The sequence below is a fragment of the Chiloscyllium punctatum genome, chromosome 2 (assembly GCF_047496795.1).
Source record: "Chiloscyllium punctatum isolate Juve2018m chromosome 2, sChiPun1.3, whole genome shotgun sequence".
NCBI classification, from domain to species: Eukaryota; Metazoa; Chordata; class Chondrichthyes; order Orectolobiformes; family Hemiscylliidae; genus Chiloscyllium; species Chiloscyllium punctatum.
The window spans coordinates 154257322-154501114 of NC_092740.1; the positions used below are offsets into that span (position 1 = coordinate 154257322).

Genomic DNA, 243793 nt, shown 5'->3' on the forward strand with positions numbered 1-243793 from the left:
AAATGGAGCCGTTTATCACTACTCTTTGTTTCCTGTCAGCCAACCAACTTTCAGTCCAAGTTAGTACTTTGCCCCCAGTACCATGCGCCCTAATGTTGCTCACTAACCTCCTATGTGGGACTTTATCAAAAGCTTTCTGAAAGTCCAGGTACACTACATCTAATGGATCTCCCTCGTCCATCTTCAGAGTTACATCCTCAAAAAATTCCAGAAGATTAGTCAAGCATGATTTCCCTTTCATAAATCCATGCTGACTCTAACCTATCCTGTAACTACTATCCAGATGTGTTGTAATTTCATCCTTTATAATAGACTCCAGCATCTTTCCCACCACTGAGGTCAGACTAACTGGTCTATAATTTCCTGCTTTCTCTCTCTCACCTTTCTTAAAAAGTGGTACAACATTAGCCACCCTCCAATCCACAGGAACTGATCCCGAATCTATCGAACTCTGGAAAATAATCACCAATGCATCCATGATTTCTCGAGGCACCTCCTTCAGTACCCTGGGATGTAGACCATCAGGCCCCGAGGTAGGTAGAGGTGAGTTCAGTGGGGCAGGAGCATGCTGAAACAATGGATCGGCCAGGGTGGTCGGGCTTGTGGATCTTGGGAAGGAGGTAGAACCGGGCAGTGCGGGGTTCCCGGACGATGAGGTTGGAAGCTGTGGATGGGAGATCTCCTGAGGTGTTGAGGTTTCTGTATGGTCTGGGAGATGATGGTTGGTGATAGGGAGTGGGTCATGGTCGAGGGGGTGGTAGGAAGAGGTGTCTTCGAGTTGGCATCTGGCTTCAACGGTGTAGAGGTCAGTGCGCCAGACTACCACTGGTATCTGGTTTGATGGTGAGGTCGGGATTGGAGCAGGGGGAGTGGAGGGCTGCACGTTGTGAGGGTGAGAGGTTGAAGTGGGGGAGGGGGGTCGACAGGTTGAGGCGGTTAATGTCCCAGCGGCAGTTGGAAATGAAGAGGTCGAGGGTGGGTAATAGGCCAGCATGGGGTGTCCAGGTGGATGCTGTGTGTTGGAGGCGGGAGAAGGAGTCCTCGGAAGGTGGGCTGGAGTCCTGATTGTAAAAGTAAGCTTGGAGGCAGAGGCTGCGGAAGAAATGTTCGACGTCACGGGTAAATTAAATTCACCTGGGTGGAGGGGGATGAAAGTGAAGCATTTGCTGAGGACTGATCGTTCGTCTAGTTTTTACCATATTGGACCCTGTTGGCCTTGGTTAGTGAGTGGGAAATTCCTGAGTGTTTATGGCTTAAATCTGCTGCAAGGCTGAGGGTGGGGGTGGAGGGCCAGGAACTTCCACATTGTCCTGTCGGCAGACTGCTGGAGAACCTATATGTGGTTCCCCCTCTAGCTGAATGCCTACTGACACCACCCTGTCTCCATGGGAGCAAAGAGCACCTGGAGTGGGGACTAGGTCAGTTATCTCCTTGTCACCTTGTTGTTGGTGCTAGGCTGGAGCGATGCCTATATCCAGCTGACACTGAGGGTGCTGGATCTATCTCTCTGAGGCAGCTACGAACCAGCAGCCAGTCACTCACATGTAAGAGGCAGCATGCTACAGTTAGCATTGGTGGACAGGGCCAACTTTTGAGTTAGTGTGCTCTGTGCCTCCAATAAACCCCAGCCTGCCACTCCAGTTGGGCATTTTGATGAAGTATTGGTGGCTGCTACCTTGGGGACCTCTCTTGCCTTGGGCCAAGTGGATGCCTGGTCTGCAGCTGTCCTCTCAGTTCCAACAGCCTGGCATGTTTCTTCCTTGACCAGCTGCAGTGACTTGGCATTGATGTTCTCACCAGAATGTGCTCCCATCAGACTTGAGCTAATCAACCCACCAGGGACAGAGGGACCAGAGCTCAGTGAAGGGTTCTGGGAGAGAGCCTTGAGCATCCTGGGGCTTCTTCCTCAGGAGATGGAGGGGAAGATGTGGCTTTGAGTGGCAGAGACAGTGCAAATGTGCAAGCAGTCAAGTTAGAGAGGATGAGATGTGACAGAGAGGTAGATATTTGAGCATGTTAAGGAAACATTCCCAGTGGTGGGAATGGGAGAGCAGCACAGCACTTGACAATGAATCTTTCTTGTTGCTGAGACACGGGACAGGGAGCATTACGTGAGCAACCACAGTCCTCTTCCACTGAGGTATTCCCGCCCACCTCCATTTCTGGCCAGCTTTATTTGGTGCCAATATTGCACAGACTTGAACCATCTGTTCTGGTGTGTAGCTATCTGTAGGCAGTTAGCACCAGCTCTTGTAAATTAGCAGTGTGTGTGTGTGCTGCCTATATTGGAAACAGTGAGCATGGGTTATTTACACATGACGACAGACATGCCCAGTTTTGGTCTCTCTCCAATTTCACACACCTTGCCTTCATGGCCTGAGGTTAGAAATGACAGCCAGCTGGAAGAGGTGCTGTTGGAGACAATGGACTAGTGGTGACACCCACATCTCTTTAGAAATAATGAGGATTGTTTTTCCTGTATAATTGGAGGCAGAAGAGGACACATCAGTATTCTTTCTGAGAGAGAATTGAAACCTGCCACCCTCAAATGGTCAGGCAGCAATCAAGGATTTTCCAACATATTGAACCAGACAGTTTGCAGGGATATGCGACTGACTGCTTTCAGTGCCTGGCCTCAATATAACCTCTTCTATAACTAGAAACCCTGCGGAAATAGCACACCTGTTTTTTATGTCCATTCTCTGAAATTTCTTTTAATTCTTCCTGAAAATTTGGGAAGATAATCAGAAGAACCCGCTGCAAAAATTAATGGTGTCGAGAATACAATAAGGAATCACCAACTAGTCGACTCAAGTCAATGGCCTTCATCAAGGGAGAGCAATTCCAAATACGCAACATGCCAAATAAAGTAGGGTCTATCAAGGAAAGGTAACAAGAACAACATGGCTTTCTGTAAATTTTGGCTTTACTCTGAATGTGGCTGTTTATGAGAAGTGGTTTGGGGAATGGTAATGACAGTGAGAATTGGTTTCTCTGGATTCACTCCCCTGCCTGACAGTCTTGCCCTCACTTTATGAGATTGGCCTCAATTGCAAGGGAAGCAGGATGATGGCAATATTAGAGAGAGATCATTAATCCCCAGGATCTACTCTACCTCTCAGGAACATTAGAGTGGATTGGCAGTTCAAACCCATTTACCCATCTTTGTGACATTATCTTTGATACCTAATCTGTACAAATCTCAGTTGTAAACAACTGTCACAGCCTTTTGGGGAGAGTTTTGAATTTCTATTTGCCTTTGAATGAAACAGTGCTTCTTGATTTTACTCCTGATTGGCTTAGCACCAACATTTACATTATGTCCCCTTCCTCACAACTTTCTTACAGAAATTAAAAATAAACCTATTCATAACCAACGTATCAAAGTCTTTTGGTTTGGTTACCTCAAAATTTCAGTTCTCAATTTTATGTAATCTTCCCTCAGCCTGTGCAAGACTGGAAAGTGCTGGGGGATGGGGGTTTGTAAATAAATCTTTGAAAATGATAAGAAAGGTTAGCAATACAATTAAATGCAACATAAGAGCCTTGATCTTTATCAATTGAGGCACAGGATATTGTTTTACATGCTCCCCCTCAGAGAGTTTCTGGCAGGGAAAATATTTGATCACATGGAAGGTGGGAACTCCACCACCCTCACAAGAGGATGGCATGGTAGCTCAGTGGTTAGCACTGCTTCCTCACAGTGCCAGGAACCCAGATTCGATTCCAGCCTTGAGTGACTGTCTGTGTGGAGTTTGCATATTCTCCCCATGTCTATGTGGGTTTCCTCTGGGTGGTCCAATTTCCTCCCATAGGCCAAAGATGTGCCAGTTTGGGTGAATTGGCCATGCTAAATTGCCAATAGTGTTCAGCAATGTGTAGACAAGATGCATTAGTCGGGGAAACCTAGAGTAATAGGGTTGGAGAATAGGTCTGGGTGGGTTATTCTTCAGAGGGTCAATGGGGACTCGTTAGGCCTGTTTTCACACTGTAGGGTTTCTACGACCTCTCCCCCATTGTGTTAATGGACAACTTCCCCATCTTGTCTACCAACCAAGGCTCTTAAGGGCAAATAAAGCCAAATCAAGGGGCACTTCCCATTGCACATGATGGGGAGGGGGACATGATGAGCAAATGCTGAAAGGTTGCTTTGGTCTCCCAGTGGGTGCATTCCTCTGCACTCAGTGCCTGATGGAAGAATTCATTATTTGGAAGGGATGAGTGTGCTGACCTTGCTTTCAGGCATCTATGGCTGCTGCTGCCATGTGACACAACTCCTTCCCATCCCCCCAACTCCTGCTTTCCTCGAGTCACTCCTGGACATCCGATGGGTGTGTCGCTCTAGCAGCAGCTCCCCCCAGTGGTGCTGTTGGTCAGTGGACGTGCAATCCAATGAGCTTTTGGCAACTGGCATTTCCTGTCCTAGAGTCCTGACTGTGGAAAGTTCACGGGTTGACCTCTGAACTGCCTGATTATTAGCAAATAGCACCGATGGACCTCCTTAGCAGAGGCCATGCAATTCTCCCATGAACTTTCCAACTGGTGGCCTGAGACTCCCCGACTGCTTTCAGTAAGTACAAATCCAAGAAATTTTCCAAAACTTATCTGAAACACGAGTTCAGTCAAAGGTGGACTAAAGAATACAACCCTGAGCACCAGAACTAGAAAGAATTTGAAGTCTTTGAAGAAGTTACAGTTGAGGTTTGCTGGAATTATTCCAGGGTGGAAAAATTTGAGTCATACAACACGGAAACAGACCCTTCGGTCCAACCAGTCCATATTGACTGTGTTCCCAAACCAAACTAGTCCCACTTGCCTACGTTTGGCCCCTATCCCTCCAAACCTTTTTGATTCATGTACCCATCCAGATGCCTCTTAAATGTTGTAACTGTACCTGCACCCACTACTTCCTCTGGAAGTTAGTTTCACATGTGAACCACTGTCTGTAAAAACATTGGCACTCGTGTCCTTCTTAAATCTTCCTCCTCTCATCCTAAAAATATGTCCCCTAGTTTTGAACTCTTCCGCCCCAAGGGAAAAGACCATTACTGTTCACCTTATCTACACCCCTCATGATTTTATAAACCTCTGTGAAGTCACCCCTCAACCTCCTGCGCTCCAGTGAACAAAGTCTCGGCCCATCTTTATAACTTTAAACCTTCCATTCACAGCAACAGCCTGGTAAATCTTTTCTGAACTCTCTCCAATTTAATAATATCCTTCCTATAGCAGGATGACAATAACAGTTATTGTATGAGCCTAACTACCGTCAGCTGCCTCGTTTCAGTATGTAGGAGTTTTGAAAGTTATTAAACACTATTATCAGTGGTCATCCACACTTATAATCAAAGGAAAGTCATTGGCGAAATGGCTAAAGATTGTTGAATTTAAAATACTATGAGGAATTCCTGACACAATGTCCTATCGAGATGGCTTCCTAATAACTCCGAGCATTTTCCATTGTACTAGGTTTTATGGATAGCTGTGAAAAGTTATAGGTGTCCTTCCTGGGGTAGTAAAGGCTAAGAGTAAGATTTAGTTAGTGTTAAAAATCATACCAGGTGTAGACAGAGTAAATAAAACAAAAACTGCTTCCAGTGGGTAAGAAATTAATAACCAGAAGGCAAAGGTAATTGTTAGCAGAACCCAGAGGCTACCTTTTTATTCTTACAAGTTTATTTCTGTTAAATACATTTATTTCTGCAAGTACATTTGCTGGCTAATAAATAGAGACATGGCAATGGGCTAGATTTTTGAGCACTGTATTGGCTTAGGTTACCAGAACAACAGACACTGATCCCCTGTTGTTGCCAGTCTGTTCCATCTGCTCCTGACCCTGGCATCTTTCATGAGGTCAGAGGGAGAGGAAACTGGAGTTGTCTGCATTGTTATTTGGGTATATTTACATAATTGAAGAGCTTATGGAAACTTCTAAATTCCTGGGATTTCTGTGGGGAGCGGTGGGCCAGATGATCATTGGTCGAGCTGTGTATAAGTGAACAGCTCTAGCCTGTCAGGAATCAAAGTGATGGGGAGGTGTCAGTGTTGGACTGTGGTAGACAGAGTTAAAAATCACACTACACCAGAGTGGAGAAAGCTTCACGTGATGAAACAAGCGGAAGTTTTGTCAAAGACCTGTTGCACTGTATTTAACTTTTAAAAACATTTCCCTGCCCTCTCCCAGTTTCCTTTTGCCCTGACCAATTTGAAAATGCAGGTTCTTTCCCCATTCGAAATCACACATGAGGCAGCCACAAAAATGGCTGCTGAGTTGGTTCTGGTTATAATCCACTTCCTTGGTGCTCCATCTCCACTCCCACCTCCTCACCACCTCCAACCAGAAACTGGGCACTGCTCTTGGCTCACTCAGCAATTCAGCTTCTGCCTCGGCAGGGGGCTATTCCCGGTTGGCACGTGGATGGCAGCATTAGGCAGCAGGTCTGGACTAACTCAGGCTGGGGTTTCATAGCTTGAGCAGGAGCTGGTGTTGCTGAAGTTTACTGGTCAGGCTGAGCGTTGTGGGTAGGATATTTCTCGATGTGATTGCCCTGCAGCACCAGGGTATACAGACAGGGAAGGAGTGGATGATTGCCAAGCCATCACAGCAGTCTAGGCTGTTAGTGCAGATGTGCTGTGCTGTTCTGGATCTGGTGAGAGTAATGCTTCGTGCAGCAAGAGCTGAGTCCATGGCTGGCTCAGCTGTATCAGGGGCAGCAAGTGTTTTGTGAAAGTAATACAGAAGGGGATTATATAATTAGGAGGACAGACAAGCATCTTCTAGCTGCAGACCTGAATACTGGGTGGAATGTATCTTGCTGGTGCCAGAGAAGAGGATGTCACTGTCCATTCCTTTGTAATTACCCATCTGACCTCCCAGTCCTTCCTCCCCATCAATTGCCTCTTCCTGTGGATGCTTGATTGCTTCTGTCTCTAAAAGCCTGCAACTGACCTCCATCTGGGACCTGTTCCCCTTCTTCTGGGTGCCCTGTGCAGTTAATCTTTATATACTTTATCTACTCTGACTTTCCCTATTAATATCCTGAAGAACCTGATTAGATTACTCCTTAACCTTCTAAATCCCTACTGTTTATAAATAGAGGCATAAAGTATAAAAGCAGTGATATTACCCTTCGACAGAGATCAGACCACAGTTGGAATATTATACTCAGTTCTGGGCAACCTCAGTCAAAGAAAGATATTAAAGTCCTGAAGAGAGTGCAAAGGAGATTTACTAGAATAATACCAGGAATGAGGATACAAGAGGAGATTAGAGAGATATTCACCTTGGAGCTGAGAAGATTAAGAGATGACCTTACTGAGGTATTTAAAATTATGAACATTTTGACAGCGTAAAGAAGGCTACTCTATTTCCACTGGTTAGTATGTCAGTATCTAGGAGTCATAATTTTAAGATTACCAGCAAGAGAGCTAGGAGTGAGATGTGGAGAAACTTCTTTACTCAGAATTGAATTTAATTTATTGTCATGTGTACTGAGGCACGGTGAAAAGCTTTGTTTTGTGAGCAACACAAGCAGATCACAGAGTTAAGTAGCATAAATAGTAAATAATAGGTAAACAGCGGCAAAAACAAAAAGAAACACAGGTACAGACTAAGAGTTTGTGAGTCCATTCAGTATTCTAACAACAGTAGGGTAGAAACTGTTTCGAAACTGGCTGGTACGTGTGTTCAGGCTTCTGTACCTTCTCCCCGATGGTAGAGGTTGTAGAAAAACATTGCCAGGGTGGGATGGATCTTTGAGAATGCTGGCGGCCTTTTCTTGACAGCGGGCCTGGTAGATGGATTCTACAGATGGGAGGTTGGCCTTTGTGATTGTCCAGGCTGAGTTCACTACTCTCTGTAACCGTCTCCGATCTTGAATGGTATAGTTGCCATACAAGGTAATGATACATCCAAACAGGATGCTCTCGATGGCGCACCTATAAAAGTTGGCAAGGGTATTCGCCGTCATGCCAAATTTTCTCAGCTGCCTGAGGAAGAAGAGATATTGTTGGGCCTTTGTAACCAGTACATCCACATGAAGAGTCCAAGAAAACTTGTTGGGAATGACCACTCCCAGGAGCTTAACACTCTCCACTCATTCCACCTCTGTGCTGTTAATGTGTAGGGGGGGGCATGAGTAACATCCCGCTGAAAGTCAATAATGAGTTCCTTGGTTTTGCCGACATTGAGAGCTAGGTTGTTTTCAGTGCACCATTTTACCAGGTCTTCCACCTTCCATCTGTAGTCTGTTTTGTTGCCATCTGAGACTCGGCCGACTATGTTGGTGTCATCAGCAAACTTGTAAATGGCATTAGTCTGGTATTTGGCGACACAGTCATGGGTATACAGTGAGTACAGTAAGGGGCTGAGTACGCACCCCTGGGGGGTCCAGTGTTGAATGTTAGTGAGGATGAAATATTGCCCCAGTTTCCACACTGCAAGTAATCTAATCTAAAACAAAAATCTGGTATTAACAGTCCAATTATGACCACGGCACTGTTGCTGATTGTCAGGAGGAAACTGTCATCCTTATCAAGTCTGGCCTGCATGTGCCTCCAGACCCCCAGTAAGGTGGTTGATATTTAACTATCAAGGATGGACATTCAGTGATGGCTTTGCTGGTAATGCTGACACCCTGTTAATGAATTTAAAAAAGTTGGTACTCCTGGAGAGGAGAAAGTGGCTTTTAAAAACAGGAGAGGTCTGGACAGAGTAGGTTGGGAGAAGCTGTTCATGCTCACACGAGGATTGAGAATGAGAGGGTAATTTAAAGTAATTTGGAAAAGAAGCAAATGTGATATTAGGCAAAGAAATTTTATGAATGGCTTAGGCCAACGTTGGAAGTGTATTGGCAGCTGGTTCCATCAAGGTATTTAAGAGGTCAGTTTATCATTATTTGAAGAGAAACAATTTGCAGATAAATGGGGAGAAAGTAATAGAATGACATTGAGCCATAATATTTATTTGGCAAACTGGTGCAGACATGATGAGCTGAATGGCCTCCCTCTACACTAACAATTCTATGATTTTAGACTTGGAAACCAACTATGGAATTTTATAGGCATTCCAGGACATATGTAGAATTTAACATGAAATAGAGACAGATGCATGGTATCTATGTTTAATATCTTGCAACTGTATTCCCAGGAATTCTAACCATGAACTGTCTGGCAAATATTACCTGATTGCACAAACATAACATCAACTACTTTCAGACAACAATATGACACGGAAACATGTTTGTACTGTTCTTATCTCCAGATCTGACTACTCTATTGTTTCCCTAACTTGGATTTAAACTCCTGTAAATTTCAGCTTATTTAAAAATACTGCTGGCGATATTGTATTCTTCAGCTCGTCCATACTTGCTCATTCCCCTTGTCCTTTCTGTCCTGCAGTCACACAAAGCCGCAAATTTAGAATTCTCACTTCAAGGCTTTACTATCTCTATCTTTGTAACCTGTCAAACCTATGCAAAACCCCGACATGTCTGACTCCATTCATGTTTACATCCTTTCTCATGACACCAAAGCTGGCCATTCCTTTAACTATGGAATTCCTCTATCAAAGTACTTTAATCTCTCTAGAAAGTTTTCCTCTATTAAGATCCTTCTGAAAACTTAGCAGCAAACCACTGCAACTGCTGGAACTTGTCCTGAAAACTGCTGGAGATCACAGTGGGTCAGGCAGCATCCATAGAGAGAGAACAAGCTAATGTTTTGAATCTGGTTGAGTCTCCATCAGAGTTGATGAAGAGTCATCTAGAGTCAAAACATTAGCTTGCTCTCACTTCTTCAAACCTTGTTGTTGGGGAAGCTTCAGTGACCCTTTGAAGATCATTTTGTTAGCCTCAGCACAATTTTTCTAATGCTTTTGTAAAATCTTAAAGTTAGAACATAGAACATAGAACAATACAGCACAGAACAGGCCCTTCGGCCCACGATGTTGTGCCGAACATTTGTCCTAGCTTAAGCACCCATCCATGTACTTAACCAATTGACGCTTAAAGGTCACCAATGATTCTGACTCTGCCACTCCCACAGGCAGCGCATTCCATGCCCCCACCACTCTCTGGGTAAAGAACCTACCCCTGACATCCCCCCTATACCTTCCACCCTTCATCTTAAATTTATGTCCCCTTGTAACACTCTGTTGTACCCGGGGAAAAAGTCTCTGACTGCCTACTCTATCTATTCCTCTGATCATCTTATAAACCTCGATCAAGTCACCCCTCATCCTTCGCCGTTCCAATGAGAAAAGGCCTAGCACTCTCAACCTATCCTCGTACGACCTATTCTCCATTCCAGGTAACATCCTGTTAAATCTTCTCTGCACCCTCTCCAAAGCTTCCACATCTTTCCTAAAGTGAGGCGACCAGAACTGCACACAGTACTCCAAATGTGGCCTTACCAAGGTCCTGTACAGCTGCAACATCACCTCACGACTCTTGAATTCAATCCCTCTGCTAATGAACGCTAATATACCATAGGCCTTCTTACAAGCTCTATCCACCTGAGTGGCAACTTTCAAAGAGCTATGACATAGACCCCAAGATCCCTCTGCTCCTCCACCTTACTAAGAACCCTACCGTTAACCCTGTATTCCGCATTCTTATTTGTCCTTCGAAAATGGACAACCTCACACTTGACAGGGTTGAACTCCATCTGCCACTCCTCAACCCAGCTCTGCATCATATCTAAGTCCCTGTGCAGCCGACAACAGCCCTCCTCACTATCCACATCTCCACCTATCTTCGTATCGTCTGCAAATTTACTGACCCACCCTTCGACTCCCTCTTCCAAGTCATTAATAAAAATTACAAATAGCAGAGGACCCAGAACTGATCCCTGCGGAACTCCACTTGTAACTGGGCTCCAGGCTGAATACTTACCATCTACCACCACTCTCTGACTTCGACCGGTTAGCCAGTTTTCTATCCAACTGGCCAAATTTCCCTCTATCCCATGCCTCCTGACTTTCCACATAAGCCTACCATGGGGAACCTTATCAAATGCCTTACTAAAATCCATGTACACTACATCCACTGCTCCACCCTCATCCACATGCTTGGTCACCTCCTCAAAGAATTCAATAAGACTTGTAAGGCAAGACCTACCCTTCACAAATCCGTGCTGGCTCTCCCTAATCAAGCAGTGTCTTTCCAGATACTCATAAATCCTATCCCTCAGTACCCCTTCCATTACTTTGACTACCACCAAAGTAAGACTAACTGGCCTGTAATTCCCAGAGTTATCATAAGTTGTAACATAAATAAGACATTTCAGTGTTATGAGCTTGTTCAAGTGAGTTTCCTTGTCCAGTTCCCTTTAAAAATTCTTTATTATGATGTAAGTCCATTTAGAAATCATCTGAAACATTCACTTGGAAAGAGGAGGCACCGACCTAGTGGCATTATTGCTGGAATGTTAACCCAGAGTCATAGAGTCATAGAGATGTACAGCATGGAAACAGACCCTTTGGTCCAACCCATCCATGCTGACCAGCTATCTTAGGCCAATCTAGTCCCACCTGCCAGCATCCGGCCCATATCCCTCCAAACCCTTCCTATTCATATACCCATCCAAATGCCTCTTAAATGTTGCAATTGTACCAGCCTCCACCACTTCCTCTAGCAGCTCATTCCATACCCGTACCACCCTCTGTGTGAAAAAGTTGCGCCTTAGGTCTCTTTTATATCTTTCCCCTCTCACCCTAAACCTATGCCCTCTAGTTCTGGACTCCCCAACCCCAGGGAAAAGAATTTGCCAATTTACCCTATCCATGCCCCTCATAATTTTGTAAACCTCTATAAGGTCACTCCTCAGCCTCCGACACTCCAGGGAAAACAGCCCCAACCTGTTCAGCCTCTTCTTATAGCTGAAATCCTTCAACCCTGGCAACATCCTTATATATCTTTTCTGAATCCTTTCAAGTTTCACAACATCTTTCTGATAGGAAGGAGACCAGAATTGCACGCAATATCCAAACAGTGGCCTAACCAATGTCCTGTACAGCCGCAACATGACCTCCCAACTCCTGTACTCAATACTCTGACCAATAAAGGAAAGCATACCAAACGCCTTCTTCACTAACCTATCTACCTGCGACTCCACTTTCAAGGAGCTATGAAATTGCACTCCAAGGTCTCTTTGTTCAGCAACACTCCCTAGGACCTTACCATTAAGTGTATAAGTCCTGCTAAGATTTGCTTTCTCAAAATGCAACACCTCGCATTTATCTGAATTAAACTCCATCTGCCACTTCTCAGCCCATTGGCCCATCTGGTCCAGATCCTTTTGTAATCTGAGGTAACCCTCTTCGCTGTCCACTACACCTCCAATTTTGGTGTCATCTGCAAACTTACTAACTGTACCTCTTATGCTCACATCCAAATCATTTATGTAAATGACAAAAAGTAGAGGGCCCAGCACTGATCCTTGTGGCACTCCACTGGTCACAGGCCTACAGTCTGAAAAACAACCCTCCACCACCACCCTCTGTCTTCTACCTTTGAGCCAGTTCTGTATCCAAATGGCTAGTTCTCCCTGTATTCCATGAGATCTAACCTTGCTAATCAGTCTCCCATGGGGAACCTTGTCGAACGCCTTACTGAAGTCCATATAAATCACCTATACTGCTCTGTCCTCATCAATCCTCTTTGATACTTGTTCAAAAATCTCAATCAAGTTTGTGAGACATGATTTCCCATGCATAAAGCCATATTGACTATCCCTAATCAGTCCTTGCCTTTCCAAATACATGTACATCCTGTCCCTCAGGATTCCCTCCAACAACTTGCCCACCACTGAGGTCAGGCTCACTGGTCTATAGTTCCCTGGCTTGTCCTTACCACCCTTCTTAAACAGTGGCACCAAGTTAGCCAACCTCCAGTCGTCTGGCATCTCACCTGTGACTATTGATGATACAAATATCTCAGCAAGAGGCCCAGCAATCACTTCTCTAGCTTCCCACAGAGTTCTCGGGTACACCTGATCAGGTCCTGGGGATTTATCCACCTTTACCCATTTCAAGACATCCAGCACTTCCTCCTCTCTAATCTGGACATTTTGCAAGATGTCACCATCTATTTCCTTACAGTCTATATCTTCCATATCATTTTCCACAGTAAATACTGATGCAAAATATTCATTTAGTATATCCCCCATTTTCTGGGGGTCCACACAAAGGCCACCTTGCTGATCTTTGAGGAGCCCTATTCTCTCCCTAGTTACCCTTTTGTCCTTAATGTATTTGGAAAAACCCTTTGGATTCTCCTTAATTCTATTTGCCAAAGCTATCTCATGTCCCTGTTTTGCCCTCCTGATTTCCCTCTTAAGTATACTTCAACTTCCTTTATACTCTTCTAAGAATTCAATCGATCTGTCCTATCTATACCTTACATATGGTTCCTTCTTTTTCTTAACGAAACCCTCAATTTCTTTAATCATCCAATATTCCCTATAGTTACCAGCCTTCCCTTTCACCCTGACAGGAATATACTTTCTCTGGATTCTTGTTATCTCATTTCTGAAGGCTTCCCATTTTCCAGCCGTCCCTTTACCTGCGAACATCTGCCTCCAATCAGCTTTCGTAAGTTCTTGCCTAATACCATCAAAATTGGCCTTTTTCCAATTTAGAACTTCAACTTTTAGATCTGGTCTATCCTTTTCCATCACTATTTAAAATCGAATAGAATTATGGTCGCTGGCCCTAAAGTGCTCCCCGACTGACACCTCAGTCACCTGCCCTGCCTTATTTCCCAAGAGTAGGTCAAGTTTTGCACCTTCTCTAGTAGGTACATCCACATACTGACCCACATAATATTCTGGGTTGTGTTGTCACCCTCTGGTGTCACCTTGAAACATTGAATATACTGTAAGATTTTGGGGTGGCATGCTGGCTCAGTGGTTAGCACTGCTGCCTTACAGCACCAGGGACTCAGGTTCAATTCCACCCTCAGGTGACTGTTTGTGTGGAATTTGCACATTCTCCCTGTGTCTGCGTGGGTTTCCTCCCATAGTCCAAAGATGTGTAGATCAGGTGGTTTGGTCGTGCCAAATTGCCCATAGTGTCCAGGGATGTGCAAGCTAGGTCGATTAACCATGGGAAATGCAGGGTGACAGGGATAGGGTAAGGGGGTGAGTCTGGGTTGGACGGTTGGTGTGGACTTGATGGGCTGAAGGGCTTGCTTCCACATTGTAGTGATTCGGCGATTTCTATTCTAAAAATGAAGTTTTTAAATAAGTTTTATTACCATAATTAATATTTAATAGTTACGCAAAATGATTTTTGAATTGCTAATATTTACAGCATTGCTGAGTTTTGTGATGGAAGTCAATATTACAGCTGTCCACATATCTCTCCTTTAAATTGGTCTCAACAACTGAAGTGACAGTGCAATTTTTAAACATTATTCTCACTTTCCACTTACCACTAGGACTGAGGCTGAAGTTAATAATTAACCGATTTAGTCACCCAAGAGATTTAATTCCTTGAAACTTGAAGTAGAAGGTCAAGCAAAGGGCTGTCAGCTTATTGCAAAATACTTTATTAAACTAAAGTTATCTTGAAAAATCTCCCATGTCAATTTGCATTGCTGGCAAATTCAGTAATATGGACTTTTCTCACATGTATGTGTCTGACTCTATGACCATATATAAAATACAGAAAACATGTGCATAGAATTCAACTTATCTGATCTACTCAATAAAAGTAGGAAGATTATATATAACCAGTATACCAAGGGGCTGAATTCTGATAAGAATTTACCTCTTTTATGCACATTGAGATCCAATATTCCCCAGGAACCATTCCATTTTCCACTTTAGATTTAATCAAATCAACATTGTGTTTATAAAATCCCAAGTATATTTTAAAATAAATTGCTTCCTTGCCAAATACTTGGGTTCTGTTGCTACTATGACTTTAATAGTGAGCTTCGTGTCAGGTTTTTAAACTTATTCTGAAGGAGGGTCTCTGAACTCAAAACATTGACTCTGCTTTCTCTCTTCTGATGCTGCCAGACCTGCTGAGTTTCTCCAATCTTATCTGTGTTTGTCCTTCAATTAATGTCTACTGCTGTTGGTGTTTGTGGAAGGAAATTTTCCCTGTAATCTTCAAGAGGTTTAATGAATGGTGACAGAGAAGAGAGAGAGAGAGGGGGGGGGGGGGGGAATACTAACCTTAACATAATCCTCCTGTTAAAGTAGGTTTTTCAACCTTAAAACCTGAAAATTAATGATGTTAAGGTAGTGACTGAGCCCTGGCCGCTTGTCCTGAGGTACAGGAAGTACAGATTGTTCTGCTATAATGCAACAGTTGTATTCCTCTGTAACCCTGTGCAATAGAAAATCACGCTGTAGAAAATGGCAAATAGAAAATTGCTTAACCCTTTTAGTAGAAAATTTGCATTATCCAAACAGCGTTCACAATTCGTCAACTGCATTACAGCCAATTCACGCTGACAAAACATGTGCTATAGCAGAACCACCTGTAACAGTTCACTTTATAAGTAACTACTAGGATTCTGTGGACAGCTACGGTCAGTTTCTTATTGAAAGGTTAGAAAAACTATAAAGCACAAAAGAGGAAGGATGTAGTTGTGTTGAAGACGATTCCAAGATGGTTCACTAGATTAATTCTGAAATATCTCCACAGAGTCCAGTATCCTGTCACCAACCCACCCTTTATTTACACTTGAGCAGGTCCTTGACTTTAGTTCTGCCTCATTCACAGTCAGGTACCAGAGTGTCAGCATCTCTGACAATCCCCTTTTTTTTCACATCAAAGGGCGATGCTGTGTAACACTGTTGTTTTTTTTTATCAAAGGGCGATACTCCTATTAATTTTTTTTAGGATGTTTGACACCCCTGTTGTTTTTAATATAATTTAACCCCTTAGGCGGTAGTGTTATTTTTTTCCCCAGCACCCATTGTGTGTGTGTGCAGGTGTGAGACACAGTGAGAGACACAAGGTGCACGAATCTTTATTCGATTTCCACCACCAGGAAGAAAGGAAACACCCGAGTGGCACAATCCCCTTTTTATCTGACAGCCAGGGCTCCCTGATTGGACCAGGTTAGCAGCCCCAATCAGGAAACTCATATTCTATGCGGTCCACCTGACTGACCTCATAACAATTACGGCAGATTCCAGAAGTAGGGCTTTGTCTCATGGAGGGAGATTGAGCAGTTTAGGCCTATACTCTCTGAAGCTTAGAAGAATCAGAGGAGATCTAATTGAGGTCTATCGGATGCTAAAGGAGATTGACAAAGTAGACAGAAGATGATGTTTCCTCATGTGGGGGTAATCTAGAATGAGAGGTTGCATAGTTTTAGGATCAGGGGCAGCAGATTTAAAGCAGGGATGGGGAGAAATTACTTCTGTCAAAGGCTGATGAATGTTTGGAACTCACTCCCCCGGCCTGTGCTGGCTGCCTGGACAGTAATTAGATTTAAGGATGAGACAGACAGATTTTGAATTAGTAATGGGTTGAAGGATTATGAGGAGTGAGCAGGAAAGCGGAGTCTGATCATTCACAACTCAAAAACTGTGGTGCTGGAAAGGCACAGCCAGTCAGGCAGCATCTGAGAAGCTGGAGAGTCGACGTTTCGAGCATAAGCTCTTCATCAGGAATGTTATTTTTTGACCCTGATCTCCAGCATCTGTAGTTCTCACTTTCTTCCAGTCTGATCATTCACAAGTCGACAGGACAATAACTTACATACTCAGCTGAGTGAGGGGCACGCGTTAGGTGCAATCATTTCAAACAATGTACTCTGGCTAAGTAAGGACCTCATTAAACAATAATCTAATCATGTAGCTCGTGGACAAGGAATTAACATGCTATGACCATATTTGGATAACTAGTAAAGTGATGAGATGGTTATGTGACAAACTAATTAACCTTAATTTCTGGTTAAGAAATGAGTATGCTCCAAGCCATGCTAGTCTCCACACTGAAAAACAGCAAGACCCCTCATTGGAGCACGATCCCTCTGATTTCTCTCGATGGGCTGGATGGCCAGTTTCACACTATAGAGATTCGATGAGAATCAGTCTCTTTCTTTCTCTTCACCCTGTGGGCTTGAGTTCTGACCATCTATTAACCAACTGGCAATGTTTAACAAATCAACCCAACCGTTACTACCTGAAGAAGACCAGATACCAATTGTATACTCAATCTCCAAACTGTCTCAGTGCTGATTCCCAAAGGACCATCAAGCCCAGTGTGAAACCAGCTAAATAAATAACCTACAAGATGTGTATATCATAGAATTCCTGTTGTGTGGAAACAGGCCCTTCAGCCCAACACATCCACACCGATCCTGTGAAGAATAACCCATCCAGATCCATTCCCCTATCCTATTATCCTATATTTACACCTGACTAATGCACCTAACCCACACATCTCTGAACTCTTTGCTCAATTTAGCTTGGTCAATTCACCTAACCTGCAATCTTTGGACTGTGGGAGGAAACCAGAGCACCTGGAGGAAACCCATGCAGACGCGGGGAGAATGTACAAACTTCACACAGACAGTCACCTGAGGCTGGAATCAAACCTGTGTCCCTGATGCTGTGAGGTAGCAGTGCTGATCACTGAGCCACTATGCCGCCCCTATTTCATTAATACCTATTAGATCTATCACCATTGTGCAACTCATAGTAGAATTGCTACAGTGTGGAAGTAGGCCATTCAGCGCATTAAGTCCACACCAACTCTCAGAAGATCATCCCACCCAGACCCTCGCATCCCTGTAACCTTGTACTTCCCATAGTTAACCCACCCAGTCTGCATATCCCTGGATACTATGGGCAATTTAGTATGGCCAATCCAGCCAACCTGCACATCTTTGGACTGTGGGAAGAAACCCATGTAGACACGGGGAAAATGTGCAAACTCCACACAGACAGTCACCTGAGACTGGAATCAAACTCAGATCCCTGGTGCTGTGAGGCAGCAATGCTAACCACTGAGCTACCAAGCCACGTGCGGGGTGTGTGTGTGTGTGTGTGTGTTTTCGCAAGTGCTTATGACCACTAATGTCAGCATTTTTATTATCTATTCAGACTGGATGTTAAATACAATAAATAGTATTTTAATTTCTAAAAAAAGAACTTTAGAAGGAAATTTACATGAGATACTTTGCAAAGTCAATCCATACACTTTTAAACTCTCATTGAGTTAGCAAGTATGTCCTTTTGAAAAAACACAATTATGTTCAAACTAAGAATGGGAAAATAGGAGAGCCATTCTCTCCTTCCTCACCAAATCGGAAGAAGAAAGGTTTTAATAAAATGTAAGGAGAGATAATTTGCCCAGTTTCCTCAATGAAAGAGTAGTATCAGATGAGAACACCACAAGGCTATAGTTATAACATATGCATCTCGAATAAAGGAAGTTAACTTGAAGAATTGTGCAAGAAAGAATTTAAGACATTTGCAAAATGGGGAACTTTGGCAATCCCTGTAATGTGGCATCGAGACTCACTGACTACAAATAATGAGGACATATCAATGACAGACAATTGTTAATGAGATCTAGGACATGTACATATTGGGAGGCAAGCCAAGTACTGGAGCATAAAAATATCAGCTCAAGGGCATTCAGAGGTGCTACAATGAGTTGGGTGTTTGGTCACACAGGGTAAAAACAATGACTGCAGATGCTGAAAACCAAATACTGGATTAGTGGTGCTGGAAGAGCACAGCAGTTCAGGCAGCATCCAACGAGCAGCGAAATCGACGTTTCGGGCAAAAGCCCTTCATCAGGAATAAATGTGTTTGGTCACACAGACCATTCTCTGGTGTAAGCATGGATGCTGACATTTGTTTGCAATCTTTATTGATGCTTATGCATGCATGTAATTACTATCGATTTTAAGTAAAGAAACAGCGTGAAATCTCTATTCTAATTTGTCATTCCCACCACTGACCTGTGAGACTGAAATGACAGGTCTTACATGATGCAGATGTTGTCTAGACTTTAGCTACAACTGAATAGGTGGAATTGGAAAGAAGAGAAGAAAGCTTCATGTTATTAGCTGATAAAGAAGGTGCAGTGAGGTCAAAAAAGAAGAGCGCACCATGGGCCGATCTATTGCATCTGTTAACAATAAACCCAAATTGTTTTTGGTGGACATGTGAGAGTATACCTTTTGTCATAGTCTCTTGAGTACAAATAGGGTGTAGAGACCAAACCAGGAGGAGACAATGCAGTCCATTTCATGTCAGAAACTTTTAAAATATATTTTCACAGAGAAAGATAATATTTTCCCTACTCTTTTCCTGTCATAACTAGTATTACAGCTTAATATGACTTCTGTCATAGATCCATTGGAATTTTTTTAAACAGCTTAGTGGATTTCCCCAGGCAAACAGGAATTATGTTCTCATGTTGTCAACTGACCAGTGCAAAGAACAAACACTCATTTTCCGATAGTCTGTCACTACACATAATCCTATGCTTGCGAAGAGTCAGTCTTGCTAAGAATGTTAGGCTTCTGTAAATAAAAACATTCCGGAAGACTGACATCAGCCATTTAAAACTTCAGCTGTTCAGAGTAGCTCATTCCATGACTGTGGGAGATCATTAGATCACAAGGTCATATGAAATGGGAACAGGATCATGGCTGATACGATTGTAGCTCTTTACTCTGCTTTCCAGCCTGTCTTCTTAACCCTGAACTCCCATATCAATCATAAATCTGCTTGACTTAGCCTTCTACATTTAGTGATTCCATTGCATTGGGAAAGATAATTCCAAAGTTTCACAACCCCTGCAGAAATAAAGAGTTCATCTTCACCTTAAATGTGGGATTCCTCAATTTTAAATGGTGTCTAGACTTCCCTCACAAGGGGAAACATCTTTTCAGCAAGTCCCTCAGAATCTGCTATGTTTCAATAAGATCAGAGCATTGAGTACAGGAGTTGGGAGGTCATGTTGCGGCTTTACAGAACATTGGTTAGGCCACTGTTGGAACATTGCGTGCAATTCTGGTCTCCTTCCTATCGGATAGATGTTGTGAAACTTGAAAGGGTTCAGAAAGGATTTACAAGGATGTTCCCAGGGTTGGAGGATCTGAGCTACAGGGAGAGGCTGAACAGGCTGGGGCTGTTTTCCCTGGAGCATCGGAGGCTGAGGGGTAACCTTATAGGGGTTTATAAAATCATGAGGGGCATGGGTAGGATAAATAGACAAAGTCTTTTCCCTGGGGTGTGGGAATCCAGAACTAGAGGGCATAGGTTTAGGGTGAGAGGGGAAAGATATAAAAGAGACCCAAGGGGCAACATTTTCATGCAGAGGGTGGTATGTGTATGGAATGAGCTGCCAGAGGAAGTGGTGGAGGCTGGTGCAATTGCAACATTTAAGAGGCATTTGGATGGGTACATGACTAGGAAGGGTTTGGAGGGATATAGGCCGGGTGCTGGCAGGTGGGACTAGATTGGGTTGGGACATCTGGTCGGCATGGACGGGTTGGACCGAAGGGTCTGTTTCCATGCTGTACATCTCTATGACTCTATCACTCCAATGAGTACAAGCCCAATCTGCCCAAGCTTTCCTCATAAGACAACCACTTCAACGCAGCAAGTAGTCTAATGAAACTCCCCGGAATTGTTTCTAATGCAGTAAAATAAAGATCAAAACTTGTATGGTACACTTGATGTTGTCTTTCAATACCCTTGATGCGCAGTTGCCGGTGTTGGACTGGGGTGGACAAAGTTAAGAATCAGAGTTGTGAGTGTGGTGCTGGAAAAGCACAGCAGGTCAGGCAGCATCCGAGGAGCAGCAGAATCGGTGTTTCAGGCTTAAGCCCTTCATCAGAAAAGGGTACACTCAACTCTGATCTCCAGTATCTGCAGTCCTCACTTTCTCCAAAGCTAAAAATCACTTGACACCAGGTTATAGTCCAACAGGGTTATTTGGTAGCACAAACTTTCGGAGTGCTGCTCCTTCATCAGGTAGCTGTGGAACAGGATCAAAAGACACAGAATTTATCGCAAAAGATTACAGTGTCATACAGCTGAAATGATATATTGAACAAACCTAGATTGTTGTTAAGTCTTTCAATTTTTAGAATGGGTTGCAGGTTTTCATTCATTAATATATAAATCTTTCGAGTTTATAACAAAAAGGTGACATCTCAGCTCAACAGTACATTAAAGGTGTGAGGTTAGAGTGTGTATGTATTCCAGTCTTGAGTCAGATTGGTTCTATTTCCAAAGTAGAAATTTTTAAAATGTCGTATGGATTGGCTACCCACAGATTATGTGCTTTTTGAACAAAATACAATTCTGCAAATTCAAATTCATCCCAGAGACTTATATGTTGTGTGTGCGTGAATGTAAGGGAGAGGGAGTGTGTGTGTGTGAGAGAGAGAGGGAGAGAGTGTGAGTGTGTGCATGTATGAGTGTGTATTTGTGTGTGTCTGTGTGTGTCTGTGTGTGTGTGCTTGATAGAGTGTTAACGTGAGTGTGATGGAGTATATGCTAGTGAGAGTGTGTGCGCGTGAGTATGTGTGTGTGTATCTGAGAGAGAGCGCCTGTATGAGAGAGGGTCTACGTGTGTTTGAGTATGTAAGAGTGTGTGTGTGTGTGTGTGTGTGTATGTTTGTGTGCGCGTGTTTATAGTCAGTGGGGTCACCTATAGTGTGATGTGAACCCCAGTGATTTTTAATGTATATCCATTACTTGGATAGTTTGCCAACCTGAAACTGCCCCATTTATCCCAACTCGCTTGTTTCCTGTTGTCAACTAATTCTCTGCCTGTGCTATCAATGTTACCTCCTGAACCGTAATCTCTTGTGCACAAAGTTTTATTTTCCACCTAATTGAATTACATTTGGAAGTCTAAAGGCACCTCGTCCACTAATTTCACATTGTTTGCTCTGTTCAGTACATCATCAAAGAACTCTCTTGAAAATTCTGAAGAAGGGTTATGAAGAAGGGTCACTTGACCCAAAATGTTAACTGATTTCCCTCTGCAGATGCTACCAGACCTGCTCAGCTTTTCCAGCAATCTGTTTTTGTTTGTAATTTCCAGAATCTGTAGTTCTTTTGGGGTCCAGGTCATTGAGTATATTTAAGACTGAGATAGTTAGGTTCTTGAGTATCAAAGGGCTTAAGGGTTGTGGGGAGAAAGCAGGAGATTGGGGTTGAGAAACTTATCAGCCATGATTGAATGGTGGAGCAGACTCAATTGGCTGAATGGCTTAAGTCCTGCTCCAACATCTTAGAGTCATATTGGGATGCAAATTTTTAACATCCTACTTAATCCAGTAATATTTGGGATTAAGATTCCCCATCTCCCTATCCCCTCGGTGTTGTGATTTGTATATTTAAATATTTTGTTTTAATGGTTGTGATTCTCTTTTTGTGAGCATGAACACAGCTCTGAACCAAAGGTGAAACTGTATCGACATGTCTATCAGAGTCTTCGATTGCACAGTCGGCAACATATTTTGCTAATTAATTTACGTGCACCAAGTTTCTTTATGTCTCTGAATAAATTTTAATAATGTCAACCCACAGGCAAAAAAAAACTCCAGGGACTTCGGGAAACAGATTGTGCCTCTTCGGAGGGGTTTGGCCTTCATGTGGGTGACATCATAATTTAATAGAGTTTGTTCTGAAAAGATAATTGATTGCATGGAGAGAAACAGATAGAATGAAAAGTGATGATTCATTAGTATAGTTCTTGAATCATTATTTTAAGAAGTAAATAATATTTTATACAGCAAAAGTGAGATTCAGGATAGGATTTTAAATCAGTACTAATCTATTTTTAAAAAGGGTACTGATTTTAACTTCTGTCTTCTTCTGTTACATAATTATTCAATTTATTGCCCCCAAGCTAAATGGAGCTGACGTTTGGAAAAAAAGATTAGCAACGATTTTTTTTCAGAGTTGTCACAGAAAAAGCATCGATACAATTTGAAAGTAAAAGCACTTAAACATCAGTGTTCATTACTCTATTCAAAGTCCTCAAATATTATTCCACTGTATTGAAAGAAATGTTATTGTGACAGCTTCCTTGCTGTTTGAACACAAATGTCCCTTCATCCAGCTGCAAAACTGTCCTCATTACAAATAATAAATATATATCTCAGAGGTTAATCATTTGGCAAACACCACACGAGTTAATGCTTCTGCTGAGTCACTGAGTAAATGTTCCGCATGATGGGATAATTTTAATGGCAATTTTGACTTTAGGCAAAACTGTAAAAGAGGCAAGGAAGATTGAGCAATCTATGTTACATCTCACTTAATTTTTATTCCCATTGTAGCTAACACATGAAAGATGGGCAAGGATTTGAACAGTAACAATACACTTATGTCTTTGAAAATTGGTGGATGGGAGGGGAGTTGGATAAAGTGTCGAAGCTGAGTGTGGATTTTTTGAGAAGGCCCTGATAATATGGTTTTAAAAGAGAGGATCCTGGAATGTGGAAATCATGAGCATTTTCAGATAGCATGGGACCAGGATGGTATCCAAAATATAACAAAGAACTGCAGATGCTGAAGATCTGATGCAAAAAGCAGAAATTGTGGGGTAAGGTCAGAAGTTTTGACTGCCAGATGCTGCCAGACCTGCTGTGTTTCTCCAGAAATATCTGTTCCCGTTTCAGATTTTCAGCATCTGCACTTCTTTGTTTTATTAAATTGACATGTTGGGATGGTCAGATGGTTAGTGGGAATGGAACAATAAATAGCTCTCTCGGACAAAACAGGTTTGGGGTCAGGAAATTAAAGCAGACAGGACAGCATTATGCTGAATCCCTTCCTATCACAGGCCCACCTCAAACTCTCCGCTTTCCACTACATTCAGTACAGATACATCATTACATAAAGGATGATGAAACAATATGTGTTCACACAGGACTGTTGGAAGTTACATGAACAATGACCTTCACCTTTGACCGACACTGGCTTTTTTCCTGTCATTACTGCTAATGAGAAGAGATTGACTGACGAGGTTAGGATTGTTTTCGCTGGAGTTCAGATGAATAAGGGGTGATCTCATAGAGATTTATAAAATTCTTACAGGATTAGACAGGGTAGATGTAGGAAGGATGTTCCTGATGGTGGGTGCATCCAGAACCAGGAATCACAGTCTGAGGATTTGGGGTAAGCCATTTAGGATGACGATAAGACATTTCTTCACCCAAAGAATGGTGAGGCTGTGGAATTCATTACCACAGGAAGGAGTTGATGCCAAAACATTGAATGTATTCAAGAGACAGCTAAATATAGCACTTGGGGTGAATGGGATCACATGTTATGGGCAGAAAGCAGGATTAGGCTATTGTATTGGTTGATCAGCCTTGATGGTGATGAATGGCAGAGCAGGCTCAAAGGGCTGAATGGCCTCCACCTGCTTCTATCTTCTTTTGTTTCTTGGTTTCTATGTAACTTCAACCCCACATTGAGATGTCCCTGTTCAATTTGCAAGCACCAATGGCATGTCACAAATCACCTTTGATCAGCATCTGACTCTGAGTCATTCACGGAACGTTTCAGAGAACATCTCTCTCTGGGGGACACACACCAAACAACTCCACCACCCCATGGCCGAACACTTCAACTCCCCCTCCCACTCCACCAAGGACATGCAAGTCCTGGGCTTCCTGTACCACCAAACCCAAGCCTCCCGATGCCTGGAGGAAGAATGCCTCATTTTATGCCTTAGGAGCCTCCAACCACACAAGATCACTGTCAAATTCACCAGCTTCCTCATTTCCCATCTCTCCACCTTATCCCATATCCAACTCTCTAACTCGGCACCGCCCTCTTGAACTGTCCTACTTGTCATTCTTCCTTCCCACCCCCACCTTCATTTACCTCTCACACTCCCAGCTACCTTGCCCCAACCCCAACTCCCTCCCATTTAACTCTCAGCCCCCTTGGCCCGCTCACCCCACATTCCTCATGAAGAGCTGGTGCTTGAAACATCTATGCTCCTGCTCCTCGGATGCTGCCTGACCTGCTGTGCTTTTCGAGCATCACACTTTTTGACTCTGATCTCCAGCATCTGTTGTCCTGACTGTCTCCTGAAGCACCCTCACTCTGCAAGCAGAGCCAATATGAATAAGGCTGGGCTTTGTGCTGCTTCATGTACTTGGCCATACACTGCCATCCAACAGACATGGATCCCTGCTTTCACCCTCAAGGTCAACTACAAGAGGGCACAGGTTCAACGTGAGGGGGGACCATTTCGGGAGACGTGTGGGGATCATTTTTCACCCGGAGGGTGGTGTGTGCCTGGAACACCTCAACAAGTGGAGGTGGTAGAAACAGACACGTTAGTAACGTTTAAGGCACATCTTGATAGAGACATGAACGGTAGGCAAACAGGGGGATAGACACCATGTATGGGCAAGAAGTAGTGGCTCTAAATAAGGTTTAGGAACCAGCACAGGCTTGGTGGACTGAAGGGCCTGTTCCTGTGCTGTATTGTATTGTATAAAATTATGTCTGCTCTACCCAGCCTGGGCACTGTCCCTGCCGTGTTCTATCTGCATTTCTCATCGGGACTATACACATTGGAATTGAGAAGAATAGGGGTGGGGTTGTGTATCTTAGAGAAACATATAAAACGATGAAGGGAGTTGATAAGAGAGAAGCAGAGAGGTTGTTTCCACAGGAACTAGGGGGGATAGCCTCAAAATAAGAGGGAGCAGATTGAGGACTGAATTGAGGAGGAACTTCTTCATCCAAAGGTCTGTGAACCTGTAGAATTCCTTGCCCAGTGAAGCAGTTGAGGCTACCTCATTAAATGATTTTAAGGCAAAGATAGATTTTTGAACAGTAAAAGGATTAAGGGTTATGGTGAGAGGGTGGGGAGGTGGAGCTGAGTCCATGAGAAGGTCAGCCATGATCTTATTGAATGGCGGAGCAGGCTCGAGGGGCCAGATGGCTACTCCTGCTCCCTCTTCTTATGTAGACACCATCTGAACTGGGCCCGTCGCCTTGTCGTCAGGTACCATGCCCCTCCTACCCCCCACCTAATACCCCAAATCTCCTCACTCCTCTCACCTTTGTACTCTCAGACACTGCTCCGCATTGCCGAGGTTTTGCCTGACCCCGACACTGCAAATGGTTTCTCACCCCCCAGCCTTGAACTGACAATCCCGTCCGTGCAGCATTTCCCCCCACTGCCCGTACAGGCCCAGCTCGGCCCCCACCCCTGACATTTGGACAGATGGGACCCCAGCAAGATATCTGCCTCAGGTCTCTGATCAACTTTGACAACCAGCGCCTGAGCCTGACTGACTAGAGCCCTGATCGCTGTGTTAGTTCCCCCAGCTGATGGCAGCATGCGGTTTGCTGACTGCCTTACAGGAATAAAAAGAGCTCCCTCCCAGACTGTACTGGGGCAGATCCCCCTCACTATGATCATACCAAGTGGGGGACGCACTGTGGTAAAGCGCCTAGACTGTGCCATTGACTGACCTTCCTGGGATCACCCACAGACAGCAGCCCCAGCATGACTGGTGTGAGGACTAGACACCACCTTGTTCCAACCAGGATTCCACTCTGATTTGAGCCAATAGATGTGGAGCTGGAAAAACACAGCAGGTCAGAGAGCATCTGAGGAGCAAGAGAATCTGACCTGCTGTGCTTTTCCAGCTTCATATCTATTGACTCTTGCTTCCAGCATCTGCAGACCTTACTGTTTCCTCTCTACTCTGATTTCTACGGTGAGCTTTCTTGTCATTTAGTTTGTTTGGTAAGATATAAAATTGAATATTAATGATGCCAGCTAAGCCATCAATCATGGAATTATACAATTCAGAAGGGGGCCCTGGGCCCATTCAAGTCTGTATCACGGAAAATGTACCCGACAAAGCGGCAGTGATCTGAAAGATTTTGTTTTCAAATAAATCTGTTGGTCTGTAACCTGGTGTCATGTGACCTTGTCCACCCCAGTCCAACACTGGCACCTCCACATCATGACCAAAAATATACTCTGACCTACACTAGTCCCACTTTTCTGCACTGGGCACATATCCATGAATGTTATGATGCTTCAGGTGTTCATCCAAGTACTTTTTAAAGTATATAAGGTTTCCTGCCTCAGTTACCCTCCCTCACAAAGGCACTTACAAACAATAATTCTCTTTAATTGGCAAATCACTGTTTCCTCACAAGAAACATATCACTCTGTTTGTCAAATGTATAAAAGTGGAGCATGATGTTCCTGACATTGAGACAGATCTTGCTGGAATTTCTGTCTGATTCTCCAACACCCCTCACCACGGCCCACAACACTCAGACCCTTATAGGTCTCTGAGCAAGGGAAAGGGAGCAGCAAAGCAGAAGCAATTAAATGATTGTCTTAAACTTAATGGCAAGGAAGTCTATGAAGCTCTTGCCTTTGGAGACGAGGGTTGAGGACGCAGAGGGGTTTTAGAAGTTGGGTGATCACACAGAAAACAACTTGGGGATTCTGTTTGTTGTCCAGTCTGATCCTTCTGGTGTGAGTGGCTTGGCAGAGGTGAGCAAGGGCAATGCAGTTGAGCCAGATATCCCAATGGATGGTTAAACCAAATGTGCATCAGCTAAACTCAAATGTGTCCATCGTGGAGCAGAGAGAATTGAATTGATGGCCCTAGAAAGGAGATCCCCAGGATGGGACAGAGATTGAGGAGAAATATGTTTAGGTACAATGCAGACTTGCAAAAATATGTTGGCCATGCATTCTTCAGTGACATCAATGGATAGGCCTTTAGTTCATGTGATAGGGGCCCACAACACCACCTGCACACGGACAGCTGAAGCAGGTCTACCATAGCATGACGAGAAGGAGAATGAGGGAAGCAAATTTCCTTCCTTAGTGTTTTACTGAGAACAAGGAAATTAAAGTGGTTGTTAGGAAATTTCAAGTTGTCAAAAGGAAGACTGTAAGGTACACAGTTCTGGGTTTGAAAATGCCATTGTTAAGTGTCTTGGGATATTTTCTTGAGGTACCACAGAAACAGGTCGATGTGGAGAGAGAATAGAGAATGTGAGTGATGGAAAAAGTAAGGAGGTGCTTGGAGGAGGCCTCATCAGTGATCGAATCGACAGGAACAGGGAGGTCAAGGCAAAATTGAAGAGGTATAACCATTGGTGGGAGTATTTATACAGAGGGAGTGGGACAGGGCAATTCAAGAGAACAAAGTGAGATTGAAATCATAAAGGATAAGGAGGTGGTTCAGTAGCTGAAAGAAGAAAGGAAGGGTGAAAACCCAATGATACCTTGGCTGGGTCAGAACAAGGATTGTAAAGGAAAAACAGGAGGCGTGTTATTGGCAATGAACCAAGTTTCAATCAAAGCCAGAATGTTGGGCTGGGGTGGAAGAAAATGCTTACTCACAATGTTCCAGCCATTCATGAGGTGTGTAGGAGGTTTGATGAATTAACTAGTCTTTTCTTGCCTGACATTGCTTGTTCATAACCTGTTTTCTTTCTATCACTTGCACCACTGCCAAGGCTGCTTTTGACAATCACCCAAAACTACAACTGCATGAGGTCACATGAAATTAGATACTCTGATTGCCCTCTCTATTCTACTTCATATAAAGAGCACGTCGCAGACCGTCACAGATGACCAAAATTCTGAATTCCACCAGCCAGAAACTTTTTAAACCTGTGCTTATTTTGTGTCATGTTAAGCTGACAAAATTAGGCAAACGTGGAAATGTTTTTACATGGTTTGCAAACTCCTGCAAAATGCGGCAACTTTGATGTGGATGGGAACAGGATGCAATTCAGAGAGCAGCCCTACTTGAAAGCTCTGCTCGAATCAAAAGGTTAGAGGTTATTTGGGATGACTGATCTGAACTGCAGAGTCTCAGCCTCTCTAATGCTTTCTGTACAACATGCTTGAGATCAATCCATCAGGATTGTGCCCTTGTACAGGGTTACACTGTTATAGAGCGAGACACAGCAACAAAACCATGCTTCCTGGAAGCACGAATACATTTTTGAACTGCTCACTTCATCTCTTGACTGTGGAGAATTTTATGATTTTGTTTGCCCACTTCAAAGAGAAGCCCTTTATTGCATGATGCTTTGAATGATGTCATTCTTTTAATAACATGGCATTATTTTCTACTTAACGTTGTAATTTAGAACTACTTTTAACTAATGTTAGTAATGTTCTCATTTCAAGGGGACCACAGGATGCCTACATGTAATTAACAGCTGAATATGAAGTGCTAATCTTTAGACTGAGGAAAATTCTCCATCACGCAGCCAAAATATTCACTCCATTTTTGAAAAATCTCAACGACTTCAAGAAGCTGTACTCTGCTTTTTAGTTTAAAAAAAAAGCACCAATGGTATGTTTGCCTTGACCCTGATTAAATAGGCAGGAAAGTTCGCACTGAAGAACTGGCAGTCAATCAAAAACACTGATAAGCAAAAAGGAAACCATTCAAAATAGTTTTAATAAAACCAGAATATGCTGGAAATATTCAGCAGGTCTGATAACACCTGTGGGGTGAAAACACAGAATTACTGGCCAGAATTTTCTGATTTTTGAAACGTTGTGCGGAGGCGAACCTAAAGCAGGATTTACTTCTGCTCTGGGATGGGGCAGGGATTTATTTCATAGTAATTACTTTCTTCTCAGCTATGTGTACACACAGAGGTCAAACACCACATTTTACAGGCAGGAACCTCTGACAGCCTCCAACTTCCAGGTGCTATAGTGAAAAGACACTCAGATAGCTCCTGATGCTCTGTAAAAGACCCGGGTTCAATTCCCGCCTCAGGCGACTGTCTGTGTGGAGTTTACACATTCTCCCGTGTCTGCATGGGTTTCCTCCTACAGTCCAAAAATGTGTAGGTCAGGTGAATTGGCCATGCCAAGTTGCCCGTGGTGTTAGGTGAAGGGGTAAATGTAGGGGAATGGGTCTGGATGGGTTGCGCTTTGGCAGATCGGTGTGGACATGTTGGGCTGAAGGGCCTGTTTCCACACTGTTGTGCTGGTGTTATCCTGAGGGTCACCATGCCTCAGGTTAGGGGAGATGTTGAGGAGTGTCCTTCGTGGCAACCTCAGCTGGGGTTGAATCTTGGTGTCACCCTGCATTACCCTTCCAGCCAACTGAGCTAAACTGACCCTTCTTCAGAATGCTGATGAGTGCAAAGCCAAAATATTTAACTTCCTGCCTCTGTTTAGCAACATTTGACTTCAGGGCATTGAAGAAACATTCACTGAAGGTTTAGATTCCCTGGAAACTTAGTTCAGAAACTTACTTTAATGATGATTGCCATTCAGTTTTCTAACTAAACAACTGAAAGGCCAGGGAAGCAGATCATGTTCAGTCTGTGATTAGCTACTCACCCATGACCTAATGCCAATGATATCACTCTTGTCTGTGTCTTTGTTTTGTTCATTCATGGGATAGAGGCCTCACTGGTTAGGCCAGCAATTATTTCCCATTCCGAATTTCCCAGAGAGCTGTAGCCACAATTCTGTGGTCCTGGACTCAGTTAGGCCAGGCTGGGTGGGAGTCAGGCAAGAAAGCCTGTTGGGTCTCACAGAAGAAATCCTTCCAAAAAGTTCAATGCAAATTGGACTTAGCTAAAAAAAACACGATTCAGCCCAGAAGTAAGGGAGAAAATCTGTTATGTGACATCAACAAAGTTTAACAACTCTATTAAATCTCAGTTGGATTCATTACTTTGGATGTAACAATCATGTTTGCATACTTACACTGACATCCCATGATCATGCTACACATTCTTGATTTTCAGGTACACTTTTCAAAAGATCAGAAGTTGCAGAGGGTGTGAGGAGGGTCATGTTTATGCTCCTCACTTGCTCCCAATGTTCAGGGTGGTAGCCAAATTATCAAAGTCAATGCTTTTTTTGAAAAACATTCATAGACAAGGGTACACATTTCTCCAAGAATAAGCTGTTAATTATTTAATTTCATCTACACTTGCCTTTCAGTTGACATATTCCATTTAACTACACTGAAGATGAGTCATTCCCATTTCCACTTGAGGTTGTACCACTCCTTTGCTGTCACTATTATTTTATTCAAAGTGGCTCATTCCCATTAATTATCATCTATCTGATTCAGGAGCTCTGGAGAAACCTTACTGCCCAAGTTAATAAAAAAAGTTTTCATCACATCTTTTAAACAGAGAAACAAACATTATTGTTTGGTTTTGACAGTATCAAATTCTAATTGCTTGATCTTACAAAAAAAATCTACAATTTCCTCAAAAGCAACTTGCTAGATTACGCTTAATATTTCTTTCTTTTAAAATTATTCACATTCAAATATGGCAACGTCAGATGAGACACTGTTTTTTTTTATGTACACCCTCAACAGTTTTGTTGGGGTGATGGGGTTCATTCGATACACAGGGTGCTGTTTTAACAAACATACCCATTTTATTTTTGATTCAAATCCAAATCGCCTCAGCTGTTTCCATTGGCTGTTGTTTTAAATTAAAATGTTAAAACTAAATTTATTTATTCCATTCAACACTAATTAAATTTCCCAATGCATGCTTGAATGAACAACTTATATCAAGTAATTTTATCAATGCCAATTTCAGAAACAATTATATCTAGGCTTGGTGATTTTAAACAGTGATTTTAAATTGAACCTTCTGTTGTTAAACACTTTGTCTCACTATCTTCTTGAAACCTGATGAAAAACACAAAAGTAAAATCCACTGTGGCTCCGGAAGGAGCCCAATGGGTTAATGATGTCCAAAAGTATCTATAAATTTAGAAATTCAAGACTTAGTCCTGTTCAAAATCACATCTCGTCACACAGAAGATGAGATAAGATTTTTTTAAAACTTACTAGCAGAAAGCGTTAACTCTTTGCTGTTCTGAGAAGGGGCAGAGCCCAATTCGCCCAGTGATGTCCTGTCACACTTTTGTACACTCTGTTTTATCTTAAGTTGTCTATATCTTCTGGTAACAGTGGGAGAAATGCTCTCAAGTAGATTGCCAATTATCTGGTTTGTTTTATGAGATAGCAGTCACAAATTCACAGATTTCTGCTTGGCACATTTTGATTTTTGCTAAACCAGGGGAGAATTCTGTTTCAAGATCTGTATCAACATCAGTGCGGTGTTTATACAGTCACAACACTGGGTTTATTTGTAGCATTTTCCCTGTATTACATGTGGCTGTGGGGACATGACGTTGTTGGTAGCAATCATTTTTACCCTCCACATCTTTGACCAATTTCTACAGCCTTTTATTTTCCTTATCCAGCTGTAAAGCACACAAATGGGCACCAGAGGCTAAATTATTCTGGACTGTTTCTAACTCAATTGTTCTCATAATCTCTTCCGAAAGCCAATTGAGAAATAATTTACCAATACCCAGTACAGCTCCTGTTGCAGACTATTCCATTAAATTCTCTATCAGTTGCATTTTAGAATATTCCAGTGACATGGTAAACTTCAATCAAAGATTGCTGCTGCTCCCAGTTTCCCAAACTTAAAGCTGACTAACTCTGACTTTGTGAGCAATGCCACTCTTGATATTAAGCATTGACTTTCAGGGTTCAGAAGCAGAGGTACCTACTACAGGCAAACGACAATTGTTGATCATTTTCTGATAATATATTGAGTTTATTAAGAACCAGCAGTTTAGATATGATACATTAGTTAATTAGATAAGAAAAGTATAAAATTGTGACAACTGGGGATCATTCACTGATACCAGAGGACAAACAGGCTGTTGGTACGGAATGTTTTGTTCTTGTTAAAGTGATGGAGGTAGCAGCCTGCTCGCTAGCTGAGACACTTCCCTCGGTCTTCCCCCCCTTCTTCCTGTCTGTCTTCCATCTGCCTGGCGAGAACTGCTCAGTGAAGACTACACCCAATGAGAATTACTGCCAATAAGGCCTACTTGATGAGAACTCTACTCTCTCCCTGAGCACTTGTTGTTATATCAGATTCCGAGGGGCAGGTTATTTTCTCTGTGTCAGTCTGTTTTGGTTAACCCTTTTGGTTAATGGCTGTGGGACAGCCAATCACAATGCCAGATGATTGTTGTCTCCTTGCCCACCTCCATTTGAAGGTTAGTTTTTATTCCTTTTAAGAACAAAACCTTTGTATTTACAAAACTAATACGTTGATCAGAGGGTCTGTGTAGAATGCAATAAATCATTAACATTAGTTTGTTATGGCCTCTATGTTTCTCGTATTTTTTTGGTTGCCCACACAAGAAGTTTGTGGAGTTAACTATCGTTGTAATAACTGTTAATCTCATGCTACAATAAATGTTACCAAAACTCAGTTTTTAAGGGACTCCAATATCCAACAGCAGTGTTCACTTTGATACCAGGTCAGGTATCATTTAGCCTCTCAATGAAAAAAAGCAGCCAGAGATGACAAGCCTACAACAGGAAGTTGTTCATGTAAGACTATGATTCCATGATTTTCAGAAGTGGGACTTGTTTTCTATCACTTGAGGCACAATAGGAAAGAAACCCTTTTTCTCATTGCAAGCCCCAAAGATAATTGCAACATGTTTTAGTTGTGACCTGCATGATATGTGGGGCAAATTGATATTGTTACCATTTTTTTGAGTTTTAAATCCATAACCTTACCATCCCTACACCTGCAAAAATTTATAAGCTCATCCTTTTCAGTTTCGTTAAGGAAACAGACTTTTCAGTAACGTTTTTCTGCTCCAAGCTCTCTGCCCTCTGCTGACATACTGTCTAACTCACAGCAATAACACAGGAGACCCCTGAGGTTTAACATAAAAACAGTAGTTGCTTTAATGAATTTAAAAGGCTTTAATTTAGATTGTGGGTTCAGATGATAACTGAACTATATGACCTTTAGCCATCCATTATGAGAGTGAAAATGAAGCAGGCTATTTATAACCAGGGCACTAAGTGAAAGAAATATAAAAAGGAAAGCATGAACTATATATAGAACCATGGCCTTTTTGTTTTTGTCCTTGTGCATGTTCCACTCCACACGACACAGTTAACAACATAGAGTGGATAAGGAAGATTGTTGCCCTTGTATAGCTTTTTTTTAAATTACTGAGTTAAAACTGGCTGTCAGCCAAAACAGACATACACATCCCAAAGCCCTAAAATCAGATAGATCATTTTCATGAGTTGTTTGGAAAGCTTCTTGAAGGCATGGCTAAAGATTTGCAGTAGAAAGTAATTATATTTTCACTTGTTCAAAGAGTGTCACTCCTTTTCACACATTGGACAAATAGGACTTTTAGCTGCTTGAGTCTGATGTAAAACAGAGTTTAGTGAAAGGGTTCACTACCTGCTCTCTTATGAGCTGCACGTACAACACACAAAACAAGCCTATCACTTTAATCTGAAACTATCTATAATCCTGTTATTCTAGGAGTTAATTTCTTCTGTTTCTGCTTTAACAGACACATGCGTAGTTTTTGAAGCATTACTAATCATTTTACACATAATTTACAGCACTGCATTACACAAAGGAGCTAGGATGTGACCCTGGTCAAGATGAAGATATCACAATCTGCATTATCAGACACCAAATTAATGAACCCACCTGTCTCTGTTATGAGTTACAAGTTTGTCTATATATCCTATTACAGGTTTCATTCATTTTACAAGCGGTTCAATTATTCATTAACATATGCCTGTTTTGTAATTGCTTTTAGAAAATTACAATGTATTCTGTGAACTGAACAAAGATAATACATTATGAAAGGACAAGTATCAGGCAGCCTCTGCAAAGTGAAAAGGCAACAGTTTTTTCGGGCCATCAACCCAGTCTTTTGTTACAATTGATATTGACTGTCCTACTGTATATTTCTAACATTTTCTGTTTCTGTTTCAGAATTTCAACCCTTGCAGCTTTCATTTCTTTTTTAATGATACTTTACTTTCAGTACCGACTCGTGCGTGCAGAGAGTAGTAACAGCTGACCTAGAAATATTGATGATCCTAAAATAACCTGCTACAAATCACAATTAAGTTAGATAACACAACCAAAGCAATACTTCCTGATTAGAGCAGACTAATGGTTTCACACATACTTAATCAGAAGGATTTTAAAATGAGAAGTTGGACAGACAAGAGCTCATGTAGTGGAATTGTCCACTGCCCTGAGCAGTGAGAGGAATGCTAAGCAAATTGGGAAAACTTGTGAGAATGAAAAAAATCAGATTCCTAACATCAAGAATTGTTTTTCCATATCTTGTCTTAAGTTTTAAGTGGCAAATTCTGAATCTTGCTAATGAGTGGCGACTCTTATTTCCAAACATTTAGAACATAGAACATTACAGCGCAGTACAGGCCATTCAGCCCTCGATGTTTCACCGATGTGTGGAACCAATCTGAAGCCCATCTATCCTACACTATTTCATTTTCATCCATATGTTTATCCAATGACTATTTAAATGTCCTTAAAGTTGGCGAGTCAACTACCATTGCAGGCAGTGCGTTGCATGCTCCTACTACTCTGAGTAAAGAAACTACCTCTGACATCTGTCCTATATCTATCACCCCTCAATTTAAAGCTATGTCCCCTTGTGCTAGCCATCACCATCCAAGGAAAAAGGGTCTCACTGTCCACCCTATTTAACCCTCTGATTATATTGTATGTCTCTATTAAGTCACCTCTCAACCTTCTTCTCTCTAACAAAAGTAGAGTACCTCAGCCTGTCCTCATAAGATCTTCCCTTTATTACAGGCAACATCCGAGTAAATCTCCTCTGAACCCTTTCCAAAGTTTCCATATCCTTCCTATAATGTGGTGACCAGAACTGTACACAATACTCCAAATGTGGCTGCACCAGAGTTTTGTACAGATGCAGCATGACCTCGTGGCTCCGAAACACAATCCCTCTACCAATAAAAGCTAACGCACTGTATCCCTTCTTAACAACCCCATCAACCTGGGTGGCAACTTTCAGGGAGCTATGTACATGGACACTGAGATTTCTTTGCTCATCTACACTGCTAAGAATCTTACCATTAGCCCAGTGCTCTTTATTCCTGTAGCTCCTTCCAAAGTGAATCACCTCACACTTTTCTGCGTTAAACCCCATTTGCCACCTCTCAGCCCAGCTCTGCAGCTTATTTATGTCCCTCTGTATTTGAGGATGCATACATGAGGATCGATGGTCAGTACAACATCGTGGGCTGAAGGGCCTGTTCTGTGCTGTACTGTTCTATGTTCTATCTAACCTGCAACATTCTTCAGCACAATCCACAACTCCATTGGCCTTTGCGTCATCTGCAAATTTACTAACTCATTCTTCTCTGCCCTCATCTAGATTGTTTATAATAATGACAAACAGCAGTGGCCCCAAAACAGATCCTTGCGATATACCACATGTAACTGAATTCCAGGATGAACATTTCCCATCAACCACCATCCTCTGTTTTCTTTCAGCAAGCCAATTTCAGATCCAAACCCTCAATCCGATGCCTCTGTACTTTGTGCAATAGCCCACTGAGGGGAACCTTATCATTTGTGTCTCATTATTGGCTAACCTTGGCTCCTTGCTATGCAGATCCCAGTCCATCTGTCTTTTGCTGAGAAATAAGGCACTGTCCAGTTCCTGAATGGAAATATGGGCAGTTCTCTCTCTCTCTCTCTCTCTCTCTCTCTCAGCCAACAGGCTCAGTGGGGTAAAGGGAGAACATTCCCTACCCTGTTTCCATCCAGCCTCTTTATGTTCCAGCTAAACATCAGAAGGGATAGCAACACAAAAGGAACCATGAGGGATGGGAGGGATCATCCTGAGTCTCAGGTGGAGGCTGCCATCACTCACAAGGTCACAGAGTTGGAACCTTGCCACCTTTACACCCAAGACAACACAGCTGCCCCTGTACACTGTTTACATTCCTCTGCTAAAGCTTCGCAGGTCTGACAGCATCTGCGGAGAGAGAAAGCAGAGTTGACGTTTCGGGTCCAGTGACCCTTCTTCAGAACTGGTCTTGAAATGTTCACTCTGATTCTCTCTCCGTAGATGCTGCTGGACCTGCTGAATTTCCTCAGCAATTTCTGTTTTCTTTTTCAGATTTACAGCATCTGCAGGTCCTTATCTAAGAAGAGTTAACCAGAAAAATACAACAGAGTGTAATTGGTTGTGTGTCAGGGCCTGTTGGGGAATCATTGCATTAACCATGCACCAACTGACACAGCTCAGAGCTCCCCTGATGAGGCACAATATAGGCCTCCTGGTGAAGGTGCTGTGTCTGTACCACATTGTCCAAGGTCAGAACATATCACTTCCGTGTGGTAAAGGTGAGGAGTCAGAATACCATTACGGATACAATGTTATCTTCCCAACATTACCCACAGGTTACCTGGTTATCTGAGATTAAGCCCATGCCTGATCGATTCTTTGTGTCCTTGGTTAATGTACAATGACAGCATGGATGAAGATCTGTCACATGTCATGAATTGTAGCATCTGATGAACTGAGGTGTTTGGGGTTTAAGTAAGGCACCAGCAGCATGAACCTTGCAATGTCCAGGCACCAGTGAGTGCTCCTGCTGCACAATGACATGAAATGGATAGCAGAGAGATCAACCGCATAACTACCCCCCAGCACCTGATAATCTACTTCCCAGAGTAACACAGGAAGTGGCCCTGGAAATATTGGATATGTTGGTGCGCCATCTTCCAAAATATTGACTCGAGAGCACTTCCGACAAATTGGACGGTGCTCAATACACCACCACTGTTTAAGAAGGGAGGGACAGAGAAATAGAAAATTACACAATAGTTAGCCTAACATCAGCAATCAGTAAAATATTAGACTCTATTATTTGACAACCACATGGAAAATATTAAAGAAATTGGACAAAACCAGCGTGGAGTTATTAAATAGGTCACTAATGTCCTTTAGGGAAAGAAACTGGCATCCTTACCTGGGCTGGTCTACCTGTGATTCTAGGCCCACAGCAATGTGGTTAACTGTTAACAGGCCTCTGGGCAATTAAGGATGGGTAATAAATGTTGGCTGAGCCAGAGATACCTACATTCCATGAGTAAAGAAAGGCAAATCATACTTAACAGTTCCAGTATATTTTTGAGGATGTAACCAATGGAATAGATAAGGGAGGACCAGTGGATGTGATGCATTTAGATTTTAAGGGGTAAAATTAAAGCATGAGGGATAGGGTATAACATATTAGCATGGATTGACAATTGGTTGACAGCCAGGAAATAGAGAGTAGGAATAAATGGGTCTTTTTCTGAGTGGCAGGCATTGATTAATGGAGTCAATGATGATGCAAAATTCGGCAGGATTGTGATTTGTGAGGAGAATGTAAGGAGGTTTCAAGGTGATTTAGACAGTTTGTGAGTGGACTAACACATGGCAGATACAGCACCATGTAGGTAAATATGAAGTTATACATATTGGTGTGAAATATTTGGAAATGCATAAGTACAAAAGGATCTGGGTTTCCTTATACACCAGCCACTGAAAGTAGACAAGCAGGTGCAACAAGCATTTAGAAGGCAAATTGTATATTAGCCTTCAATCCAAGAGAATTTGAGTTCAGACGTAGGAATGCCTAACTGTAAGTTATACAAAGCCTTGGTGAGACCCCATCTGGCACATTGTGTATAGTTTTGGTGTCCTGACCTAAGAAAGGTGTCCTGACCTGCCACAGAGGGAGTGCAGCTAGGACTGTCCCATGAGAAGAGATGGGTTTGACTGGGCCTGTACTCACTAGAGCTTAGGAGGATGAGAAGTGATCTGATTGAAACGTGTAAAATTCTAATAGGACTGGACTGGAAAGAGTAGACCCCAGGAAGTTTACCCTGGATGGGGTGTCTGGAACCAGGATAGACCACATAGGACTGAGATGAAGAGGATATTTCTTCCCTGAAAGGACAGTGAACCTGCGGAATTCTCTACCACAGAAAGCAGTGGATGCCAAGCCACTGAATATATTCAAGAAAGAGACAAGACACATTTAAAATTTTAAAGGCATTGAGGCGTACAGGGAGAAAATGAGAATTGAGATTAAGGAACAGCCACCACCGTATTGAATGGTGGAACAAACTTGGAGGACTGGATATCCTGAAGGCTGGATGGCCTGCGTCTGACCCAAGTTTAGATGTAATGAACTGAAAAATGGACAGTTGTGTGAGAAAAATCATCCTGAGACAAGACAGATCAATCACAGTGAACCTCCCTAAAAGGAACACTTAGCCAGGAAAATGGGATAGCTCAGCCCATGGTGTTGGTGTTCAGATGGATAGAAGACTGCCTAACTAATAAGAACTTTTCCATTTTTCATTCAGTCAAGGAACGTGGCTGTTGCTGACTGGTCCATTATTTATTATTCATGTCCAGTTGCCCTTGAGAAGGTGGTGTTGAGCTGCCTTCTTGAACCACTACAGTCCGTTTGTGTGCATACACCTACAATGACGCTAGGGAGGAAGTCCCAGGATTCTGACCCATTGACACTGAAGGAACAGCGAAACATTTCCAATTCAGAATAATGAGTGGCTTTGAGGGGATTTTGCACTTGATGGCATTCCCATATATCTGATGGCCTTGTCCTTCTAAATGGTTGTAGTTATTGGCTCGGAAGCTGCTCTCGACGGAGCTTTAGATTAATTCAGTTTGGCAAACTATCATTAGTTGAGGGGTCAATTCTGGAGCCTTAACTACTTTACAATCTACATTCATAACCTTGATGAAGGAACCAACTGTACAGCAGCCAAATCTGCTGATGATACCATATAAAATTAACGTGGAAAGCAAGTTGTACAAGGAAACAAATTGTCTGAAAATGGATACACATGGGTTAAGTGATTGGGCAAATAAGCCAGGTGTAGTGAAATGTGAGAAAACATGTTTTTTTTGTTGCAGGAAGAACAGAAAAGCAAAGTATTGTTATAACTGCACAGGACCTGAATTACTGTGTGCATTTTTGGTCTTATTTCAGGAAGGATGCAGCTGTGTTGGAGGCAGTTCAATGAAAGTTCACGAAATCGTTTGCTCAGGTGATGGGTTTGCCTTAAGAGAAAATGTTGAGTAAATAGGGCCTATACTCGTTGGAGGATAGAAGAATGAGAGGTGATTTCATTGAAATCTAAGATTAAGAATGATTGGACAGGGCAGACATGCTAAGAGGACATTTCCCCGAACGTGGGAGAGCAGAATTAAAAGAGGATTGCTTCAAAATAGTCACCCATTTAATGAGGAGATGAGGAATCATTTCTTCTCTCAGTCAGTCATTAATGTTTGGAAGTCCCTAAGCCAGAGAGCATCAGAGACTGTTTCATTAGTTACATTCACGGCTGGGTTTGAAAGATTTTGATCCTCAAAGAAGTTGGAGACAAACGGGGAAGTGGTGTCAAGTGAGTGTGGGAAGGAATTCACTTGGTCATACACCTGCGCAAACAGCCATGCATTTGCAATTAACTACAACGACTGGATTTTGCTCTAATCATATTGAGGACTGAACAATGGCCTGTTTCTGCGAATGAAGGGCTTTTGCCCGAAGCATCGATTTTCCTGCTCCTTGGATGCTGCCTGACCTGCTGTGCTTTTCCAGCACCACTCTAATCTAAACTCTGGTTTATAGCATGTGCAATCCTCACTTCTGCCCTGTTTCTGCTGATGTTAATCATGTCCAGTTATAGGTGCTAATATTCTGGGATTAAAGTCCAATAATTCTATTTTATTGTGTTAAAAAAAAGCGGATCAACCATGATCATATTTGGCAGAGTGAACAGTAGTTCTAGGTACCACATAAATTACTCCAACTCCAATTCCTTATCTATTTATGTAAGTTACGAGGTGGAAGAGGGAGAATATTATTGAATGCAAAACTGGAGGAATGCAAGTACCATCAATGCTGCTGGAGACGGATTCTCCCCATCAGCTGGGAGGACAGTGTTACTAACCTCAGAGAGGTAAAAACAATGACTGCAGATGCTGGAAAGCAAATACTGGATTAGTGGTGCTGGAAGAGCACAGCAGTTCAGGCAGCATCCAACGAGCAGCGAAATCGACGTTTCGGGCAAAAGCCCTTCATCAGGAATAACCTCAGAGTCCATCAGGGAGACAATAGCCCAAAATCAAGGCTGTGATCATCTGAAACCAACTCTGCTGGGCTGGCCACCTGTTTAGGATGCCTGCGTTCAAATTTTCAAAGCAAATCTTCATCGTCTATCTCAAGGAAGGCAGTCAAATGAGAAAAAGACGTCAGAAACAAAGAAGGTTTCTCTCAAGGAATACAAACACAGATGTCAATGTGTGAGAGGCCCTTGTTCAGAAGAAACCAATTTGGAGAAAGCTCCTATATCAAAGGACACGATTCTTTGAGAACATCGTTCAGCAGGACGAAGTACAGAAAAGGAACCCGAGAAAGGAATGTCAGCAATCTCAAGGCCAAGGCCAATTCCATGTTCCCGGAAACACCTGGCCAATGTGCAGTTGGAGATGAGGCTGTAGGATCGAGCTAATGAGACACACCAGGACCCACAGAACCCACAGGCCAGTGACATGCAATTTCCTGGATGGACAATCATACTCAATATTGAGTGATTGCCAACTGCTGAAATTCCCTACTATCACAACCCTTTTACTTCTACACTTTTCTGAAATTTTCCAAGATATCAGCCTTTCTATCTGTCTCAGACTGTTAAGGGGCCAATAGCACATTCCCAGCAGTGTGGATCTGAGGAAGGGTCCCTGGGCTTGAAACATTAACTTTGCTTTCCCTCCACAGATGCTGCCAGATCTCCAGCATTTTCTGTTATGGTTGAGATGACCAGTGTTGGATAAAGAGGTTTGGATGGGGTTCTGGCATTCTGCATGAACAAGTATTTAATATTCTTCATACATTGAATCCTACAAATTCTTCAATATTGTGGCACATCTGTCTGTGGTGAACTGCCAAACATTTTATAAATATGAAAAGGACATAACAGTTTATATATTTTGGATTACTTTTATCATTTTGGGATGTCAGAGGATATGTGTACAATGTTGTCTCTCTGTTCTTATTTCTCAATGTTGGTGGTGCTCATGAACTCAGATGTTTGAGCTATTTAAAGCAGCAGTTGGAACTGTGAATTCTTCAAGCTAAAGTCTGTCCTTGACAATTTAGTTGCTTACACAATTCCTGAACCGTGACAATTTCAGTTGAGTGGAACCATGAAGAGATAGGAAAGAGCAAGCATTAATCAGGTTCTGGCTCCTGCTCCACCTAGTGACCTTTAGTGGAACTGAATCTCAAACAATAATAGGGTCAGTTGAGCTAAGGTGGCTGTAGCAAATTATAACATAGACACGTGCAATTATCCCTGGGCAATATTGGAGGAAAATGGGCGAAACATGAATTGGAAAATTATCTAATTCAAACATTGATTCCAAAATAAATTTTTGCCGTGTAACACTGCTTTGTCAAAAACTGCAAATGGAGTATTTAATCTTCTGACTACATCCCATTTAATTGCTGAAGCTTGTTTTGCCTTCTATTCAAGATTAAACAAGCTATTGTTATCTGAGGGTAGTTAGATTACAAAGATAAACAAGCAGGCAGTATTTGTGGTGTACAATCTAATTGAATTGTGTAAAAGGGAAGAAATAATTGAGTATCCTTTACTTAACAAATTGTTTGCATTTAACCCTGCTAACTATCAGGGTCAACTTTTAACTCCTAGGAGAAAGTGAGGACTGCAGTTACTGGAGATCAGAGTCGAGAGTGTGGTGCTGGAAAAGCACAGCAGCTCGGGCAGCATCCGAGGAGCAGGAGACTCAACGTTTCAGGCAAGAGCCCTTCATCAGGAGCCTTTCCACTCAGTCTTTGACAAAAGAATGGAGCCATGAGCACATGGAGAACCTGAGGGATTCTGCAGACTGTACCAACATTAGCAAACTAATTACAAACAATATCACAAACTGCTGGAAAACTCAGCAGGTCTGGCAGCATCTGTGGAGAGAAAGCCAATTACAAGTCCCCAGACCCATCAGTGAGGGCGGGTGAAATGATGCACTGGGTCTGTCAAAGTAAACCAAGCAGCCATGGATGGAGTTTAATGAGGATGTCAGGAGCAGAATTGTGGGCCTATCCTGCCTGGCAATGGTGCTCCACCAGCAATCAAGCTCTCAGGATGGCAGGAGAGCTCTGTGGTGGAGCACTTCCAGTTGCCAGGCCCCACATTCTGACTTTTCCAACGTTCTCCTGCACATCATTCCTCACATCATTCCTGATGAAAGACTTATGCCCGAAACATTGACTTTCCTGCTGTTCGGATGCTGCCTGACCTGTCGTGCCTTTCCAGAGCCACTCTTTTTCACTACAACACTCCTCACATTAACACAGCTTCACTCATTCCTCTCTCCGGTCACCCCACATCCCTATCTAACAGCCTGCACTCACACTCACCCTCCACCTATTGTTTTTATGCCACCAGCTTGCCCAATACAGATGGTGCTCTTCCCTCCGTTCCACAAACACTATTATTAACATTCAAATTTCTCTGCCTTCTCTTCTTGTCAGTTTGGTGGCTTTGTGGTTAGCATCACCACCTCACAGTGCCAGGGACCCGGGTTCGATCCCACCCTCTAGTGATTGTTTGTGTGGAGTTTGCACATTCTTTGGGTGTCTGCATGGGTTTCCTCTGGGTGCTCCCGTTTCCTCCCACAGTCCAAAGATGTGAAGGTTAGGATAGATTGGCCATGCTAAATTGCCCATAGTGTCCAGGGATGTGCAGATTAGGTGGACTAATCATGGGAAATGGAAGGTTATGGGGATAGGACAAGGGGGTAGGTCTGGGTGGAATGCTCTTCAGAGGGTCGATGCAGACTTGAATGACCAAAAGGCCTTTTTCATCACTGTAGTGATTCTATGATTCTTGTCCACTGAATGTACTTGGATAACTGACATATTCCAGGAGCATGTGTAGATTAGTAAAGAAAATCTATTGTGAAAAACTGAATCTTCTCATGGATTGTGTAAAAGGAAATAAATTATTCAGTTATTTAATATATTTAAGATACAAACATTTTGTTAAATATTAAGGTTGAACTTTAAACTGATGGTCTATGACTAACAGATGGGACCATTAGTATGCTCTTAAACTGCACCACAACATTAGCAACACAATTATGAGTTCAGTGGCCAATCAGTGAGTTTGGGAGAAATGGTGAGCCTTGGACAACCTCTCCAACCAAGGATCCATTGATAGAACTTCCTTCTGTGACTGTTACTCATACATAGTCCTTTTTATTAGGATAGCGAGCTGTTTGAAAGAAACGTTTAATGTTGTATCGACAGTGTTTGACAAAATTCCACTTGCCCCATTCTTAGAAAAGATCACAGACCCTACCTGGTATACCTGCCTTTGCAGCACTGAAGTTTTACAAATTAGCCAGCAAACGTTAATTTAGTAAATTATAAAAAGAAATAAACCATACAAAATTATGTAATCAATATGATGCTGGCCTAGATGATTTATACGCATTTTGTTATATCGTCATAAATACTTGTAACAATAAATTTCTGTTACTATTAAATACAAAACCCTTCCTCTACACAATGACTTCCACTAGGAAAAACATCCCATGCACCAAACAAAATTTTAATTAGATTAAATAGATATTTTAGGTTTGGATGTTATCACCACGTGGGGATGTTGTATCATGAGGTAACGAAACGACTGACTGAAGAGCTCTGTTTAAAAAAGGGTCTCAATGAGAACAGTAGAATGAAGAGACAGAGGAGTTTTGGGAGACAGGAACAGAGAGTGGAACGTGGAATCTGTGAAGGCACAACAGACAGTGAAGGCAGGGGGAAAACAAGTTAGAAGCTGCAGCCACAGAAAAGGGAATTCTTCATCGACTCCAGGATAAATCTAAATCACAGCTAAGTATCCTTATTTCAGTTAATCAGGCAACAATTTCAATGGATAGATATTACAGTAATCACTCAGTTCACAGTTTGTCTGAGTAATTGTAGTTGTATAATTGTCAGCCTGGAAATCCTCTTCCATTTTTGTCAAGAATGACTGCCTCCTTCTGAATTGATGACAGCCAAAAAACACTTCCTGTGGGAAAATTCAATTCCCAAAATCTTTGAACAAAGTAGTTATGCTTAATTAGTTAAAAATAGACTAGATGAAGTAGGCTTGCTGCATTAGGTTGGTATAGTCCGATATTACAACATACTTTAAAGTGTGTTACAATTCCATGATAAAAGTGAACAAGTCAGATACGTGAGTGAAATCTGGCTTGATAGGTCTTGATTTAAGTTTTGCGGTTGCTTACCATAATAGCTAGTTGCATAATCATGAGGCTGTCAATGTTCTTTAACAAAAGAATAAAAGTTTATTACTGCAAAATATCAGTTATATACAATATACAAAATATGTGTATATCTAAATATATATAAACAAAAATATATATACACACATTGTGTACGTATATATGCACTAGATATATATGTTTAGAAATATAAATAAAAATATATATTTACACATATTATGTATCTATAGATTAGATTCCCTACATTGTGGAAACAGGCCCTTTGGCCCAACTAGTCCACACCAACTCTCCAAAGAGCAACCCACCCAGACCCATTTCCCTCTGACTAATGCACCTAACACTATGGGCAATTTAGCATGGCCAATTCATCTGGCTTGCACATCTTTGGATTGTGGGAGGAAACTGGAGCAAACCCACGCAGGCACAGGGAGAATGTGCAAATTCCACACAGACAGTCGCCTGAGGCTGGAATTAAATCCGGGACCCTGGTGCTATAAGACAGCAGTGCTAACCACTGAGCCACCATGTATATATGCACTGGATGCATATGTTTAGAAATATCTTAACAGAAGTAACAAATCAAGTTTCAAATGTTTCTTCTCAGCAATACCCTTTGCAGCAGCTCAACCCAGTGAAGTATTTTAATTCTTTTTTACTTAACTGACTCTTTCCATGTTTGCTGACCTAAAAGCTATTAGATTAGATTACTTACAGTGTGAAAACAGGCCCTTCGGCCCAACAAGTCCACACCAACCCGCTGAAGCGCAACCCACCCAGACCCATTCCCTTACATTTACCCCTGCACCTAACACTACTGGCAATTTAGCACGGCCAATTCACCTAACCTGCACAGTTTTGTTCTCTAGCTATTCTCCAGTTTTGATGATCTCAACCTCTTCCATTCTCTTAGCATAAACACTTCTACACAAACTCTCACAGCTTGGCGGTTTCATAAACTAAAATAGTTCTTGGGGTGAAACCATTCTCCTGAACTGAAATTAAACTATAACAGCTCTTGGCATGTTTTCCTGGGTGACTTTCTGACCACTTTCAAAAAGTTACCATCACAGAACTGAAACTGACATCTATTTGAGATCTACTTTGACAATTCTAATTCCTAAATAATAAATATGTACCATACAACTATATCATGAATGAAAAATATTGCATCATTTGTGGGTAAACGCTTATAGATAGTGGATATCATCTATGCTCCACTTCTTAGTAGAATGTTAAGTGAATCTAAATTTGTGCACTGTGACCAGAATTAGGTCTAATGTAATTATATTAAATTTCATTAAAGATTTCCCCATTTGCCTAATAAAAGGAAAACTGTTAGTTGATTAAAGCTATCCTGCTGCTAAATTATTGCCTTTGTTTTGTCAACACAAAGATTAAGCTCACCAAAGTTATTGGAAACATTTGCTGGTGAATTAACATTTGATTATAGTCAAACCACTTTTGTCATTTGTACATTTCAAAGAACACCACAATTAAAATGGAGAATGAAAGGAAGCTGCGCGTTCATGTTTTCGAACCCTGATTGGTGCTGCTGTACTCTCTGAGAAAGATGAATAGTTGCATTATCTTTCTCAAAGAATACTTGGATCAATAAACCTCTATCTGGCAAACTAATAGAAACCATTTGTTACAAGGCATTGGTTCCATACACTTAAACGTTAAACCATGGACCGTGGGAACAATCAGGCACATAAATTATAAATGATTTTACACTCTTTCATCCAAGTGTGCCTCGGTTAAATATAACATTCCTTTGTTGCTCCAGTTATAAATATTGGCCTAGATCTTCGGGTGAGGACATTTCTTTGACTGACACTCCTAATTTTTTCTGGGATTGTCTGATCCTGGCAATGATAGGAATGGCAGCACAGTGTGTCCAGGATAAGTCCAGTGAGCAAAGCAGAGTTGGGAGGAGAGGATACATCCTCTCCTTTTATGGCAATGGCTGTCATGGTCAGGTAAGCATTAACATTCCAATGAGTGATTGTGAGTAATTGAATGGGATTGATGAATGGTTAAGTGGGTGAGGGGTGATTGGCTGAAATGGGTCTTATAGGAGGTGGTCCGGAAGCTGGGTGAAGATATGAGTAATCGTCTCAGATTGTAGATGGTCAGGGGACGGCTGGATGGGGTCAGGGGTAGTTAGGTGGACAAGGTGAGGGGAGTTGGGTGTTTAGGCAGGTCAGGCCAGAGTTGGTCTGGTGGTCGTCAGGTCAAACGTAGAGATACTCAGTTAATTAGTGAATAGTTGAGGAGGTAATTGTGTCAGATTGAGATGGGTAGCCTGGTGCTGTTTTGCTGATGACTGGATATGGAAAAGGATCTTCGGTGTTGTGTAACAAATCTACGAATCTGCCTGAGACTGAAGAGGCCTGCAGTGATGGTAACTGATGATAGTACTGAACAAGACAAACCACAGAATGAAATCTGGCTTGATAGACCATGTGCTTTTTCTTCCATTTCCACTAACATGGTAATAAGTTACTGAAGCATAGTCACACAGGCTGCAGAATTTATTTAACAACGTAAGTCCATTACAGAAAAGGGGAACGGTATAAAATAAATCAAGCTATCTCACCATATATCAGCATTCAAAAGATTTTAAACCATACAGAAGAATCTCACTCAATTTATCAACGCTATTTGTTATGAAGACTCAAATCCAGAGAAATTACTCTTAGAGTCATAGAGATTTGCAGAATAGAAACACACCATTTGGTCCAACTCATCCATGCTGACCATATATCCCAACCTAATCTAGTCCCATTTGCCAGCACTTGGCCCATAACCCTCTAAACCCTTCCTATGCACATACCCATCCAGACACCTTTTAAATGCTGTAATTGTACCAGCCTCCACCACTTCCTCTGGCAGCTCATTCCATACACATTCCACCCTCTGTGTGAAAAAGTTGCCCCTGAGGACCCTTTTAAATCTTTTCCATCTCACTTTAAACCTATGTCCTCTAGTTCTGGACTCCCCCAACCCAGGGAAAAGACCTTATATATTTACCATATCCATGCCCTTCTTCTCTACCAATCTTAAAAATTCAACTTATCTGATTCTTCTGAGTCCTTTCCTGGGAGTTGGCAAGTCATTTTGTATGAATACTCACAAAACTGAGCATAGACTTTACACTTCGAACAACCTGCTGATTTCTGAAAAAGATTCCCTGGTTTGAAAGTTTCACAAACAAAATATTTTCACTCATGTCATGACTTAACTGGGAATACACCAATAATCAGGCTCCACTCTTCCCCACACCATCCCAAAATGTACAACATACTAGTGAGATCACAAAAAATGATGGACTGCTACTCAGGACAAAAACACTTCACACCAGGTTTCATCAGCAACACAAAATATAACTCTTTTTTTAGAACACACTTAACTCTAACAAGAGCAGGGAAAAAGAAATGCTTTCTAGTCTATTATTATCCAGCGCAAACAATGTCACTTTAATACCCCCAAAGACATAGTCACTCTTAATCTCAATTAAAATACAAATTGCTTTACACGTACACAAATTGGTGAATAGACAATAGACAGGATAAACAAAATTCCAAAGATCAAAAGTCGGGTCCTTTAGGTGGAAAGATGTTTTTCTCATAGTCCTTTAAGTTTCAGCAATGATGGACACACACAGTTGTCAGCAGGGTTATGACTGTTCCTCAATTGGATGACCTAGATCTTTCCTGGTTAGAATTTTTCTTTTACATTTTCTTGGTTTTTCTGTCTTTTTCTCACATGTATGTGTAGAGAGAGATAATGTTTTCTGTTTTCAGATCCTGAAGTTTTCTCATTGCTGTTGCCCTAGCACTTACAACTTTTTAAACAGTCTACAGCTCAAACAAATCCCAGGGTGGGTGAAGGGCAGGTTTGCCTTAATGCAGAAGACTCAGTGTCACTCAGTCACAATTTCTCTGTCTCTCTCTGTCCTTCACACTATTTCAAAAGGCAACACTGTACTGCACAGCTCAAAAATATACTGCACTTCAATTTTCATTTGGAATACTCTTCTTGTATTTCAATTATAACAATTCAACTTCTATTTCAGCTTGTAGACCCAAGAAAGTAATAAAAGTGGTCTCTTACAGAGGTTATTCCTGATCTGTCTCAGAGAGGAACTAAATTTGCTTCTGATTCCAAACTGTGTGAATACTTCAGTCACCAGATTTCCTAACCTAAAATCTATCTTTGTGTATTCTCAAGCAAAAACAAGCGAACCACCTTCAATGTTTACTCTATCTGTTATAAACCACTACAGTAAAAACAACCTTCCATTCATGTCTTATAGGTCCCTGCTCTCTGCTACATATTGGATTAGTTGCTGTTCCAGAAGAATTGTCTGACCTAGTTACTGTTTTAAAAAAATCATTCATAAAAGTAACCCACCCAAGTATTACTATTTTAAAATCTAAGCTCTAAAATTAACACATATATAAATCACACACCTCTCATCGCACACTTCTCCTTCCACTCTGCTGGAAGTGACCATTTGTCATATCATGGCACAGAAAGTGTCCTTCCCAATGATGTCACTGCACAGATATGGTGCAATGGGACAGCAATACAACAAGGATGGTAAAGGGTGATCTTAGAGAGGTGCATAAAATTATGAGGGACATAGATAAGGTGAATGGCGAAGGCCATTTCCCTAGGATAGGGGAATTCAAAACTAGACAGGTTTAAAAGGGACCCGAAGAGCAACTTTTTAACATAGAAGGTGGTTAGTATGTGGAATGAACTGCCAGAACAAGTGGTAGATGCAGGCACAGTTATAACATTTAAAATACATTTGGACAGGTACATGAATAGGAAAGGTTTAGGGCGATATGGGCCAAACACAGGTAATCAGGATTGGTTTAGTTTGAGAAACCTGGTCAGCATGGACCAGTCAGATCAAAGGATCTGTTTCTATTTATTAAGTATGACAAGCTGCAAACCACATTTCCACTCAGGAGCATTGCCAAAAGTGTGGTACAAATACTGTCTCAACATGCTCTGCAGCAATGTACCACAGTGTCTTTGGCAGCATCTCCCAAACCCATGGCCTCTATCGTCTCAAAGGACGGGACAGCAATAAATGGATACTCCACCACTTACAAGTTTCCTCCAACTTGCATCATCTTATCTTGGAAATATGTCATTGTTCCTTCATGGTCATTGGATCAAAATGCTGGAGCTCCTTCCAAGCCAGTCCTGTGGGAGCAAGCTCACCACAAGCACTGGGTGGATCACCATCATCATCTCAAGAGCAATGACAGATGTGTAATAAATGCTTATTTATGGCAACACCTATGGATGTATTTTTCAAAACCCTAAAATGCTGCTAGCTCCAAATGCTTTTTTCACAAATAATATGCAGAAAGCACTGTTTTAATGATTAGTTCCTATTGGAAGGATGTTGTGAAACTTGAAAGGGTTCAGAAAAGATTTACAAGGATGTTGCCAGGGTTGGACGGTTTGAGCTACAGGGAGAGGCTGAATAGGCTGGGGCTGTTTTCTCTGGACTATTGGTGGCTGAGGCAAAAGCAAGGACTGCAGATGCTGGAAACCAGAGTCTAGATTAGACTGGTGCTGGAAAATCATAGCAGGTCAGGCAGCATCTGAGGAGCAGGAAAATCGACATTTTGGGCAAACGGCCTTCATCAGGAATGACCAGAATGACATAGGCCTGAAGGTCATTCCTGATGAACGGCTTTTGCCCGATACGTCGATTTTCCTGCTCCTCAGATGCTGCCTGACCTGCTGTGCTTTTCCAGCACCACACTAATCTAGACTATTGGTGGCTGAGGTGTGATCTTATAGAGGTTTATAAAATCATGAGGGGCATGGATAGGGTGAATAGACAAGGTCATTTCCCTGGGGTGGTAGAGTCCAGGACTATAGGGCGTAGGTTTAAGATGAGAGGGAAAAGATTTAAAAGGGATCTAAGGGGCAACATTTTCATACAGATGATGGTGCATGTATGGAATGAGTTTGCCAGAGAAAGAGGTGGTGGCTGGTACAATTACAGCGTTTAAAAGGCATCTGGATGGGTATATGAATAGGAAGGGTTTAGAGGGATATGGGCCAAGTGCTGCCAAATGGGACTAGATGTATTTAGGAGATCTGGTCGGCATGGATGAGTGGGACCGAAGGGTCTGTTTCGCGCTGTTCATCTCTATAACATTATAAATGGAGTGGTCAAGTCAATTTGCTTTAATTTAGAAAACATTAATACTAGCTTTTCATTTTCCACAGCCCACGTTATCTAACTCTTTTAGTGACCTTGTTTAGCTTCTGGAAAGGCAATCTACACAAAGGTAAAAAACTCAGAAATTCATGAACCATTTTCAAAAAGGATTGACATATAAAGAACCAAGGTAAAAACAATGACTGCAGATGCTGAAAATCAAATACTGGATTAGTGGTGCTGGAAGAGCACAGCAGTTCAGGCAGCATCCAACGAGCAGCGAAATCAACGTTTCGGGCAAAAGCTGAACCAACCTGTACTTTCCAAAGACTTTAGCCCATGATCAAGACCATTGTTTTAAGGGAACAGTCAGAATATATTCATTTTTATTATATAAGACTTTAGAATTTAAAATAAAAATATAATGGTGTTTGTGTTGCTTGTGTAATACATACAATGGCTTTACCTTGGTTATTCTGACATTTCTTTGAAGCAACCATTGCACGTCTCCAGCTCCTGTTGACATTTCTGAAAGGGAAGACATCATTCTTACAGGCCAAAATTAGATGCCTTGATATTAAATTTATACTGTTCTGCAGTAGTTTGGAATCTAAATTGAGAAGCTGTCCAGGTCTCCACCATCATAATCTTCTCTGAAGCTTCTGCACTTCTCTTGAGAATACTGAAGACAAATATTGTATAATAATTTCCATAAAATGGTTGTTAATTCTCTAAGACTTATTATTGGTTTCCTATCATCTCAACCCAATGCTGATGGTCGTCTAACATACATGTGTAACATGATACAAGGGTAATGTTTGGTTACTCAGTGGTTAGTACTGCTGCCTCACAGCACCAGGGATCCAGTTATGATTCCAATCTCAGGCGACTGTGTGGACTTGCACATTCTCCATGTCTGTGAGCATTTTCTTCCCAAAGTCTAAGACGTGCAAATTGGGTGGATTGGCTTTGCTAAGTTGCCTATTGTGTCTAGGGATATGCAGGCTTGTTGGATTACCTACGGGGAACACAGGGTTACAGGGATAGGATAAGGGGATGGGTCTGGGTGGCACGCTGTTCGGAGGGTCTGTGTGGACCTGATGGGTCAAATGGCCTACTTCCACACTGTAGGGATTCGATAATGATTCTATACGCAGGTTCAGTGAATTGGCTATGCTACGGGATAGGGTAAAGTGTGGGGTACTCTTCGTAAGGTCAATGTGGACTTGATGGGCCAAATGGCCTGCTTCTACACTGTAAGGATTCTATGATGATTCTATATGCAGGTTAGATGGATTGGTCATGCTAAATTGCCCACAGTGTTCTGGGATATGCCGATAGCTGGAATAAACATGGGGTATGGTAGAAGGTGGGATGCTCTTTGGAGGGTTGATGTGGATTTGATGGGCTAAATGGCCTATTTCCACACTATTGGGATTCACAATGAATGCTTACTTTTCTTGTTCTCATCATTGCACCAACACGGTAGCATCAAATACAGAGGAACCTCAATTACCCGGCATTCGATTAACCAAACTTCGGATCATCCGAACAAACTTGCACGGTCCTGAGGCGAGGCTAACCATGTTATCCGACATCGATTATCCAGCATTCGATTAACTGAACGAAATACTCTCCGCCCATGTCCTTTGAATAATCTGTACAGGTGCAGTCGACAAACTTAACAGTTCCACTTCATAAAATTGAAAACGAAAAGTTTATTTCACAAAAAGAACTAGCTGGAAATTTTTAGTTTAGGTTCTTTATTCTTGTTTTATCAGTTATTCTTCATTTACTTGCCTTCCTCACAAGAAACCACGGTTCCCACAATAATTCTGGTGTGATGCCTTAGTTAAGAGCAGATTCTTGAAGTATTCAAGATGTCTAGAACAACGTTTTTTTAAAGTGTATTCTGAAGTGAAGGTGGGGACAAACACCTTCTTGAACTGCTGCAGTTCACAGACAGCAGGTACTCATATCATTTTATCAGCGTGTTCCAGGATTGTGATCCAGCAACAGTGAAGAAATGGTAAAATAGATCCATGTGTGGCTTGGAGGATAGTTTGTAAATCTATCGCTGTCCATAGACTATGTGAAGTTGAAGAAGTCCCATTAAGAGCTTAAGCATTACCAAAAAGAAATGCTCTTCAACAGAAAGGACAATGACAAAAATGAAGGAGCCAAGCTTTACATTTGCTTATATACATAAATAAGGGCTCAATGAAAAATAAATTAAATAGAATCTTATTTGAGTGACATGGGCTGCAGTGAGATTTGCGGCAGAATTGAACGATAAGTCTGAGGGAACTGTCTTGAGATCAGGAGCATCTCTGTCCAACTGTTCTGCTTTTCACACTTTCTCTCTGATCTTGAGCACTTTCTCTATTAGGACTGTTTGAGGTTTTGAATGACTCTTCTCAGCTTATTGCTTAACTATCGTTGGATTAAGATCCTGGAAGCTCACAAGAGCATTAAGGGCACAACTACCTCTCATGGGCTGCGGTGGTTCAAAAAAGCATCATCACCACCAACTTCATAAGAGTATTTTTAGATTGCTTACAGTGTGGAAACAGGCCCTTCAGCCCAACAAGTCCACACTGACCCTCCAAAGAGCAACCCTACATTTACCCCTTTACCTAACACTATGGGCAATTTAGCACAGCCAATTCACCTAACCTGCACATCTTTGGACTGTGGGAGGAAACCAGAGCACCCAGAGGAAATCCACAGACATGGGGAGAATGTGCAAACTCCACACAGACAGTTGCCCAAGGCAGGAATTGAACCCAGGTCCCTGGCACTGTGAGGCAGCAGTGCTAACCACTGTGCCGTCCTCCAAGGATAGGCAATAAATACTGACCAATCAACAATGACCACGCCTCATGGATAAATAAAAAGCACATGCACAACCATCTTTCTTTGTGTTAAGTTTGAATGTAGCCAGTTTTTTGCCATTCCCTATCAACCTCAGTGTTTTAACGTTCCTTGAAGCTATACATAAAGGCTACCTTGAACATCAAGGATGGTCAGACTTCCCTCTTGATTTTGGTGATTTTTGTCCATGTTTGGTTCAAGGTTGTAATGAGGTCTGAAGTTGAGTGAAACACAATCTGAGTATGGACTGGAAGGTTAGTGGAGGATTTTGATAGCTCTGAATATCTTCCATTATTTTGCGTAGGATCAATAGTAGACGCTTTGGGTGGTTAGTGATCACATTGAATTTGTTCTGCTTTTTGCTGTCAGGGCTCTGAGCACTTTTACACTGGTCAGGTCGATATCAGAGTTATAGCTGTAGCAGTGAAACAGCTAAGCTCAGAGTCTGGCTGTTCTGGAGCAGAAATCATAACACTAGAACTCAGAGAATTGTTTGCTTGTTAAAAGGAAATCTATAGAAAGATGCAGTGGTTTTTGTTAAGTGTTCAGTGATTCCATGACTGGACAGCATTTGCTGAATAGTCCTGTATTCGTGAAGAATAAAATGCCACTAATTCAGGACTGTTGGCTTGTCTCTGCACACTCAAAGCTAACATAAGACCACAAGTTGGAGCATCAGCATTTGGCCATTCAGCCTGTATGCTCTGCTATTCAATGGGATAATGGATGATCTGATAGCCCTCCTTCCTCTTTCCTGCCTTTCCTGATAACCCTCGATTCCCTTATGGATTAAAAATCTGTCCATTGCTGGTTGCCCTTGTGGTGGTAGTGAGCTGCCTTCTTGAACCTCTACAGTCCTGGGTGTCAGTAGACCCAGTGGTGTTGAGTAGGGAGTTCCAGGATTTTAACCGTGACAGTAAAGGGAGAGAGATATTGTTCCAATTCAAGATGGTTGTTGCCTTGGAGGGAATGTTTCATGTGGAGGCGTTGCTGTGCATCTTTCTAACTGGTTAGGCTCATAGATTTGAAATGTACTGTCAAAGGAGCTTTGAGAACTTGCTGAAGTATGCATTGTAGGGAGTGTACACTGCTGCTACCGTACATGGGTGATGGAGAGTGTGTGTGTTGAAGGTGGTGGATGGAATGCCAGTCCAGTGGACTACTTTGTCCTGGATGGTGCTGAGTTTTGAATACTGTCAGATTTGCAACTATCCGAGCAATTGGAGACTATTTCTTCTGGACTTGGGCCTTGTAGGCAGAGAGAAAACAGGAGATTAGTTACTCACCACAGAAGGCCTAGCCTCTGACCAGCTATAATAGCCATATTGTGTATATGGCTAGTCCAGCTAAGTTTCTGATCAATGGTAAGCTCCAGGATGTTGGTAGTGGGGCATTCAATGATGTTAATTCCATTGAATTCCAAGTCGGCACGTCTGGTTTGTCTCATCATTACTTGCCACTTATCCAGCCAAGTCTGGATATTGGGAAGAAACTCTTGCAGATATATCCGGATACTGAGGAGATTGACCCCCAATTATCTAATTTTGAGGGAGGTTTCCTGAGTCCCATTGACTAGGGCTCTTTAATGCCCCACTTGATCAAATAAGGCTTGGCTTCAAGAGTAGCTACGCTCATCTCACTTCTGGAGTTTAGCTCTTTGATTGGACCAAGACCTGTAATGAGGTTAGGAGCTGAGAGGTCCTGGTGGAAGACAACGTGTATTGCTGAACAAGTGTCACTTGGTAGAACTCTTCCATCACTTTGTAGAACTCTTCCATCACTTTGTTTACTGTCAAGAGTGGGCTCTTTGGGCTAAAATTAGCCAGGTCGAATTTGTCCAACCTTAAAATTTTTTTTTGTGTTTTTTTTAAAAACAGACACCCCGGGCAATATTTCAGCATTGTAGAGGATATAATTTGACATGAATAAATTCCCATCTACAAATGCAATTAGCCAGGTAGATTGGTGAGGATCAGGTCATGTAGGGTTTTCCGTTGCTACTTGATGCGATCGAGTTGAGAAGTTCAGTCAGCAGTTACTTAGACTTAGGCATTTGAAATAGTGTAAGATAATCATGTAAGAATTAGTGTGGAGTTGTTGCCATAAAAAGCTCTCCTGATCACACCCATGGGGTTAGAAAGAGGATTTTGCAGAATTAATAGGACTAGAATCATGGCCATTCCTGGTGCTTAGAGTGAAACATGTGGCATTAAGTTTTTAGTTTTCATAGCAGTTTTTGATGCCAGTGAGTGGTTTGCTAGAGCAGTTCAGAAGACGGTTAATAACCGTGCATCACCTTACATGGTCCCAGCCTCTAACAATGTCCTCAAAATAATACATTATCCTTTTAATTCACGAAGCAACACTTGGATCATGAGTCATTAGACAAGCTTTGAATTCCATGCAGTGTGTGCATAGCAGAATATCTTAAAATGCTAGCCTAATGTTAATGTTGAACTCCAATTCACAAGCCGGTAAAAATAAATGTCAGAACAAGGGAGAAATGTTGAAAGGCATAGAAACTAAACACTTGATTATAAGGAAGTCGAGGAAGCTCTTTTCCAATTCAAAGAGACACTTATAGGAAGAGAGAAGTGGAGGAAGCTAAGGTTAGGAGATTGAAAGGGAAAATTACAGATTGATTTTTTACAAGGCTAAAAGGCAACATAGCCTTAGTGATGTATTATGGCTTGAAGTGGAAGAAAATGTAGGCAAAGGGAGTATAGTATTTTAAAGCTTGGAGGTTTAGTGAAGACAGCAGGAACAGCAACAAAATGAAAAATAAAATCAGACAGATAACATGAGTTTAGGGTTTTATTTTTAAAGATCTCAAGGCATGACCAGTGTTGCGAGGGGGAGGGGAAAGGGGGCTGGTGGGAGGGGAAAGGGGGAATCCACAACACCACCAGTGAGAAACAGCAAGTCCAAGCTCGCTGAATTCTAAAGGACACATCCAAGTAAACTGACCTGGGAACTGTACCCCAAAAAAAAGGAAAAATATTAATGAAACAAGGCAGTGAGAAGCTACACTAGGTCCAAAAGATTAGCAAGGACAGAGTGTGTATTCATTACAGACAGAAACAGGCGAGTTTACCAAGTCTGGAAGATAAACTAGGCAAATGCTTTGTCAAAATAGGAAAAAAAAACGCACTTCCTAGGAATCTTAGAAAGGGAGCAGTAAGTACAAAGTGGAAGTGGAAGCGTTAGCACTGGAGAGATAGAAGGTATCAAAGCATTTAAAATTCTGCAGAATCTTTAATGGTTCCAGAAATATAGGAAGTAAAAACACTGAGGGAAAAAAAAACACACCTACCAGTTAGCCTTCTGCAAAAACAGAATAAATGTTAGAATGTTATAGAAGGATTGCCATAGAATCCCTAGTGTGGAGACAGGCCATTCAGCCCAAATAGGTCCACACTGATCCTCCAAAGAGTATCCCACCCAGACCCAATCCCCTACCTTATTAGTCTACATTTACTATAGACTAATGCACCTCACCTACACATCTCTGAACACTATGGTCATGCTAAATTGCCCAATTGACTTAACCTACACATCTTGACTGTAGGTGGAAACTGGAGTACACAGAGGAAACCCATACAGAAAGAGAATGTCAAAGAGTGGAAAACACAGGTCAGGCAACATCTGAGGAGCAAGAGGGTCGATGTTTTGGTATAAGCCCTTCATCAGGAATGAGGCTTAGGGCCCGAGGGGACAGAGATAAATTCAAAAGGAGTGGGGAGATAGTTGGGAAAACAATAGGCAGACGAAGATGGGGTGAAAGTGATACGTCAGAAGGAAGATGGAAAAGGTAGGACTGTTCAAAAGGGTAGTGCTGACAGAGTAATGACTGGGATATGGTGGGGGAAAGAAATGGGAACCTGGTGAAATCCTGGTGAGCCCATGTGGTTGAGACTCCCAAGGTGGAAGATGAGGCATTCTTCCTCCAGGCATCAGGTGGTTAGGGTTTGGCAATTGAGGCCCAGAACCTGCATATCCTTGGCAGAGTGGGAGTTGAAGTGTTTGGGGGGGGGGGGGGGGGGGGGGGGTGGTGATTAGTGCAGGTGTCCCAGAGATGCTCTGCAAGTTGGTACTCTGTCTCCCTGATGTAGAGGAGACCACATTGGGTACAGTAGATGGCTTTTTATGGAAAATACAGAAATTTCTGACAGATGTGGAAGGATCCTTTGGGACCTTGAACAGAGGAGAGGGTGTAGGTTTTGCACTTGTGATGGCAGGGGAAGGTGCCAGGAATTGTGGACCGGACAAAAAGGAGTCAGGGAAGGAATTGTCTGTCTGAAATGCTGAGCGGGTTGGGGAGGGAAATATATCACTAATGGTGGGATCTTTGTACATAGGAGAAATGGCCAACCTTTTGAACAGTGCTCCCTGTCCAACTATCTACTCCATCCTCTGACCTACCACTTTCCCAGCTACCTCTGCCCCACCCCACTTATCTCAACCTCCTTGGCCCAGAAGCCTCATTCTGGATGGGGGGCTTATGCCGAGAGAGAGTGTCAATACTCCTGCTCTTCAGATGCTGCCAAACCTGCTGAGTTTTCCCAATTACATACTGACACTGATCTCCAGCATCGGCAGTCCTCACTTTCTCCTATGGAGGAGATACACAAGTGACAAACATGTGCCGGAGGCTAGAATGGAGCCTGGTTCCCTGGTGCTGTGAGGCAGTAGTAGTGCTAACCACTGAGCCCCTAAACTGAGGTTGTTAAGCATTACCTCATGATAGCAGTTGAGAATTTTAGAAAATGGTGTAGGTAGTGATTTGGATATTTCACAAGGCTTTTGATCGAAAAAAGTCCCAAATTGGTTAGTAAGTAAATTTGAGCTTGATTGGGTAATATATAAAACTGCTTAGGCAATAGTTAGCTGACAAATTGTCTTACTCAGTACAAACAATGATGGAACATTACTAAGTGTTAAGCAACATTCTTTTCTGCTGAGCAATGGAAGGGGGCTGGTTGCAAGACCTTCAATTGGCCATGAGACAGTAGGGAGGGGCTAGTGAAGGAGTTCACATGGGCAAGTAATGAGAATCCATTTGATGAAGGATGGAGATTCCACCAAAAAAAAAGTGCTTACTACAAGTGTAGCATTAGAAAGACAACTAAACCCATATGGTTGTAACAAAGAATTATGTTTCAGGCACAAGCCCTTCATGAGGCGGCTAAACAATAGTAGAGTTTTGGTCCTGAGGTGCCTGCTATAGTGAGCAGGAAAACTTCCTCAGAAAAAAGGCTCTGGCATGTGGAGATTGTCTGGAAGGAAAGGTTAGCATACAGGCCCAGTACCCCTGCTGTTCAGTCTTAAACATGGCAAGGGGTGAAGAAAGGCATTGGCTCCTGCATCATTTCAGATTAAAGTATTCCTTTTTTTAACAATACAAAAAAAGGGTTGTGTTAATCTCTAGTCAAGGGTGATGGAATTCTCAAAATTCGTGTACAAGACTGACCAAGTCTCTACAAACAAAAAAGGATGAACCTGGAGTAAAATGTCTGAAAAATGTCCTGCAGATAGAATCAACCCCATGACATAAATGGACAGTGCAGCACATTTGAGAAAGTCTTCATCTTCAGATCTCCAAAAAGGGAATATCTAAAAACAGGTAATAAATACAAAACTTTTGCTGATTTGAGTTGAAGATTTAGTAGGGGAAGCCATCAGATGCATTAGTCAGACATACAGCACAAAGACCCTTTGGTCCAACTCCTGATAGGACAGTTCCAAATCAGACCTAGTTCCATTTGCCAGCATTTGGCCCATGAGCCTAAACCCTTCCTATCCATCTACCCATCCAGATACCCATTATCTCTTCATGTAGGAGGGAGAAGTGTATATGGAATGAGCTAGAGAAAAAAAGAGTAACCCCTCCAGTTACTTAAAATTTTCCTCACTTCAATTCGTCTAGAGATTTAGGTTCTTCCTCCCAGCCCAGGAGGGTGACCTTGGCTATTTACCCTATGCATGCCCATGTTTTAAAATGCTGCAAGCTCACCCACTCCAAAGGAAAATATCCTCAGCCCATTCAGCCTCCCTATAGCTCAAACCCTAGAGTCATGGCAACATCCACAGCAAAACCTGCAAGTTTTAAACAAACTGCCTCTCTGTAGAAGGGCAAATCAACATAGAATACTGCACAAAGAAAGGTGGCCTCAAAATGTCCCATACAGCTACAACAATGACATCCAACTCTTGAGACAAGGTAGTGACCATTAAGTGCAGAAAGTGCTTTTCTCACTATTTCAACCAACCAGTTGTTCTACTTTCAAAAAAAAAAAGAATGCTTGCTGAACAGCAACTAGACTGCAGGTACAACACTCCCAGAACCCTACCATGACATGGTTAAGTCCTGCAACGCCCCAATTAAACTCCATCTGCTACTTCTTGCCCATTGGAGCATCTGATGAAAGTTTGTCATACTGGAGGTAACCAATACTGTCCATTGGAGTCTATAAAGCTTTCTATATTCACATGCATTTGTCATATGTAAATGCCGTGGACTCTTAACCATGGATGTGCCACAAGGACTGGTGAAAGTCTCTAGTCTGGAAAAGTAACCTTCTACTATTTGTCTCCTACTATAAAATGAGATTGCAACAAATTGGCTACCTCCCCAGACCCCATGTGATCTAATCTTACCAGTCTACCCTGACAAACCACAAAGTACTCCAGCCCATCTGAAGGCAAAGCAATTGACATTTATCACTTTGAAAAACCAAGCTAACACCACAAAGTCATGCTGCCTATTCACAATCAGTGCTTGCCTTTTCAAAGGCATGCAAATACTGTCCTTTCAATAACTTGCCCACCATTAATGTAAGGCTCACTGGTGATAGTTCTAGCCTTTTCCTTACAGCCTCAGTAGCTTAAAAGCCAACCTTCAGTTCTCACCCATGATACAATTCTTAAGGGGCCCAGTAGTCTTTTCCCCAGCTTCCAATGTTTGGAAAATATTGGATCAAGTACTGGAGTGTTATCTACCTTGAATACCTTAGTAATGTCTTAATGTAAATTTACTATTTCCAAGAGAGACACAGAGACACAGAGACACAGAGACACAGAGACACAGAGACACAGAGACACAGAGACACAGAGACACAGAGACACAGAGACACAGAGACACAGAGACACAGAGACACAGAGACACAGAGACACAGAGACACAGAGACACAGAGACACAGAGACACAGAGACACAGAGACACAGAGACACAGAGACACAGAGACACAGAGACACAGAGACACAGAGACACAGAGACACAGAGACACAGAGACACAGAGACACAGAGACACAGAGACACAGAGACACAGAGACACAGAGACACAGAGACACAGAGACACAGAGACACAGAGACACAGAGACACAGAGACACAGAGACACAGAGACACAGAGACACAGAGACACAGAGACACAGAGACACAGAGACACAGAGACACAGAGACACAGAGACACAGAGACACAGAGACACAGAGACACAGAGACACAGAGACACAGAGACACAGAGACACAGAGACACAGAGACACAGAGACACAGAGACACAGAGACACAGAGACACAGAGACACAGAGACACAGAGACACAGAGACACAGAGACACAGAGACACAGAGACACAGAGACACAGAGACACAGAGACACAGAGACACAGAGACACAGAGACACAGAGACACAGAGACACAGAGACACAGAGACACAGAGACACAGAGACACAGAGACACAGAGACACAGAGACACAGAGACACAGAGACACAGAGACACAGAGACACAGAGACACAGAGACACAGAGACACAGAGACACAGAGACACAGAGACACAGAGACACAGAGACACAGAGACACAGAGACACAGAGACACAGAGACACAGAGACACAGAGACACAGAGACACAGAGACACAGAGACACAGAGACACAGAGACACAGAGACACAGAGACACAGAGACACAGAGACACAGAGACACAGAGACACAGAGACACAGAGACACAGAGACACACACTAAACAGGCTCTCTTGTTCCAGCAATCTTTAGAAGGACCCCTTTCTTGTTACTAGTCTTTAAGTCTGCCAAAGTCACACCTCCATTTCCCTTCAGTACCTACTGCCCTTTACTCTGGAGATTCACTAGATGCTGGTTTTTCTGATTACAGGCCAATGTCTCTGGTCACCAACACTATACTTACCAGGAATATACCAGATACAGTCAGGGACAGCATCTAAAGTGCTGAAGGAGAATTAGGAAACTTAGGAGTTTGGTGTTCTACTCAAACTGGGGAGCTGGCTTTGGGAAAAAGGGAGAGGCAGGCAAGCGGTGTGACAGGGTCTAAGTTATTGCCTTGTGGCAGTCTATTCTTGTTGGAGATCAGTCAAACTGACTAGGGTGAGGAGGTATTGTCCAAGTTTGGACTTTTCAAAAGTATATCAAGTCATGGCACAAGTGCAATTGGCTCACTCATTGGACCTCAAGACATAATAGCCGGCAACAGCTTATGTTTAGCTTGGACAGTGGTGGTGAATATAAATATGCTCAACTAGTTGCATTAAAAAAAAAAGTGACTAGACTTTAATGCTAACTTCCACATTTGGTTTGTTACAGGAAACAATTGCCATCAGGTTAAAAAGTAACCTTTTAGGTTACTGTGCCCATTTGGTTTGGGAATACCATCCAAGGGACAGAATGGAGATGTTTCTCAACTGGATTAGATTGAAATTGGAGAATTTAGTCCCATTAGTTCAATCTTGCAAGAATGGCTGTAAAAACAGTAACCTTCTCCCCTTGGAAGTTCTGCTGTAGAAATACAGCACGATTGTTGCAATACAGATTAACTGGATGCAGTTAGAGCCACCTGCTCTTCCACTGAATTTACACTTAGTCAGAGCAGGAAACTATTTAGTTCAGGTTTAAAAAGTGAACTAAATCTTGCAATTAGACAACAGATGCCAGGGTTAAATCAAAGTACAATTTTATTTGATTCACTCAGTGGATTTATGCTGAAACACTGGATTCTCAAAACTGGTGTATTGTACATTCTTCTTCTGCCAGGATTGCCAACCAAAATAGCCAACTAAGCCAGTGATTATTAGAAGTGCTGCAATTGTAAAGAAAGTGACACATTAGGAAAGCCAAAGGGGACTTGTAATAAGAAAAAAAAGTTAGTCTGCTGAGCTAGATGTTTTGATTACACGTGTTACATTGCTACACTAGGTAGCAGATCTTAAAATTAGTAAGGATTTGTTTAACTTTAATCCAAATTGTAAGAAAGTAATAATATTTACAAATAACTCCTATACATTGCTTCAAACTTAGTTTGAATACTTTTTAGACCAAAGAGGTCAAGCCAGCTGACCAAGTACAAAATGTTCTTACCAAGAATAAAGATGACCCAAACAGCTGTAGATCCTCTTGACTTTTGTTCAGGAAGAAAATGAGACTTTACACCTGGGAATAAGTTATTTTAAGCTAGTTACACTAAAGTATTGGTCTAACATAGAAAATGCTAAGTTTCTAAAAAAAGATATCAAATATGCACACAGTCTAAGCCCAGTATCAAATTGGGTCAGCATCCTATGCATTTGATAGGCTGTAACCGAATACATATCCAGTCTGCATACTGGAAGGTGCAGGAAAGTAACAAATTCTCATTTCAAGTTTCTTTGTTACAAATTCCCCATGTTTTTCTAAATTAAAAAAAAGTGTCAAATGTAGTGTAAGTAGCATGGCTTCCGATCCAACACTACACTGCTGAACATTGGAGTCTTGCTAGTTAATAGCCTATTACCTTTAGAAGTAGCCAAGGTAGTTGATGACATAGATAAACTGAAGGAAAGTTCTTCAGGGGCAACACTGGAAGCCATTGTAGACACATTCGCTGTTGTAAGTGCAGATACTGTGAAGAAAAACATAAGCTACAGTTCAGTTTGAAAATAATTTGGATTGTAAAATTAAGTCATGGGGCAGCTACCTACAAGAATTAGGAAAGCATTAACTTTTGCCATGTTCATTGAAAATTGCCATAGTCTTATATCATAGGACTGTGGAGCTAACTGGTGGTTCAGTGGGTCAATGCCTTTAGGTGTATTAATGGAGGAGTTTATAAGCAATATTTGAGTAGATGGTTTTCTGATGACAGGGAGCTGCTGGATTTTAAAATGAAGCTAATTATATTGGTGGGCTGTGGCCCACTTATTACAACAAGATGGGGCACTGCATGATAGCCATTTCCTTTCCACCACAGATCAAAGTTAGACTGGACACAGGGCATTATGGGCTCTTGCCAAGGGGCCTGCTAAAAGGAGCATATGATATAGGTTCTGCAGCATTGTTAGATTACCTGGCTGACACTGTTGTTCATCGCTGGTCAATTCCATTCCAGTTGGACATACACAAGTATATTTTGCTGATTGACTGTTGATTTGTGGAGCAGGAAGACACATGTACTCACAGGCTCCATTCTCACACCAGTTTTTCCCTGGGAATAGAGTCACAGGTTAAAAATTAGAAGTGTGTACTCTAATTTTGATCTGTTTAATGTGATTGCTGCAAATGCATATCCAGTTTCAATGGGAATCAAGCTAACACGTTGTTACCATGAACAACTCAACTTAACAGTTGAGTAAACATTATGGTAAGTAACAACTTAGCAAAAATCAACCTCATGTTGATCCACTCATTTAAATATGGGCATGTGATCAATTCTACTGAAATAATTCAGTTCTAATGATTCATTGGGTCATTCTAAAGTACATTTAAGAAATCCATACTTTGCTTTTGTGCTGCTTTCATTTGATAGTTTGCATTATCCTAAAGTTGGCTTATGCCAGTCAATTGCAACATTTATGGAGTGGGACAAATCAAGGCACCAAATATATTGGTGAAGATTTAAAAGCACTTGGGATATATACAAAAGAGGCATCCTGTACTACTGCTGCTAGTTGACGGTGTTGCTCAGAACAAGTTTGCCATGAAACAAATGGTGAAGCTTTGTAGAAAGTTTCTAGAGTGATTTTGCTGTCAGGGTAACAACAATTTCTACGTTTCTTACCAGGTGCCTGTAAGAGCTCATGATAAACGATAACATCCTGAGCATCCACATTGGAGGCCAAAGCTTTGATGCTATCCCCTGTATATTTGTTGGCTCCATAAACTGCTTGGTTTTCTGCATCAACCCAGAATACATGATCCTGTAAAGAGGGGGAAGAACTTAGCAAAGATGCCAGTTTTCAACTCAGCCAAGTTTTAATGGCATTGTCTTGTATATAAAAACAAACAGCTTGTTGCTTAATTTGCTATGATAACACTACAAGTTGAAATGCAGAAATAGGACTGGAGCCTGATGAGTTTAGAGTGCTCGAACACTACTCAGGCCATTGTTATTTATGTCTGCTTTTCACAAAGTGGAATTTTAATCTACAGAAGTGGTTGTGAAAGCTCAGCCATCTATTAGCATCGGTGGAGAGAAGTCAGTTAATGTTTTGAGCCCAGTGACCCTTCCTCAAAACAAGAGTCAGGAAGCCTTGCTACATCCCAAACGGATTTCTCTCCAGATGCTACCAGACCTGGTGAGCTTTTCCAGCTAGCTATTTTAGTTTTAGAATCTGTAGTTTTAAAAAAAAACACAACTAGTTTTTCACTCAACTGAAACAGAAATTCTACATGGGAGGTCCAGCTTTGCTGAGCAGCTGTTGAATCTGATGGTACTGAAAATGATAACATTCTAACTCAAATTGTTAAGTGTGGACCTTTTCAAAGCCACATTCAAAACTGCAGAACAGAGAATACCTCAAATAATGCAACTGCACAGGGATGTGCAAGGAACTTTTCCGACTGCAACACCGTTTTTCTGTTCTGACCATTCAGGTCTACACTTGCTAGCACATGCAGTTTTGCATCAACCCAGTACAGACGGTTTTTCACAAGATCTGTGGGCAAATCAAAGCTTTTAAAATACAGCTCAACTGGCAAGTTCACTTTGGTGCACTAAAGCAAAATGTTTACTTACCAAGAGAAATTCCCTTTGGCCACTCAATCTTTGTGGCAACTAAAATTTGGCGATTCACACCATTCATGCCAGCTTTCTCAATCTTTGGAGTGCCCCAATCTGACCAGTAGATGAACCTTGAGAAAAAATGCCTGTGATTAACCAAAAATCAAACTAAGGTGGTGCAGTCAAAGTGGCATTCAAATTTCAATCACTGCTCTAGAACCCAAAACAGGAACTAGACTGGTGTTGCCACAATGTCAGCCATGCCTTAGTCAAGGCAAACTTTAGTTAACAGATGACAACTAGGATTAGCAATCTTTCTAGGTAGAACTTGCACTCAACCAACCATCACTTCTGTATGAATTCAATTTACAATTGGTCTTGGGAGAATCTATTCAGCTATAGAGATGAACAGATGGAAAATAGTTGGCTGTTGTTATTTAGCCACTATGGATGAGAATTGCTTCCACCACCATTGCCCCCAAATTAAAGGGCCAGTGTTATTGAGACAGTGTCCAATCTGCTTTGTAAAGAATAGGATGATCCCATTCTAGAATTAGCAAGGATTTCAGTACCAATGAAAAGGTTGAAATTTACAATACTGCAATGTTACTGTCTTAAGTTTCTAAGTTCTTCCAGTGTTTTTGTTCTTCTATTGTATGAATAATTCCGTACCCAGAGTGTGGATCAACAGCTATAGAAGCTGGTTCCCTTAAGTCAGTGTTGAAGAGGATGATATTTTTCTTTCCATCAAATGTAGCCACAGATATAGTATTGGTCCCACGGTCAGTCCAATAGATATGTTTATAGATCCAATCCACTGCAATTCCAACTGGGATTTGCAAACTGACATGTATTTTTAAAATACGAGCTTCAGCTGTTTTGTTCATGAGCATACTGGAAGACAAAAAAGCAGAATTCAGTTTGCTGAACGACTTTAAGTGGACTTGCAGAAAACTCCTGATAACAAGTTAATGCAGGAAGGTTCTTTGTACTGCTTGCTTTATAGTGTAGCAAAAAAGCACAGAATAGCACAACATTCACCTTACCTGAAAATTGCCTGTTGGCTCACATCAGCCCAGAAAATCCTCTGCCCTGCAATATCAGCATCTAATGCTACAGCTTTCCTTAGTTCTTTGACTACTTCTGTGTACTCTTGGCGATGCAGTCCCAGCTTCCTGATGTCATGGCGATTTGTGAAGATCAAATATGGTTCCTCTCCTCCTGTAGTTATTGGGAATGCAATTATGGGTTTATGGAAAGCATGGGGAGGGAGAGGAGGAAAATATATAGTTTAGCTTGTCAGTCTGCACAAAGTTTACAATGAGGTTGTCAAATCATGGACAAACATTTGACTGTCCCAAGCACCACACTTGCCTACTGCCTTGCAGGCTCCACTAACTGGATCGGTGGTATATCCTGCATTGCATTCACAACTGTAACTTCCTTCAGTATTTATACAAATTTGGCTGCAGGATCCAGGATTGAGACACTCATTTACATCTGAGGGTGAGAAGCAGAAAAAAAAAGTTAAGCTTAAAGACCTAGTTTCTGTGTGGCAACTAGGCAGCCACTGTTAGAAATAAAGATTGTTACCTGCACATGTTTTCTGGTCAATTAGTTCAAAGCCAGCAGGGCATTCACATTCATAACCAATGACAAGATCATGGCAGAAGTGAGAGCAACCACCATTCTTCTTCAAACATTCATTTTGATCTGTAGAATAGAGCACTCAGTCTATTACAATTTAGAAGTGCTTTTGAGCAAAGAGCCCACTATTGTGCAGTGCTCAGGACATTTGTGACAAAGGACTGTTCATTCCATGATTTAAGCTGCCACTTCCATTCCAAGTTAGGAATTAGCACTAGCTTGCAGTTGCCCAACATGAGAATTGAACTAGAGGAGCTGCAGTGCTAACCACTGAGCTGCCTTAGGTGCAATTAAACCAGGACAGTTACATGTACTTCAAACGAGAACAAACTTAAGTCCCCTTCACAAAAGCAACCCATTTGAAGTTTAGTAAAAAGTCAAAAGATTGGCATCTCATTTTGTAAACCTAGAATTCAAGTTTAGCAGAGGTTCTGCTGCAATCCCAGCTTTTCTAGTAAAGACTAGAGTTAATTATCCACTTACTGCATCCATTTAGTTCATCACTCCAATCTTTGCAGTCTTGCTGGTGGTTGCATACTAGGGTGATGTTTATGCATTCACCACTTTGACATCTGAAGTCAGTAGGTCCACTGCACTCTGAAACTGGAACAGCAACACTAGTGTTGAGCATTGGAAATAAAAATAAATAACGCCTTCATAAAGCAAGAGCTGTTCACTTACTTTTCTTGCAGTTGACTTCATCACTACCATCGTGACAGTCCCTAAAGAAGTTACATTTCTTCTGTCTGGGGATGCAGTTCCCATCACCACATCTGAACTGATCTGGTCGACATGTTTTGGGAGCTGAAAAACAGTAACATTGGTTAAATTGGAAGATTAATTCAGAAATGTGGGTCAGAGACATGCCAAGGACAAATGATGATTCTATTGGTCATATTAGCAAGTTTGTGCTGAGATCTGTAGTGGATGCCTCTGAAAGATTTCCTAGAGAAGTACCATATGGAATCTTGCATTAGATTGGGATGCCTGGATTTGTGGTAATTAAGTTAAAATTAAAAAAGAAGTAGTTGTCTATTTCAGTCACTAAAGTATGCTGCTGGCTAAGTAACTGAAGTTAAATTGATCAAGTTAAATTGATCAAGTTTGATTAGTAACTTGCTTGCCCATCTCCTTGGGAGAAAAAAAACCCATCAAGGATGAACATAAACAGGTTCTCCTCACTTCAGTTGGTTAGACAGCCATTAGGCGCTAAACTGGCTCCTGGCCCATGTTGGAGAGTTCAGTGCTTGTTAAGCATACCCTTGAGATCCACACAAGATCTTTTATCTAGATTCCTCATTTCACCCTGGAACAAACCTGAATAGGGTGCTGCTAGATTAACAGGTTATTACAAGGATGGACTAGGAATAGAAGTGGAAGAACAAATTAAATTTTTACAGGGCCTTGACCACCTGTCGTATTGGTTGGATGTAGCCTACTTTAGAAGGCAGACAATGAAGTCTCACTCTACTTTGAATGGAGAATTCCTCATGTCAGCTACAGCAAGGCAATACTCTGGAGTATTGACTGGAGCAATGAGACCATGTCTGGAGAGCTCCATTCAGAAGAGCTGAATCAGGATTTGATTAGTGACATGAAAGTATGAAACAGCAAGTGGAAGCAGACCAGTCACTCCAGTTCTATTTGAAAGAAAAAAGTTCGAGCCAAATTGTTTACAGCAATTCTTAATGCCAGAAACTCAAGCCTGTCGTCATTTTGTGATTGACTGAGTTAATAGCAAAATGTACCACTAAAATGATTAGAGTCACATGGTGTCCAAAATCTAGAGTGGAATGAAGGAATTGTGGTATTACCATGCAGATAGCACAGGCAGAAGTGGTGATAAAACAGGAAAGTCTAGTCTCAGGAGTGGCCTAGGTGAGTTCTAAGCCAAGACCAAACAAACACTTAGAATTGAAATAGGAGGCAACCCTTTAATTCTGAGCCTTGCTACATGGATATAGTGTGGAAGTCTGCATTCTTGACTTTATTAATATCAAAATCACACTAGATAACTTCCTTCCACAAACGAGCCATATTGAGAAACTTTTCAACTTCCTTTGAAACTGATCCAGAGGACTTAGATTCTGCAAGTTAAAGTCTAACTAAAGTAGTCTAACCCTTCAGGAGACTATTGGAGATTTGCATTCTGGCTGCAATGAGGTACTGTATTTCATGCTCACTGCAATCCTGACCGAAGTGCAAGTTACTGCAGCTATCCATTTCACAATTACTTCAGGATGTAGGTCTTTGGAAGGGGCTGTCCAGGAAGACACTGTCCTGCAGATTAATACCTTAACTTGGGGCTGAAACAAGGCAGTCTAGAACTTATTCTTACAGCTTGGAATTGCAGAGTTACAGCCAACGTTGCATCAGATGGTCATTTTGCCACAAGTTTTACTTGCACAGCTAAATAGTGCTTAGACAGCTGAAGCTGGTATGCAATATAGCCCCAGTAGAGAACAGAAAAAAGTTACTTACGGCAGTTTGCCTCATCACTTCCATCTCTGCAGTCAGCATCACCATCACAGAACCATCTACGGTGGATGCATTCACCAGAATCACATGGGAGCTCATTAGGAGCACATGCCACAGGCAGATGGGAGATGGTGTGCCCACAGTGTTCTGGCGACTCGTCAGATTTGTCACTGCAATCCACATTGCCATCACATACCCAATTAGAAGGTATACACTCTGAACTATTGCAGTGAAACTCATGAATGCCACAGGTGTGTGAAGTGCATTTCTTTTCATCACTCCCATCAGCACAGTCAGCCTCACCATTGCAGACAAATGTTCGAGAAATGCAGTTGCCACTGAGACAAGTGAACTCTTCTGGGTTGCAAGTGATTATGCCTGAAAAATTAAGTTAGACAACCAGTCAATTCATCTCTTCAGAAACTTCATTATAGTGGAAGTGGAGACTGTTGCAAGTCAGGTGTTGTGGAAAACAGCTGTTTAAGTAAACGGTGTGGACAAGGGTGACCCAAGAGCCTTCACAATTGCTATAGCAGTTGAACTAAAGATGGATTCTACACTTAGAGAAATTCATATTGTATAGATTAGGCATTAGTTAAAATTGGAGCAGCTCTTTTGGTTAATAATGATATGAAGTCTATTTAGTTCAAAGCTTACTTGCTTGGTTCTGAAATTTTAAGAGGCCTGAAGTGCATTAATTCCTCACCCAAAAGTAAATTGTAGGAAAGGGGAGTGATTCAGTATTCTAGTAGAGAAACTGGTCCTATTTGACTAACTGACCGAATAGAGAATACTAAAGTTACCAGAAAAAAAACTGAATCGAATCCAAAAACAAAGACTTAAAAACTGCTGTTTGACAGTAAAAAAGGTTAAGCAACTGAATACATAAAAGGGCTGAGGGGGATAAGAGCAATTTTAGTATGTTGATTTAGCTGCAGGGCACAAGTAATGGATTTTAGTGGAAGCCAGTTTCTAAGTGAGTCATTGCTTCATAATGTCATCAGCTCATGTTAGATGAAACCATTAAATCAGATGGTAATGCCATTCTGAACAGCAAAAGGTCTTTCCATTACAAGGAGACAAAGCAACTTTTAGCAGGTGTCCAAAATGGTGTTCTAACCAATATGAATATTGCACTAGTTGGGGTCACAAAATCCTAAACTAGTCTGAATCAAAATGCCATCTTTAGCCAAATTTTAGCTTCTAGAGACAGCACAGACTGACCAACTTACCACAGCCGACTTCGTCACCACCATTACTACAGTCCTTTTCACCGTCACATCGCCAAGCAACAGGAACACATTGAAATGATCCTAGGCCACAGCTGATCTCATGGCCAAGACAGGTTATTTCATCTGAAATCAAAAATTGTCAAATTAAAAAAGTGCACTTTAAGGTCAGTATGTGCCAAATTAAAGTATCCACACAAAAAACAAACTAGTACATTAAAAAAACAGGAAAGTTTCAATTGTAAAAGGAATATACTACAAGTGGCCAGCAACAATGCCTAGCTTTAAGTGAGGTCTAAGTTCTAACTTGAATGCAACACCAGCACATTATGTCAAGAGAACTGAAGAGTATTAACTACTAGTGCTACATCCACTCCACTTAGGCTGCATGCAGTATGACAAAAAAAAAAATTGAGATTTTGGCTAATTTGGAGAAACCAGAGCAGCTTGTGGAATGAACAAGACTAGCTGCAACCACTTGAGACATTTGGACGAGTGCGTGCTGGGGGGGGGGGGGGGGGGGGGGATGGGCAGAAGCACACAGAGGGAATGGAAGCCAAATACAGGCAGAGGGTGACTGGTTCAATTTGGTCCAATCAGTCCATGCTGACCATAAATTTTAAAGAGCATTTTGTGCTGTATGACTGATCAGTTCTGAAATTATCCTAGACCAAAGGGAAAGTTAAAAATAAAATCTGTTTTCCAAGAGTTGGGGCAAACTGTTTAGGGTTGATTACACAACAGTTTTTGAATGGTCCAAATCAAAATACCATATACAAGTTATTGCAATCATTCCATTGATTTTAGCATTTCACACACAGTCCTCCTTTCCTCCAGGAACTGGCAAAGGTTGAGCCAAGCCTAGAAAACTAATGATATTTTAGTGTTTTGATGCTGCAATTTCTAGTCAATTGTGTAGAAACCTCTTCCTTGCCTCCATTTGGGCACTACACTTTCCCCAGTGGAAAGGAAACTGCAACCACCTCAGGCATAAAACCCACATCTGGAGTAGTGGGAAAATGCTCTATTAAACAGAATCACTTGGGATCTCTTCTGTACAGTGCAAGTGCACGGACTTAAACATTTAGCATGGAGCCAGTTAGTAGCTGCATTTAGCCATTTGAAAGCTGGAGTGGTAAAATTGCACAGCTGAAAATTGGCTAGGACAGAAAATGCAAGACTGAAGTTGACCTCCAAGTTTGAAGGTCACCAGACCCAAAATGCTAACTGATTTTTTCCTCCAGATAGAGGCTGAGCTTGGTTTTGTTCTAGCCTCCAGTTTTGTTTATGATCCAAGTGTTAGTGGAAAGGATACTCCCAAAAAACTTACGACAGACTTCTGTTAGCTCATCTGATCCATCTTCACAGTCAGCTTTACCATCACACAGCCACCTACTGGGTATGCATTGTCTATTGTTGCACATAAAGTCAGATGCTCCACAAGTTGCAACTAGGAGGGAAAACCCAAGTTAAACATTATACTTGGTTTTGCATGTCTAGAGTGACTAAGGAAAACTACATGCTTAAAGTGGTTTAACACATGTCCATTTTAAAATCAATAGCCAAGCGATAGATTACAAATCTTTGTCAAGTCCTTTATTGTCGTGCAACTCATGAATTTGTTACCTTTGGAAACTAAGGTCTTTAAAATGCCAAAAGATTAAGCAGTGGTTATTGCCATTCCCAGAGTTGGTGATTTTACTTAAATTCAGATGTTAGACTTGCATAACACCCTACACAGATTAGGCACAAAGTTCAGATTGTTCTAGACCCAAGTTAGGTTGTTCACCCACATACCTATTCCACAATGCCATCCATCCTTCTGGAGTTTTGTTCCAGTTGGACACACGCAAGTGTATCTTGAACTGTAACTGTTGACCTGAGGAGCTGGCAGACACATGTAGTCACAGCTTCTGGTCTTCAGATTCTCACACCAGTTTTTGCCTGTGGAAAGATGTTCAACCTGGTTCACAATCGGAATTCCTGACAGTATTGGGAAGGTGATTTTCCAATCCAATAAAGCCAAACAAACTGATAAATAGCCAACTAGGTTTCCACGTTAAATTTGGACTGAAGTCACCACAATTGATTAGCACTTGTAGATCAGAATTTACACATGGAGACACCCCAGAAAAGATTCAAAGGCTTGCATGGAGAGAAGATACAGTTTACAGTGCAGATGAAAGGGTCAGGACTTAAGGAATTGGCCTGGAAGTTGAAATTTAGGTAATTGCCTAGTCAAATCAGGAAGCTGAATGCCAACTGGGGCCAGAGATTTCAGAGACTAAGTTTAAGTATTCATACAATATTCCAACAAGGATTGTTAAATTACTGACTCACTTCATTGGGAAGAGGACAGTTAGAATCACAAGTTAACAGCTTACTTTAACTTCCATGTTGGAAGTTATGAAGGACTCAGTCTTCCTTTGCCTGGAGGCATGTGACCTTCAGATTAAACCATCAGGTCTCATTAGATCGGAGATCCTCTAGGTTTTTGAAGTTCTATCCTTTGGATAACACTGACTTCAACTGACCACACAATGGTTAGGGAATGGAGCTCTGGGTGTTAGGGATGAGTTTGTATGCAGGCAGAGTTTGAACAAGCTGACATCAAGTTAATTACATGTGCTACTGGTTAAAGTCTAAAACAAGGAAAAATTAAGTCCACAGCTGTTGAGTGGTGGATGTATGATTAGTTGTAGCAAATGGGCCAAAATTTCAGAAATTGAAGAGTTAATGTTGCAAAATTTGCACATTTGGACTGGAGGTCCTGAATCACAAGGTGTTACAGTTTTTGTAAAGACCACCATGAGCCCAGAGCCAGGAAATCACAAGTTAGGTTTATAGAAAGCAAAACCCAAAAGAGGTGTGGTTAGAATCCTTCTCCCTGATCTCAGGCAGTAGCTCTGGGCCAGGACAGTAGAGATCTTATCCCTAGAATGCACCTGTGAAAAGGCTTTTTCCAGGAAGCTCAAGTACAGAATTTTTAAAGTGGCCAAGTTCATACTAATGAAATTAGTTTCACCAGGGATTACAATGCTGTAGAACAGCTTATACTCTACCCAAAAACTTAGTCAATACTGAAGTGCTGCTATTTCAGGTCAAATCCTGACCATTCTCTTAATAAAATTTACTTTAATGTCCTTCTGAAAAATGGAAGGAGGAAATGAGGAGGTATTGACTATGGGCAGGCAGAGGAATGAGTTTGTCACATTCAGCACAGTGGGCTAGATGAAAGCAGCCAGTTGGAAAAGCCCAAGTGAGAAATATTGCAGTTTGTAGAATCAAGTTTAGTGCAGACCAACTAAGCCTCAAAATGACGACATTTCTTACTGATTTGTGACAACCATTTTGAACAGACAGATTTAAAGTAATTTAACAGAATGGCCAGCCACTACTGGATTCCTCACCTGCTGGCTGAGTCAGCCTGTGATAAACAATGACATCTGAAGGTTCTGTCAAGTTGGCAGCTAAAAGCCTGATATCGGAGCCTGTAAATTTATTTGTTCCATACAGAGCTTTCTGTTCTCCATCAACCCAGAAGACATTATCCTATAAACAAAAAAGATTTGTCCAAAAATCAGACAAGTTATGTAAGCTACTTCTGGAGTTACTTGTTGAAAGTGATTGGGCATAAGGTGTTGCACAACATTTGTTGAAAAATGAAAATTAACCGTCACTGAATGCAGACCCAAACAAGTTAACTTGGATGATAAAGGATGACTGAATTTCTGAACCACTATTACATTGAGCAAACAAAACACTAACACCACACTTCATTTGGAAAGCGCAAGTCAAGGTTCATTTGCTCTTGATCACTTTGGTCAGTGAAGGCAAGGTAAAGCCATACTCTATTTTGGTACTACTTTAAACCAAAAGAGCACATTAAATGGAAAGTTTGTCCTGTAAAGTCTAAGGACTAGTAGGCTAGTGTATAGTGCATCAGAGAAGTCCACTTGTGAAAAAAAGAGCACTTAAAATGGAAATTACCAATGCAGAAAAGATAAGCTATTTTATCAGAACAATTGATGATAGATAGGTATAATAGATTCCATGTTCTAAAATGAGGGCTGATGAATGCAAGCTTATGCCTTTAAAAAAGGCATAAATATAAATACTTTCAAAACAGCTTTGTGTCAAAAGACAGATGTAAACTCACATAGTGGAGTGGTTTTAGTCTAGAGATTGTTCTGCATGAAAGCAGAACTAGGAAAGCAGATGACAAGGAAAGATCATCAAGTACTGTAACCAGAAGTAGCTGTCAAGCTCTGGAGTCATCTGGACTTAAACATTAGCTTGCTCTCCTGAGATGCTGCCTGAACCATTGATGGTTTACAACCAAAGTATGCTGCTAGTACTGCTGAACATGACAAAGCCAACTTGCCTCAAATATGGCAATGCCAAGAGGGCGAGGGAGAAATTCACTTGACTGCAGTATAGTTCTTCTGTCTTGGCCATTTAAGTCTATGCTTGATAGACTATGTTGTTTCAAGTCAACCCAATAGAGACGGCTTTTCACAAGATCTATGAACAAGGAAGGATTTGTTAGATGACAGCACCTTCTAGTTTAAGGTCAAAATCAAAAACATGGAGTCTACTTCTTACCAAGAGCAATGCCATGAGGCCATTGAATATCTTTAGTCACTAGAAGACCACGGTCATTACCATTCATTCCTGCTTTCTCAATCTTGGCTGGCTCACCCCAATCTGACCAGTAAAGGTAACTAGAACACAGGGTCATAAGTATTAAACACTATTTGATGCATGTTTAGTCAAATCTTATGCTCAGAACTTTTGTTAAAGATGACAACTGGAGGATTGATCAGTCTTTAGATGACATTTGAGTTTAAAATCTTAAATTTGTAAATTCCAAGTTTGATATACAATGACATTCTTAGACTAAGACCCTAAGTAAAGTAGATCAGAGAAAAAAAAAAACTTAGTCTGCTTGCTTCTTGTGCAAGAGCCACTAAAATGTGCAACAAGTAAACATTTCATACCCAGATAGTGGATTGGTAACAATTGAAGCTGGTTCCATCAAGCCAGTATCAAAAAGGACTTTCCTTTTTCTTCCATCATAGTTAGCAACAGTTATGGTTTTAGTACCACAATCAATCCAATAGATGTGTTGGTAGATCCAGTCTACAGCAATTCCCACAGGTACCCCAAGATCTTTGACAATGATGGATTTATTCATTAAATGTTCATGTTTATCCATGGAGACACTAGGAGAAAAATCAGTAATGTCTTCAGATTACAATGTTTAAAATAGAAGTGCTACTGATTCATCTGCAGAAGCCAAGCATTAGATGCTCAAGTTTTAAAACTTCCTACAGCTGTAGGATGTTGGAAATTTAGTTGTCTATAAAATTAAGTTAGCTCAAACCCTATACTCTTGTGACCAGAGTTAAGATTTGTGGAGGTTTGGAAGGTAGGTTTGCTTGCTGAGCTGAAAAGGTTAGTTTCCAGATGTTTCATTACCTTACTAGGCAACAGTGTATGTATTGTAAACCAGAAACCTATCAAGTTGGCAGAAAAAAATCTTGCAATGCAAGCTGCTTCAAGCATAAAAAAATTTGACATCATGAGTGATCATGCTTAGTGATAACTGCAGCAACCATGAGCCAAAGATGGAGATGAACCCTTAAAATCGGTTTAATATTTATTGCAATTTGTTAGTTAACTGTATGGTCTGGCATGTTAATACCAGTCAGTCATTGTAATTTGATACAAGTCTGCATTACATGAGTCAGTAAAGTATGAGCTAGATAAAAACCACAGCAGGTCAGGAGGCCAGGAGATGTTTCAGATCAGCACCCTTCAGAGCCAACTCCTGCTGCGCTTTTCCAACTTGGCACTGCATCCATTGACTTACTGGCATCTGCAGTCCTCACTATCCTGCATTGTGATGACAATGGAAGGTAATTGTTATAAAGTAGATATTAAGAACCATTGTGCCCATCAAGCAGGTTAGCCTGAGGGTTAATCTAGGAGTACAGAAAACTTAGGGGTGCCTAAAAGCCTGCCTAGAGCTGCACAATGGCAGTGAATGAATCAGATTCAAAGCAAGTTGAAGCTCAACCCTGTATGCTGTGACTACCTTAACTAGTGTCATGAAACATTTGTTACAGATTGGTTTAAAAGGCATACCTAAATATTGCTTGCTGTCCCAGATCAGCCCAGAAGATCTTGTGTGTTGTAACATCGGCATCAAGTGCTACAGCATTTCTCAGCTTCCAGGCCACTTGGGTGTATTCCATTTGGCGCAATCCCATTTTCCTGATATCATGACGATTGGTAAAGACTAAGTAAGGCTCTTTTCCTATTTTCAGGAGGAATAGAAAACAAAACTAAGTGAAAAAAAAAGTGTTTCCCTTAGCCCTATTGTTCAGGGGAATTGTGCTGCACATTCTGGGGGCAGTGCTGTGAAGAGTCTGCTCAGCCAGTAGACAGGCTTTAATTATGCTGCAGAGTTACTGGATAACTTTTGGCTCAAATTCAAAGCCTTAAAAATCAAATTAGATCATGGTGATAAGTTAGGCAAAGTCCCTGGGATATATGCAAAGATTTCTAGCAAGTGTTCAGGTCAACTCTTCCCAAATCCCTTTGTTTTCAATATTTTACTGCAGAAATTGTGCCAAAGTGGATACTAATGCCACTGCTTTGATTGAAGTGCAGTGAAGTGGTTACAGTACAAATGTGGTGTAACTGCAAGACAATTATACTTTAAGAGGCTTTAAACCTTCTGTTTAATATATTTGAAAAAAAAAAAGAAGTGTTTGAAAGTCAAAAATGGAGACAACTTCATGGATCAAGTGGAAACCTGTGGAAAGTGGTTACAAGTTGCAGTATAAACTGCAGATTTCTAACCTCATTAAAGCTTAGCTCTCTCCTTACATGAGAAGAAAAAAGTTTAACAGGACTGAAGGTTGCTGCCACTTACCCATTGCCTTGCAAAGGCCATTCACTGGATCCATATGATATTCTTTGTGACATGCACATTCATAGCTCCCTATGGTATTAGTACAAATTTGGCTGCAGGTCCCAGGATTTTGACATTCATCAATATCTGTGGAAAGTTAAATTTTTTAGTTCCAAAGCTCTTAAAAAGGGGGAAAAAAAGTCAAACTAGAGACAAAAAGTTCACCTCTGCAGTTTTTGTCATCAAACAGCTCAAAGCCAGGAGCACATCCACATTGGTAACCAATGGCAAGATCCTGACAGGTATGCATACAGCCACCATTGTTCACCTGACATTCATTCTGATCTGTTAAGAGTTAGAACAGATGTTTAGAACTATTAGGTGACATTAAGTCCAGAGTTAGTGATGACTGGGATATCATGTGCATAAAATGCACATTATATTAGAATGTGCAAAGAGCAGAATTAGTGAAGCCATTTAGTCATGGCCCTTTGTAACATGTTTGCCTATAGCTATTAAGTATTCATGTTTGGAAACAAGCATGAAATAAAAAACCACAAACTAGCTGTCACTTCAATGTACAGTATGGAAACACCCTTCGGTCCAACCCATCCATGCTAACCAGATATCCCAACCCAATCTAGTCCCACCTGCCAGCACCTGGCCTGTATACCTCCAAACCCTTCCTATTCATATACCCAGATACCTTTTACATGTTGCAGTTGTAAAAGCCTGCACCACATCCTCTGGCAGCTCATTCCATACATGAATCACTGAAAAAGTTGCCCCTTCGGTCTCATCCTTCCCTTCACCCCAAACCTATGCCCTCTAGTTCTGGACTGACCCCAGGGAAGAGAAAGTTTGTCTATTTATCCTACCAATGCCCCTCAAATTTTATAAGCCTCTAAAAAGTCTCCTCAGCCTCAAAATGCTCCAGGGAAAATAGCCCCAGCCTGTTCAGCCTCTCCTTGTAGCTCAAGTCCTCCAACCTTGGCAACATCCTCTTAAATAGTTTGAACCCTTGAGGGTCACAACATCTTGCCAAGAGACCAGAATTGCACAATATTCCAACAGTGGCCTAACCAGTGTCCTGTATGGCTGCAACATGACCTCCCAACTCCTGTATTCAATACTGACCAACCAAAAAAAAATGCATACCAATGCCTTCACTATCCTATCTACCTGTGACTCCACTTCCAAGGAGCTATGAACCTGCACTCCATGGTCTTTGTTCAGCAACACTCCCTAGGACCTTACCATTATGTGTCCAAGTCCTGCTAAGATTTGCTTTCCCAAAATGCAGCACCTCGCATTTATCTGAAATTAAACTTCATCTGCCACTTCAGCCCATTGGCCCATCTGGTCAAGATCCAGTTGTAATCGGAGGTAACCCTCTTTGCTGTCCACTACACCTCCAATTTGTGTCATCTGCAAACTTAATAAGTCTTATGCTCACATCTAAGTCAATTATGACAATTAGAGGACCCAGCACCGATGCTTGTGGCACTCCACAGGTCACATGCCTCCAGTCTGAAAAACAACCCTCCACCTTTGAGCCAGTTCTGTATCCAAAATAGTTAGTTTTCCTGTAATCCAAGAGACCTAACCTTGCTAATCAAATCAGTCGCCCATGGGGAAACCTTGTCAAATGCCTTACTGAAGTCCATATTGATCACATTTACTGCTCTGCCCTCAATCTTTTTTGTTACTTCAAAAGTTTGAGAAGTGATTTCCCACACACAAAGCCATGTTGACTATCCCTAAATCAGTCCTTGCCTTTCCAAAGGCATGCATATCCTGTCTCAGGATTCCCTCCAACAACTTGCCCACCACTAAGCAGGAGTGTAAGGGGGGGGGGGGCGCTGTGGAGAAGGGAGTGGGATTACATGTTTGCCAGGCTGTGGCCATGTATATGAAATTGCCCTCAAAAAAATTTAAGAATTGCACTACTTCCTTAAAGTCTTTCCAGAAAGGAAGTGCAAAAATGCCATCTAAAATATCCTAGTGTTTTTTAAAAAAAAATCAAGATAATCCTTTTCTCCAGATGCATCCAGACTAGTTTCTCCAGTGATCCTGCTGATTCATTATCCCTGCATAATCCTCATTTTATGAGTTAGGCCCAATTCCATGCAGGAAGCAAGTATTCTCACTTCAGAGAAGGCACCGCATTGAGTTTTAATTTTCCTTTTTGTAGAGGTAGCCTTTAACTCCAGCATCACAAGTCCAACAGATAGTGTAAACTAAGGTGGGCCAGAACATTTAGCTTCTGACTGTACATCCAAGTAGCATGCAAGTCCCAACTTACTGCATTCAGGAGGTTCATCACTGCGATCCTTACAATCTTGCCAGTGGTTACATACTTTGTTAATGCTTATACATTCACCACTTTGGCATTTGAAGTCTGTTGGCACAACACATTCTGCACCTGAAAGAAAAAAGCCAATGCCACTTGACACTACAATACATGCACATTTTGATTAGTAATTAGTGTACTAAATACCAAAGTGTTTTGTTAAGGAAACAAAAAGGGTGCCTGTGGCATTAGATAACCCTTCAGATTACTAAAAATTCATTGAGTTTTAGTCTAAGCAGTTACCAAAATGAGTAAACTAAATTCATAAGCTACTCGTGCATTGCTCATACCCAAGAGTTTGTAACCTTTTTAGATCTTCTACATTCAAGTAGAGATATATTTGTACCATGGTCACTGGCTCAGCCAGATCAGCAACCAAGCTTAGTGCCAAGGGAGACTACATCAGTAGTCACTGCCTCTATCATACCTGATGATTTTTCCCTATTCTCTTCAGGGAGAATTTATATTTGTGATCAAATTTTAAGATTGAAGTGGTAGAAAACTTATCAAATAAACTTATCCCCACAACTAAAAAAGTTTCCCTGTCAAAAAGTTTTTCAACTTAGTCTGCAAACTCAACCTCAGCCACCCAATTCTCCATTTGAGAAATTAACCAAACATAGCCAGCCAATCTCTGGCCAGGTATTGGAGTTGCCAAAAAAAGTGGACTAAGGTGTTCACAGCAGGCCAATGATCTGGTGACGTGCATTGTTGTTAGGCAAGATTTCAGGACTAAACCAGAATTTTAAAAAAATTGTTACAATCCAAGATAGAGCAGTTTGTCCTCCACATCTTTATTTTGGCAGCAAGGAAATTAAAAAAGGTTATGAGGGTGACATCAGGCTCATTCTTACCATTGCAGTTTACTTCATCACTTCCATCATTGCAATCCTTATAGCCATTACATTTTGCACTCTCACGGATACAAGTGCCATCTCCACATTGGAAGTAATCTGGTCGACAAGTGTGAGGGGCTTTTTTAAAAAAAAAGGGAGACACCACTGATTAACTGCGTACATTTAAACACTATGGAGTAATAGATGTTGCTTTTGGTTGGGATAAAATACCAAGTCAGCCTTTGACCAGAGAAGCCTGTTTTCATCAAGTTTAACTATCCATCAGTTAGATGACTAATAGTTAAAAAGAGCAAGAATTTAAACAGTACCACTTACGACAATTTCTTTCATCACTTCCATCCTTGCAATCCACATCACCATCACAGTACCACTGGGAGTGGATGCATTCTCCGGAATTACATGGAATCTCATGGCTGGAACAGGGTGAGGGGGGTGCAGGTGTATGCCCACATTGTTTGGCAGATTCATCAGACTTGTCTGTACAGTCAATATTATTATCACACACCCAGCTTAAAGGGATGCACTCCAAGCTGTTGCACTGAAATTCATGTGGGCCACATCTAGATTTGGGACAGCTCCTCTCATCACTCCCATCACCACAATCATCTTCACCATTACAGATGAAGGATCTGGAAACACATCTGCCACTGGAGCAAGTAAATTCTAGTGCACTACAAGTAAGGGTGCCTGGAAAAAAGAAAATCTGAGTATAGTTTTGCTTCAGGGAAGATTAACTCCAAAGATCTGTTGGCCATTTTAGCTACAAATCCAGCAGCACAGAAATTAAAGTCTCTCCAGATATTGTACTGTGATCTTCAAAATAATTCATACAAATGCTATTAAGAATGAATCTTATATCTGTATAAATGTGCAACAAGCATTACACTCCAAATAATCTAAGCTTAGAGCAGCAAGTGTTTTCATACAGAAGACTCAAGAATGAGCTCGATAAAATTCTCAAATGATAACAGCAATAGTTGAGGAATGAGTAAGGCCAGATGAAGCATTAGACTCAAAGCTTACTCAAGTGTAGGAAACGTTAGAGGACTTTGCAAGTTAACTGCAAATGCACAAGTGGTGGTTAATGCTAGAACACTAGTACAGTAGTAATTGATTTAAGTTTAATAATAAACTGACCATGTTGCTGAACAAAGACCTTGGAGTGCAGGTTCATAGTTCCTCAAAAGTGCAATTGCAGGTAGATAGGATAGTGAAGGAGTTTGGTATGCTTTCCTTTATTGGTCAGAGTATTGAGTACAGGAGTTGGGAGGTCATATTGCAGCTGTACAGGACATTGGTTAGGCCACGGTTGGAATATTGTGCACAATTCTGGTCTCCTTCCTATTGGAAGGTAGGTGTGAAACTTGAAAGGGCTCAAGATTTACAGGGATGTTGCCAAGGTTGGAGGAATTGAGCTAGAGGGAAGAGGCTAAACAGTCTGGGGTGGTTTTCCCCAGAAGGTCAGAGACTGAGGGGTGACCTTAGAGGTTTACAAAAATATGAGGGGCATGGATAGGGTAAACAAACAAGGAGGAGTCTTTTCCCTGGGGGTCAGGGAGCCCAGAGCTAGAGGGCATAAATTTAGTGTGAGGGGGAAAAAGATATTTTTTAAAAAAAAAAGGGACCCAAGGGGCAACTTCTTCTCTTCCTCCCCCCCAAACACAGGATGGTACATGCATGGAATGAGCTACCAGAGGAAGTGGTGGAGGCAACATTTAAAAAAGGCCTCTGGATGGGTATATGAATAGGAAGGTTTTGGAGGGAGATAGGACAGGCAAGAAGAGATTGGAATATCTGGTTGGCATGGATGGGTTGGACTGAAGGGTCTGTTTCCATGCTGTACATCTGACTATTCAATTGTAAAAATAGAAGTCTCAACCTTCAGTTCTCATTAGTTGTAGACAACTAAACAATTTACCACAGTTCTCCTCGTCACCTCCATCCAGACAGTCTTTTTCACCATCACATTTCCAGGATAGGGGAATACATTCATGAGATCCATGGCCACAATGAATTTCATAGATACCACAGGCTGCAAAGTCTGAGCAAGAAAAGTAGAGCTACATTAAACATTTAAGCTATTGGTCATGTATTAAAAAAAGGTAAGACTAAAAATGCAGAGACTCCACATGAAAAAAGTGGAAAGAGAATCAGTTCCTAAAGCTTCATTTTTACACCTTTAATTGCTCAGGCACAGGTTGCCAATTGTTTTAACAGATCTATACTCAGGAGTGATTAGAATTGTTTTGCCGTTCACTGTTGTATTACATAGCAAAGTTTATAGAGTGGTAGAGGTCCTACACTTGTTGCATTGAAGCTTGAGCCACAGATGGCTTTGTCTGGAGACTCCACCTGAAGTTGTTACTGGTATGATGGAATGTCTGAAAAAGTGAGCCTTTCAGCTCTGAGCAAACCTACATCCAGAACTTCAACTGAGCTACAAGTCTTCACAAAACTTGCTATTGGACATTTTACATTCAACTCCAACCCTGGTTTGATACCTGTTCCACATTTCTGTCCATGTTCCAGTTTCATTCCAGATGGGCACACACATGTATATTTGGGAGAGAATTCATTCTTCTGGGGAGCGGGAAGACACATGTATTCACAGCTCCTCTCATTGCACCAGTTCTTGCCTGCAAGACACAGACTCACTCAGTCACTAGGAAATATTCTGGATAAAAGCTTGTTAAAAACAAAAAAGTTTCAACTTCTTGCACAATTGCTTTTTACCTCTTAGTGTGACTGAAGTTTATTCAGTTTACTGAAAAAAGACCACATTTGGTTCACCAATTCTGGACTTGCTTGTTGAGACGTTTGCCCTTCAAATTATACTAATTCAACAATCAATAGTGAAAGATGTTTTATTGGTTAGGCAACTTTATTCTGGGGCAGGACAAAAAGCAGACTGATTTTTCACTTAAGTAAATGCTGAGTGAATGTCTCCACATTATCTGCAAAGATGACATGCCACATAATTCATTTGGGGAAAGTGTTCCCAGAGTGGGTGCATGATAGTATCTAGGAAGAGCACTGTTACAGGTAACATTAGATATCAGGCAGAACCAAGGATTTTGCCAGGTTGGTATCAAGTTAATGGAGTGATGTTAACTAAACACTTCAGCCTTTAAGGCCATTGGATCAGGAATGAGGTAGGATCAAAAGCCGCTGAGCAGTTAGATCCAAGGAATAGTTCAGACAGGGGAAGATGACAATGGCTGGAGGACAGAGGGCTAGCATCAAATTATGCATTTGCCTAACCATGTATGCAAACAATTAACAGATCAGCCTCACCTAGGAGGTTACATTGCCAGTGCAGGCATTGTATTAGAGACAGGAATGCCAACAGCAACAGGTGAAGTGAGCTGCCTATCCAACATACTGGTTGAAGTTAAAGAGTCAGTTTTAGTCAAGGAGGCACCACATGAAAGTTAGCTGAAAAGTAAACTTGACCAGTTCAGACTAGTTTGAAAGTGGTGAACTTGAAGTTCAACACAAGTTTCCCCAGAGATTCTGTAGCAGCCTAGCACAAGCTAACTAGAACTGTACTGTGGCAATGCCTGAGAAACTGTGCTGAGCAACCTGAAGCAAAGGACTGAGACAAGATAAAACCAAGTAATCCACTGGCTCAAACTTACCAGGTAACTGAAGTAATTCATGATAAACCAAGATATCCTGTGGTTGCTGGAGGTTATAAAGGAGTGTTTCAACATCTGCTCCTGTGAACTTGTTGGCACCATAAACTGCCTCAGTTTCTTCATCAGTCCAGAAAACACGATCCTGAAAGAATAAGTCAGTAATTGCAAGTTAGCAGTTACAGCAATGCCAGGATTTGTAGATTCCACAACTCAAGTGGAGAAATCTCCACCTCAACTGCAGCTCATTTGTTTAAAGTCAAATCTAAATTGAATAGTGCTATAAATACTTTGTAGGCAGGAGCAAGGCAGCGGCAGAAACTTTATCCAGTGAAAGTGAAAATTGAGTGACCATTTCAGCCCTCAGTGGGTTCCAGAAAGAGGGTGTGTGTAACTGGGAGGCTTATGCAAAACTTAAGTTGATGCTCCTGTGCACAGTGTAAGTGGAGGTCAAATTCATGTTACTCTGGCATTTGTACCAGAAAAAAATTCAGATGAGGAAAGTTCACTTAAACAGATGTAACTTAGAAATCTATGACACTTGAACAGAGTTTATGTGTGGTCAATTTCCCTTTTGTAGACTTGTGTTTGAGCTGTTTTCTACATTAACAATGTCCTGTTATCAGGCAAGCACTGTAAAATGAAAGTTCTCCCCAGTTGACTTAATACCACCTGGTTCATGGCTTACCTCCCTGGTATAGAGGCCTAATTTTAGTCTCAAACCACCAGTGTTCAAGTATATTCTATTTAGTACTGTTGAAAGGGAAGGAGCATTAGTATTTAACATGGATTGTTAACATTTAGTGATTCAGGTCAGAACATTTGACCAAGAGTAGAAAGAGTTGGAATAGGACATCCAGCATGGTATACTATTTTGCTCAAATTGGTTAAATGTTTTAGGGTAGAGATAAGGGCAAAAACAAAAAAAAAAGTGTTGACTTATTGCATTCTTGAAATGCAAGATACAAATAATTAAAGTCAGAGCTGCAAGCTGGTAATTTAAAATCAGGATAGTTTTGCTGCAAAAAAAAAAAAAAAATTATCCATCTGGCACCTAATTATGCCAAGAGTTCAAATCATGAAACTTAGGAATTGCTATAGCACTTGCATTCAGTGTGTATACTGCGATTGCCAAATCCTGCCTTACCTCAAATACTGCAACACCATGAGGATGGGAAAGGAATTCTGGCGACAAAAGCACTAGTCTTCTTTCCTGCCCATTCAGGCCTATACTGGACAGTGTATGCAGTTTTGCATCAACCCAGTACAGGCAGTGTTTCACAAGGTCTTGGGGAGGAGGAAAGAAAGGAGAGAGATTATATTGTTTTAAAAAACCTCAGACAAAAAGCTTTAAAGATCTACTTCAGACAGCTTACCAAGTACAATGCCATTTGGCCATTGAATCCATTGGTCAACCAAGATTTGTCGATCAGCACCATTCATTCCTGCCTTTTCTATCTTGGCTGGCTCACCCCAGTCTGACCAGTAAACAAACCTTAAATAGAAATTCATTTAACATTAAAATATTGAAATTACCTGTTTAGACAACACTAGATCGCTTTAAAAAGGCAGGTTTAGAAATAGTGAATGCAGCTTAAGCAAAAGGCTCACTTGTTAAGTTGATGTTTCAATGGCCATTGCAAGTTTTAAAAAAGTGTTTGGTCACCCAAGACCATTGACTATTTAAAAGAATCCAAATTTAGCCTACTTGTCAAATATTTCAGGAATAGGCAGTGGTTTGCTTGGCCTCAAGTATTCTAGTTTCATTTTTAGTGAATGGTCATTTTTCCAGCTTTAAATTTGACCTGAGGTTTATTACTTTTCCACTCATCGCACTAGAGATTACAGTAAAACAATTGGCCAAGCTTGGAAAATATCTGGGAGAGAATTAACTCTGGAAGGGAGTTAGTGTAGGCACTAAATAAAACTGGAGACAAGTATTAAAAAAGTACCCAGATAGTGGATCAACTGCTATAGAAGCTGGTTCTGTTAGGTTGGTGTCAAAGAGAACGCTTTTCCTGGATCCATCTAGTGTGGCCACAGATATAGTTTTTGTACCCCGGTCAGTCCAATAGATATGCTTGTAAATCCAGTCCACAGCAATTCCCACAGGAATGCCCAAATCTTTTGTAAGGACTGACTGATGAGCTTTGCTTCTGTCTCTATTCATGGACATGCTGTTTAAATAAAAAAAACAAAAAAACAGGTGATTAATAAATTGCCTCTGCATCCAAAATGTTCGCAAAACCAGTAAAGCCATTAGCATCAAATGGATGCCCGCTGCTGAGTGGTATCCAGCAACATCATTTTTAAACAGGTTTGTGGCCTACTTCATCTAAAAATGGATAAAAAAAATTCTATTCATACATGATACCACATTCCATCAGGTAGTGGAGTTTGCCATTTTAAAAACAAGTTAAAGTCAGGATGTGGGGGACATCTGAAGGATTAGATATCCACTTTGTGGAGTGGAGTTGTATAATGAGACAATCAAAGAGAGATTTTACCTGAAAATTGCCTGCTGGCCCTGATCAGCCCAGTAGATTCTCTGCTCTGCAACATCAACATCCAATGCCACAGCATTTTTCAATTGTACAATCACCTGGCTATACTCTTGATGATGCAGTCCCAATTTCCGAATGTCATGACGATTCGTGAAGATCAAGTAAGGCTCTTTGCCTTTAAATAAGAGGCAAAATATTGAGTTAATACCTTAAAGCTAGGATTTTGACACATTCAAGCATGAGAATTGAACTGGTGCTGATTTGACTATAGTCCAGAAAAGGCCATTAATCTAATGTGCTGGTTCTAGAAAAAAAACTATAGCCCTGCAAGTATCCTCCTGGAAATTTTAAGTCTATTGCAGTAATACTAGATTAGTCACTGAATGAGAGAGATTGCTTTTAGATCTTTTACAAGAATAGGAATTAATGTATACTTGCCAATGGCCTTGCAAACTCCAGTAGCAGGATCCATGTGATATCTTTCATAACATTCACATTTGTAGCTTCCCTTCAAGTTAATGCAAATCTGGCTGCAGACTCCAGGATTTTGACACTCATCAGCATCTGCAAAAACATGGCTATTAAATAAACTGAAAGTTAAATTTCCACGGGCACAGCACTCTGCTTAGCACTACTGCCTCAGTGCTAGGGCCCCAGGTTAGATTCTAGCCTTGGGCAACTGTGCCAGGAGTTTATACATTCTCCATGTCTGTAGGAGTTCTCAAAATGGGTGTGCAGGTTAGGCGAATTGGCCACACTAAGTCAACCAGAGTGTTCAGGGCAGTGCAGGTTAGGTGCCTTAGTCAGGAGTAAATGCAAAAGTATAGGGGAAAATGGGTCTGGGTGACTGGAGGGTTGGTGTGGACTTGGGTCAAAGGGCCTGGTTCTACACTGCAGGGAATCTCATGAGAATGAAAGGACTTACCATCACAAATTCTCTCATCAACAAGCTTAAAGCCAGCAGGGCAGTCACATTCATAGCCTATAAGAAGGTCCCTACAAATGTGAGAGCAGTCTCCATTGTTCGCCAAACATTCATTCAGGCCTGCAGAGAGAGATCAGAACATTTCAACTGATCAATACTAGAGTTTTTCAGAACAGGTCTGTGTAGGGCTAGACTGGATTTCCCAAAGTGGTTAAATTTTGTAAGTATATAGTCAATCTGACAGTGAAGCTACTCCTTGAATGGTTTTTACACCTACCTTTGAGTCAGACTGCATGGGCTAAGGCACATCTTTCTAAAGCACATTGTGGGTCTGGACTCCTGTAGTCCAGACCAGGTAAGAATGGCAGTTGCTTTCCCCACACTCTCTTTCTCTCCCCCCCCCCCCCCCCCCCAAAAAAGGGAAAGGGTGAACCAAGTGGGGTTTTAAACCCAACAATTTACCATTGAATGATTGTCATTCAAACTTTATTCCAAGGTTTATGAATTCAAATTTAATCATCTGCTGTAGCTGATTTTAAGCCTTCATCCCACATGTCATTGGATCAACAGTCAAATGTTAAGGCCATTGCCTCCCTCATTGTACTGAGGAACAAAATTCAAGAGATACTTACCACATTGGAAGGGTTCATCACTGCGATCTCTGCAGTCCCATTTGTGGTCACACACCTTGGTTATAGCTATGCATTCTCCACTTTGGCATTTAAAATCAGAGGGACCAGTGCAATCTTTTAAAAAAGAAATAGGGCATAAGTGTAGAATTTCACACTAGTTTAAATTGTTAATGTAACTACACCTACCTTTCTTGCAGTTGGCTTCATCACTGGCATCAGTGCAGTCTGCAAAATTATTGCAGATCTTGTTCTCAGGGATGCAAACACCATCACTACATTGGAAGTAATCTGGTCTACATGTTTGAGGAGCTGGTGAACACAAAGTCTTAATTAGAAATGCCATGAAACTAAAAAAAACAGGAGGCCAAACATGTTGCTAGTCTGAATATTGACTACAGCCATGATGACCCCAATAACATTGGGTTAGAATAGATTACATCTAAAACCACTGGAATTAAAATTTGAAGCTTCCATACTAAGTTTTAGAAAGTACTGTTCATAGACAACTTGTGGGGACATTCAGCATTTAATATGCAGAATCAAAATCTGAAAGTTTGAACAAGCTAATCCCTGGAGTCTATTTATGGCAAGTCTGAGTTGGAGATTGTACGCTCTAAGCATAGAAACAGATTTGCAATGAAATCAGTAGAATATGCTTGAGGAACATCCATATGAGACTCATTTAGGTATAGTGCTCAAGGAGGTGCTGTTTGAACAGAAAGGGATCTCTGCTTGATAAAGTGTCAAAAATCAAGTATGAAAAGAAAGACCAGGAGTATGATGTTACTAATCATTTCAGACACCATAAGAGAGAGTGTGATGGCTTTGAAGCCAATGCTGAAAAAGCAATTCCTTCCTGGGCTGTAGTTGGTGTGGAGGTAGGAAGGAGGAGTGCAGGGGACTCTTTGTAACCTATATTGAAACAGGAAATTTTTCACTTTTGCCAGAGGACAGATTTAAAAGTGTGAAACCAAAACTTATTCTAGTGTTATGACTCAAAGCATCTTAGAGTTAGCAAGGCCACAAGTCATGTATTCAAGTATCATTTTAGAGGTCAGAGAAAAAAAGGCAGACATACCAGATTTGGAACCACCTGTGCTATTGCTGTATGAAGACCATTTCTAGTCAGACATTCCATTGTTTAATGGTAGAGAACATTAGTATCAAGTTAGCATTTACTTGGAATTAAATAACTAGCCATTTGTGGTCCTGTAATATTTCAATGATTGGCTGTGGAGCAGACCCACTGCTTTGAAGAGGTGTAGCTTTGAAAAAGCTACAGCAGGGAAAAAAGGGTTTAGGGTCCATAGTCTAGTCTAAGAGACAGCAGACTTTGTCCTTTTAGAAAGCAGAGGGATGATTTGGGAAATTTGTGCCTCTAGAAACCTGGCCTAGTTTTGTAAGATTGAGTAAGCCAAGCGTACAAGACAGGAGAAAGAGAGGACTGTGATGCTAGAGATCAGAGCTGAAAACATGTTGCTGGAAAAGCACATCAGGTCAGGCAGCATCCAAGGAGCAGGAGCATTCCTGAAGGGCTCATGCCCAGGGCATTGATTCTCCTGCTCCTTGATGCTGCCTGGACTGCTGAGCTTTTCCAGCAACACGTTTTCAGCTAGCATACAAGACAGGCTACTTACGACAATTCACTTCATCACTTCCATCTTTGCAGTCAGTATCACCATCACAATACCAACGATAATTGATGCATTCACCAGACTTGCACAGGAACTCACTGGAAGAGCAGGTCACAGGGGCAAGTGTGTACCCACAGCGCTCTGGAGCCTCATCAGATTGGTCAGCACAATCAGCATTGTTGTCACATACCCAATTCAGGGGGATACATTCTGAGCTATTGCACTGAAATTCATGGATGTGACAGACAAATGGGGCACAACCTTTTTCATCACTCCCATCACCACAGTCATCTTCACCATTGCAGATAAATGTTTTAGAAATGCATCTACCACTGGAGCATGTGAATTCGAGTATACTGCAAATCAAAGTGTCTGGAAAAAAAAAACATACCATTTAGAACATTTGAGAGTTGTATTAATCCCAAGTTTAAGTTACTCCAGTGTTCAAGTTTGTAGTGTTCTATATATCAGAATCTAATCCACATCCTGCTGGGCAAAACAGTCTGATTTTTGAAAGTTCAATTACTGATGGATCAAGTGATTGTGGGGAAGTACGGAATATTCTGCTATCAAGATCAATAAACGTTGCTTTGTCTTTATTCTGTTCCAGCTTCCTTTAGTTGTTAATAAGCAAATAGTATTTTTAAAAAGATACTACAAACTTTAAGCCTGTCAGAAACAAAGTATGGTCAGTTCTATAATGCAATGGCTGTGTTCTTGTGCAACCTTATGACTGAAAAGCTGCACTTTAGAAAGTGTATAACATGGATGTTGTTGGCTGTAAACTACTACATGCTTTAAAACCCTGCTGTAGAATCAGCTTCTCCAGTTAGTCAGCCACATTAGTGAATGTCTTGGCAAATGTTATAACAGAACAACCTCAAATGAAGAGCAGCCAGATAAGTGATTGTTGAGTTTTGGAATTTAAGCTATTTGCTTAAATCTGAAAAAGGTGATACTTAGGTTAATTTAAAATTCAAAATAGTATTTCAGTAGTTGACTGGAATCTCAGCTTCCGTTTGCTTGCAATGGTAGACATGGAAATTGGGTCGTCAGGCATTAGTGCCAATTTGAAATTGAATCTAGCCAGTTATGCTGACAATTGTAGCTCTTGGCAACCACACCTCAGATGTTTATTCTCTTTACATTTGAAAGAAAGATTGTTTGATCACAAGATCTTTTTAATTTGAAAAACCATGCATTTCCAATTAACTTTTTAAAAATGGAAATTTCAAAAGTTAGCCAAAGTCAACCTTGACTCAGTCTAGTTTGAACAGCTGGTGTGAACAGGTGTTCTAAAGCTACACCGAGAGAAAAAAAAAAAGAGTCCTTTTAAAAAAAAAACTGTACATGCTGGAAGTTTACTTTTTGGCACTAACTACTCCAGGCCACTTGCACAGATTAAAGTGAATTGCTTTCATGTTCAATTAGTTCTTCTAGATGAAGACGGAGTATGACTCAGAGCAAGTTCTAGATACACTTGTGAAGTTGCTTACCACAGTTCTCTTCATCACTACCATTGTCACAGTCCTTTTCTCCATCACATTTCCAGGAAACAGGAATACACTGAAGAGATTTAGGGCCACAGCTCATTTCGTGTAAATGGCATGTCTGTGTGTCTGGAATAGATACACTGAATGTCAAGATTCTCTTTAGAAAGAGAAAAATGCATATGAAACTCTTTACACTGAAGAGTTAGAATGTCATTGTTAGTGTGGCCTAGAGATGCCCACTTACACCCAAGTGAGTGCTGCTGCTAGAGACTTGTACAAATCAAGTGTTTACTTGATTACATGACAGTTAGTTCAATAATGCAAGTTGCTAGTAATCCTAAATGCTTGGAAAGTATTTCTAGCACAAGTAAATCAGAATGCTGTGTCAATCACATACCATATTGTTCCTTTATATGGATTTGTCTATTTTGTAGAGGACAAGTTTACACCTTTAGAATTAAAGCTTAATTGTTTCAATGTTTTGAATATCACAATTCTCAAAGTGACTCAGAATGCAAGATTTGTAGCTGCACAGAATCTTGAACTAAAAAAGCATTTGCAGCAACATACCATACTAAAACAATAGCAAGTATGATGAGGAAAGGCCAGAAGTGCAGTGCACTAAATCTATATTAAAGCTTAGATATGTTTATTTTACTTTACTTACAGTGTGGAAACAGGCCTGCCAGCCCAACAAGCCCACACCAACCCGCGGAAGTGTAACCCACCCATTCCCCTACATTTACCCCTTTACCTAACACTACGGGCAATTTAGCATGGCCAATTCACCTGACCTGCACATCTTTGGACTGTGGGAGGAAACCAGAGCAAACCCACGCAGACACGGGGAGAATGTGCAAACGCCACACAGTCAGTCACCTGACGTGGGAAATGAACCCGGGTTGGTGGTGCTGTGAGGCAGCAGTGCTAGCCAAGTTTGAAAGTTTAAGATTCCCTACAGTGTGAAACAGGTCCTTTGGCCTAACAAGTCCACAGCAACCCTCTGAAGAGTAACCCACCCTCTGACTAATGCACCCAACAGCCATGGAGAATTCAGCATAACCAATTCACCTGCCCATCTTTGGAATGTGGGAGGAAAACTGAGCACCCGGAGAAAACCCACAGAGACATGGAGAGAATGTGCAAACTCCACAGTTGCCCAAGGCTAGAATGGAACCTGGGACCCTGGTACTTGAGGTAGCTGTGCTAACCACTGAGCCACCTGCTGCTCCAAAGTTAGTCCTCTATTACTAAGCAAGCAGATAAGAAATGTGGTTTTCTATACAGAAAAAGGATTACCTTGCCCAATGTTCTGTTGCGTAAAGTTAGAACAGTAGCTCAGGGCTTCACTTTCCTAACAAAATACTTACGACAGATCTCAGGACTTTCATCTGATCCATCCTCACAGTCAGCAGAGCCATCACACTGCCATCTACTTGGCAAACAATGTCCATTAAGGCATGTAAAGTCTGATGGTCCACAGGTGATTTTACCTGTGAGAAAGACCCAGGAGTTAGGTTTAATCATGGCATAATGCAGATTAATGTTTACCATTAAGACAGTAGCCAAGTGCTCATGTTATACAAGTTTCAGTTCTTAAACTGAACTGTCAGATGTTTAGTCATTTAAACTATTCCCCCTCAGCTAGTTTCAACATTAGCCACTGTCACCTTAGAATGTTCTAGTACATCAAACCAGCAATATTATCTTCCTCAGGAGGAAATTCAGATTACACTTTGAAGAGTGATACCCCTCCCTGCCCATGTTAGGAGTAAAGTTCAACAAAAAAAAGTTATTGCACCCTGAAGTTTCCAAGTTTGCTCTCACTTGCTGGTAGACTTAAACCCTGCAGCATAAAGCAAGTTCTCAGATTAAAATTTAGAGTGTGCAAGAAAACTAGTTATGGTTAGGCCACAGTTGGAGTACTGTGTGCAGTTCTGGTCACCTCACTTTAGGAAAGATGTGGAAGCTTTGGAGAGGGTGCAGAGAAGATTTACCAGGATGTTGCCTGGAATGGAGAGTAGGTCGTACGAGGATAGGTTGAGAGTTCTCGGCCTTTTCTCGTTGGAACGGCGAAGGATGAGGGGTGACTTGATAGAGGTTTATAAGATGATCAGAGGAATAGATAGAGTAGACAGTCAGAGACTTTTTCCCCGGGTACAACAGAGTGTTACAAGGGGACATAAATTTAAGGTGAAGGGTGCAAGGTATAGGGGAGATGTCAGGGGTGGGTTCTTTACCCAGAGAGTGGTGGGGGCATGGAATGCACTGCCCGTGGGAGTGGTAGAGTCAGACTCATTGGCGACCTTTAAGCAGCATTTGGATAGGTACATGGATGGGTGCTTAATCTAGGTTAGAAGTTCGGCACAACATCGTGGGCCGAAGGGCCTGTTCTGTGCTGTATTGTTCTATGTTCTATGTTCTGTACACCTCACATTGAATGATTTTAGATTTGGACCTACTTTGAGCCCGGTCTCCACCCCCACCTGCAGCTGGATTTAGCATGTCTTGCAGGTTTAATTACTTCGGCACCACTTACATAATGCTTCATTTTTGGTCAGTCCTTTGTAGACTGATGCAGCCAAGGTTAGGCTCTGATGGCAGGATTTGGGTATTCAATATTGAAGGGCTTTGAGTGGTGGGACACATTGTACCCCCAGTTCAGGTGAGTCAGTAACTGGAGGACTCAGATGAAATTATTGTCATTAGGAATAACAAAAAAAAGAAAAGATCACATCATTGAGATCACTAAGAGCTAGTATAGGCACATGAGCTGTATGGCCTGAGCGCTCATTTGTAATTGAAGACTTCAGCCTCAAGAGAATCTGCACAGTAACTTCCACTTTAAGTGGAATGAATTTGAACATTAACTATGATAATTCTACTTTCCTTCCTCCCACACCATGCATTTTATAGACAATGTTTGATAAGTATTTTAGCATGTCAGCTCAAGTGGGACCTAGAAATGCCAAAATGAAAGTAGAAAATAACACCAGGTTACAGCCTAACAGGTTTATTTGGAATTAAAAGCTTTGAGCTATTGATTCCTATAGTATGGAAACAGGTCCTTTGGCCCAACAAGTCCACACCAACCCTCTGAAGAATCCACTCAGAGGCATTCCCTACCTAATGTTTAGGTTTGACTAATGCACTCACAGCATGACCACCTAACCTGCACATGTGTGTTGAGAGGGGAAACCCACAGACTGACCAGGGATTGTGCAAACTCCAAACAGACAGTCACCCAAGAGAGGAATCAAACCGGTGACCCTAGTGCTGAGGCAATAGTGCTAGCCACTGAGCTGCCCCTGAATTTGAAGGTTAGTCTTCTATTACTAAGCAAGCAGATAGAGGCCCCTTCATCAGGTAGGGAAGGAGCAGCACTCTGGGCTATAACTATTCAGCCATTGTTAACTTTATCCACCCTGGTTCAGCATTGGCACATCTGCAAGAATGCAAGTAGAACAACTATGTCCCAAGATGGTATCCATGGAATTTGCATGAGCGCTCTTTGGCCAAACAAGCATTCTAAATTTCTGTAGTAACTTGGATTCTAAACTATAGAATTGTTGCATAAAAAGCAGAGTGTTATTTACTTGCACTTCAGTAGGCAAGTACGTTTCCATAAGCAAACCAGCTTACAACTAGTTGACAGTGATCATTTGAGACTCTAGTATGAGATCTTTCTGTTTCGTGGCTATTCATGAAAGTCAAACCTTCTATTGAGATGCCCAAATCAGTGCTACCCCATGGAACAAACAGGGGGGGGGGTATAACAAGCAGGCCATCACACTGCAATAAGGTTGCAGCTAGGCTGAAAAGGAGCCTGTGTAGAAAGTTCCAGAACTGACATTAGTTCCAGTCCACAGCTTAAAAGCAAGATCAAGTGAATAGGTTAAATATCAAACTGTATACAAGTCATACATATGTACAAGTGTTATTATCCTACACAGTTGATTAAATTTGGATTACTCAATTGTGACAAGTGAGGAAAGTTTGAAGAACAGCTCCAGTTTGCTGAAGATTCATATGTGTCAGCTACTTTTCTTCCTGCTTCTGCCTCAAGCAAGGACCCATAGCATGAACTTACTGAGCACAATCACTTACCACAGTCACTCTCGTCACTACCATCAGTACAGTCATCATCACCATCACATTTCCATATTAATGGCACACACCGTCCATTTCTGCACTGAAACCATGATGCATCACAGTGTGCTCTTGAACCTTTTAGTTAAGCAAGGAATAGTATCAGATTTTTTTTTGAAGAAAAAAGTGTTAGGTAAGTAGTTTTACTATTTGAATTAAAAAGCTGCCATAAAAATTGGTAAACAATTACTTCTAAACATTTGAAGTTTGAGAGATAGATTTCCACCCTCGATACAATGTAATACTTTACTATGGTACTAAAGAACATTTAGTTGAGTGTTTAAGTTTAAGATATTTGGCTTCAATCTTTTGAATTAAACTACTCCCAACGTAGCAAACATAAGCCATTAGACCACAGTTTTATGGAGAACCTATTAGGTAAACAAATTATTGGTGTCCCATACAAAATGGGTGGGTGATACCCCACAGCTTTTAACCATTTTAAAATAATGGTGCATTAAAGTGCAACACCCTTAATATAACAAATGCAATTCCAATTTACACAGCCCCAAAGTTAATGGTGTAAAGTTATTGAGAAATGGCAATTCAGAGATCAATGCTGATCAGGGTACAGAGCTTGGCTGCCTGGAACAGACTGACTATGGATTGGATAGGAGATTTAGACATTAATGTACTGTCTTGAACAATTTGTGTCAAAAACTTAACACTAGTCAGTCAATCTTGAAACTACAGTTTGTTAAAAATCACAGCATGAACATTTTAATATCAGAGCAAATACAACTAGGCCTTTCCTCCTTGACCCCACCCCCCAGTTGCATCATGGTTAAACACCAGTTCTAAACATAAGTTTAGACTAAACGTGGTAAATATTCATTAAGTTAACTTGAGAAACTTTGCAAGTCTAATAGCATCCGAGGGTCAGTTATTTCTCTCCAGAGATTGCCAGACCTGCAGAGTTTCTCCAACAACTTCCACTTTGTTTATCCCATTCTGTGGAACAGAATCAAGACTGAAACTGATCTCACTTTGATAGCTGATGTCCAATTTCTAGACAGATTCAGTGCTACAATTGGCTACAAACATTCAGTGAGCTTGCTCCAAGTGAAGCACTCAATGGTAGATCAGGTTTTAATAAAAAAAGACTGTTCAGAGGTGTTATTACACCTAACTCTGGAGCAGGTGGGACTGAACCCAACACTCGAGGTAGGGACACTACCACTACACCACAGCAATACGTAGAGATACACTGTTAACAGAAACTTACAAAATTTGACCAGAAATAAAGTGGACATTAAGTGCAAGAGTTAAGGATCAAGTGTTTGCGGTGTCACTTTGAAAAGGGAGCTAGTGATTGCGAGTGAAAAAGAGGAACATAATATTTTAAGTGAGTATAGGGAAGTAAACCCAAAATGCTACCTAAATAAAAAAAACCCGTGTTCTGCAGGTGGGCCATTAGAAATTAGACCTGGGTTCCCTGCAATTGTTGATCTGAACAGACTGAAGGGATTGCATTAAGAGCTCTACATATAGATAGGAAAATAAAAAAATAACGTGCCCCTTTGTGGACCAAAGTGGATCACAACAAAACGTATATCACAACTGATTTAGAAATTTCCCCATCTTAACTCCCTCACAACGAAGGGCTTATATTTAAAGATTACAGCTCTCTAGCTTTAATTTTAAATGTGGAGTTACTCACCATTTACGAGTCTGGTCGGGTTTGAACATACTACTGACAGTAGCAACAAGGCTACGTGAAAAGGAATCATGTCAATTCTTAAAGGAACAGCAATAATCCAAAGTTTACTTTCCTCCAGTAATGATAATTCGTTTTCACAATCCCAAACCAAAACGGCCAAAAGCACATAGCAAGCGAGTGCAGAGACTGGTTTTTATGTCACATTCCCTGTTGCTGGCCTAAGGAATTGATCGTTCAATGAATGCCTCCAATTAACCTTATTAACCAACCGCGGGTCACATCTCGAGCTGTTCCAATTTCCACATTGCTAATTGGAGTCCGCCTAATGAGGAATGACCAGATCACTTATTATTTCTGTCGGCTAACTGAGCTCAGCAATTATTTCATATAACGAAGAGTTAAGTCTTGAACTATTAAATCCAACTCCTCCACCCTCGAAACTTTTTAAAAAAATATAAGCTGAAAAGGAACTGTAATGTCACTCGGAGAAAGGCGTGAGGGAGTGAATTTTTAAAAAAAAGCAGTTTCTAAAGTCGCTCAAGATCGAAATGGCCCAAGTTTAACTCCTCAAAGATTTTGAGTGAATTGCTTTCGAACAGAATTGAAAAAAAACATTTGAATTAGTTTTGAAATGTATTAATGTTTAACCATTGCTTCTTACCACGAGCTGGAAAATGTCGCTGACTTGTTTCCAATGCTCAGTTTTCTCTCACCTTCACTTTGTCTGTCATACACTTCCTGAACTTCCTTGTCTCCAAATCTGGGCGAGAAACTAATGTTTATTACAAGTTATAGAGTCATAGAGATGTACAGCACGGAAACAGACCCTTTGGTCCAACTCGTCCATGCCAATCCAATCTAGTCCCACCTGCCAGCACACGGCCCATATCCCTCCAAACCCTTCCCATTCATGTACCCATCTGAATGCCTCTTAAATGTTGCAATTGTACCAGCCTTCACCACTTCCTCTGGCAGCTCATTCCATACACATACCACCCTCTGTGTGAAAACGTTGCCCCATAGGTCTCTTTTATATCTTTCCCCTCTCACCCTAAACCTATGCCCTCTAGTTCTGGACTCCCCGACCCCAGGGAAAAGACTTTGCCTATTTACCCTATCCATGCCCCTCATAATTTTGTAAATCTCTATAAGGTCACCCCCTCAGCCTCCGACACTCCAGGGAAAACAGCCCCAGCCTGTTTAGCCTCTCCCTCCAGCTCAAATCCTCCAACCCTGGCAACATCATTGTAAATCTTTTCTGAACCCTTTCAAGTTTCACAACATCTTTCTGATAGGAAGGAGACCAGAATTGCACGCAATATCCAAACAGTGGCCTAACCAATGTCCTGTACAGCCGCAACATGACCTCCCAACTCCTGTATTCAATATTCTGATCAATAAAGGAAAGCATATCAAACGCTTTCTTCACTATTCTATCGACCTGCGACTCCACTTTCAAGGAGCTACAAACCTGCACTCCAAGATCTCTTTATTTAGCAACTTCCCTAGGACCTTACCATTAAGTGTATAAGTCCTGCTATGATTTGCTTTCCCAAAATGCACCACCTCGCGTTTATCTGAATTAAACTCCATCTGCCACTTCTCAGCCCATTGGCCCATCTGGTCCAGATACTTTTGTAATCTGAGGTAACCCTCTTCGCTGTCCACTACACTTCCAATTTTGGTATAATCTGCAAACTTACTAACTGTACCTCTTATGCTCGCATCCAAATCATTTATGTAAATGACAAAATGTAGAGGACCCAGCACCGATCCTTGTGGCACTCCACTGGTCACAGGCCTCCAGTCTGAAAAACAACCCTCCACCACCACCTTCTGTCTTCTACCTTTGAGCCAGTTCTAGATCCAAATGGCTAGTTCTCCCTGTATTCCATGAGATCTAACCTTGCTAATCAGTCTCCCATGGGGAACCTTGTCAAATGCCTTACTGAAGTCCATATAGATCACATCTACCGCTCTGCCCTCATCAATCCTCTTTGTTACTTCCTCAAAAAACTCAATCAAGTTTGTGAGACATGATTTCCCACACACAAAGCCATGTTGTGGTTCTGTGTTTTGTTTCAATCATTGAATTGTGTTTTCTTTCTTTATCTTTTTCTGTTGGCGACCTTTGTACCCTCCATTTCAAAGCGTGCCAAGTTATTCCTTCTCACTCCTGGGCCTGTTATGTCCACATACCAACTTATTCTAATTTCTGCCAATTCCTGACCCCAATAACCCTTATAATGTCTGATATCTAACACCACTGTCCTTTAGATCTTCAAGCTCAACTCATGCCTATTCACCCAGGATTCACCCCCAGCAGATTTCAGGAGCCATGTGGAGATGAAATCAAATTAAGTTCTACCACTTTGATGCAGATTTCACTATACAGATTTGTTTTTTTATAAAAGGCTCCTATTTGAAAAAAAAAACTCAATTTGATGCATTTTTATATCTAATGTGATTAAACTCAGAAGAAAATGAAATCATATTCATAAACCACAAAAATAGCTCTTTAACATCTCAATCAATGTGAATCTCTCTTAATGTGAATTCAGAACACCTTGCTGAGATATTTTCATTTCTAAACATCAACCAAACATTCATTATAAAATAAGCCTTGAGGGACACATCGACAGTCAAGTATTGAAACTTCAAACACATGGATCAACAGATTCAAGAACAGCTTCTTCCCTGCTGTTATCAGACCTCTGAATGGACCTTTCAATATTCAAATTTAATGTTGACCTCGCTCTACAGGTTCTTTCTCAACAGCTGTAACATTGCATTCCTCACTCTGTTCTATGAACCCTTCTGCACTGTATTTGGTATGATCTGCCTGTACTGTACATAAAACAAAAATTTTCACTGAACCTGGGTACGTGACAATAAGAAATCAAATAAAAAAAACAGATGGGGTTGGGATTACTTTCACATTTGAGAAACAACTGGTGGTGTTTCAAGCTGAGGGTCACTTCACATCAGCTGGGGGGAGCGGTAGAGAAAGAGAATCCATCGGGACAGCCTCAGCAGGGATTGAACCAGCCATCCAGCCAACTGAGCTAACCAGTCTCCAACTTTGTGTATATAATTAGATGAAAATTAAGGAATGAGATTAATGAGGAATTGGAGAAAGGATTAATGGATATATACAACAATATTTTTATTAACCAGCACCTGTAGGACCAGGAGCTTACCAATTGATCAAATATTCTCATTGGTCAAGAGATTCACATGTTCAATGGCAAAACACACACTAAGCAACAGAAACATAATGCAGGGAGCATACACATCACTGTTATACTTTATTTACAGCATAAATTGGCAGAGAGCCTTCTCAGTCGCACCATTAACTGACTACTTGGAGAACGCAGAGATTGTTATAATACAGTAAACTTCTGGCATTTCAGGTATATAATTTTGACTGGCTTATCAAGAGCGCTGTTTCATAAGGTGCTGGTTAAAACAAGGTTTGCTGCACTGAAAATATAAGCTTCAAATGATACAATTTAAATGTTAAAAAAGCACTGTTAAGTTCAACAGGCAGTAGAAAAGGCAAATGGAATGTTGGCCTTTATTTCAAAGAGAGTAGAGTGTAAGAGTAGGAAGGTTGTGCTGAAACTATACAAGACACTAATAAGACCACAGCTGGAATACAGTGCACAGTTTTGGGCCTTTTATCTGTAGAAAGGTATATTGACATTGGGGGCAGTCCAGAGAAGGTTCATTAGGCTGATACCATGTATAGAGGGACTGCCTTATGAGGAGAGGTTGGTAGATTGGGCCTGGACCTAGTGGAATTTAGAAGATTGAGAGTCTACCTTATTAAAACATACAAGATTCTTTGAGGCCTTGACAGGGTGGATGGAGAAAGATTGTTTCCCCTGTGGGAGAGTCTAGGATCAAAGGGCATAAGCTCGGAATAAATGATCATACATGTAAGGCAGAGATGAGGAGGACTTTCTTTTTTGAGGGGAGTGAATCTATGAAATTCTTTACCACAGAGGGCTGTTGAGATGCGATCATTGAGTATATTCGAGGCTAAAAGAGACAGAGCTTTAATCAGTAAGGGAGTCAAAGGTTATGGGGAAAAGGCAGGAATGTGGAGTTGAAGATTATTCCATCAGCCATGACCTTATTGAATGGTTTAATGGCCTGTTTCTACTGCTATGCCTTATGGTCCTAAAATAATTAGAAAACATGGCATTAAGATGATATTACAGTTACTATCTGTATGTCTGCTGCAAATCCATGCTAAAAACATGAATTAAGTTAAAGTAGGAGTGGAAGGGAAGGGTACTGTTTTCTAAAACAAAAAGAAAAATATTTGTTTTCTCATACAGAAACTTATTGACACTTGTACATTTTACAGCATTGATTAACTCATCACTTAGAAGTGAATTCTCTTTTCTTCCTTCCAGCCAATGTTGCTACACCTTAAAACATTCTTTATTTATTGACAATTTATATGGCAAAGTATTTGCATAGGTAGTCTGATATTTAATATTTGATCATTGCAACAATCCTTAACAGTGATTTACCTATGTAGCAAGTGTGTAGACATCAGAAAGATCAACACATTTTCAGTTCAGATTGATGTCAATAGCTAAACTTATGATATTTAAACATTATTACCACTTTATTCTTATAGTCTGACATGAATCTGATCAATATTTTTAATTGGTTTTGTATTCATGAAGATGGGACTAGTTGATGCAACAACAAACTGCCACTTATGTTTTGAAAGTACTAATGTCTTTCAGTTGCGTGAATTGGCATTGAGAGCAATAAGTGGTTTCCCTCTAAGACTATGCCCCTGCACCTGTGTTACAGCAATGAGAAAGTGAAACAGCACAGGTGAAAGCAATATGTGCATTATGTGAACAGTATGTCCAATGGTTAGGTGAAAATAATATTTTTGAGGGGAGAGCACTTAACTTATTATACATAGAAATTTTATACATAAAATTATACATTTTTTATTATGTAATGCACTCAGTGGTCAAAGTTAACAACTTTTTATAATCTGTTAGTGGGATCTCTTTGCAAGTTTAGCCATTCAAAGCAAGGTGACAAAGCAGCTTGTAACTTTCTTATTTAGCAACCTCTGTGCTTTGGCACATATATTACTTCCAGCTTCCCATAAAATGATTCTAGAGCATCAATCTTTACTTGTGTTACTTCTTGTTACACCTTGTCCAGTTTGGGTGCCTTATGTCCTGCTTTTGATATCCAGCTGAGAATCATTCATCCATTAGGTATGGGTTTGATACAATTCAAAGTGAGGCCTTTATTTTTGAGATGTTTGTACACTGAATACGTTCAAACTCCCCTGGTACACAAAGGTCTGGCAAAGACCTGGTCTCAAAGTTGCTGGATTAAAGAGACCCAATTTGTATAATATTCAGTAATATGCATTATCAAAATCTGAATTTGTAATATGCTGTACGTTCCCAATTTCATTTTTCCACTTCAAGGTGAGAGGGATTCAATAGGAAGTGTAAAGAATACGTTTGTTTGGAATATAAACTAGTTAAAAGGAAGCTTGGGCACTGCTGTGTTGCAGAGACTACACTATGTTTTTCTTTTCAGATCTCAAAGGACATGTACATTTTGCAGAAGCTGCATTTGATACTTTTGTGAGACAAGATGGTACCAGGTGCCTCTGGGTCGAATATCTGCCTAGCAACAACTTTTGAGTTTTTGCATTGCAGTCTCTCATGGACCTAAGAGGACACAATTGGACACAGGCATCCTGACAATTTGCAAGCAATGTCATGCATAAATCTCTCTCTAAATAAGACCATAAGACATAGGAGTGGAAATTACGCCATCCGCCCCATTGAGTCTGCTCTGCCATTCAACCATTGCCTTCAGTGGCAATAAATTCCATAGATTCACCACTCTCTGGCTGAAGGAATTTCTCCTTATCTCCATTTGAAAAGGTCTTCCCTTTAATCTAAGGCTGTGCCTTTGGGTCCTAGTCTTGCCTACCAATGAAAACACCTTCCCAACATCTACTCTGTCCAGTATTCTGCATGTTCCAGTTAGATCCTCCCTCATCCTTCTCAACTCCATTGAGTATAAACCCAGAATTCTCAAACGTTCCTCATATGTTGACGTTCCTCATATAGACTCAGAGTCCTCAAACATTCCTCATATGTTAACATTCCTCATATAAACTCAGAATCCTCAAACGTTCCTCATAGGTTAAGCTTTTCCTTCCTGTAAACCAATATTCCAACACTCTGAAAATAAGACATTCCAACTCAATCAAAGACCTAAGTCCAACTGAGTGGCCATGGAAATGGAAGAAGAAAGAACTTTGGAATTCATAAGGATGAAATTGGAAATGGAACTCAGATTAAATCTAGATCCAACTGACTTGCTACTGAATCGAGAATCTTCTAGACCTCTCTGGATGACAAGATGTGATATAATTACGGGAAACCAAAGAAAAAGTGTGAGAAACTCAGCTAATCCACCTTTTGATTTGGACATTTAATCCACAAAATTTGTTCCTTTTTTGCCTGTGTTTTCCACCCATCATGTTTCTCCTTTGTTTTCTGACTCCTCTATTGCATTTGTGAATAAATAGGTTAAGTTTGTGATATCATACTAATAATCCATCTTGTCACTTGTTAAACGATAAGATAACTTATAATCAATAGGATTTTTTTGTTTATTGACAAAATGTTATGGGAATTTCCTTTGTCCTACATAGCAGTCAAAGTCAGGCAAATTCTTAATTAAGTTTTTAATGGTGTTTTAATTTTGACACTTATACATTTGTGATCGCCCATGGAGTGAAGGGGCTTGATTATCAACTCAATCCTCTGACCAGGTCATGCCATTAAAAATTAGGGCTCAGTGCTGGATTTTGGAACGTGGATAACATGACACTGGACATAGAGGGACAGTATTTAGTAAAGGATTAAGGTTTATTATACTCTAAGTTAAGATGGGATTGGAAGAGCTAAAACCATTTTCCAAATAGAAGAGGCATCCTTGACTGTTTTACAAGATTTAACTTGGTCTAAATGCAACAGAAGGACTTAATGGTGGAAATTCTTTATAAAAGCTGGGAAGGCAGAGATCGTTAACACGATGGCCCAGCGTTTCCTGTTGATACAAATACAACGGGGAGCACATACACTAAGTGGTGAATCAACTGTGTTAGCGCGAATTAGGTTGTGAGTAAGACAGCATGAGCACAAGAAAGAAATAAAGCAGCTAATGAAATGGAAAAGGAAAGAACTTCAGAATTCATTAGGATGGAAAGTGAAATGGAACTTAGAGGATTTGGCAATTAAAGGTACTGAAAAGGAATAATTATTTTGCAGAGAGGATAAAGACTGAGAAAGACTAGTGAAGAGACTGGAATTAACATTGCAAAGGATAAGAGGAGTGGGACAAGTGAGAGAGGAGAGAAAGAAAGGGACTTTCACTTTAGAAAACTACAGTTCAGTAAAGAGACTTCAGATGTAGAAGAAAACACTGATGAGGAAAACATAGGGAAGAATAAGGTATTGAGGTGTTGACAGTCTTAAAGGTGGATGCATCTCCAAGTCTAGATGATTTACATCCCAGGCTGCTATGGGAGGTAGGGAGGAAACTGCAGGGTTACTGACCCAAATTTTTAATTCCTCCCTGGCCATGGGGGAGATGCCAAAGGACCAGACAATAACTAATGTGGTTCCCATATTTAAGAAGGGTTGTACAGATAGGTCAGTGGTAGGGAAACTATTAGAGAAAATTCTAAAGGAAAGCATCTATCTCCACTTGGGGAGGCTTCATAGAGATAGTCAGCGTGGCTTTGTCAGAGGGAGGTCATGCCTAATATGTTTGATTGAATGTTTTGGGAAGGTGACCAGATATCTAGATGAAAGCAGTGTGGTTACTGTAATCTATATGGATTTCAGCAATGCCTTTGATAAGGTCCCATGTAAGAGACTTATCAAGAAGGCAAATGCACAAAGGAAGCAGGGTAATTAGATAAAGTGGATTCAAAATTATCTCAGTTGTAGGAGACAGAAAGTGATGACAGAAGGCAGCTTTAGTAACTCCACAGGTGCTGGGTCACCTATTACTCGTCATTTATGTAATGCATATATATTCCTATATATGGATGACCACATGGGGATTGGATTAGTAAGTGTGCAGATGACCCAAAGATTAGTCGGGTGGTTAACAGTGAGTTTGATTGTCTTCAGTTACACGAAGATATAAATGGGATGGTTAAATGGGCAGATAAGTAGCTGATGGTATTTTCAGAATGATTAGCCTAACCTTACTTGTTGGTAAGATCTGAGAATCCATCGTGAAGGATGAGATTTCTGAATATTTGGAAAAGTATGGTAAAATAGGGCAAAGTAGGCATGGTTTCATCAAGGGGAGGTCATGCCTGACAGCTCTGCTAGAATTCTTTGAGGAGGTAACGAGCAGGTTAGACCAAGGAGAGCCAATAGATGATATCTATCGAGACTTCAAGAAGACCTTTGCCAAGGTGCTGCATAGGAGGCTACTGATTAAGATAAGGGTCCATGGAGTTAGAGGCAAGATGCTACCATGGATAGAAGCTTGGTTGTCTGGCAAAAAACAGAGAGTGGGGTTAAGGGTCCTTCTCAGGATGGCAGCTGATGACAAGTGATATTCTGCAAGGCTCAGTGTTGGGACCATAACTTTTCACTTTATAAATGAACCATTTAGATAAAGGAACTGAGTGTCATGGCTAAGTTTGCAGATGATACAAAGATAGGTAGAGGGACAGGTAGCATTGAGGAGGTGGGGAGGCTGCAGAAGGATTTGGACAGGTTAGGAGAGTGGGCAAAGACGTGGCAGATGGAGTACAACATGGGTAAGTGAGAGAACATGCACTTTGGTTGGAAAAATAGATGCATGGACTATTTTCTAAATGGGGAGAGAATTCAGAAGTCTGAAGTGCAAAGAGACTTGAGAGTTCTAGTCCAGGATTCTCTTAAGGTAAACTTCCAGTTTGAATCAGTAGTTTGGAAGGCAAGTGCAATGATGGCATTTATTTTGAGAAGACTTAAATATAAAAGCAGGGACATACTTCTGAGGCTCTATAAGGCTCTAGTCAGACCACATGTGGAGTATTGTGCACAGTTTTGGGCCCCGTATCTCAGGAAGGATATACTGGTCCTGGAGTGTGTTCAGAGGACGTTTAATAGAATGGTCCCAGGAATGAAAAATTTAACATATGAGGAATGTTTGAGGACTCTGGGTCTACACTTGATGGAGTTTAGAAGGATGAGAGGGGATCTAATTGAAACGTATAGAATACTGAATGACCTGGACAGAGTAGATGTTGGGAAGATTTTTCCATTGGTAGGAGAGACTAGGAGTAAAGGGAAGACCTTTCAGAACGGAGATAAGGAGAAACTTCTTGAGCCAGAGAGTAGTGAATCTATGGAACTCATTGCCACAGAAGGCTGTGGAGGCCAGATCATTGAGTATATTTAAGACTGAGATAGATAGGTTCTTGAGTATCAAGGGGATCAGGGTTCCAGGGAGAAAGTGGGAGAATAGGGTTTAGAAACATATCAACCATGATTGAATGGTAGAGCAGACTTGATGGGCTGAATATTCTAATTTCTGCTCCTATGCTTTATGGTCTTATGGTAATTACCTCTGAAAAGTATGAGGTGATACACTTTGGAAGGAGGAATTTGACAAGGCAGTATTTAGTGAGCAGCATGACACTAGGAAGTTCTGTGCAACAAAGGGTCCTTGGTGTGTTTGTTCATAGATTTCTGAAGGTGGGAGGGTATATTAGTAGGGTGGTAAAAAAGGCATATAGGACATTTCCCTTTATCAATCGAAGCATAGATTACACAAGCTCCATACATATGATGGAGTTGTATAGACCTTTGGTGAGGCCACAGCTGGAGTACTGTGTATAGTTCTGGTCAGCTCATTACAGGAAGGATGTGATTGCACTGGAGAAGAGATTTACCAGGATGCTGCCTTTTTATGATAAAAGGTTGGATCAGCTTTGGCTGTTTTCATTGGAGCAGAGAAGACTGAGGGATGAACTGATTGAGATGAACAAGATTAAGGGAGCGCGGACAGAAGGGATAAGGGGCAACAGTTCCCCTTAGTTGAAAGGTCAATAATGAGGGGAAATGGTTTCAAGGTGAGGGGCAGGAGGTTTGGGGGTAATGTGATGAGAAACATTTTTACCCAGAGGTTGGCGATGTTCTGAAATGCACAGTCTGGGTGGTATGGGGTGGGTTGCCTCACGTCCTTTAATAGGTACGTGGATGTGCACTTGGCAACATCATCCTGAAGAAGGGCTCATGCCCAAAACGTTGATTCTCCTGCTCCTTGGATGCTGCCTGACCTGCTGCGCTTTTCCAGCAACACATTTTCAACATCAGAATATTCAACACCATGGGCCAAAAGATGGTCACTGGGTTTAGGTTGAAGGTCAGCTGTTCCTCACATGTCAGTGCAGGCTCAATGGACGTCTTCTGCATTGTATGATTCCGTGATTCTGTGAGAGCAGCAAAAGGCCCAGGCATGCTGCCTGCTCCAGACCATGAGCTGGGAATGTGTCCCTGAGTGCAAAATATCCTTGCAATGACATTACTGTGAAAGTACCTGGTACAACCCAGGGTGCAGCATTGAAGTGCAGAGGCAACGTTTAGACGGATTCAAAATTGTGTTCTGAGGGTTCTTAGAGGTTGGCACATGGTTGTGGGGTGCCCATGTGGTCAGTGCCCATGAAATGTGCCATGAGATGATGATGCACTGTGGGGACTTTTCGATTACACTCCTGTCTTGTGCCTTGTAGGTGGTAAACAGGGTCTGTTGAGTCAGGAGGTGAATCGCTCGTTGTAGGATAGATTCCTAGCTTCGAATCTGCCCTTTTAGCTACTGTACTGATATAGCAAGTCCAATACAGTTTCTGGTCAATGGTGACTCCCCAGGATGGTGATTTTGAGGGATTCAGTGATGGTAATGCCATTGAAGGTCAAGGGCTGCTGGTTAGATTGTTTCTTATGGGAGATGGACATGGCCTGGCGTTCATGCGTTGCGAATGTTACTTGCCACTTGTCAGGCCAAGCCCGGAACTTGGACATGGACTATTTCAGTGTCTGAGGAATTGCAAACGATGCTGAATATTGTGCAATCATCAACAAAAAGAAGCAACTGAAAATGATTGGGCCTAAGATACAACCCGATGAGCTCCTGCAGAGATGTCTGGGAGCTGAGCTAACTGATCTCCAACAACAACAACCATCTTTCTCTGTACCAGGAATGACTCTAACAGTGGAGATTTTACCCCTGATACCCACTGATTCCAGTTTATCTCAGGCTCCTTGACAACACACTCAGTCAAATGCTGCCTTGATGTTGAGTGCAATTTAAACCAAGGCTGTATTGAGGTCAGGAGCTGAGTGGCCCTGGTGGAACCCAACCTGGGTGTCACTGAGGGGTAGAAAGGAGAGGGGACAGTTGTTGGACTGGGGTCTGGTGCAGACAGTCAGCGGCTTGCGACGCTGTTCAGACCATGTGTGGAAGCCTTCTGTGCTGACCTACTGCAATGTAATGCTTATCTGTAATCTGTTTCTCTGACTGTAATGTTTATCGTTTTAATTCCTATTTTCTAACTTCTAAGGTAATGTAAATTTTTTTCTTTATTTCTCTATTTTGTATCTAAGGTTTGTACCCTGGTACTTTGCACCTAAGATGGACTGTGAGGGGTAACATTATAAACTTTTCACTGTACTCCTGTACTTCTGTACTCGACTACATGTGGCAATAAATCTAATTCTAATTCTAATTCTGCACAGGTTATTACTGATCGGGTGCTGTTTGATAGTACACTTGGTGATACCTTACACTACTTTACTGATGATCAGGAGTAGACTAATGGGACGGTAATTAGCTGAGTTGGATTTCTCCTGGTTTTTGTGTCCCAGGTTTAGCGAGGCGATTTTGCAGATTGTTGTGTAAACACCAGTGTTGAAATTGCACTGGAACAGTTTGGCTAGGGGAGTGGCAAGTCCATTATCCAGTGCCTCCAATGGTTTCTTGCTATCACATGGAGTGAATTGAATGGAATACTAGTAATTGAATTAATGCTGGGGACCACTGGAGGATGTCATGATGGATCAAACACTTGGCACTTCTGCCTGAAGGTTGCTGCAAATGCTTTGGACTTACTTTCTACACTGAGCAAAACTAAAATCACAGAGGGTTTAGGAAGATTAGAATGAGACAGCTGGGACAAGAAGAGTTGGTGATGGGACCATTGATCACTAGAGGCTGTCACCATCGGAATTGCTAGGAGATGTCATGGGATTTATGGATGTATGGAGGATTGGTACTCAGGTTTGAAGGTCTGTCCTCGAGACAAGCTGGGGAACAGAACAGGAGGGAGGAAGGGAGAGATTGGAGGGCATTGCAATGTGCGACCAAGTATACTCTCTCATCACATCTTATCAAAACTTGCTTATTCATTACCAAGCCTGTCCCTAAGGCATCTCTCATATCTTATTATGTGTCAATCCCAAAACAATTCACCACTCAGCAGATATCCTTGACTCCACTGGCATGCCTTATGCTTATTCCATCTCTAAAAACCTGGAGTGTCCCTGACAAACACTGGCAGTCTGGAGCTGGCCTGCACTGTAGTGTCCCTGACCAACACTGGCAGTCTGGAGCTGGCCTGCACTGTAGTGTCCCTGACCAACACTGGCAGTCTGGAGCTGGCCTGCACTGGGAGGAATTGGTGCCCTGCTTTGTGGGCAGGAACATGAAGCTCCTGCTGGAGAAAGGGTGCACTATCTCTGCTCTCTCTGGCACTCACACTATCTCTGCGCATGTACCTATCTGCCACCAAAGCTCATGCTCTGCCACTCTCAGTATTGCCTGCAGTATCTTCCCTTTCGCTGTCACCCACCCCAACCCTCAACAACACTCACCCTTCATGCCCTCTGTGCTGCATATTCACTGACTCGGGAACATCTGTGGTGGCACGGTGGCACAGTGGTTAGCACTGCTGCCTCACAGCGCCAGAGACCTGGGTTCAATTCCTGCCTCAGGCGACTGACTGTGTGGAGTTTGCACGTTCTCCCCGTGTCTGCATGGGTTTCCTCCGGGTGCTCCGGTTTCCTCCCACAGTCCAAAGATGTGCAGGTCAGGTGAATTGGCCATGCTAAATTGCCCGTAGTGTTAGGTAAGGGGTAGATGTAGATGTAGGGGTATGGGTGGGCTACGCTTCGGCGGGGCGGTGTGGACTTGTTGGGCCGAAGGGCCTGTTTCCACACTGTAAGTAATCTAATCTAATCTCCCCACCTGCAGCACAGTAACACTTGCATCTCTCTTCAGATGCCCTTCTTTTCATTTCAGGAGGAGAGCAGCACACAATAGGGCAAGAAGAGTCAAGACTTGTGATGTGCTGCCCAGCATCCTTTATGTGGAGACCATCCTGACTCTGCCCCATGTGACTGATGATCCATGTCCCAGCCCTTGGTCATGTTTCTGGTGAAGCAAGGTGCCTGTTGGAGGCAGATGGAGTTCCAGTTGCAGATGTTTGAGATTTTATCCTATCCCAAGCCTCTCATCTATCTTTTAATAGACAATAGACAATAGACAATAGACAATAGATGCAGGAGTAGGCCATTCTGCCCTTCGAGCCTGCACCGCCATTCAATATGATCATGGCTGATCATTCCTAATTAGTATCCTGTTCCAGCCTTATCTCCATACCCCTTGACTCCACTATCTTTAAGAGCTCTATCCAATTCTTTCTTAAAAGAATCCAGAGACTGGGCCTCCACTGCCCTCTGGGGCAGAGCATTCCACACAGCCACCACTCTCTGTGTGAAGTAGTTTCTCCTCATCTCTGTCCTAAATGGTCTACCCCGTATTTTTAAGTTGTGTCCTCTGGTTCGGCACTCCCCCATCAACGGAAATATGTTCCCTCCTGCCAGAGTGTCCAATCCTTTCATAAGCCTATACGTTTCAATCAGATCCCCTCTCAGTCTTCTAAACTCAAGGGTATACAAGCCCAGTCGCTTCAGTCTTTCCGTGTAAGGCAATCCTGCCATTCCAGGAATTGACCTCGTGAACCTACGCTGCACTCCCTCAATAGCCAGAATGTCTTTCCTCAAATTTGGAGACCAGAACTGTACACAGTACTCCAGGTGTGGTCTCACCAGGGCCCTGTACAGCTGCAGAAGCACCTCTTTGCTTCTATACTCAATCCCTCTTGTTACGAAGGCCAGCATGCTATTAGCCTTCTTCACGACCTGCTGTACCTGCATGCTTGCCTTCATTGACTGGTGTACAAGAACACCCAGATCTCTCTGAACAGCCCCTTTACCTAATTTGATACCATTGAGGTAGTAATCTGCCTTCCTGTTCTTGCCACCAAAGTGGATAACCAGACATTTATCCACATTAAACTGCATCTGCCATGCATCTGCCCACTCACCTAACTTGTCCAGGTCACCCTGTAATCCCCTAACATCCTCATCACATTTCACCCTACCACCTAGCTTTGTGTCATCAGCAAATTTGCTAATGTTATTGCTGATACCATCTTCTATATCATTTACATATATTGTAAAAAGCTGCGGTCCCAGCACGGATCCCTGCGGTACCCCACTGGTCACTGCCTGCCATTTCGAAATGGAGCCGTTAATCACTACCCTTTGTTTCCTATTAGCCAACCAATTCTCTATCCAATCTAGTACTTTGCCCCCAATCCCGTGCGCCCTAATTTTACTCACTAACCTCTTGTGTGGGACTTTATCAAAAGCTTTCTGAAAGTCCAGGTACACTACATCCACTGGATCTCCCTCGTCCATCTTCCGAGTTACATCCTCAAAAAATTCAAGAAGATTAGTCAAGCATGATTTCCCCTTCATAAATCCATGCTGACTCTGTCCTATCCTGTTACTATTATCCAGATGTGCCGTAATTTCATCCTTTATAATAGACTCCAGCATCTTTCCCACCACTGAGGTCAGACTAACTGGTCTATAATTTCCTGCTTTCTCCCGCCCACCCTTCTTAAAAAGTGGCACAACATTAGCCGCCCTCCAATCCTCAGGAACCAACCCCGATTCTATTGAACTCTGGAAAATAATCACCAGCGCATCCACGATTTCCCGAGCCACCTCCTTCAGTACCCTGGGATGCAGGCCATCAGGTCCCGGAGACTTATCAACCTTCAGACCTAACAGTCTCTCCAACACCAAATCCTGGCAAATAGAAATTCCCTTAAGTTCAGGTCCTTCAGCCACTGTTACCTCAGGGAGATTGCTTGTGTCTTCCCCAGTGAACACAGATCTGAAGTACCCATTTAATTCCTCTGCCATTTCTTCGTTCCCAGTAATATATTCCCCTGCTTCTGTCTTCAAGGGCCCAATTTTTGTCCTAACCATTTTTTTGCCTTGGACATACCTAAAAAAGCTTTTACTATCCTCCTTTATATTCTTGGCCAGTTTACCTTCGTACCTCATTTTTTCTCTGCGTATTTCCTTCTTACTAATCCTCTGTTGTTCTTTAAAAGCTTCCCAGTCCTCCGTTTTCCCGCTTATCTTCGCTAAGTTATACTTTTTCTCTTTTAACCTTATATGTTTCTTTACTTCCCTTGTCAGCCACGGCCGCCCATGTCTCCTCCTGGGATCTTTCTTCCTTTTAGGAATGAACTGATCCTGCATCTTCTGCATTATACACAGAAATATCTGCCATTGTTCCTCCACGGTCTTCCCTGTTAAGGTATTAAACCATTGGGATGTTTCATGGTTTTTGCATCAAACATGTTCACCAACACAAGCTCCAACAACTTATGTGTACTAATGCCTCTCTGGATTCTTCTTTTCCTTCTTGTTCCTCTAACTCCTTCCCTTCCCCTAATTCACAACCTGTTGCATATTCCCAATATCCTCTGACTATTCCCTCTCTAACCCACAACAATCTATGCTGGGAAAGTGACTCAAAGTTTTATCCCTTTCACTCTTACAATGAATTTCATGTTCAACACAGCATTGTGATTTTATCCAGTCACCTTTGCCTTCTTTGGACGGGAATCCCCTCCTTGATCAATGGACCCTGTCACACATCTCTAGTGTTCTCCATTTCACTAAGACTACTCTGCCCAATTACCCATTCTTGATCTTGAGAGGGTGAGTTAACACTTTATTTCCTCTTAGACCAGATGAGACTCAGATGTCTTTGTTTAAACCTTCATTCACATATGCATGGGAACTGCCAATAAAATGGGGAGCTGGAGACAGCACTGATGAAGAATCCTGCCAAAAACATTGCCTCTCCTGCTCCATTGATGCTGCTTGACCTGCTGTGTTTTTCCCAGCTCCATATTTTATCGACTCTGACTTTCCATCATCTGCAGCCCTCACTATCTCCAAGTGGTATGGGAAATATACGAATCCAAAAATGGTGTACAGCTGATTGCAAACATAAAGTTTTCTTTTACAGATTTTTACAGATAACAATCTTCCAATCAAAAGGTTATACATTTATACACACATCTCACCATATTTTCATAAATACAAGTGACAGTAAATTGTTACTCTATCCATGAAACATCTGAGCGCCTACCCAGTTGACAGCTCTAACTATGTGATCCCTTGCGATTGCGCTATGTTTGGTTTGCCAAATTTGAGATTTCAAATGCCTGCAGATTCAGCTTTTTCTCATTCAATCATGGGACTGGACATCACTGGCTCTGCCAGAATTTGTTGCCTATCTGTAATTGTCCCCTGAGGTGGTGTTGAGCTGAAGTCCATTGAACTGCTAGCATTGGGAGAAGGTGTTCCAGGATTTTCATCCATTGTCACATAAGGAATGGTGACGTTTGGGGAAATGTTATCATGAGTGACTGGTTAGCAAGGTTAGATCTCATGGAATACAGGGAGAAATAGCCTGGGGTGGCATGGTGGCTTAGTGGTTAGCACTGCTGCCTCACAGTACCAGAGACTTGGGTTCAATTCCCACATAGGGTGACTGTCAGTGTGGAGTTTGCACATTGCCCCTGTGTCTGCGTGGGTTTCCTCTGGGGGCTCTGGTTTCCTCCCACAATCCAAAGATGTGCTGGCCAGGTGAATTGGCCATGCTAAATTGCCCATAGGGTTAGGTGCGTTAGTCAGGGTTAAATATAGGGTAAGGGGGTGGGTTACTCTTCGGATGGTTGGTGTGGACTTGTTGGGCCAAAGGGCCTGTTTCCATACTGTAGGGAATTTAATCTAGCCACTTGGATGCAGAAGTGGCTCAAAGGTAGAAGATGGAGGGTTATTTTCAGACTGGAGGCCTGTGACCAGTGGTGCGTCACAATATCGGTGCTGGGTCCACTACTTTTCATCATTTATACAAATGATTTGGATGTGAACACAAGGGGCATAGTTAGTAAGTTTGCAGATGATAGCAAAATTGAGGTGCAGTCGTCAGCGAAGAAGGTTACTTCCGATTACAACAGGATTTTGATCAGATGGGCCAATGGGCTGAGAAGTGGCAGATGTAGTTTAATTTAGATAAATGTGAGGTGCTGCATTTTGGGAAAGCAAATCTTAGCAGGACTTATACACTTAATGGTAAGGTCCTAGGGAGTGTTGCTGAACAAAGAGACCATGGAGTGCAGGTTTATAGCTCCTTGAAAGTAGAGTCACAGGTGGATAGGATAGTGAAGAAGGCGTTTGGTATGCTTTCCTTTATTGGTCAGAGTATTGAGTACAGGAGTTGGGAGGTTATGTTGCGGCTGTACAGGACATTGGTTAGGCCACTGTTGGAACATTGTGTGCAATTCTGGTCTCCATCCTATCAGAAGGATGTTGTGAAACTTGAAAGGGTTCAGAAAAGATTTACAAGGATGTTGCCAGGGTTGGGGGATTTGAGCTTTAGGGAGAGGTTGAATAGGCTGGGGCTGTTTTTCCTGGAGTGTCAGAGGCTGAGGGGGGACCTTATAGAGGTTTATAAAATCATGAGGGGCATGGGTAGGATAAATAGACAAAGTCTCTTCCCTGGGGTGGGAGAGTCCAGAACTAGAGGGCATAGGTTTAGGGTGAGAGGGGAAAGATATAAAAGATATAAAAACCTAAGGGGCGACTTTTTTATGCAGAGGGTGATACGTGTATGGAATGAGCTGCCAGAAGAAGTAGTGGAATAGGGTACAATTACACTATTTAAAAGTCATTTGGATGGATATATGAATAGGAAGGATTTGGAGGGATATGGGCCAGGTGCTGGCAGGTGGGACGAGATTGAGTTAGGGTATCTGGTCAGCAATGGATGAGTTGGACTGTAGGGTCTGTTTCCATGCTGTACGTCTCTATGACTCTATCACTAGACTATTTATCTGGAGTGCCAGGTAATGTTCTGGGAACTCTGGTTTGAATCCCACCATGATAGTTAGTAGAATTTGACTTTTAAAAAATAATCTGGAATTAGGAGTCTAATGTTGCCCATGAAACCATTGTCAATTGTCAATTGTCATGAAAATCCCATCTGGTTATCAATGCTTTTTAAGGAAGGAAATTTTCTGCCATCTTTACCTAGTCTGGCCTACATGTGACTCCTGTCCCACATCAATGAATTGCCAGACGAAGGGGTGGAGCCTGGTACAATTACAATGTTTAAAATACATCGTGGAAGGGTTTAGAGGGATATGGGCCAAATGCTGGCATATGGGTCTAGATTAATTTAGAATATCTGAATGGCATAGATGAGTTGGACTGAAGGGTCTGTTTCTGTTCTGTGCTTCTCTATTGCACTGTGATAGTTGTTGTGGCTTTGGATGATATTATCCAAGCAATTTAGGTGAATGTCTGTAGTGTATCTTGTGGAGGGTATTTATTGCTGCTAGTATGTTGGTAGTGGAGAGAGTGAATGTTTGTGGACATTCCAAAATTCATTACAGACCCTGATAGGATGCCCCAAACTGTTAAGCTCCTGGGTGATGAAGAGGTGAACTGTTTTTTCTAATCCACCCCTTGCATTACATTGCTTGCAAAAGGTTCATCTAAAAACAAATCCCTTCCCCTTTTAGATACCTTTTGCTCAGAGCAAAAGGAAATGGCTTTAAAGGAGCCAATTTTTAACATGGCTTTCTTAAAATTAACAAGAGACTTATTAACTACTACACAAAAAATACCAATAAAACACACACATGGATTAGAAATAAAAACAAAATTCCAAACTGATAAATGTTAACAAAAAAAGGATGGGTCAGTCTTTGAGTTGTTCAGGAAGTGTGTTCGTTTAACAAGGTTACTCACTGGGACAAAAACAGAAATTGCTGGAGAAAGTCAGCAAGTCTGGAAGTATCTGTGGAGAGAAAGCAGGGTTAATATTTTGTATCCAGAACTGTTCTGCACAAGAGTCATTGGACACAAAACATTAACTCTGCTTTCTCCCCAGCTGCAGATCTGCTGAGCTTCTCCAAAATTTGTGCTTTTGTATCAGATCTCCTCCATCCGCAGTTTTAGTTTTGTTCCATTGTGTGGTTACTGGTTGTCGATGGTTGAACAGTGACTTCTCCAGATAATTGTTTTGTAGACTGATTGAAGCCCCGTTGGTGTTTAATTCCTTTGTTAACTCCTTTATAGAACTCTGTGAGGGTCTCCCTTCCATAGTCCTGCTATACAGAGTGACTAGAGGATAGTTCTTCACAGCACATTCATGCTTAAACTCAGGATGATACACAAGAGCATTCATTCCTTGAAGTCTACTTCAGCAGAGAGGAAACTGGCTTTTTAACCTCCGTCTTGGTGCATATCTGAAATGTAAAATGGACATGTCTACAAGAAGTGGCTCTCTGCTGAAAGGAGAGAGATAAGCAGCACCCCCTTATTATCCCTTATGGTTTAGTCTCTCTTTTTTTGAAATTTCCTGACAATTTGTTTTTGGAACTTTCTATTGGGTTCACATTGGATCTAACCTCAGTGACTGACTGTTTTTCTGTAATAATGTTCTGTATTACCAGAACATTATTGAATAAATAAACAAGAGGTCTAAAACACTTACTGATCCATCATAATATATTCCCAATGAAAGGATCTCATTTCATTTTCTCTTTCAGTACAAAAAGTAAAATGGAACAAATAAAACAAAACAAATACATGTTGATATCCTCATATCGAATACATCCTCCACCCTCTACTCACTAGTTTTTTCTTTTAACCAGGTCTCTAAGCTCTGGATTTGCGAGCAGTGTTAGGTGATTTTTAAGTTTAAAGTTGAAGGAATAAACTCCAATGGAATAACCAGTTGAGACTTAAACATTTTCACCGAGTGTTGTAGTCTCTTGGTGGAACCCATTGCAGATATACAGCTCAAGGTGTTCGACAGCCAGAAGCTTAGCTACTCGACTGTGGAGCAGTGGTTCTGATGTTTGTTCAATTTATTGGAAAAAGTACTCAATTGGTCTCTCTAATCGGGACCATCCTTCCTGAACAACCACCCTTATCCCAGTTTCTCTTGCCTGGATGGTTACTTATTTAACTGTTTGGAGCTGGGAGCATAACCTCAGTTGTTAACATTGCCTTCTACTTTTCAAAAGCAGTTTGATATTGCCTAGTACCACATTCTCAAGAACCTCATATCCCATTTTGGCGTCAGAATAGGGACCTGTGCTATTGATTCTCCCCTCACAACACTGGGCAGTATGTATCCTTGACCCAGGCTCTGAAAGAGGCCACATGGACACAAGTGAACATGGTTTCAAAGTGTAGTTGGCATGTGTTACCATGTACAAGATAGTCATCTAGGTACTCAGTGCAATTAGATAAATTGTGCGGCTATCTGGTTCAGCAGCCTTTCTAAACAGATTGGACATTTCAGGGTTGAACTGGCATGAATCAATACTGGCAGATCCTGCCTAGATCATCAAGGTGGGACATTTTCCCCTTCTCTCAGGAAAAGCTGCTGCCTAAGAATGTTACTGTCGTGAGTTGTCTCAATTTTTAAAAGCCTTAGCTATGCTCAAAGTGTCCCAGCTATTATCACAGTCTGGGATTTCCTCTTCAAAGTGTTCCTGCAAAGTGTAAATTGAATCAAACTTGTTAGAACTAAAATCAAACAATTGACTAATTTTATAATCTTAAAGTCTATCTTGTTAAATGGTATATAGCTCTACTATAATGTAAAATACAATACCAAATTTAATCCAGTACAGCTCACTATCAAATATCCTGGAATATCATGAATAGAATATCAAACGACATTTAAAGTCTAACTTAATCTTAAAACTCCAGGTTAGCAAGTTACCTTCAGTGAGGGATGTAATGCATGAGAGTTTGGAAGGATCTTTGATATTTTGCAAAGCAGTTTTTAAAATAACATTTAGTGTCAATCCTCTGATTAGAACCCCTCACTTTCAGGTCATAACTATTACACATTAATTATTTGAAGATCCTTTATTAAAGGAGCTTTCACTTGGTCATTGAAGGATTTATGAAATACCACAACCTTAGAAATATTTAAATATTCCTAAGTTTCACTTTTTGTCTTTATCAGTGTTGCCTTACTCTGGTTTCTAATATTAGTTAGGAATCCTGGCTCTGATCAGATGGTTCTAATATTACTCGCATTAGAATTTTACCTTCACATGCATCATGATAGTCTTTCCAGCTGTTTTAATGTTTCAAACTTTAGTTTCAGCTGAGCATTAATTTAATAGCATGAGTCTCCATATCCCTCCAACTATATCTTTTTTATCTGAGCTACAATCAAGCTTTTCATAGTCAAAACCTTCAGGGATCTTTACCTTTTAATTTTTTGTGCATTTATGTATTATAATTAGTTACCCATTTCAATCAAGCCAGTTTTTCTCTAAACCATTAAATATATCCTACAAGTCTCCAGGGCCAGATTTTTCAGGCCTAGCTGAAAAACAGACATGGGAAAAGCCTCTCCAAGAGAGCATACTGAACTAGGGCAGTGAATTCTGGCTTCTCTCCATCAGCCTATAAATATAGTAGGCAGCCCTGCACTGGGTGGGTACATGAGGAATCTAAGTTTTCTAGTATTTCTGCATTGGTTAATAGGTGCCAAATGTGGACTTCTCACATCTACCTCCAATTCTAAGTAACAACCCTTGTCCTCCAAATTGGAGGAGTGACAGCCAGTTACCCATTTGTCCATTTAGTGGCATTAGTCCTTTATCACTAACTCTAGAACCTTTGCTTTTATCCCTAATCTGGAGTCCATTAGTTACTTCAGTTGCAGCTTCTCTGATACTCTACAGGCCTTTAGAAAGGTGACCTGGTGTTACCAGGAACACAACATTCTTCTGGCTGAAAAGGCTCAGGCACTAATGTTGACTGCTTGCATTCATATTTGGGACACACTTCCTTGGCTACTTTGAGGCTGAAAAGTTACTCAACTCTGGTACCTTCTGCTTTAACTACTGGGAGGTTTGGTTCAAAGCCCTCTCAGATGGTACTTTAAAAACCTAACTCCAACTGGATTTACTCAACAGGCTCAGTTCTGGATTGTAACAAGGCCCAGAGTGTTACAACCAGGCCCCAGCTGCAAGTTCCAAATTTAGATATCTAGATAAAAAAAATTTTAGAGCATCTTATTTGAGAGAGGACCAGCTCCCTTTTATTCTCACTGTCAGTTACAAGGTCAAACTTAAAAAGATACTTCCCCTTGTTTGACTAACTAGCTGTTACTGTGCCTAACATTTTCATCAGGGCCAGAGATGGCTAATGGACAGCCTTTGAAGAGTCAGGGGATGTTACTGGCCTTAGAACTGTCTCTGATCTGCTTTTGGAACATTGATATAGTATTGGTGTCCTGGGTAGTGGCAACTTCCAGGATATTAGTAGTGGGGATTCAATAACTGACACCACTGAAAATGAAGCAGTAGCTGGTTCTGTTCACAACATTTATCTTAGTTGTGGCTTTGGTTGAAACTAAAGCATACTGACTGTATGAAACTCAAGACTAAAGACAGTCACCCTTTCATTGGAATGGGAAAGCTAGAAAGTGACATTTTCAACTAACAGTTGAGACAAGTTTGTAAAATTGCATTTATTTGCCTTTGGAAAAAAAAAGTTAATCACACTCAAAGGCTGGGTTCTCAAAATACATGTTCTGCTGAGTCTTCCTCTTCAGGTCTTGCCACTTCAGGTAGCCAGCAACAACAGCCATGGTCAAGAGTACTGAAATACAGAAGTGATAAATTAGGCTCCAGTTCAAAAGGAACAGAAAAGATTCTTGATCATACAGCATGGAAACAGACCCTTCAATTCAACTCATTGATGTTAAGTGGATATCCTAAATTAATCCAGTCCCACCTCTAACCTTTCCTATTCATTTACCCATCCAGATGCCTTTTAAATCTTGAAGTTACAGTCTCTACCATTTCTCTGGCCATTCATTCCATACACACCCCACCCTGGGGAAAAAAAAACTACCCCTCAGGTCTCAAATCTTTCCTCTCACATTAACCTATGCCCTCTAGTCTTGAACTCCTGGGGGAATGATATTTACCCCTTGTCCCTCATGATTTTAAAAACCTCAAGGTCACCTCTTGGCCTGATGTTCCCTGGAAACAGCCCCAACCTATTCAACCTCTCCCTATAGCTCAAATCCTCTACCCTGGCAACATCCTTAGAAATCTTTTTTGAACCCTCAAGTTTCTCAACATCCTTCTGATAGAGGGAGACCAGAATTTCATACACTATTCAAATAGTGGCCAAACCAATGTCCTCTAGAGCCACAACATAACCTCCCATCATCTCTACTTAATGCTGACCAATAATAAAGGAAAGCATACCAAAATGCTTTTACTATCAATCTACCTGCAACTCTACTTCCAAGGAATTATGAATCTTCACTTAAGGTTTCTCTTCAGCAAAAAACTCTCCAGGACCATACCATTAAGTCCTACTCTGATTCACCTTTCTAAAGTGCATTTATCCAAATTAAACTCCATCTGCCACTTCTCTGCCCATTGGATCAAGATTCCATTGTACTGAGGTAACCTTCACTGTCTACTACACCTTCAACTTGTGTCATCTGCAAACTTTAACATACCTTGTTCACATCCAAATCATTGAATGACAAAAAGCAGTGATCCTTGTGGCACATCACTGGTCACAGCCCTCCAGTCTGACAAGGCAACCCTCCAGCACTACCCTGTCTACCTTTGAGCCAGTTGCATATCCAAATATGATGCAGAGATGCTGGTGTTGAACAGGGGTGGATAAAGTTAAAAATCACAACACTGGGCTATAGTCTAAGAGGTTTATTCAGGAGTATAGCTTTTGAGAGCTAGTACTTCCAAATATACCTGTTGGACTGTAGCTTTGATTTTTAACTATCTGAATAGCTAGTTCTCCCTGTATTCCACAAGATCCAGCATGAGGAATCTTGAAGACCTTACTGAAGTCCATAAAAGATCACATCTACTGCTGTCCTCAATCCAGTGTTACTCCAAAACAAAAACAAACACCTCTGGTTTGAGGGACAATTTCCCACAAAGCCATGTTGGACTATCCTCAAATCAGTCCTTGCCTCTCCAACGATATGACATTCTAAGATGAGAGGAGGCTTTGTGTGTTTTCCCATTTAGAAATACTTACATATGGCCAGTGCAATCCAACCAGCCACAGAGCCACTCTCCGATTTGTTGACTTTACCAAGTGTAACGCTTGAATCTCTCCCTACAGAAACAGAAGTGATAGCTAAATTCCAATTCTTAAATCTAACCCCATTGGGGAAGAAAGCAGCATAAGATATTGCTTACATAATGCTAATTGTGGAGTGAGCCAATTACACTAATTTAGTTACCAACTATTTGGCTTAATACAGGTTGCTTTTTTTGCATCAGGAGTTAATCACATTACCTCTAGCAGTCACAGTATGCTGTTCAGTTGATGGATATTTAATGGTACTGGAGGATAAAGTAGACAGTGTTGCTGTAGACAGTGTTGCGGTAGATAGATGTACATTTGCTGAGAAAAGAAAGAAAATATTACCTATTGCATCTTAAACCTGGGATTCTAACTTTTTCAAATCCCTACAGTGCAAAGAGGGGGACATTTGACCCATTGAGTCTGCACCAACCCTCTAAAAGATCATCCCACAGTCCTGAGAAAGTTAGTCATGGAGCACATGCACAAAGACACTCGTTTGTCCAAATTAAACCACTTCATGGAATCACATCGAAAGACTCAGCTGAACAGTCTAATATTGCAGGGTCAAGCAAGCCAACTGGAGTAGAGTGGAGTGATCAGGATACTACACCCTACTTGACTCAATTGAAGCCAGAGCCAGGCCTGAATTTCTGTTCGAAGCTAGAAATATGTCAGCACCCAGATGTAGACCAGATTTGTCCTCCAGGTGTTTTGACTTCTATCCTTAAAAGCAATCAAAATGGTCATCTTACACATTTGATTTCAATAAAATGCTGATATTTCATGTTAAGTGCTTTAGTTTGCCATAAATTGAAATAAAGCAAGAATCAAGTAGATCAGAGCTCAGAATGATGGTGGAAACAGCATCCTTCTGTACTATTGATAACTATACAAACTTGCATTTGAAGACAGTTTCCAGATTTAAAGTTTTGAACCCCAACCATTTAAAAAGGACATCTTACTGAGATTTAAAGGGTAATAGAATTAAGAAAATAAGCCAGAATTCACCTTCAAAAATGGAGACTAAACAGCACAAACTTGATATAAAAATTGCACAACTTCAGATGAATACAAAAAAGTGCAGCAAATTGTACCAATATTTGAATATAGCTGTCCAAGATATGCTGCTCTATTTAGAAAACAGTTATCTGCCTCACCATTTCAATTCAGTGAACTAAAAGTTAGTTTGTATGGTAGATGGGAAGTAAAGTCTCCAGAGTTTTGGTCATTTCAGGCCAATGGCCTAGCATCTCACCCTTGTCATGTAGTTTGTGAGCAGTTGGTCTTGAACCCAAAGGCAAGGTTGAAGAACTGGTTTCAGGCACTTCTGTAGAGCTGTTTTCATATTATATACACAAAACCAGATATAACTAGTCACAACTCCAGTAATGTTTAATGGTGTCTGCCTGGTGATATTTATGCCTTGTAGAGTGTCACTCCATGACACCAAGTGTTACCCAAGGATACTATCACCACTTCAGACTTTTAATTGTAGTATTGAATTCATTATCCCAATTTCCTGGTTTAGCCTTTACACCATAGTCACGGTTGCAACCACTTGAAGTGTTTGAGAACAAAGTTGATGATTTCAGATCCTAATTCCCCCACAACTTTTATAGCCCAATGAAAGTGGTTACAAGGTAAAAATTATAGTAGGTGCCACATCTCACTGGATGAAGCCTTTCCAGCCTGTTTAACCCAGTTATGAAAAATTCAAATACTTTATCCACTTTATTTTCAATGGATTCCATGTATATTCTAAAGGAGGAATACAAAAAAAGTTGGTGCTAGCTATTATAGATTGATTGAGTTTACCTATTCTACAGTGTTTTCCATTCAGCTCCAGTTCCTTTCCAGATGGACACACACAGGTATATTTTGGTGACTGACTGTTGAACCAAGGTGCAGGGAGACACATGAAGTCACAGCCACCATTCTTTAAGCTTTTATTACACCAATTTTTACCTATGAACAAATTATAGATCAATTCATGAATGCAGAAATGGAGCCATATTATTTAGATAAAGTGGTGTGAAACCAAGGGAGATCAAAATGAAAGTCTATTAATTAAAAAAGTATGCTGCCCAGAACAATTTCAAGTTGGGAAAGCAAGCTATTGCATGAAAATCTTAAAAGTACAAAAACTGTCCACTAAGTGAGGAGATGAGTTTAAAACCACTTCCACTGCCCAGCAAGGTGAGTTCTAGGAAGAGAGAAAAAAAATGATGAAAGGTCCAGAAACTGAAGTATTTTCCCTAAAGGAGCACTTTTGTCAATGCCCCAAAATCTTTTTCCCAACATGAGGGGAGGTGAGAATGACGTACTCCTGAAATTCCTGGATTCCAAAAGTGTGTATGTTAATAGTCTAATAGAACCAAACAAGTGGCTCGACGATAAAAAGAATTTGCAAAGACCAGAAACAAGGGGTTGATTTAAGTGTGGGGCTAGGATTTCACTACAGCATAAGAAAGAGGTGGTGGTGTAGGCTGTTCAGCCCCTTCCCCACTAAAGAGCATGGCTGATCCAATATTACGCATCCACTTTCCCAAATCTGCCCATAGCCATCAATTCCATGACTAATCAAGAACTTACATCATGAAAATACACTAGTTCCCTATAGCTGTGACCAGGATTGTGTAAGCACAACCTTCAAATTCCTGTATCTTAAATTGGCATTCCTTTATTCAGTGACTATGCCCTCTGGTCCCAGACTGTCCCATGCAGGGGGGACAAACACCTCTGCCTTCATCAAGAACGCAAAAACAGCTTGACTATTTCAATGAGATAAACTAATTCTAAACTCCAGAGTAGAGTCCCATATTGTTTAGCCTTTGCTCATAAGACAGTCCTTGTATACCAGGGTTCATCCTAAGTAAACCTGCTCTGAACTGCCTCCAAAATGAAATGCTAAATTTTAAAAGGGCACTAAACATACTCAGTACTCCCTATGACAAAGCAGGATCAAGAGGCTGCAATGCCTAACTCTCCACCCTCCCCCCTCTGAGCTTGATTAGATCCATTAAGATAAGAGTGAAAAGGAGGAGTGCAGATAAGAATTTCCTTTTGTGGGTTGAAATCTATTAATAAAAAAAAAAAACTTACCAGATGGCTGCAACAGTTCATTATAAACAGTGAGGTCACGTGGCTTATGAAGGTTGGAAGCCAACACCTTCACATCTTTTCCTGTGAACTTATTGGCTCCATAAATGGTTTTGCTTGTTGCATCAGTCCAGAAGACATTGTCCTGGAACAAGATCATTTTCAGCACGGAGACAAAATCTAGACATCTCAGTACCTTTCCAGAGTGCATTTCATTTATTTTAATCCAGATCTGTTCTATATGGTTTTCCAATTTTTTCCATCGAAGGAATAAAGATTGTAGCCACAAGGGGCCAGTGTTGGACTGGGCTGGACAAAGTGAAAAGTCACTATACCAGACTTAGTCCAATGGTTTATTATTTGAAAGAAAATCAAACTTTGAGCACTGCTCCTTTACCTGAAGCAACAGCACTGAAAGCTTGCAATTTCAAATAAACCTGTTGCACTACAGCCTGGCGGAGAGACACTGGGTAAAAAGTCAGTGAATTTATAGTATGTTGCTTAATCCTACAAGGATCAGTCAGCAAGCCTCCATTTCACGAAGTTGAAATGCCTTTATCAAATAATATTGGAAAATGTTAATAAAATGGATGGAAATAAAGCATTACCTCAAATACAGAGACAGCAAAAGGATGAATGAGGAATTCCAATGACCACAACACCGTTCTTCTATCCTGGCCACTTAGACCTACACTTGATATTGTGTGCAGCTTTGAATCAACCCAATACAAGCGGCTTTTCACAAGATCTATGGACAAAGTTAGAGTTAAGCTAGTTGTCAATAAAAGCATGTATGCACTTTTAATCCCCTGTAAAAGTATCCTTACCAAGTGCAATGCCATTTGGCCACTGAATCTCTTTGGTCACAAGACGCTGCCGGTCAGCACCATTCATTCCTGCTTTTTCAATCACTGCTGGGTCACCACAGTCTGACCAGTACATAAACCTTCAAAAACAAAAACAGTCAGTCAATAGAAACAATTTTCAAGGCGCTCAAACTTTGACTTTTAAATGAAGTTCAAGCAATGAACTGTTAATTCTGCAAAGCAGTTGGGAAACTTCTTGTCTTTACCGTGTAAATTGTATGACAAAACAGGTTTAGCCAGTTTCCAGCAAGAACAGATTTTGGCTGAGAACTAGTAAGTAATTACTAAACTCAAATTTGGGCCATATTCCAAACAGACCTTGATTTTTTTTCCCCCACCATATCTTAATCTGGCTTCTTTATAATCAGTCCTTCACTTAGGACAAAAGATACGTTTTCCAAAATTTCTTGTCCCTCACAACTACAGGTTCAAAGTCACTCTTGGGTGACTGAAGTTTGCACATTCTCCTCATGTCTGTGTGGGTTTCCTCCAGGTGCAGTTTCCTCTCACAGTCAGATATGCTGGCTGGTTGGATTTGCCACGCTAAAATGCCCAGGGATCTAGACTAGATGGATTAACCGTTGGGACGATCTCCACCTGAACCGATCAGGTACCAATGTTCGGACTTTAAACGTCTGAGTTGGGGTGGGGAGTGAAAGCAACAGGGAGTATGGCGTTAAAATGGAAAGACATGCAGCAGGATAGCATGTGTCCAGGTGGATTTAAAATGGAGGCAGACTGGGAATACAGAAAAAAAGCAAGGATAACTTAGGACATATGACTTCCAATATCTCTAATGATAAGAAAGTTAGCATTAAGGCACTTTACCTGAATGAGCGTAGCATTCATAAAGCAGATGAACTAATGGCACAGATCATAATCTGTCACTATGATGTGGTAGGCATCACAGCGACTTGGTTACCGGTAGGGTCAGGACTGGCAGTTAAACCTCCAAGGATTTTCAACTTATCGAAAAGACAGGAGGTCGGCAGAGGGGGTGGGGTTGCCTTGTTAGTTAAGAACAATATTAAGTCTATGGCACTGAATGACATAGCGTCAGATGAGGTGGAGTCTGTGTGGGTGGAATTGAGGAACCACAAAAGGCAAAAAAAAACCATAATTGGAGTTGTGTACAGACCTCCTAACAGTGGTCAGGAGCAGGCACGCAACATGTACCGGGAAATATAGAGAAGGCATGTCAGAAAGGAAAGGTCACAGTGATCATGGGAGACTTCAATATGCAGGTGGACTGGGTAAATAATGTTGCCAGTGGATCCAAAGAAAGGGAATTCATGGAATGCTTACAGGATGGCTTTTTGGAACAGCTTGTCATGGAGCCCACAAGGGAGCAGGCTATTCTGGACCTAATGCTTTGCAATGAACCAGACTTTATAAAAGATCTTAAAGTAAGGGAACCCTTAGGAAGCAGCGATCATAATATGGTAGAGTTCAGTCTGGAGTTTGAAAGGGAGAAGGCAAAAATCGGATGTAGTGGTGTTACAGTTAAATAAAAAGGTAATTATGAGGGCATGAGAGAGGAACTGATAAAAATAGACTGGAAGCAGAGGCTTGCAGGGAAGACAGTAGAGCAAAAATGCAAGAGTTTGTGGGTATAATTAAGGACACTGTACAGAGGTTCATCCCCAAGAAAAAAAAGATTATCCCGGGAGGGATTAGACAGCCATGGCTGACAAAGGAAGTCAGGAAATTTATTAAAGAAAAAAAAAAGATCCTATAAAGTGGCCAAGAGCAGTGGGAAATCAGAAGATTGGGAAGGCTACAAAAACAAACAGAGGATAACAAAAAGAGTAATAAGAAAGGAGAGGATCAAATATGAAGGTAGGCTAGCCAGTAATATTAGAAAAAGATAGTAAAAAGTTTCTTTCAATACATAAGAAATAAACGAAAGGCAAAAAGTAGACATTGGGCCACTTCAAACTGATGCTGGAAGCCTAGTGATGGGAGATAAGGAAGTAGCAGGAGAACTTAACAAGTACTTTGCGTCAGTTTTCACAGTGGAAGACATGAATAATATCCCAACAATTAAAGGGAGTCAGGAGGCGGAGTCGAGTATGGTTGTCATTACGAAAAAAAAAGGAGATAGTGCTAGAAAAGCTAAAAAGTCTTAAAATTGATAAATCTCCTGGCCCCGATGGGATACATCCTAGAGTTGAGAGAGGTGGCTGAGGAAATAGCGGAGGTATTGGTTGAGATCTTTCAAGAGTCACTGGAGTCACGGAAAGTCCCGGATGATTGGAAGATCGCGGTTGTAACTCCATCGTTCAAGAAAGGATCAAGACAAAAGATGGAAAATTATAGGCCAATTAGCCTAACCTCGGTTGTTGGTAAAATTCTAGAATCCATCATTAAGGATGAGGTTTCTAAATTCTTAGAAGAGCAGAGTCTGATTAGAACAAGTCAACATGGATTTACTAAGGGGAGGTCATGCCTGACAAACCTGTTGGTGACAAGCAGGTTAGACCAGGGAAACCCAGTGGATGTGGTCTATCTAGACTTCCAAAAGGCTTTTGATAAGGTGCCACACGGGACGCTGCTGAGCAAGGTGAGGGCCCATGGTGTTCGAGGTGAGCTACTGGGATGGATTGAGGATTGGCTGTCTGACAAGGTAGAGAGTTGGGATAAAAAGGTTCTTTTTCAGAATGGCAGCCGGTGACGAGCAGTGTCCCGCAGGGTTCAGTGTTGGGGCCACAGCTGTTCGCATTATATATTAATGATCTGGATGAAGGGACTGGGGGCATTCTAGCGAAGTTTGCCGATGATACAGACTTAGGTGGACAGGCAGGTAGTACTGAGGAAGTGGGGAGGCTGCAGAAGGATCTAGACAGGTTGGGAGAGTGGTCCAGGAAATGGCTGATGGAATTTAACGTGAACAAATGAGAGGTCTTGCACTTTGGCAAAAAGAATAAAAGCACAGACTACTTTCTAAACAGTGAGAAAATTAATAAAGCCAAAGTACAAAGGGATCTGGGAGTGCTAGTCGAGTAGTCTCTAAAGGTCAACATGCAGGTTGAGATAAGTGACAACATCGCATTCGCTTTCTTAAGCGCAGACTCAAGAGGGTTGGAATAAAAACATTTGTGCTACTGAGACTTTATAAAGCTCTGGTTAGGCCCCATTTGGAGTACTGTGTCCAGTTTTGGTCCCCACACCTCAGGAAGGACATACTGGCACTGTAACGTGTCCAGTGGAGATTCACACGGACGATCCCTGGAATGGTAGGTCTAACATATGAGGAACGGCTGAGGATCTTGGGATTGTATTCATTGGAGTTTAGAAGATTAAGGGGAGACTTAGAGACATACAAGATAATACATGGCTTGGAAAGGGTGGATGCTAGGAAATTGTTTCCGTTAGGTGAGGAGACTAGGACCCGTGGACACAGCCTTAGAATTAGAGGGGGTAAATTCAGAACAGAAATGCGGAGACATTTCTTCAGCCAGAGTGAGGTGGGCCTGTGGAATTCATTGCCGCAGAGTGCAGTGGAGGCCGGGACGCTAAATGTCTTCAAGGCAGAGATTGATAGATTCTTGTTGTCTCGGGGAATTAAGGGCTACGGGGAGAATGCGGGTAAGTGGAGTTGAAGTGCCCAGCAGCCATGATTGAATGGCGGAGTGGACTCGATGGGCCGAATGGCCTTACTTCCACTCCTATGTCTTATGGTCTTAACCATGGGGAATGCAGGATTACAAAGATAGGATGAAGGGGTGGGTTTGGGTAGAATGCTAATCAGATTAACTGAACTCAATGGGCCAAAGTGGCCTGTTCCCACATTATAAAGATTGTAGGATTTAAAAAGTTTGGGATGTTTGACAGTAATTTTTTCTTCCCACTCCATTGATTACAGTTGTCAAAAGGGCAAAAAGACTGAATAAACAGCTTTAGAATTTACAAGTCCACATGATCATGACATTATTCTATTCAGGAGACAGATCAACATGCACAAGCTACACATTAAAGAGAGTACAAAGACCAGTACCCAGTAATTGGATCAACTGCAACAGAAGTTGGTTCCCTTAATTCAGTGTCAAAGAGTGTCTTCCTTTTAGTTCCATCAAATGTGGCCACAGATATGGTCTTTGAACCCCAATCAGTCCAATAGATATGCTTGTAGATCCAATCCACTGCAATTCCTGCTGGAACATCCACATCTTCAATTTTGGTAATCATAGACGATTGTTCCCCTTCATTCATGGACATACTGGAAGAGAGTTACTGGTTTAGACTCCAAATTGTATTCAAGGGGAAAAAACTTTGAATTGTCTCATTAAACTCAAGGCATGGCACACTTTTGCTGGAGTGCACAGTGTCCTAAAAACAATGACTAACTGACCTACTTTGGTGGCCTCTGAAAGCAAAGTTATTCAGGGCACTGGATAAGCTCCTGCTTCTTCATGCCACAACGTTGGTACCCAAACAGAAAAAGGCTCATTTTAACTGATTCGGAACAGAAGCGCAGCACTCTGGTAACAGCTAAGATGTATTTAAGTACTGACATTGGGATTTGTGTTTATTAGTGGAGTCAGGCTGGTAACTATATCAATGACACCAGTTTGTACAAAATCAGTACATTAAGTTATTTGCAGTCATGCAAGAGTCACAGGGTGAAGGCAGCATTTTGTATACTGACATTCATGGGTCAAAACAGGTGTTTGAGTTAGGAGGTTATGTTGTGGTTGTACAGTGTGCTGGTGAAGCTACTTTTAAAATATCAAATACAATTCTGGTATCCTTTTATAGGGAGGTTGTTAAACTGCAGGATGCTCTCAAGACCCAAGGATGTTCCTGGGAGACAGACACACAAAGTGGAGTGGTGGGTACAATTGCAAAATTGCAAAGACATCTGAAGGGCTATACAAATAGGAAGAGTTGAGGGATGTGCCAAACTTGACCCATGGGACTAAGTCAGATTTGGATGTTTGGTCAGCCAGCATCCTACTCCTCAGATGCTGCCTGACCTGCTGTGCTTTTCTAGTACCACATCTGATCAACATCTGCAGTCCTCAATTTCTCCTGTGATGTTTGGATGTGTTTGACAAAAGACCTTGTCTGTGCTGTATGACTGAGTCCATATTTCTCATGGAAGGCACAGTTTTATCCTTAAGCTCAGCCCAGTCTGATCAGTAAACACCAGACTATTTAATAAAGGAAAACATGCTGGTGTTACATTCCACGTCTAGTGTTGTTTCTGCACATCTGAGATATATAGAGTAATAAGTGGTTTAAAAAGCTTGCTAGACAAACTCTGGAAGTCTGGAAACATCTATGGAGAAAGCAGAGTCAATAGAGACCACCCTGAAGGGTCACTGGACTCTTGACTCTGTCCAGACCTGCTGAGATTCTCCAACTGTTTGATTTCCAGCATCTACAGTTTAGTTTTTAAACTAGCTTGTCGTAGGAGAATTTATTATTTGAACTGCTGTTTGGCATACTGCATCTCAAACAAGTTTATTGACTAGTGCCTGAAGACAACCATGTGGGATTCAAATAAGTAAAAAAAAGCACATTTGCAACAAGCAACCAGCCTTTTACATATAGTTGCCCAAAAGTAACAGTAAAAATGTTTGCAATGCAGAATAAAGTTCAAGGTGGCAAGTTACCTAAGAATTGCATGCTGGCTTGATTCAGTCCAGAAAATTCTGTCTTCAGCAATATCAATATCCAGTGCTACAGCATTTCTCAACTGCACAGCAACCTGGGTATACTCATAACGATGCAGTCCTAGTTTCCGGATGTCATGCTGATTTGTGAAGATCAAATTAGGTTCCTCTCCTGTGCCAGGTTTGCAATAGCAAAGTGAATAATCCACAATTTTAAACATCACAACAGGCCTTTTTATTTACTGCCAGGAAATAAAGTTTTTTTTCCCTCAAAAATCAGTAAATCTTAAAACGGTCTCTATAAGCCTAAATTAGAGTGATGTTGAATATTACAGATCCTATGAAACCAAATCCTTTACTCCATCACATTGAACAAATTTATAGCTAATAGGTTGTCCCCATCTGGCCTGCAGCAACTTAGCCATTTGGAGGGTTTCATTTTATTGCCAATGAATGTTCCCAACTTATTTATTCTTGCTGTTCAGAAGTAAAACACCTGATTCATTCAACTCATGTTTTAAACATTCTACTGCAAGGATGATTATCTGTTGCATATTTGATTCTTAGACACCCTGTAGAGTAATGATTTAGTTTCATTGTCTTCAGTAAAACATTTATCTGCAAACAGCAAAACAGGACTGATCAAAATGGATACATCCCCACTACCATTAAACTAGCATGAAATATTTGAGATTTCTCCCCCCTAAAGAATGTATTGATTTTTGTTGTAAGTATCCTGATTACAATGCTTACTCTGTGTTAAACATGAACAGTGAGTGAAAGTCATCCAAAAGTGGTGGTAGGAGAAACAACTTTTACAGTTGAGCAGGAGACAGAAGATATGGAAATCACTGCAGTGCCCTGGTGTTCTGTAGACACTTAAAGAATAATCTAAATATAAACTTAAGGGCAGTGGGTATTAACTGCAAGGTCAGCATTTGTCATCCAACTCCTTGAGTGGAGTGGCCATTTCAGAAAGTAATTAACAATCAGCTCCATTTGTTGTGGGTCAGTAGACAAGACATAGCAAGGATGTAGATTTCCTTGTTATTTTGGTCTGCATATCGATTACCCTTTTCGATCTGATTTGGATAATGAAACAAATTGGATTACATCTTAGAAGCAACAGTAGCAAGTTAGCTAGGAGTTGGATTAGTAAGATCTCAGTTAAGGATCAGAGGGATTATAGTCATGTTCATTTCAAATTCAGAGAACACTCATCTCAAACATCAGTACCCTCAACTGAAGACTAATTACAGAGATAGTGAGATCCAGAACAGGCCAAGAAACAAGGGAAAGTCAGTGGATGATCAGAGACTGGCATTTTAAAATATTTCAGTGTGGAGAGAGAGAGGGGGGAAGAGGAGAGAGAGAGAGAGAGAGAGAGAGAGAGAGAGAGAGAGAGAGAGAGAGAGAGAGAGAGAGAGAGAGAGAGAGAGAGAGGTGCATGAAACAGCATGAAGATACAGGGGGTAATTAGAGGTGGCAAACAGAACAGGGACTTTTTACTAGAGTTTAAAGTAATTCTAACTGTTAAAGAAAATTTGCACAGTGAGACCAACAATTCTTTTAAGAGCAAATCATGCTGAGTCTTACCTATTGCCTTGCAAATGGAATTAGTCAAGTCCATGTGATATCCAGAATGACATTCACACTTGTAACTTCCTTCCAAGTTCACACAAATCTGGCTGCACATCCCAGAATTTTGACATTCATCAATGTCTAAAGTAAACCAACATTTAAATTAATGAAGCTTTCAAAGCAGTTGACAAACACAAACACAAACAGTTCAACTTGCCTTCACAGGTTCGACCAACCAATTGAAAGCCAACAGGACAGTCACATTCATATCCAATGACAAGATCATGACAGAGATGAGAACAACCTCCATTGTTGAGCATGCATTCATTCACATCTAAAAACAAAAAACAAAGATTTAGTACTCCACTCCTCAGGATCACTCAGTCCAAAGCTGCTATCAGCACAATTGACAAATCATTCTTTCTCCTGCTAAAGTTTAAAAAAAGGATACTTTTTTTGTTGAGGACTGTGGCAGCATTGTAAATGACTATTTGATTCTTTTGGTTCATGCAGCCAATATGGACATTTAAACATTGAGAATTGTACATTTACAAAAAACCAGAGTATGCAAGATACTAGACATCTGCAATATCAGGGAATGCTTGAAACAGTTCTCACAGCATCTGGAGATGCAATTCTTAGGAGATTTTTCTGGTATGAAACTTATTTTAACACACCATAGCAATGAATTGTGGACCTTATGACTAACAAAACTTTCTACTAAACTGGTATAGCATTTTTTAGCAAAATGGTGATCTTGTACAGAACAACTTCCTATAGCACAGGGCTGCAGAGGAATATAATATTACATTACAGCAGACCAACCTGCAGATGCTGAGTATTGTCACCATATTAAAAAATGTATACAATACAAATGCAAAGTGGATTCCCAGATCAAAGTAACCAGAATCAATGTTCATTTGATAGATACTCAATTCAATTAAAAGTCATTGAAGAGCATGTAGTGATTGAAAAGGGTCATCATATTATAACTTCGTACCAATTTCAGGGCGTAATAGGAACAGAGTATCTAATATCCTTTGAACATCTTTACTTCCTCTTATGGTCCATTACCTAGCCAAATATTAGTTCGTCAGCTACTGCAACTTGCATGTCCATATAGTTGTTCTGAATAGAAGAATTTGACCTTTCAAACTGGATGTAATATTTTGGATACTGCCATTTAGCTTGAAAGAGAAATGAATTCAATCATATTCCATAATATAGGTCTTATACAACCGGCTTTCTGGTCAGATGCAGAATATGCTGCTCTAAAAAGAAATTCAAACATTCTTTCAATGAAAGGCCATCACCAATCTGATGGCCATTCCTTTAATGGAGTTGTGAATAACTTCCAAAAAAAGGACCTCATGTATTCTTCATCCATGAATACTGTTTGGAGAGTTGCAAATTCCTGGTCAGGGAGATCTTTCCCAGTCATCCCTTATTTCCACCCAACAAGTTCTACATACTGATCTCTTGAATGAAAAAAAGTACCCAGACTGTTTCAATAATTATACTTACACCCTTCTACTTTCATTTTGGAAGGTAGAGTGCAGTTTTGGACCCTGTATCCAAGGAAGGCAATGTTGGTGCTGAGGGGGGTCCAGGGATGATTCACAAGAATAATCCAGAGAATGGAGGGCTAGTCATACAAGGGGCAGCTGAGGACTTTGGGTCTCCACTCCATTGGATTGAAAAACTTGGAATTACGGGGAGGCCTGGATCAAGTAGAGGGAATAGGATCCAAGGGTATAGCCTCTGAATGGAGGCTTTTGAACCAAGAGGAATTTCTTCAGCCAGATTGTGGTAAATTTGTAAATCTAATTGCAATTAAAGGCTGTGGAGGCCAAGTCCATGAGTTTATCTCAGAGATAAGTTCTTGATAATTAAGGGGATTAAAGGTGACAGAGAAGGCAGGTGAAATGGGAGCTGAGAAACAATAGGAGCTAGGACCCTGAGCCAAAATGGCCCAATTATGTTCCTCTTATGGTCTTACTATTCTCAGATGTCATACACCTCCATATTCAAAACCCAATCCTTGTCAGCAAGCAAAGTCTGCAGGATCAATATTTATTCACATGACCACAACTCATTTACATTAGTACTATTTGCATTTAGATGGAGACTTTAAATATAGGATTAGGCCATTCAGTACCAATTGCTGATCTGTGGCTTAACGCCATATGTTTACCTTTTAAGTTTCAGGGATGTGGGCCAAAGGCATTTTATTACAGATTAACATTAAAACGGATTTAACATCCATTGTGTTTTGAGAGAGGGTGTTCCAAACCTCTTCCATTGAGAGAGAAAGCATTTCCCAACATCTCCCCTGAATGGTCTGACCCTCATTCTCCCTAGTGGAAATGGTATATCTACCCCATCTTTCCCTGTTAATATCTTTAGGCACTAACCCAAATCATCCTGTAAGCTAAACTAAGAAAACAAGCCTAATCAACAGTCATTCCTCAATTTAAACCTTCAAGTCCAGGTATACCACAATGACTACAAATATATCTTGACTGATATTCAATTTATCCCTTCTTACCATTCTCACCTTTGTTTTCCATACAATGTCTTACTATATGCCTTAATCCATTTCTTTAGCAATCCCTTACTCCTCCTGTAAGGAGCTGTACTTCCCTAGTTGTGTTTCAAAACACAAGTCCTAGCACAATGCAAGCTGTTTACCACCCCAATATTACAGATCCCACTTTCCCCAGTCCTGAAGAGTCACGAGACTAAGTACTCTCCAAATTTTGCTAGACCTGTGGAAGTATTTCTGCAAAGTGTGTTCATATTCCCCAGTACTAGTGCCAATGCCTCAAGTAACAGATCCAAACTTCTCCCAAACCAATCTTTGAACCACATTCATTATATTCACTCTTTACCAATTTGCACAAGATTTTAGGTAGCAGCCCAGAGATTGCCACCTTTAAAAACGGCTTTAAATTTAGTATTTTTCTTCTCTGAACTCCCCTCACTCCTGTTTGAGGCCACAGAACCCTCCCTTGCCACTGCAAATTTTTCAACAAAAAAAAACACACCATGGGGTCTGTAGGGACTCTGCTGCAGAGAATCAGCCACTTTTCCCCACTACTCACTCCACTATTTCCTATTGCCCAATCTACTGGCACACTCATTCATGGGATAAGCATTACTGGATGGACCAGCATTTATTTCCCATCCCTAGTTACCCTCTAGTGATAGCAAGCTGCCTTCTTGAACTGTTGCAGTCCATTCAGTATAGGCCCATCTACTATGCCATTAGGGAGGGAGGGGGGATGGTGTTAGGTTTGGAGGGCAATTTGCAAGTGTTGTTGCCAATATTTGAAACCTTTCCCCTTGTAGATGGTAGCAGTCATTTACCAAAACTCAAATTTATACAGCATTTTGTTGATGATACACAATCTGTGGAGGGGAACGGAAGGTTTATGGATATGGGCAGGTTGCTTTGTGCTGAACGGTAAGGCTTTAAGTGTTATTGGAGCTGTGCTCAGACGAGTGGGAAATATTCCTACTCCTGCCCTAAGCCTTGTGACATGAATTTGAAAAAGGGATAGGGAGGGGCAACTTTTGCAAATGGAACTGGTCTGACTAAAGATTGCTCAGACAATGCATTTGAAGATGTGATGTTAGTGTCTGTCTGTATTCCAGAGATGTCACTCTTTAAAAATCAAACCTCAAGTTACCTTGGGAATGTGGCTTGGTCATTCTGGAACTTACATCAAAACTGCAACCCCATTCTAAAAGATGAATGGCTTAACTGCAATCTAGGTTTGTTCAATATATCACAATTGTATGACATGATAGAATTTAAAGCAAAAAAGTGTCCTATGATCCTACCCTACTATCTACCTGAAGCAGTGCTCAGAGCTTCACTTACAGATAGACCTGTTGGACTCTAACCTGGTGTCATGTGATTTATAATCAAGCATTGTAGATTGTACATAATTTTGGGAGCCAGGAAGTGAGCTTCCTTCTGCCAGCATTGCTACACCAGTTCAGTCAACAGCAACTCCTGGGAATGGCAGCCAATTAATCAATGCTCCTCACTTCATCCAGACAAAATCAGCTCTTTAAAAAAAATGCACAATTGTTTAACTGCCAATTAATACATTGCTTAAACTAGTATCACGCAGCATTAAGGCAGACTTGTAAAGTTAGCCTTTTCTTACCAGACCATAGGGCTGCTCGGAGATGACTAGAGGTGGTTTAACCAGATGGTCACCACACCCAGATGAGGGAAGGAGTTGAGTAGGATCCTTCATAGTAACCTCAGCCAGTGCTGGAATTGAACCTATGATGTTGGCATCATTTAGCACAGCAAACATGATCCAGCAAATGGAGCCAAGTATCTCCGTCCTTGTGAACATGGAATTCATTGGTGCATTCCTTCAGTAATTAGGGATCATTTCTCCCATAGCACCTTTTATCTACCTGGCTCAGTCATTTTAAGATTAGAATGTTACTAATTGGAAATCAACCCCATTGCATATGGGACTGCAGTGGCAAATACCTTGACGTGAAAACTTGATTTTTGCAACAAGTATCTATTGAAACAAATGTTTTTAAGAGTCAGAGCACAAACAGAGCCTTGGGTCTGACCAGTCCAAATGGAAATGCATGCAAACTAAGCTAGTCCCACCTGCCCTGCACTTGTGACAAAGTTAGTCCTTTTTTCCCGTAAAAGCTGTTCCGTGGCTAAGGAGACTGTCCTTGATTTTTTTCCAAAAGTGATAATAAACCAGGCTGGGCTCCAATCAATCTGGTTTGGTACAGAGATGAAAGGGATATGGAGAGGCCTTTTGTTTATATGTAAAAGATTAGACTTCAGGCCAAAGTGGTCATGTTTTCGAAGTGACCTGTATAAAGGAAAAAGGGAAGTGGTCAGCTCTCTAGCTAGCTGAGCAATTGTAGTCCAGTCTTGAACTGGTGGCATGTTCAACAGGGAGCTGTATGAAAATACTTTCTGCCATTCAACTTCAACCTGTAAGCATATGTTCTATTTATACTGGGACTGTGGAGTCTAATCAGAACAGCTAATTAAATCTAGCTGGATAGGTGGAGTTCTGTATTCTATTCTTTGTTTGTTGCGTAGTTTTGTGAACTAGCTGGTTTTAAAATCAAGTAGACAGCCTAGCTAACTCAATCTGGGTAATTTTCACTGTACACTTACCAAAACAAATTGCAAAGTGGTGTTTGGAGCTGCCTGCTTAAGAATGTTTTGAGTGGTCTGGGCCTAGTCTATAACACTTGGCCCATATCCCTCCAAACCTTTCATATTCATGGACTAATCCAACTATCTTTTCAACATTGTAAATGCATCCACTACTTCCTCAGACAGTTTATTCCATGGGTCAACCACTAGGAGTTCTGTGTCCTCTTTAAAAATCTCATATGTCCTAATTTTGCACTTCCATACTTTAAGACCAGACCTTGGTCATTCACCTTAGCTATGCCTCACACTATTTTATAAACATGTAAAAAAGGTCACCCCCTCAACCTCCTATGCTCTAGTGAGAAAAGGTGCCAGCCTATTTTTATTGTTGAAACCATCAATTCCTGACAACATCCTGGCAAAACCTTTTCCAAACCCTCACTAGTTAATATCCTTCCTACGAACAGGGTAACCGTAACTGCACAGTACTCCAGAAGAGGCCTCCTCAATCTCCTGAGGAATTAAATGATTACTCATACCAAAATTTTCATGTTAGTGCTACACAGTTCTACCTTTGTGGATTGCCTAATTGCTCTAGCTCAATTATAGGCAACTAATTTCAGATAAAGGTCAACAGCATATTTATTGTTCTTTTGCCTTAATAGATTACAACTCAAGGAGTTAATTGCTCTTATTTGTGTACAGCTTAAATCTATTGTTTATTCAGTAATTGACAGCACAATTCTCCTGGATTATATATTAAAAATTTTATATTACAGGATGTTTGTAAACAAGAGAGAGGGCTGCAGATGCTGGAGATCAGAGCTTAAAAAAAAGTGTTGCTAGAAAAGCGCAGGTCAGGCAGCACCAAAGGAACAAGAGAATCGACGTTTCGGGCAGAAGCTTTCTTCAGGAATGAGGAGGGTGCGCCAAGCAGGCGAAGATAAAAAAGGTAGGAGGGGGGACTTGGGGGAGGGGCATTGGGAATACGATAGGTGGAATGTTTGAAGAGTAGCCATGGGCACCTACATTTTTGAAAAGGAGTAGCCATGAAAACCAATTAGGAAGCAAAAATTAACATTTCAAAAATCAGAACATTGCTTAATTAAACAAATATAGGGACTTCTTTTTTTAAAAAAAAAAGTAGCGTGCATGCTGGCTACTCCCAAATTATTAAACTGGGTTGGACCACACCATTCAGCCCTTCAAGCCTGCTCCACCATTCAGTAGATCCACAGATACATTAGAGTTTTAGTATTACACCGTTCCAACTATCCCCAATAAAGCGGCCTGAAATCTCTCCATTTCCCTTGAAAAGTGCACAACCAGCCCAAACTCAAATCCTGAGACAAAGTCCACCGCTTGCCATTGTGAGATTTGAACATTATGGATCAGTAGATTACCAGTCTGTCAGCTTTGGTATGGTCAGCTAGCCCACTTGAAGGCACAAAAAAAATTGTAAGCAGAAATAAAACCAGAATTTGCCAGGAAAGCTCAGGTCTGGCAGCATGTGAAGAGAAACCAACATTAATGTCGGATGTCAGTTTGGAGGAAAGATCACTAGACTCAAAACATTAAATGATTTCTCTCCACAGATGCTGCCAGACCTGCTGTGCTTTTCTGGCAAATTGTGGTTTTATTTCCAAGGGCAGTTAAGAGTCAACAATGTATGGGTCAGGAGTCACATGAATTCCAGAAACATTAGTAGGACTGACTCAAGAGAGATTGTCCTAGGACAGGTGGGAAATTTCTTCAGAGTGAGTCTGTAGAATTTGCTACCACAGAACAGTAAGGGTTAAATCATAGATTTTCAAGGAGTTGGATATAGCATTTGGGCTGGGGGGGGGGGGGGGGGGGGGGCTAAAGGGATGAAAAAGATTGGGGGTGGGAAGAAAACATGCTGAGTTGGATCATAAGCCACAATCATGAAACAAGGCTGAAAAAAAAGGCCCAAATGACCCAGTCCTGCTCCTTTTTCCAGGTGCCTGGGATCCCTGTGGAGACAGGTGTGTCACCTCAGGATGAGCTACATAATCAGGAGCCAAACAGTAAAATTTTACAACTGTTGCTATCAAGTAATAAACTACACTGAAAGCAAGTGCCTTTTTAAAAGACGACATACCAGTGGTCTCCCACTGATTAGCCACACAGGATAACATCAGCATCAAAAGAATGAACAGAATATCAACAGCAGTATTGGAGGAAGATCATTTGAAGGCACTATGACACTAGCCCCACCGCAGGGCTATGAGGCCTGGGTTCAAATCCCAGCTGCTCCAAAAACAGATTTTTAAAAAAGGAACATTAGGGGCTTGAGATAGTGGTAGTGTCCCGGCCTCTAGGCAGAAGGCCCAGGCTCAAGTCCCACTACAATTCCAAATAGATTGATAATAAGTTGGCAAAAGGGAGAAGTTATGGCAGCTAACAATCCCAAAGTTCCCAGCAGGCATGGTTCAAATCTGACATGCCAAACTTGAGTGCAAGATGCTTAGCAAAGATTCAAGCCACAAGTTATACAAATATTGTAGGAGTGTGTTAAGAGATGGGTGTACTTAAAGCAGCAGAACTACTGGATACAGCAGCAAGTGCGCTCAATAAGGCAACACTTGGTCAAACAACTCAATTAGCTCATTGCCTGGAGACAAAAATTAGAATTCAACCAGTTTAAAATTATACTCCAAAACAATTCAAACTCCAATTGAGTTTGGATAGAGTATATTGACAATCTTAAAAGCCAAATGACATAATCCAGTGCATTGGAGGTATGAAGCCAGTGAAAATTGAATAGTTAAGAACTGACAAGTCCAAGTAAACAGACTGCCTGAAAATAGCTCTTAACCCGCAACGCAAAAAATCCCCAAGACACAGTAAGATCCAAATAGAAGAATGAAAGCTGCCTGGTTGAGATTAGTCTGGTTTCATAATCTTAATGGAGGGTTTTACCAGAATAAAAGGGAAGAGAACAGATAGGTTAGAGTAAGGAATGGTAAAGAGTTAATTATTCTGTTATACCTTTAACAAAGTAGTTAATTTTTACTTTAATAGTCCTTGGCCACTTGAAGTTTTATAGATTACTGCATAGGATAATTTTTGTTGCTGGTTTTAAATTAAACTGGAAGGTTTAACCTGGTGTCGTCAAATGACTTAAAAAGTCGACTTAAGGAATAAAATTTCAAAAACAAAAAATTGCTGGAAAAGCTCTGCAGGTCTGGCAGCACTGGAGGAGAGAGAGTGATCAGAGTTAATGCTTCAGGTCCAGCAATCCTTCCTTAGGTTTGTTATTTTCATCAACTGCAGTTTTGTTTATTGAAAAAATATTTGAAGTTAAACTTTTAGTCCCAAAACACTTACTGCATTTTCCAATGAGTTCATCACTCCAATCCTTGCAATCCTGCTGTTGATTACAGACTTGTGATACATTAATACATTCACCACTTTGACACTTGAAATCCATGGGTCCTGTGCACTCCGCAACTGTCAAAAAAGTTAAAGCATGAAATCGATACTTGTACAAGGAGCAGCGATATTCTAAAAAGACAGTTAGAAGAGTATTCACCTTTCTTACAGCTGTTTTCGTCACTTCTATCTGGGCAATCACCAATTCCATTACACTGTCTGTGTCCTGGGATACAGCTACCATCACCGCATCTGAAGTAATCAGGTCCACATGTTGGAGGTGCTAACCAAAAAAAAAAGAGTATAATTAAGAAGTTGGGTTTGGATGTGTTGTGAAAACAGGTGTGCATACAAATATCTTTCAGAACATTGTTCTAAAGTGCAATTCAAGATATTGTGCTGTTTTCAGTCTGAACAGTTAGCAATATACAAAATTGACTAGCAAATTGTAAAGATGCACATACACAGATTTTGTACTATTTAATATTAATTCTGTAGCAGTATCTAGTTTCTAAACCACTAGAATTTAAAAAACCTCAAACGCCAGAAATGTGAAAATTGCAGGAGTTTAAAATTCATTGGATATGGGCATCACTGGCCAGGCCAGCATTTATTGCCCAGAGGGCAGGAGGGAGTCAGCTACATTACTGTGGGTCTGGAGTCACATGTAGGCCAGACCAGGCAAATAAAAGGACATTAGTGAATCAGATGGGTTTCCCTTTCAAATTCCACATACTATTGAATTCGATTCCACAGTCTGTGATAGGATTTGAACCCAGGTTTCCAGGACATTTGCTAGGTTGCTGGATTCATGGCTTAGTGATTTCACCTCTGTATAACAAGGAAAAAACCTTCTAATGGCATACATTGGCAGTCAATAGCATTATTCACTTGACTAATTCCTTCATCCATTCAATTACATTCACTCAACATCTCAACGCTCAGCAAAATTTAGTCTGGTCAAAAGAAAAAAAATAGCCAGAGCATATCCAAAAACAACCAAGACACAAAACAGCAAAAACAAAAACTAATGGTCGGTCAGAGGACTGGCAATTTTATTGGAGCAAGAACCTTAATGTTAGTGAATTGGAAAGAAATTTAGAGAGTTTCAGAATAAATAAAAGCAGCTAAGGAGTGTGGGACTTCTGGATGAGGAAATGAGAGATGGAGAACACAAAAGTGGCAGATAATTTAGCCCCATATTTTGCTTTCATCTTCATGAAAGACAGTAAACATCCCAAAGTTCAGAAAAGCAAGGTGCTAATCGAAAGTTTTCTAAATTGCTGTCACTTATCAGCAAGCTTAAAAGTAGGGGACATGATACTGAATGAGCACCCGTTTGCCATGCGAAGGATATACTCCTAGAGGATAGTGTATGCCTGGAATTCTATAGCCCCACAGTCTAGTGGTAGACCATTGGAAATATTTCAGAGGTGGATCAATTAGAGAGAGTAGCTGTAGACTGAGAAAGGGAGCAGTGCGAAGAGGAATGGAAGTGTTGCTAGAGGATCTTAATCTAAAAAGTTATCTTGTTGCAGTGAGGGGAAAAAAAATCATCCCAATGATTTACCTCCTGTACACTCACTTCAGGTGTCCCTAAGGAGTTGCATCTACATGGCATCCCTCAACTTTTGAAAGCAATGCCAACTTTCACAAATACGGATACTAAGCTATTTTAAAACAAAAACCCACTTGCAGTAATTCAACCAAAACTACCTCAGCCTAGTATTGGAAGAGACCAACATTGCTTTGGTCCGAAAAGCAAACCAATTTTCCCTGGCAACAGTCTGAAGGTTGACCTGGACTCAAACTGAGAAAGGCTACCTAATTATACCTTCTCACTAAACTCCATTATACTTACTTCATGAAGTATCTCTAGCTTCATTGGTCAGATCTCCAGCACAGGAAAAAAAGCCTGTTGGCTCAGTTTGTGCTGGTCAAAAGTCGAATTGTTCTAATTCCACTTTCCAACATTTTACCTATAGCCTTGGCATCACAAACATCTAAATACTCAGTGTTGGAGGTTTCTGCCTCTACCACCATTAGAGGTGGCAAGTTCTAGATTCTCATTACCCTTTGAAAAAGCTTTTCCCCCCTTCTTTAAACCTTCTGCCCTTTACCTCAAGTAGGTCCCTGGTCACAGATCCCTCCAGCAAGGGTTACAAAAATTTCTACCCAGCTACCTGATCTATGCCCCTTAACTTTTACACACCCAAATACAAAACACTTCATTTTCTGCAAAAATGGTAATTTAATACCAGGGATTTGAGCATATTCCATATATGTGGATGGGTGGAAGTGTTGATAACCATTGCAAATCAATGTGCTGGTGCTGTATTTTCTGTAGATAAAAGATGAATTCCATCATACACATTGCACATAGATCCCAGTTGGGCAGCCAATCTGTCCCTTGATTCAGTCATACCGAGACGGTGATGCTGTAATAGACTCAGCTTCAATATTTGTGGTCTTAGAAGTTAAGGAAATGAACTGCTCAATGATTGAAAATCACTTACGACAATTTACTTCATCACTTCCATCTTTGCAGTCAACGTCTCCATCACAAAACCATTTCTGGTGAATACATTCACCCGAGCCACACCGGTGGTCATTAGGAGCACAGGTGACAAGTGAAGCGGTTGTTATGCCCCCACATCTGCCTGGAGATTCATCAGACTGATCAGCACAATCAACATTGTGGTCACACAGCCAGCTCAAGGATATACATTCTGAAGAATGACTGCATTGAAACTCATGTGGGCCACAGGAAGTTGGTAGACAGCCTCTTTCATCACTTCCATCCCCACAGTCATCATCACCATTACAGCTAAACTTTTTGGAAATGCATCTGCCATTGGAGCAAGTGAACTCTGTTGGACTGCAGGTAATCTGGCCTGGAGGGTAAAAGACAAAAGCCACAATAAAATCTTAAATCAACTGGAGGATCCTGAGCTATGAAATTAATGTTAAAATCTAATGACCAATGAGAAAATCTAGTTTAATACCAGCTTAGTAGTAGAATGGCTCACTTATCTAGTAGTTAAGAGCCTGGATAATTTTACACCCAGGAAATTTTGTACTTTAGCTCCAACATAGGACAACAGGTTACTATCAGACCAGAAACAGGGGTTAGCTTGCATCAGATTTCTATTTCATTAGAGTGGGGGTGGGGTCTTTGGGTAAAGGTTTTGTAAACCACCTCTACAGTGATCCAAGAGGTCATTGATTGGGATCAATGCATCATACTTCAAATATTAAGGGTGGGATAGAGACCAAAATAGTCTTAAGGAATCAAAAGGATAAGGGAAGCAGGTGGGAAGGTAGATTTGAAGATCAAAATTATGAAGCACAGTAGGCTCAAGCTGTTTACCTTTCTAATAGAAATGGGTTAAAGAATATGCCTATCTTGGTGGCAGTACATGAGCACAGAGAGGGAGGAGGGTTAGCTGACAGTTGAAACAAGGGAGGCATTGTCAGGATGGGTGACTTGTAACCAAAAGGAGCATCAAGGATCATTGCTGGTGCGATAATTTACAGCATACGAATGGCTTCAAAGGAAGTGAATGCACCACTGCTCAGTTTGTGGATGATAAAAATAAAGTGGGAAGGCACTACTGGAGGATGATGGTGAGAGAGATATAGAAGTTGAGTGAGCAAAAGCTTGACAAATAGAATATGGGAAAAATGAGGTTCTCCCTTTGACAATAAATGAATTAAGAGAAAAATTCCAGAAAGCTACAGAAGAGGGATTTGGGAATAGAGTCAAAAGATAGCATGGGGTTCAGTGAGAAAGTGGAATATTGACCATGTCAAAGGGAATAAAGTAAAACTGCTACATTTTAAATAGGACTATATAAAAAAAGTACTATTCAGTCTAATGAGAGAGAAGTTTTGCTCTTATTCTCCAATAATGGAGATTGGAGGCGGTCCAGATTTGCTAGGTTCCTTCCCGTTAAGGAAGGGCCTGGATTCATCGGAGTTAAGAATGAATGGTGACCTTAATTGAAGCATACAAGTTTTAGGGGGCTGACAGGACAGAAATAATTGATGCAAGGCCAGATGGCATAATCTCAGCAAGGGATCACTAATGGAGACAGGTGAGGAGAGGTATTTCCTGAGGGTAGCGAGTCTCTGGAATTCTCCTCCACTGGCAATGATTGTAGAGGCAGGGTCATTCAGTATAGTTTTTAAAAATTCACTTATGGGAATCACTGGCTCCATCAGAATTTATGCCGATCTCTAGTTGCCTTTATGAACTAATGGCCCACCACAATCCATGTGCACTACAGGATTTTGACCCAGTGTTACTACAGAAACATTTGAATCAGGATGGAGTGTGGCTTAGTGGTGGGTGGGTAGGGGAACTTGCAAGTGGAGAGTTTCCTTATGGGTCTGTTGTCCTTCTACTCAGGGGCTTGGAATGTGTTGTCTCAGGATTTTGATTTTCTGAAGTGCATCTCAATATTGTATTCCAAATCTCACTCCTGGGAGGTAGATAGAAAACTTCCTGAAACTTGTCAGTTGGTGAATTATTGCAATATCCCTAGTCTATGATCACTCTTGTAACCACTAATGCAACTAGCCCCCAGTTCAGTTTCTGGTTAATAGTAACCATTAGCATACTGATATAGTGGGGGACAGAGGATAATTCAGTGAGAGATTGTTAGATTCTCATTTTAGATGGTTATTGCCTTGCATTTGTTATGAATCCCAATGGTCACTTATTAGCCCAAGTCTAGATATTGTCCAGTTCTTGATGCACTTGAACAGACTTCAAATTAGTTACAAAATGATATGAACATTCGTGAACATCTCCACTTTATCTTGGGGAGGGAAGGTCATTGAAGCAGATGATTGGGATAGTGTCCGAGACCCAGAGGAACTCCTACAAAGATGCCCTGGAGCAGAGTTGACTGATCAACAACCACCACCATTTGTGGCCAGGTATCACTCCCAGACTTTCCCTTCCCTGGGCAATGGAGAATTAGATGATATTTTGCTTTTGGACAGAAGGCAGTGAATATTTTGCACATTAAAATCTTACCACAGTTTTCCTCATCAGCACCATCATCACAATCTTGTATACCATTGCACTTCCAGGAAACTGGAATACATCGAGAAAACTCCAAACCACATTTAATTTCTCCAATGGGGCATGCTGTCAGATCTAAAGAGAGAGACTTCATTAGTGCTCAGCTTTCACAAAACAAACAGTTTAGACCAGAATAAAAAACTTTTACTATATACTCAATCTTGAAACATAACACTGCACACAATGAGCAGAGACAAGAATACAGCAACTCTGGCATTATACAAAATTGCCCCATGCCCATTTTCCTACTCATTTAACTCGTGTGTGTCCTCACTGTGTTCCTATTGGTTCGTTCCTGCAGAGATCATCAAGGTTACCAACTCTTTGGATTAATAAGCCACCTGCCTAATGGTCACAAGGTTGAATGGATAAATTGCAGTGACTTGAAATGTCATTCTTAAGATAGTAGATTCAAGTAGTTTTTTTGATTGTTTTAAGAGCTCCTATGATGCAGTGGTAATGTCCTTGCCTCTGAGCGATAGGGGCAAGTCCAAAGTACCACGTGTTCGAGATGTTTAACTAGCTTGATTAGACAGACTGTTCTGGGCTTCTACTCTACCCCTATTTTTCCACATTCTCAAAAATTGCAGAATTTAAGCATAAAGTTTCTCAACTACTTTTGAAAGCAACAGGACAAAGAAAATTCTCCTCCACTCCCACACAGTTGTCTATCTATTCAAGTTCAGGGGAACAAGAATTAACAAGCTTTTACTCAAACCAACTTAATCTTGAAAACTGGGATGTGGGGACACCTGTGTGCTGTAAGCTACTATAGCAAGTGTTATGTAGCACACATTTACATTAGGAAGCACTTTAATATTCTCCCCACCTGCCATGACTAACCAAGTTAATGCCAAGCCATAATTTTACAATTGAGCCAGTGCTGATCAAGGGGTTGGTTTTAAAGTGGGAATTAAGCATAGTTCACTGAAGACACCACAATTGGGTTGCAGGTGGGGAAGAGAGAGAGAGAGAGAGGATACACAAGTAAAGGAGGCATTAAGTGAAGGACATTCAATAGTGAAGGAAACAAACAGGTGTCTTTGCTCCACAGTAAATTCATGCAAAAGATCAGCTGATTCAGAAGTGAAACAAAAATTACACCTTCGGAAATAACTATTCCAACCTCCAGCCAGAGATAAATACTTACAGCAAACTCCTTCACTTTCATCTGATCCATCATCACAGTCAGCTACACCATCGCATTGCCATCTCTTAGGTATACATCGTCCATCATTGCATTTGACCTCCATTACTCCACAGATGGTTTTGACTAGTCAATAAAAAAAGATTTAAATTCAGTTAGTGTACTATCATCTAGCATTGTTATTAAAGTGGAAATGGTTCTTTAAAATTAAATTTAAAATGGCCATATTGCATTGGAAAGTGCCTTTTTTAGTCATCAAGACCATAGGACCATAGATGGGACAAATGGCCTAATTTCTGCTCCTATCAAATCTGCTCTTTCATTCAATCATGGCTGATAATTTTTCAACCCCAACTTTGTTCCCACCCTCCCCCCAAACCTTTGATCCCCTTGGCAATCAAGAACTTCTGTTTGAAATATACAGAGTGACCTGGCCTCCACTGCCTTCTGTGGCAATGAATACCACCACTCTGGCTGAAGTTTCTCATCTTCGTTCTAAAGGGTCTTGCTTTACTCTGAAGCTCTGCCCTGGGTTCTCAATGGAAAGATCTTGCCAACGTCCTCTGTCCAAGTTGAAACTTGAGAACATGGATCAGATCGCCCTCATCCTTCTAATCTCCATCGAGTATAGTCCCAGAGTCCTCAAGTGTTCCTCAATGCAACTAGTTTCCTTGTTGGTGCTGCAGCCTGACTTGTTGCATTGTCTATGTTTAATTTTTAAACAACTACAATACTTCATTTTACACTGTTCTCATACCTGCTCCACAATGATGTTCATCCTTTAACAACTCCGTTCCAGGTGGACACACACAAGTATATTTGGGACTGTAACTGTTGATTTGAGGAGCTGGTAGACACATGTATTTACATCCCCCATTTGTATTCTCTTTGCACCAGTTCTTGCCTAGGAAGTAAGATTAGTTTAAAAAAAAAAAAAAAAAAGATTACTAGAAACCAGTGTCCCAGTAACTCAAAAAGTATTTAAAGAACCAATGACATATGTAATATTGTATACAATGTAATGTGGGAAAATTCCAATACACTTTCCTCAGTTCATTCCATACATGACAGAAGTCAGTCAGGAGATGGCCATAAGCAATGGTTTTCATTAGGTTTATTACTAAAGGAAAGCACAGATTAAACCAAAAACTTCAATTTCACCATGTGCTGGCTAAACCAAGACTTCAAGTATCACACTCTACAAGTATGATTCAGCTTTAGTGGAGGCGTGAAGAGTTTTCAGTTAGATTTACTCCAATGCAGACAAATTTCTACTTCAAACGTGCTGGAAATTATAGTGTATGTATACAAATGGACTGAAGAGCTTTGAAGAACTTGGCTATGCATTAAATACTCAAAAAATTAAACATCAACCATAAATGTAGCTTGTTTCTATTGCTTTTAAGGAAAAATTTAAATGGCAACTTAATACAGTTCAATTTTTGAAGAGTTATTTTAATGGGCAGCATGGTCAGTTATGATTAGCACTGCTGCATCATAGCACCAGGGACCTGTATTCAATTCCAGCCTTGGGTGACCGACATTTGCATGGTTTCCCTATGTCTGATGGTTTCCACCAGGTGCTCTGGTTTCTGTTGACAAGGATGTACAGGTTAGGTGGATTGGCCATGTTAAATCACCCATAGCATCTAGAGATGTGTAGGCTAGGTGGGTTAACCATAATAAAAATGTAGGGATAAGATGGAGGCCTGGGTCTGGAGGGTCTGTGCAGACTCAATGAGATGAACGGCCTCTTTCTGCTTTATGATTCGGTTGTCAGTTTAGAGTGACAGCTCAAAGCCACAAAATGTGGAGCATTGGCATATTTTAGCCATGTAATTAGTCAAAACATGAAGAATTAACTTCCATTTTATGCCCTCATGTGTAAAGTTTAATTAGTAATTCACAGTGGGTTCATTACACTGTGGTGGATATAGCCACCACAGTTTGGAACAAAAGTGCACAAAATGTTGGATACAATTTATGCTCAAAACATTCACTGGTAAATTTGGGCAAATATATTGATGAAACTGGCACAAAGTAGAAACCTCCAGTTAAACATTTTTTTGGAAAGGATTATGAAATTGGCAAAGAGTTACTATCTGCAAGATAAGTGGCAAGGGTAAATTTAGTGATGGGCATGGAGGGGTTTCTGTTTAAATATTCTACCTTGAAGGTAGAGATCAGATTTTTTTCAAAAGTAATTTGAGATGTAGATTTTCCATTGAGATCAAGCCACACTTAACAGATGAGAAAAAAGGTTTGCAATCTTTAAAAAAGATGAACCTGATGTGAGATGAATCTTGTGTATAAGATAGTTTACATTGTTGGCTACGTAGAGCAGTTCATCTTCCATAAATTACACTGGCACCACTCCCCACCTCTTCCTCCGTTACATTGATGACTGCATTGGCGCCACTGTGTCCCCACGAGGAGGTTGAGCAATTTGTCAACTTCACTAACACATTCCACCCTGACCTTAAATTTACCTGGACCATCCGACACCTCCCTCCCCTTCCTGGACCTCTCCATCTCCATTAATGATGACCAACTTGACACTGACATTTTTTTGCAAACCTACCAACTCCCACAGCTACCTGGATTACACCTCTTCCCACTCTACCTCTTGCAAAAATGCCATCCAATATTCCCAGTTCCTCCACCCCCACCATATCTGTTCCCAGGAGGACCAGTTCCACCACAGAACACACCAGATGGCCTCCTCCTTTAGAGACCGCAATTTCCCTTTCCATATGGTTAAGGATGCCCTCCAACGCATCTTGTCCACATCCCGCACCTCTGCCCTCAGACCCCACCCCTCCAACCATAACAAGGACAGAATGCCCCTGGTGCTCACCTTCCACCCTACCAATCTTCGCATAAACCAAATCTGCCAACATTTCTGCCACCACCAAAAAGACCCCATCAGGGATATATTTCCCCTCCCTCCCCCCCACCCCTTTCTGCCTTCCGCAAAGTCATGTTCCCTCCATGACTAGCTGGTCAGGTCCATGGCCCCCCCCCCCCACAACCCACCCTCCCTGGTACCTTCCCCTGCCACCACAGGAATTACAAAATCTGCACCCACACCACCTCCCTCACCTCCATCCAAGGCTTTAAAAAGGAACCTTCCACATCCAAAGTTTTACTTGCACATCCACCAATATCATTTACTGTACCCGTTGCGGTCTCCTCTACATTGGGGAGATTGGTGCGGGTGTCCCGGAGATGTTCCCTAAAGCGCTTTGCTAGGAGGCACCCAATCAACCACACCGCCCTGTGGCCCAACATTTCAACTCCCCCTCCCACTCTGCCGAGGACATGGAGGTCGTGGGCCTCCTTCACCGCCACTCCCTCACCACCAGACGCCTGGAGGAAGAACGCCTCATCTTCCGCCTCGGAACACTTCAACCCCAGGGCATCAATGTGGACTTAACAGCTTCCTCATTTCCCCTTCCCCCACCTCACTGCAGTTCCAAACTTCCAGCTCAGCACAGTCTCCATGACCTGTCCTACCTGCCTATCTTTTCCACCTATTCACTCCACCCTCTCCTCCCTGACCTATCACCTCCATCCTCTCCCCCACTCACCCATTGTACTCTGCCACCTTCTTCCCACCCCCACCCTCTAGCTTATCTTGCCACACTTCAGGCTCACTGCCTTTATTCCTGATGAAGGGCTTTTGCCCGAAACGTCAATTTTACTGCTCCTCAGATGCTGCGCTCTTCCAGTGCCACTAATCCAGAATCCTTCACATTGTACTTGGATTAGATTTAAAATCCATGTTTATTCACAAGGGATAGGGATGGGTGGATTCCTAGAGATTCTGTTTAAGTTGCTGTTAAACTCAAATTGACAGTTGTTCAAGCAGACTAGGACAGCCTAATGCACTGTTTAGTTCATCTAACCTTAAGAATTTTGTCCAAATATCATTTAATTTTAATTTTCACATGTACCAAGAGAAAAGCATTTTTGGTTTACTACACAGGGAAATCATACCATAGCTACAAACAGGATATTAGAACAGAATGCAGAATGTAGGTGTTATAGCTAAAAAAGTACAGAGAAAGATCAACTCTAATGTGAGAAGTCTGTTTGAAAGTCTGATAACAGCAGGGGAAATGTTCATAAATTTATTCAAGCTTTTGAATCTTCTGCCTGATGGGAGAGAGTATAACCAGAGGAGTGGGGGAGATCTTGGATTACATCGGCTGCTTTTGAGACAGTGGAAAGTACAGACAGGTCAGTGGAAAGCAGGCTGGTTTGGTGATGGACTGGGCTGCACTGAACTAATTTCTCGTCTTGGGCAGACAAGTTGCCATTCCAAGCTGTGGTGCATCTGGATGCTTTCCATGGTGTATCTATAAAAATTGGTAAGAATCATTGCGGACACGTTTTCCGAGTCTTCTGAGGAAGTAGAGGTATTGTGCGCTTTCTTGATGGTGGATGGACCAGAATAGATCAGTACTTGTTTGGACCACCTCAACCCCATTAATATAGACAGGGGGTGTTTCCACTCTGCTTCCTGAAGCCAATGACCAGCTTTTTCACTGCAGAGTGGCAGGAGTTGGGTGGAAGTTCAGGCGGAGCGCAAAGCCGGTCGGGGAGGTTAAGTGATTGCTATTAGAGGGGGTGCATTCTAAACCCCAGGTCCTACAAAGTAGGGTCTCCCTCCCTCCCCCACTAACCAAAATTAAGTCCAGAGACTTGCCACAACAAGAGGGTCTAAGGAAGTTTGGATTGAAGAGTGAGGCTTCAGCTCATGAGTCTTTGACAAGGAGGTTGAGTGAAGTGATTACACCACAGTTGAAGAGGGTGAAGACATGACTGCCAAGCTGATTCAGTGCACTATGTGCTTGCTGTGGGAGGTCAACGACTCTGGTGTGTCTGGCTCATGTGTGAGAAGTGTGTGCACAGCTATTGACAAAGCATATTGCAGCACTGAACAAACTAGAGGACCTTAGGCTCATCTGAGAGAACGAGATCCTTCTGGACAAGACCTTCAGTGAGTGAGGTTATTACACCAATCATGCCAGAAGAGTGCAGACGATGAGGAAGGCAGAGAGGAGACAAGTGCAAGAGACCCCGGGAGAAGTACCTGTCAGGAACAAGTTGAAGCTTTTGGAAACAGAAGAGCCTGATGAGACTGCCAGTTCGCAAGGCGGCCAGGTCTGTCAAAAGTTTGGGCAGAGGCAGAGTGGAAGAGTCAGACATCGCACAGAACTGTAGTAATAGGGGACTCCATAGTGAGGGGAACTGACTGGGGTTTTTGTGGCAGCAGATGGGACTTAAGGATGGTGTGTTGCCTTCCTGGTGCCAGGGTGAAAGATATCGTAGATAGAGTGCAGGAAATCCTCAAGGACGAAGGTGAAGAGCCAGAGGTGGTGGTACATGTTGGCACAAATGTGGGGAAGAGGAGGAACATACTACAGCGGGACTTCGGAGAACTAGGAAGACTGAAAAGCAGGACATCCAAGGTGGTTATCTCCAGTTTGCTTCCAGTTCCTCGGGCTGGTGTGGCCAGAAACAGGGAGATAATGGACTTGAGCGTGTGGCCAGGCGAACTGGTGCAGGAAGCAAGGATTTAAGTTCTTGGATCACTGGGGTATGTTTTGTGGTAAGCATAAATTGTACAAGAGACAGTTTGCACCTTAATAAGTTAGGGACCAGCATTCTGGCAGGCAGGTTTTCTACTGCAACACTGCTACATTTAAACTAAGTGGTGTGGGGGGGGGGGGGGGGGGGAACAAACTGGATGTTTAAGAAGGAAATTGAAGGGAACGTTAGAACAAGGGAAGTCAAGAAAGACAACTGTATCAATGAGGCAGAAAACTTGGAAAGGGATCATGCTGTAAGGTTGAGTGAAATAGGGGTCGATGGGAAGGGTGAGAGCAGTAGCAAATTAAAAATACGATACATGAATGCACAAAGCATTAGACACAAGATGGATGAGTTTGAGGCTCTTTTGGAAATTGGCAGATAAGATATTGTGGGGATAACTGAGACGTGGCTTCAAGTGGACAGGGCCTGGGAAATGAATATTCAAGGCTACACATGCTATTGTAGGGACAGACTGATGGGCAGAGGGAGTGGGGTGGCCATGTTGGTAAGGGAGGATATTTAGTCCCTTGCGCAGGGGGACCCAAGAGTCAGGGGGTGTAGAGTCAGTGTGGATAGAGCTGTGAAATACTAAGGGTAAAAAGACCCTCTTGGGAGTTATCTACAGGCCCCCAAACAGTAGTCTGGATGTTGGCTGTAAGTTGAATCAGGAGCTGAAATTGGCCTATCGAAGATGTTATTACAGTTGTTATGGGGGATTTTAACATGCAGGTAGATTGGGAAAATCAGGATGGTATTGGACCTCCAGAAAGAGACTGTGGACTGCCTCAGAGATGGATTCTTAGAACAACTGGTGCTGGAGCCGACCAAGGAGAAGGCAATTCTGGATCTGGTATTGTGTAACGAACCAGAATTGGTCAGAGACCGCGAAGTGAAGGAGCCATTGGGAAGTAGTGACCATAATACAATAAACTTCAATCTGCAATTTGAGAGGGAGGGGGTACAGTCAGAAGGGACAGTACTTCTGATGAATGAGGGAACTATGGAGCTGAGGGAGGAGCTGGCCAAAGTTCAATGGTGCAATACCTTAGCAGGTAAGACAGTGGAGGAACAATGGCAGATATTTCTGTGTATAATGCAGAAGATGCAGGATCAGTTCATTCCTAAAAGGAAGAAAGATCCTATGAGGAGGCATGGTCGGCTGTGGCTGATGAGGCAAGTTAAGAAACAAAAAAGTTGAGAAAAACATAACATAGCAAAGATAAGTGGGAAAACTGAGGACTGGGAAGCTTTTAAAGAGCAGAGGATTACTAAGGAAATATGCAGAGGAAAAAAATGGAGGTGTGAAGGTAAACTGGCCAATAATATAAAAGGGAGGATAGTAAAAGCTTTTTTAGGTATGTGCAAGGCAAAAAATGGTTAGGACTAAAATTGGACCCTTTAAGACAAACAGGGGAATATATTACAGGGAACAAAGAAATGGCAGAAGAATTAAATTGGTACTTCAGATCTGTGTTCACTGGGGAAGACACAAGCAATCTCCCTGAGGTATAGTGGCTGAAGGACCTGAACTGAAAGGAATTTATATTTGCCAGGATTTGGTGTTGGAGAGACTGTTAGGTCTGAAGGTTGATAAGTCCCCGGGGCCTGATGGTCTGCATCCCAGGGTACTGAAGGTGGCGGCTCGGGAAATCGTGGATGCGTTGGTGATTTTCCAGAGTTTGATAGATTCTGGGTCAGTTCCTGAGGATTGCAGGGCGGCTAATGTTGTACCACTTTTTAAGAAAGGTGGGAGAGAGAAAGCAGGAAATTATAGAGCAGTTAGTCTGACCTCAGTGGTGGGAAAGATGCTGGAATCTATTATAAAAGGATGAAATTTCAGCACATCTGGATAATAGTAACAGGATAGGACAGAGTCAGCATGGATTTATGAAGGGGAAATCATGCTTGACTAATCTTCTGGAATTGAGGATGTAACTCTGAAGATGGGCAAGAGATCCAGTGGATGTAGTGTACCTGGACTTTATCAAAAGCTTTCTGAAAGTCCCACATAGAAGGTTAGTGAGCAAAATTAGGGCGCATGGTATTGGGGGCAGAGTACTAGATTGGATTGAAAATTGGTTGGCTGATAGGAAACAAAGTAGTGATAAATGGCTCCATTTTGGAATGGCAGGCAGTGACCAGTGGGGTACCACAGGGGTCAGTACTGGGACCGCAGCTTTTTACAATATATGTTAATGATATAGAAGATGGTATTAGCAATAACTTAGCAAATTTGCTGATACAAAGCTGGGTGGCAGGGTGAAATGTGATGAGGATGTTAGGAGATTACAGGATGACCTGGAAAAAAAAGTTAGGTGAGTGGGCAGATGCAGTTTAATGTGGATAAATGTATGATTATCCACTTTGGTGGCAAGAACAGGAAGGCAGATTACTACCTCAATGGAATCAATTTAGGTAAAGGGGCAGCACAATGTACACCAGTCAATGAAGGTAAGCATGCAGGTACAGCAGGTAGTGAAGGAGGCTAATAGCATGCTGGCCTTCATAAGAGGCATTGAGTATAGAAGCAAAGAGGTTCTTCTGTAGCTGTACAGGGCCCTGGTGAGACCACACCTGGAGTATTGTGTGCAGTTCTGGTCTCCAAATTTGAGGACAGATATTCTGGCTATTGAGGGAGTGCAGCGTAGGTTCAAGGTCAATTCCTGGAATAGTGGAATTACCTTACACTGAAAGACTGAAGTGACTGGGCTTGTATACCCTTGTGTTTAGAAGACTGAGGGGGGGGGATCTGATTGAGACAAGATTATTAAAAGGATTGGACACTGGTAGCAGGAAACATGTTTCCGCTGATGGGTAAGTGCTGAACCAGAGGACACAGCTGAAAAATACAGGGTAGACCATTTAGGACAGAGATGGGGAGAAACTTCACCCAGAGAGTGGTGGCTGTGTGGAATGCTCTGCCCCAGAGGGCAGTGGAGGCCCAGTCTCTGGATTCATTTAAGAAAGAATTGGATAGAGCTCTCAAGGATAGTGGAATCAAGGGTTATGGAGATAAGGCAGGAACAGGATACTGATTAAGGATGATCAGCTATGATCATATTGAATGGTGGTGCAGGCTCGAAGGGCAGAATGGCCTACTCCTGCACCTATTGTCTATTGTTTTGCTAACATGGAAGGGAGACATTGTCATCTTTACATCATGCCACTAAAGTCTCTTCTTCCTGTACTCCATCTTATTTAAAGTGGATCCATTATGGTGGGGTCATCAGCAAACTCAATATAGAGGGAGTGTGTTATGGCAAGTGACAGGTTATGCTGCAATTATGACACTGCTCTTACCTGAAAAAGTGAATCATAGGACAATTCAAATATCCACTGTTGATTAACCATACTAAAAATTGAAACTGTCAGCTAGTTTCCTTCTTAGCCAGAGAATTTCCAACTAGGAAGGTTACAACCTTGAAAAGGTTACTAGGGCTGGTCATTTAAAAGATTGCTAGATTCCTTACCCGATGGCTGTGTGAGCTCATGATAGATGATAACATCCTGAACATCCTGGAGATTGGAGATTAAAGTGATCAGATCCTTTCCTGTATGTTTATTCGCTCGATAGATGGTGTTATGCTCCCAGCTAGTCCAGAAGATATGATCCTAAAAAGAACCACCATTTTCACAATTCATTCTAGGTGCTAGCTAAGAAGGTTGAGTAGGTTAGGTTTACTTTTTTTCATTAGAAAAAGGAGATGGAGGTTTATAAAATTATGAAGGGTAGAGAGGGTGGATAGAGACCAGCTTTTTTCCCCCCAGGGTGAAGACTTCACTAACAAGAGGTCATGCTTTCAAGGCGAGGGGTGGAAAGTGTAAGGGGGATACACTTGGCAAGTACTTCATACAGAGGGTGGTGGGTGTCTGGAACACGTTACCAGCAGAGGTGGTAGAGGCAGGCACTGTCGATTCATTTAAAATGCATCTGGATAAATGCATGAGTAGGTGGGGAACAGAGGGATCCAGATGCTTGGGAGTTGACCGACTGGTTCAAGACAGTGGATTTGAATCGGCTCAGGCTTGGAGGGCTGAAGGGCCTGTTCCTGGGCTGTAAATTTTGTTATACAACAAAGGCAGTCAAAAGCAATTTCACCCACTGGAGAATATAATGACCACTATTTGCACTGTAGCCGAGGTTATAGGGTAGAATTGCTCAAGTTTGATTCAGTTAGAAATGCATCTTGAATGGCAGAGAACTTCACTCCAACTGGGGAAAGTCATGTACAGGCTTAACCTCCTACAAAAACAAACACTACACCCACCACATATTCCCACAATTTCAGATGGTCAACATCTAACATTTGTAGCAAATTTTACCCCACTAATTAAAATACACTGCTATGGTTTAATGCCCAAGGAAAATAGCAAAGTCTATGAACAGTCAAGAGCTTTAATGTTTTATTTTTAAGTGTTTTGGTCACTTTTGTTGTGCACACTTTACTGACTGCGTACACAAGGCAGTCACTTGGGTATCTAGCAGATACTAGAACTTTATTGAAAATGGATGTATGCAAAGGCTTAGTAGTATTTGTGAAATGGCAATTTTCCCCCAAAAGATTACCTCTTGAAAAGGTGACATTTTACAAAGAAAACAAACAGGGATATTTAAATATAGCAGCTTCTTATCGTATGCTGTTGTTTCAGAGCTTCACCGCATCAGACCTTACCTCAAACACTGATACACCATAAGGATGAGCAAGAAATTCAATTGAGGAAAGCACAGTTCTTCTATCCTCTCCGGTCACACGTACACTCGACAGAACGTGCCGCTTAGAGTCAACCCAATATAGACAGCTTTGTGTGAGATCTAAGGCAAAGTGAAACTGAATAAGTTATGCTGCAAGAATGGGGGTGGGAGGGGGAGTAAAAACAAATAACCAATTGGTTTTCACAAGTCCACTCACCAAGCGTAATGGCACTAGGCCATTCAATGTCTCTGGTAACTAACAGCTTACGACCAACACCATTCATCCCTGCTTTTTCGATTACTGCCGGTTCACCCCAGTCTGACCAGTACATGTACCTTTGAAGAACAGGTGATTAAAATTAAAAACTCAAACTGCATTATTTTGCATTTATAACATGTTATTGACAAGAAATACCACTGTTCCATTTCATTGTTTTTGGATTTTTTTTTTTCTTAAGGCTCGTTGCTGCAATGCAGTAAAGATAGTAACACCAATTTTAAATTCCTATTAGTACGATATTGGTTATGTGAAGCTCATTTCAATATTGAAATTCAATTGTTTGACACCTCTCTATAGCAAACCCATAACTTTCAATTAAGTAGGCCATTTAATTAAGCTAGATGCAGGGATTGCAATAATGCTTAAGTCAATGTTTAAGGGGCACAGTGCAAAAAGTCCTTCTTCCTACAGTTTTCCTCTCGAGAGCAGCTATGTTATCATGATGGAACTCAGCACACAGGTGAAATTCAAGACAAAAGATGAATGGATCCACAATTTGTTTGCCCGTAATTATACATGCAAACCTAGAACATCCAGAACACAGGTTTCAATATAGGACCAAAGCAGCCATATTGGTGCGATCACGAGAAAATAGCCAACTTCAGCATGCATTCAGATGGTCCTTCAGAAACATTGGTTACTTTCACACTTGCTACTAAAATGAACAAGTTTTCCCAGAGGTCAGTGGAAAAAAAATCAAATCACATATTGGGTACATTGGAGTTTTTTTTTTGCAAAGCTACAGGGTCTGGTTGCCTTCAAAGAGGGTTAGTGTTTAATTGTGGTTTCTTCCTGGTTGGAGTGTTTTTTTTAAACCAATTACCACAGGACCTGAACCCTCAATATCTAAATTGTTCTGCTCATTTCCAGGCTAAGAGCAGATTCCTTATGTCACAAGGACAAATTGATTTTTAAAATTATTCTAAAACCTAAGTGTTTTGAATGTGCAAAAATCATTGTTCCCCAACTACAAGAGGTGCATGCTTAAAACCAGTTCAGTAAATTACTGTTATGGGGAGTACAGTCTGGTCATTTTGATGCTAGAATCTATCCTACTTCATTATTGCAACTGATTTGTAACCAGAAATCTGTAGCCAAAGAAATACATCTAACTCCTTTGGGAAAAAAGTGTTTTGACCTCCACTTTGCTGTGACAGAATCCCACTCTGGTGAAGTTTCATCTCATTCCTGAGTGATCTTCGGTTGCATATTCCTGTCAAAGCATCCTTCCTACATCTACCATGTAGAAATTAATTTGGAAGCTTCCATAAGCAACATCCTCCAAGCCACTCCCTGTTCCAAGCTCTAGTATGTTTGACACCCCTGAATTGTTCCAGTCCCTGGCCATAAAAATCAGTCCCATCATCCCAGGAATCAGTCTGATAACCCTTTGAAATTGTTGTGGTTCTGGTTGCCGAGCTGGGAATTTGTGTTGCAGATGTTTCGTCCCTTGTCTAGGTGACATCCTCAGTGCTTGGGAGCCTCCTGTGAAGCGCTTCTGTGATCTTTCCTCTGGCATTTGTAGTGGTTTGAATCTGCTGCTTCCGGTTGTCAGTTCCAGCTGTCTGTTGCAGTGGTCGGTATATTGGGTCCAGGTCGATGTGCTTATTGATTGAATCTGTGGATGAGTGCCATCCCTCTAGGAATTCCCTGGCTGTTCTGTTTGGCTTGTCCTATAATAGTAGTGTTGTCCCAGTCAAATTCATGTTGCTTGTCATCTGTGTGTGTGGCTAAGGATAGCTGGTCATGTCGTTTCATGGCCAGTTAGTGTTCATGGATACAAATCATTAACTGTCTTCCTGTTTGTCCTATGTAGTGCTTGTGTAGTCCCTGCATGTGACTTTGTACACTATGTTGGTTTTGCTCATGCTGGGTATCAGGTCCTTTGTCCTGGTGAGTTGTTGTCTGAGAGTGGCTGTTGGTTTGTGCGCTGTTATGAGTCCTAGTGGTCGTAGTATTCTGGCTGTCAGTTCAGGAATGTTCTGATGTATAGTAATGTGGCTAGTCCTTTGGGTTGCGGCATGTCCTCATTCTGTTGTCTTTCCCTTAGGCATCTGTTGATGAAATTGCACGGGTATCCTTAGTAGCCACACACACTGATAAGTAACAAGTTCGACTGGGACAACACTATTATAGAACAAATCAAACAGAACAGCCAGGGAATTCCTAGAGGCATGACACATCCACAGATTCAATCAATAAGCACAATCGACCTGGACCCAATATATCGACTACTGCAGCAGATAGCTGGAACTGACAACCGGAAGCGGCAGAGACAAACCACTATAAATGCCGGAGGAAAGATCACAGAAGCACTTCACAGGAGGCTCCCAAGCACTGAGGATGTCACCTAGACAAGGGACGAAACATCTGCAACACAAATTCCCAGTTCAGCTAACAGAACCACAACGAGCACTTCTCAAACCTTGAACCCTTTGAAACCCTTCCATAGCCAGAGCATCCTTCCTCAGGCAGAGACCAAAAGCCTATTTAATAGTCCAGGTATGGGCTTACCAAGGCCTGGTACACTGGCAGCAAGGCATCCCTGCTCCTGTACACTAGTCCTCTCACTATGAAGGCCCAACATAACATTTGTCTTCACCACCTGTGCACCTGCCTATTTACCCCAGTAACTGGCACACACGATATCCCCGTCTCATTGCACAATCCCTTCCAATTTACCAAAAATCTTTAAGTCATTGCTGTTATCAGATGACCTTTGGCATTCAATTCAGAAGCAACTTGCCAGAAGGCATGGCTTTCTGTTTAGTCAAAGTGCATAACCTCACATTTATTGCATGTCAATTTTTACCCACAAGTCATACAGTTTCCCTGCTTGCTTCCTTCTGCTCAAGCTATCACCTCCCAAGGCTTGAGGGGTTGTACAGATTATAGAAGCCTCTTCTGGAGTACTGTCCAGTTCTGGTCACCCTGTTATAGAAAGGGCATTAGCTGGAGGGGGTTTAGAAGGGATTCACCAAAACATTGCAAGGAATAAAAGGTTTGAGTTCTAAAAAAAAAAGGCAGGCTGGGGCTTCCCAGTCTTCATCCCAGAATGAGAGGGAGGTGAGAGGTGACCTTTACACAAGTTTATAAAATGAACATTAACTGTCTATAATGGTTATCGTCTTTTTGCTAATGTGGGAGTTTCAAGACTAGGAAGCATATTTTCAAGGTGAGGGAAGTTTAAGACGGAGGGACAGTTTTTCTTTTAGGAAAACAGAGGGTGGTTCATTTGTGGAATGAACTTTGAGAAAGTGGATGCAGGCACAGTTACAACATTTAAGAGACACTTAGACAAGTCCATGACTGGTAAAGATTGGGAAGGATATGGGCCAGGAGCAACAGGTAGAATAATTTACTCAGGATTATGCTCAGCATGGATTAGTTAGACCGAAGGGTCTGTCTGCACTGTATGACTACACCACAGATTTAAAACAAATTCACATTTTTCAAAGATAGCAAAAATTTGAAGGAATTTTTTTGGCTGAATCAAGCACCATCCAATTGGGCAGGTTCTTTTGCTTCTAATTGCCAGAAGCTAATACAAAGCAGAGATTTGGGGTGTCTAATGATTGGAGGGTGGAGCAAATCATAAGAAACCTCCAGGAGTAGATTAGGCACGACTGACAACCCCAGCTATAATGGTTAGAGAGTCAGCCTAAAAAAATTACATTGAAATCAAATATTTGAAGTAAATATCAGGAAAAACCTCCAGACCAAAACACTAAAGTGAAAGCAAATAAAAATGTTAATATAGTGCAAACTATGCATATTTGACATTTTGGAAAGGGATCTAAAACTTATTAAATCATGCTTTAATTTGGACTAAACCAAGGTGCATTTTGAATAGGCTATTGGTGTTCTGTTCTATTCCATTTTAATAGAAAGTTCATACCCCAGCAGAGGATCAACTGCTACAGAAGCTGGTTCTCTCAAGTTGTTGTCAAAGAGAGTTTTCCTTCGGATTCCATCAAAGCTTGTAACAGAAATGGTCCGAGCACCCATATCAGTCCAGTAAATGTTGTTGTAGATCCAGTCAACAGCAATGCCTACATGAGTTCTTACATTATTAACAATCCTGGAAATAGTAGCATTGCCAGTTTGTTCATCCATTGGCATACTGTGGAAATATGATGATGGTTAGAGTTAGTTCATTTTAGCCTTCAATAAAAAAAAACTTAACTCTTGGACCAAGGGTATTGTTCACAAATACAGGAGAAAAAGTGTAAGCAAGTGATTCTGATTTACTGGGAGTGTCCAAATCGTTATGCAGACTACAGCATTACCAAGTACTGAAATACAATACATTAAACAAAACGGCTTGAAGCACCTTTTATATTAAGCCATTGAATATTGTTTCTAGATTACATTTATGACCAGAGAAAGGTTTTAAATTCACTTACAAAAAAAGTGTTCTCATTTAATACAATTAAAAAATTAGGATAACCATTCAGTGACAAAATATTGCAAGATGGAGGTATTTTGAAAGCATTTTGTCCAATTTAATCTAAGCAGCTAGTTAGACAGTATACTGGATCAATTTCAAAAGATTGATACAAAGGAGGATTTAAATAAAAAAATTAGATGTTGGAAATGTGAAGTAATTGCTAGAGAAAATCCAGTCCAGATATATCAAAGAAGCAGCAATTAAACATTGAGTCAGTGACCCTTCATTTTATTCTGCCGTTGCCAGTGGTGCTGGGTTTCTCCAGCAAGGTACATTGCTGAAAATGTAAGTTACCTGAAAATTGCCCGCTCTCCCAGGTCAGCCCAGAAGATCATCTGCTCAGACACATCAATATCCAGTGCTACAACATTTCTCAGCTGTGCAACTAGCTGCCTGTACTCTTTGTGGTGCAATCCCAGTTTTCTGATGTCATGACGATTTGTGAAGATTAAATATGGCTCCTTGCCTATTAGAAATAGATCAATAGAATAGCATTTTTAAAAGATTAAAACGCCTTTTGCCAAATTCACCAACTTGTCAGTTTCCCCAAGGCATTTATAGGCCCATGGAAAGTAATTTTGGTAAAAATTAGTGGCCCTGTTAAACCAACCCATTAACTCAGCATTTGGCTGCTTCTGTATAGCACAAAACCTCATCTGTCTCAATACATTTTCACCCAAGATCTGTATAGTACATTAAAAGTGGGGTCACAAGTGGACAGGATGGTGAATGCAGCATTTGGTGCACTTTCCTTCATTTAACGGAGCACATGAGTATAGGGAGTTGGATACCATGTTCTAACAGAGGACATTTGTGAGGCCTCTTTCAAAATACTGTGTACAATTCTGGTCACCAGTTTCAAAAGTTGCATTATATTGCCCATGTTAGTTAACAGTAGAGAGGGGGGTGCTGGAGAGCACAGCAGGTCAGGCAGCAGAGCAGCAAGAGAATCAAATGTTTCAGACATGGGTCCTTCATCAGGAATGAGGCTTGTGGGTTGGACAGAGATATAATGGGAGGGGGGGTGGGGAGGAAGGTAGCTGAGAAAGGTGACTTTGCTGTGACAGGGAATGGGGTGTGGACCTGATGGAGTTGGAGAGAACAGTCTTTCCAGAATGCTGATAGGGCTGGGAAGGGAAAGATAGCTGGACCTGTTTGGAAGCGACAGAGGAGGATGCATTGCATGCAGACGTTTGTGAGGTGGAACATGAGAATGGGTAGGGAGGCTCTGTCCTTGTTGCATTGGTAGGGGTGGGGCTCAAGGGTGATGGTACATGAAATGGAGATGTGCTGGAGGGCATCGTCAACCATGTGGGAACAGAAGTTGTGATCATGGAAGATGGCCATTGGGACTTGGAGGTGGAATTGGTCATCCTGGGACAAGATGGAGGAATTGGGAATAAGGGATTTTAAAAGAAAACAAGGTATGGTGGGTGGTGTAGTCTACGTAGCTGTAGAGGCCAGTGGGCTCGTAGCATGTCTGTGGCTAGTCGGCCACCAGAGATCGAGAGGTCCAGGAAGGGGAGGTTTCCAAGGTGGTCCAGGTGAATTTGAAGTTGGGGTGGAAGGTGTTAGTAAAGTTGACGAGCTGCTCAATCTCATGGGAACACAAGGCAGTGCTGATACAGTCCTCGATGTAATGGAGGAACGGCAAGGGTGGGGAGAGGAAGGAGAAGGATGGTGGTGGTGGTGCTGCTGGTGTAAACTGTAGGAGATGGACTATTTCACATATCTGACAAACAGGCAGGCATAGCTGGGGCCCATGGCCCCTTTGGTTTGGAGTAAGTGGGAGGATTGGAAGGAGAAGTTGTCGAGGGCGAGGACCATTTCAGCCAGGCGGATGAGGGTGTAGTTGATGGAAGGGTACTGGTTGGGATGGCGGGAGGGGAAGAATGGAAGGCTTGGAGACCTTTGTGGCAGATCGAAGTGTCCAGGGATTGAATGTCCAAGGTGAAGAGGTGATGCTGGGAGCTAGTAAATGAAAATCTTTGGAGGTGAAGGGCATGGTGGAGTCTGGAACATAGGTGGGGAGTTCCTGGATTGAGGGGGACAGGACATTGTCAGTGTCAAGGTAGGAAGACATGAGTTTGGTGGGACAGGCACTGGGCAAGACAAAGAAAGAGTCAACTGGGAAAAAAAATCAGGTTTGTGAATCTTGGGAAGGAGGTATAATTGGTACATGGAGGAAAGACTTATGCGTTAGGACCCTGCAAACATTGGATAAATGTGGATCTCAACAGCTTCTTCATTTCTCCTCCCAATATTATCCCAGTCCCAAGCCTCCAACTCAGCACCATCCTCCAGACCTGTTCATCACTCCCCTTTAACCCATCTTCTCCTCACCCCAAACCCACCTTCCATTTCTCAGCCCTGACACAAGCCTCATTTCTGAAGAGCTTATGCCAAAACATCAATTCTCCTGCTCCTTGAATGCTGCCTGACCTGCTGTGCTTTTTCAAAGCCACAAAGCCAGCATCTGCATTCCTCACTGTTAGTTAACTGATCAGATCTTGAAGTTGAAGTAAAATGAGCCATTAGTTTATCCTAAAATCCTCACAGCAAAAATGAAATGAAGCAAGCTCCAGTTTAGTAGCTTGTGGCTATTCTCTGGAAGTTGTGGGAAAGTGCTCAAGGCGTATTGATTCATTAGATTCTCTTGGTACTAAAAAGGATTGCCTAAAAACCGAATTCCATTAACCTGCACCTTCCGAGAGCCTGCAGAAACAAGTTCATCAGCAACAGGAGCTTAGAAAGTACTAATTTCTGTTGAGGAAACAAATGCCACTGAAATGATTTAATGCTTTTTGAGCAAAGGGTAACTTGAATTCAAGTCACTCCTATCTGGAGATCCCAGGTCTTGATCAAGTTCTGTTGAAAATCAACTGCAATTTAGGTGGTTTAAAATACTGCAGCATCTGCAGACCTCACTTTCTCCCCTGTTTAAAATAGACAAGCATGAAGTTGGAATGAAAACAGCATTGACAATTTAAAAACAAGCCAAAAAAAAAACCATGTCGCCAGGAGCTCGGTACAGTTTTAAATCAAGTGGAGATTCACAATCTGCTAGCTCTCAAAAGCAAACTGCTGGTGATTGGTGTGGATTGCCTGCAGTCAGTGCATGAACAGGGTTTAGGCGATTAGTTACTGCCCTCCAGTGGGCATTTGATAGCTTCAAAAACACTTTTCTCCCCTAAAAATGACCAAAATAAAAAAAGGTATTTTTCTTTTGATCCATTAGATTGCCAAAAGGAACATTCAGATATCAGCTGATCCCTTGCCCATTCGACACACCATTTAAAATTTCAAGGGATCAGCTAGACTGGAGTGGTAATGGCTTTTAAAGATTTAAACAAATTAAATCCAGAGTTTCCATGTAGAGGAAATTGTAAGCACTATATTGGAATAAGACAGGTCAGAGGACAGATCTAAATTCTTCAGATAATGGAAATCTGATATTCAAAATGAATAAATTCCAGTCAAAATAGGATGACAGTTTGTTTTAAATTTGAAAGGTAAAGCTGAAACAATGGTTTCCCAAAGCTAGTGGGAGTGTCTTAGCCATCCAAACTATGCATGTTTTATTACTGAATTTCAGTGGTTGTGGTGTGCCCTCTATCACTAACAGATTCTTGGCAGAGATTGTGGTTGGATATCTTGCTTTATTTTTATACTGGGGCAGAGGGGAGGGAAAACCAGTCCACTTTCAGCATCAAGTCAGCCAGTGACCAAAAAACCATTTACCTTAACATTGTCATTCATTTGAAAAGCCTGCAAAGAACTATCAACTGTAAGAATTGTAATGGACCCAAGTGCAGTTAATAGGGTTGTGACATGCTGCAGTGAGGAATAGAACATGGTCCTTTAAAGAACATGGTCCTTTAAAGCTGGGTCAGAACCCTGCTGCTCTTTGTGCATGTTCACTCTTGACCCCTTCAGAATGAGCATTGAGGGCTAAAGGGCCTGTTCTTTGTGCCAACCTGTGAACTAATCTAAGCCCATCCACCTACACTATCCCATCATCCATATGCTTATCCAAGGACAAGATGATCAGAAGATTAGATAGGAAAGAGACTTTCACTGCCTACCCTAAGATGACAACATCAGCTTGTAAGAGGGGGCGTACTATAAATTCAAGGGCGATAGATTTAAAAAGACAGATGTCAGAGGCAGGTTCTTTACAGAGGGGGTAAGGGTGTAGAATACCCTACCTGCCAATGTACTTAACTCAGCCACATTAGGGACATTTAAACAATCGTTGGATAAGCACATGGATGATGGTGGGATATAGTGTGGCCAGGGGGTTGGGGGTCATCTGCAAACTTACTAACCCATCCACATATGCCTGCATCCATGTCATTTTTGTAAAATGACAAACACCAGTGATCCCAAAGAGATTCTTGTGGCACACCATTAGTAACTAGACTTTCCATCACCACTTGGTGCCTTCTTTCAGAAAGCCAGTTTCAAATCCAAACTGCTAACTTAACCTCAATCCTATGCCTTGCATTTTCTCTAATAGCCTACCATGCAAAACTTTATCAAAAGGCTTTCCTGAAGTTCATGTATACCACATCAACTATCCTACCCTCATCCACATGCTTGATCAGCTTCTCAAAACACTTTGAGACATGACCTACTCTTGGCTAAGCCATGTTAACTATCTCCAAATCAAATTGTTGCTTGCAAGATAATTCTTTATAATCCCTTCCAAAAACTCTTCCTACAGCAGACAAGGCTCACTGGTCTATTACCTGGCTATCTCTACTGCCCTTCTTAAAAAAGGAGACATTTGTAATCCTCCAGTCCTCTAGTGCTAAACCTGTAGACCATGACAACTCAAAAGATCAAAGCCAAAAAGCTCCAACACCACCTCTCTAGCTTCCTAGAGAATCCTCAAATCCCATCCAGCTCAGGGAACTTAATTCTAGGTGAAAGTTAACATCTCCTTCCTAACCTTTCTAGTCTAAGAACTTGTAGAGAAGACGGAGATACAATAGTCTCCTTTTAAGGAATGCAAAATATTCATTTAGCTCCTCTCCAATCTCCAGGTTCCACAACTTCACTTCGGTCTTTGACTGCCCCATTCCTACCAGAATCATCCTTTTATTCCTCATACTCAAAGCTTAGGGTTCTCCTTTATTCTACCGGCTAAAGACTGCTCATGTCCCTTCCTTGCTGTGGAAAAAAAGGATTGTCCAGCTTTCCCTAGACTAGAAAGTAGTCTCACTTACTGGAGTAAGCATCAAACCACTTAACTCTAGCACAAACATAGGTGAAGTTTCCTGGTGATGGTTCTGTTGAAGTATTGAGTGATGGACCAGTTTGTCTTTATCATGCACAAGACATTGGACATGAGCATCAAGAGCTGACTGGTACCACATTGCCAAAGAAGTTTCATTGGTCCAAGTTGAACCCCAAGTTGGGAAATGGGTGGATGTGCATGTGGGCACTTTCCTGAAAAGAGCATTTCTGTTCAGTTCAATTACTAAATTCTGAATTGAGTGACAAGTGCAATAAACATTTTTAAAATAAGGTCCCTTAAAAACATTCAAATTTGTATTAAAATGAGGCTAAAGCAGCACATTGCCAAGACAGACCCAATACTCTTGTTTGGACTAGATACTTGCCTACAGCCTTGCAAACTCCACTAGCTGGGTCCATGAGATATCCAATGTGACACTTGCACAAATAGCTTCCTTCTAAATTGATGCAAGTTTGACTGCAGGTCCCAACATTCTTGCACTCATCAATATCTGCAAATAAAGCACCAATATCCCTTTAAATGTTATAGAATAAGTCACCATGTCCTTCTAGAATAGAGTTTAACAAGCTTACCTTCACAGTTTTTAGCAGTTAATTTGAAACCAGCAGGACAATCACATTCATAACCAATAATCAGATCCTTACAAAGGTGAGAACAGCCACCATTGTCTTCCAAGCATTCATTCACATCTGGGGAGGAAAGAACACACTTTAGCCCTCATCTAAAAATAGATAGTTTGATTTGAATGAGCTGAGGTTTGACCATTAATTACAAAAGCTAAGCTGACATTTTGCATTACAATAGTTTAGCTCATGCCACATTTTGTAATGAAAACAGTTCAAGATCTATTTAGATTTTTTCAAATTTGACCCAACCAGATGAGTTTGACAACTGAAGCTGGTAGGACCAGATACTGGACTCAAGGTTGGGAGCCTTCAACTACATTTTTATCCTAAAGGAAATGCCCCAAATCAACATAGGGCTGATTAGAGTTGAAGTGTTTTAGATTATGAATCTAGTAACTAAAAACAAATGGGGATAGGGGAAGAGAGATCATTAACTAGGAGATTCCTATCCTAGTAGGACCTTTTAGCACAGACATCTGTAGAAGTGGAATGCTATTTACACTGACAGGACAGAGTCCTTAAAGAGGGACTGGAATTCTGCTGAAACCACAATGGAGTGGACTGCTATCTCCTAGTCCTGTTGTACTTCCTCTTCAAGGTCTCCTTTAAAAGTTTGCAAAAATCAAACAGGACTTAGAAAAGATAAAAAAACAAACTTGTGAAGCATCTGCACTGGGGTGTCTGGCAGATTGTGGTCCTTCTAGCTATGGTCATGGCCCAGAAGCTTACACACAATGTCTTGTTGATACCCTTCAAATGGAGTGCAATGAAACTTCACAATATCGGAAATACTTCAAAAATGCAATTTGTTACAAACTTCTGAAAGTCAGCAAGTACACAACCATATTGTGGAAAGCTTCATGTTGGTCTTGCAGTTAAGCTGGGCCATAGAAAATGCAAGATTGATGTGACAATATTTTATACTACGAGTATAGGTTGGTTGGAAAATTGACTGATTTCACCATGGCAATGTTTCAATCTCCCATTTGAAAAAAGGCCATCTCCCACATTCCTCCACAGGTGTTCCCATTGATTACATGTTGCACAATCCATGTTAGCTTCAAGAAAGACAGTGCTCATATCCAATGGACAAAGAATGTGGTTCAAAGTACAGCATGCAGCCTGGCTTCTAGATTCTCAGCTGAACTCAAATGTCCCTTTGTCTGTAACATAGCCAGTGCTTGCAAGACCCAAATCACGTGAAGTGTTAGTTATGGCTTTGCAGTTGGACAGCATTAACTGAACAAGTCAGTTCACCAAAATTTAGAAATTACAATCTGCCAGGCCAGTATCACAGCTCACTTATACTTGTTCAAAGCGAGACAAGCATGTGCAGGAGATGAAAAGGGAGAGAGGACTGCAGATGCTAGAGATCAGTTGTGCTGGAAAAGCACAGATCAGGCAGCGGGAAGATAGAAGTTTCTGGCTTTTGCCCAAAACGTCAATTTTCCTGACCTGCTGTGCTTTTCCAGCACCACTCTAATCTTGATTCATGTGCACTGACCAGGTTCTTCAAGGAAGGTGGGGAAGAGGGGGCAGGCAGATGGAAAGAGAGAAGATCCAGGTGTTGCACTGAAAGGAAACAATACTTCCTTGCTACATTTACCCTGGCACCACCTCAAAACCAGTTGATTTGCTGCCAGCCCCCTTCTCATGCAGTGTTCCTTTGAAATTAAGCATTGGATCAGTTCTGGTATACAAGATGAAAGCTTTATCTAAGAGTTTTGTTTGACTACATGACAATCCAAAAAAGGTCTTAACTTATTTCTGGCAAATATTCTGATCAGTATATGGCTTTTAAAATTACATCTTAGAAAAAATGATTGAAAGCAAATAACAAGCATTCTGTCAGTGTGCAAAACACTACCAGAACTTTAAAGAGGTTAGGTGTTTGCAATTTAGTTCTAGTCCCACCATTTGCAGGGGATGAGTTTAAGGAAAACCCAGAGTGTGGTAGAGCTGGAAAACTGAATTTTTCCCTTTAAAAAGATTACCACATCAAAATACATCTTGCACAGGCAAGCAATCTTAAACTAGATAAGCAGAGGGTGAGACTGATCAATACTTACTACATTTGGATGGTTCATCACTCCAATCTCTGCAGTCATGATGCTGGTCACAAACCTTATTGATATTTATGCATTCACCACTGCCACATTTAAATTCAGTGACTCCTGTACACTCTGTAGCTACAGATGGGAAAAAAAAAAGTAATAAATTTGTAATTTAGAACTTCAGATAGGTCATTCCAATAATACTGAGCATTTACCATTTTGGCAGCCAAATTCATCACTGGCATCAAGACAATCTTTAAGTCCATCGCATTTTCGGTCATTAAGGACACAAGCACCATCACTGCATCTGAAGTGATCTGGTCTACATGTGTGAAGAGCTGAAAAGTTAGAACAGTAAATATAGTTTTAAAAATAGAAGGAATACTAAAAGCACATAGTTAACAGTAACTACAGCTCTGCTTCATTTTGAAAGTCTAGATTCTGGACTTCAGATCAGATTTACAATCTCACCTAGATTTGAAAGAGGTCCAAGCCTCCAGTACCTCTTGCTGCAAGAACTCCCATGTTACAATTTAATCAGGAGCAATAAGAAATAGCAGAAAGTTAGTGTGCAAAGTTCAGTGATGTGGTTTGGTGATCTGAAAATCACCATTGAGGGAATAATACGCAGTTTCAGTGCTTTTAAAAAAGTAGTTTGAGTTTGAAGTTCTGCTTTAAATTTTTGTTAATCAACAGAACTGGGGGGGGATAATAAGATGGACAGGCATCATTGTAATAAGTTATACTCCCTGGGGATCTACATGTTAAAAATGTAATGCCCTAAAAAAAGGAGTGGAAAGTTGTATACCATGTCTTAGGCAAAAACTTTCTGCTCCCATCAGCAAATTAAGTTAATTGATTCTAAATCCAGCAGATTGAAAACAGATCAAGATATTTTAGTACAGATAGCTACAATGGAAAGTAGCTTTACAGTGCTCTGATCTTAAAGCAAGGACTGCAGATGTTGGAGATCAGAGTCAGAGCAGGGTGCTAGAAAAGCACAGCCAGCCAGTCAGGCAGCAACTGAGGAGCAGGAGAACTGACATTTCAGGCATAAGCCCTTCACCAGGGATCCTTATGCCTGACAGATTCTCCTGCTCCTTGGATGCTGCCTGCTGTGTTTTTCAGTGCCATTAGTCTTTTCAACATCCCTTTCGAATGGAGTATGCCATTTATATAGACACAGCCTGCCTAGTTTACAGTAGTCATGCACCAAAACAGCAGTGGTCTTGTACACAACCACAAATAGCTCACCATTGTTTAAAATGGTGAATGAGGTGTATCTACAAAAACTGGCCTGAAAGCTATAGACTCGAGCAATGGAAGAGGAACTATTTCATAACAGTTTCAAGGCAGAGATCAAATGGTGATCAAAGGTGTCAAGATACTTCTGTCAAGTAGTTAGTTGATAAAGTGTCTCAGGTCACCAAATTAGTAAATCTTGGGAATTGTCACTGTCTTATTCCCACCATCTGCCCCAAAAGCTACAGCACAATTAGATAGGGGAGTTGTCCAAGCAGATGAGAGGTTGGAGTACTCACAACAGTTGACTTCATCACTTCCATCTTTGCAGTCAATATCACCATCACAGTACCACCGACTATGGATACATTCACCTGAGCCACACTGAATTGTATTGGGAGGACAGGTCATTGGAGGATGGATATGTCCACAGTGGTCTGGTGATTCATCAGATTGGTCAGCACAATCAGCATTTGTATCACACACCCAACTCCAGGGAATGCATTCTGAACTATTGCAGTGAAATTCATGTGGGCCACAGAAAGTTGGTGCACAGCCTTTTTCATCACTTCCATCACCACAGTCATCTGCACCATTGCAGACAAATGTCATTGAAACACATCTACCAGTGGAGCAGGTAAACTTAGTTAGATCACAAGTAGCAGAACCTGGAAAAACAACAAGTGGTTCAGATTGCTTCAACAAGACTAAAAATTTTTTAGTAGATAAATCTATTGGAAGGATACTTGAATACTCATGGAAACATTACATTGCTGATTAAGGCTGCTTAAAATAGTACACACACAACCTTGGAATTTTAGTTTGATTTGCAAAGTTAGATTTACAGTATTTGAAATGATGAGCCAGCAATAAAAACAGCTGAGCAGTCAATTCTCTGGTTATTTTGTGCTCCCAATCCTTTTTCAAAGGGATCAGAATTGACCCAATGTTGATGGATGCCATTTGGAATGTTCACTTTCACTCAAAGCAGAACACTTCAGCCAGCCAGATTTAAAGTCCATTCGTCCTACAGGTTAGAAGTGAGAATTCACATTCCCTTTCCATCTCAAATTAAGTGGATAAAATTATTTGGATGAACATAGGAGGTATACGGAGTTTGCAAATGACACCAAAATTGGAGGTTACCTCAGTACAGTGATATCTTTATCAAATTAGACCAAGTATCAGTGGATAAAATTCAGTTTTGACAAGTGAGGTGCTGCATTTTGGAAATACAAATCAGGGCAGGACTTATACACTTAAATGATAAGCCCCTGGGGGGGGAAAAAAAAAAAAAGTGTTGCTGAAAAACAAAACCCTTGGAGAAACTAAATAGGCTGGGGCTATTTTCCCTGGAGCAAAACCACAGGGGTGACCATAGAAGTTTATAAAATTAGGGGCATGGAAAGGGTGGGGGGGGGGGGGTGGGGTGTGGTTTGGGGGAGAGGAGAAGTCCAGAACTAGAGGGCATAGGTTTTAGATCAGGGGGAGTTTTTCCATGTAGAGGTGGCGCATGTATGAAAATGAGCTGCCAGGAGGAAGTGGGGAGGCTGGTACAAACATTTCTTAAAAAAAAAAGCTTTATGATGTGAATAGGAAGGGTTGAAGGATATGGGCCAAGTAGGATCAGATTAGGACATATTGTGGACATTGAAGAGTTGGACCTGAGTGTTTGCATTGTATATTTATAAATGACAATCAAGTACTGTCCAGCTTTTACAAAAGCAAAAATGAATGCAACCAGCTTGTATAAATCCTTTACTTTCACTGAAGTCTCCCCAGGCCCTGCTGCATTCCGGCTTTCCAAAAATTTAACCACACCTGGAGCACCAAGATTTGGGCTCCATACAAGGATATTAGCCAGGGAGAAAATATAGTGTAGTTTCATCAGAATGATACCTAGATTTTAGCGTTTGCTCCTAGCTTCTGCAGTTCAGGGTTACCTTTGTCTGCTTGAGGAAGATGGAGCAATTTTTTAAATTAACTGGACTTACCACAATCCTCCTCATCACCACCATTATCACAGTCCTGTTCACCATCACATCTCCAAGAGACAGGAATGCATTGGGATGATCCAGGGCCACAGCTTATTTCATGGAGTTTGCACATTTTCACATCTGAAAATAAAAACACTAGGTTATAAGAATTTAGACAAATCAAAATACCAAGATGATAAAGAAAAGCAAAAATCACAGCAAAAACCAAGCTTCTGGTGCAGATTTTTTTATTTGAAGTGCCATTACCTACAAAGGCAACATCTTGGTAGAGACCCATCAAGATTCGATAGATTACTGTTGGCCTCATTTCTACAGATAGGATTCTGATCTGGACAGTAAACAAATCAAGTTGCAATCCAAAAAAAAACAATGAACAGTTGCAGTGGAGATCAAACTGCTGGAAAAACTAAGGGAAAGCAGAAGTTGCCCTGGACATTTACTGTGTTCCCTCCAGAGGCTGTCAGACCTGCAGTGTTTTTCTAGCAATTTGATTTGAAAGTTTGATTCACGAATACTGGAAGTTGTAACTCAAGTTCAGCAAGTCTCAGTCTGACAGCTGAGTTACCCAGATATTGAACTTAGTTATTTGAAAGTGCCGCAGTAGGTCACCTGGAGTAAAGTTATATAATGCGCCAAATTCTGCATTCACTCAGCAGAAATTAAAAAGGTTGAAGTCTAATGCTTTGAGGCAATTCATTAAGCAAAACAAAAAACCAAAAAAAGCTATAGACTGTACAGGTAGTTCTTCTATAAAAGGGTTGTATTCTTGTGCAATCCCACATAGAAAAATCATGCTTCAGAAACACTTCAGTGTTAACAATGTAAATCACATTTCAGTCAACATTAGAAGTGCACTTTATAAAGAACATTCCCTGTTAGTCACTTGGGTTGGTGATTTGGTTAAATGAAACAGGTTTATCAGAACATCTAAAAAAGTATTCCCATTACTGAGATGAATTACTAAAAATGCAACCACTCCATTCAGAAACCATGGATACTTACAACATATTCCAGGGCTTTCATCAGACCCATATTTACAGTCAGCATTACCATCACATAACCATCGTCCAGGGATGCATTTCCCACTTGGGCACATAAACTCCGACGGCTTACAGGTCACATTACCTAACAATTATAAACCAGAGTCTTAAAAAAAACAGTTTAGAGCACATCCAGGCTACCTGAGGCAAATTTATGATAAACAGATCAAGTTGGCAGAAATCTCATTTTGCTATAGCTAGCAGCTTCTAGCAAAGCAAAGTTTTTGCCATCTTTGGTAAAAGCTGGATCAAGGATCTGGTCTACAGAAGGATGCTGCATGAAGTAGAAGTTATGCTAAATACTTCGACTGAGACAAAGTCTCCCAAGTAGGTGCAAACTGAAGACATGTACAATGTTTGAAAATTTCTTACTGAGCTTCAACATTTTATTTATTCCATCAATTCATTAGAACTGTCCACAGATTGCAACCAGGATTTTGATTAAGAAATAAGAGTAGATTTCAGAATGAGTTAGCATTTTCTGAACAAGCTATTTATACCATGTCACTTGTCCTCCAGGCCATATAGGTCTTCCTTCAAAAAAGGATTCTGCAAAACTATACACACCTATTTTACAGTACCACCCATCCTCTAGCATCATTCCAAGTGGACATATGCAGGTAGATCTCTTGGAAAAACTGCTAACTTGAGGAGCAGGTACACACATGTATTCACAACTTCTATTTTTAGTATCTATATCACACCAGTTCCTTCCTGCAGAGAAAGTTCAAAGTCAAGAGATGTAAAATTGAATGTTAATCAATGGAGACTACAAACTTAAATAACCACTTGTCACACATTCAATGAATATCCCCAAAACAGGACACAAGTGAACCAGATGAGCTTTGCAATGATAGCCATTATTACTGGATTAACTTTACGTTCCAGATTTAACAATTGAAATTTAAACAATTGTTGCAGGGAGATTTCAACCCAAGCCATTAGTGATAGTCTGGATCGCTCATCAACTCATTACTGCTATGCCACAAGTTTTGGTCCCTTATGGAAACTATTTCAATAGAGGCAGTTTAAAGAATGTTTAAATGGATAGCCCCTAATATGGAGACTCTAATCATGAGTTAAGAATGAGGGGTAATGATCTCATTGAAACATAATTGGATTCTCGGGGCCTTGACTGGGCAAATGCTAAGGATGTTGCCCCTCATGGGACCCATCTGGGACCAGAGGGTGTAGTCTCAGAACAAAAGAGGTGTCAATCCAAAACTGAAAGAACAATTCCCTCAAGGAGCTGTCTTTGAAACTGGGATCCCACATCTGTGGCAAGTTTTGTTTATATTCAAGGCAGAATTAAACTCAAATCAGGAGGGGGACAAAAGCTATGGAAAATGCAGGAAGCGGACACAGGAGTATGAGATCAGCATGATCCTGTCAATTAGTGGATTAGGCTGGAGGAGCTGAATGGCTTCCTGCTCTTTACCTTCAAGGTTTTATAACTTGTGTTGCATTGACAATTTCCAAGTTACATTGGAGATGCTGGCAATATCGTTGCATTCTCTCCACAAAAATTGTAAAATAGCATCAAAAGCTAATGAACAGTGCCCATTCTTCCTGCCCCATGGCAGACTGATTCTCGGAGACACCGGTTAAGATTTACAAAATTAGGTAAATATAGCAAAAGCCAAAAGTCTAGATATTTAAAAAAGGGAAAAAGCAACAGTTTTTATACAAAACTCATCTCTACAAAGACAGCCAAAGCTTACCTGATGGCTGCACCAACTTATGATAAATAATGAAATCTCTAGCTCCATTCAGATTAGAAACCAAAGTTACAAGATTTCCTCCAGTGAACTTGTTGGCTTCATGAATAGCTTCATTTTCATCATCAATCCAGAAGACACTATCCTGAAACAGAAATAATTTCTGCTCATTAACCAAATTAATTCTAATGACTTTTGCCCCCTGCCTCACTCGGGGGGGGGGGGGGGGGTGGAAGTTGAAACCCTTGTGTAGTTGGTTGATATTTTACATTAAAAAACCATTGATCTTCAAAAGCAATTGAACCTACAAAGTATCTGCAGAATCCCAAATTATCCGGGGTTCAGCATCAGTGGGTCTGAGTGAGTGACCCTACTGTTGCAGCACACTGGAGCATGTAGCAGCTATATGTGTGGGAAGAGGAAATCACAGCCAGGAGAGGCTGTACATGTTTGTGTGCACCTGTGGAGAAACTGTGGAAGTGTAGTGACTTTTGGAAAGGCTTCTGTTTGCTGTCTGTCCAGGAGACTCATCCACAGCCACACTGGGGAGAGGCTATTCTCCTGCCCTGTCTGTGGAAAGTGCTGCAGCAGTTCCTCCAGCCTGATGAGGCACCAGTGAGCAGGGAGATTGCTGACCCACCAGCAGGTCCACATGGGGGAAAAAAAAAGGCCCTTCAGCTGGCCTGAGTGCAGGAAGGCCTTCAGCTGTTCCTCCAAACTGGTAAGACACCAGCGAGTTCACATGCCATTGCAGGGGGATTGAAAGGCCAGTTGATAATGGCACTCTACCATCGCACTGTCAACCCAGTTTGAGGATTCCCAGGTTTGAATCCCGTGGTGGCAAATGGTGGAATTAAAATTTGGTCAGAAACCTGGAGTTCAGAATTTAACAAAAATACCATCTATGGTGTGTGTGTGGGGGGGGGGGGGGGGGGGGGGGTGTAATGGAAAATTATCTATTTACTGTGAAATTTAGATTAGATTAGAGTAGAGTACTTAGTGTGGAAACAGGCCCTTCGACCCAACAAGTCCACACCGCCCCGCCGAAGCGCAACCCACCCATACCCCTACATCTACCCCTTACCTAACACTACGGGCAATTTAGCATGGCCAATTCACCTGACCTGCACATCTTTGGACTGTGGAGGAAACCGGAGCACCCGGAGGAAACCCATGCAGACACAGGGAGAATGTGTGGAGTTTGCACGGTCAGTTGCCTGAGGCAGGAATTGAACCCAGGTCTCTGGCGCTAACCACTGTGCACCTCTGTACTGAGCTTTGTAAACACTGCTTTAAAGAAGGTTTGACATTAGCCTATCTGTTTGAATTTTGTAAACCTTCAACATGACCTTGCAATAGTTGAACTCAGTGAAAAGCTGAAGATATATGTCTAGGACCAGGGGATAACTGGAGTTTCCCCCAGTCTTTGGGCTTGAGGGAGTAAGATAAGAAACACCAAGGCTAGCATCTGTGCAGTGTTTCAGTACTCTTTGCATTGAGGCATCTGGCTTAGTGTAATGAGTCAATCCTGCAGGATTTAAAAAGTAAAGATCCTTTCTTTGCTCTTGCTAATAAATGAGACAAGTAGATTTAAATTTCCACTTCAGGGGAATCCCCATCTGATTTATTCATGTTCTTTTAGTGGAAGGAAATGGATTCACTCACTCGTTCCAGCTGCATCCTTTACCTGGTCTGGCCTACATGTGACTGCAAACCCACAGCAGTCTGGTTGACTCTACACTGCACCCCCTGGCAAATGAATGGAGAAACTTAGAGACAAGTTACAGGTTGAAATTGCTGAGTGAATTGCTCCAGGCTGTACCAAGGATCCAATTACAAAAAGGAACAACTGTGCTGACCAATAGTAAAGAAAGTGAGTGGGGTAGGGGTGTGGGCATGACATTGTGCTATTTAAGCAGCAGCTACTTTTTCCTACACCTTTTTGTGAGGGGGATCGGAGGCTGTAACAAAGTTGGGTCACAGTAAAGGTTACCTGAACTTAGGCTCTCATTCCCCATGGGAGACTGATTAGCAAGGTTAGATCTCATGGAATACAGGGAGAACTAGCCATTTGGATACAGAACTGGCTCAAAGGTAGAAGACAGAGGGTGGTGGTGGTGGAGGGTTGTTTTTCAGACTGGACACCTGTGACCAGTGGAATGCCACAAGGATTGGTGCTGGGCCCTCTACCTTTTGGCATTCATATAAATGATTTGGATGCAAGCACAAGAGGTACAGTTAGTATGTTTGCAGATGACACCAAAATTGGTGGTGTAGTGGACAGCGAAGAAGGTTACCTCAGATTACAAAAGGATCTGGACCAGATGGGCCAATGGGCTGAGAAGTGGCAGATGGAGTTTAATTCAGATAAATGCGAGGTGCTGCATTTTGGGAAAGCAAATCTTAGCAGGACTTGGACACTTAATGGTAAGGTCCTAGGGAGTGTTGCTGAACAAAGAGACCTTGGAGTGCAGGTTCATAGCTCCTTGAAAGTGGAGTCGCAGGTAGATAGGATAGTGAAGGTGGCGTTTGGTATGACCAATAAAGGAAAGCAAAGCATTGAGTACAGGAGTTGGGAGGTCATGTTGCAGCTGTACAGGACATTGGTTAGGCCACTGTTGGAATATTGCGTGCAATTCTGGTCTCCTTCCTATCGGAAAGATGTTGTGAAACTTGAAAGGGTTCAGAAAAGATTTAAGGATATTGCCAGCGTTGGAGGATCTGAGCTACAGGGAGAGGCTGAACAGGTTGGGGCTGTTTTCCCTGGAGCATCGGAGGCTGAGGCGTGACCTTAGAGGTTTACAAAATTAGGTTAGTGTGGAAACAGGCCCTTTGGCCCAATAAGTCCACACCGACCCGCCAAAGCGCAACCCACCCACACCCCTACATTTACCCCTTACCTAACACTACGGGAAATTTAGCATGGCCAATTCACCTGACCTGCACATCTTTGGACTGTGGGAGGAAACCGGAGCACTGGAGGAAGATTATGGAGGGGCATGGATAGGATAAATAGACAGTCTTTTCCCTGGGGTCATGGAGTCCAGAACTTGAGGGCATAGGTTTAAGTCGAGAGGGGAAGATATAAAAAAACCTAAGGGGCAACTCTTTCACGCAGAGGGTGGTGCGTGTATGGAATGAGCTGCCAGAGGATGTGGTGGAGGCTGGTACATTTGCAACATCTAAGAGGCATTTGGATGGGTATATGAATAGGAAGGGTTTGGAGGGATATAGGCCAGGTGCTGGCTGGTGGGACTAGATTGGGTTGGGATATCTGGTCGGCATGGACAGAGGGGTGTGTTTCCATGCTGTACATCTGACTCTATGACTCAGTAGAGAGATATAGGGAACAGACTGCAAAGAGACATTGCATCCAACTGAATAGGAGTTTCAGTTCCACATAAAGAGGAACTGCAGATATCAGTTAGCCTGGAAGCAAGAGGGTCAAAACATCTTTGAACTAGGATATTACCTCTTCATAGGATTCCAAGTATCAAGCAACTGCAGCTTTGTGCATATCCCAGGTAAAAATGAAACCTTCCACAATTGCTGCACATTTAGAATTACACCACAAACACCTTATTTTATGGATCTAAGTAAACCTGGTGTGCTTCGTGTTATAGTATTACCTCCCTGGATAGGAGAGATCATGAGGAAATTCAACACAATAGACATACTAGTTCCTCACATTCAATATTAAACAAAAACAACATTCTGCAGACAAGGTTGTTTGTTAACATGCATTTTTAAACAATTCATCTCACCTGAAATACTGAAACAGCAAATGAATGAGCAAGGAATTCTTTTGACTGCAGGACTATCCTTCTATCCTGACCATGGAGATCAATACTTGACAAGATGTGCAGCTTGGAGTCAATCCAATAGAGGCGGCTTTTCACAAGATCTGGAGGCAACAAAAACACTTGTTCAAGGTTGGTTATTGAAGGCACTGAACAAGGTTAAGAGGAGTTATCACAAACCAAGTGCAATTCCATTTGGCTGCTGAATCCCTCCAGTGACAAGGAGCTGTCGACCCACACCATTCATTCCAGATTTTTCTATCTTTGCTGGCTCACCACAGTCTGACCAGTAAACAAACCTTAAAAAAGACAAAAAAAAGACTGATGCAATCTGCATTGGAGTTTTAATCATTGTATCTGGATACAACTGGCTCACTAAAAAGCAATTCCTCAAATTTGAATTAATACAAGTACGTTAGAATTATTTGGGCTATTGCAGACTGAACATAAGTCAACTAATGAAAGTTCATTTCTTCATGGGATGCAGCTATGAACGAGTCCATTTCCCATCCCTAATTCCCTCAAAAGTTATGGTGAACCAGTGACAGGAGCTCAGGAGTTTGACCAAGTGATTAAGCAACAGTAGTACAATTCCATTTATTAACAAAAATTTTCTGCATAAGCTAATTTAGAAGGATGCAAGTATAACCTCAAAACCCAACTTTTATATTAGACAAGAATATGTGGAGGAAGAGTGTTGGAGGAAGGAGGGAGGCTGCATAAGGATTAGATAGGCTAGGACAGAATGGGCAAAGTGCCAGATCGAATTGTGGGAAAGGGTGAGGTTATGCACTTTGCTGGGAAGAATAGAGACTACCTCTTAATAGCATGCTGGTTCAGTTGGCAGGTAGGAAGGCAAATGTATTCTAGACCATTGAAATGAATGCTAACATTACAAGGGCAGAAAATGCATACTATTAAGGTTGGACAAGGCTCTAGTCAAACCACATTTGGAACACAAATCAGGTTTGGGCACCGTACCTTAAGGATATACTGACCTTGGAAAGGGTTCCAAAGAAAGTTTAATAGAATGATCCCAGGGATGAAGGGCCTGTCACTGAGGAAAGGTTGAGTACTGTATTTGAAGCATAGGGGGTTGTGGAATTCATTGAAACAGAATACTAAGGGGCTTGGACGTGGAGAGTTTTCCATTAGTGAAGAGACTAGGACCTGAAGGCATTGCCTGTGAAGGGACAACCCTTTGGAAGGGAAATGAGGACTTTCATCTGCCAGAGGCTGGTTAACCTGAGGAACTTATTGCCACTTGGAGGTCAAGTCATTGACTACATTTAGGACAGTTTCTTGATTAGTAGTAAAGTGGAATCAAGGGGTAAAGTTAGGAGAACAGAAGTTGAGGAACACAGCCATCAATGGTGGAGCAGAGTCAGTGGACTGTATGGCTTAATTCTGTTCCTATCTCATGGCAATTTTTTTTTAATATATGAGAACATACCCAACTCTTGGCTTATGGAAGCCAGTAGGTTTTCCAATGTTCATTATGTCCAACTGTACCACTTCCCTATTTACATTCTTCAATTTCACATCAGTCAAAGCAGTATATCCAATAGTTTTTAAATGTGCACATGCAGGAAGTTTGGAGTGTTAAGTTTAAATATCTGAGCTAGTTTGGTAGATTAGCATTTACTGTGATTACCATGAGAACATTTGGTATAAAAAGTGAAATTTTAAGTCCAGTGCCAAATAAACTGAAACAATAACTAAAACTGAAGTAATACTGTACCCAGATAATGGATCAACTTCTATAGATGCTGGCTCTTTTAGGTCAGTGTTAAAGAGAATGGTTCTTCTGGTTCCATCAAGTGTTGCAACAGATATAGCTTTTGTACTACGATCAGTCCAGTAGATGTGTTTGTAAATCCAGTCAACAGCAATCCCCACAGGGGTGTCTAGATCTCCAACTACCACAGATGGGCCAGCTTGGTCTTTCCATTCATTAATGGACATACTAAACAGGATAATAGGATTAATTACCTTTAGCTGTCACTTCATTTTTACACAACAGAAATGAAATTGAAGACTTTAATAGTAGCAAGCTTTTCTTTAAACCTCAAGCAACTTATGACAGTGTCAGTATTTGCAAGGTTACCACAGAATCAGTCTTCAAAAGCAAATATTTAACTGCTACAGAAAATTAAGAAATCCCAGAACAGTTTTAACTGTAGTCCAAGTTAGTTTTAAACTTAAATTCTTGCAGTGCTTCACCTGAAAATTGCCTGGTGTCCCACATCAGCCCAGTAAATTCTTTGTTCAGCAATGTCAGCATCCAATGCTACAGCATTTCTCAACTGTACAGCCACCTGAGAATACTCATGGTGATGCAGTCCTAGTTTCCGGATGTCATGTCGATTAGTGAAGATCAAATAAGGTTCTTTCCCTAAGTTAGGGAGAAACAGGTTAGAAAGCAAAACACCAGTGCAACATTAATTTAGGAAGAGAGGTCAACAATGGGAGATCCTAAAGAGAGACAAACTAGGAAAGTGGGTTTTCAAAAATAAACTAGGCTGCCAGCTGCAGTCGATGTTAAACTGTGTTGGACAGAGGACAAACATTTCAATGGTTCGGTGGGGGGGGGGGGGGGGGGGGGGGGGGGGAAGAAAGAGAAAGAGAAAAGAGAGAGAATAGTCAGTCAGTTGCTGATTGAAAGTGGGACAGTTTGAAGAGATCTGATTGACTTCAGAAAACTGTGCCAGAGTTGTAGGTTGGGAGCTGCTACAATCAAAAAGCATCTAACTGGAGGGCAGAGATTTAAAGTGATTTGTGGAAAAAAAAAAGAGAAAGAAAGTTTTTAAAGAATGAGTCATGAGGGTTTGGAATACACTGTGGGGAAGGGAGGAAGGTGGAAGCAGGTTCCAAAAAAAAAAGGCATTAGAGTGTATTGGATTTTTTTTTTAAATAAGCAAAGGCTGTGAATAAAGTGGGAACTTGCTTGGCTCCTCAATTGAGCAGCACTACCTGCAGTAATCAAGGCAAGGGCCCAAAATGGCCACCTTCTACACCATCACTACCTTTACTGTGCAGGTGTTGGAGACAACATGAGGGAGTGAGCAATTTTGATTTCATGACTGTTAAAGGAACACTGGAAAGGAGTGGAAATCACAGCAATAATCTTAATGAGAACAGAATTAAAAGATGACCAAATCACCTATTCTTGCTCAATTCTAATGTCACCATATTTTAAATGCAAATTCTATCCGAGATTTATATTTGGAGGGAAGTGAGGTCAGTGTCTCCAGGTCATAAATCTTTATGAAGATACCTCAATGACAATTTACACTGACAAGCACAGATCCAACATGAAACTTAGCTGGTTACACAGTGAAGTTTTCAGGCACCAAGAATGAAGCTTCCAAATAGGTAGAAACTTGGGTGGGCCAAAGAGTTGGAAAGTTTCTAATTTAAGTAGTGGGTTGTACTTGCCAACTGCCTTGCAAATCCCATTAGCTGGATCCATATGATATCCTTGGTGACATTCACACTTGTAGCTACCTTCCGAATTGATGCAAATTTGACTGCAGCTTTCAGGAATTTGACATTCATCGATATCTGGACAAAGTAGATTAATGAGCTTTGCTTCAATCTTTGAAGGTGATCTCATTTTACATTAGCTGGATTTTGGAACTTACCTATGCAAGTCTGCTTGGACAGTTTAAAGCCTGCAGGACATCCACATTTGTAACCAATTATAAGATCAGTGCAGTTGTGAGAGCACCCCCCATTATTCAGTAAACATTCATTCACATCTAAAAAGGAGAAATCCAGATGTCAATGCCTCCACTTGTTCAACCTTACTCTTAACAGTCATGCTGCTATAATGCAATTGATGAATTGGAACAACTTTAAGGCATGAACTTTTAAAGAGGGTGTTGACAGTAACAATTACACCAAAGCATAATTTTCCAGTAATGTGATGGTTGCATTCTTGTGCAGCCCCACATTATAGAACTCTATTACATGGCTAATGTTTATAGATATTCATATCTTTAAGTTTTATATGCAAAAGTAAGTCTGAGTTCCATTGTTCAAGGAGGAACAACTTGCTTAATTAACCAAAGTTATGTTTTAGTTGGGATCTTAAAAATTGAAAGCACACAAATGCTTAGAGGAGCATCTGAGTGCTATTTAAATAACCTAGGAACAAAAATTATACACTGGCCTTTTCTTTGAGCTCAGGCTAGTTTAAAAAGCACAGCATGCCCAAAAACCATTCAGCTAAAGAAGAATCTTCAATCCAAGTCAGGGACAGCTTGAATTGCTCAAACTGATTTCCCAGACAGAAATTAGATAACCTGAAAATTTGAACTTCAGGGATCAACTCCAGACAAAAGAATGTAGGATAGTGTGCCAGAGCAGCACCAGATATACCCAAAAAAATGGAGATGGCAACCTGATGAGGTTACAAATCAGACTGCTTGTGCTGATATACAAATGCACTCAGTGGGCTAAGTGATGAACTGATCAAAATCTAAGCTCTGCAGTCTCGTCATTGAAAGCAATTTTAAAAAATACTAAAAAAAACAGGAGGTAGCTCCACAAGTTATTCATCAAGATGGGGAAGCCCAGCATATTAGTGCAAAAGGTCAGACTAAAACATTTGCAACCATTGTCAGCTTAATGAATGGATGATCATTTCAGCCTCCAGACCTTCCTGATATCACCATAAGTGTTCAGCCAGACTTCTGCTCACTCCAATGATCGAGAATCAGGACTTTCACTCATTTATGCAAAGGCCATGGACCCTGACAATAGTACACTAACGTTCCTGGTACCTGCTCTGGGCCTAGTTCTGGATTAGTGGTGCTGGAAGAGCACAGCACCAGCACAGATGATTCCTGATGAAGGGCTTTTGCCCGAAACGTCGATTTCACTGCTCATTGGATGCTGCCTGAACTGCTGTGCTCTTCCAGCACCACTAATCCAGTATTTCATTTTCAGCATCTGCAGTCATTGTTTTTACCTGGGCCTAGTTGTGCTATTCCACTAGAAACAACATTGTCAACTTTCCACATCAGCTGATGCCAAGTCATTTCCCAGAAACGGGAGACAAACCTAACCTGGCATTACAACCCCATAAAAAAAAGAGCTGAAGATGCTGTACATTAAAAACAGAAGTTGCGGGAAAAGCTCAACAAGTCTGGCAGCATCTGCTGCAATAAGTCAGAGTTAATGTTTTGGCTGCAGTGACCCTTCCTCAGGACCTGAAGCATAACTGATTTTTCTTCAGATGCTGCCTGACCTAGAGATTGCTGTCAGTAAAGTGAGGAGATTTGTACATGACCAAAATGAATTCTGGAAGCATATGCCCAAATCAGACACTGAAGCCTAAAGAGTTAATGAAACCTAGCCAATATTTAGGTTCAAGCTGACGGTCATGTTCATCTTCATTTCATGAATATAAAAAAGTGGGGCTTCTTTCAGGAACTATTCCTGTTGAAGATCTTTCACTGCTTGCTCATGCAGTCCCAGTACAAACTCAGGAACTGTCTTTAATAAGAGCACAATTTAGGTAAAAACATGACTACAGATACTGGAAACCAGATTCTGGATTCGTGGTGCTGGAAGAGCACAGCAGTTTAGGCAGCATCCAAGGAGCTTCAAAATCGACATTTTGGGCAAAAGCCCTTCATCAGGAATAAAGGCAGGGAGCCTGAAGTGTGGAGAGATAAGCTAGAGGGTGGGGAGAAAGTAGCATCAAGCACAATAGGCGAGTGGGGGAGGGGATAAAGGTGATAGGTCAGGGAGGAGGGTGGAGTGGATAGGTGGAAAAGGTGGAAAAGATGGGCAGGTAGGATTGAAGAGCTTCAGGACAGAGGAAATGACCTGGGAGTTGCAGTGGGAGAGGGACTCGGATTCTTGTAGAGGAGGAAAACTTCAAGGCAGGCATTCTTGCAAGAGGATTCGCAGTAGAGTTAAAATCAACGTGGTAAAAACTGGCTGTGCATTTAACCTGGAAGGTTTCACCTTCCACATCAGCACTTGAAGCCCTAGTTTGCATGTTAGTTATTTCAGACAATTACTTTACTTCAGTTGAAGTGTCTCAAGTTTCCAAACGACTGCATTTCCTGCAGGTGTTTTTAAACAGTGAATGAGCAAGCCTTTCTCCTTGATCATTCCAATTGAATAGAAGGACCAGTTTCTAGACAGGACAGTGCAAATGTTGCAAACAAATGTCAGGATAGGTGTATCTGCACCTACATATTTCCTAGCAGAGACAAGACAGACAATGGTACAGCAGCCAAATCTAAAATAAGTCAGCAATTCCAAGAAACTAGCAAACCTGCTGGGCACCAAAGGAACAAAATCGAGCGCAGTTTGGGGAAAGTAAAATTCTTGATTAATGCTAATACTAGCTTCAAAACAGGTAACTTAGAACAGTACACAAAAATCTACAGTATCACTTCCACAAGGAATTCCTGAGTCCTAGCTAATTGACAGACAAGTCTATTAGAAACAGATTGATTATTTTTGGTGTGTAAACTGACTACCACATTTACAAAGTGTGCAAATGGCTAAAATGGTTTAAACAACTTAAGAAAAACAGTTGAAGGCCGAGAGACCAAAGGAGGCAGCCAGTGCAAGTTAGATCACAAATCAGATTAGGAATTAGCAATTATGTTCACCAAACCAGAATGCCAAGGATGAATAAGTGATCACCAGTTAAACACTTACTGCATCCTTTAATGGGCTCATCACTCCAATCCTGGCAGTCTTGATGTCGGTTACACACTAAAGATATGTTTATGCATTCACCACTTTGGCATTTGAAGTCATCAAGTCCTGTACATTCTAATGCAGGGAAGAGAGTGAACAATAAGAGGTCTGAAGTCTGAAACATGGACTGTTACTGTAGCCAGATACTATAAAACCTACCACTCTCACAGTTGGCCTCATCACTTCCATCAGTACAGTCCCAAACTCCATTACACTCTATGTTTCCAGGAAGACAAGTACCATCACATTGGAAAGTATCTGGTTTACAGACTAGAGGAGCTAAAAGCAAAGACAATGTTCCTTTTAGTACAGAAATATTTTCAATATGAATGCTGATTTGTCCAAGCATTAAAATACATTTCTGGCAGTGAATTTACCAAATTTACTTGACAATGAGATTTTGTTTTGAAGATACCAATAGCCTTAGTTATTTTCACACAAGCTATCCTGACAGATCAGTTGAAGGCCCTCCCCCTCCATTTGCACAAGGAACTCAAATGCAGAATGACAATGTATTTGTTGAATTCTCCAACACAGATAGGATATCCCTAAAATCCTGATGTTGCAATCTTAGCTTTTTTAAAAATATACAGATAAGTTGTAAAGCAATTCCATACGTCCATTTAAAAATAGAGTCACAAATGAGAATGAAATGCTGATCTACAGAACCCCAGTTTAAGCCATGCTTGAACCAGAGTTGAACGACAATTTGGATCAGCTGAGGATGTTGAGTGAAAACTTAAAAAGCACTCTTCAGTTTGGCATGAAGAAGCCAATTAAGAGATGCAGAACTAAACTCAATACAGGCTACTGTATTATACAGTACAGTATCCAAAACTGATAGCTGGAAGTGTGCACATAGTACCAAACTCAAATTGGAAAGGTGAATCAGTGTCATTGTTAGAGTATAATCGTGACAGCTCTAACTTCAATGCGTACCTCAAGCGAAACTCCAATGAGGTTGAGGTGGCAGAAACACCCTAACTCTGCAATGATTTGGATTTCAAAAACTGGTCAATGACATGAAAATTTAACTTGGAAAGTTTTGGACAAGAGGAACAAATGCATTATACACATGAATAGATTTAGTCTAGGTAACTGCTCAGTTAGTTGGAGATTTAATGAATTGGAGAGAAAAAAGGGAAGTACTCCATTGCATTAGTGTAATTAGCCAACTCCATTCACATTTAAAATAAATCATTGGAAAAAAAAAAATCAGCCAAAACACCAGCAAAAAAACTGACTAGAGATGGTCGAAGTCAATAAAGCCACCTAAAGATTTTAAAAAAGAAAATCTGACTGCAGAAAGGGTCTGAGATCACAAAAAAAGTGAACGAAAGATCTCCAATCAATTGTTATCCTTTGTTGAAATGGGTTACATCTCCTCCCGCGAAGAGGGCACAACTGGCAGAAGTGTAAAGGGCAAAACTGATAACTTACGACAATTTATTTCATCACTGCCATCTTTACAATCTGTATCACCATCACAGAACCATTTACTGTGAATGCATTCACCAGAGCGACACGGAATGTCATCAGGAGAGCAAGTCACAGGAGGAAGAGTGTTGTGCTTGCAGTGGTCTGGAGATTCATCAGACTGGTCAGCACAGTCAGCATGGCCATCACATATCCAGTCCAGGGGAATACATTTAGAATCATTGCAATGAAACTCCCATGGGTGACAGATAGATGGAGCGCAGTTTCTTTCATCACTTCCGTCATTACAGTCATAATCCCCATTGCAGACAAAGGCTCTGGAAACACATCTACCACTGGAACAAGTAAACTCTCCTGGACTGCAAGTAAGGTTACCTGGGGGAGGAAAAAAAGTATTTACACTGACTTCATATCAATACATAACCATTGGGTACAGTGTACTAAACTTGGAGATTACACTACATGTTGGACCAAAGATTCTTTACAGACCTATGAGCTAGTAGTTTTTACATAAGCTAAAGTTATGAATTCTAGTTCTTAAATCAATAGTCATTCTCTTCCATGCAATCTACAAAAACAACCCTGGCCCACCTCAGTCTAGGTAATAACAACCAATTGTTTGAAGACTGGCAAGCCACTTGGAGAAAGATGCTCAAGTGGCTTTCAAGCTCTTAGCCACCCTCAGTCTATTGGAGCAAGGGATAGGGGAAGGAGGAATCCATGCTCACATCCCAGAGAGAAAAATGTTTGGAACAAACTTGCCCTGGATCTAGTGTAAGGTGAGTTCAGCTATTTCAAGTGTTGGACTTAGTCAAATGGCTCTGAATTCTGAATAGAAATGCAGGTCTTCTGCACACCCATGCAGACTAGTGCACCCCAGTGACAATGCACTAAGTTCTCTGCAGTTCAGGCAAACAGACCCAGATCCTGCATCAGGTAGTGAGTGATTAGTACTGGAGAGAAAAAGGTGGTGTGAACTACTGCTATGGGGCAGTGTCATCGCCCCACGGGCAGGGGGATGGAAATATGAAACAGAGGGCCAGTATGACTTCTTTCACTAGTGAAAGATGGAGTCAGAGCCAAGGATCCCTGACTAAAAAAAGGTCAGGGATTTCAGGGAAGAGAAGTGGAAAGGAGGGTTGGAGGTCACAAATCAAAGTTACACAGTCTCAGCAATTAATTTATTCCAAGTGTTGATTTCAGCCTGTTCATTTCCAAAAAGTGGAAATTAGTAGAAAGAGCCCAATTTCATTAAAACACCTTTTTAAAACCAGATCTACTTTGTACGATGTGTTTGTTTTTCTAAGATTAAATTTCCTAGTGTGGAAACAGGCCCTTCGGCCCAACAAATCCATAGACCCTCTGAAGAGTAACCCACCCAGATTCTGCTCCCTCTGCCTAATGCACCTAACATTACAGCCAATCCATATGACTGGCAATCCTTTGTATTGTGGGAGGAAACTAGAGTACCCAGGAAACCCCACATAGACATCTGTGGGATTTGCATGTTCTCAGTCACCAGAGACTGGAATCTAACCTGGGCCCCTTGTGCTGGAGGATAGTGTGAACCACTGAACCATGTGCTGCCTATTAAAATTGAATAGTTCTCTCCCTCCTCCCCCCAAAGTGTTACTGGCACATCCTAAATCTCATTCTGTACATCTTTGTTTGTGATCAGTACAGGCAGATTGTAGTAAGCAAAGCTTTTCACTGTACTTTGGTACACATGACAATGAATCCCATAAAATCAGTTCTGGGACAATGTTCACTCATTTGCAGAGTGTGGACACAAATTAAAAGTTTGTCACATTGTCGACCTACCACAATTCTCTTCATCACTGCCAGTATTACAGTCCTTTTCCCCATCACATTTCCAAGTCACAGGAATACACTGAAGGGAGCCAGGACCACAGCTAATTTCATTCATATGACAGATACTGGTGTCTAAAAAAAATCAAGTTCAATTTTAAGAACAGTTATACCATAAATTTTCAAACATGTAGATTAGGCACACCAATACAAAAGATTTACTAATGATGGGACAAAGACAAGTGTTCAATATGCAGAGGTGAGATTTGCATTCAAACACATTGACATGCCCAATTATCCAGCAAAAATACAGACAATTCCAGTCATGTAATGTTAATACTACTTGTTTCAAATGAACTTTGGGAAGTAAAACTGGTGATGTTTCATTGAAAAGACAGTAAAGTGGGTTTGAGAAGATTTGTAGCTCCGGTTGGGGGTTCTGTAAGCTTGCTCACTGAGCTGGACTGGTTGTTTTGAAGGAACCTTCCAGCTCAATGAGCAAACTTACATACAAAAGATAGTAAACCGGCAAATCAGTGTTTCATACAGTACTGAGCATGTTCAGTTTTCATTTCCATTGACTTCATAAGAGTAAAGAAATTGGCAAATGACAAAAATAAAATCTTAATTTAAAACCTTAAGCTAGAGATGACATTTGAACAAGAAAAGTCACTTTGCATCCATCTTTCCATCTATTTCAATATGGCAGTGAAAATTAATTCAGTTGCTACATTAGCTAAGTGTAGCGCTACCAGGTTAAAAAAAGTTCAAAGATGGTGCTGTACTGTAGAAACCACCCCTTATTTCCACTTTAATTGTGCATTGGTAAAGGAAGCCATGGACAACCCATAAGCACTTAAAGGAATCAGATAGCAGTGAGAACAATTAAAAAAAGTGACATTTAAAAACTAAATTCATTAAATACTGTACAATTAAGATTAAAGCAGACTAGTGTCCAAAATTGAAGTCAGATGCAGTGAAATGTCATAAATAGTTAGTGAGAATTTGATTAAATCATTAGTGTTTCACCTTCACAATTGAAGGTAACACCACCCAAGTGATACAAGAGCAATACACCAAGTACAGATACTTACAACATATGTCTGAGGCTTCGTCAGATCCATCTTCACAATCAGCCACGCCATCACACTGCCATTTACTGGGCACACATTGTCCATCATGACAGATGAAGTCTGATGCTTGACAGGTAGTATTACCAGCTAGGGGAAAGAGAACATGTCAAGCTCTATTCAGATGGGCTACAAATTTTGGTGTACTGGCTGTACATCTTGAACCAGCAGTGTGACAACACTTCTCCTTTAAACAAAGTTTATTCGCCCTTAGGAGGAGAAGGACTGAAAAGTATTTTTAGGGCCAGCTTGATTATAGCTAGCCTTTAGCCTGAGGCAGTATGTTAAGTGCAAAAGTATTTTTAAACAAATGGAAAAAAGGGTGCAGCCAGTCCTCCTAGGTCATCTTTTCTTTGGCCTGGCTATACACAAAGCAGGAGAAAGTGAGGACTACAGACACTGGAGACTACCAATGGAGTGTGGTGCTGGAAAAGCCCAGCCAGTCAGGCAACATCCAAAGAGCAGGATAAGTCATTCTTGAAGGGCTTTTGCTCAAAATGTCAACTCCCCTGACCAGCAGTGCTTTTTTCCAGCACCCTACACTATCCACTAAGCAGCCAGGCAGTTGGTGGATCCAAAGCAGCTGGTAGCCTGACAGCTCTCCTGTAAGCCCTGGTGTTTGATGTTACCTTTTGTACCAAGGGATTTTAAAAATGGGGATGGTTGCGAGTATTTGGAACAACATTACATTGGGATGATCTGTTGGACTTTCAGATAAGTTTTTGGTATTCTATTCTCGTTTTCCATTTTGTTTAAAAACACTAAAGATTGCTGAATGAAAATGCTTTGACCAGCTGCATCTCTCCTGGCATACCCATGTTACACCTGCGCTAAACTAGCAAAGTTGGTCTGGTCCATTTTCTTGGAAGTGAGGGGGTCTGGCCATAAACACCAAGTCAAAAAAAATTGACCTTAAACTGAACTTTCCAACCCTCCTAACACTGCCTTTGGCTTGCCTCACCTCAAGAGGAATTTTTTCTGCTTTACCAAGATGAGACTTTCCAAATGTAGAGTTTGAAATTTGTTAGTTTTAGTATTGGGTAGATTGTCAAAAGGGAAATGCTTGGCTTTAAATGACCAACTGAATACACAAAAAGCAAGTAACCCATTTAGAGTTACAAGTGGAAGGGAGGAGTTTAAAACAGGTAGTTACTTAGCTGGAGATATTGGGAAGAGAGATAATTAACTCAAACCAGAAGCCCAGACAGATGGTTGACAAATAGAAGGCAGGTGAGTTGTAATCCCAGTTTGATTGGGATGAATAGAATCTTTACTGTTGCCTAGTTTGAAACTAATGTAGAATTTACAGCAGGCTTGCTCATTACAAAAAAAGTTATCAAGCAAATTTGTTTGTGTTAAAACTAACAAGCACAGGATTTATTGTTAGGTGGTTTCAGGTGTTACAGGTGTGGGCAACATTGTTACCCATCCTGAATTACCCGGAAACAGTAGCTTATTGCCCTGACTTTGCTGACCATATCAATCACTGGGTCTGGAGTCCCATGGAGACAGACCAGGCAAGAACAGCAGATTGAATCTTTCAAACAGATAGTGAGGTGGATGGGTTTTTGTAGGAAATGGTAGTTTCATGTTAGAGGTTAGCTTGATATCTCAAATTTATCAAATTAGGGATTCCAAATGCACATTGATGTTACTTCTACAAGTTGTATCTTCAGACAGCTTATTAATCAAATATTACATGATAACACAAGACATCTGGTTTATTGAAGACTATTTTATGAATGCTGGATATTAGCCTCTAGGCAGATGTTTTTACTTTCACATGGCTACTCATGCCTAGTAAGGAGTCATTCCATCCTAGGCTTTCAGACCCTAAAAATCCCTCAAAACATTCAACATGCAGGGAAAAGTAAAGTAAAAACAGATCTAGTTAGTGGAATAAGCTGAATTCTAGAATTAAGTGCAGCATACTTGTTCTAGGTTTGCTTAGAAAAATCATTGATTTTCATGTCAAAATCTAGAATTTGTTAGATCAAGTCAGCCATTTGGCCCACTGGATCAGTTTCAGAGTGCAGCTGATCTCAATCTTCAGCTTTTTCCCCATAACCAGCATGGTGTTTAAGGTTAAAAATCTCAGCCTTTAAAGTTAACTCAGCCCCTACAGCCCTTGGTGGGAAGGAATTCCAGATTCAGAAATGCATCCTCACTGGTGTCAAATGGTTGACCCTTTATCAATTCTCATACATTTTCCCAGAGTCATCTCAAAAATCTTGTACATTTCAAAAAAAAAGGACAGTCTTTTAGAGACTAGGCATAAGACCACCAGGCTGGAACATTCTTTGGACTCAGTGCCAGTAAGACTTTCATTAGATTAAAAAAAAGACCAAAAAGCTTTTCACAATTCAAGTAATTTTTCACAAGTTCCCATTTTTAAATACTCCACTCAAAACGTGGAAATATTCCACCTGCACTTACCCTAAACTTGGTTGCTAGCTTTTGCACAACTCCTAAAACCCTCTGCTGTAGCTGTCTGCAATCTTCCATCATTTAAAATAGTCAGCTTCTCTTCCTGCCAAAGCGCACATTGCCCCACATTATATTCCATCTGACCGTTTTTAAGATTAGATTACTTAGTATGGAAACAGGCCCTTCAGCCCAAACCCACACTGACCCTCTGAAGAGAAACCCACCCAGGCCCATTCCCCATATGCACTCCACACTACAGGCAATTTAGCATGGCCAATTCACCTAACCTGCACATCTTTGGACTGTATGAGGAAACCCACACAGACACTGGGAAAATGTGCAAACACCACAGACAGTTGCTGGAGGCAGGAATTGAACCCGGGTGCCTGGTGCTGAGGCAGCAGTGCTAACCACTGAGCTGCCCCTTTGCCCACAATCTGTAGAGGAATGTTAGACCATCCTCTACTTCCCCATTGTTTGCTGCCACCCTTATTTCCAATTCTAGTCAGATTTATTTCTACCAGAGAACAAACAGACCACTATTTACCCAGTTCACACAATCCTCCATCCTTTAGTTTCATTCCAGTTGGACACAAGCAGGTGTACCTTGGCAATTGATTGATCTGTGGACCAGGAAGACAGAGGTACTTACAGGCTCCATTTTCCAATTCCTCATTGCACCAGTTTTTACCTGTTGAGATCAATTTTCAATTCAGTAATAAGGTCACAAATGTTTTGATAACAAAAAAGGGAAGGCTCAAAACTTTCATCTATTGAATACAACATCTAAAAGGCTAGAAAAGTGTCATTTTGCATTGTAAGTGGTTGCTAGTCAGATTCACATTGACAATTCAAATTGGTGCACAAACAGGTAGAAGGAAAGTTCACACTAGAAGCAAAAACAATTGGAGAAACCCAGCAGGGCTGGCAGCATCTGTGGAGAGAAAGCAGGGTTAACATGGAGTAGTGACCCTTTTCACAGTTGGAGGAGTTTCTGAAGGATCACTAGACAGAGTTGATTTTTCTTCCCACTGATGCTGAGAGACCTGCTGACTTTCTCCAGAAGTGTTTTGTTTTAGACTTTCAACAAATGTGACTGGTTTTAAAATATGCATTAGATTCAGTAGATACAAGTTCTGAGCAGCAGATAGAAGGAGAGTTCACGTCTACAGCATTAACCAAACTTGGTCTTCAGTTATTGATGGTTTAAAATTACAGTTCTACAACAATTACACAGTCATAATATTAAACTCCAAAAATCAAGGAGCAACATGATTAGATTCCCTACCAGATGGTTGTATTAAATCATGATAAATAATGACATCATGAGGTTGAAGAAGATTGGAGACTAAAGTCATGACATCTGTGCCTGTATATTTGTTGGCTCCAAAAATGGCTTCATTTCTTTCATCAGACCAGAATACATGATCCTGAAATAAACAAAAATAAACTTCATACCCTCATGACAAAAACTTTTGATCTGTTCTGCTAGGTGTTGTATATTAATTATACAATAGGCAATAACACCCAATATGGTTTAGAGCAGCTCAGATGTCCCAGGAGTGGCAGAAACAAAAGCAGGTGGGAGTACATACCATTGATATTCTGTTGGAGGTACATCTAGTCTTATCTGCCTGGAATTTGTATCCAAAATTTTCCAAGCCACTGCTAGGAAAGTGGCAATTCCCTACCTATCCAATCACTTTCAACCCAAACATCAGGAACATTGTTTCAACTAAATATTAAAGGCCACTGCTCTAAAGCATTGATGGGTGGAGAACAAAAACATTCCTTTAGAAGAATGGGAGGGGGAGGTGGGAAAAGAAGAGAGAAGAGAGAAAATGAAGTGGTCAAAGGATTGCAGGAGGAGGGGTAAAGCCTTCTGACCTTACTCTTAAGGCTAGTTTTTTTTTCAAAAAAAAAAAAAAAGAGATTCCAGCTCCAAGTGACCCCTAATTTTCAGACCATTATTATACATGGGGCTATGGCTGGGGACTACTCCAGGGACTTGTTAGGTCAAACAGATTTAGAGTGCCAGCTCATTTCTTGCACTCACCAAGTTACTAAGTCTGTGAGCACTGACAAGACATTGATCCCAGAAATCTGGTCTTGTCCACCCTTTCCATTTATGGAGATTTAAAGGCATGTCTAGCTTCTCATTCACACCACTATCATAACTGATACCTTTTTCCAAGTGCAGTGCTCAAGAGTCAGGTGCCACTTAAAATCCTTTTGTAATAAACTGCTTAAAGGCCAAACAGTAGATAAACCAAAGTGATGTTAAAGGTTCTGCATTTGTGAAAATTGCAAGAGCTGGCTTTGTAGAACAATTGAATGCTAAAAGTTATAGGTTATGCAAAATACTATTTAGCCATTATTCTTCATAATGGAGCTTCAAGAGGGGGAACCTATACAACATTTAATATGATGAAGTCAACATCAACATGCTTAAAAAGGAAAAACTATTTTCACTTTGATGGCTAGAGCTGAGCCAATTATATGGATGAGATTTGTTGAGCAAAAGCTTTGCTCACGATACAATTGCATTGCTTTCCAAGAGATTGATTGATCATTAGAGAACCAATGTCCAAAGGTGCTTCAGAACAATCCCTGTATCACCGAAGTATGGTCAAAATCTAGAAACCGTACTCAGTGGTTTTGAATCTTAGACCTTAGACAAAAAAAAAGTGACATTACCTCAAATAAGGCGACAGCAAAAGGATGAGCAAGGAACTCCTGTGAATAAAGCACTGTTCTTTGGTCTTGTCCATTAACGTCCACACTGGACAACGTGTGAAGCTTTGAGTCAACCCAGTACAGACGGCTGTTCACGAGATCTGTGGATGAAGTTGAAGGATTAGCAGCTAACTCCTATTTGGAAAGATAGTCATTTACCAGCCAGCCCACTTACCAAGTGTGATGCCATTTGGTGATTCAATCTTGCTGCTAACCAGAAGCTGCCTATTGATGCCATTCATTCCTGCTTTCTCTATAGAGGATGGCTCACCCACATCTGACCAATACATGAACCTTCGAATGACAGACACCATTTAGTCAATTAACATTCGATCTAGTCATGAATAAAGTTTATAAAACTCCATTGTATTTTATTCAAGCAGCATTATGGTGAAGCTTAAAGAGTTCAACCTGGATAAATGCAAAGTGATATTTTTTGCAAGGTCAAATACAAATGCTGAATATAGGATTTAAGACAGTATTCTTAGTGCGGAGGAACAGAGGGATCTGGGTGTTCAAGTACATAGATCCCTCAAAGTCCCCAGTGAGACCACACTTGGAATATTGTGTCCAGTTCTGGTTGCCCTACCATAGGCAAGGGCAACAATAGCCAGAGACTTTTCCCCAGGGCAGGATTGACTGGTACAAGGAGTCAGCTTGAAGATATTAGGAGGGTATATTAAAAAAAAAAAAAGAGATGTCAGAGGTAGGTTCTTTAAGCAGAGAGTTGCAAATGCATGGAAGGTGTTGCCAGCTGTGGTGGAGCAAGCAGTCATTAGGGACATTTAAGTGACTGCTGGACATGCACATGGATAGCACGAGTGGAGGAGTGCATAGGTTACTTTTACACTAGGATTAAATCTTGGCACAACGTAGTGGGCCAAAAAAAAAAGGGCCTGTTCTGTGCTGTACTTTTATGTTGATTGAGAGATGAACCCTTGGTTGAACAAAAAAGCCACAATCTCAAATGGGAGAAACAAAAAAAAAACACGACAAGATTTCATAGTTGTTTCAAAACCAGGAAGTGTTTATTCATTTAAGCCTACATGTTAAAAATGCATTCAGGCAGCCTAATGCCAATTTTAGGTCAGGGCTTATGAAACATTTCCACAATTATGGAACCATAGAGAGAACATTCCCAATTAGATTTGATCTAAATTTAACTCAAGTAAATAACTGAAAATACTGAAGGTGACTTTATACAAGCCTCATAACCACATTCCTTTTGATTAAAATGTCATCTGTGACAAGGATTTATTCTTTAATTACTTTGTAGAAAAATTGGTCTTCAGATCAACTCCAAAACCTCTGGCATTTGATCACAAATCAAGGGAGTTTTTTCTAAAAGAGCTGAAGTGGCCAAAGTGAAACTTCAAATAAAAAGAATTAGAAAATTTCATAATTCAAACACTAGTTCTACCATGTGTAAGTCACATACACATCACTAATAAAATTTTGGCAAGAGGCTAGTATTGTTAAAATGTTCTGTAGAAGTTAGTGTTCAGATTACATGGAGCCCCACAATCAGTTTGGTACAAAGACTGAAATGAGTTTGCCCTCAAATTCAAGTGATATGACTCACTGTTGTACAGGAGGTAAAAACAATGCCTGCAGATGCTGGAAACCAGATTCTGGATTAGTGGTGTGGAAGAGCACAGCACTTCAGGCAGCAAAAAAAAAATAAATAAACGTTTCGGGCAAAAGCCCTTCATCAGAAATAAAGGCAGAGAGCCTGAAGCGTGGAGGGCGAAGTTAGAGGAGGGTGGGGGTGGGGAGAATGTAGCATAGAGTACAATGGGTGAGTGGGGGAGGGAATGAAGGTGATACCTCAAGGAGGGTGGTGGAGTGGATGGTGGAAAAGGGAGATAGGCAGGTAGGACAAGTCCAGACAAGTCATGGGGACAGTGCTGAGCTGGAAGGTTGGAACATGAGGAAGCTGTTGATGTCCACATTGATGCCCTGGGGTTGAAGTGTTCAGAGATGGAAGATGAGGTGTTCTTCCTCTAGGTGTCTGGTGGTGAGGGAGCAGTGGTGAAGAGGCCCAGGACCTCCATGTCCTCGGAGGTGGGGGGGGGGGGGGGGGGGTAGTTGAAGTGTTGGGCCACGGGGCAGTGTGGTTGATTGGTGCGGGTGTCCCGGAGATGTTCCCTAAAGTGCTCTGCTAGGAGGCGTCCAGTCTCCCCAATGTAGAGGAGAGCACATCGGGAGCAACAGATACAATAAATGATATTAGTGGATGTGCAAGTAAAGTTTTGATGGATGTGGAAGGCTCCTTTAGGGCCTTGGATAGAGGTGAGGGAGGAGGTCTGGGTGCAGGTTTTACAGTTCCTGCAGTGGCAGGGGAAGGTGCCAGGATGAGAGGGTGGGTTGTAGGGGGTGTGGGCCTGACCAGGTAGTCAGGAAACAAGTTAACAAACTCTGCCTATTACTATCATGCAAGACAACCTTGTTAGCCAGTTTTAGGTCAACTCCAGTTTTCCAACCTTTACCACTGAAAATTAGACTCAAGGGAAAATGTGATTAGTTGCAGTAAGCTTATGTGACAGAATACCAGGCTTGTCTTCAACAGTATATCTCCATTTCCCATGACTTTCAACATCACTCACCCACTCAAAAACAAGACCCTCTATGTATTTGATCAGAATCTGTACATACAGTTCGGGGGGGGGGGGTGGGGGAAGAGAATAAAACAATTTACCCAGTTAATGGATCAACTGCCAACGAAGCTGGTTCTCTCAGGTCAGTATCAAACAGAGTCTTCCTTGAAGTTCCATCAAATGTAGCCACAGAGATCATTCTGGTACCACGATCAGTCCAATAAATATGCTTGTAGATCCAGTCCACAGCAATCCCCATAGGAATACCTACATTCTCAATAACTCTAGTGACACCAGTTTTGCTTTTCTCTTCAGACATGAACAAACTAAAGGAAAGAAAGGAAAAGGGAAGGAGGTTGTCAAACTTGGCAAGAATTTCTAAGGACCACCATTAAAATATGCCCCCTTAAAATCTTGTTAAACCAAAGTGAACTGCAGTAATGAAAAGGTCTCAATTTTAAAAAGTTGACTAAACAGACTAATATCAAATACTTATACTATAATAATTGCTGAAATGCTGTAGGGTAAAAGATGAAAATATGTGCTGTTAAATTATTCATGAAGCAAAATTTAAAAAAGAGGACAAAGGACAAACTGCCCTGGAATACCCAAAAGCAGCAATGACCATCTGAAAGGGTTCCCAAAAAGACCTGCTGTAATGATTAGTAATACTACCAGGATTCGTTACCTGAAGATTGCTTGCTGACCTAAGTCAACCCAAAAGATTTGCTGTTCTGAAATGTCAGCATCCAACGCCACTACATTTCTCAGCTGGTCAACTACTTGGGTATACTCTTGGTGATAGAGCCCCATCTTTCGAATATCGTGACGATTAGTAAAGATCAGATAAGGCTCTTCGCCTAGGAAAGAGAATAGACAAGGATGAAACTCAAGACATCTGAAAGAAAACAAATTCAAAACAGCCTTCAGCAATGTTCATATTGAATGACTTGTGCAAGCCAAGCTGAATTTTAGCTTTAACTAGAAATAAAAATTCACAGCCAAAATGTGCAGAGATCTACATTTGTAGTTTTCCCTTCAGCTTCTGCATGCCCCAGCTCTGTCCACAATGCAAAGATCAACACCTTTAGTTTTCAAGTAGGTCAACTACACAAGATTATAAATCTGCGCTAGTCAGTAAATAGGTAATCATTTGTATCCCAACTGGAGCTAAGATACTTCCAGCCAATTGAGTTTAAGCAAAACTGCCTTCACTTAATGGGCACCACCATGCCTCCTTCAGTCCCAGACAAGTTAATTTGTTAGTCCAATCTTGATTCCTTGTTTAGATCCTGACAGTTGTATTGTTCATATCTGAAGCGAACAGGTTTCTGACAGACTTCAGCTGAAGTAGCTCCTCAGAAGGCTGTTGTGCCTTGGACAGTGATTGATGCATCTTTAGCCATAGGTGAGGTCAAAGAATAGCATACGTTCCTTTCAAATGGGCAACGGGGACAAAGTTATGGACAGTCAGTGCTGTAGGGAAAAAGAGATTAAGGACATTTGGAATTCAAAGTTTGGAAAAGAATGACTTTAGGAATAATCAGCATGATTTTATGTAGGAGTTGTCTCAAACCTTGAGGTTAAGGCAGTGGATGGTGTCCACATGGACTTTACTAAAGCATTTGAAGAGGTCCTTGATGGTGGACTGATCCAGAAGATGATATCACATGGGATCATGGCAAGTTACCAAATTGGTACATAATGGCTTGGTCATAGATTAGGCTAACTGGAGGAGGAGTGATTTACTGACCAGAGGTTTGTGATCCATGGTGTTCTGCAAGGATGTGTGCTGGGACCTGTTTGTAAAAACGATTTGGATGAAAATGCAATTGATCACATAAGTTGCAGATGAAGAATTGGTGGAGTGGTGGATAGTAAGGAAGGTCATAAGACTACATCAGCCTATTAGTTCAATTAGGAAGCTGGGCAGAGAAGTGGCAGATAAATTTTGGGATGTCAAAAAAAAGAGATAATATATAAATGGCTGGACCCCTATTCAGGAGGGATCATAGGGTACATGTCCCCAACTCCTTGAAAGTGGCAACAAGTGAATAAAAGTGATAAAGACAACATACAGCAAGCTTGCCATCATTGGTCAGGGTTGCAGAAAGTGTGGTGCTGGAAATACACAGCTGGTCAGGCAGCATCCAAGGAACAGGAGAATAGACATTCCTGATGACTAGCTCATGCTCAATCTGCTGGAGACCTTAGGCTCAAGGCAGACTCTGCTCCTTGGAGGCTGCCTGACCAGCTATGCTTTTCCAGCACCACACTGATCTCTAGCATGTGTAGTCCTCAGTTTCTCCTCCTTCATTGGTCAGGGTGTGGAGTATAGAAGTGAGACATGTTGCAGCTATATGACTCCAGATAGGCCACACTACAGGAGGAAAGAGGCAGATTTGGAGGGTCCAAAATAGTTTACCAGGACATTTCCTGGATTTGAGGGCATCCGCTGTAGAAGAAAAATTGGATTAAATGCAGATGTTTGTGTAAAAAAAAACAAGAGACAACTTGATTGTATACAAATTGGTGGGGCATGGAAAGGTTAGGTAGTCTTTCCTCAGGATGGAGGGTGTCAAGTACTAGGGGGGGTATGGGGGTTATAAAGGTGATGGGGAATGTTTAGGAGATTGATATCAAATATCTGCTTTGCCTCAATGTTTAGGATGCATGTAGACAGAAGCAAAGAGGGGATTCAGCCCTGGTGCAGGTAGATGGTATTAATTTAGAATGGTACAGCAGACATTGGGCCTGGTCCTATGCTGTACTCTTCATCCAAGTGTTAGACTGCTAACTCTTTACTAAGTAAATGTAACTTCAAATTAGCCTTTTACTTTTCCACAAGGGGAGAGACTGGGCCAATGATACTACAACAGCATGGTCCATTATTAACCACTGCAAGTTGCAAAGGCCTCCAGTGAATTCCCAATCTGCTACTCAAGAGTAATGGGCTAACAGGGTAATGGTACATTCTTGACAATGTAGGAGTTAGGCAGAAAGTTGGATTTTATTTATTTAAAATTCACTCCGGTTGGAGGAAGTCACTAACTAGGCAGTATTTATTGTCCATCCCTAACTCCAGAGAGCAGTTAAAAGTTAATCACATTTCTATGGGTCTGGAGAGAGAGAGAGATGTAGGACAGACCAGGTAAGGATGGCAGCTTCTTTCCCTGGAGGGAGGGACTTGGGTAAGCCAGGTTTTTTTTTGACAATTGACAGTGAATTATTCACCATTGACTCCCAATTCCAGATTTTTATTGCATTCTAAATTCTAGAGTCTGTCGTAGCAGAATCCAAACCCAGGTCCCCAGAACATTACCTGGGTTTTTGGATTCCAATTGATCAATACCACCACTAGGTGGTTGCCTCCCCTAATTACAAAGCAGGTGTGTGTATTTGAACTTTTGATTGACCAAACAATTAGTCATTAGGAACAAAAATCTTTTGCATCAATACAACTCAGCTCAAGCCTGTTTGCTACAAGTGAGTGACCATACCTGTCAATCTTGACCCTTTTTGAAATCCCACTGGAGACCAGAACAGAGCAATGCATACTGCCCAGAACTATGAACACTTGCAAGCAAGTCACTTGAAACGTTTTACTTGCCTCCAACAGCCCTGCAGCTTTGATTAGTTGTATCCAAGCGATATCCTGCTAAGCATTCACATTTAAAGCTTCCGTTTGTATTAATGCAAGTTTGACTGCAGACTCCAATATCTTGACATTCATCGATATCTGAAAAACCAAGAACACTTGTGAATGAGGCAAAGACTTTGATAGGTCTTTTTCTAGCTGGCTAGATCTAGAGAACTGGAATTCAAGAATGCAGTGGTTATGCTGCAGTTGTACAAAATAGTGAGATGCCACGGAGTGTGACAGCAGATCTGGACACCACATCTCAGGAAGGCTATATTGGCCTTGACCGAACAACTTTACAAAAATGATACTTTATTTCAGGGGTTAAGTTTGGAGGAGAGATTGTACAAGTTAGGCCTTTTCCCCTCCTCATTGAGTGGGATGAATGATCCAATTAGTATCTTGGAAGACAAGCCAAGACAGTAGATAAACTTTTCACTGATTAGGAATACTCAAAACAGGGCCATATTGGACACCAAGGGCCAGATGATTCAGGAGAGACATTCTACACAAGGTAGTGGATGTTCAGAACTCTTCCATAAGTAGTGGATATGGAATCAGTTCCATTTTTAAAAACTGAAGGCAAGTAATTTGTATTTTTTAAATTCATGGGGTAAGTACATTGCTAGGTACACCAATGTGTAATTGCCCAGAAAGGCAGGAAAGTCGGCCACCTTGCTGTGGGTCTGGAATCACGTAGATTGGAGTAGACAAGGATGGCCAATTCCTTCCCTAAAAAAGGACATGGTAAACCAGATGGGTTTCCATTTCTATTTGCTAAGGTATGGCATACATCCTTCTCAATCAAACAAAGGTGCTCCAACATAGTTAGCTAGGGAGATCCAAGACCTGACCTAGTGAAGGATGGATTTCTGGGAGGGGATTGTTAGGGGCACTACTGGGTTTGTTTCTTAGGGAGGTAGTCAGTTTACTAAAGCAAAAAAACTGAAAAAAGTCGTCCAAGCTACCTATGCAAGTAGCTATTTTATGTCCTACAGCCACTACAAAAGGATCTTGACTGACTAATACATCTTACTAATGTACCTACAGAGTTTGCGGTTGTTGCAGTAAGCTTTTGGGTCAGTTATGATCTGATGTGGAAGATTAATGGCAATTCAAGGTACCCTTCAAGGCATTGATTTTGCTATTGCTTGCTACTTTAGGATATCTAATACACTGCAGTCTTGAACCAATAGTTAATTACACTTTCATAAATCAATCTGTATTGAGCAAAATCAGTACAAAATTACCTGCACATGTTTTTGTATCGACCAACTCAAAGCCAGTAGGGCAGATACACTCATAACCAATGGCCAGATCTCTGCAGATGTGAGAGCAGCCTCCATTGTTAACTTGGCACTCATTTAGGTCTGCAGTGAAAAAAAAAACAGCTTTAATCTCCCAGACTCAAATAATTGGTTCCAAATTTAACGATGTATAAATGGGTTTAAGGATCCCAAATACTTTGAGGGGAACCACATTCAGTCCTGAACTGAGTGTAGCATTACAGGTAGACAGGGTGAAGGTAGAGTTTGGTACCTTGCTTTCACCGAGTATAGGAGCTAGAGGTAATGTTTCACTGTATAGGAGATTGGCATGGTCACTTAGAATACTACATACAATTCTGGTCACCTTTCTTCAAAGATAGGCTTGATATACATCAAGCCTAAGTGGCTGTGATTGGAGGGTTTGAGTTACGAGGGGCTGAACAGGCTGGTGCTTTCCTTCCCCCACCTCCCAGAGTATTGGAGGAGGGCTGACCTTATTGAAGTTTATAATGGCCAGAAAAGCAGTGAATAGCAAAGTCTTTCCTTGGGTAGGGGAGTCCAAAACTAGAGGGCACAGGTTTGAAGGGAGAGATTTAAAACAAGGGACCTGAGGGGCAACTTTCAGAGGACAGTACATATACAAGATGAGCAGGAAGAGGAGGAGTGGGTACAATTACAGCATTTAAAGGTATCTGGATAGCTAATGTTGTTGAAGGGTGAGGGAGATGGGCCAAGTGTAACTAGATCAGTTTAGGATATGGTCAGCACAGCAGAGTTGGTCTGAAGGGTCTATGACCACACTGCCTGCTACAAGTACAGCACTACACTTGTTTTCTCCTGGTGAGTTTGTGGTGACAGAGCACTTTTTGCAGGTTTGAAAACTAGTACACTTCTCATAGCTAACCTGTATAGCAGGAGCAATCCTGTGCTTTTAACTATTGCAAGCAAGCTAGTTAACTAATTCACGCACTGAATCTGGTCAAATTACAAAAGTGCTCACAAAGTATACTGAGCAGAAGTTAAATAAATTTTGCTATCCTTTGTTCTGCATTTTAAAGTGTTTGTTAGAACCATCCACTACATTTCTCCATTTGACTTCTTGGATACATGTAGCCTAAAGCCAAGTAATCAATTAGTGGCTTCCAACTAACAAGCAGGTTGATTCATTGACTGGTTTTAAGCCACTTATTTGCAGCCTCCTCTCACTCACCCCTGTCCTAAGTGTTTTCTCCACTACCCTCCCCTATTGCACAAAGGACCTCCCTAGCAATTTGCTCAATCTCTTACACAATTTCACTGCTCCAACTAGAGGTGGTTTCTTCCTGCGTTAAGTGACCATGCAGCACCAAAACTATACAGGAAGAGGAGACGATGGCAACATCTTACTAAAAAGTCTAGGGGAGGCAACTGTTGATTCAAAAATCAACCTCTGGACAGGTTGGCCTCAACATTGTTGTGAGTAATGATAACTCCATCACAGTAACATCATTGCTATGAAGGAAGGATGATACTATCCAAAAGTGGATAGTGTGAACTCCATAAAATAGTCATCTGAAGTGGGTTGTGGAAGTGCCAGATTAATTCTTTACAAGTCACTCACTTATTAAAAACAGGAAGTTACTCCATGTAACTGAGGCAGTTGTGTGCAAGCCAAAAAGGTACATGAAGGGGGCTTGAAGTTACCAAGCCAAAAAAGGTTAAAAGAAACTCAGGCACTTTACCAAAGCCTTAAAATCTGTGTAGGAAATAAAGGGGAAAAGTTGCTTAAAACAAGTTTTTAAAGCTGCAGTATAAAAACGACAGGAGAAGGGTGGGGGGAGGAAGAAGCTATCTTGCTGAAGTCACCTGCCAACAGGGAGCAGAAGAGTCCAAGGCAAAAGGAAAATGTGAACATTTGTCAAGCAAAAAAATTTAGATGTGGGGTGGTGAGGGAGGCATCAAGTCCTCATGGCAATCAATTTGAGCAAGTTGCTGGGAAGTGGGGAGCAGGGAGCAGGGAGTCAAAAACTGAGAACAGGAATGGGAGATTTAGTGCAGAAACAAAAGCACTTGATGAACTGAAGGGAGGATGGAAACTGACCAAACAGATGGATTGTGGCAAATGCAGATGGAAGGCAATTTAAACAGAGGGATCTTATGGCAGTGTTCTTAGGTCTAAGCCAGATGGCTCAATACAAATCCCAGCTGCTTCAGAGGTTTTATAACTGATAAAAAATAACCACCACATTTGCAGGGTTTCTTGTGGTATAAGGGCAATGTCTGTACTTCTAGACCAGGAGGCTCAGGACACCCGCACCAATCACACCGCCCGGTGGCCCAACATTTCAACTCCCCCTCACTCTGCCGAGGACATGGAGGTCCTGGGCCTCCTTCACCGCCACTCCCTCACCAGACGCTTGGAGGAAGAACGCCTCATCTTCCGCCTCGGAACACTTCAACCCCAGGGCATCAATGTGGACTTAACAGCTTCCTCATTTCCCCTTCCCCCACCTCACCCTAGTTCCAAACTTCCAGCTCAGTAACTGTCCCCATGACTTGTCCGGACTTGTCCGACCTGCCTATCTCCTTTTCCACCTATCCACTCCACCCTCTCCTCCTTGACCTATCACCTTCATCCCCTCCCCCACTCACCCATTGTACTCTATGCTACTTTCTCCCCACCCCCACCCTCCTCTAGCTTATCTCTCCACGCTTCAGGCTCACTGCCTTTATTCCTGATGAAGGGCTTTTGCCCGATGTCGATTTCGAAGCTACTTGGATGCTGCCTGAACTGCTGTGCTCTTCCAGCACCACTAATCCAGAATCAGGTTCAAGTCCTACCTGCTCCAGAGTATTTAACATCTGAACAGGTAGATTAGAAAATATCCTACTACAGTGATGAAACATGGGAATATTTCAGAACTTAGTTTAAGTCATTCTGGATACAGAACATTTAGAAAGAGTCCTTACGACAGTATTTGAGGGGCTCATCACTCCAGTCCTTGCAATCTTGATGTCGATCACACACTTGGGTTAGAGATATACATTCTCCATTTTGGCATTTGAAGTCATCAGGTCCTGTGCATTCTGAAGGTAAACAAACTAGGTCAGCACCTTAGAATGGAGATGGAGAATTAACAGTGGACTCACGACACTTACTGTTCTTGCAGTTCAACTCATCGCTGCCATCAATGCAATCTAGAAATCCATCACATTGGCGGCTTTTTGGAATGCAGCTTCCATTATCACAAGGAAGATAATCTGGTCGACATGTTATAGGAGCTTTAAACAAACATCCATTTGTCAGTTCATTGGCATTCAACCCATTAAAAGGAATGTAACAGCTTTAAGTATTTATGAAGATAGAGTTAGTCAGCCTGCCATGTATCAGAATGAACAAGCCTAAATTAGTACCTCATTTCCAGGTAGTCAAACTATCTTGCTAATACCACGATTTAATTCTATTTTAGGTTAAAAAAAATAGAAACAGCAGGCCCAGTTGACAAGTGCTGGCTCATTGCAAATTAAATTTAGTGCATCATAACTATTTATATATGCGTACCAAGCCAATGCTATTACAAATCTTAGAAAGTTGAAGGAAACTGGCTGCAAACAGCCAAAATGTTACACTTGCATAGAACACAAAGCTGCATGACAAGTCCAGTCTGTTGCATTGGGGAACCATGTGGTTTGGTTGGGGGTGGAAAGAGGCGGGGAAGGAAGAAATGTTGGTTTTAAACATAAGATATTGCAGTGTGGCAAGTTCTTTGTTCCCTCATCTAACACCCAATGAGCTGAATAGAAATTTGAGAAGAGCTAAAAACTTCAAGCACCTGCTACATGAAGTGAAGTTATTGCAGAAAGACAGACAATGAGCAAGAGCATGAGTGGTGTCAAGAGATTGGGAAACAATAGACAGAGTGGTCATTCAAGTAGGTAAGGGCAAAATGTGTGCCACAGTTCAATGTTGAAGCTTTAATTGTTTACAATTAAATAACTTTGATAGTTAGGGTTGCCAATTATCCTGAAGATGGTGGGAAGTATAACTGTACAGAAGATACATGGAGGTTACAAAAAGTACGGGCCATGATGTAGCAGATTAAGTACACAGTTGGATAACAAAATCTAGAAGTCTCTAAATCAGACCAAACTGGAATGGAAATTGATCACCAGATTGGTCCAAAATAATCTGAAGTGCTGGATGCCATCTATATTAGAGTGTATGTGGACAGAATGTCAGCAGTACAGACAAATTCAGCTTGGAGCAGAAAACATAAGCAATGATTGAGAAATGTTCCTTAAATTACCCTTAGATGAAGGCTTACCATAAACTTCCACTGGGTAGTGGAGGCAAGATAATGACCTTTTTAACTGCATAGCTCATTTTCAAGTGTCGAATGCATGCAGATTAGCTTCCTATTTATACACTAACTTTCACATTCTGCTGGTCTTCCACTAAGATTCTGTTCAGAACTAAAGTCGACAAAAACAGTGGCATCCTAAACAGGTTTACACAAACTAATTGAAGTGTCAACAATCCACACCATTTTATAGCACAGTAACCAAAACTGTAAGCTTTCTACTCTAAAAAAGATAAAGCAAAAGTTGGAGAAACTCAGCAAGCCTTGCATCATCTGGAGAGAAAACTTCAGGACAAGTGACCTTTGATTCACGTTTGCTGTCTCAGATTTCCAGTATCTGCAGTTGTTTTAAAACAGAAACTTGACCACTTACGACAGTTAACTTCATCACTTCCATCTTGACAATCAACATCACCATCACAGTACCATCGACTATGGACACATTCACCAGAGCCACAAGAGATCTCATCAGGCGGGCAAGTCACGGGAGGAAGGGGATGCCCACAGAGAACTGGAGATTCATCGGATTGATCACTACAATCAACATTAGAGTCACAAACCCAGTGCGAAGAGATACATTCAGAATTGTTACACTGAAATTCATGTGGCCCACAGGAGACTCTGGTACAGTTCTCATCACTTCCATCACCACAATCATCTTCACCATTACAAACAAATGCCATGGAAATACATCTGGCACTGGCACATGCAAATTCTTCTGCGCTGCAAGTAAGGTTGCCTGAATATGAACGAGACATTTAAGTAGATCAAAAAAAAAGGAGTCAGTCAACAAGTCACAACATTTTTCTAAAAAAACATGCTATCAATCAATCCAAATCTATTGTTAGAATATTGTATACATTTAGGCACAAAAATGCTAATAAAATAGACTACATCCTAACTGGGGCTATTCACAAGAGGAATGAGGTTTCAAATTTGTAAACCTGAAATACTGCAGTGTTATTAGATCATGTTCAGTTGGTTCAAAGTTTGAGATCACTAAATGTTTAAAACACAGCTAGGAAAAAAGCTCCAAAATTGGTCAAATGTTAAGGCAAAGTCATTGTTCAACTGATGTATTACATATAAGCCATTAACTCAAGTGTCGAGATCAAAAGGAAAGTTTTAGGTGGGTAAAAAAAAGTCTACTTACCACAATCATCTTCATCTTTGCCAGTATCACAATCCACTACTCCATCACATTTCCAATAAACTGGAATACATTCAAGGGACCCAGGGCCACAGCTTACCTCATCAAAAGCACAGAGGCTCATATCTAGAAAGAGCACATTGAAGCAAGCATCTTTATATTTGTAGAAACTTTACTTGTGGACAGTAAATTAAAATGGAAAGAGAAAGATCAGCAAGGTCCACAGTGAGTAATGTGGAGGCCAATAGCCAGTAGCAAGCTTTGCAACTTCAGCATTTTATATTGCTTGCTAATGCTGAAACCCAGATTTTTGAGATTAGGGACTCCACTCTTCCTCAACGTCATAGGATCAGTGGGTGAAGCAGAACTTAAAGTCACCTCAACTACTGGAGGTTTAGTAAGGTCAATGAACGCTTTGATGTTCAACAATTGCTGTAGTGTAGCAAGTATAGCAGCCAATTTGCATACAACAAGTTCCAATAAACAGTAATGAGCAAATACCGAGAGGGGCAAATATTGGCTTCAGACATCAGGATAGCTCACCAACTTATCCTGAAGATTACGGTTAGATCTTCCACACCCATTTGAGGGAGGGGAAGCCATCTGTCTGACATGCTATCAAAAAAGAGCATAAACTCAGGACAATTACCCCTCTACTCTGGGCGGGGTAAAGAGAAAAAAGGACATATTCAGAATATTTTATTCAGAAGTTCAAAAGGAATGAAACTCTTGAGCCAGAGGGTAGACTTTCATTCCTTTTGATGTTGATGTCAAACTATTTACCAGAAAAGTGTTCAGAACAAGTCTTACTTGATGTCTTGGTTGAAACTCCACATTAATTGAGCAGCCCATTGCTTGGTACACAACTCAAATATTGGAGAGATTGAGACTTTTGAATCTTTGATTATCCTGATAAGCACAATCTTAAAAGGGGGCCTCTTCAGAAAGATGGGCTACTTTGGGAAAACCAGAATTATACAACAAAATGGACATCATTCAAAAAAACTGACATCAAAAAGGGGTATAAAAGAAACAAATACATAAAGATGGAAATTAATGGAGCTAAACCTTAATTCCCCAGACCAGGTGGGTTGCATCAGAGGATTTTTAAATTAGCTGCAGATGGAAGCCCCAGATGATTTGGTAACAGCCAACCTGACACCCATATACACAAAAAAAAAGGGAGAGAACAGGCAGCTATAGGCCAGCTAGCTTAACAAATCGGTCTCCAGGAAAATGCTAGAGTTTATTATAGAAAAGAACATCCAAGAGTGTACCCAAATCAAGTGGAGTCAATAGGGCTTCAGGGAAAATACATGGCAAGTTGGAGTTTTTTTTGAAGGGGTAAAAATCAGGACAGAGAAGGAGTAGGTGCAAAATTTGAATTACCACTGAATGCTGTGGCATTAAGAGTTTCTCCCCCTGGTTTTAGAGGTAGAGACAGGTACTGAGCAGTCTACAAGTTAACTTGAAAAGCCTTGTGTTTAAAAACAAAATTGGAAGGCAGTGAATCTCTCCTAACTACTTAGAAATAGTTTGATGTTCTTCCACTGGGATTGGAGATCTGCAATGAGAGAAACAGGTTGTTTCCTTCCCTTTCTTTTAACTTTGTTACATCCACTGTCACCATGTTCTTCCCCTCCCCCACTTCAGCAGCGCTGTTCTTTCCTGTTGTTTGGCACTTCATGAAGGAAGTTTGCCTAAACCAGTCTCCTGCTCCTTGGATGCTGCCTGACCAGCTATGCTTTCAGCACCACACTGACACTGACCTCCAGCATCTGCAGTCCTCACTTTCTCCCACTTAAATATGTTCAGCCAGCCATTCACATACAGCTCAAATCTGAACCAACATCCTTTCTTGGCTGCACTTCAACCCTTCATCTTCCACTATTACTAAGGCTTAGATAAAAGGCAGGGAGGAGAAATCGGAGTTCATCCCTTGTGGTTGGAGGACATGCAGGTCCTTTGACTCCATCACCAGACCATAGCAACACAACAGTTGGAGGAAGAGTGCCTCATTTTCCACCTGGGAATCCTCCAACCACAAGGGATGAACTCAGATTTCTCCAGTTTCCTCATTTCCCCTCCCCCCACCTTGTCTCAGTCAAATCCCTCAAACTCAGCACCGCCTTCCTAACCTCTCCATCCCCACCCTGGCCTAATCACCCTCACCTTGACCTCCTTCCACCTATCACATTTCTGGTGCCCCTCCCCCCTGCCTTTTATCTTAGCCTGCTGGACACTTTCCTCATTCCTGAAGGGCTCATGCCTGAAACGTCAATTCTCCTGCTCCTTGGATGCTGCCTGACCTGCTGTGCTTTTCCAGCAAACACATTCAGCTAATAATTCAGCATGGCAACTTAACTAGTGAAATGTCATTGTCAGCCAATCATTGCAGACACTGCATTAAAATGTTGTAGGTTGGATAAGTGGAGGAGCATACTTTGACAAATGGTACAAGAGAATAACAGATTTTGGCAGATTAAGCAAGGATTCTGGGTAATCCAAGATGGAGGATAGGAAATGGTGGCCTTAAGAGCTGCCTTAATATTTTAGGTGTTGAAGGTGGTGATTTCCTTGAATTTCAGTAGTGATTACTGTATTAACTGTTGCATTGTTTTGGAACTTTGAGAAAATCAATACAACAGCATTTAAAAAAAAAAGAAATACGAAAGTTGAGACTACATGGTTAGCCAAAGAAATCTACACTGCTGACAGACAGCAGTGAATCTGCACAACTACTGCCTTTGTTTTTGAGTTCAAGTATCTCTGGATATTAGAGTTTAAGAACAAAGTGAAATTCTGCCAGAGGTAGGAGGCTGGTACAAACAAGTAATCTCAATGGATATATGAATACGAAGTGTTTAAGAGGGATATGGGCCAAATGCTGGCACATTTCTTTGCTTAAAGTCAAACTTATGTTGGAAAATTGCAGGGAGATTAAAGAGACTTCATTTCAGAATGAATGGAATACGATAAGGATGTTTTGCTAAAGAAAAAAAACACTTTGGCTACAGCTGGGTGTATTGAACTGTTCAGTCCCCTTATGCAGAGGCAAGATGTTAACATTGAAGGCAATCTAGAGGGGAATACAAATTTATTCCCAGGTATGGAGGGGATGGTCTTAAAGTAGTGGTCTGTACTCAGTTAAGATGAGCTGACTCTTTTGAAAGAGCTTTAGAGGGTAGATGCAGCTCATCTTCCCTTATGGTAGTTTTAAGCATAAACCTCAAATCTCTAACTGGTTGACCATTTAAGATGGGAAAAGTGAGGACTGCATATGAAAATCAGCTGAAAAATGTGTGGCTGGAAAAGCACAGGTCAGGCAGCATCCAAGGAGCAGGAGAATCGATGTTTCAGGCATAAGCCCTTCTTCAGGAATGAGGAGGGTGTGCCAATCAGGCTAAGATAAAGGTAGGGAGGAGGGACCTGGGGAGGGGCATTGGAAATGCAATAGGTGGGAGGTGGTTAAGGTGAGGGTGATAGGCTGAAGGAGGGGGTGGGGCAGAGATGTCAGGATGATGATTGCAGGTCACGAAGACCATGCTAAGTCTGAGGGTTGGGACTGAGATAAGGTGGTGGAGGGGAAATTAGAGAGCTGGAGAAATCTGCATTCATTGCCAGACCATGGTGACATGACGCCTGGAGGAAGAGCACATCTTCTGCCTAGGAACCCTCCAACCACAAGGGATGAATGCAGATTTCTCCAGCCTCGTTTCCCCTCCCCCCACCTTCAGTCCCAACCCTCAGACTCCACACCACGTTTACCTGCAATCTTCCCAACTTCTCTGCCCCCACCCCCTCTCTGGCCTATCACCCTCACCTTGACCTCCTTCCACCTATCATTCCCAATGCCCCTCCCCCCCAGTCCCTCCTACCTTTTATCTTAGCCTGATTGGCACACCCTCATTCCTGAAGGGCTTATGCCTGAAACATCGATTCTCCTGCTCCTTGGATGCTGCCTGCCCTGCTGTGCTTTTCCAGCAACACATTTTTCAACTCGTTTGAGCGCTTCAGGGATAGTGAAACTCAAATTTGTTTACTGCAGAAGATTGCAAAGGCTGCCATTAAAAAGAAATATTCAAGGCAGAAATAGATTTTTAAATATCAATCAAATTAATCCAAGACACTAGCATTGATAGTGCAGATTCAAATGGAAAGTCTACATCTTATCCTGGAAAAAGGGCAAAGCTTCAAGTTTAAAAACGGTTAACTATAGTATGAAGCAGATTTCTTTAACAGCTACCTAGGTGGTATTTCAACCATCAGGATGCTGCAGAAGAAAAAAGGGGTGGTACCCACCACAATTCAGACATTTCAGTGTTACTGCAGCACCAGTATGCAGGCTGCTCAGTGATTATGCAAGATGGCACATTCCTTCTGTAGTTCGTAATAGGTAAAGTGAGCCAGAGTCTGGAAAATGCAAAAAAGGTAGTTTTGCTCTTACACAGCACTAATCCTCCATGGTAAGAATCAGAAGTGGTCTTATAGTGTGATCAGTTGTGCTTGTAATGTGGCCATTCACACAAGTAGGACTACTCGTTTTGTGGAGAACATGTGAAATCTTCAACATTACGATCTTCAATCAGACAGACATCTTGTGAAGACCTAGTTCATGTTGCCTTCTCTATGATCTCAATTAGAGAATCTGAACTAATATGGAGTTAGTTGGAGGTTGTGTTTTGCAGAGTGAAAAAACCAGAATTGTCAGCAACATATTTTCGAGAGAGTGGTTTCATATACTGTATACAAACATATCTTTGAGTACCTGGATTAGGTACCAGACAGAAACTGAAATGGCTGGTTGGTGAGGTGGATGGCTAGTGCTCAGTATTTAGGCAGTTTGGACACAAGGAGAAAAAGCAAACAGTGAGGTATTGCATTTAGTGTCTAAGTGGCTCACAGGCCAATCAGACAAAACACTACCATTTTGTTCAAGATCCATGAAAGGAATTATAACATCTATTGAACTAACATCAAACTAGCTATCCAAGAGTTAAGTGATGCTAAACAAATTTGTCATCTTAAAATAAAGGGAGAATTGTAAAAACCCCTAAAGAAAACTGGATGCTACAAGTCAAAAACAGATTGCTGGAAAACTTAGAACTGTAGAGAAAAATCAGTTACTATTTTAGGTACAGTGACCCTTCCTTCAGGATGAATGATTCCTTTGTAATGATCATACAGACTAAAGTGTTACCTTAACCATTCAAAACAGCAAGATCAAAACTACCTTGAGTTTGAGTGGTTATCCAATGCAATGTGACTATTCTTTTACAGTAAAAAAATGCAACAGCAAATACTTACAACATTCTTCTGGGATTTCATCAGATCCATCTTCACAGTCAGCATAGCCATCACATTTCAGTCTGAGAGGGAGGCATTGTCCATCAGGACACACAAAGGCTGTTGCTCCACACATTGTGTCACCTACCAGGAGAATAGTCAATTTTAATTAGGCCTTTGTTTAAATCCTGTGATTTTTCTTAACTTTAAAATGTCATGAACATCTGCTCAGAGGTAATACTATGGCTGAATACATGTACCTGCAAGTGCTGTATACATATAAAATCAGCCTATTTAGATATCTCACCTGGAAGAGACTCCCTACCTCTGAACCAAGAGACTCATCATGAGAGCCCTACACAGTGCCTGAACAAACAGCATTAGGCAACCCATACACATTAGCATGAGCAAATCTAAAGCAGGAGGTTCAATACTTAATTGCTGAACTAGTATTTACTAGAACATTAGCACCAACTGAAGAGTTCAACAATATTTCACCTTAAGCTATATTTAAAAAAGGTGGCTATTCACAACCCAGAACATTAGTTTTTAACATGCAGGTGTTAATTTGAATCTGAAAGTAATTTTAAAAGACAGAAAAGTTGAAAAAACAGGGAAAACACAGGATTCACCAATTCAGATGTACAAATCTATAAAGTGACAAAGATCTTTGTGCAAGTTTTTGAAATGAGTGTGACAAACTTTTTAATTAATGAGCAGCCCAAATCTTCTGTAAAAGTAATAGATTTTTTAAAAAATGCCTCTTCCCAGTCATTTTCCATTTTTTGATGTTGTCCATTGGATGTGTTGCTGGCTGGAATTACATGTCTCCAGGACAATTAGAACAATTACAGACAATAGTAAGCTGCCATTGTAAGCCAATACAGTTCTTGGAGTGCAGCAAACATTAGATTGTTGTTAGGATTTGGGGGGGGGGGGGGGGGGGGGGGGGAGAAAGAAGAAGAGGGGGTTACAATCCTGGTATTCAACAGGGAAAGAATAGCATAGATAGCCAAATTGGAGGGCACAAACTTTAGGTGGTGTTTTTATTCATGCATTGCCAGAGATCTTCCAGAGGCAAAAGCTATAGCTTTGGAAGGACAAAAAAATTAAACAAAAGAGGAGCCAGGTCAGTCACTGCAATGACTCTTGTGGATGGTACACTATTGCTATTGAAGGGAAGAATATTGATTAATGTATATCAGATGGATACTTTGTCCTGGATTCTCAAGCTTACTTTGTCAAAGCTACACCAAAGTGCAAATCCACTCTAGACACCTACCTTGTGCATGTTGGGTAGGCATTAAAGTGTCAGGAGCCAGGATACTTGCCTCCATATTCCTAGTCTTTGACCTGCTCTTTTAAAACATTGTCCAGTTCTGTTTTAGTTCAATGGTAATCCCCGAAGAGGTCAGTGAGGGATACAATGATAGTATGTCACTGAATGTCAAGGGTGATTCCTTTTCGAAAAGGAAAATGTCAACTGTCCAGCACTTGGTGTGACCATTTGCCAGTGGTTATCAGTCCAAGCCTGGCTGTTGTTTAAGTCATGCTGCATTATGGACAAGGGTTAATTTCCAGTATTCAAAAGGAGTCTTGAATGCTTACCATAATAACTAGGAGAAAGTGAGGTCTGCAGATGCTGGAGATCAGCTGAAAATGTGTTGCTGGAAAAGCATAGGTCAGGTAGCATCCAAGGAGCAGGTGAATCAACTTTTTGGGCATGAGCCCTTCAGGGATTCCTTGGATGCTACCTGACCTGCTGTGCTTTTCCAGCAACATTTTCAGCTACCATTATAACTAGACATCCTCACATCTGAGCTCAAAAATGGAGGAAAGGTGATCAATGAAGCAACTAAGATGGAACCGGGGACCCTTGAGGAACTCCAGTAATGCCCTAGGGCTGAGATGGCTCATTTGACAAGTTTGTGCCTGGCAGAGTCCAGCCAGGGGAGAGTTCCCTCAATTTCTATGACCTCAAATCCATTTAGAGCTGCACTAGAACAGCCACTGACATGGAAAACAGTGGATCTACCATACACTACTAATACTTCACTAACTATACCTTCAAATTCAACATTTGAAACTGACTTGGTATTTAATGGACAGAGTCTAAAATAAAAGATGCAATAAATCAGAATTAGAATCCCCTCCTCAGGGCCCATTGGTTTGATATAAAATCAAACATTTGATCTCCAGATTCAAGTATACTTTCAGTAGATTGTTTACACCATCCCAATGCTCAAATGAGGGGAACCTCTAGTCTATACCATGGAATATTTAGCACAAGCTTGGCTTTTGCTTTTTACCTGCACTACATGACCTTCCATCTGCATTCACATCTACATCGTTTGGACAGACACAAGTGTATGTTGATGAGTGAATACTAATGCGAGGAGCAGGAAGACACATGTATTCACAACCTCCATTCAAACTCCCATTACACCGATTTTTACCTGTTGAAAAATACATTGAAGAATACGGAGGAAGCCAGGCATATTATTAGAATTGAGATTACTTCATACTGCATTAAGTTTGTCCAATAAACTGTCAATATCCAAGCTTTATTTCAGAAATTCAAACATTGCCAAGTGTTCAATACAGCTGTTAACCAAGATTTCCTGCTCTCCTCACATCGTTAAATTGCAGTAGGAATTAGTTATGCAAGTCAACTTAAACATATCACAAATGCCAGTCCTCAATTGGAAAGGCAACTTAAATTACATGGTAAGACTGATGTTTTATTGGGTCTAAGAGATCAGCTAAAAGGCTGAAGAGCTAATGAAGCCACAAGTTCAACCAGCTAGCATACCAGACTAAGAAAAACAGTATGCAAGCTGTCCCCACTAATAACTTGTTGGGGAAACTTCTCCAGTTATCCAACTACAGGGATTTAAAAAAGACCTGCCTCTAGACCCTTCACTACAATTATGTATTCTTATTCTAAGGGCTGTCACATGGAGACCAGACAGTTCTGTCTGAGAATTCATAATTTGGAGAGAGAGAGTGTGGGAGTGAGCAGAGGCACACATTTCAATAGAGAAGTACAGGTCACAAGCAGGTAAGAAATAGACATTGTTTCTTTGTATTAATTTTGGTTATGCAGAGACAAAAGTAGATTAAGGGCCAGTTTCAACATTGAAGATTTCTTTACTCATTCATGGGATGTTGGTCATTGGCTAGGCAGCACTTATTGCTTGTGCCAGATTTCCCAGAGGGCAGTTAGTCACCCACATTGGTATCAGGTCTGGCCTCTGACTCCAGACCCAGTTTCCTTTCCTAAAGGATATTAGTGAACTGATGTCTCTTTTAAAAGTGGACTGGATTCACAATTAGACTATCTCCCATGAAGGGATTTAAACTTGGATCCCCAGAACATTATTGGGAATAATCATCTGTTGATAATGCAACTATTGCTTTCCCTAACGTGCATGCTCATTTTACCAGGTTGATAGATGGGCTATGACAATAAAGACATCAAATTTAATTTTCTTACACCAAATTTTCAAAGAATTGTACGATACTTGAGATTTGTTCAGTTTAGTCCAAAATGAAAATTATACAGCTCATTCTACACTGAATGTGGAGAATGAGATTTCATAATTGGCAACTTTTAGTATTTCTTTAAAATAGAACAATTAAGATACCTGATGGTTGTATTAACTCATGGTAAACAATAATATCATGAGGCTCATCAAGATTGGCAGCTAAAGTAGTTACATTAGCTCCTGTGAATTTATTGGCACGATAAATAGCTTCAGTCTCACCATCGATCCAAAAGACATGATCCTGTCAAAAAAATTAAAATTCAGGAATTTAATGTAGCGTTTGGATTCTAGTGCAAGTATACTAGTCCTCTACAAAGGAATGCATAATTCAATGGCCTTAATTTTTCAAATACATACAAGTATAAACAAAAATATACAAACTTCTTTCAAAACAGCTTGGGAATAATCTTCAGCACAGGTGCACTGGTCAAAAGTAGTTATATGCTAGAGATCACCACAAATGTTCCATATGTGCTAAATAAGTTTTGCTCCAATGACATGTGTTTTCTTATTGCTAAAATGGTTAGTGCATTGTATTACAGCATGGAAAGAGATCCTTTGGCCCAACTAGTCTAATGATGGCCATGTTCCCAAACCAAATTCCCACCTGCCTTCATTTGGCCCAAATTCTTCCAACTTTGGATGGGAGGGGTAGTGGGGATAGCAGATTGATAGTCAGTTCAGAAGTGGAGTGCTGGAAAAGCACAGCACACTTTTTAACCAGTGCCACACTTTGACCATATCCATCCAAATCTCTTATTCACAAGAATATCCAGTTGTCTTACAAAGAACTATACATGCATCCACCACTTCTCCTGGCAGATCATTGCACAAAAAAGTTGCCTCATGTCTTTAAAAAAAATCTTCCACTCCCTTAAAAAAAAGACTAGTTTGAACACTTACCCACTTTTCCCTACCACCAAGTGAGATTCATTTCATTTATCTATAACTGATTTTAGAGATCTTTAAGATAAAAGCCTGGCACTTTTTCCTCAAAGTAAGAAGGTTGAGGGTTGACCTTTTAAAAAAAAGTCCCAAAACATTCTGGTAATTCTTCTAAACCCTCTCCAGTTTAACATCCTCCCTATAACAGGTCAAGCCTGCATACAGTACTAAAGGAGACCAACATCCTGTATGTTAAATTGTCCTCCATCATTTGCACCTACCTCAGTTTGTTTTTGGGATGTTAGCTATAAAGTTAGACTTTGGATCAGAGTGGTGCTGGAAAAGCACAGCAGGTCAGGCAGCATCGGAGGAGCAGGGGAAAAAAACAACTTACCTCAAAGAGTGCTACACCAAGAGGATGAGCGAGGAATTCTTCAGATCTCAATACAGTTTGCCTATCCTGACCATTTAGATCAATGCTTGACAGGGTGTGCAGCTTTGAATCAACCCAATATAAACGGCTTTTCACAAAATCTGTGAATAAATATAAAAAAGGTTAGTGTACAAGGTCTGAAAGCATTTTTGGCAGAGCAGGCGCCAGTTGTCCACTTACCAAGTGTAATGTCATTTGGCCAGTAAATCTCTCTGGTAACAAACAGCTGGCGATCAGCACCATTCATTCCTGCCTTTTCTATCTTGGCTGGCTCACCCCAGTCTGACCAGTACATAAACCTTTTCAATTTAAAAAGAAACAAAGTTAATTGCTTGCAGTTGAAATGGAGGGGAGATTGCTAATCATGACCATTAAGTAAAATGGTCTTGGTTCCCATAGTCAAGTTGCTACATTAAGTGTAAATAGCTCCTCGGCTTAGAGTCTGGTGTGTGAACCTACACATCATTCAAACCCACTGCAGTATCAGCAAGTGATTAGTCATAACAAATAGAATGCCAAAACCTTGCAATTTCTTAGAAGACCTTGTGCCATGTTATACACATTTGAATAAAAATGTTAAATCCAATTAGCAATGTAATTAACTCACTCTTGTTGCTTGATTTAAATAAAAACCTTTAGCAAAGATATTGATAACAGCAGTTAAACAATTTCTCAATACCCAGTTAATGGATCAGCTACTATAGATGCTGGTTCCTTTAGGTTGTTCTCAAAGAGGATCTTCCTTTTTGTTCCCTTGAAATTGCCCACTGAAAGTGTTTTAGTGCCTGAATCTGTCCAATAAATGTTGGCATGAATCCAGTCTACAGCAACTCCCACAGGGTGGTACAAATCATTGAAGATTCTTGAAATCTCAATTGTACCATCTTGTTTGTTAATCAATGCACTAAAACAAAAAGAAAAAAGGTTAAGCAAAGTGGATTACAGTTTATTCAAAATTTTAAAGAATTAGAAAATAAAATCTAGTTGATTGGAATAAATCTCAAATCACAACCCACTGGCACTGATACCAGAAAGAGCTCTGTTAGCAGGTACAAAGCAAGTTGCATTGGTCCAAAGTTCATACACCGTCTGTAAATGTTACAGAATGGAATATTACAACATCTAAGAACAATGTTATGATCCAGAAGAATTTCAAAAGGAATTAAACAACTTTGACCAGTAGGATATAAACCAGTAAGGCTACAAATTCAGGTTTTAAAGTATCAAAATGTTCCTGTTAAGAGTCCAGACTGCTTGCAGTGATTATACATTGGCAACCGAGATTTCGTTATCCTGACTTAATGGGTACAATGTTGAGGGAAGTGGCTGGTGAACCACATGGACAGAGGTTCTGCATCTATGTTCAGTGTCTGAACAAGGCCAGGGATCAAGAGCACCTCCTGCTTGCCCTCACCCCCTCCCCAAAATTGGCCTGCCTCCAATAAAGGATACAACATTCCATTGTGCTACACAAATAGGTGCAAGTTGGAAGTTTGCTACATATGGAGCTTTTGATGTGCAGAGTTGCTTATTACTAAAAAAAAGTGTACAACTGATTTACAACAGATCGAGAATATACCAGCACTTGAGAAGTTAGCCCTGGCACGGAACTAAAGTTTACATCCCAAAATGACTAAATTAAAAATGGCACCATTTCAGCAACAGGTCTCTAACCTCTGATCACTAAAGATCTTTCACTCCCCATACAGTTTACTTACAAGCCTTTGCTTTTTAATTTTCCAGAATCTAGTTGTACGCAGTACTAGAATTAAGCAGCAAGGACTTTACACCTCAGTAAGAACTCAAGATAATGCAAAACAGAACCAAGCAGCAAGAATTAGAAATTTTACTAAGCACAAGTTTTTGATCATACAGGAGGCAGTTAGGGGAAAATGGGAATAGCAATATATGGTTAGACTGTTCACTGAGAATTACTAACTTCAGAATGGATTAAGTAAAAAGATTTTGCCCTTCAGAGAAAGCACATGATAATACTATTGACACCAACAGCAGTTACTGAAATTTCTCATGGTAGTGAGTTAATAAAGATGGACCAGAATAGTGATGTCTGATTGGACAAAGTGTTGAAGTGTTTCATTTACAAGCTATACCTTAAGAAATTTTACTTGATAGCAAACATACACACCACATTTAAAGTGGTTTTAAAATTTGAAAATCTAAGGTACCCGAGAAGTAGCATTGTTGGATACACTTACCTTCAGGAATTCATCTACAAATGGAAGATGGCGGCCTAGTGGTGTAATCACTCGACCATTAATCCAGAGACCCAGATAGTGATCAAGGACCTGGGGCCATGGTAGAATTTGAATTCAATATTGGGAATTGGGTATGAGGACCATGAATCCTTTGGATTGTCAGGAGAAACCCACTGTTCTTGAATATCCTTTAATGCAGAAAATTGCTATCCTTACTTGGTCTGGCCTACATGGGACTCCAGATCCACAGCAATGCAATTGCCCAGAGGGCAGTTAGAAGTCAGGTCAGGGATTGTCAGAATGCTGTTCTGGATAGTGACACCCAGCAATTAAGCTGCCATGTGCTGTGTACAGAAGGTTGAGATTGGGACAGTTGTCTGATGCAGGTTTGCAAGCTGCATAAAAATTGAACATAAAATTCCTACAGTGTGGAGGCTATTCAGCCCATTGAGTCTACATCAACCCTGATGAGTATCCCACCCAGACCCACCTCCTTATATCCTGTAACTCCACATTTACCATAACTAATCCAGCTAGACTACACACTAGATGGTTTCAGCATGGCCAATCCACCTAACTTGCACTTTGAACAGCAGAAACCCACTACAGACTTTGTAAGAACATATAAACCCCACAGAAACCAGGCTAGAATCAAACCTGGGCCATTGTTGTATATAAAAACACTGCAGCTTCACATGTAATCTCAATTGACTTAAGAACTGCTAAGTCAGAGGTACAACATGGAAACAGACCCTTCAGTCCAGCCTGTCCATGCCAACCAGATATCCCAACCCAATCTAGTCGCACCTGCCAGCACCCAGCCCATATCCCTCCAAACCCTTCCTATTCATATACACATCCAAATGCCTCTTAGATGTTGCAGTTGTACCAGCATCCACCATATCCTCTGGCAGCTCATTCCATACATGTACCACCCTCTGAAAAAGTTGCCCTGTACATCTCACCTTTTCCCTCACCCTAAACCTATGCCCTCTAGTTCTGGACTCCCTGACCCCAAGGAAAGGACTTTGCCTATTTACCCTATCCCTGCCCCTCAAATTTTGTAAACCCCTAAGGTCACCCCTCAGCCTCAGACACAAATGGCCCAACCTTCTCCCAGAAACAAGAGATTACTCCCCCTGATGGAGGTGGTCAGGAGGGGTGCAAAGTTAACCTCATGAGCTACACAAGCTAAAGGTCACCATCCTAGCAACTAATGATCCAAAAAAAGTGGATGGCCATGTTAAATTACCCAGCACCCAGGGGTGTGCAAGACAAGTGAATTTGCCATGGGGAAAATGAGGGGTTACAGGTGGGGGAAAGGGAGGGTCAGGGTGGGATAGCCCATCTGGATGCAATGAGCCAAATAGCCTGCTTCCACACTGTAGGGATTCATGAACTGAGTGATTGGACAGGTCTCTGACAAATGGAAAGAGTGGCTCTCCCTGGTCAGTTCAGCAGATGGGGATAAGACTTCTTGGGGAAAAAAAAAGTCAAGATGTATATGCAGTCTTAAGGAGGAATCACTGAGTCTAGGTAGAGCATTCCTGGCTCCTGCTTAAAAACATCCCAATTAAAAGAAAAACACAACCTTAGACACCGTGAAATGTTAGAAGAATTACTTCCACCACTTCAGCTTAACATTTTGGCCAGCAATGCAGACAAAGCCTGAGATCCACTTTGTCCAATTTAGACAAATATCAAGCTTGCTTTGAAAATGTTGGGCCACATTCTCTTGAATAAGGTGGACTTTAAAGACCAGACTCCTAAGAGTTAACCCATATCCATGGCTACCTCTGCTCCAAATTGGAGCAATTAACTCCAAGTCAAAAGAAGAGTTAGGAGGTTGACCAAGTAGATTTGTTAGCTAGACTAGAACCCATCACTGCAGAAGGGAAAATCCAGAGCTCTAGATTTTTCCTTAAAGCAATAATGGAAATAGTGAAAGCTGTATAAGATCATTGACTCAACAGGACAATTCAAAAGAAAAACAAAAAAGGTCAAAACACTTATCTTAGACCACAAAAGAGATCCCCTCTATCATATTGCAGTGTAAAACATTGCTTTTCCAACAACTTGATCTGAATGCAAGGCTAGAAACTTCAAGTGTCTTCAATCAATACCAGGGTTCTCTCACCAGTCTCAGTTGGCCAAGTGCCTGGCTTGCACAATGATGGTTCAATTCCTGCACCATGTTACTAGAAGGTGCCATCTTAAGATATCCCCTTGCTGAGGTGAGGAACCTCTGATTAAACCAGTCATTTCTAATTAAAGCAGCCCTCTGGGATTATGGAGAATTTAAAAACTGCTTAGAAGCAAACATTTACATGTCTGGAACTAGAAATAGATTAGACTCAGTTGGGCATTAGATTCTGAGCATTTACCTGATGATTGCATGCTCTGCCAAGTCAGCCCAGAAGATGGTCTGTACTGTAACATCAGCGTCAAGAGCAACAGCATTTTTCAGCTGGTCAACAATCAGAGTATATTCCAAGTGATGCAATCCCATTTTACGGATGTCATGACGATTATTAAAAATCAAAAAGGGCTCTTCTCCTGTTTGAAGATAACAAACACATGAACAAATGGATAGCACACATCCTTAATCTGATTCAGGTCAGAGGCCACTACTCCACCCATCATAATGCATTAATGAAGACCACCTCCTTAACTAAAGGTGAATCCTTTCAATGTTTGAGGGAAGACTGACAGCATATACTGCAAATTTACATAAATTGTTTAACAAGGTGCTAACAGCTGAGGCCCACCAAAAAAGTCACAGTATCAAATAAAAAGTGGTGAATTTTTTTATTGGACAATAAAACAGAAGATGGACCACAAGGTGAGGAATAGGCCATTCAGCCCTTTGAGGCTGCCTTACCATTTGATAGCCAGATATTCCTCATCCACCTTCTTACATTTTACCATAACCCTCGACTCCCTGGTCATGATCTATGAGAAGTGGTCAGTGGAAAGAATATAGAATGAGACTTAAAATCTCAAAATACTCAGTGAAAGTTTATGAAGCAAAAGGTGCTTTGTAGAGACCAGTCATTACTGGTGGAGATGTGAAGTCTACTAGCTTACCTTCAGTCCAAGGGAATTTTTTAAATAGCTGAAATTTAACTAGTCATTAAGTTTACTTTTTAAAAAACAGATATTGTACTTACCTACAACCTTACAAGCCCCATTGATCAGATCGAGGTGATATCCTTTCAGACACTCACACTGATAGCTTCCAACTGAATTCAGACAAATTTGACTACAGGATCCTGGATTTTGGCATTCATCAATATCTACACCAAAAAAAAAGAAAATCCCATCAAATTCCTGATCTGGGACAATGAGGTGAGATTTCCTGAAAAGAACTTGCCTGTACAGGAGTGTTGGTCAGCTAGTTCAAAGCCAGGTGGACATTGACATTCATAGCCAATGAGAAGATCTCTGCAGATGTGAGAGCAGCCACCATTGCTCAACAAGCATTCATCCACATCTGGAAAACAAAGTTGATTCTTCCTCATTGAGGACTTCAAAAACCAAAGATAAGCTCTAACTATTTACTTGCCTCCTGATGTATGTTCCCATATGCAGCCAGTATAAAAATTCAAAGTTTGAAATGTGTATTTGTATAAAAAAGGTTTTATTCCAGGTCAGCTTCAGCATTCAAATCCACATTGGGATGACTTCAAATAGACAAAGTAACATCGGTGTTGACATGGTGTTCTGTTTAAATTTAGTTATTTGCAATCTAAAACTTGACATTTTGACACATGAAACTGATACAAGAACAGTGACTGGTCTGAAAAGACAAGTTTATTGCTTATAAAACGAGCAGAGTCCAATCTATAAATTATATTGAAATGTTATGGAGATATTAGCCTAATGCAACTGGCTTTCCTCCCACCCTTGCAAAGAATGAATTTGCAAAACTAACATTTAAAAGTTAGATTTGTAGTTTGGATGTTCTGGTTGAAAGATTTAATCAAATTGAAAGACGACAAAAAGCTACAAGTTTTAAAGCCACATACTACATTGGAGGGGCTCATCACTCCAGTCCTTGCAATCTTGATGCTGGTTGCACACTTGGGTTATATTTATACATTCTCCAGTTTGGCATTGGAAATCTGAAGGCCCTGTGCACTCTGTAGCAGATAGAAAGGAAACCAAAAGTTAGTTTTGTTTTCAAGAGTTCAATAAAAGCACACTCACTGAATTTAAACATGTACTTACTCTCACAGTTGAGCTCATCACTTCCATCAATGCAGTCAATAAAGTGGTTACATTTCTTGCTTTCAGGAACACAGTTGTTATCACATCTGAAGTAGCCAGATTTGCATATTTGAAATGCTATTAAGTTAACATTAAGAAGTCATTGGAGCACATTCAAAAAAATCAGTATCAAAGACCAAATATAATACTATTATACAAACAATGTTGCTAGAATTCTCTAGGATCAAAAATTCAAAATCAATTGTAGAACTGAATTAGTTAGTTCAGTTGACATAAGTTATTTTATTAAAATGGACCAAGATGATTTTAATTCTATATTCAGTTTTGGAACACAGTACTATAGTAAATTGGGTAGTGTTTTGAAAGGGACCAGGTTTAATGGCTAATTTGATTAGAGATTAGTCTTGGTCAGATCAGAGACATCAAGGATAACTCCTGTTATTCAAATGGTGCCATGGAATTTTGAGTCTACTTGTGAAGATAGATCCTTGTGTATTCATCTGAAAACAGAGGGCTGCAGTTAATGGAGATCAGTCAAAAGAGGTGCGGTGCTGGAAAAACACGAAGTTGCACAGCATCTGAAGAGTTGATGTTTCAGACATAAACCTTTCAGATATTCCTGATGAAGGGCTTATGCCCAAAACATCAGCTCTCCTGCTCCTCAGATGCTACGTGACATTGTGCTTTTCCAGTGCCACATTTTATTTGCCTGAAAGACCACACATAGGGGTCAAAGGTCTGTTTTAGGTGCTGAATGCCATTTCAAATTTTAAGGGATCATGCCTCACTAGGAAAAAAAGGGGGGCCTGAGCCATAGCAGATCTTAAATACACCCCAGGTTCCACAACCATACTGAACTTTAAGAGCCAGACAATAATATTAGGATCAAGTTTATGGTTAGATTAAATTTCTGCTTCCATGCACCAATTTACCAAAAACTTATTCATTTGGTAGTTCAAATTAAGTCAGAACAATACAATGTGTAATTACTCTTCAGTCCAACTTGCCTATGCTGACAAGATATCCTAAATTAATCTAGTCCCATTTACCAGTACTGGGTCCATATCCCACTAAACCCTTCTTATTCATCTACCCATCCAGATGCCTTTTCAATGCTGCAATTGTACCAGCCGCTACTTCCTCTGGCAGCTAATTCCATACACATCACCCTCTATGAAAGTGTTATCCCTCAAGTCCCTTTCCCCTCATCTTAAACCTAAGCCCTCTTGTTTTGGATTCCCCTACCTTGGGGTAAAAGACCCTGGCTATTCACCTGAGGCCTCATGAATCTAGAAACATTTGTAGAAGGTCAACAGTCAGCCTTTGACACTGGGGAAAACAGCCCCCAACCCACAGAACAGGAGCAGTCCATTGTGTAGGCTTAGTAAATACTATTGAGTGGTGCTAAAAATTGAAGGGAAGGCAAACAATTAAATATAAAAAACTCAAAATAACAAACTTACGACACTGGGCTTCGTCACTTCCATCACTGCAGTCTTTATCTCCATCACAGTACCAGTGCTGATGAATGCATTGGCCAGAATCACACAAGAACTCAGCAGGGGGACAAGTCACTATTGAAAGTGTATATCCACACTGGTTTGGAGCTTCATCAGATTTATCTGCACAGTCAGCATTGGCATCACACAGCCAATTCAAGGGGATGCATTCAGAATTGTTGCACTGAAATTCATGGGCACCACAGGTGGGCAATCCACAGCCTCTCTCATCACTCCCATCACCACAGTCATCTGCACCATTGCAATGAAACTTCTTGGATATGCATCGACCACTGGTACAAGTAAACTCTAATGGATTACACGCAAGGGTAGCTAGAAAAACAATTGATTTCTTTCATTTTAAGATAGAAATTACTGACTGTATAAAAGCCAAGCTTTTATATTTCTTTACTGATGCAATCATTGCTGGAAGGATGTTATTTATTGCCTGCTCCCAACCACCATTATGTTGATGTGACATGCTGTGTGTTGTTTTGATAGGTTATTAAACTGAATGCCTAACAAACAATTCAAAAGACAATTAAAGAGTCAGCCACATTGCTGTGGATCGAGTTAGATGCAGGTCAGACATGCAAGGACAGCATGTAGCAGATTCAAAACCGGCATTACTGAACCATACCAGTGTTTATTGCAATCTGATAGTTACATGATCTGTATTACAGATGATTTATTGATGGATTTTAAAAAAAAATTCCACCAGCTGTTATCCTGAGATTTAAATCCCTGTCCCCAGAGCATCAGTCTCTAGATGTTAACAGTCATAGGACCAAACAGCATCTAAGTGCAGACTGGTGGTAAAACAGGCTTATTGCATACTGAAGTGCACGTTTGGAAGGTGGACATTTTGAAATGTGTTAAACTTAAGTCCACTATTGTGTAGCATAATTCACATGTCCTGAATTATGCTCCATCACAGTACAGATACTCCAAAATAAGAGGCATACAGGTGGCACCAGTACCTTTAATATTTACTCAGATTACTACTTTTCAGTGCCACAGGCAGAGATTACAGTTGATGGGTTTTAGTTATGAAAAGTCTGACCTTTACAAAAAAAAAATCAATGATTAAAGACAGATTATCCAATTGTGTACTGAAAATTATGCCTTGTTTTGCACAACGCCAACATTATGTTGACTAAAGGAAACAAAAAGTCTACAGTAATTTAGGAAGTAGCTCATTTATGCCACAAAAACAAATGCCTACTCATCCTTTGACAGAGAGGGGGAAGTCTTAATCACTTACCACAGTTCTCTTCATCACTACCATCTTCACAGTCTTTATCTCCATCACATTTCCAAGAGACAGGAATACACTGCACAGCTCCAGAACTACAGTGTACTTCACTGGCTTGACACGTGTCCGTGCCTGAAACACATTACCAGGATCACTTAAAACTGCAACATTCTTGCCTTAAAGTTTAGAAAGTGCACACCAGTTAAAAATTACCTTTTAGCTGCCTTAGTTCTTCAAGTATGGCACTCACCAGATTACCATTGGAGATCAATGAAGAGCAAAAAACATTTTATCACACTGGCTTAGAAGGTGCTCATAATATTATGTCTAGGCCTGGTCAATTATCCAGGAGAGATAGAACAGAACAGCAGTACAGGCCCCTTCAGCCCCTAGAGGTTGTGCTAGCCTTTTATCCTAAAAAGGGAAACTAACAGACATATCCTTCATTTCACTATTATTCATATGCCAACATAAGAATCACTTAAATGTCCCTAATGTACTGACTACCAATGCTGGCAGGGCATCCCACAAGCCATGTTTAAAGAACCTACTTATGACATCTCCCCAAAACTTCTCTCAAATCAAAGTTATGTCCGCTCATAACAGCCATGTCCAACCTGGGAAGTCCAACTATTCACTATGCTCATCTTGTACAGCTCAATCGAGAAACCTTCACTCAATGAGGAAAGCCCTAGTTCCCTCAAGGACATGCCCTCCAATCCAGGCAAGTCTCCTCTCCACCCTCTAATGCTTCCACATCCTTTCAATACTGAGGTAACCAGAACTGAACAATATTCTAAGTGTGGTCTAACCAGGGCTCTGTCAAGCTGCAGCATAACCTCACAGCTCTTAAATTCGATCTCCTGTTAATAAAAGCCAACACACCATATGCCTTATTTACAAGCCTATCAACTATTGCTACTTTGAGGGGTCTATGGACAGGGGCCAAGATTCCTTTGCTCCTCCACATTGCCAAAAAAATCTTACCTTTAACCTTATATTCAAATTCAACCTTCCAAAATTAAGAATTTTGGACTTGTCTAGGTTGAACAGCATCTGTCACACCAGTACAGCTCTACATCCTGTCAACATCCCATTGCTATTTACAACAGCCCTCCACACTATCCACAACTCCAACCTTACTAACCCACTCTTCCACTCCTTCATCCATGTCATTTAGAAAAGTCACAAAGAGCAGAGGTTCCAGAACAGATCTCTACAGAGCACCATTGGTTACCAAGCTCCCGGTTGAATACTTCCATTACAAACCACTCTTTATGGGCCAGATAAATCTGTATCCCATGCCTCTTTACTTTCTGAATGAGCCTACCATGGGGAACCTTATAAAGCACCTTGCTCTACATCCAGTGTATTTGTAGAGTTATAGAGCAGGGGTTTATACTTCAGCTATAAAGCCCTAATTGGACAGGACCTGAAGGCAGTAAACACCTTGGGCACTACATCTTAGGGGATGTATGTGTCTTGAAGTGACTGACAGATATCAGAAGCAACAGCCAGAACTCAGATTAAAGTTAGAGAAAATGCAATTTTTGGATGAAGGAAAATATGAAAAGCACTTGATCCAAGCAGTGAAGATACAGATGGGCTGAAGAATTAAACCTGTACAGCTATTTGGGGCACTGATAGGAGGCAGCAGCTAACAAAGTGCAGTTAAGGAAAGGCTTTCCAGGAAAGTTAAGAGACTGCTCCATACAAAAGCATATAGTTGGGAACTCAGGACATAACTAAACAATTATGTAAGTTTTAACTAATGGAAAGCATATACACTTTATCCAAGGGTTGTATAATCCCAATCCAATTGGATGGTAGAACTGTCCCAAAGAAATTAATATACCTACACATGAAGAAAGATCCAAAACTTTTAGAAATAAAAGCAGAATCTGTCAAATTTACTGCTAATCAACAGTTTATTACATTACAGAACTCCCACCAGACACATCCACATTTTACACAGTCCTTTGGCATCCACCAACACAATCCTGACTTTTGAAATAACATGCAATAGAACATTGCATTTTATTAAATAAATGGTTTTGATAAAAATTAAAAATAAACTCGCTTGCTGTTGGTGGTAGGATACAATTCCAGTCAAGCAAAATAACAAGTAAAAGAAAATCTCCACAAACGAGAAACATTGGGATCAAACTCTTACTCATCAGTCACGGTTATTTAGTCAGTCTCGAGGTACTGTCCACAGGTGATTTTCTCGAATAAAGTTCTAGCAATACTTAGAATTAAGCCACATCACTACTCACCATTGACTGTGGTAGGAGAATAGGAACATAAGGCGAGCAGGAAGACAGCGACTGGAAAAGGGAGCATGTCATTAAGCCGGAGGGACCCTAACTGTAAACACCGTCCCTACTCCTCACCGATTAAATTCCTGAATTTGTTTATCTCTCCAACTCACCTAAACAACACACCCAGGCATGCTATTTTATCATTTTTTTTACTCTTCCGACAATTGATTGGTTATCGGGTGCCTTCTATTCTCATTAGCTTCTTAACCTATCGATATTAACCATTGGTATTGCTACTTAATAACGATTGATCAATCAGACCTAATTGCAATCTGTTCTTATAGTTAATTCTAAACGGTACTGATCGCTGTCCACTGAGTTAGCACCTTCCACTTGACTCACTGAATTCAAATATTGATCTTGCTCGATGGTCAGATTCCCACGTGAGATATTGACCTGTACCTAGTTATAATTTCAATGTGGTCTCTGTGGCTGGATATTGTTAGAGGGTTCTTATAATGCTGTGGTAGCGTCCCCACCCCGAAACCAGGAGAGCTGGTGTGTAATCACATCTCTGAGCAGATTGATGGGCACACAGAGGTTTCTCTTTTAGGTTCTGGTTCCGCCTGCTCCAGAGCTGTGGGTATAATATCAGAATGAGCCAGTTAGAAATATCTATACCAGATTTCAGTGTACTCTCTTGTCAAATTGATGGTGGTTTAGATTTAAAATCGGAGGTAAAGTCACCCCTGTCATTACCATAAGACTCCTCAGTCATTATAGCCGTGATGTGGAGGTGCTGGTGTCAGACTGGGGTGTACAAAGTTAAAAATCACGCAACACCAGGTTATAGTCCAACAGGTCCATTTGGAAGCACTAGCTTTCAGAGCGCTGCCCCTTCATCAGGTAGTACTACAGGTGGGGAGAGATGTTGAAGGTGTTTTGTGGTAACCGAGCTGGTACAGGGATTTAATCTGTGCTGTTAGTGGCACTCTGCATCACAAACCAGCTGGCCAGCCAACTGAACTAGCAGACCCCAACACCATTTAGAATTGGATGACTGAAAAGATTATTTTGAATGTGAAGCATATTTTAAACATATCTTTCAATTGAATGAATGCAAAACTACTAAATCATGAACATTTTAATGTGGACATTAGCATGTTAAATTCACTTGCTCTGTTTGTGTTGTACATTGGTGTTGAATGTCAACATTTAATGTAACAAAACACAGTGTTGGTAATGGCACTAATGCAGAAGCCCAGGTTAATGGGAGCATGGGTCCCACTGAAGCAGGTGGTGAAATTTGAACTCAGCCCAGGGCTCTTGTAGTCCAGTGGTAGTGCCTGAGCCTCAAGGCTGGGTTTATGTCCCACCCACTCAGTGTGTGCCATCACTTGTCTAAATGAGTTGATTAAAAATAGGCACAATGTGTTGTAGGAGGAGGTGTATGGTTGAGATATTTTCTAATCAATCAGTTCAGAGATGTTATTGTACACCTGTGAAGTATGTGGGACTTGAACACTTGTTTCAGAGACAGGGACAATACCACTCTGGCCCAAGATTCCTTAGATCCATGGTATACAGATCATTTGATGGAGACTGATTACAGTAAAATCTAAAATCATATTTGATTATTCTATCAAGCTTACGTACTTAGAAACTTTTTGGCTGAGGTTATGACACATCAATACCCTATTGTGACAATCTCCCAGCAGCCTAAATGAACTCAGGATGTCACAGAATCATAGAGATGTACAGCACGGAAACAGACCCTTTGGTCCAACCCATTCATGCTGACCAGATATCCCAACCCAATCTCGTCCCACTTGCCAGCACTTGGCCCATATCCCTCTAAGCCCTTCCTTTTCATATACCCATCCACAGGCCTTTTAAATGTTGTAATTGTACCAGCCTCTACTACATCCTCTGGCAGCTCATTCCATACAATGAAATGTCATTGAAAGACCATTTCACCCCTATCTCTTGATGTCTTCAAAATGTAAAAAAATCTTTTTCTGGACTAATTTCAATGATTTAGAATTCTGCAGGTCCACTACTCGCTGACTGAAGAACTCTTTCCTCAGCTCTGTCTTGAATGGCCTATCCTGTATCATGACACTGTGCCCCTTAGTTCTACACTTAGGGGAAACATCACCCTGTATCTAATCTGTCCAGCCCTGTTAGAAATTTATATGTTTCAAACCAATCCTCTCTCATCCTTCTAAGCTCTAGTGAACACAGACCTGCTCAATTCTGCTGATTCTTTGGTTCATGACCTCAATGGCAATTATATCCTTTTAGTAATTGTTTGCTGTACCTGCCTGTTTACTTCCATTAACTGATGTAAATGGACACTCAGCTTCCTTTGTTTGTGAGTACTTTTCAATATAGTACCACTCAAAGAATACTCTTCCTTGCTGTTTTTCAAGTGTTTAATTTTACATTTAACCATGTTGTACTTCTTCCACCTTGTGTTTGCCAATCACTCAACTTGTCTAATTCACCTTACATTCTCACCAACGTGCCCAATTTTGTGTCATCAGCAAACTTGGAAATGTTGCATTTGGTTCCCCCAACCAGGTCATTTCTATATATTGTGAATAGCTGTGGCCCAAGCATTGACCCCATTAGTCACTGTCTGCCACCTGGAAAAAGACTCATTTATTCCCCCTCTCTGTTTCCTGTCCGTGTGTCAACCTATTCTTAATCCATGCTAATACATTACCCATTACCCAATATGCTTTAACTTAGCCCACTAACCTCTTATGAGAGACCTTATCAAAGCTTTCTGAAAATGCAAATATACCACATCCACTGGTTCTCCCTCATCTAGCTTTCTTCCTTCATTTTTATGCCAGACAGGAATGAATAATTGTTATATTTTATGCACATAAATTATTTAAATATGAACCATTGTCTATACACCATCAGCTATAAGGTTCTCCTATCCATCCTTGCCAATTCTTGCCTGATACCCTCATGGTTCCCTGTATTTACATTCAGAGCCATGTCAGAGAAACAAATCTAGTTACCAATAACTTAAAGATCTCACATGGGTTTGCTATTTCTGAATAATATTCCAAGCCTGACACCGAAAACAATGACTTGGAGCAGCCACATTCACACTGAAATGTGAGTGTCATATATACTGAGTAATAGTCAAATTTTTTTAACCACTTTTTAAGGTTGAATTTATGGGGTCGACTATTATATGGATATTACTTTTGAGGGCCCCATCAAAATTCATACCATATCGTTAGCAGAAGCTTAATTGATCTCCAAACTAATAAAGAAAAATACACAATGAATTATGGTAATTCAGAAGACCTGGAGTGGAGTGGGACGGCCGGCACACTGACTCATAAATGTTGATCTGTTATCTGTGAAGAACTCGGGTCAATGTTTACATGAGATATATGGAGAATTCCAAATTTTTTTGCCCAAAAATAAGGTTCCACTTTTGCATGAGATTGACTATTACTCGATTATACACAGTATGCAAAAACATGGTGATATTTAAGGGTGGGGTATTTTTGGTGTTGGGGGAGAATCTATCACAATAGCTTAATGCCAGAATTTCACTCCCCCAGTGTAGCATGAACAGTTTAGTTCTGTAATGTACATTTGGGGTGGTTATGTACCTCAGAGTTCCCTGTTGAGGCATGACACAGGCCTGTTGGTGAAGTTCCCATTGCATACTGTACCAGCATCATGTATACCAGCATACTGTACTAACATAAGGCATCATTGTGATTGATTTGGCAGTTCAGGCATCAGTGTTCCCTTACTGGCATTTCCCACAAGTCTGATAAGGACATCATTGTTGCTGGAGTCCTTGTGGCCTTGCTGCATAGGTGAACACAGCATTGAAGGAGAGAGCAATTACATCAGCATTAGTAAACTCTGCAACACCAGCTACTTCCAGTTGGAGAAGCAACAGGAAGCACAATGCAGATACAGATTATCATCACCAAACTGTGCTATCTGCTGGAGTAGGACTTGGTCTTAGAGAGACTGACTGGCAATCCCATCCCAGGAGCTTTCACGGTTACAGCTGCCCTGAAGTTCCACCACAATAGCTCATTCAGAGTCAAAACATGTGTCACTGGAAAACACAGCAGGTCAGACAGCATCTGGGAAGCAGGAGAGTCAACGTTTCAGACATAAGCCTTTCATCAGGAATGAGCTTGGTCCAAGAACCAGTATAATATCTCCCAAACCTTAACCCAAGTGATTTCCTGTGGAGCTGAGAGGGTTGAGGTGGAAGCTTATAGAGGTGGATACGATTACGAGAGGCAGGGATAGTGTGAATAGGAAGCAACTGTTCCCCTTAGTTGAAGGGTCAATAATAAGGGGGCATGACTTCAAGGTGAAAGGCAGGAGGTTTAGAGTGGAAAAATATTTTCACCCAATGGGTGGTGGGCCTGGGAATGTAGTTGAGGCAGGAAATCTCTCGTTTAACAAGTACTTGGAAGAGCTTGAAGTGTCATAACCTTCAAGGCTTTGGGAATAATGTAGGAAATTGAGACTGGTGTAGATTTAGTGTAGCTTTGGCAGTACAGACTTGATGTACTGTACAATTCTATGATTCTAACCCACAAATGAATCCATGATGTCACTGATGTCATTTTCTCCAGATTATGCTGTTTCCACCCTTCCCCTTTCATGTGAAGATCAAAAAGACCCGTCAGCGGGATTCTCCTCCATTCATAGATTTCACCAGATGGATGGGTGCTTTTGGCTGAACCTTAACACCAACCTGCAGTGTTTGCCAATGGGGTTTAACTCCTCTGTGACCATTGATGCCATATTGTGGAGGTCTCTGCCACATATCTTGGCAGCTGCAGGGAGGAATTGGTACTGGAGAACTCTCAGGTTCCTGACCCTTGGATGGCAGCTGGGAAACAAGATACCCTCCAAACACAGCTCATGACACCTTCACCAAAACTCCCTCAGACTGATGCAGCACTGCTCCTATTTCCAACTAGGCCAGAGTGAAACAGACCCTATGCCTCCTTAGGATGAAGGACTATGGATCTTGCAGTACAGACCAGAAAGGGTACTCTGTTACTTTCTGACAGACTGTGTGCCCTTCACAGACAAACTGGGAGATGGCCTGGATGCAGAGAAAATGGGGAATCAATGGCTATCTTCTGAGGATGAAGATGAGGATCAGGACATTGACATCTGAGAGAAAATGCTGGAACAAACCACTGATGAGTTAGAATCTAACTGAAACCTGCATCAGCTGGATTTATGTCTACCTACTGTGTGACTTTATAAGGCAAGCAGCCCATGGTCAAATGTGGACCTGGTCATATTTGCAATCCTTAAACTTTTCTAGAACTACATAAATTGCTCTTTCTCCATTTGAGTGTGTGCTTGATATCTTTGACTGGTTTATTTTCAAGTATCCACACTTTATAGGTGCAACTCACTGTTAGGGGACAAAGAAACAATCAGTGAGACAGAGCATTAACAAACCATCGGGATTTGTTCAGGTTTCAGTCAGTATCATGTATCATTTAGTGAAGTTTCTCATGTTAGGCAGCTGATTGAGGCCGCTGTTGAATCTCCTTTTCAACCCTTCCAGCTTCGATGGCCCTCGGTTTTTCAGAGTTTGTGTAGATTGTTAATTGCCCAGAAATACTTGAGCAACCTACAAGTTTGCATTTAGCCTGAGAGAGGCAGTGATTTGTGCAGCTTTACTTGTAGACCACTGAGGGAGAGCACTAGACCATTGTCCAGCTCCTGGCCTTGAAAATCTGATAGACTGCATGAATCTTTTTTCCAGAAATGTGTGAAATTGTGAATGACTCCATACTCTCACTCACGAGGATCATGGACATGTGGAGTGATGTGCATTGGCCAGGCCCTCACACATTCCCTGCAAATGTTTCATCCTTGGTGTTGCCCACAATAAAACGTAGTCATCAACCTCATGGTTCAAGGATCCATGCTGACTGGATTTATCTGCAGTCAGGAAGACCGTGGCTGCTTGGGAGAGATGTGGAAAAATTTGGCCATTACAACTTCTTTCATTCTGGGGAATGTCTGAAAATCTGCTTATCTCTCATGTGGCTGTGATTTCTGTAGGATTAGTAGGCAAATTCATACTTCATAATTGACTTGGTTTAGTTATCATCACACAACCAATGTATATTCATTGATGTATCGAATGTTACATTATTCTGCTTAGCTTTAATTGATAAAGAAATGCATTATGGGATTGTGAAGAGTGAAGAAAATGCATTGATGTTTCAGAGTTGTAGCTACAAGGCTGATGAGTCCTGTTTAATTTATTTCTTGATTAAAACTATAAACAAACTTCTTATAGAATCCCTACAGTGTGGAAGCAGGCCATTCGGCCCATCAAGTCCACACCAACCCTCTAAACAGTATCACACCTAGTCCTACACCCCATCCCTATAACTCTGCATGTCCCATTGCTAACCCACCTAGCCTGCACATCCCTGGACACTATGGGCATTTTCCCGTGGCCAATCTACCCTAACCTGTACAGCTTTGGACAGTGAGAGGAAACAGGGGCACATGGAGGAAACCCATGCAGACACGAGGACAGTGTGCAAACTCCACACAGACAGCTGCTGGAATTGAACCCGAGTCCCTGGCACTGTAAGGCTGCAAAACTAAGCACTGAACCACCGTGCTGCCCACAACTATTTCACAATTACTTTAAAGAGGATACTTGTGGCACGAGGTGGTAGTGTTCTTACCTTTGAGCCAGAAGGTCATTGTTCAAGTCCCACCCTGGTGGTGTGTCATAACATATCTAAATAGAATTTTATGTTTAAAAGTTAAATTAATTTTAAAATTGTTTATAATAATCCAGTATAGCAGTAATGAAGTAGCATATATTTAATCTGCCACTTAACACAACAAAGAGATTGGAAGAATGCTCTGATTGGTCCACATCCATTACAGTAAACCATGGATTTGTTAGGTCATTCTGCTCAAGAAAGAACACCATTACTTTCAAGAATAGCAAAATACTGCAGATGTTGAAAATCTAAAATAAAAAGCAGAAAATTCTGGAAAAATTCAGCAGGTTTGGTTACATTTGAGTTGACAGAAAAAGCTTCAGTACAATAATCTCTAAATCAGAATGGTAACCTTCCTGATGAAGAGCTTATGTTTGAAATGTCGATTCTCCTACTCCTCAGATGCTGCCTGACCAGCTGTGCTTTTCCAGCACCACATTTAGGGTAATCATGTAGGGGAGGGGGTCTCAGTGGGTTACTCTTCGGAGAGTCAGTGTGGACTTGGTGGGCTGAAGGGCCTGTTTCCACATTGTAGGGATTCTATTCTATGACTTTTCGAGTCTGATCTTCGGCATCTGCAGTACTTACTTTCTTTCAAACGTTAAAGAGGGCAACATTGGAAGACATGTGATTAAATGACAACAACTGGTGACGCAGAACCAAAGTGGGCATTAGAACAGATTACAAAGGGGGAGGAAAGAGGCATTACGGGGAGGTGTAAAATAGCAGGAAGATGAACAGCTGTCAACTGAATGCAAAAACAAGAGAGAAGAGTGAAAAATCTTCTTCAACTCTGTTCTCTTCAAAAAAACTCCAGCAACTTAGTGAAACAAAATTTTCTCCTAAGAAATCCATACTGGCCTGTACTAATTAAGCCACAATGTTTCCATGTGACTTTTAATTCTATCCTAATTAACTGTTTCAAGAAGTTTCCCACGATTGATATTAAAAGTTGAACTATAGCTAAGAGCTACTGTGGCTGGGTCAGTAAGTATATTCAGGGTTAAGACAGACAGATTTTAAATCAGGAAGGGAATCAAGGGTTATGGGGAAAAGGCAGGAAAGTGGGGTTGAGGATTATCAGATCAGCCATGATCTCATTGGATGGCAGATTCAATGGGCTGAATGGTCTATGTCTGCTGGTATGGTTTATTTTCACTTTGGAATGCTGAAGGGATGATGCTGTTGGGGATTGGGGCTGGGGGTTGCACATTCAGATGGATCCAAGTTCCAGGGAGAGGTATTCCAAATCCAGTAATAACTCTTGGTCTCAAAAGATTGACTTGACAGTATGCAAGGGTCATGTGTTCTGTTGATGAGTAAGATGTTTCCTTAACTTCAGAAATGAGGCCAAGTCGGTGTCAAGATGGTTGGAGCCTAATTCAAGCTTTTGATCAAATTCCTTTTGTGGATTTGATTGAAGATTCAGCCTAAACTAGTTAACATAGTAACTAACAGCACCTTTTACCTCTGTTGAACTTGCAGAATATTTCACAATTTGACATCTTCCTCCTTTCTTTCATATCTGATGTCCCAAAATGACCAAGGTAGGATTTTTATAAAATAAAATTACACTCGGTTTTGCTATAACTCGTGCAACCCTGTGTTATAAGAAAATCACGTAATAGCAGCACCACTTAAACTAATGGAGCCAGAATTGCTTTATAACCAATACACAAATTAAAAGTTTGCACTTTCGAAACAATGCCCCCAGTTCATCAATCACGTTAGTGCGAATTTGCATTAGTGCAACATGTGTTATAGCAGAGTGACCTGTAATTGGTTTGGATGAGGAATTTGCTCCTCAGGGCAGCATTTATTTCCCATCCCTTGGTGTCTCTGAGAAAGTGGTGCCCAATCACTTTCTTGAACCTTGATTGTCCATGCTGTGTTTGGACTGCCTCAATGCTGTACGAGAGCAGTTCCAGAATTTTGACCCAATGATCACAATGGATTGGTAGTATGTCTCCCAACTTGGCCAGGAACTTGGAGGTGATAGAGATACCATTTGTCTGCAACCCTTTTCCATCTAGCTGAGAGCTCTCAGGCTTGAGAGGTGCTTCTGAAGAAGCCACAACACAATTTTTCCAGTGCATCTCATCAACATTAAACAACATCTACAGCCGAAACCAATGGAAGCAGATGTTTGAAGTGACAATTGGTGTCAAGCTCCAGGCAGTGGAGACTTGCCCTTTATTCAGGGCTGGGTTAGATAGATGTTTGACAGGCAAAGGAGTCAATGATTATGGGGTGCAGACAGGAACATGGAATGAGACTACAATCAGATCAGCCAGGATTTTATGGAATGGTGCTGCAGGTTCAGAAAGCCTTGAGCCCCGACTCTGCAGCTGCACCCATCCAGGCCAGTCGGGAGTATTCCATCATATTCCTGACTTCTGTCTTGTAGGCTGTGAAAAGGCTTCGGTGAATTATTGGTTTGCACAATTCCTCGTTGAAGGAAATAAAGGACTGGCAGCTTAACATTCCAGGGTGTAGAAGTTTCAGGCATTAATGGTGGGTTGAGAGAGGTGGGAACATTAGATTATTGATGAAGGAAACCATCACTGCAGTAATGCGGGGTGGGGGCAGGGGGGGAGATGTCCGAGAAGGGTCTTCAAATGAAGCCACCTGGATAGAAATAAAACAGAAGCAATTAGAGTGACAGAGTCAGAGATGTACAGCATGGAAACAGACCCTTCAGTCCAACCCATCCATGCCAACCAGATATCCCAACCCAATCTAGTCCCACTTGCCAGCACCCAGCCCATATCCCTCCAAACCCTTCCTATTCATATACCCATCCAAATGCCTCTTAAATGTCACAATTGTCCACCACATCCTCTGGCAGCTCATTCCATACACATACCACCCTCTGCATGAAAAAGTTGCCCCTTAGGTCTCTTTTATATCTTTTCCCTCTCACCCTAAACCTATGCCCTCTAGTTCTGGCCTCCCTCACCCCAGGGAAAAGACTTTGTCTATTTATTCTATCCATGCCCCTCATAATTTTGTAAACCTCTATCAGGTCACCCCTCAACCTCCGATGCTCCAGGGAAAACAGCCCCAGCCTGTTCAGCCTCTCCCTGTAGCTCAGATCCTCCAAACCTGGCAACATCCTTGTAAATCTTTTCTGAACCCTTTCAAGTTTCACAACATCTTTCCGATAGGAAGGAGACCATAATTGCACGCAATATTCCAACAGTGGCCTAACCAATGTCCTGTACAGCCGCAACATGACCTCCCAACTCCTGTACTCAATACTCTGACCAATAAAGGAAAGCATACCAAATGCCTTCTTCACTACCTGTGACTCCACTTTCAAGGAGCTATGAACCTACACTCCAAGGTCTCTTTGTTCAGCAACACTCCCTAGGACCTTACCATTAAGTGTATAAATCCTGCTAAGATTTGCTTTCCCAAAATGCAGCACCTTGCATTTATCTGAATTAAACACCATCTGCCACTTCTCAGTCCATCGTCCCTTCTGGTCTAGATCCTGTTGTAATCGGAGGTAACCCACTTCGCTGTCAACTACACCTCCAATTTTGGTGTCATCTGCAAACATACTAACTGTACCTCTTGTACTTGCATCCAAATCATTTATGTAAATGACAAAAAGTTGAGGGCCCAGCACTGATCCTTGTAGCACTCCACTGGTCACAAGCCTCCAGTCTGAAAAACAACCCTCCACCACCACCCTCTGTCTTCTACCTTTGAGCCAGTTCTGTATCTAAATGGCTAGTTCTCCCTGTATTCCATGAGATCTAACCTTGCTAATCAGTCTCCCATGGGGAACCTTGTTGAACGCCTTCCTGAAGCCCATATAGATCATATCTACTGCACTGCCCTCATCAATCTTCTTTGTTACTTCTTCAAAAAACTCAATCAAGTTTGTGAGGCATGATCCCGAATCAGTCCTTGCCTTTCCAAATACATGTACATCCTGTCCCTCAGGATTCCCTCCAACAACTTGCCCACCACCGAGGTCAGGCTCACTGGTCTATAGTTCCCTGGCTTGTCTTTACCGCCCTTCTTAAACAGTGGCACCACGTTTGCCAACCTCCAGTCTACCGGCACCTCACCTGTGACTATCGATGATACAAATATCTCAGCAAGAGGCCCAGCAATCACGTCTCTAGCTTCCCAAAGAGTTCTCGGGTACACCTGATCAGGTCCTGGGGATTTATCCACCTTTAACCAATTCAAGACATCCAGCACTTCCTCCTCTGTAATCTGGACATTTTGCAAGATGTCACCATCTATTTCCCTACAGTCTATATCTTCCATATCCTTTTCCACAGCAAATACTGATGCAAAATATTCATTTAGTATCACCCCCATTTTCAGT

At 41.3% G+C, this 243793-nt stretch overlaps 5 protein-coding genes across 5 annotated transcripts; all 5 read right to left on the reverse strand.

Moving 5' to 3' along the window:
• Window positions 1-63287: 63287 nt before the first annotated feature.
• Window positions 63288-98486, reverse strand: LOC140492560 (uncharacterized). The gene is made up of 43 exons (XM_072591518.1): window positions 98417-98486; window positions 96715-96834; window positions 93978-94100; window positions 92611-92733; window positions 91118-91486; window positions 89661-89789; window positions 89481-89594; window positions 88849-88968; window positions 88362-88487; window positions 87927-88098; window positions 87372-87596; window positions 86796-86914; window positions 86567-86706; window positions 85423-85564; window positions 84286-84420; window positions 83703-83825; window positions 82100-82471; window positions 81782-81901; window positions 80880-80999; window positions 78800-78919; window positions 78596-78721; window positions 77803-77974; window positions 76653-76877; window positions 76258-76376; window positions 76037-76176; window positions 75063-75204; window positions 73450-73596; window positions 72983-73102; window positions 71656-71778; window positions 70427-70801; window positions 68627-68749; window positions 68429-68548; window positions 67892-68011; window positions 67673-67798; window positions 67345-67519; window positions 66971-67192; window positions 66314-66429; window positions 66094-66233; window positions 65357-65495; window positions 64646-64783; window positions 64094-64201; window positions 63682-63753; window positions 63288-63403 (listed from the first exon to the last, which is right to left on the reverse strand). Exons 1-43 carry the CDS (start codon window positions 98484-98486, stop codon window positions 63288-63290), a joined length of 6486 nt encoding a protein of 2161 aa, XP_072447619.1.
• Window positions 98487-121462: 22976 nt separating this feature from the next.
• Window positions 121463-176277, reverse strand: LOC140492007 (very low-density lipoprotein receptor-like). Its single transcript, XM_072590601.1, has 29 exons — window positions 176229-176277; window positions 175215-175346; window positions 173529-173897; window positions 172203-172325; window positions 172003-172122; window positions 169880-169996; window positions 169672-169797; window positions 164339-164510; window positions 163493-163717; window positions 159532-159650; window positions 159295-159434; window positions 158092-158233; window positions 149778-149924; window positions 149024-149146; window positions 147826-147948; window positions 145298-145675; window positions 142942-143064; window positions 142737-142859; window positions 134442-134558; window positions 134240-134365; window positions 132644-132815; window positions 131023-131244; window positions 126987-127105; window positions 126768-126907; window positions 126163-126304; window positions 124876-125025; window positions 123271-123378; window positions 123007-123087; window positions 121463-121581 (listed from the first exon to the last, which is right to left on the reverse strand). The coding sequence occupies exons 2-29, from the start codon at window positions 175336-175338 to the stop codon at window positions 121475-121477; spliced, it is 4278 nt and encodes a 1425-aa protein (XP_072446702.1). The 5' UTR covers window positions 175339-175346; window positions 176229-176277; the 3' UTR covers window positions 121463-121474.
• A 110-nt stretch (window positions 176278-176387) lies between these two features.
• LOC140492565 (very low-density lipoprotein receptor-like) lies at window positions 176388-193707 on the reverse strand. Its single transcript, XM_072591532.1, has 15 exons — window positions 193704-193707; window positions 192854-192979; window positions 191772-191894; window positions 189954-190325; window positions 188673-188792; window positions 188472-188588; window positions 185429-185545; window positions 185223-185348; window positions 184008-184179; window positions 183526-183750; window positions 181965-182083; window positions 181749-181888; window positions 177988-178129; window positions 176834-176980; window positions 176388-176407 (listed from the first exon to the last, which is right to left on the reverse strand). The coding sequence occupies exons 1-15, from the start codon at window positions 193705-193707 to the stop codon at window positions 176388-176390; spliced, it is 2070 nt and encodes a 689-aa protein (XP_072447633.1).
• A 1-nt stretch (window position 193708) lies between these two features.
• On the reverse strand, window positions 193709-216469 carry LOC140492572 (very low-density lipoprotein receptor-like). Its single transcript, XM_072591546.1, has 14 exons — window positions 216355-216469; window positions 211051-211173; window positions 210271-210636; window positions 208696-208818; window positions 208507-208638; window positions 205540-205659; window positions 204260-204388; window positions 201338-201509; window positions 200751-200975; window positions 198228-198346; window positions 198014-198153; window positions 196605-196746; window positions 195864-196007; window positions 193709-193767 (listed from the first exon to the last, which is right to left on the reverse strand). The coding sequence occupies exons 1-14, from the start codon at window positions 216467-216469 to the stop codon at window positions 193709-193711; spliced, it is 2109 nt and encodes a 702-aa protein (XP_072447647.1).
• A 427-nt stretch (window positions 216470-216896) lies between these two features.
• On the reverse strand, window positions 216897-233438 carry LOC140492576 (very low-density lipoprotein receptor-like). The gene is made up of 14 exons (XM_072591557.1): window positions 233420-233438; window positions 230409-230531; window positions 229109-229477; window positions 227646-227762; window positions 227444-227557; window positions 226789-226908; window positions 226586-226711; window positions 225800-225971; window positions 221879-222103; window positions 221380-221498; window positions 221161-221300; window positions 219981-220122; window positions 218643-218789; window positions 216897-216907 (listed from the first exon to the last, which is right to left on the reverse strand). Exons 1-14 carry the CDS (start codon window positions 233436-233438, stop codon window positions 216897-216899), a joined length of 1944 nt encoding a protein of 647 aa, XP_072447658.1.
• Between the last annotated feature and the right edge of the window lie 10355 nt (window positions 233439-243793).

What these genes read in the sequence shown, in the direction of transcription:
- LOC140492560 (XM_072591518.1), bottom strand. Translation starts at nt 98,486, where the DNA reads ATGATTCCTTTTCACGTAGCCTTGTTGCTACTGTCAGTAGTATGTTCA. An exon ending in TAGTGATGAAGAGAACTGTG is followed by an intron (nt 91,487 to 92,610) that starts GTAAGCAACTTC and finishes TTTTTTTTCCAG; the next exon opens with ACACTTTGATTTGCAGTATA. An exon ending in TACCTTGGCTACTTCTAAAG is followed by an intron (nt 63,754 to 64,093) that starts GTAATAGGCTAT and finishes ACTTATTCCCAG; the next exon opens with GTGTAAAGTCTCATTTTCTT.
- LOC140492007 (XM_072590601.1), bottom strand. Translation starts at nt 175,338, where the DNA reads ATGTGCAAACTCCATGAAATAAGCTGTGGCCCTGGATCATCCCAATGC. An exon ending in TGAAAGTGAAGGAGTTTGCT is followed by an intron (nt 147,949 to 149,023) that starts GTAAGTATTTAT and finishes CTCTCTCTTTAG; the next exon opens with ATCTGACAGCATGCCCCATT. An exon ending in CGAAAACAGCTGTAAGAAAG is followed by an intron (nt 142,860 to 142,941) that starts GTGAATACTCTT and finishes CTTTTTTGACAG; the next exon opens with TTGCGGAGTGCACAGGACCC.
- LOC140492565 (XM_072591532.1), bottom strand. An exon ending in TGAGCCCATTAAAGGATGCA is followed by an intron (nt 185,546 to 188,471) that starts GTAAGTGTTTAA and finishes TCTCCTTTTTAG; the next exon opens with ATGTGAATGAATGTTTACTG. An exon ending in TAAGTTGGTGCAGCCATCAG is followed by an intron (nt 176,981 to 177,987) that starts GTAAGCTTTGGC and finishes CTTTCTCTGCAG; the next exon opens with GAAGGAACTGGTGTGATATA.
- LOC140492572 (XM_072591546.1), bottom strand. Translation starts at nt 216,469, where the DNA reads ATGTGTGGAGCAACAGCCTTTGTGTGTCCTGATGGACAATGCCTCCCT. An exon ending in CAAAGATGAAGATGATTGTG is followed by an intron (nt 210,637 to 211,050) that starts GTAAGTAGACTT and finishes GTTCATATTCAG; the next exon opens with GCAACCTTACTTGCAGCGCA. An exon ending in GGTCAGCAAGCAATCTTCAG is followed by an intron (nt 200,976 to 201,337) that starts GTAACGAATCCT and finishes TCTTTCCTTTAG; the next exon opens with TTTGTTCATGTCTGAAGAGA.
- LOC140492576 (XM_072591557.1), bottom strand. An exon ending in TGATGAGCCCCTCCAATGTA is followed by an intron (nt 226,909 to 227,443) that starts GTATGTGGCTTT and finishes TTTGTTTTCCAG; the next exon opens with ATGTGGATGAATGCTTGTTG. An exon ending in GTAGCTGATCCATTAACTGG is followed by an intron (nt 221,499 to 221,878) that starts GTATTGAGAAAT and finishes TAAATTGAAAAG; the next exon opens with GTTTATGTACTGGTCAGACT.